This window comes from Jaculus jaculus, chromosome 8, assembly GCF_020740685.1.
Source record: "Jaculus jaculus isolate mJacJac1 chromosome 8, mJacJac1.mat.Y.cur, whole genome shotgun sequence".
Lineage (NCBI taxonomy): Eukaryota > Metazoa > Chordata > Mammalia > Rodentia > Dipodidae > Jaculus > Jaculus jaculus.
In genome coordinates this window covers 110946902-111228562 of record NC_059109.1, presented here as the reverse complement: position 1 = coordinate 111228562, position 281661 = coordinate 110946902, and the positions used below count along the sequence as shown (strand labels likewise).

Genomic DNA, 281661 nt, shown 5'->3' with positions numbered 1-281661 from the left:
AACTTTTCTAAGTGTTGTAGGGGCTGGAGAGATTGCTTCGTGGTTAGTGCTTGCCTGCAAAGCCTAAGAACCTGGGTGCAATTTTCTAGTACCCGTGTAAAGCCATGCACAAGGTGGCACATGTGTCTGGAGTTTGTTTGTGGTGGCTAGAGATCTTGGTACACCCAATCTCTCTCCCTCTCTCTCTCTCTCTCTCTCTCTCTCTCTGTCTCAAATAAATAATTTTTTTTTCTGTTTTTTCTAGACAGGGTCTCACTCTAGCTCACCATGCCTGGCTACAAAGATATTTTTTTAAAGCACTGTATCAGTATTGTCTAGGGTAAAGAATGGAAAGCTTGCATCCCATTGCTGATTATACTAAGAAATGGACACATGTTGTTAGAAAAATTAACATGATAGCTGGGCATGGTGGTGCACTCCTTTAATCCCAGCACTTGGGAGGCAGAGGTAGGAGGATCACCGTGAGTTCGAGGCCACCCTGAGACTACATAGTAAATCCCAGGTCAGCCTGAGCTAGAATGAGACTTTACCTCAAAAACCCGCCAAAAAAAAAAAAAAGAAAAAGAAAAAAAGAGAGAGAGAGAAAGAAAGGAAAAGAAAAATTAACATGATGACTTGAAACCATTTGATTCAACCATTATACTTCTAGGAATTTTGAAAAATTGAGATATACTCCCAAGGATTTGGGCCCAAGCATGCTCATCCCGGCTTCACTTTGCACAGAGAAATATCTCCACCATTAGGAGACTGGAGATATGAATCGAGGTGTCAGTAAAAGAGAATATTATGCTGGGCATGGGGCCGTGTGCCTGTAGTCCCAGCGCTAAGGAAGCTAAGGCAGAACAATGAGTTACAGGCCAGCCTGAAATGTATATTGAGAGAGTGGCTCAAAACCACAAATGTAAAAATTAGGAGTTTCTATTTCTCTTAAAAATTCAGATCCAGGGACTGGAGAGATGGTTTAATGGTTAAGGTGTTGCCTGCAAAGCCAAAGGATCCCCGTTCGACTCTCCAGGACCCACGTAAACCAGATGCACAAGATGGCTCATGCATCTAGAGTTCATTTTCAGTGGCTGGAAGCCCTAGTGGCCTCTCTCTCTCTCTCTCTCTTTCTCTCTGCCTCTTTCTTTCTTAAATAAATGAATAAATAAATAAATAATTTTTAAAAATGCAGATCCACTAATGCTGGGCATGTTAGCACATGCCTTTAATTCCAGCATTCTGGAGGCAGAGGTAGGAGGCTTGCCATGAGTTTGAGAGCCTAAGACTATGTAGAGAATTCCAGGTCAGCCTGGACTAGAGTGAGACCCTATATCAAAAAACCAAGAAAAAAGAAAAGGAAAAGAAAAAGAAAAAAAAAAATCCAAATCCAGGGTTGGAGAGATGGCTTAGCAGTTAAGGTGCTCGCCTGCAAAGCCTAAGGACCCAGGCCCAATTCCCCAGACCTACGTAAGCCAGATACTCAAGATGGTATATGTGTCTGGAGTTTGTTTGCAGTGGCTAGAGGCCCTGGCTCACCCATTCTCTCTCCTTCCCTCCTCCCCCCCACTCTACCTATTTCTCTCTCTCAAATAAATTAATAAATAAAAATACAAATTCGGTTTTCCACTAGAAATAGATGGTCAGACCCTATTGCTGAAGACTCCACATGCTTGGGTTGATATCAAGTCAGAGCTGAGTTGAAAACCTCCTCTCTGTAGACCAGCTAACTAAAAGGTGGGAAAAGCTATGCTGCATGAAGCCCTGTGGGGGACAGAAGTCATCAGCCATGAAAAAACAATAGTGGATACTGCAAGCCCTAAGTTTGGCTAGCCAAGCCAAATTAGCCAACAGGTACAATAGTGGCATGTCAGTTATGGGAGAAAATAGTCACTCTCTAATTGGACTGGAGGCCCTCTCCACGGGAATACATGCCTAATATTGAAAACCTATGACAGAGGAAGCCATGAGCCCTAGGGGTGTCTGGGTAAATGCATATACTATGCTCACCAAACTGCCCAGTAAGCACTTCTCTTAATGTTCCTACTCATATATCAATGTGACTCTTACTTTGGTTAGAGAAGCTTCTCTTTTCAGGTGGCGGTGACCTCTGGGATGACTCAAAAGGCCCCATGGTGCTGAGAAGAAATGACAGAGGTATGCTCAGCACTGAACCATCTCAGATTATCACACCTTCCAAGGCTCAGGGTCCATTGTGGAAGAGGTGGTGGAAAAAAAATTAAGAATCAAAGGAAGGGTAGGACTCCTTACAATGAACTCTTCCAGACACAAAATGACCTGGATATCCATGACCTCACAGTGCCTGGAACTACCTAGGCAAGACCATCATAATAGGAGGAAAAGATGATGACATCAAAATAAAAGAGAGACTAGCCAGGTGTGGTAGCACACACCTTTAATCCCAGCACTCGGGAGGCAGAGACAGGAGGGTTGCAGTGAGTTCAAGGCCACCCTGAGACTACATAATAAATTCCAGGTCAGCCTGGACTAGAGTGAGACTCTACCTTGAAAAGACAAGTAAATAAATTAATAATAATAATAATAATAAAATAAAAGAGACTCATTGCGAAGGGAAGGGATATGATGGAGAGTGGATTTGTAAAGAAGGGGAGGGGGAAAGGAATTTTCATGGTTTATTGTCTATAATTATGGAAGTGTTGTCAATCAAAAAAGTTTTAAAAACTAGAGTGTCATCTGGGTCTGGTGTCTTTGTTAACTTTCTTCCACCACAGTGCAGCCAGCTCTTGAGAAATGAGGGTATTTTGAGCACAGAAGCAGATATGCTCAGGCCCCACTCACAGATTGCCTGGCCCAGTGATATATAACAGAGTGTTACACTCTTTAAGGTCTGTGAAAAACACACCTTTCCTTCCCCACAGATGCTATCTCTTCCCAGAGAGCCCTACCATACCCCATGTATCCCCACATCCTGTCTCAAATCTGGGGGTGGGGGCTGACCCTCCTCAAACACTTGAAGAAAACATCACCTGGTCTTTCTCTCTCTCTTTGGTTTTTCAAGGTAGGGTCTCACTTTAGCCCAGGCTGACCTGGAATTCATTATGTAGTCTCAGGGTGGCATCGAACTCACAGCGATCCTCCTACCTCAGACTCTTGAGTGCTGGAATTAAAGGCCTGTGCCACCATGCCCAGCTACTTTAGCATAGTTTTAAAGGATACTTTGGGGTGATTTCTAAACAATGTAATACTTATTTATTTACTTACTTTTGTTTTTTTTTTTTTAAGACAGTCTCAAGTCACTCTAGCCAAAGCTGACCTGGAATTCACTATGTAGTCTCAGGCTGGCCTTGAACTCATAGTGATCCTCCTACCTCTGCCTCCTGAGTGCTGGGATTCAAGACATGTGCCACCATGCCTGGCATGACCTTTATCTTTAAGTCACAGAAACCAGAAACAAGGCTGCCCTTCTAGCCTCTCGCACAGCCACTGGCTCCACTAGCCTCTCTGGGGGGACCTAGCCTTCACAGTGTTCCAGTCATGCCCCCTTCACTTCAGATTTCCCCAAATGTGTTTGCATCATTGTAATGGATACCTAAGAAAAATCATCTTCTACAGACAAAAGACTTATCCTGGCTCCAAGTTGGAAGGTTGCAGTGCACACTGGGCTGGCTCTGTTGGGATCTGCAATGAGGCAACACTGCATAGCAGGCGCTTAAGGCGGAGCAAAACTGCTCACCGCATGGCCAGGGAGCAGAAATGAGAAAGAGGGAGGGCAGACGGGCTTGGTGGCGCATGCCCCTTTAATTCCCAGCACTCGGGAGGCTGAGGTAGGAGGATCACCATGTGTTTGAGGCCACCCTGAGATTACATAGTGTTTTCCAGGTCAGCCTGGACTACAGTGAGACCCTACTTCAAAAAAGTCAGGAAAAGAAAGAAAGAAGGAAGGGAGGAAGGAAAGAAAGAAAGAAAGAAAGAAAGAAAGAAAGAAAGAAAGAAAGAAAGAAAGAAAGAAAGAAAGAAAAAGGAAAGACATGATATCCCAATGTCCCCTTCAAAGGCACATCTCAATGACCTGATGGCTTTCCTGTAACCCTTAACAATTAAAATTGGGGGCTGGCTGGGCATGGTAGCGCACACCTTTAATCCCAGCATTCAGGAGGCAGAGGTAGGAAGATCATTGTGAGTTCAAGGCCACCCTGAGACTACATAGTGAATTCCAGGTCAGCCAGGACTAGTGTGAGACCCTACCACGAAAAAAAAAAAAAAAAAAAATTGGGGGTGGGGTAGATGGCTTAGTGGTTAAGGTACTTGCCTGCAAAGCCAAAGGACCTTGGTTCGATTTCCCAGGACCCACTTAAGCCAGATGTACAAGGTGGCACATGTGTCTGGAGTTTGTTTGCAGTGGCTAGAGGCCTTGGCATGCCCATTCTCTCTATCTCCCCTTGTCTCTCTCTCTCTCAAATAGATAAAATAAAATAAAATTGGGGGCTGGAGAGATGGCTTATTGTTAAGGAGCTTGCCTATGAAGCTTAAAGACCCATGTTCTACTCTCCAGATCCCATGTTAGCCAGACGCACAAAGGTGAGGCAAGCTCAAGGTTGCACATGCCCAGTGGGTGGCGCAAGTGTCTGGAATTCGATTGTAGTTGCTGAGGCCCTGGTATGCCAATTCTCTCTCTCTCCATCTCTAAAAAATAAAAATAAGAATAAAACATGCTGGGCATGGTGGTGCACGCCTTTAATTCCAGCACTCAGGAGGCAGAGGTAGGAGGCTCACTTCACTGTGAGTTCGAGTTCAGAGTGAATTCCAGGTCAGCCTGAGCTGAGCTAGAGTAAAAACCCTACCTTTAAAAAAAAGAAAAAAAAAAAAAAACAAAACATTAAAATCAGTGTTTTTCCTAATGACTATGCTGAAACCCAAACACCCTTGGAGTTAGGGGTGTACCTCAGTTGGCAGAGCACTTGCCTGACATGCACTAAGGCCTGGCTTCAGTCCTCAGCACCGTGTGAAGCCTGTCAGGGTAGCTCACACCTGCTATCCCAGCCCTTGGGAGGTAGAGACAGAACGATCTGAAGCTTAGGGTAACCCTTGCCTACATTATGAGTTGGAGGTCAGCTTTGAACATGAGATCCTGTCTGAAAAAAAAAAAAAAAAAAGGCTGGCGAGAAGGTCAGTGGTTAGAGGCGCTTGCTTTCACAGCCCAATGAGCTAGGTTCAGTTCCTTAGTACCCACATAAAACCAGATGCACAAAGTGGTGCAAGCATCTGGAGTTTGTCTGCAATGGCAAGAAGCCCTGGTGTGACCATTTCCCTCTTTCTCCTTATCTCCACACCTTGCACATAAATAAGTAAAAACAAAATTTGGGCTGGAAAGATGGCTTAGCAGTTAAGACACTTGCCTGTAAAGCCTCAGGACCCAGGTTCAATTCTCCAGGCCCCACGTTAGCCAGCTGCACATCGTGGCACATGTGTCTGGAATTCATTTGCAGTGGCTAGAGGCCCTGGCACGCCCATTCTCTCTCTTTCCCTCTGTATCTAATAAATAAATAAATAAAACGATAAAAAATAAATAAAAATTTAAAAGTAGGGGGCCAGCAATCCAAACCCCCAAGATGGTGGTGGTAGGAAGTGGGACTATGTAGAGGTGATCAGCTCATGAGAGCTCTGCTCTAATGACAGGATTAGTATCCTTATCAAAGAGGCCACAGAAAGGTACCTTGTTCCTTACAGCATGTGAAGACACAGTGAGAAGATTCCAGACACTGAGTCTCCTTCTACCTAAACAGATTGCCGCAGCCAAGCTTGGTAGTGCACACCTATAATCCCAGCACTTAAGAGGCTGAAGCAGAAGATTGTGAATTCAAAACTATCCTGGGCAATTTAGTGAGATATGTGCGTGTGTGTGTGTGTGTGTGTGTGTGTGTGTGTGTGTAATAACAAGAGAGAAATTTATTGTTGTTTGTTCAGATGTGTGTGTGTGTGTTTATTTTCAGTGTTGGGAATCATACTCAAGGCCTTGTACCTGCTAGGCAAGGACTCTACCACTGAGCTATATCCCTAACCCTGCTTTTGTTTTGTTGAGGCAAGATCTCATTAGGTATTCCAGGCTAGCTTCCAGCTCATGATCCTCCTGCCTCCTAAGCACTGGTACTGCTCAGGGGAGGGCACCGCCACATCTGGCTGATTTTTGTTGTTATAAGCTCCCTTCCCAGTCTGTGGTACTTCATTAGGACAGCCTGAACAGATTAAGACACCCCAAATTGGAAACAGCATTTCAGTGGGTGAATAGATCCACAAACTGGTAAATAAATCCACACAATGGGACACAATTCAGCAATAAAAGGGAACAAACCATTGGTCAATTATTAATTCATCTAGGCAACAAAAATGTTCAGAAAGAGGTAAGTTTCCATGGTTACATACTGAATCTGTTTATGTGACATTCTCTAAAAGTCAAAACTGTAGTGAAGGCTCTGTGGTTGCCCCAAGTTGAGGTGGGAGGAATGTGTCACTATGAAGGGAAATAAGGGTGTTTTTTTTTTTCTCTCGGGTGTTGGAACTGTTCTGTATCCTGTTTGGGGTGGTGGTTATGCAAATATTCATGTGTGAAAATTCATTGAACTATATGCGTAAGCAAGCGTACGTGTGTGCGTGCAAACACACACACACAAAGAAAGCAAAGAAAGCCAAGGGTAAATTTTACTCTCTGCCAATTAAAACAAACAGAAAGCTATGGTAGTCAGCTTCTATGGTCCACAGTGAGCCTTGTGTCCTTATACTTGTGCCCAGGAGCCCCCTCTCCCACTGAATAGGGCTAGCCTTTGTTACCAGTAAACATGTCAGAAGTGACAGTATGTGACTTTTTATTTATTTATTTTTTAATTTTTTTAACTTTTATTTTTTTTTATTTATTAGAGAAAGACAGAGAGAGAGATCATGGGTGCTCCATGGCCCCTAGCCACCACAAATGAAGGCCAGGTGCATGTGCCATCTTTAATTAATCTTTAATTAAGTTAATTAAATTAAATTAAATATATATATTATTTGCAAGTAGAAAGAGAGAGAATGTGCGAGAGAGCACCAGGGCCTCCTGCCACTGCAAATGAACTCCAGATGCATGTACCATTTTGTTCATGTGCTACTTTGTGCAATTGTTTTTTTTTTTTTTTATTTGAGAGCGACAGACACAGAGAGAAAGACAGATAGAGGAGAGAGAGAGAATGGGCGCACCAGGGCTTCCAGCCTCTGCAAACGAACTCCAGACGCGTGCACCCCCTTGTGCATCTGGCTAACGTGGGACCTGGGGAACCGAGCCTCCAACCGGGGTCCTTAGGCTTCACAGGCAAGCGCCTAACCACTAAGCCATCTCTCCAGCCCTGTGCAACTGGTTTTACCTGGGTATTAGAGAACGGAACCCAGGCCATCAGACTTTGCAAGCAAGTGCCTATAACTGCTGAGCCTCCTCCCCAGCTCCACTGTGTGACTTCTGAAGCTAAAGACAGTGCAGCGTTGTCTGGGTCTCTAGAGTCCTGTGCTTTGAGGAAGCTGGTCACAATGTTGTCAGGACCCTGGAGCAGCCCCACAGAGAGACAGCAAGCCTCCTGCCAACTGTTAGCAGCATCAGTTTGTGGTCTTGAGTCGCTGGAGTTGGCCTAAGTCCTGGGAGACGGCCTGAGCCTTGGAGCTGGAGCTTCTAGCTTCTGTTAAGCCATCAGGTGAGGGTGGCCCCAGCCAGCATCTGACTGAGACCTCCTCACCAGGACAGTGAGCCAGGGCAGCCAGTTATCCTGCTCTCGAATTCCTGACCCACATACAAACTGCAAACTGTGAAACAGTAATTTGATTTTGTCTTTTTTTTTCCTTTTCAAATTTTTTTATTAACAACTTCCATGATTATAAACAATATCCCATGGTAATGTTCTCCCTCCCCCCACTTTCCCCTTTGAAACTCCATTCTCCATCATATCCCCTCCCCCTCTCAATCAGTCTCTCTTTTATTTTGATGTCATGATCTTTTCCTCCTATTATGATGGTGTGATTTTGTCTCTTTTAAAATGTTTTATTTTTATTTGTTTGTTTATTTGACAGAGAAAGAGGGAGAGAGAGTGAGAGAATGGGCACACCAGGGCCTCCAGTCACTGCAAATGAACTCCAGATGCGTGCACCCCCTTGTGCATCTGGCTAACGTGGGTTCTAGGGAATTGAACCTGGGTTCTTTGGCCTTGCAGGCAAATGCCTTAACCGCTAAGCCATCTCGCAAGCCCTGCTTGATTTTTTATTTTTTTACTTTTTGACATAGGGTCTCATTCTATCTTTGGCTGACCTGGAATTCACTATGTAGTCTTACACTGGCTTAGAACTCTCAGTGATCCTCTTGGCTGTACTTCCTGAGTGCTGAGGTTACAGGAATGTACCACTACACCTGCTGCTTTTAAAAAGTATTTATATTTGTTTGTTTATTCGAGAGAGAGAAAGGTAAAGAGAAAGGAGAGTCACACAGAGAGTGTGGGCATACTAGGGTCTCCTGCCACTACAAATGAATTCCATATACATGTGCCACTTTGTGCATCTGGCTTTATGTGGATACAGGGGACTTCTCTCTCTCTCTCTCTCTCTCTCTCTCTCTCTCTCTCTCTCTCTCTTTGTAGGGTCTCGTTCTAGCCCAGGCTGATCTGAAATTCACTGTGGAGTCTCAGAGTGGCCTCGAACACAGCGATTCTCCTACCTCTGCCTCGCTGGTGCTGGGATTAAAGGCATGCTTCGCCATATCTGACTCTATTTTCCTGTTTTATTTTTAATATTTTATTTATTGAGAAAGAGGCAGAGAGAGAAAGAGAAAGAGAGGGAGAGAGAATGGGTACTCCAGGGCCTTCAGCTGTTGCAAACAAACTCCAGACATAAGTGCTATCTTGTACATCTGCATTATATGGGTACTGGGGAATTGAACCTGGGTCCTTAGGTTTCACAGACAAGTGCCTTAACTGCTAAGTCATTTTTCCAGCCCTATTCTTCTGTTTTTTGAGACGGCATCTTACTCTAGCCCAGGATGACCTGGAATTTACTCTGTAGTCCAGGCTGGCTTCAAACTCATGGTGATCCTCCTACCTCAGACTCCTGAGTGTGGGGATTAAAGGTGTGACTAATTACACTGACTTGTTTTTTTTTTTGTTTTTTGTTTTTCGAGGTAGGGTCTCACTCTGGTCCAGGCTGACCTGGAATTAACTCTGTAGTCTCAGGGTGGCCTCGAACTCATGGCGATCCTCCTATCTCTGCCTCCCGAGTGCTGGGATTAAAGGTGTGCGCCACCACGCCCGGCTGGTTTTATTTTTTGATTTCCAACAGGGTCTCAGTCTGTAGTTCACTTTAGCCTGGAACTTAACAATCTTCTCGCCTACCTTGTTGTTATTTTTTGTTTGTTTGTTTGTTTTTATTTATTTATTTGAGAGCGACAGACAGAGAAAGAGGCAGAGAGAGAGAGTAAACGGGTGCTCCAGGGCCTCCAGCCACTGTAGACGAGCTCCAGACGCATGCACCCCCTTGTGCATCTGGCTAACGTGGGTCCTGAGGAATCGAACCTGGGTTAGCAAGATGGCAGCATGACTACCTCTGTTTTAAACTTTCAGTATCAGGGATGTATTCTCTCCTACGGAGCGGGCCTCCAGTCCAATTAGAGGGCAGTTGGTTTCCACCATAACAGATGTGCCACTATTGCACCTGTTGGCTCATTTGGTCTCACTGGCCAAATGTAAGGCTTGCAGTGTCCACTGTGGAGAATCTTCACTGGTGATTTCTCTCTCTCCGATTGAACTGCATACAGAATGGCTTCTTGCAACTTTCTGTCTGCTGGTCTCCATGGAGGAGGTTATCAGCTCAGTTCCAGCAGGGTTTCTCAGTGGCCTTGCAGCCCAATAATGTGGAGTCTTCAGCAATAGGGTCTTACCATCTATTCCTGGTAGGAAACCAAGGGCCTTGGCAATGGCCTATAATGTTTTGGGGGCATCAGGGACCTACCTCTCTGGCCAATTTAAGGGGAAATTTTAAAATTCAAAACCAAAATAGGAGCCAGGCGTGGTGGTGCATGCCTTTAATCCCAGCATTCAGGAGGCAGAGGTAGGAGGAATGCCATGAGTTCAAGGCCACCCTGAGACTACATAGTGAATTCCAGGTCAGCCTGAGCCAGAGTGAAACCCTACCTTGAAAAACAAAACAAAATAAAACAACAACAACAAAAAAACCAAAAGGTCTGGAGAGATGGCTTAACAATTAAGGCTTTTGCTTGCAAAGCCAAGGACCCAGGTTCAAGTCCCCAGGATCCACGTGATCCAGATGCAAAAGGGGGCGCATGCATCTAGAGTTAGTTTGCAGCAGCCGAAGGCCCTGGCATGTCCTTTCTCTCTCTACCTGCCTGTATCTTTCTCTCTCTCAAATAAATAAAATAAAATAACAAAATAGGACTGGAGAGATGGCTTAGTGGTTAAGGTGCTTACTTGTGAAGCCCCAGGACCCATGTTTGAGTCTAAAGGACCCATGTAAGCCAGATGCACAAGGTGATGCAAGCATGCAAAGTTGCACATGTGCACAAGGTGGCACATGCATCTGGAGTTTGATTGCAGTGGCTGAAGGCCCTGACACACCAATTCTCTCCCTCTCTCTCATAAAAAAATACAAAAAAATAAGCCGGGCACGGTGGCGCACGCCTTTTATCCCAGCACTCAGGAGGAAGCAGAGGTAGGAGGATCGCTGTGAGTTCGAGGCCACCCTGAGACTACATAGTGAATTCCAGGTCAGCCTGCGCAAGAGCAAGACCCTACCTTGAAAAGAAAAAAACAACCAAAAAAATCAAAATAGGAAGCCGAGTGTGGTGGTGCACGCTTTTAATCCCAGCACTTGGGAAGGTGAGGTAGGAGATTGCTGTGTTTTCAAGGCCACCTTGAGACTACATAGTAAATTTCAGGTCAGCCTGGGCAAGAGAGAGACATTACATCAAAAACAAAACAAACAAACAAACAAAAAAACCTGGGCTGGAGGGATGGCTTAGTGATTAAGGCACTTGCCTGCAAAGCCAAAGGACCTAGGTTTGATACCCCAGGGACCTACATAAGCCAGATTCACAAGGAGGCACATGCATCTGGAGTTCATTTGCAATGGCTAGAGAACCTGGCTTGCCCATTCTTTCTCTCAGTCTCTCTACCTCTCTCTCTTTTTCTCTCTCTCAAATAAATAAATAAAATATATTTTAAAAAATCAGGGCTGAAGAAATGGCTTAGTGGTTAAGGTGCTTCCCTACAAAGCCAAAGGACCCAGGTTCAATTCCCCAGGACCCATGTAAGCCAGATGTACAAGGGGGCACATGCAACTGGAGATTGTTTACAGTGGCTGGAGGCCCTGCTGTGCCCATTCTCTCTCTTTCCTTCCTCCTGCCTATTTCTCTCTCAAATAAAGAAAAAAAGTTAAAAAAAATCAGCTGGGCATGGTGGCATATGCTTTTAATCCCAGCACTCGGGAGGTAGAGGTAGGAGGATCTCCGTGAGTTCAAGGCCACCCTGAGACTACAAGTGAATTCCAGGTGAGCCTGGACTAGAGCAAGACCCTACCTCAGAAAAAAAAAAAAGAGGTGAACTGGGATGAGGACATAGCTTAGCAGGTGAGTGCCTATGTAGCATGCGTAAAGCTCTGAGTTGTTTCCAACACAAAATGACCTGGGCATGGTGCGCACACATATACCCCAGTACTTGTGAGGTGGAGGCAAGGCAGTAAGAAATTCAAGGTCATCTTCAGCTATATAGTGAGTTTGAGGCTAGCCTATGTTACCTGAGATCCTGTCTCAAAAAAATAAGCATAATGAAGATAGCATAAGTTGGGCTGGAGAGACCGCTCAGTGGTTAAAGCACTTGCCTAAAAAACCTAAGGACCAGGGGTCGATTCCCCAGTACTTCTCGTAAAGCCAGATAGATGCACAAGGTGGCACATGCATCTGGAGTTCATCTGCCATGGCTAGAGACCCTGGTGTGCTCATTCTCTCTCTCTCTGCCTCTTTCTCTCTCTCAAATAAGTAAATAAATATGTCAAATAAAAAAGATAGCATAAGTGAATTCTAGTTAAGGTTGTTTCTAAGGGTACAAAGAGCAAGTGACATGTTGGCAAGTTAGACAAGTTCTTCTCTGGCATTATTAACAGAATGAGGAAAAAAAAAGAAACCTGAAAGGCAAATTCTTTCCTTCTGCCAGTGACCTGGACCCCCTAAATGATCTTGGATAATGCCAGAGAGGCAAAACACCCCACCCCCAAATTCGGAGGGAACAGCTATCAAATGGCCCAGTGTGTGGCCATTTTTACAGACTGTGTTTTTGGAGCAGGCCAGGCCATTCTCCTTAGGCTGCCCGCCCTACGTGGTGGTGCTCCTGCCCTGGTGCTGAGTCACGCCCGTGGGGAGGGAGACCTCTGGGCTGTGCCTCTTCTGTTGCCCTCCTGACTGTTTACCTGGTGATGCTTGGCTGGTCAACAAAGGGCTAGATGTAAAAACACCAAACCTGCCTGCCGCTAAACCGAGCTATTTCCCAGGTTCCAATCTCGAACATGAATTAAATCTGACAACATAATCCAGAGTGCAGGATTTGCCATCTGGTGATGGGTTTTCCCTGCCAACTCCAGCAAAGAGAGAGGCGGGGAAGGTACCAGTCTTTATTTTCAAGCCAGTGGGCGCTTGAGTTGCAGTTGCTGTTAGGATTATGAAACTCTAGGTGTCTCTGAAGTGAACAGAAAGTGGGCATGAGAGCTCCATTCTTCCTCCTTCAGTCCTTCCTTCTGTTTTCCTTTCTTTCTCTGCATTTCAGGAAGATCTGTGACATTCCAGGACAGCGTTTTCTAGTTTAGGTTCCTACAAACACGGCCTTCTCCATGTTGACCCAAGCCGCCATCACTGATAGTAGTAACACTGTTTTTCTTCCAAGGCAGGGTCTCAATCTAGCCCAGGCTGGCCTTGAACTCATTGAGATCCTTCAGCCTCCTGAGTGCTAGGACTAAAGGCTTGTGCTACCAAGCCTTGCATTTTTTTTTTTTTTTTTTTGGTTTGCTTTGTTTTTTCGAGGTAGGATCTCACTCTGGTCCAGGCTGACCTGGAATTAACTCTGTAGTCTCAGGGTGGCCTCGAACTCATTGTGATCCTCCTACCTCTGCCTACGAGTGCTGGGATTAAAGCTGTGCACCACCACCCCAGGCCTATTTTTCTTTTCTTTTCTTTTCTTTTTTTTTTTTTGGTTGTTGTTTTGTTTTGTTTTTTTGAGGCAGAGTCTCACTCTAGCCCAATAGGACCTGGAACCACCTCTATAGCTCAGGCTGGCCTCAAACTCACTATAATCCTCCTACCTTAGCCATCCTACCTGAGCCTCTGAGTACTGGGATTAAGCCACCATGCCAGGACCAGTAGTCACTTAATTAAAAAAAAAATCATGGGCTGGTGAGATGGCTTAATAGTTAAGGCGCTTGCCTGCAAAGTCTAAGGACCCATGTTTGACTCTAAAGATCCCATGTAAGCCAGACGTACAAAGTGACGCAAGCGCACAAGGTCACACATGCCCGCTAGGTGGCACAAGTGTCTGGAGTTTGATTGCAGTGGCTGAGGCCCTGCCATGCCAGTTCTCTCTCTCGCGCTTAAAAAACAAAACAAAACATATATATATATATATCATGCAGGGCATGGAGGTGCATGCCTTTAATCCCAGTACTCAGGAGGCAGAGGTAGGAGGATCACTGTGAGTTCTAGGCCAGCCCGGGACTGCAAAGTGAATTCCAGGTCAGACTGGGCTACAGTGAGACTCTACCACAAAAAAGGGGGGGGGGTTGCTGGAGAGATGGCTTAGAGGTTAAGACACTTGCCTGCAAAGCCAAAGGACCCAGGTTCAATTTCCCAGGACCCAGGTAAGCCAGATGCACAGGGGACGCATGTGTCTGGAGTTTGTTTGCAGTAGCTGGAAGCCCTGGCATGCCCATTCTCTCCCCCCGCTGACCCTAATAAATAAGTGAAAATAAAATCTTAAAAAAGGGGGTTCTGGAGAGTTGGCTTAGCAGTCAAGTGCTTGCCTGTGAAGCCTAAGGACCCTGGTTTGAGGCTTGATTCCCCAGGACCCATGTAAGCCAGATGCACAAGGTGGCGCATGCATCTGGAGTTCGTTTGCAGTGGCTGGATGCCCTGGTGAGCACATTCTCTCTCTCTTGATCTCAAATAAATAATAATAATCAAATAATAAATATAATAAATAATAATAAAAAGGTCATTCCCAGGGGCTAGAACTGTATAGCTCAGTAGTATAACACTTGCTTAGCATATGTGAGGCCCTAGGTTTAATTTCCAGTATTGAAATAAAAACAACCTAGAATTTAAAATAAATTCCCTTACTCATATGAGTTTAGTCCAGAGCTTGGGAGATGACACAGGTGAGGAAAGAGCTTCCTGAAGAAGCATGAGGACTTGGGTTCGGATTCCAGCACCCGTATGGAAGACAAGCATGGTGGTGTATACCTGATGTGCTGGTGCTGGGGAGGCAGAGGCAGGAGGATCCCTAGGATTTGCTGGTAGCTAGTCCAGACAAATCTGTGAGCTCTAGGTTCAGGAAGAAAAGCTGTCTCAAAAATAAAATAAAATGATAAAATAAAATAAGGCGATGGGCTGGAGAGAGAGTCCACAGGGTTGGTGGGAGACTTGGGAGAATTGTCTTGCTGGGTTATCTGAAGCACCGTATATGCTCGATGACACCACCACGTTATTGTTCCATGAAGTCGCATACCCTTCCTGAAGCTGTTCCTTCAACTGCGAACCTTCAGTCGGCATAAGGCTGCTACCAGACTGCGTCCCCTGCCTTTCCCACGCTGTGTTTGCTCAAGGTGAGACCATCTCTCCACCTGCTGCCAGAAAGCAAACAGGAGCCTGCCCTACTTCAGCGTGCAGGGGAGGAGCACCTCCAGCCTCCAGGGGATGAGGCTTCTGGGAATGGGCCAATGATATAGGGTGGAGGGAACAGGGAGAGACAAAGAATTGCATGGGTGGCCGTCCCTGACCCACTTTGAACTCCAGTCCCTTCTTGAACTGTAAAAGAAGGGTTTGAGACTGGGAAGGACACTAGGATTGGAGCCCAACGGCTTGTCCACAACATAAGCTCAGTGTGGAACTGGGATACTACATTTTTGTGTAGCCAGCCTTTTTATTTTTCTTCTGCGCTAGGGATTAGGGCCCAGGCCTCATCCATGGCAGACAAGCACTCAGGAGTGGCTGGCCTGTAGCAGTCAATGAATGGTGTGGACACTGCCTTGGCACCCAGCATTCAGAGGTGAAGTACAGGATGGGAGTGGCTCTGCCATGAAGTCAAATGCCCCCTGTGGCTTGGGCCCTAGCCCTGGCAGCATCCTGGGCTCCTTTCATTTTCCTTCCCTCTCAGTGTGCCAGCAGACGCTGTTGGCTTTACCCTCAGCATGCATTTACACGAACTTTATATTCTGGAGGACAAATAGACCTGGGAGTGGGAGAGTAAACGAAACCACACTAGTAAAGTGCTCATAATTGTTAAAACCATAAGCTTAGTTTATTAATCATAATTTTTTGTGCATATTTGACTTTTTTCCATGATAAAAAAATGTTATTGCTAAGTCTTGGATCTAACAAATCCAAGCTAACTTTAGGGAATTTATCTTCCTTCATATGTATTTGAATAAACTCTTTACAAAGAGCATTGTTTTTTTCCCAGGAACAATTGTGAAAACAAGGGACACATTAAAGCCGCATAATAGAAAAATCATAAACTGTGGAACACTTCTCAAAGGAAAGCATTTGTCTGGGCTATGAACTAACAAGAAAATAGGATATGCTGCTCAATAGAAACCCAAGACATTTGAACGTATACACCGCATGATTAAAACCATGCACATTCTTATCTCCAAAAAACTGAATTATAAAAATCACTGCACATACTCAGAATTTGGCCATTTTCTACATCACCACTTTAACCACTTGTCCATGACTACCAGGTCGAATCCGGCCGTTTTCTATCTCCTTCAGCACCTTTGCCTTTTGGGGGAATTCCCATGCAGCTTGGTGTACCGCCCCCACCCCACCCCAGCCCCACGCTAGTCTCTCTCACCCCTCGGACTTCACGCAGCCAGTGGGGTCTAAATCACATCAGGATCCTCTATGGCCAGAACTCTGTGAAGAAAGGTTCCTATTCTCTCTCAAGGAAAAGTCTAGACATTCGCTTGGCCCTCCAGGCTATGGTAGTGTCACCCTGTTGTTCTAACTACTGCTCTGTTCCCTCAACCTCGCCACACTGGCTCCTTGCTACTCTTTCCACACACCCCCACCCAAGGTAGGGTCTTGCTCTAGCCCAGGTTGACCTGGAATCACTATGTAGTCTCAGTAGCCTCAAGCTCACAGCAATCCTCCTGCCTCTGCCTCCCAAGTGCTGGGACTAAAGTCACGTGCCACCATGCCCAACTACTCCTTGCTCTACACACACACACACACACACACCGGCCTCAGGGCCTTGGCACGCATCATGTTATTTCTTTTGCTGGCAATGTGCCGTCTCTAGTTATCTGAGTGAATAGTCTCCCCTCCTTAAGGTAGCTCTTACTGCAAATGGCTCCCCCTGCAGCCCCATACCATTTTTCTTCTTAGCACTAACAGCTCTGGAGCTACATTGGTCTACTATGCAAATTGAGAGCAGGATTCTCTGCTGCATCCCTCCTACCTAGCACACAGTAGGTGACCATCAGCTCCAGGCTAACTATTTCTTGCGTGAGCTCCTCTTCCCAAGCCTGGCAGTGGCAAGCCCACAGCAGGTGCAGTGGGAGCCCAGGCGGATGCACCCTGGGGGGCAATGGCAGCAGAGGGCACTGGCCAACAGGACTGCCTTCAGAGGTGAGGGCCTGGCTCCCCAGCTTTGGGAAAACGAGGAGGATTCTCTGAGCACTCATTCTCCTTGTGAATAAACAGAAAGGTAATGCTATTAGTGGGGTGGGAACTAAGCAGAAGAATGTCCACAAAACATTCAGCACAGTGCCTGGCCTGGGCTAGATGCACGGCAAGAAGCAATCACAGTCATCATCAAGGGCCACACAGGTGTGCCTCTTCCAAGTTTACAATGTGCTCTAATATATGTACATTAGCTGATTTGGGCCTTTTAACGACCTGCAGTTTATCACCGCTTTACAGAGGAGGAAGCTGGGCCAAAGAGTAAAGTGCATGTGCACAGGCATGGCTGAGTCTGATGATGGCCCCAGTGTCCCCTCTGGCAGCATGGTGCCCACCAGGATGGTATGGATGGCCACTACAGCGGCAGCCTCTACAGCGTGTGCCCCACGTAAGGCTGGGAGTGGCAAGTGAACTCCGAGATGAGCTCCATGGAGGTGGCTAGCACACAGGCCACCTGTCTGTGGCCCTTCCTCTGGGTGAGGCTGAGAGCAAGTTGGGACAGATAAGCCATCTCTATGTTCACCAGGATTAAAACGCTGGACTGTTTTCCCTGAAGGGGAAGCCACCAAAGCCCTTTCTGCAGTTCCTTCTGCTCAGAGCTGACCAGAGGTCTATGCAGCAAATGCCAGCTTTGGTGTGGACAGCGTGTGACCTGGGTTCAGTCTATCCCTGACAACAGAATACTTCCTTCCAAGGTCCTCAAGGCAGAAGCCCCTTGCAGGGAGCTCTGGGCTAGCTACAGACTACAGAAGGGATGCTGAGGGAGGTACGTGGCAGGGTAAAGATCCCCGAGTTTCAGATACAGGGCTGAGACTCACGTGGTCGAAACTCACTGGCTCTCGGGAGACAGCGAGCACTAGAGAACTGCAGCGTGAGGGGCAAAGTCCTAGGACCGCAGTGCCCCTGCCCTGCACTGCGCTGGCAGAACAGGCAAAGGCTGCTTCTGAGCCCCCATTTCAGAGGGCTCCTGTCAGAGCCTTGGCAACATTCCTTGGGGAATAGCAGGTGTAGAGGCTAAAGCCACAGGGCACGGGCTGGGAGAAGAGCCTTGGAGAAAGTAGCCTTGAGGGCATCCTGCCCCGGTACTAGCCCTGACCCCTCCTGATGCATGCTGAGGCCTGACGGGGCTAAGAGAGAGCCAACACGTGATCATCTTCCTTGATGGTGCAGGCTTCGTACTGGGAACACGCTGTGTGAGAGGCACGACAGCTCCCTGCAGAGTCCCGCACAGCGCACTCCTACAGCCTCCCATGTGCAGCGTCCACGACACAGCCTTCATTTCCCAAACCCTAGAAATGGCTTAGCAGATGGGAGGGGGTGACAATGGCTAAGGCCAGGCAGTAGGGGTCTGAGGACCACACTGGGGGAGCCCTGCAAAAGTGGTCAATAGGCTTACACCAGCCCTGGCTTCATCCATACTTAGTTAAGGTCACTTTAGCTATCTATTGTAATGAACTTGACTGAGTTTTAAAACTGAGCGAGTCCTCAGGTAGTTAAAGTTTTGTATCAAAGCTATAAAAATCTGCTAGGCCTTTTGGCACAAGTGTGTACATCCCAGCGCCTGGGAGGTGGACGGAGGGAAGATTAGGAATTCCAAGGCCAGCCTGGACTATACAGCAAATTTGAAACTACATGAGACCATGTCATAACCTTACTCCGATGCCACCAAAAAACAAAGAAAGAAAGAAACCATCTATAAAAACATTGCTCTCTATAAAAATCACTCTGAAAAGAGTTCAGCACTGCAAGCTGCTCAGAGGAGAACAGGCCAGAGTATAGAGTGGGCTGTTCTGTGAAGTGAATATTCCCAGGGAGTACACAGCCAGAAGACGTTGGGCTGGAGTGCTTGGAAGGCCCGTGTCCTTGGGTGGAACATCGCCCTCTTCCAGGAGTCTCTGGTACTACCTTCCATCTCTGGAGGGAGAGAAGAGACAGAGACCACCGTCCTGGGAGCACCTCTGCCTGCCGAGTCTGGCTGTGGGCCTCCAGCCAGGATCAGAACTCATCCCGCAGCTGAGGTGGCCTGTCCATGCCAAAGAAGGAAGATGGCCTCCCCTGCAGGTCCCGCTCCCGCTTTACAAAGGCAGTGAAGGAAGAGACACAGTTGCCAATAAAGTGGTCTGCTTGGCCAAGGATGTAGAGGTCAATCTGGGCCACCTCAGGCTTCAGGCTCACCACCTTCACCTACAGGAGGAAGAGCAGACATCAGTAGGTGACCACAGGCCATATTCTCAACTTTCTTCCCTCTAACCTGAACCTGAGGTTTCAGACAAAAGGAAGAGTGGTGAGGAGGAAGATGGGGGAACAGTGTTTGAGAGAAATGTGCAGGTGCAATCCTGAGCCCTGCCCTCTCAGGCCTCAGCTACAAAACAACCAGTCCCACCAGTATTGTGATTGTGACTAACGTCACGGCTGCTAGCTGAGGATGGAGCTGAGGTCAAGCTTGACCCAGACAGAGCCTGCCTCCACCAAACAACTGTTCAGTGAACCCTGCCCGCCCGCCTGCAGTCTCTTCAGGGCCGGGCTACGAGCCTTGAGGACAGGACACATCGCACGCACTTGAGCCCTGAGCCCAAGTCATTCAGAAGGAGGGTGGCAGGGAAAGGGGGCTGAGGAATGGTGGGGAGGGTGAGAGCTCCTGCTCAGGAGCAGGAAGTAGCAAGTAGCAAGAGGCTCAAGGCTGTAAAGCTCATGAAAACCCCCTGGGACTCCCCAAAGGCTTCAGCTTTGTACAAAGGTGAGGGCTGAGCAGAGCTGCCTGGAAACGCTTTGATGGTCCCCGGAGACTTCTATCACCTTGCTGTTTGGATTGTGGCTAAAACATGTCAGTTTAATCATAGCCAAAATCCCCCAGCAATTCCACCCACGTCCTGAAAGTTACCCGCTCTGTCATGCCTTCTATAATTAGCTTCGGGACCTCTTGGGTAAATTCTGAGCCTTCCTGGGATTCTGGTTTCCTCAGCTGAAGCATGGAGGGTCGGTGAGCGGACCATGAGGTCACTCAGCTGACGTCCCACCTGGGAAACGCACAGACCCAGCGCCACCTCACTGGCTGGGGCTTCCTATCCGTGGGAAGCCAATGGCTCTGCATCTGCTTCTTTTCCCCTTTGAATTTAAATATTCATATAAAGACTGCAATAAATACATCTTATCTATTTGTTTTTCAAGGTAGGGTCTCAGTCTAGCAGAGGCTGATCTGGAACTCACTCTGTAGTCTCAGGCTGGCCTCGAACTCACAGTAATCCTCCTACCTCTGCCTTCCAAGTGCTGGGATTAAAGGCGTGTACCACCACATCTGGCTTTCTTATCTATTTCTAAATATCACAGCTGTTGGTCAGTAACTTGAAAACTCTTTCAAGTAAGTGTTCGATGGCCTCTTAATAACTTTTGTGACTTTGATATCATTTCAATCAAACTTGAGAACACAAGGACATATAAAAAAAATTATCTGGCCTGGAGGGATGGCTTAGCGGTTAAGGTGTCTGCCTGCAAAGCCAAAGGACCCAGGTTCAATTCCCCAGGATCCTTGTTAGCCAGATGCACAAGGGGGCGCACGCATCTGGAGTTCGTTTGCAGTGGCTGGAGGCCCTGGTGCATTTATTTTCTCTCTCTCTTCCCCTTTCTCTGTCAAATAAATAAATAAGTAAAAATAAAATATTAAAAAAAAAATCTCCAAAATCATCCTCTGAAGGTCTGCCCACCACTTTCAGTTTCACTCTTCAGTGTTCTTGCACGCTTACTAGCAATTCAGCCATCAGACTGGTGCACACTACTTGTGGCCTACTCTGCACTACTACAGCACACATTCTTCTGTCTGTGTAGTATCTTCCTTCAACTTCTTTTTCTTTTTATTTATTGCAGATAGGTAGATAGATAGATAGATAGAATGAATGGGCTCACCAGGACCTGCAACCACTGCAAACAAACTTCAGGCGCATGCAACATTTTGTGCATCTGACTTGTGTGGGTATTGGGGAATCAAACCTGGGTCCTTAGGCTTCATGGGAAAGTGCCTTAACACTAAGCCATCTCTCCAGCCAGGCCCCCCACCTTTTTATTTTTTGGCTTTTCGAGGTAGGGTCTTGCTGTAGTACAGGCTGACCTGGAATTCACTATGTAGTGTCAGGCTGGCCTCAAATTCACAACACTCCTTCTACCTCTGCCTACTGAGTGCTGGAATTAAAGGTATGTGCCACCATGCCCAGCTACCCTTTTTAAAAATTTTAATTAATTTATTTATTTGAGATGGGGGAGAAAGACAGAGAGAGGAAGAAGCAGAAAGAGAGAGAATGGGCATGCCAGGGCCTCCAGCCACTGCAAATGACCTCCAGACACATGTACCACTTTGTGCATCTGGCTAATGTGGGTGCTAGGGAATCAGCCTGGGTCCTTAGACTTCACAGGCAAGCGCTTAACTACTAAGCCATCTCTCCAACCCAACTTCTTTTTCTTGAATCCAAGAATTTATTGTAATGGGGGATGGGGAGAAGGAAAGAAATGAAGGGAGGGAGAGGGAGAGAGAAAGAGGAGCTTGAGGGAAGGGGAAATGAATGCACCTGGAGCAAGATAACTGAAAGAGCTTCCTTCAATTTTATTTTTATTAGTGTGTGTGCGAGGAGAATGAGAGAGACACAGTAGAGGCACACCAGGACCTCTAGACACTGCAAATGAACTCCAGATACATGCACTACTTTTTGCATCTGGCTTTACATTAGCATTGGTGAACTGAACCCAGGCCAGCAGGCTTTGCCACCAAGTGGCTTTAACCACTGAGCTATCTCTCCAGCCTATCCCTAAACTTTAAATAAATAAATAATTTATTTGAGAGGGACAGAGAGAGGAGGAAAGGGTATGTCAGGCTGGGCATGGTGCTTGGAAGGCACAGGTGGCAAGAAAACTGTGAGTTCAAGGCCACCCTGAGACTACATAGTGAATTCCAGGTCAGCCTGGGCTACAGTGAGACGCTACCTCAAAAAAACAAACAAACAAACAACAACAAAAAAAAAAAAACAGAAAAGAAAATAGAAAGAGAAAGAGAGAGAGAGAGCATGGGCGAGCATGTCAGGGCCTCTGGCCACTGCAAATAAACTCCAGAAACACGCGCCACCTTGTGCAAATGGCTTAGGGTACTGGGGAATCAAACCTCGGTCTTTGGGTTTCACAGGCAAGTGCCTTAACTGCTAAGCCATCTCTCCAGCCCTGGTCCTTAAACTTTTAATTCATGGACTAGAGAAATGGCTTAGTGTTGAAGGCACTTGCCTGTGAAACCCAAAGACCGAGGTTTTATTCCCTTGTACCAACGTACAACCAGATGCACAAGGTGGTACATGCATCTAGAGTTCGTTTGCAGTGGCTAGAGGCCCTAGTGTGTCCATTCTCTCTCTCTCAAATAAATAAATTAATAGGCCTGAAAAGATGGCTCAGTAGTTAAGGTGCTTGCCTGCGAAGCCCAAGGACCTAGGTTTGCTTCCCCAGTACCCAGGTAAGCCAGATGCGCAAGGTGGCGCATGTGTCTGGAGTTCATTTGCAGTGGCCGGAGGCCCCGTGCACTTGTGCAACATTCTCTCTATCTGCCTCTCTCAAATAAGAAAATAAATAAATAAAATTTAACATAAATAAATATTTAAAAAACCCCTTAAATTCACTAAGTATGATCACTAAATATGAAAGATCTTCCCCTACACTGTTTTTACTTTTTTTTTTTTTTTTGAGGTAGGGTCTTACTCCAGCCCAGGCTGACCTCGGAGTCTCTGCCTCTCAAGGCATGCTCCACCACGCCTGGCCTGTTTCTACTATTAATGATAGCTAATGTATTGAGTACTTCCTTTATAGTAGAAGTGTTCCAATTTCTTTATATATATACACATATGTGTGTGTGTGTGTGTGTGTGTCTCTAATGCATCAGGAGATATGTACCATGTAAATATATGATACAAATATGTATGTATACATATGCAAATACCCTGGAAGATAGGTACTATTCAGTTTCACCTTGTAGATGAGGAAACAGAAGTTATACCATGAGTAGAATCCAAGTTCTAGGCTTCAGAGTATATGCCCAAGTCAGGCACGGTAGCACAGACTAACCTCAGCACTTGGAATGTGGCGGCAGGAGGACCAGGAGAACAAGGACAGCCCCAACTACATAGTGAGTTTGAGGTCAACCTTGTCTAAAAAACAAAAACAAAACAAAACAAAACAAAAAAACAGGGGCTGGAAAGATGGCTTAGCGGTTAAGATGTTTGCCTGTGAAGCCTAAGGACCCAGGTTTGATTCCCCAGAACCCATGTAAGCCAGATGTACATGGTGGCTCATGTGTCTGGAGTCCAGTTGCAGTGGCTAGAGGCCCCAACACACCCATTCTTCCTCTCATAATAAATAAATAAAAATAGAAGTATTGGGCTGGAAAGATGGCTTGGCGGTTAAGGCATATACCTGTGAAGCCTAAGGACCCAGGTGGTGGCACATGCTCATTTTTTCTCTCTCTCTTTCTCTCTCACACACACTTTCTCTGTCTCTAATAAATAAATAAAAATAAATCTTTAAAAAAATAACAGTTATTTTTAAAAAGCATATTAAAAACAAAGCCACGTGTGGTGGCACACGCCTTTTAACCCCAGCATTTGGGAGGCAGAGGTAGGAGGAACACCATGAGTTCAAGGCCACCCTGTGACTACACACTGAATTCCAGGTCAGCTTGAGCTAGAGTGAGACCCTACCTCAGAAAATTAAAAAAAAAGTATATTAAAAACAAAAACAGGGCTGGACCCTTGATGGTAAGACCCTGTTGCTGAAGACTCCACATTCTTGGAACTGAGCTGATAACTCCTCCATGTAGACCAGCTGATAGAAACCTGCAAGAAGCCATTCTGCATGCAATTCGATGGGAGAAAGAGAAATCACCAGTGAAGATACTCCACAGTGGACACTGCAAGCCTCATATTTGACCAGCCAGGCCAAATGAGCCAACAGGTGCAATAGTGGCACGTCTGTCATGGTGGAAACCAAGTGCCCTCTAATTGGACTGGTGGCCTGCTCCATGGGAGGGAATACATCCCTGATACTGAAAATTTAAAACAGGGTTATCATGAGCCCTAGGGGTGTTCTGTCTGCTGCTATCTTGCTAAATATATATACTATGCTTATCAAACTGCCCAGTAAGCACTGCTCTTAATGTTCATACCCATATATTAATGCTACTCTCACTTTTGGTAGAGAAGCTTCTCTTTTCAGATGGTAGCGACCTTGGGATGACTCAGAAGGCATCATGGTGCTGGAGTGACAGTGAGCTCAGTACTGCAATATCTCTATCACTCCTTCCAATGCTCAGGGTCCATTGCGGAAGAGGTAGTGGAAAGAATATAAGAGCCAAAGGAAGGGTATGACTCCTTACTACATGTTCCCCCCAGCTACAAAATAGCCTGGATATCCATGACCTCACAGTGCCTGACACTACCTACACAAGACCATCATAATAGGAGGAAAAGATCATGACCTCAAAATAAAAGAGAGACTGATTGAGATGGGGAGAATGGAGTTTCGAAGGGGAAATAGGGGAAGGGAGGGTATTACCATAGATATTATTTTATAATTATGGAAGTTGTTAATAAAAAAAAATTGGAAGGAAAGAAAAAATAAAAAAACAGGGCTGGAGAGATGGCTTAGCAGTTAAGGTGCTTGCCTGCAAAGCCAAAGGACCCAGGTTCAACTCCCTAGGACTCATGTAAGCCAGATACACAAAGGAGCGCATGCGTCTGGAGTTCATTTGCAGTGACTGGAGGCCCTGGCATGCCCATTCTCTCTCTCTATACCTACCTAGTTCTGTATCTCTCTCTCTCTCAAATAAATAGATAATTTTTTTTTTTTAAAAAAAGGTTTGCTGGTATGATGGTACACACTGGTAATCCCAGTACTAGGGAGACTGAGGTAGGAAGAGCTCTGTAAGTTTGAGACCAGCCTGAGCCTAATAGTGAATTCCAGGTCAGCCTGGGGTAGAGTGAGACCCTACCTTGCCAAACAAAACAAAAATAACAACAACAAACAAGGGCTGGGGAGATGGCTCAGCAGTTAAAGGCATTTGCTTGCAAAGTCTCCTGGTCCAGTTCTATTCCCCAGAATCTACAAAAAGCCAAACACACAAACTGGCGCATGTATCTGCAAAAGTGTGTTTACAGTGCAAGAGGCCCTGGCACATTTATACTTTCTCCTTTTTTTCTTAAATAAGTAAATAAATAAATATTTAAAAGATAAAAAACACAGTTGGGCGTGGTGATGCATGCCTTTAATCCCAGCACTCAGGAGGCAGAGATAGGAGGATCACTGTGAGTTTGAGACCACTCTGAGACTCCATAGTGAATCCCAGGTCAGCCTGGGCTAGAGTGAGACCCTACCTCGAAAAACCAACACACACACACACACACACACACACACACAAAACAAAGCATGCATATGCTCTCAATCTCCCGGCTATTCTGGATCCCTTTCCAGGACTCATTATATGCTTATTCAACTAAGAACTGTGTAGTAAATCAGTGCCCCCCGAGGTCAAAGCACCAGGAGGGCTGGTGGGGAAGAGCATGCAGTAGATGGTGGGAGCCGTGGGACCAGTGTACCCCTTCTCACTCCCTCCTCCTTGCATTCCCTCTGGACAGGGCGCACCTTCTCTTTGAACAGCTGCTGGATCTCTGGCACATAGCTCTCGGAATCTGTGGCAATGTAGATGGACTGGGCGTTCAGCGCCCTCACCCAGAGCTGCACAGCCCGCTGGATTTCCTTCAGGTCAGGGAGGCACATGGTCATGGTGAGGGGGGTCGCTGTGCTGCGGCTGTAACCCACACACTGAGGGGAGGCCATGAAGTGTGAGCCTGCAGTCCCGTCCTTCAGCATGGTGCAGGCATTCTTCTACAGGGAAAGGTGGGGTGCAGAGTTAGAACAGCAACTGTCCTGGGCCCCAGCAGCAGGAATGGGTAAAGGGAAAAATACAGGAGGAGCCCAAGTAAATTTTTGGTGGCAGAGGTGCTGGAGATAGACTCAGGGCCCCATGCACGCTGAACACATGCTGCACCACTGGCCTCTGTCCCTAGCCTTCTGCTATACTCCTTTTTTTTAAAAAAAATTTTTTTTCAAGGTAGGGTCTTTCTCTAGCCCAGGCTGACCTGGAATTCACTATGGAGTCTCAGGGTGGCCTCAAACTCATGGCAATCCTCCTACCTCTGCCTCCCGAGTGCTGGGATTAAAAGCATGTGCCACCACGCCAGGCTTTTTAATTAAAAAAAAAAAAAAATTAAGGGAAAAGCTAGGACTGATGGTATAAGCCTTGTAGTCCTAGCACTTAGGAGCTAGAGGCAGGAGTATTAGAAGTTGAAAGTCATCCTTAGCTATATAGTGAGTTTAAGGCCAAGCTGGGCTATAATAGGGTACTATGTGTATATGTGTGTGTGTGTGTGTGTGAGAGAGAGAGAGAGAGAGAGAGAGAGAGAGAGAGAAAGAGAGAGGAGGCAGAGAGAGAGAGAGACAGGGCACAGTAATATTTTCCTGGTCTTACTGCATTATCTGCGACGTCCAGTAGAACTGTGCACAGTGGCGGTGATAAGAAACAGGCTTATCTGATTTCTGGCTTCAGTGAGAACACTCCCGATAGCTCCCCAAAGCAGCATGTTTGCTGTGGGTTCCAGAGAGATAGGGTTTATCAGGCTAAGGTGGGTCCAATTCTATTTCTGGCTGGTTATGACTTTTTCTCATGAATGTGTGTTGACTTTTACCAAATGCTTTCTTATCATCAACTGAGATGACTACATGATTTTTCTTCTTTGGGTGCTAATACAGTGAATTCCATCAAATTCTAGGGAGAGTCTGCTTATTTGAGTTGCCTGATCCTCACTGGATTTTACTTTAGTAATATTTTTCTTACATCTGTGTATCTGCTTAATCTTCATGGTTTGTTTTTCAGCAAGAAGACTATAATTTTTTGAGTTAACTTTACCAGCGCATGCTAGCTTTATTTTTTTAAACATCATGTATGTATGATATGTGTGTGTGTTATTCCTTGAATGTTTGGTTGAAATTACTCATGAAATATTCTGAGCCTGGGTCCATTTCCTTATAGGAGGGAGACAGGGAGAGTGTAGGAGGTAACTGAAATTAGCTCATCAGCCTGTCATGGTGGCACACGTCTTTAATACCAGCAATTGGGAGGCAGAGGTAGGAGGATTGCCGTGAGTTCAAGGCCACCCTGAGACTACATAATGAATTCCACATTAGCCTGGGCTAGGGCATGACCCTACCTCAAAAAACCACCAACAACAAAATTAGCTCATCAATAACCTATTAATGATGTGTGTGTGTGTGTGTGTGTGTGTGTGATGTGCTGTGCTGGGGAGAACTGTGGTCTTGCCCGTATTAAGCAAGCTTTCTACCACGAGCTAATTCCAGTCCTATTAATAAATTATAACCTAATCTCTGTGTCTATATATTTTTTTTTTTAGTTTTCTATGATGAGCATCTCTAATGTTATCTATATACCTTATGTAAATGAAGGAGACAGTCTACGTTGTTTTTTTTTTTTTTTTTTTTTTTTTTTTGGTTTTTCAAGGTAGGGTCTCACTCTAGTCCAGGAGGCTGACCTGGAATTCACTATGTAGTCTCAGGGTAGCCTTGAACTCACAGTGCTCCTCCTACCTCTGGCTCCCAAGTGCTGGGATTAAAGACATGCACCACCATGCCTGACATATGTTGCTTGTTTTCACACAGATGATAATCTGATGAGGTTTCTGCACATTTAAGCAGCCTCCAAATTCTCAAAGGATGACATCTTCATTTTTCAGGAGTCCTACCCAGTCTGCATCATTAATTTTAAGTCTACTAGCTAACAACTGAGTTTAGACAGAGAACGCCTATGCTGTTAGGCTCTCTTCATCTCTCTGCCTGGCTTGATGCCTGAGTTTATCTATCTGCAAAACAAGGATACAGCTGGGCGTGGTGGCACATGCCTTTAATCCTAGCACTCGGGAGGCAGAGGTAGGAGGATGGCTGTGAGTTCAAGGAGAGCCTGGGACTACAGAGTCCCAAGTTAGCCTAGCTAGAGTATAACCCTACCTTGAAAAAATGTCAACAATAACAAACAAAACAAAAAAAAAAATAAACTCTACCTCTTCCTACCCCCTAAAAAAAAAAAAATCCAGGGAAATAATCAGCAGCTATTAGAATGACAGCTTGTCAGCCAGGCGTGGTGGTGCATGCCTTTAATCCCAGCACTTGGGAGGCAGAGGTAGGTGGATTGCTGTGGCTTCGAGGCCACCCTGAGACTACATAGTGAATTCCAGGTCAACCTAGGCTAGAGTGAGACCCTACCTCCAAAAAAAAAAAGAATGACAGCTTGCCAACAAGTATTCTAGCTACCATTTCTAACATGTGCTGTGGCAGCAGTCTTGGCACAGGATCCCAGAGTAAGCTCTCTCTACCCTGGCTGGGACTTGGGGACAATCACTCCAGGCCTGGGCCCTGCTAAGGCACATACATGTACAAGCCAGCCAAGATAAGAAGGGGACATTACCCAGTCAGAGCCAATGCGCAGATGAATGCCCACATAGGGCCGGATGAGGTGGGCACTGATCTGGGCCTCTCCTGCCCGCACCATCTCGTCTGACCACACCATGTACTTGTGGAGTGACCTGTGCTCTTCCAGGACGGGGAACTGGGCTGGGGCCCCTGGCAGTGCGAGTACTGGGTGTTCCTTTGGAGAAAATCTAGGTACAAGATGGGAGAAGTCAGGCAGAGAAAGCACAGAAAGACCAGCTGCCACCCTCACGGGCAAAAAGATGGCATTGCACCATGCCCCAGAGACCCTGTGAAGAGGCCCCTGCAGCATGCAAGAAGCACGGAGGTTATGCAATCCCAACGGCTGATAAGAAAACCTGCTGGTGGCAACAGGCACAATATGCAATACTGTCCCTCTGCGCGGAATTTACAACCCTCTTTGCTTGTTTAACAATTAAAAATTTACAGTAGAGCATTCCAACCTTTTATATGTCATGCTGGCTTTTCAACCTGTGGTGTGGTAACTCACTCCAGGGCGGGGTGTCTGGACCAAGCCTTTGCCCTTTTACCCACACGGCGGGACTGAGCCGCGCAGCTGCTTACAGAGGCAGTGCCGGGGCTCTCACTGGGCTGCGCACACTGAATTAGGCATTCATTCAACACTGAGCAAATGCTTTTCTTTCCTATATGCCAGGATTCAGGAAGAATGAGGTCGAATGGGCCCCATTCTCATGGGATGCACCAACGTTCTGCAGATGCCCTCAGCACGCCTAGTCAGGACTTTCTGCATCTGTCCAGTATGCCCTTGGCAACTGTGCCATATCTGCCTCTACAGCTGGACACAGGCTCTGGAGCTTATGGCTCCAGTGGGCCTAGATCAGTGTGTGGTACATGTGAGATCTAGGTTTCCAGATTCTGGCACTGTAAAGTACCTCGCTGTCCCATGAACTCACAAACAATGCGCTTTCTGACTCCAGACTTCTGAACACTTCTGCTTTTCACCTGGAGTACCTGCTCCTACCAACTGAAATCTTTTTCTAGACATCACAAAACAGGCATAGCTACCCTGGAAAACAGTTTGCAGTTAGTTTCTTATAAAATTAAACCTGTAGTTACTATGTGATCCAGTCATGTCACTTGTGAGCATTTATCCCAGGGAAATGAAACTTATTTTCACACACAATCTTGTACACTAATATTCATGGTAGCTTTTACTCATACCAGCCCCCAAATGGAAACAACCCAGAAGTCACCCAATGAGTAAATGATACAACAAACGGGTACAGTCATAGCATGGACTAGTACTGCAACAGAAAGGAATGGGGGAGGAGGGCAGGGAGATGGCTCAGGGGATAAAAGTGCTTGCCAGGCAAACATGAGGACTGAAGCTCAGATTCTCAGGACCCACATAAAAGCTGGGTGGACACGGTGGCCCACTGTAATCCCAGCACTTAGAAGGAAGCAGGGGATCCCCGGGGCAAGATGGGTAGCTAGACTAATGAAATCAGGAGCTGTGAGTTCAAGTGCGAGGCCTTCCACAGTAAAATAAGGTAGAAGACTTGAGGTAGAAGATCACTGAGGGCTGGAGAGATGGCTTAGTGGTTAAGCGCTTGCCTGTGAAGCCTAAGGACCCAGGTTCGAGGCTCAATTCTCCAGGACCCACGTTAGCCAGATGCACAAGGGGATGCACACGTCTGGAGCTCGTTTGCAGTGGCTGGAAGCCCTGGCACACCTATTCTCTCTCTTTCTCTCTCTGTCGCTCTCAAATAAATAAATTAAAATGAACAAAAAACATTAAAAAACAAAAAAAAGAAGGATCTCTGAGTTCAAGGCCAGCCTGGGGCTATCAAATGAGTTCCAGGGTCCAGGTGAACCTGGGCTACAGTAGGAACCCTACCTGGAAAAAAATCAAAACAGTAAAAAAAAGAAAATTAAGTTGGAGAGTGATCAAGAAAAAGACCTGATGTCAACCTCTGGCCTCTACACATATATGCACATGCACCTGCACCCACGTGCACCCACACACAAGATCATACATCCACATGCATGACAAGGGACACGTGTGTCTAGGGTTCGTTTGTAGTGGCTAGAGGCCCTGGTGTGCCCATTCTCTCTATCTGTCTCTCTTATATCTCTCTTTGCTTGCCAATAAATAAAATTTTTTAAATTATGAAGTGGGGGCTAGAGAGATAGATCAGTGTATATAAGTGTTTGTTTGCAAAGCCTGCCAGTTGGAGTTCACTTTCCCAGTTCCCATGTAAAGATGAATGCACAAAGTGGTACATGTGTCCAAAGTTCCTTTGTAGCAGCAAGAGGCTCTGGTACATTTATTCATTCTTTTTCTCCTTACAAATAAATAAAAATATTTTTGAAGCTGGACGTGGTGGCACACGCCTTTAATTCCAGTAGTGGGGAGGCAAAGGTAGGAGGATCACTGTGAGTTCGAGAAAACTGTGAGACTATATAGCAAATTCCAGGTCAGTCTAGACTACACTGAAACCCTACCTTGAAAAAACAAAAAAAAAAGTATCATGCTGAGTGTGGTGGCGCATGTTTTTAATCCCAGCACTTCGGAGGCAGAGGTAGGAGGATTGCTGAGTTCAAGGTCAGCTTGAGACTCCACAACTCCAGGTCAGCCTGAGCTAACCGAACCTTTCAGAATCGTGATCGGAACACAGAAGGCCTTACGAAATTCTGGCATCGTCACCATCATCTTGTAAAACACCTAGTTCAACTTTTAAAACATCCAACTTTATGTGTGGATAAAGGGACCATGTGGATCCCATGGTCATGTCAGCATCTCAAAATTTTCCAGTGTGCATGAGAACACCCACCTGCTGGCAAGTGAGGCTGTTCGGCTTAGTGGCATGCCACGGTGCTGCAATGGACACGCCACTCACTCTTCACACCCAACCGAAACACGCTGTCCAGCAAATCCCTTCCAAACTGGAGGACCGGTCGCCACTCCCAGGTCCCAGCCCTTGTCCCTTTCCATGCCGTCCTCCGCATGCTGATGTGCTCAGCAGCTCCACCTCTGCTACCAGGGCTGTGACACACTGAGGTTGGGGATCCGAGCAGTCCGCTCACCACAACTCCCCCGTCACAGGTTGGTCCTAGTCCACAGAAGCAATAAGCAAGAGCTCCATCGTGGCCTGTTTCTGTGCGGTGCTTAGCATGCTAGATTCTAAGTTTCTATGCGCACACATGACAATAATAATGTGTTAAGTCTTGTTGTCTGATGGGGACAAGCTTTATATGTGTTAAATCACTGGATTCCCACAAGAGCCTCATGAAGAAAGTATGAATGCTACTTTTCTTTTGGGGGGTCCTGATGAGAAATCTTGGCACCAAGAGGCTAATTAACATGAAAAAAAAACCACACAACAGGGCTGGAGAAATGGCTTCGTAGTTAAGGCGTTTGCCTGAGAAGCCTAAGGACTCTGGTTAGATTCCCCAGGATCCACCAGATGCACAAAGGGGTGCATGCATCTGGAGTTCGCTTGCAGTGGCTAGAGGCCTGGCATGCCCATTCTCGCTCTTTATCTGCCCCCTCTCAAATAAATAAATAAATATTTAAAAACCACACAATGGGAATCAGCAAGCCGAGGCATCTGCTGCTGTTTAAGTCAGGCCTGGAACTCGCTTTGTACCCAGGCTGGCCTTGAACTCAGAGTGATCCTCCTACCTCAGCCTCCTGAGTGCTGAGATTAAAGGTGTGCGCCACCATGCCTGGCTAAGAAGCTGTATTCTAGATCTTAATCTATCTCCCCACCAGTTAGGGAGCACCTCACGGGGGATATGCGGCCTACTCTCCTGATCGTAGCCCCTAGTGCAAGCAGCAGGTGCTGTAACTGTTTTCAGGATGAATGAGAAGGACTCAGGGGCCTCATGGGAAGACCAGGCAGGTTGGTGAAGGCTGCAGGATGAAGAAACTAGTATTACCTGAGTACCCACTATGAGCCAGGCCCTCAGTGAAGTGCCTTCCAGATGTTTCTTCAAGGGCATTTGAAAGGAAAAAAGGCTTTCTATTTCCCAGGGAGGTGAAAGATTAGGATAAAATCAGGATTTGTGTCCACCTTGCTCTCATGGGAAGAATTTGTACCTGATCCTTGGTTAATTCCAGGTTTGGAATGTTCCTGTGCCCTGGACCTGGGCCAGCACAGAACTGTCCTGGTGAGATGACCTGGTCAGCTCTGACCCTACAAGCAGCAAGAGGTCAAGACCAAGCTGCTCATGCTCACTCAGTGAGGCCCCAGCGTACAGTCTAGAAGGAGAGCTAAAAGTAGGGGGTTCGCTCCACCTGCCACCGCCCGTTCCCGACAATCATTCCCCAGCCGAGGCAGGCTGGCTTTCCTGCTGCTGGGCCCAGGGAACCTTTAGGGTTTGTCACTAGCACACCTATGCTGCCAAGTTGGCCAGCAGTGTGGGGTTCCTCTAGGTCCAGTACACATCTGTGGGGCCAGCAGATGTGAGCACGGAGGACGGATGCACACAAACAAGAAAGAGGCCTGCTCTCCGTGGCGAAGGACTCCCTTCCCCTCAGCTCTCTGCCTGGACTCAGCCCTGCCAATCTCACACGACTGATTTGTGTTCTCTCAGGGAGAAGGTCCAGCCACGTTATAGTCTGAAGATGAATGGCTTGCAAGGGTTCATCTGTCCCAAAGCAGCAGTGTACAGAGGTGACAGGATTATGCGAGCTCTGACCTCATCCATGGAATAATCCATTCATGGATTTGTAGCTAAAGGGACTATTAGGAGGAGGTGGAAGCTGCGGGGGGGGGGGAGGGGAGGGAGGTTTAGGTGGACGAAGTAGGTCACTGGGAGCACACCCTTGAAATCATATCCCTGGTCTTTCTCCCTAGCTCTCTGTGCCTCCCATCCACCATAAGGTGAGCTGGTTGACTCCATCACAAGACATCACAGGTAATGTCCTGCCTCACTACAAGTACAGAAGCGACAGAGCCCAATGATAACTGAAACCTTTGAAGTACTTTATATTTAGTTACTTATTTACTTTTGAGGTAGGGTTTCACTCTAGCCCAGGCTGACTGACCTACATTCATTATGTAGTCTTAGGCTGGCCTCAAACTCACAGCAATCCTCATACCTCTACCTCCCAAGTGCTGGGATTAAAGGTGTGCACCACTACACCCAGCAAAATTTATTTTTTCAAGCATTTTGTCACAGTGACAAAAAGCTGAGTAACACTGTGTGCTCCTCTGCTGTTGTCATGCAGAAGAATGGTTCAACACGATGGCCACATACTCCCAGTATTCATGTGCAATGGGCAGCCGTGAAAGTTCCTGTAGAACTTGTAGTTCTTGAGAAACAGCAGAGCTGGAAGGACATTCAGAAATCACTTCATAGGAAACAAATATCTTTCATCTCTTCTGAGAATGCAGAATCCAGTTTCAGCTGGATAAATGGAAATCATGAACAAACATATTTCTCCCTACTTTTCTTTCTTTCTTTTTTTTTTTTCAAGATAGGGTCTTACTCTAGCCCAGGCTGACCTGGAATTCACTATGTAGTCTCAGAGTGGCCTTGAACTCACGGTGATCCTCCTACTTCTGACTCCTGAGTGCTGGGATTAAAGGCGTGCGCTACCATGTCTGGCCCAGCTTCTTTTTTTTTCTTGTTTGGTTTTTCAAGGTAGGGTTCCACTCTAGCCCAGGCTGACCTGGAATTCACTATGGAGTCTCAGGGTGGCCTTGAACTCACAGCAATCCTCCTACCTCTGCCCCCCGAGTGCTGGGATTAAAGGCTTGCACCACCATGCCCGGCCCAGCTTCTTTTAAAAATACTTTTTGAGGGCTAGAGAAATGGCTTAGCGGTTAGGCACTTGGCTGTGAAGCATAAGGACCCCGGTTGGAGGCTCGATTCCCCAGGACCCATGTTAGCCAGATGCACAAGGGGTGCACACGTTTGGAGTTCATTTGTAGTGGCTGGAAGCCCTGGTACGCCCATTCTCTCTCTCTCTCTCTCTCTCTCCCTCTTTCTCTGTCTGTCACTATCAAATAAATAAATAAAAATAAACAAAAAAATTTTTAAAAATACTTTTTTGAGCTAGGAGTGGTGGCACATGGCCTTTAATCCCAGTACTTGGGAGGCAGAGGCAGAAGGATATCTGTGAGTTTGAGGCCAGCCTGAGAATACAGAGTAAATTCCAGGTCAGCCTGGGCTAGAGCGAAACCCTACCTCGTGAAACAAAACAAAACAATTTCTTTTAACTTTCTATCTATCTGCCCATTTCTCTCTCAAATAAATAAATTGAAATATTTTTTGAATTTTATTCATTAATTTGCGAGCAGAGTGAGTCAGAGGCAAAGAAAGAGGATGGCTCCAGCCACTGCAAATGAAAATCAGACTCATGTACCACTTTGTGCATCTGGAACCTGGATCATTAGGCTTTGCACTCAAATGCCTTAACCACTATGCCATTTCTCCAGTTCTTTTTTCTTTCTTTCCTTCCTTCCTTCTTTCTTTCTATCTTCCTGTTTCTCTCTCTCTCTTTCTCTGTTTCTTTCTTTTTTATTTATTTTGAGACAGGTTTTTACTGGCTGGCCTGGAACTTGCTATGTAGACCAGACTGGCCTCAAACTTGCAGCAATCATTCTGCCTCTGAGTCTTGAGTACTGGCATTACAGGCCTGTGCCACTACACCCAGCTCAGATTTCTTATTACCTCACCAAGGCCTACAAAGCCTTGGCTGGTGAGACTTCAGACCACTCTCTGCTCTCTCCTCTTGGGCAGATAGATTAAAGATAGCAATCAAAGCCAGTGCAGACCCAGCTATGTGGGAGGGTGAGGCAAGATTACACTTGTGATTACAAACTTGAGACCAGCCTAGGCAACACAGCAAGACCCCATCACAAAAACAAACAAAAGATGGCCATCAAGTCCTCCCATGAGGTATGCCCTATGTTGCCTCCTAACACCATTTGGCAGAAGAGATTCTAGTTTTCAGGCCTAGGCATTAAAGACGAGCAATTTTTTTTTTTAATTTATTTGAGAGTGACAGAGAGAGAAAGAGGCAGATAGATAGAGAGAGAGAGAATTGGTACCCCAAGGCCTCCAGCCACTGCAAACAAACTCCAGACGGGTGCACCCCCTGTGCATCTGGCTAACATGGGTCCTGGGGAATTGAGCCTCGAACCAGGGTCCTTAGGCTTCACAGGCAAGTGTTTAACTGCTAAGCGATCTCTCCAGCTCCTCCTTTTAAAAATTATTTTATTTATTTATTTGAAAGAAAGAGGCAGAGAGAGAGAGACAGACAGACAGAGATAGAGAGAATGGGTGCATCAGGGCCTCCCGCCACTGCAAACAAACTCCAGATGCATGTGCCCCCTTGTGCATCTGGCTTACGTGGGTCCTGGAGAATTGAACCTCGGTCCTTAGGCTTCACAGACAAGCACCTTAACTGCTGAGCCATTTCTCCAGCTCCAGGACCAGCAATTTTTATTTTCTGCCTCTTTGAAAACTTTCTATATTGTCCCTTTCAGAAGCTAGCTTTCATGGTATAAGACACACAGGGCACTTGAAGAGGTCACATGATGTTGATAACTCCAGCTATGTTCTCAGATAACTGACATATCACCTCACCACCCTGGGTGAGATTTGGATGTGTAGCTCAGTTGAGCCTTCAGGTGACTTGAGCTTGAGAAAGCAGCTGACTGCAGCCACCAGAGACCACAAGCAAGAACTGCCCTGCCAATATGAGCGCCTGGGTGCAGCAGATGAATTGGCAAGAAAATCACGTCATTCAGCTGGAGGAGTAAGATTTTGAACATGCTGCAATACTAAGGAACCCTGAAGACAACACAATTGTACACAAGATGATAAATATTGCTAATTCTTCATGCAATGGGTAAGACTCCTAGAGTTTACAGACACAGCAAGAAGAACAGAGGTCACCACATCTGAGGCAGGGTGAAGCGGGGAGTTCAAATCAGTGTTTAATGAGCAGAATATCTGTTTGGGAAAAGGGAACAGTTCTACAGGTGGAAGGGCTGTGGTGGTTGCACACTTCAATGTACTTAATGCTATTGATTTTTACACTTAAAAAGGATCCATTAGCTGGGCATGGTGGTACACGCCTTTAATCCCAGTGTTTGGGAGGCAAAGGTAGGAGGATTTCCGTGAGTTCGAGGCCAACCTGAGACTACAGAGTGAGTTCCAGGTCAGCCTGGCTACAGCGAGATTCTACCTTAAAAAAAGGGGGATCTGGATAGATGGCTTAACAGTTAAGGCACTTGCCTGCAAAGCCAAAGGGCACAGGTTCAATTCCCCAGGACCCATGTAAGCCAGATACACAAGGGGGCACATGCATCTGGAGTTTGCAGTGGCTGGAGGCCCTGGTGTGCCCATTCTCTCTCTCTCTCTCTGCCTATTTCTCCCTCTCTCTCAAATAATAAATAAATAAAAATAATTAAAAAAAAAAAAAGCAATTGGGTGTGGTGGCGCATGCCTTTAATCCCAGCACTTGGGAGGCAGAGGTAGACGGATCACTGTGAGTTTGAGGCAACCCTGAGACGACATAGTGAATCTAGGTCACCTTGAGCTAGAGTGAGACTCTACCTCGAAAAAAAAAAGGGGGGTCCATTAAGCTGAGTTTGACCCATAATCCAGTACTTGGGAGACAGTGGCAGGAGGATTACCACAAGGTTGAAGCCAGCTTGGTTGCAAGTTCCAATAGCTCATTTAACACAAATATACAACCCATTAATAATTTTTGAGGGCTGGAGAGATGGCTTAGCGGTTAAGCGCTTGCCTGTGAAGCCTAAGGACCCTGGTTCGAGGCTTGGTTCCCCAGGTCCCACGTTAGCCAGATGCACAAGGGGGCACACGCGTCTGGAGTTCGTTTGCAGAGGCTGGAAGCCCTGGCGCGCCTATTCTCTCTCTCTCCTTCTATCTGTCTTTCTCTCTGTGTCTGTCGCTCTCAAATAAATAAATAAATAAAATTTAAAAAAAAAATAATTTTTGAAATCTCAAGTTTCCACATGTTTAAAAGTGATTAAGCCAGGCATGGTGACTCTCACTTTAATCCTAGTATTCTGGAGACTGAGGCAGAAGGATCACTGTGAGTTGAGACCAGCTTGGGTTACAGAATGAATTAGTTCCAAGTCAGTCTGGATTAAGGTGAGACTTTGCCCCAAAAAATAGAGCAAAGGGCTGGAGAGATGGCTTGGCGGTTAAGGCACTTGCCTGTGAAGCCTAAGGATTCATATTCAACTAACTCTTCTGATCCCACGTAAGCCAGATGCACAAGGTGACACGAGTGTGCAAGGTCGCACATGTGCACAAGAAGCATATACGTCTGGAGTTTGGCTGCGGTGGCAGGAGGCACTGGCACGCCAATTCTCTTTTTCATAAAAAAAATTTAAAAATTTAAATTTAAAAAAGTAAAGGAAAATAAGCTGGATGTGGTGGCACAAGCCTTTACTGCCAGCACTTGGAAGGCAGATGCAGGAGGATCGAATTTAAGGCCACTCTGAGACTACATAGTGAATTCCAGGTCAGCCTGGGCTAGAGTGGGACCCTACCTTGAAAAGCCAAAATAAATAAACAAACAAACAAAAAAAGAAAGAATAATAACAAATAAATAAGTTGATCTTGACAGCAATAGTTACCAAGCTGTTAAATAATGACAATAATTATTCTTCTTACTCCTTAGAAAAGACGGTTAATGACTTAAAAGTTAAGTGTGTATTCAGACATAAAAAATGTGATAGGGGTGCTGGGTGCTTTTAAAGTGCTCGCCTTTCAGCCGGGCGTGATGGCGCACTCCTTTAATCCCAGCACTCGGGAGGCAGAGGTAGGAGGATTATCGTAAGTTCAAGGATACCCTGAGACTGCATAGTTAATTCCAGGTCCGCCTGGGCCACAATGAGACTCTACCTCGAAAAAACACAAAAATGAAACAAGACAAAGTGCTTGCCTTTCAAGCACGAGGACCTGAGTTTCATCCCCAGAAACCATGTAAAAATGCAGTGCATGGTAGCGTGCACTTGTAGTCCCAGTGCTGGGGAAGCAGAGACAGGATCCCTGGGGCTTACTGGCCAGCCAGTCTAGCCTGTGAGAGATCCTGTGTGTACGTGTGTTTGGGTGTATGCCTGTGTGCCTGTTTATGTCTGTGTGAGTACAAGTGTGCCACAGTGTGCATATGGAGGTCTGAGGACAACTTCCGAGTTGGTCCTTGCCCTTCCACTGGGAGAACAGGTATTTAAGGGTAGAAGGCTTGCCTTGCCATGTATGAGTCATGGTCTCAACTCTGGATCTTGCTCTGCTACTGTTGCTCTTTGCTGAGCTACCTGTGAGTTTCTGGGGAATTCTCCTATCTTTGCCTCCTGTTTCACTGTCAGTGCTTTGGGATTACAGAAGCCCAACATGGCTTCTGGCTTTCTAAGTAGGTTCTGGGGAGGATCAGACTTGGATACTCAGGCTTGACTGGTGAGCACTTTATCCACTGAGTCACCTCCTCAGCCCCTTAATTATGTGTTTGTTTGTTGTTTATTTATGTGAGAGTGACAGGCACACAGAGAGAGAAAGAGGCAGATAGAGAGAGAGAGAGAACGGGTGCATAAGGGCCCCCAGCCACTGCAAACGAACTCCAGATGCATGCGCCACCTTGTGCGACTGGCTTACGTGGGTCCTGGGGAATTGAGCCTCGAACCAGGATCCTTAGGCTTCACAGGCAAGTGCTTAACTGCTAAGCCATCTCTGCAGCCCTAATTATGAGGTTTTAAAAATTATTTTAGGGGCTGGAGAGATGGCTTAGCAGTTAAGTCTCTTGCCTCCAAAGCTTAAGAACCCAGGTTCGATTCCCCATTACTCATGTAAGCACAAGGTGACACATGCGTCTGGAGTTCATTTGCAGTGGCTGGGGGCTCTGGGGTACCCATTCTCTCCCCCACTCTCTCTCAAATAAATAAAATAAAATAAATTTAATTTACTTATCTGCGAGCAGAAAGAGAGAGAGAGAGAGAATGATAGTATGAGTGTGTATGGGTACCTCAGGGCCTCTTGCCTACAAACTTCAGACCCATGTACCACTTTATGCATCTGGCTGTAAGTGGCTCCTAGGGAATCCAACCTGGGCTGACAGGCTTTATAATCTAATCCTTCACTCTCCTTCATATCCTCTCTAATCCTTCTCCCCAGGCCTTAATTATGTTTTGAATAAATGAAAACAGGTACCTAGGGAGCCCAAAGTCCCTCAAACTGCTTCCACAGACCTCATCTTCTGTACAAGTTTCATTTCCCCCAAACCGGACAGTAAGACACAAGTTTCCTCAAGCTCTCATGTCTTTCTTATAACTTGGAGAGCTCAAACAATACTGTTGGGCAATGAATAAGTGTTTGAGTAATGCTCCCATACAGCATTGCCCTTCTCTGTCAATCAGGATCGGGTGCTTTATTTGGCTCTTAGGAATTTGCTTCAGGAACTGCTTTTAAAGCTGGTGACATGTTTTTGCTCTGGCATACTGTCAGCAGGGACAAATCCTCCTCTTTTCAGGACAAGCCCACTTCCAGCAATGCAATAGCACCCTGTCTTTCAGATGTGGACGTGAATGGGTAGAACCCAGCAGGCAATCAAATGGGAGAGTGCTCTCTGGGACCAGCAATGAGGAAGATTAGAATCTGACCTAGCCCAAGGGGCTTATGAGCTAGTTGTTTAAAAAAAAAAAAAAAGCCCAGAATAGAAGGCACAGTTGCTAATACAGCTACATATTCTTTGGTGATTAAGGGTGGTTCACTAGTGTATGTGGTGGAGCATGCTTGTGATCCTTGCACTGCACTGGGGAGGCACAGACAAAAAGATCAGAATTTAGAAGCTAGCCTAGGTTACATAGTAAGTTTCAGGCCCGTCTGGACTGCAGGGTGCACCACCATACCCAACTTATTTTTGTTTTTAATTTTTTTTTATAAGAGAGAGAACTGGCATGCCAGGGCCTCTAGCTACCTCTTTATGTGGAAAGCTCACATGACAACAAATCTTATAGACTAAGGGCTAGATTAAACCTGAGTCAATATTTGCGAACACTTAGAAATGGTATCTGACACAAATTGGCCTTGATATATATGACTTTGCAGTGCCTAGTATTACCTACAGAAGACCTTTATAATAGGAGGAAAAGATGATGACATCAAAATAAGAGTCTAATTGAGAGGCAGAGGGGATATGATGGAGAGTGAATTTGTGAGGGGGAAAGTACTGAGGGAGGGAATTATCATGGTCTCTTGTCTATAATTATGGAAGTTGTGAATAAAAAAAGTTTTAAAAGGGCTGGAGGGATGGCTTAGTGGTTAAAGTGTCTGCCTGTAAAGTCAAAGGACCCAGGTTCAATTCCCCAGGGCCCATGTTAGCCAGATGCACAAGGTGGCGCATGCATCTGGAGTTCGTTTGCAGTAGCTGGAGGCCCTGTTGAGCCCATTCTCTCTCTCCTTCTTTTTCTTTGTCAAATAAATAAATAAATAAGGACTGGAGAGATGGCTTAGCAGTCAGGCACTTGCCAACAAAGCTTAAGAACCTAGGTTCAACTAAAACCCTAAAACCCACAAAAGCCAGACACACAAGATCACGCATGCGCACAAGAGTTCAATTGCAGTGGCTAGAGGCCCTGGCACACCAATTCTCTCTCTCGCATAAAAAAAAAAAGGCCTGGCATGGTGGCACATGGATTGCTGTGAGTTTGAGGCCACCCTGAGACTCCACTGTGAATTCCAGGTCAGCCTGGGCTAGAGTGAGACCCTACCTTGAAAAACCAAAAAAATAAAAATAATAGTGCCTGGCTTACAGTAGTCATGAAATACATATTACCTCTTATTATTTAGAATCGATCCCAACTGGCCGTACAGCAGCTCTACCATTGTGGGCAAGCTTCTTCACCTGAAAACTGAGGACCAGGAAAGCAGACAACCCAGTAGTAAAAAGCTTGCCTTGCTATGTGTGAGGCCCTGGGTTTGATCCTCAGCAACGACTCCCCCACCCCACCCAAATGGAAACTGATAAGAGGCATTTCATGAAATTTCTCATAGGCCTTAATAAAATACAGCAGGTGAGTGATAGTGACGGGTAACTTCGGTTAGTTGCTTACTCTGTGCCATGGACTTTATATGCTAGGAGGCAGATACCATTAGTTCATTCTTTCTTTCTTTTTTCTTTCTTTCTTTTCTTTTTTTTTTTTTTTGAGGTAGGATCTCATTCTTCTAGCCCAGGCTGACCGGACACTCATTCTATAGTCCCAGGCTGGCCTTGAACTCATAGTGATCCTCCTACCTCTGCCTCCCAAATGCTGGGATTAAAAGTATGCAGCACCATGCTCAGCCAGTGCTCTCTATTAAACCACAGTAGAAATTGGGAGCAAAGAGCTGGAGTGCCTTGTTCACAACCCCTCAAGAAAGTGGCAGTGCTCATTTTACTGCAGCAGTGTATCACTGGCCTACTAAATGTCAAATGCTTTGACCACGTCTAAATTCACGTGCTCCTCTTACCCACGGCCCAGTCTGACGACTTCTGTGTGTGTGTGTGTGTTGCTCGGGCCTGAACCTTGGACCTCAGCCATGCTAGGCAAGCTATGTACCATTGAGCTATATGGCCAGTCTCCAGTCTGATATCTAAGCCCAATCTCCTTCCTGCTATGCTACAGCATCAATGGAAATACACTGTGTAAGTTATTGTTCTAACTGGGCAGCGGCTCCTGAAAGACCAGGGCTGGATCATCCTCATTTTTGTAGATCACCTTTGGCCTCTGAGTACTGTGTCTCACACATGATAGACGCTCTATAAATATTTCACAGTCTGGGCCTATGCCCTGCTAACCTATTTTTTTTAATAGGGCATACTAGCACACAATTAATAAAGCATGGCCAGTAATTATGAGGATGACATCACTTCTCAGTCTGCACCTGAGCTGTTCTCCAGGCGCTGCTTCCCGTTTTCATCTTGTGAAGAGGAAGACAGCAGAGAAGTGATTCTCACGCCTGGAGGAGGAAATGGACATGCATGTAACTGCACAGTGTTCTTTTTATGACACCCCTTATCAGGCGAGAAACTCTTGCTCAACCTCACAGCAGGTCAATGTCTCGCCGTGTAAGGTACTGAGATGGGGACAGATTGCAGGGATCCCGAGTTCACCAGACACAGTGCCTGAACCTTTGGTCTCACACATGAGGGTGGGGTCATGGGAAGGGGCCAGGAGGGAGCTGCATGCCCTCGAGCCCCATGCCCTCCCTGAACCGAGCATTGCTGTGCCCTCCAAGTACCTCTGAATCCATTGTTCCTTGTAGGAGGCACTGAAGGAAATGCCTGAGAAGAGCTCCGACTTGCTGAAACTCACATGAAACTGGTCCCAGAACGGGCCAAAGGGGTTTCCTTCCTGCAGACAGAGTGGTGCAAGAGTTACTGGGGGGTGTGGGAAACCATTTGGGGATAGGAGGCTTAGGTGGTGTGACTCCGGCTGAAACACCTTGTAGGTGGGCTCTTGGGCTAGGGGCTGACGAGAGGCCCAGCTTCTCTTCTGGCTTCCACCATATTTTTCAGTGTTTGAAGGAATCTATCCTGTTTACAAGCCACATCCCACTGTGGCACTGAGAGGGCCTGGGGGGAAGTGGACCTTGGACTGGAACCATGGGCTGGAGCTTTGGGATATTCTCAAGTCTGGCTAATGCTACACCCTCAGTTTCTAGATGGAAACAAAAGCTTGTGGCCAGGGAGATGAGGCCAAGGTCACCAAGGTCACACATCTAATAACGGTGGTGTTGGGACTGCAAACTAGGTCTCCCCTTCTCAAACTCTACAACTCTCCTTACCACCTGCCCTAAACTGTAACATATGCACTGAAAGCTAGTATTGGGAGGTGTCTTGTTCCCAAATTACCAGAAAATTTCAACTAATTACCCATGCTCCTCTTCTACCTAATGAGAGGCAGGAAAGAATTCAAGTTGAGAGAGTGGACAAATTACTGAGGGTTGGATACCAGACCCATCTGTGTCCTTAGGCAAAGCGTTGGCCCTCTCTGCTATTCCTAGCATCCTCTCTATATGGAGAAATTATTAACACTTTCCACATGGAGCAGTTTGAGGATTAAAGGACTTAACACACATAAAGCACTGAGCATGATATCTAGCATATAAGAATACTATAGAGCATTTAGTTACTATTGCTGATGTGGCATTTACTATCTCATAAGTGATCTCACACCTGGTCTACTCTCGATGAGCCAGATGGATCAGGTAGAAATAAAGGCTCAGAAAAGCAAAGTTGGCCAAAGGTAACACTGCTACGAAATATCAGAAATAGACTCAAACCGCCATCTTCCCATGCCAAGCCCTTCCGGTGACTTCCCCTAGGTGCTGCCATCATACGGTCTCAGAGGCCTTGAGGATTAGGAATAGCACCTACCTTCATGGGGCATGTCTTCTTATCAGGGCTTCGCTGGGCTGCCACCTCAAAACAGTATGCCACCCGCTTCTCAGGGGGCCAGTGGATGGGTGCCAGCTTCTGCATGAAGTCCTCTAGGCTGATGACCCGATGGTAGGCCTGGAGGGGCTCTAGTTTGAAGTACTTTTCATAGGACACGTGAAGCTATAGGAAAAGGAAAAAGAGGAGGGGCAGAGGTTCCTCCACATCGTGCCACAACCCCGCTCAGCACATCCAAAGAAGGCCTGGCGCATGACTCAGTGCTAGAGCACTTGCCTAGCATTCACGACAAAGACACCAAAGCTAGGACACAGACAAACTGAGAAATGCAAACTACGGAACAAGTGCCTCTGGTGTTCAAAGGTGTCTGCCGCAAAGAGGTAAATGTTAGGAATGAGCCAATGCAACCGGTATGAAAGATGTGCGACCTCTCCCATACTTACGGAAAAGCAAATGATGGTTGTAAGAAGGCATTACTTCTCACCCATGAGAGCAGCAAGGGTTTTAAAGAGAGCCCTAAGTATTGGGAATGCATGTTGAAAATGGGCACTCTTGCATATGGCTGGCAGGTCATGAGTTTTTTTTTTGTTTTTTTTTTTTTTGGTTTTTCGAGGTAGGGTCTCACTCTGGCTCAGGCTGACCTGGAATTCACTATGTAGTCTCAGGGTGGCCTCGAACTCACGGTGATCCTCCTACCTCTGCCTCCCGAGTGCTGGGATTAAAGGCGTGCGCCACCACGCCCGGTAAGTTTTTTTTTTTTTTTTTCTGGAGCAGTTACTTCCCGATGCAATCTGTCAGAATAATACACTCCATCCTGCTAGGTCTTTGCCCTGGAAGAGGCTCCTGCACTTTGTACAGACGAGCCCAGGAATGCTCTGTGCCATAGTGAGAGCACAGGAAAGAAATGGAGGGGGTTACATAACAAATTCCATGAGTGGGAAAAGTGGAGAAGAGGATATAACTGGGGATAGAGCTCAGTTGTAGAGGGGATAGAGAGATGGCTCAGCAGCTAAAGGCACTTGCTTACAAAGCCTGATGGCCTGGGTTTGATTCTCCAGGATCCCATATAAAGCCAGATGCACAGAGTAGTGGCTAGAGGCCCTGGCATGCAGAGTATTGAAACAGAAACATACATGAAGTCAAGTTATTTTGGCCTGGAGAGATGCCTCAGTGGTTAAAGGTTCTTGCCTGCCCAGTGGCAGAGTGGCACAGCAGGCATAAGGCCCTGGATTCCGTCCTGGGTACTGCGAAACAACAACAGAAAGATGGAGCAAGAAGGAGAAAGTGTGTTAAGGATGACTTCTGGTCAGGTGAGTACATGGGTGGCGGCCATATTCATCTGAGCTGGGTATGGAAGTACGTAAGAGGTAAGAGGCCCCGGCTCACTCACACGCTCGCGCTCGTGCGCGCGCTCTCTCTCTCTCTTAAATAAATAAATAAATAAATAAATAAATAAATAAATAAATAAATAAATACATAACAAAGAGCTCAAAGTCATCCTTACCTACATAGTAAGTTCGAGGTCAGCTGGGGCTATGTAAGATCCTTTTTCAAAAAAACAAAACCATGACTATTGATGTATGCATGCTCTGGTACCTCACTGTCATTTTGTTGTCATGACACTACAATGAGATACATGAATAACAAGTTAAGCCGGGCGTGGTGGCTCATGGCTTTAATCCCAGCACTCGGGAGGCAGAGGTAAGAGGATCGCTATGAGTTCAAGGCCACCCTGAGACTACAGAGTGATTTCCAGGTCAGCCTGACCTAGAGTGAGACCCTACCTCAAAAACAGCCTCCCCCCCAAAACACCAAAAATCCCAAGTTAGTCAGGCATGGAAGCACACGCCTTTAATCCCAGCTCTTGGGATGCAGAGATAGGAGGATCACTGTGAGTTCGAGGACAGTCTAAGAGTACAGAGTGAGTTCCAGGTCAGCCTGGGCTACATAAGATCCTACCTTGAAAAAAAAAATGCATTTAAAAAACTTAAATAATAAAATAAGCAGGGCCCAGGGAGATAGCTCAGTCAGTAAGGTGCTTTCCATGCACACGAGGACCTGAGTTCTATCCCTAGAAGCCATGCAAAACTCCAGTCATGGTGGTATGTGCTTGTAATCCCAGTGCGGGGGATGCAGAGACAGGTGGAGGGATCCCCAGAACTCACTTGCCAGTCAGTGTAGTCTACTTGGAGAATTTCAGGCCAATGAGACAGCTCTAGTGTCAAAAAAGATGGGTAGTGCTAACTAGGCGTGGCGGTGCACACCTTTAATCCCAGTACTCGGGAGGCAGAGGTAGGTGGATCTCTATTAGTTGGAGAGTTAGCTCAGTGATTAAGGCTCTTGTCTGCAAAGCTTAATAACCTAGGTTTGATTCCCCATATAAAGCCAGAAGTGCAAAGTGGCACATGCATCTGGAGTTTCTTTGCTGCAGCTGGAGGCCCTTGCATGCCTGTTCTCTCTCTCTTCTCGCAAATAAATAAAAATACCTTTAAAAGTTAAAAAAAAATTCTGGGGCAGGTATAGTGGTACACACCTTTAACCATATAGCACTTGGGAGGCAGAGCTAGGAGGATTGCTGTGAGTTCAACGTTCAAGGCCACTCTGAGACTGCATAGTGAATTCTAGTTTAGCCTGGGCTAGACTGGAGAAATGGCTGAGCAGTTAAAGGCCTACAAAGCTTGCTGGCCCGGGGTTCAATTATCCAGTACCCACATAAAGCCAGATACACAAAGTGGCACATGTTCTAGAATTTGTTTGCAGGGCAAGAGGCTCTGGAATGCTATTCTCTCTCTCTCTCTCTCCCTTAAGTAAATAAATAAAATACAATAAATTTTTTTGTTGTTGTTTTATTCTAGGTAGAGTCTCACTCGAGCCCAGGCTGACCTGGATCATACTCTGTAGTCCTAGGCTGGCCTGGAACTCACAGTGATCCTCCTAATTTATGAGTGCCTGGGATTAAAGGCATGTGCCACCATATCCAGCTCAAAATATTTTAGAAATATTTTAATTTATTTATCTGCAAGCAGAGAGAGCTAGAAGAGAGACAGAGAATGGGCCCACCAGGGCCTCTAGCATGTACCAGTTTGTGCATCTGGTTTTACATGGGTCCTGCGGACTCAAACTCGGGTAGTTAGGCTTTACAGGCAAGCACTTTAGCCGTTGAGCCATCTCTCCAGCCATATATATAAATAAAATACATACATATTTGGTTTTGGTTTTTTGAGGTAGGGTCTCACTCTAGTCCAGGCTGACCTGGAATTCACTATATGGTCTCAACGTGATTGATCCTCCATGTCCCCAAGTGCTGGGAATAAAGGCATGCCCCACCATGGCCAGCCCCAAAATATTTTTTTTAGATGTTTTACTTATTTAGAGAGAGAGAGGGGCAGATATATACATACATATAGAGAGAACAGGCATGGCACAACTTCTAGCCACTGCAAACTCCAGACGCATGTGCCACCTTGTACATTTGACTTACGTGAGTACTGGGGAATCCAACCTAGGTCCTTAGACTTCACATGCAAGTGCCTTAACTGCTAAGCTACCTCTCCAGTGCCATCCCCCCCTGCAAATAAATAAACAAACATATATAAATATACATCCATCCATACACACGCGCACACACACACACACACACACACACACACACACACTTTAGACTTCTTAGAATACCATGGAATAAAACAGGTCAGGGTTTCCTAAGAACGCCCCAACAGTTCAGGTGAATAAGTTTCTGTAATAACAGGCCTCTGATGCTGTTTTAACCTGGCTTCTTTGCTGCAGCAGGACTTTTCAGCACTTTTACCATGCTAATGTACATTCTGAATCCTCAAGTTTAGGAGAATGGGAAATTGAAAATATTATTTCCCAAACTGGTTTAACTACAACACCTTTTAGCATATATAAGTAACTGGTGTTCCAATGAATGACTCTTGACACCCTAACTATTAGCAGTGAGGTATTATAGCTGGAGGATTTTTCGCAGAAACAATATAAAATGTTCTATGCAACCCTAGCTAACCTTTTACTAACTATATAGTCAAGGTTGGCCTTGAACTCAGAATCTGCATCAGCCTCAGCCTCCATTGCTGGGTTATCTTAATGTATTTTATTTTTTGTTTTTTTTGAGGCAGGTCTCACTCTAGCCCAGGCTGACCTGGAACACACTCTGTAACCCAGGCTGGTCTTAACTCACAGTGATCCTACCTCAGCTTCCTGAGGGCTAGGATTAAAGGTGTGAGGTTTATGTCTTGCTCTCAACTGCTGGTATTACAGGCCTGCATCCCTATACCTGAGAAGATGTGCCTTTTTTGTTGTTGTTTTTCGAGGTAGGGTTTCACTCTTGTCCAGGCTGGTCTTGAACTCATGGTGATGCTCCTATCTCTGCCTCCCGAGTGCTGGGATTAGTGTGTACCACCACGCCCAGCCATGATTTGCCTTTTCTGAGAGCTGGTTTGGAGGTTCTAGCAGGGGAGCACAGCTACTCGTATTCCCTTGACCGAGGACCGTCCTCCTCTACTCGGCGAAGGTTGTCCTCTTTGACCAACCGAGTGCACAGCTTGGGGAGGGACACACATGGAGTGGTGAGGGAGGAAGGGGACACCCGACTAGCCAGCTGGATCAGACAAATCAATCCTGGCGATCAGTGGGGTGACGGATGTCGCAGCCAGACCACCCTCACATCCGAGATTTGCCTTTTTCAAAGGACCACTATGGTCATGAAGAAGACAATGTACTGATTAGGTAAGATTAGAGGAGAAAGAGGAATTAGGAAGCTAGTACAATTGTCCTCATATTTATTCAGAGTATATAATTTATTAACTTTATTAATTTAATTTAATTAATTTAATTATTAGTTAATGTTATTATTTGAACCCAGGCTGCCAGGTTTTGTAAGTGAATGTTATTTTAAGCATGAGCTGTGCCCAGCTTATTAAGCATGTATTTAGTATATAGTCATAGGACACCTCTCACACAGCTAAGTGAGAGACAGAATGGCCTACTGTTGCAGTCTGGTTTGCATTGCTGGTAGAAATCATCCAACTAAGAGCAGCTTGTAGGAAAGAGGTTTATTTTGGCCTACAGGCTCAAGGGGAAGCTCCATGATGGCAGGGGGAAATGATGGCATGGCCAGAGGGTAGACATCACCCCCTGGCCCACATAAGGTGGACCACAGCAACAGAAGAATGTGCCAAACACTGGCAAGGGGAAACTGGCTACAACACCCATAAGCCCACCCCCAATAATACACTGTCTCCAGGAGGCGTTAATTCCCAAATGTCCATCAGCTGGGAACCTAGCATTCAGAACACCTGGCTCAAACCACCACACCAACATGTGTACAAGATGAAAAAGAAGGTGAGGTGAGGGTTTCGGAGTGAGGGTATATTAAGGAGAGGCATTTAGGATAAAATCTAAGTTTCTTTCTGACTTGGGGCCCAAGGAGAGAAAATACACTAAGGCAGGGATTATAGATGGTAACACAGGTTTGAGGGGAAAGATGCCAAGTTCAGTTCTAGCTTTGTAAATCTGAGCTATCTAGGAGATACCTACATAAACATGAGGGTCTTAAAGTCAAAAATATGGGTCTATGGTCAGAGAGGAGTCTGTGCCACAGATAAATTGGAGGTGTAAGGAGACTAGTGAAAGTAACAACAGAAAGGCTCAGCAGAATCTTACAGCCAAGCATGTAATGGTATCGATGAGCTCCTGAGCACTCAGTGCCAGGAACTGTACTCACCCTTCACAGGACTGGCTCGTCTGACTCACCTGAGTGCACAGAGCTAACAGCAAACAGAGGGAGGACATGTACCACCAGCTAAAGAGTGGGTGAAGAGAGGAGCCCCAGGAAAGCAGAAAGAGGACCATGCTATGCTGAGAGGTCCAGACTGCAGCAGGGACAGGCGGTGTCCTGGAAGCCAGGAAAGGAGGGAAACTGAGGAAAGAGAAAGGCTCACAGAGTCAGGGTGCTACCAGGTGGTCAGGTGAGACACAGACAGAGAAATGACCCTAGATATGGAAATTCTGAGGCCCCTGGTGGCCTCCGTGAGAACAGCCACGGCAGGGAAGGAAAGCTCAACTGGGGCAGATTGAGAAGCACATAGAAAGCAAGGAAGTATGGCTCAGTATGACAGCTGGTTGCGACAAAGGACATCGCAAGCCAGCGAGCCGCAGGGAGATGGGTGAGCACCACCTAAACCTGAACAGGGCAGAAAAGTGAGCTTCTTAATGGACCCCAGAAGCTATGTCCTGTGGTCTTTATATTGCGGAGTTCAGCCAGTTCTAAAGGAAGGCACAGAACACACTAAGGGCATGTTAGCAGCAGTAACTCATTCAGTCTTTATCATGGGAGGTAACCAGTTACTCTGTTTTAAAGATGAGGGAACAGAGGCACAGAAAGGTTAAATATCTTGCCCAGGCCACACAATTTGGAAGGGGTCTAGGTAGGTTGCAGTCTCCTATTCTCTGGCTTTTAATTCCTATTAATAACTTCTCCAGGGCTAGGTAGAGCATTTCTATAGCATATACAAGACCCTGGGTTTAATCTTTATCATGGGGGCTAAGAGGGCTTTCCAAATATATGTATGTGTGCAAAGAAGAAAAAAAAAAAAAAACCCATGTAGAGAATGTTTTTTTCCTTTAGGTAAGCCCAACAGACTGGTCTTTATTTATTTATTTATTTGCAAGCAGAGAGAGAGAGAGAAATAGAAGAGAGACACACAGAATGGGCACACCAGGACCTCCAGCCACTGCAAACAAACTCCAGATGCATGTGCCCCTTATGCATCTGGCTTATGTGGGTCCTTGGGAATCGAATCTGGGTCCTTTGGCTTTGCAGGCAAATGCCTTAACTGCTAAGCCATTCTCCGGCTCCTAGTTTGTTGGGGTTTTTTTCAATATGAGAGACTGAGAGAGAGAAAAATTTGGTGCACCAGGGCCTACAGCCACTATAAGTGAACTCTAGGTGCATGTGCCCCCTTGTGCCCATGTGCGACCTTTGTGTGCTTGTGTCACTGTGCATCTGGCTTATGTGGGACCTGGAGAGTTGAACACAAGTCCTTATGTTTTGCAAACAAGTACCTTAACCACTAAGACATCTCTCCAGCCCAAGGAATGCTATGTTTTGATCATGTCAAGTATAATTTCTAATGTCTATTTAAAAATTTTAAGTCGATTAATTAATTAAAACATTAAGTTTCTACTCCAGGGCCCTGGGGTGATAGTATGAATGAAGACAGACACAGGGTCAGTGGAAGACACCCAAAATAATCCAGAACACTGAGCATTCCATCCCCAGAGTGCTCCTTGACAGGATCAGATAAAGTACTGAAACCAGACTTCCTGGGTTTGCAGCCTTATACATGTTAACTAACTAACTTGTGCCTCAGTTTCTCCTTAAAAACTAATAATACATCTATCCCTTATTGACCAACTGGATGTACAGAAGGTGGGGCCAATCAGGATTGGAAATGGAGGCTTTGGGTTCATAGAACATGCTCTAGAGTCAGCCTTGGGCTTGGATTCCAGTTCTACTGCCCGCAAGCTGTTTGATCCCGAGTAAGTCACTTTACCGCTCTGAACCTGTTTCTTCCTAGAAACAAGCTAATCCCCATGCCCAGCACATAGCAGGTGCTGGGGAAAAGCCCATTATTGCTATTCCTGGAGGGACAGGCTCAGGGGAGTGCAGCTCAAGTCTGGAGAAGGTCCTTGAGTCAAGCAAGTTTGGGGACGGGTGCACAGGGGACACCGGGAAGCAGAGGTACTCACATTGGTAAAAGGAGGCTTGTGATGCTGGTACTCAATCCATGGAGGTACAGCCAACGTGCGGTTCAGCAGCTTTGCAAACGCCAGGGAGCCCAGGAAGTGATCTGCTTGGTTCCCAAAGCGCCCTAGAAATAGTACATGGGGGGGGGGGGCAGAGTGGCCTGGGACATTGATGTCATGGCCCATGAAGGGCTCTGAAAGGATGTGAATCCAGGAGTAGGGAGGGCCAAGTAACCAAGAAGAAACTAGGAGAGCTGCCACTACAACAGCACACCGCCTGAACCTGCTCTTGCTGGTTGAGCCTCCTGATTCCTTGCTATTTTCTTAACACACTGCACAATTCCCACTCTACCCAGTATGTCTGCCAGGAGTGTCCTTCTTCCTCTATCTCTACTTGCCTGCATATGAAGGGGTGACCCTAATGTCTCATTCACTAAGACCTTCTCATAGACCCTATTCATACTCACTTTCCAGCCCCTGCTCCCACCAGATTCTAATTACTTTGGTTTTTTGTTTTGTCTTGTTTTATATAGCCGCAAAATTTCTATGTAGGCTGGGCATAGTGGCACACTCCAGAGGCAGAGGTAGGAGGATCCCTGTGAGTTCAAGGCCACCCTGAGACTACATAGTAAATTCCAGGTCAGCCTAGGCTAAAGCAAGACCCTACTTTGAAAGAAAATAACAAGTTGCTATGTAGCCAGGAATAATCTTTAAATTCTGATCCTTCTGCTTCTGCCTCTCAAGTGCTGGGACTTTAGGCCTGTGCCACTACATTTGGTTTTATGTAGTGCTAGGGACTGAACCCAGGGTTCCCACACGATGCTGGCCTCAATCTCCTGACCCGCCTGCCTCCGTCTCTTCACTAGTGGCCTACCGTATGCACCACCACAATGACAAACCTAGGGACTTGTGCATGCTATTCAAACACTCTATCAACTGAATCATTTCTCCAACACTCTTTATTTTTTAAAATACTGCATTTATTTATTTGAGACAGAGAGAGGGGGAGAGAGTGAGAGTGAGCACAGGAGGGCCTCTAACCACTGCAAACAAACTCCAGATGCATGTGCCACCATGTGCGTCTGGCTTGCATGGGACCTGGAGAATCGAACCTGGGTTCTTAGGCTTCACAGGCATATGCCTTAACTGCTAGGCCATCTCTCCAGCTCCTAATTTATTTATTTTTTGAGGTACAGTCTCGCTCTAGCCCAGGGTGATCTGGAATTCACTATGTAGTCTCAGGCTGGCCTCAAACTCGCAGCAATCCTCTTACTTCTCCAGAGTGATGGGATTAAGGCATGCACCACGCCTGGTAGAGAGAACTGGGTACACCAAGGCCTCCAGCCATTGCAAATGAACTCCAGACACGTGCCACTTTGTGTATCTGGCTTTACAAGTACTGAGAAATCAAACTCAGGTCATTAGGTTTTGTAGGCAAGCACCTTAACTACTGAGCCCTCTCTCCAGCCCCTATTTATTTTTTGAGACAAGATCTCATTATGTAGTCCTGATTATAATGGAACACTGGGAGAAGACCTCCAATTTGTGGCAATCCTCATGCTTCTGCCATGCAAGTTCTGGGATTACAGGCATGTGCCCTCACACCTAGCTTTGAAGCTATCTTTCTGTGGGGTAAGGGGTGTTGGAGACTGAACCTAGGATCAAGAACTTCACTACTGAGCTATATCCTCAACTTCAGTTAGTTAAGTTTTTTGGGGGTTTTGTTGTTGTTGTTTTGTTTTTGAGGCAAGTCCCACTTCAGTCCAAGCTGGTCTGGAACCCTCTTTGAAGCCCAGGCTGGCTTTCAATTCACAGGAATCCTCCTTATTTAGCCTCTTGAGTGCTGGGATTAAAGGCATGAGCCATCATGCATGGTGTTTTGTTATTTCATTAAACTTTTTTTTTTTCATTTCTCCCCCCCCCCTTTTTTTTTTTTTAGCTTTCTGGCTTTTTGCAGTGGCTCCTTTTCAGCTTGTGAATGCCTCAGATGGCAAGGATCTATCTGATTCTTTTTGTTATCACCAGCGTGTCATCCATTCATACATTCCACAAATATTACTGAAAGGTCACACAAAGTGCCAGGGCACTGGCTAGGTGTTAGAATTCAGAAATGAGTGAGGAAAGATTTCTGCCCTTAAGACACTTGGTTCAGGTTGGGAGACACTACAGGAATTTATTATGAAAAATTTTGATAACTGCGAGAAAAAAATGAGAAAGTTTGGTGATGGAGCATAGTCAAGGAGACTTGAATAGAGGCCAGTGGAATCCTCTTTGGTAACATTTGTGCTGGGATGGGAAGGAGTCCTAAGTGAAGGGGAGGGTGTGACAGGAAGCACCACTTCATGGATCGGTGTGTTAGGAACAGAAAGCAGGTAAGTGTGGTTATAGCTGGAGGGTGAGGGGGAGACATGAGTGTGAAGAAAACCAAAGAGGGACTAAATCATGAAAGGTGAAGGCCATGGTTAGGTGTGGAAGCTATATTGAAGGACTGTAAAAAGGAATGAGTTTTGCAATGATAAATTCACTACTCCATTGAAACTGCACCCCTCAAGTAGCCTTTAGATTCCTCGTTATCTTCCATTTTTCCATAGTTTTATCATTTTTCTGCAAACCTATGTGCTTACTGGATTTTTTTTAAACGTTTTTCTTTTATTGTCTGTCTTTCTAAAATGAAGACTTTAAAAGAGCATGAGGTCTATCCGTTTTATTCACCACCAGCGCAGAGAACTGCAAGCACCTTGGCACAAAAGGTGCCACGGAACTATTTGCTGAATGAACGATAGGCTCTCCTGGAGGCGGCGTGGGCCAGTGTGAGGACGCCAAGCCCCGCCGCACAAACTCCACCGAGCTGCCCCCTCAGGGGTGGGCTCGGCCCTCGAGCGAGTCACGCCAGCTTCTCCCAGCCTCCGTTTTGACGTGCGTCAAACGGGCAAGCTGGACACGGTGGCCGCCCCCCACGCCGGTACCCGGTGGCACACCTAGGGCGGAGAACAGCGCCCGCACCCAGCCGCGGCTCTGGGACCCCTGGCCGAGGGCATTATGCGGGGCGCCCGGGGACACTGGCAATCTTCCTCTCCGGGGCCTCAGTTTCTCCGTTTGAGCAGAGGGCTCGGGAGGCCTTACCCATGCAGGGACAGTAGAGCAGGTAACCGGCCGGGTCCCAGGAACCCACGGGCCACGCCGGGAGCGACAGCAGCAGCAGCAGCAGCAGGAGACGCGCCGGCAGCGGCAGGGGTGGCGGCGGCCACGCGGCGGCGCCCATGTCGGCCGCGGGGTTCCCCCCCCCACACACAGCGCGCCGAGCCGCGCGGGACAGGACGCGAGCGAGCGAGCGAGCGCGGGAGCGCGGGACGGCGGGGGGCGGTGGGGGTGGCGAGGAGCGCGCCCGCCCCGCTCCCGGCGACCCCCGCGCGCCGCCCGCCCGCCCGCCCGCCCCGGCCGCTCTAGCCCGCGGGCGGGCGGGACCATAGAGAGCCCGCGGCGCCGCCCCCTCCACAGCCCGAGCGCCCGCTCGCGCGGCTCCCACAATGCACCGCACAATGGCCCGACCGCCGCCACTACCGGGGCCTGAGCGGGCCTGGCGGAGCCCGAGCGCGGCCCGGTCGGCAGCGCGGGGTCCCGAGCGCGGTGAGTGCCGGCCGTGTGTGTGGGGCGCGGGCTGAGCAGGGGGCCGGGGTGGGGAGCGGTGGACGCCGGGGAGGGTGTCTCGAGGGGAACGGCGGGCAGCCGAGCGGGAGGCCGTCGCGCGGAGCCCGCACGCCCGGCACCCGAAGCGGCGGCGCCCCTCGTCTCGGGCCGCTCGGCGCGGTCGCCCCCCCCCCCCACACACACCCCCGAGTAGAGGAGACGGGGTGGGGGGAGGCCCTCCTCCTCCTCCTCCTCTGCCACAGTCTGACCTCCACATAGGCCCCAGGGTGACGAAAACTCACCCCGGACCTCATTACCTGTGTTTTGGGGGACCCGAACAATTTTATTTTTCCTGATTCCTCCCTTCCCCCTCCCACACACACCTTCCCTGCCCAGAGCTGGAGACGCAGTCCCGAGGGTCCCCCAGCCCCGGACCCTCATGCTCCCTGGAGATAACACGCTGCTGACTTTACCGGGGATCGGGGTCTGGGGGGCATAGATAAGCTGCACCTGCTCCCTCCCTCAGACACGCCTACCCCGGCCCGGCCCGCATAACCCCCTTTCCTACGCCAAATAGCCCTTTCTCGCCTCCCCGTTGCATTTCCAGTCCTTGATAACCTGCTTTGAGGCTTCCCCCCCAAACACCTAGGTCCAAAGGACCCAAATCAGGCCCAGCGTGCCCTTCCCATGACCACTGACCATACTCCCAGAAACTTTACAGACATTTTCCATCGGGAACAGTCCCATTTCCAAACCGTCTTGAAATTCAGAGAACTCGCTTCTTTCTATCTTTAATCCGGGAGTTCTCCAATCTCCACTCGCCCCCCCCCCCCATTCCCCCACCAATATCTTCATGTCTCTCTTTTGGTAGTGATCCTATAGGAACCTAGATAATTTGCTCATGCTTGCTTGGGCTTCCTTCCCATCCCTGAGACCCCTTTCCTAGACTTCTTCCATGAATTCATGTTTTCTGTCGGGCATCCATCCCCCCCCCAAAAAACACACACTCCCAGTCGTGGGGGAAATTTAACATTTCTTACCACGACCTGGGGTGGTCTAGCCGCTGGCCCATGAGCTAGGCTGATTCCTGCAAATCTAGCCCCATGCTGAGGTCCACATTGAGACTGAAGGAATAAAGGACTTAAACCCGGGAATGCTGCCACCCAACTGGCGCTTTTACCTCCAAATGTAGCCTGTCTTCTGGTTTGTGTGGCTTTCCACCTGTCAACCTGGTGCTGTTAAGAGTCGGCCTTGGATTTCTAACCCTCCTCTCCCAAGGAGAGGCCACAAGATTGGGGGGGTGGGTGTCTTAGTCAGGTTTCCTCCCTGTTAAAAATGAGGCTGTAGTGAGTCGCAGCCATTTGCTCAGGGCCTCCCCAGGGGTGGGAGGCAGCAGGAATCCGAGGAAATAGGGAATCAAAGGGACTCCAAAGAGGCCCATCTACACTGACAGAAGAACTAGCAGCCCGAGAGTAAATCCAACCCCTGTTAATCCTGTTTGATGTTTCTTGGAATGATGCAAGTCATTGAGACTCTCCAGCCTCCCTGTAATTTAATTCTCCCACCATTCTGGGGTGTTGTGTGTGTTGTGTGTGTGTGTATAACATGTACACACACACACACACACACACACACACACACACACGAATGTAAGGGAAGGGGGCAGCTATTCCCTTTCCTTCTTTCCTTTCTCAGTTTTCCAGCCCGCCAGTATGTCTTTTGGATTTGTTTTTGGTGCCCAGGTCAGGACCTGCTTTACTTTGTCCCTCCCCCCCGCCCCCGAACCCATTTATAATTCTCCAGTTGCTATTTTGAGTTCTCTTAAGGGAAGCTCCTGTCCACCTCCAGGAACATTTCTGGGTGTTTCCTCTTAGGCAGGTGTTGAATTGAGCTCTTCAGATCTCCAAGTAGCTCTTGGGCAGGAGGGATAAAAGCTATTTTAGGGTAGTCACTGAAGTGGAGCTGTTAATCCTCTGTGGGTCTCTTTAGTTAAGAACACACAGAGATTAACCCTTTCCTTGCTGAAGGGGGGCGCTGTCTCAATATTTGGTGGTGGTAGGGGGTATTGGGAGAACTGGAGTGTGGCAGTAGAAGGTGGGAACATACAACTCAGTACAAAGACAAAAATAATAGCTGTCTTTTGTTGGGCACTTAGGGCATGTCAAACCCAATGCTAAGCTCTTTGCATACCTGACTAAAATAATCCTTATAGCAAGCCTGTGAGGTAAGTATTTTTAACCTCACAGATGAGGAAACAGGCTAATAATGGAGAAAGAACGCAGTTTCTATAGAGGTGATGTAACACCATAAAAACTATAGTTTCATCAGAGGGCAGCCTGCATCATGGCATACAACAGAAGACAGACGGGAGCTTCCAAAGGCCATACAGAGTATTGAGCAAGCATTCCTACTTGGGGCATAGAAGAGGGTATAATAAAATGGCTGTGCAGGCCAAAGAGAACTGTCACGCAGGAGATGTGCTGGAGGAGGTAAAGGACAGAACTGAGGGGATGTACCGAGGGTTAGTTATGAGGGAAAAGAGGAAGGCTGTGTTCTGGGGAGATGTTGGGAAGGGAAGGAAACTGACTGTGAAGCATGAGAAGTAACACCAAAGGGGAATAAAGAAGTACTACCAGGCACTGCTCTGAAAAGAGGCCCGTGTAACTTGGACTTCAGAGAGGACGTTGCATGTATATCCATCACATATTTCATGTTACTTTCAAGAGTTTTATTTCACTTAACCCTCTAGAAGAGTTTTCTGGGTTAGGAGAATAAATATCTACTTTAGAAATTGAGGAGAGTGAAATTCAGAGAAAGAAAGGAACCTGTCTACAGCTTTTCAGCTAGTCAGGGGCGGCTCTTCTGATAGCAAGTCCAAGGTTCTTTCTGCGCTACCTCCCCCTCCAGATCAAATGCCAGCAAGAATCTTGGGCTGAAAATATACTGACTTATACCAGTAACTGGGAGGGATTGTGTTTGTTTTATGGGAACTGGTTCTGTCACCTTCTTTATAGTTACGGTTAGAGTGTGAGACCAGAAGAACAGCTTTGAAAGAGAAGCAAAATTCCTTCACAGTTTTGCCAATGAACAGATCTGAAGGAATAGGCCTGATTGTGTGAGGCAAGCCCAGGAATCTTTGCAGATCAGAGCCGTGTGCAGACAAAAGACAGAAAGACTAGAGCTCCCGAAGGGTTCCTAGGAAACACCAGTAGTGTTGGCTGTCCCATAGCCTGCTGGTGACTGACTGTAGGTGAGGACATTGCTGTGCTTCATCAAAGGCCTAGGAGAGAAGGATCCCGTGGTAGTTCTTTTCTTTTTAAAGCTGCAGCCTCATTAAATACTGATCAAGGCAAGCACATGGTTCCCGCCTTCCTCCTCTGGTTCTACCAGTGCGGCCTCATGAGCTCTTCCTAACCACTGGCAGCTTCTCTCCTAGAAGCCCATTACTCACTCTTTCAGTAGCAGCGTGTTCAAGTGCTGTGTCTTGTTTGTGCATGTTCAAGAGAACAGATGAGGTGGATGTGTGGGAGGTGGGGGACATACCGTTCTCTTTCTGAGTTTGTGCGGAATTTCCGAAGCTAGGCTCCCCTCTCAAAGCAGCCAAAGTGATGCAATTTACTTTGCTCTAGTTGCCATTCCCATCTTCCAGGGGCTGAGGCGTGTGATTCACACATGAAGGGGGAGCAGACTTCGAAGGTAGGGGGATTCCCTCCAAACTAGACATTCATACTGGAGCATTCTCTACCCAGTTTCAAGGTGCAGAGCAATGGCTGGTATTATAAACAGGTAATTCCACCCTTGTGCAGGTGGAGGGAATGAAACAATGAAAACCAGACGTCAGAGGCCTTTGAGGTTTATAGTGAAGTAGACATATATGCCATGATGACTGGAAGGCCCAAGTGGGTCAAATTTTTAGTGCTCCCCCTTCCCCCAGCACATGATTCATGCACAATACAGCCACCCCTGTGAAGATCTTTCTAGGCAAATTTCCACTTGTGAAGGGAAGTATTTGTCATATTATGTTGCAGTGTTTCTTCAGCAAGAGGAATGGTTCCTGAACAGGATGTAGCTCATGTTAATGATGAGCAAAGCTCTCTGGGGCATGAACCCGCTGATACTATCATCTCGTTCATGGCCAGTCTATTGGATGAATGGTCACTGTAAGCAGCAGGTGCTAATGAGCTGAGCAAGCATTCTGTAGCCTGCAGCTAGTTTATGCAGTTGGAGCCCTCCCCAGATTCTTGTGGCCCATCCCTAGATATCTCTGTTGCTCTCTTTACATAGCTCATGACCAAATTTTGCATAATCTCTGAATTGGTGTTACGAAAGAAGTCGTGATACTCTTGCTCCAGTCTCCCTCTCCCCACTGCTACTTTTACCAAGAGAAATGGTCATCTGTCAAGGTTTTGGCCCCTGCTTTAAACTGGAATTTGGGTTACAAATTAAGCTCCTGAGAATCCACCTGCACTCAGTGACTTAATCATCTAAATGAAGGTTGAGATTTCTTTTCTGTTTAGTATTTATTTGAGAGACAGAGAGAGAGAGAGAGAGAGAGAGAGAGAGGGAGAGAGGGAGGAGGGAGAGAAGCAGAGAGAGAATGGGTGTGCTAGGGCCTCTAGCCACTGTGAACGAACTCCAGACACATATGCCACCTTGTGCATCTGGCTTTATATGGGTACTAGGGAATTAAACCCAGGCCCTCGGGCTTTGTAGGCAAGCACCTTAACCACTGAGCCATCTCTCTAGCCCTTTGGTAACTTTTGCTAAAGATGCATGACTGGACCTGGATACCACAATATCCAGAAAGGTGGTAGAGGTCAGGATGGGACTGGTACTGATTGAGGGATAATGTTAAGATTCCGCTATTGCCTCCTCAGAAGGCACCTCCTAACATTGATGCTTTGCTGAGAAATGTCTAGGGCTGGTGGTAAAGTACTTACCCTACAAACATAAGGACCTGGGTTTGGATCCCCAGTACTCTTGTAGTGGTTCATATTTGTAATCCCAGCATTGGGTGGTAGAGACAGGAAGATTCCTAGGGCTTACTGGCTCACAAGTCTAGCCAAATCAGGGAGTTCTAGGTCTAGGGAATGACCCTGTCTGGAAAAGAGGGTAGAGTGCAATTGAGGAAGATACTCAGCTCGACCTCTGGCCTCCACATGCACACACATGTACCCACAAGCATATGAACAGGCATATACATATATACAGGCACACCACACATGCAGTCCCCACCCCCCAAGAAAAGAGAAGCACATATGGCTTGGGGCTAGCTCTCAGGGTGTAAATGTTCCAAGAAAAGGATTCTCCTTTTGCCTTTTGGACATTTTATTGCTCTTTAGCACCTCTAGGAAGAGGAGACTCGTAGAGAGCAGAGGAGGAGGAGGAAGAACTATGGAAGTTTAGTGGAAAGGATATAAATGTGAAGTGGGGGAGAAAGTTTAGTTTCAGAGCTCCTGGTTCCCAGACTGTGCTGTTATTGTTCTCTTATTACTAGTGCTGGTAGACACTACCAAGTTACTAAGCACTGCCGCAGTCTTTGTATTCATGATCTCATTTAAGTATCAGAACTTGCATCTATTAAATAAGGAAACAGCTCAAAGTAAGGACTTGCTTAAAAATCACCATTTCGAAGTGGGAGGGATGGCCAGGATTGGGATGGGAGCTTTCTGCCTCCAGAGCCCTATGATCTCTTGTTGTGGGCTTCCTAACACCAAGTATTCTGATGTTGCAGGTGAAGAAACCACTTTCTGAAGGCTGCGTTGGAGGCTGTGACCGAGTGGAGAGCTCGTGTGAAGCTGAGGAGGAGGCTTTCTGAGTAACATGGCCCTCTGCCGTTAGCCTTGCCATGACCACATTTTTCACCAGCGTCCCTCCCTGGATTCAAGATGCAAAGCAGGAGGAGGAAGTGGGCTGGAAACTAGTTCCCAGACCTCGGGGCCGGGAGGCAGAGAGTCAAGTGAAGTGCCAATGTGAAATCTCGGGGACACCCTTCTCAAATGGAGAGAAGCTAAGGCCTCACACCCTCTCCCATCCGGAGCAGAGACCGTATAGCTGCCCTCAGCTGCACTGCGGCAAGGCTTTTGCCTCCAAGTATAAGTTATATAGGTAGGTGATACTCCATACCTCTTACTCCCATACCTCTTTTTTTTTTCTTTTTCTTTTTGGAGGTGGGGTCTCACTCTAGCTCAGGCTGACCTGGAATTCACTCTGTAGTCTCAGAGTGGCTTTGAGCTTATGGCGATCCTCCTATCTCTGCCGCCCGAGTGCTAGGGTTAATGCCTGGCCCATACCTCTTCTTGCCCTAAGGTTCCCAAAGATCAGAGCCAGAGAGACTCCACTGGGTCTTTATTGGTAGCAAAAGAGTAAAAGGCAATCTGCAATATAAGTATACTCTGAATGCTAACCATTTGAAGTCACTCACTGAAAGATAATAGTGTTTTGCTAGGTGTGGGGGCTTGTGCCTGAGATCGTAGCACTTTTGAGGCTAAGGTAGAATGATCACCATGATTTTGAGGCCAACCTGGGCTAAGTATTGAGACCTTGTCTCAGGAAAACAAAACAACTCTGAAAAAGTAGAGGCAGAGCTGGGCATGGTGGCACACACCTTTAATCCCAAGGTAGAGGTAGGAGGATTGCTGTGAGTTCAAGGCTACCCTGAGACTACATAGTGAATTCCAGGTCAGCCTGGGCTGAAGTGAAACCTTACCTTGAAAAAAAAAAAAAAAAAAAAAAAGCGGCAGGACAATCTACCTGTTCAGGATCATTCTTAACTACATAGGAAGTTGAAGGCCAGTCTGGGCTACCTGAGGTTATGTCTCAAAAACAAAACAAAGCAAGCAACCAAAACAATGGTGAGTCGGTCATGGTGGTGCATGCCTTTAGCCCCAGAACTCAGGAGGCTAAGATAGGAGGGTTGCTGTGAGTTTAAGGCCAGCCTGGGGCTACAGAAGAGTTCCAGGTCAGTCTGGACTAGATTGAGGCCCTGCCTTGAAAACAATAACAACAACAAAATGTTTGATGGTTTGTTTTGTTGGCTCCTTATATAGCCCAGGCTGGTCTCTGTAATCCTGATTCAGCCTCCCAAGTAATCAGGGCATTGTTGATTCAGACACTAGAATCTGATGGCTACAATAGCAAACAGTTATGAACAAGCTAGACTAAACATTATCTTCAATACTACTTTTTTCACTTGTGTCAGGTAAATTATATTCTTAGCCAGAAGTTAGAAATCAGTCTTAGAACTATAAAAAGCAAAAGAGACACTGCCCCAGTTGTCCATGTAAAAGTAGAAGCTCAGAGTAAGGACCTGGCTTGGCCAGGGTCACAGTTTCTTATTCTCAGGTCTTCCAGTGCTGCTGCTGCTGCTATGGCTGCTGCTGAGTCAGCCTGCTCCTCCGATGGCTACTTCTGTCTCTGTAGAGTCCCTGGTGCTCTTTGGGTCACTTCCTTTCCTGAGTTTATAAGCCCAAGAACCCCTACTTAAATAGAATATGAAAGCCATTGTTAAGACCGAGATGGCAGAACAGCTTTGTTAGGGAGGAGACCTGACAAGAGCTATTATTTTCATTTTATCCCTGCCTTTCCATCAGTGAATCATGAACTTGCCCTTCACAAATAAGGTAAACTAGCTTTGTGCCTAATCATCCAACCATTCATCTATCCAGCTATTATTTATTGATCTGCTGTGTACCAGGCTCAGCGCTTGTTGCTAGGGATGGAATGATGAGCCAGAAGGTTGGGTTGCTGACCCTCCTTTTCTTGTTTTTATACACAGGTAAAAACTTTGAGTATGCCTTCTTAATAATGGAGACAGACAGCAAGCAAATAAATAACATCAACAAGATGACCACAGAAAGCCTCAGTTCCCCATCTGGAAAACAGTTGATAGGAAGGAACTAAAATAGGCAACAGGGTATTGTGTAGGCCAGGATTACCCTTGGCCTCGGAATGTTTTGATTCTTTGTGTACTTCTGTATCTTAGGGGGACCTTAGTCAGGGCTGTCCTCTTAGACTTTCTTATTGGTGGTCTGGGTGCCGGTGGAAGACTACAGGAAAAGTCCTGGTCCGTGAGGCAAGACCCCTGACGTAATTCACTTGTGGTCCTTGGTGAGTTTCCCACGTGCAAATTGAAGAAAAGAGACAGGGCCCCTCAGCACTGCCTTCATGTCACCATGTATGACATGAGCACACAGGCGGTACAGGTAATTGTCCAGGTGGAAAGAGTTACGGGGTGCAGTAGGAGAGACAGATGTGGTTATTGTAAATAGGGTCTCACTCTAGCCCAGGCTGACCTGGAATTTGCTTTATAGTCTCAGGGTGGCCTTGAACTCACAGTGATCCTCTTACCTCTGCCTCCTGAGTGCTGGGATTCAAGGCGTGTGCCACTGCGCCCTGCTGTTTTTTTGTTTTTTTTTTAATTTATGCATACACCAGACAGGCTGGCAGGCTTCGAAAGCAAGTGCTTTTAATCACTGAGCCATCTTCCCAGCCCCAGCTGTGGTGTTGTTTTATGAGGGTCAGTTTAAATCCAGCCTCTGCCACTTATTAGTGGGTGGGGCTACCTGGTACTTCAGCCTCCTTGTCTGGAGAACAAGGTGGGTTTTTTTGTTGTTGTTTTCGAAGTAGGGTCTCACTCTTTCCCAGGGTGGCCTTGCACTCATGTTGATTCTCCTACTTCTGCCTCCCGAGTGATAGGGTTAAAGGTGTGCACCATCACGCCTGGTAAGGTGTTTTGTTTTGTTTTGTTTTTGGTATTTCAAGGTAGGGTCTCCCTCTAGCTGAGGCTAATCTGAAATTCACTACGTAGTCTCAGTCTGGCCTCAAACTCACGGTGATCCTCCTACCTTTGCCTCTCAAGTGCTGGGATTTAAGGCATGTGCCACCACGCCTGGCGAGAACAAGACTAGTGGCACCTCACCAGAACCTGGTAAATGGTAGGCCATCAGGGTTTTACCAAATTGACTCTGTATGTGTATGGAGCTGTGGACTGCAATTCCTGGGCTCTTGAGCTGCTTTCTAACTAGATAGGTTCATGTGAACTAAGGCCTACTCAGGTACTATGTGTTGTTGAAACACTTCTTAAAGTGTTACTGGTTTGCATGGTAGGCATCCGCTGAAAAATGAATCATCCTTATATTTGAAGCAGCTGTTCCTCTCCCCAGAGGTAGCTGGTAGGATTTAATTTTTTGAATCCTTCTTGTGACATTCAAAAGGGATTGTATTACTTGTATTGTTGAACTTCCTTTATAGACTCAGCTTTGTATATCTTAGGAACTTGTTCCAGATCAGGAAGTTTACATGAATTTCATTTTCCACTTTATTATGTCATTTTTAAATTTAAAATTTTAATTTTAAATACAAGTTTGTGAAGAGAATACATACACAAAATTCAGACAGTATCAAAAGGTTTACAATAAAGGTTCACCATCATACCTGTCTATTAAGTTCTTTTTCCCATAGGCTACCAATGATGTTGGTTTCTTTTTTAATTAATTAACTTGTTTATTTATTTGAGAGAGGGAAAGAAGCAGAGAGAGAGAGAGAAGGGGTGAGCCAGGGCTACCAGCCACTGCAAACAAACTAGATGCATGTGCCACATTGTGCATCTGGCTTACGTGGGTCCTGGGGAATCAAACTGAGGTCCTTTGACTTTGCAGGCAAATGCCTTTACCGCTATGCCATCTCTTCAGCCCTGATGTTGGTTTCTTACACAGCCTTCCAGAAATATTTTATTTTATTTTATTTTATTTTTTGGTTTTTTGAGGTAAGGTCTCACTCTAGCCCAGGCTAACCTGGAATTCACTATGGAGTCTCAGGGTGGCCTCGAACTCACGGCGATCCTCCTACCTCTGCCTCCCGAGTGCTGGGATTAAAGGCGTGCGCCACCACGCCCAGCCAGAAATATTTTAAGCACATGCTGTCCTTTTTTCTACTTAATATCTCTAAGGAGTTTATTCCCTGAAGATATATATAAACTTATTTTTTATATACTTTTCATTTCATAGATTTATCATAATTTATGTAACCAGTAGCTGTTATCTTCTTGTTGCTGGGACCAAACATCTGACCAGAAGCAGCTTATGGAATGAAAGAGTATATTCCAGTTTTGAGGGGAAGTTTCGTCATGATAGGGAAGGCATAGCAAGAGCAGAGAGCAGGGTTTCACATGTCTACATCAGCAGGAGGGAGAGGGAATGAAGTGGATAGCACTGGCAAGAGGGGCTAGACTGTAAAATCCCAAGGCTACCCCTAGTGACACACCTCCTCTAGCAAGGTTCCAACTCCCAAAGGCTCTACCAGCTGGAGATCACATGTGAGACTTAATCACAAACACATGAGGCTTCATGCACACCATGATACCTATTGGTAGGTTTAGATTTTTCGTTACCTTTTGCGATCAAAACAGATGTTGCAAGCTGGGCATAGTGGTGCACGCCTTTAACCCCAGCACTCAGGAGGCAGAGGTAGGAGGATCACCGTGGGTTCAAGGCCACTCTGAGACTACATAGTGAATTCCAGGTCATCCTAAGCTAGAGTGAGACCCTACCTCGGGGGAAAAAAAAAGATGTTGCCACAAACATCAGTACATTGGTGACTTTGCAGGAATGCAGGTAGGATATATTTGGATGGTTCTCCTTTGCATTGTTTTACTGTCGTTTTTGTATCTAGTGTTCTTTTAGTTGTCATCTCAGTTGTCTAGTCAGAGCTTGTGAACTCCCCTCTTTCTGCTTTCCCCCTGTCTTCCATTCCTACTCCTCCCCTTCACAGGCACATGGCCACCCACTCAGCCCAGAAACCCCACCAGTGCATGTACTGTGATAAGATGTTTCATCGCAAGGACCATCTGCGGAACCACTTGCAGACCCATGACCCCAACAAAGAGGCCCTTCACTGCTCTGAGTGCGGGAAGAATTACAATACGAAGCTGGGTTACCGGCGCCACCTGGCCATGCATGCTGCCAGCAGCGGTGATCTCAGCTGCAAGGTGTGCCTGCAAACCTTTGAGAGTACCCAGGCCCTGCTGGAGCATCTGAAGGCCCACTCCCGCAGGGTAGCAGGAGGCACCAAGGAGAAGAAGCACCCCTGTGACCACTGTGACCGGCGTTTCTACACTCGTAAGGATGTGCGGCGGCACTTAGTGGTGCACACAGGTCGTAAGGACTTCCTGTGCCAGTACTGTGCCCAGAGGTTTGGCCGCAAGGACCACCTGACCCGCCATGTCAAGAAGAGCCACTCGCAGGAGCTGCTCAAGATCAAGACAGAGCCCGTGGATATGTTGGGCTTACTCAGCTGCGGCTCCACAGTTAGCGTCAAGGAAGAGCTGAGCCCCGTGCTCTGCATGGCCTCTCGGGACGTGATGGGGGCCAAGGCCTTCCCTAGCATGTTGCCCATGGGCATGTATGGTGCCCACATACCTACCATGCCCAGTGCGGGCGTGCCACACTCCCTGGTGCACAACACACTGCCCATGGGTATGAGCTACCCTTTGGAATCTTCCCCTATCTCTTCCTCAGCTCAGCTCCCTCCAAAATACCAGCTTGGATCTACCTCATACTTACCCGACAAATTGCCCAAAGTGGAGGTGGATAGTTTCCTGGCGGAGCTTCCTGGAAGCCTGTCTCTCTCATCCGCTGAACCTCAGCCCGCCTCACCTCAGCCGGCGGCAGCTGCGGCCCTCCTAGATGAAGCACTGCTCACCAAGAGTCCCGCCAACCTCTCCGAGGCCCTCTGCGCTGCTAATGTGGATTTCTCCCACTTACTGGGCTTTCTTCCGCTCAACTTGCCCCCATGTAACCCGCCAGGGACCACTGGAGGCCTGGTCATGGGCTACTCCCAGGCTGAGGCACAGCCCCTGCTCACCACCTTGCAGGCTCAGCCTCAAGATTCTCCAGGAGCTGGGGGACCCCTGAACTTTGGGCCTCTGCACTCCTTGCCTCCTGTCTTCACCTCTGGCCTGAGTACTACCACCCTGCCTCGTTTCCACCAAGCATTCCAGTAGCCCCCGCGGGGCCTCCCCGCTCAGTCTTTGGCTCTGCCGGGGAGCCTAAGTACCCACCCCGTCCACCTCCCCGACAAAGGCAGCTGAGCTTTCAGAGCTGGGTTCAAAAAGATAATTCCAGTGTCTGTATGGAGCACTTGGTTTGGGGGTTCAGGTTCCAGGATCAATTCCAGGAGAAGCCTTGAGCCCAGCCCCATGAAAGATCTCCTACCATAGGACTTTCAGGTATTCTTTGCGTTTTTGATCTGAACTGGGAGCCACGTTTAGCCCTCTCCCCCTCCAAAGCATTAGCACCTCCTCTTTGGAGAAGGGGAAGCCTCTTGGAGACAGAGGGTTTCACCTTGTATGACCTCAAGAGAATAGCCCAAGAAGCCCGCCTTTTGATCCCAACCTGCAGACCTCACAGCGACCAGTTGGTCAGTCCCTGCTGTGGGTGGTCTCTTGGCTCCAGCTACCAGGCAGCAGAGAGGACCTCTGTTCCTCCTGACCACCCCATCCCCACTCTACCAGCAGCTCCGTTTCCAGTCAGTGTTGTCCCCCAATGGTACCGTTTACACATTCGCCTCAGACACCATTTCACCTCCCTTGCCACACTGTTAGCCTTAGAGTGATTGCAGTGAACACTGTTTACACACCATGAATCCATTCCCACCAGTCCATTTCAGTTGCCACCAGCCTGAACCACTTGGTACCTGGTGTTAACTGGAGCCCTGTTTACAAGGCGGAGTCGGGTCTTGCTGACTTCTCTTCACTTGAGGTCACATTTTTCCCCCGTGGGGAAATAAACTGACTTTGGACTGCTTCAGTTTCTGCCATCTTCCATGACTGCGTCTACTCCTGCCTTCCCATGGCAGTGCCCACAAGAGACAGGCAAGAAGATTGGAGCAGCTTTCTCACAGGTCTGCGATTCTGATTTTCTCCAAGTACATCATGATACCCTCATTCTCTTGAACTGAAAAGGGGAAGAAAGGAAAAGCATGCCCATACCTATCACCTTCTCAATCCCTGACCCACCCTGAACGTCATGAGCTGTTGTTATTTGTCTTGGAAAGAGGGATGCTGGTTCTGGGCTGGTGTGGATAACACAGGAGAGGGAATGAACTTCTCCCTCCTGCTTGTCCTCCTTCCAGGAAGAAGTAGAGTTTGTTGGAAGACGAGTTTCCAGAAATTTAGGACTGGGCAGATAGTTGAATCCTAATCTATCTAATCATTGTTGCCTCCCACACCAAATTTTTTCTTATCCACAGTGTTCCTTCTGTCTCCTGTGCTCTGCAGTCCCAACGGGCCCAGGGCCACTGTGCATAAGCTTCTCTGCTCTCCATCAGGAACTTCCACTTCCTCACGGTCCCTCATTTGCCTCTGGTATCTAGTAAGGTTTCTTGCAAGAAGTGGTAAGTTCTTCTCTTGACTTGTAGGGCTCTCTGCCATAGGCGGCACAGCCCTTTGCCCAGCACCCAGCCCCATTTCATCTCAGTTCTGCATGGGCGTTTCCATGCATAAGGGAGGAAGCTCAGGGACCACTGTTGAGGGGCCTCTTGAGATACCTCCATTCTGATCATAAACACACTTCTACCTCTTTACTGGTAACGCCTACAGATGCAGCCAGTAGTCTGGGCACTTCTGTCAGTGGTGCCTCATGCTGGCTTCTCCACTAGGGGTTCAGGACAGACTACCTAGGAACTGCCTCAACCTCCCACAAGGTTTCCCCTGCCCTCCCCCCACCACCTTTCATCTGGATTCACTTCAGTGTATCATTGGGAACTATGCAGGTCCAAGACCAGGGCTTCTGCTTCAGCCCAGGCCAGTACTCCTTGTTTGAGGTGAAAGCCTTCAAATTTAGCTCCTTGGCCCTGATTGGAAGCAATGTGGAGTAAATAAGCGTGTTTTGATTTAGGCAAGGTAGGTTGAAATACCTTTGAAGAAACAACCAGAATATAAGTATATCTGACAGGGTTGGAATCAGACTAGGTGATTTGCTTCTAATAATTAGTTTCAGTGAGTCCCAGGGACTAATTAAGGTTTATTATAAAAAGCGTCTACCTTGGTACGCAGCCATCTCCTGCATGCTATGCATGTTGTCAGGACTCGTATTACAGGAAATGGCATGTGAGAATCCAAGTGGTACTCGCTCTGCCATTCTCCTTGTGTTTGGTCTTCACTAGACCCAGCCACCCTTTCCCCCTTGACTGCCACCTCCCCGTATCCTCAGTTTCAAAGGCAAATAGGTCTCTAGCTTCCACGAAGTATAGTGTGCTAGGCAGTTAAACTGTCTTCTTTGACTGCTCTTTCCTGTCTTTCTTGAACTCGCCCCTCCTTAGTGCTCAGAGGACAGCAGAGCACCTATTGCAGATCTAGTAACTGGGGTCTTGCCCCACACCCTGTCTTCTCTCTTCACCTTCCCCCATTCCCATCCCTCTCTCTCCTCAGTATCCTCACCACAAGGAATTTCCCTGTCTCTGTGAACTTTGCTGGTGCAGAGGAATTATCTGCCTTCGTGATTGTGGACCATAACCTCCCTGCAGTTTCTTAGACCTTCCCCTGCCCCCATCTCCCCAAAGAACTTTTTTGGTCCAGCTGTTCAAAGGATAAGAATAGCTTTATCCTGTTGTCAGTGTCCAAACTCACTTTAGTCCCCCTTATGAGGCCAAGAGAGCCAGGGCACATCTGCCCAGTACAGGAGCTGAGGCACATGGCACAGACTTACCAGGGACCAGAAAAAAAAGAAATAATGGCCCCTTTCCCTGCCACCTTATCTAGTCTGCCAACGATGAGCTGACCTACATTAGGGGACAGGCACCTCTTACCCTACACAGTGGCTGATCTGATCAGGGTTGAGGACTGTCCTGGAGGCCAGAGACTGGCATGCGCTGGTGTCAGTTCAAAGGGTCTTGGCACCATCTTTAAAAGGTGGAAGGCAGGGAAAGGTGCCCCAGTGAATTTCTCCCTAGCCTTTCCCTTATGGCATTTTGTTCATGGATATCCGGGAAGCAGGTGTGATTACTTTTTTTTTTTTTTTTGCTCGTAGATATTGTCCTAAGTTGAAATTCCCCCACTGCCCTAAATTTTCCTAGTAGTCCTTTTAAGTTTCCCCTTCCCTTTTGAGTAGCTGTTTCTCCATCCCTTCTCCATGATTTTTTTTAACAGGTTGTATTGTACAGGATCAATATTTTGCTTTTTAACAAGGATATTTATGTAATAAGAAACTTTGCCTTAGGCAGGTGTTGGCCAGAAACGTCCAGATTGCTCTGTGACCTCACTCTGGCCTCTCCTGGAGCTCTGAACCTGCTGTGGAAGGAATTGGCCATGACCTTCACCACTGGTGAATAGGGTCTGGGTTGTGGAAGGGGTGTTCACTGTGTAATCTAGTGCCTCATGGAGGTATGTGGAATTGTTCCGGTCCACTTGCTTCTGGTGCCGCCTGGCTTCCTTCGTGGATTCTCCCACGTGCACCTCTCCACCTCGCGTATATTTGGCACTAGAACGGAACACTACTCCTCCCCTACCCCCTCCCAGTGGTCAAGGCTCTGCAGCCACTCTTTCTTAATGCCAGATTATTTAAAGAAAGAAAAATACAAGACAAAAACCTTCTAGCACTTTGTAAACAGTGGATAACCTCTTGGAGTATTTTTGGCTTTATATGAAACAAGGTTTTTAAATTGTAAAATATAAGTGCCATTAGAAAATGCACAGGGCATATCTTTGTTAAAGTAGATTTTTCAATGTTTTACAGAATTACATTTTCAAAAAAAGTTTTTATAATGAAGTTGTTTATTAAAAACTTCTGAATGATGTGTTTGGCAGTTGTGAACCTGTTTGTTGGGGAAGGGGAAGAGAGCTGGAATTGGGAAGAGATGGACATCTTTGGCATCCAAGGGGATGCTGATGAGTATAGGGCTGACAGTAGTAAGTGGATGTTTTTGAGGTAAGTGGCATCGTTTGTATCAGTCTTGGATGCAAATGTCACAAAACCAAGACCAAATTGGCTTTAGCAGGGAAGTTTCATGTAACTGAAAATGCTGCATGTTGTTCAGACTCACTAGGCTTGATCCAGAGGCTCATACTTGTTTGACTTAGCATTAATTCTCTGCCCTGTTCTGTGCAGCTGAGATTTTATCATCAGGCTCTGCAAAGTAGGAATATAATGGTGTCATGATTCTAGATGTGTGCTTTTCACATAGTACTACTGACCAGGAGGAGAACCCTTTTCAGACTCGCGAGGTGGCAGAATTAGAATCTGGCTTTATCCACACCAGGCATTCCAGAGGCTGATGTGGCCTTACCCAACACTTATTTGGCTAGTCTCCTTACAGGAAGTCTTCACTATCTAGGAGCTCACTTCTCGTGATCTGGAGCCAGTATCCAAAACCAAACAGTGCACATTAATTTGAGTCCAGCTCAAGAAGCTATGGGTGGCTTAAGAACTAAGGTGTTTGGTGCAGCCTTCCCCTTTCTTGATACCCAAATTGGTCCCAACCCCAGCTAGGACTCCAGTGGATTTCACCTTGGCTGCTAGACCCGGTGTATGTCCTAGGAGGTCAGTGGGTGGAGGGTGACAGAGCTATGGTGTCCTTTGGCTGGATGAGGACAAAGGCTTTCTAAAAAGGAAGAGGTGGCAGGGATATTCAGGCAGAGATGGGGGCCTGTGGTGTGCTGACCTCTGTAGGCCACAGGTTTGGGAGTTGTGACCACAGTTAACACAGATACATTTGCAGAATTGTGGAGTGTTAGAGCCTGTTCAGCTCTAGCCCTCAAGTCTATCCAAGCGCAGTCACTGCACTTCAGACTACAGAGCACCTTGATGCAATGGTTGGCACTGAGCAAAGGGCAGCTCCGGGGACAAGTGAAGCAAGGTCCACCTGGTTTCAGCCAACTAGTCCAGGAGCATCCAGTTCCTGTGGCAACCAGGCAGATGGCCCCTGCTCCCTGGTTGGCAGCAGTTTGAAACCTTTCCTGGCCTCAGGGGCCTCTACTCTAATTTTGTGTCTTCCTCCACATGAGCCTTTTGAGCCACCTTCATGAGCCGGACAGGTGCCCTTATCTTCAGTTCCCAGTTTGAATGTGATCCTTCATTGCAAGGCTACAAATGTCCTAGCAGCCTCAGAGCTTTAGAGAGAGGGCGGCCACGGAGAGACTAGTCTCGGCCCAGAGTGCTGCTGCCGCGGGAAGGCCGTAACGACGCCTGAGGATGGGGCCTGGCCCCCGGTGCCTGCTTCAGCTGCCACTTGCACCTGCTCTTCCTACCTGTCTCCTGCGCCGATCCCCCCCACCCCACCCTCCAGTAGGGGCCAATTCTGTTCAGCACTTGCGAACCTCCCAACCCAACAGTCTCCCCCGCCCCCACCCTGCCGTGGAGGGACCCTGGCGAGTCACATCCGGCAGGAGAGGGGGAAGGGTGCCAGGGGCGGAGCTCGGCCTGGAGGAGAAGACCCCGCCTCCTATCCGCTACCCTCCCGGGCCGCTGGACCCCGCCGCGCTGCCCGTGAGACCCCCGGGCCCTTCCAGCCGGAGATTCCGCAGGTGATGGCAGGCGAGGGTTCGTGGGTTCTGGAGACGTCTGCGCGCCCGCCGTCCGGGCTGGCAAACGAGGGGGGCGCGTGCCTGGCCCCCGCGTCCTGCGCTCCAGGAGCGGGGCTCCGCGAGCCCTTCGGTCCCGCCGCGGGTCCCGGGGCCCCTCCGCCTGCCTCGGCCAGCGGGGCAGCGGCCTCCTCGGGGAGTGCTCTGAATCCAGAGGGTGGCGGGGAGGCCCCAGAAACCCTTGGCGCGGAGGGATGGGGGCGCGGGAAGGCCGAGGAAGTGACGACTGAGGAGGGCGCCATCGCCATGGAGGATGCAACCGAGGCGGGGGAGAAGCTCGAAGTGGGCGCCGAGGCCCAGCAGGGCCCGGTGCCCCTAGACCTGCGTGGCCTCATTGTGGACCCGCTGGAGGCCATCCAGTGGGAGCTGGAGGCAGTGAGCGCCCAGGCCGACAGGGCCTACCTCCAGCTTGAGCGCAGGTTTGGCAGGATGCGCCGTTTGCACCTAGCTCGGAGGAGCTTCATCATCCAGAACATTCCGGGCTTTTGGGTCACTGCCTTCCTGAACCACCCGCAGCTGTCAGCCATGATCAGCCCCCGCGATGAAGACATGCTTAGCTACCTGATGAATTTGGAGGTGAGGGAGCTCAGGCACACCCGAACAGGTTGCAAGTTCAAGTTCCGATTTTGGAGCAATCCCTACTTCCGAAACAAGGTGATAGTGAAGGAGTATGAATGTAGATCCTCAGGCCGGGTAGTGTCCGTGGCCACCCGCATCCGCTGGCATCGAGGTCAGGAACCCCCAGCCCTGGTGCACAGAAACCGAGACACGGTCCGAAGCTTCTTCGGCTGGTTTTCACAGCACAACCTCCCGGAGACTGACAGGGTAGCACAGATCATTAAAGATGACCTGTGGCCCAATCCCCTGCAGTACTACTTGCTGGGGGATAGGCCCTGCAGAGCCAGGGGAGGCCTAGCTAGGTGGCCACCAGAGGCCCCTCCCAGGCCCTACGGGTTCCAGTCCGGTTAACTCCTGCGGAGGTACATGGCGCCTCCCTAGGGTTCCTGTGCCTCCTTGGGAACCTGTGTTTAGGCGGACAGTGGGTGCTGAGGTAATGTTCCCCCCTGTGTATTCTGGCTTCTTGGCATGTGTGATGGACTCCCTTCTAAGGTTGTGACCTTCATGGCCAATCTCTACCTTGTGTCCTGCATGCTGTTGTCAACATCATATGACTGTCACATGCCACTACATTTACACCAGGCACCCAGTGCCGTGGACTTGAACTACGATCAGCTGCGTGGCCTGGGCCTACCTGTAAGCATCGTTTTCCAACTCACTCTGGACCCCATCGTGCATGAGGCGTTACAAGAAGGACCAGTGGGCCTCTCTGAGTCCTAGTACTTCAGAGCTACAAAGTGCTGGCTCCAGCAGGCGGAGTTTCCTCATTCAAGACGAGGCAGGTGCAATTGTTGCTGGCAGCCTGTCAGGCCTGGACACCCCATGGCCTCATGACTATGGAGTAGCTCCCACCGAATGGAGTGTTGGGTATCTGCAGCCTGGGCATGGTGAGGCCTAAAAGCATGAGGCAGTGGGCAGTGCATTTTTCTTGCCCCATGTGTGGCCCCTCACCGCCTGCTGTTGGCTGATGAAGACCTAGACCACGCCCCATCCACACCTAGCCACTGCCTTTCTGATAAGTTTGCCCAGGCCACCACTGACCCTCTTGCTTGCTGCAAGGTCTACAAGAACCTGGGAAGTGCATGTGGACCCATGGCCCATGCAATGAGAGCTCCAGATTTCCCAGAAATGGCAGGAGACTGGCCTGTCTGGGAATGTGCTCAAGGTAGGGGCAAGGATGCGAGCCCTTCCTAGACCCACCGCAGCCAGACCCTTTGTCTGCACCTGTCTGTCCTTAGCTGCCAGGTTGTGGGTGCTGGAGGAGGCTTCAGGCTACAAGGCACAGATAACGTCATTTGTAAAGTGAAAACTCTGAAGCAATATAACTAAAGTAGTAAGGGTTTTTTTGTGTGTGTGTGTTTGTTTTCTTCAAATAAGGAGACTCTTTGTTGAAATCACCTGTCTCCAGAGAGGGAGAGCTTGTCACATAAACTGCCAGGACTCAGTGCCCCCTCACCTTGCCCTCTCTAGCAAGGTCTAGAATCTTCTAAGGGACAGACAGTGCAGGGCTCCTAGACAGAGATCAAGAAGTCCCTGGTGGCAAGGAAAGTTAATCATTTCATTTTACACTGTGTTCTTTTAAAGGAACTTTAGCCTCAATTCTCTTGTCCTCTTCCAGCACCCTTCCCCCTTTGTGGGTTCCTGTAGATAGAACTGAGCTGCCCTGCCCCCCTACAGGGCTCTTCATCTCCCTCTTACATGGAAGGCCTTATCTTCTGCTCCCTAAGACTTGGACACACAAAGGGGGTGGACAACAAGCCGGAGTCCGGGGAAGGCCAGGAGTGGCTGAGAGCCTGTTGGTGGAGGGAGAGAGCCCTGAATCTTAACTGGTTTTGATTTACTAATGTGTTTGTAACTTAGAATAACTACACAGTTCTGTATCTTTAGAGGGTATTTTGTTTTGTTTTCTTCTCTTCTGGTCCAAATATGGCCTTGTGTACGTAGAAAGTTCATGTCATGTGCTTCTTGTTTTTCTGCTTTTGAGTAAGACCCTGTGCGGTCCCCTCTCAGAGCCCACTGGGAAGTTGAGCTGCCCAGGCCTGCTTGTTGCTTTGCTAAGATTGCCATTGTAAATGTTCCTGTGCCACGTGGAAGCTTGTGATTATTCACAGTTGTTATCGATTTGTGACCTGATGCTGTAACCTTATCTTACAAGTAGAGTGTGAAAAAGGTGGCTTTGCAGGACTTACAGCTGGACGTTGCTACCATGTTCTGGAAAGATAATCTCCAGCAGGAAACCTGGAACCAATGGTCTTGATGCTTCTAGTGGCCGTGTTGCAACTGACATCTCTGCTTCTGAACAGAAATAATCTCGCGGTGGCTTTGTCCAGTCAGAAGAGGATTTGGGGCACTTTTGTCTTGTGTGCTTGATGGAACAATAAAAACCTTTCAGTCTGGGAGAAAAGTAATATAGGTCCTGTTACTTCCCCTTCCAAAAACCTCTACTGCAGACAAATGAACCTTCAGTTCCATGTGACAGCTGACCGAGCCCTACCTCTTCTGGTGCTTGTTAGCATCTCCCACCCACCTCCCTTGGCTCGTCAGCTCCCCGCATATCCCGATCTCACTGCTACTCCTGAAACGAATCAAGCATATTCCAGCTTCAGAATTCTTGCTCTTGCTCTTCCCTCTTTGTTGAATGTTCCTCCTGCAGATACATGTCTTGTTCATTCAGTTCAGGCCTCAGATGCCATGCTCACCCCTTGGAAATTTTCCCCTTATTGCTGGCAAGTGTCCAGTGATGGTCTCCTGTCTTCTCCCCTCTCTCACATGAGTGAGGAGATTAGGGACCTGTTGCTTTGCCCACGTGGTTCACTGGCCAGCACTCCCAGGTGATCAGCATGACTGAGTGACTGTGACCAAGTGTACCGGAGCACTGTTGTGAGGTTCTGACAGGATAAAGAACAAGGATTTTGGAAAAGGTTGCTCCTAGAAACTACACCAGGTCAGGAGACTAAACTGGCACACACAGGCACCCCAAGTAGACAGCCCCTAACTCAGCCTAGCATGGCTAACAGTTCAGACAGCCATAGGCGATGAGTGGTCAGAAAGTGGAGACTTCTCTGACATCAGGACACTATAGCTGGCCTTTGGGGAATGGGAAGAAGTTTAAAAAGCAGGTCTCCTCTGGCTGGTGTAGCTCAGTGATAGCGCACTTATCTAGCTTATGTGGGGCCCTGGGTTCTATCCCAGCACTGTGAGTAGACACATAAAGAATAGAATGGGGCCCAGAGAAGAGCAGGGCAGCGTGTGAGCTCGGGCGCTTAAGAGCACGAAGAGACGTGATGTTAGGGCACAGTGGACACGTGACCACTTGAGAGAGGCAGCTAGGTGGAGGGGTTGAGACCACCTTCTGAAAGTACTCCAAATGCCAGCCGAAGGCCGTTCTGTGGATAGAAGGGGAAGGGTATGTCAGGTGTGGGTCAGAGCTAGATTGTAGCCAGGCATGGTGGTGCACGCCTTTGATCCCAGCACTCAGGAGGCAGAGGTAGGAGGATCACCATGAATTCAAGGCCTGCCTGGGACTACATAGTGAACTCCAGGTCATCCAAAAATAAATAAAACAAGAAACAACAAGAACGTTAGCCAGGCATGGTGGTGCACACCTTTCATCCCAGCACTTGGGAGGCAGAGGTAGGAGGATCACCATGAATTCGAGGCTATCATGAGACAACATAGTGAATTCCACATCAGCCTGAGCTAGAGTGAGGCCCTACCTCAAAACCCACCCCCCCAAAAATCGAAAAAAAAAAAAAAAGTTAGCTTGTCTTAGGGTCAGCTGGTGGCAAGGGGAGGATAGTGCCATTCTAGATTTCTAGTATTTTTTTTTTTTTTCGAGGTAGGGTCTCTAGCCCAGGCTGACCTGGAATTCACTATGTAATCTCAGGGTGGCCTTGAACTCAAGGCAGAACGGCGACCCTCCTACCTCTGCTCCCCGAGTGCTGGCATTAAAGGTGTGTGCCACCATGCCCGGCTAGATTTCTAGTATTTTTACTACCATCACCTACTACTTCCCAGTTGCAACTCTTTCAGGAAGCCCACAGCAGTCTCTGTCAGCTCTCAAGTATAACCTAAGACCAAAATTTTGGGTACTGATGCCTATGTAAGTTCCACCATCTGGGTTTTTTCTTTTTTCTTTTTCTTTTTTTTAATGATCAAATCCCGATTCTTCTTTTTTTTCCTGAGATAGGGTTTCACTCTAGCTCAGGCTGAGATGGAATTCACTATGTAATCTCAGGGTGGCCTCGAACTCATGGTGATCCTCCTACCTCTGCCTCCCGAGTGCTGGGATTAAAGGTGTGCGCCACCATGCCTAGCACCAAATCCCGATTCTTAATGCACCTGGAGAAAGTGCTAAGTGTCATAGCATCCTGGAGACCGACACTTAACGGGATTTGCCCAACTTGTGCTTGGTCGTTGTCAGGTGCACACTGGCACATCCTGCCCAACTTTGGGATCTAGCCACATTGTGCCTTCAGCTCCTAGACGATGGTACCAAGGTAAAGTTGGTACTTACCTGCTCTGCTTTTTGTGGCCAGTGCCAGACTTCCTTCACACTGGGTCACCCACATATTCTGCTCTTCTAGAACACACAAGTCTTGTCTCCAGAACACAGTTTGCTTGATTATATCATGCCAAGTCACTGGTTTGTTTACCCACACATCTTAACATCCCCTCTTCTCTGGGCCAGGCATCATGAGATGACTGTTCAGGTTACTACCCTCAGCTCAAGGGTCCAAGAGCCAGGTCGAAGAGTAAGTAGTATCTACCAGCCTTTATAGAGCACTCACTGGGTTACATGGAAGCTTACGTGGAGACAGCAGGCAGATTGGCTCACTAAGCCTCAGTCAGGCCAAGAGGCTCCAATCTCACACAAGGAAAGCCAGCTGGTTCAGCACAGCCTTAAAGACCCTTGTGATCTGACCTCAGATCAACTCCCTCCTCCAGGTAGCTTTCCAGCCACACCATCCACTTCCAGGTCTCCAAATCTGGCCCAAGATCTTGCTTCCTGTTTCCTCTGTCTGAAACCTTCTCTAGATAACGTACATGGCTGGCTCCTTTCTTTATTAAGGTTTCTCAGCTCAAATGTACTTCATGGACTTGAAAAAAGAACCTCACCTATTCAGGGAAGCCCTATTTAGCCATTCTTTCTAGAAATCACCCTGTCATGCACCCCCTTTTCTGGCTTGATTGAGTACTGTCTCATTTTCTGTTACACTCTATATTCATTTCTAGATCTGCCTTCTTTATACTCTGGGGGACTTTTCTCCACACACACCTAGAATCAGGCTTGGCAGGCAGGAATGCAGTCATTCTGTATGGAATAAATGAATGCTCCTGAAGAGACAGCCTCTTCAGCAAATGGTGTTTTGAAAACTGGATATATATCTGCAGAAGGATGAAAATAGATTCTTCTCTCTCGCCATGAACAAGAATTAAGTCCAAATGGATTAAAGACCTTAACATCAGACCGGAAACTCTGAAGCTGCTAGAGGAAAAAGTAGGGGAAACCCTTCAACATATGGGTCTTGGCAAAGACTTTCTGAATAAATGAATGCTCCTGATTTTGAGGTTCAGAGGGGTCTTCCAGGTGGGCAAAGGGAAAACAGGTCACTCTGACTAGTGAATGGTGTGGACAAAGATATGGAAACCTGTTGAAGACCCTTTCAGCCCTTGAGTCTCTCTAGGAATAGGAACTCTCGAGAAAGCCCAAGAGTTGGGCCAGTAAATGTCCTCTGGCCCATTCCAATTCCCCACTGTGGGATACGGGAACGTGACACGTATGATGGAAATGGTGGTGAGGAAGGAGGCCAGGGAGGGACTTCTAGCTCTGGTGCGGAAAGCAGGTATAAACCTCGGCCTTTACTCCCCTTGTCGCGGGGGTTATTCTGTTGGCCTGAAAAAGAACTTTGGACAAGTTATTTTCAATCAGAAAAATCTGTCCCGAAACTAGCAATTACTTGTAATCTGTAACTGCCCTGATTATAGCTCAGGGGACTTTGATATTTTCCACCAACGACACAGTTTCAGTACAAAAATTCAAGGAAGTCCCTGGCATCTGTTTGCCTGTGCTCAGCACCAGAACTAACCACTCACCGGAGTCAGGTGGCTGAGGGCCTCCCCACAGCCCTGTCTGAGCTGACTCCAGCTCTGGCGTAGGACTGTGGTGGGACAGCCACCAGGTAGGGGGCTGCTGGGCCTGTGAACTGTCGCTGCCTGCGCTGCACCGACCGCCGGGTGCCATGAGATCTTGGGCACATCTTTTTGCAGCCCTCAGTCAGTTTTCTAGTACAAAGGAGAAACTGGGAATTTCTTAGCAGAAGGAAAGTGTTCCTAAAAATGGTTTCCCACATGCAACTCTAGGTGACTGGCTTAGGGACAGCACTTTTGGAGACATGTAACAGAAAGTGTAATGGATTTAAACAGAGGCCTCAGATGTAGCTGAATTGGTAGAGTGCTTGCCTAGCATGCACTCTACCAATTGAGTCCTGGGTTCAATTCCCAGAACTGCATATAGTTGATGGCTCGCACTTGGAGTATCAGCTCTCAGGTGATGGAAGATCAGGAGGAGTTCAAGGTCATCCTCAACTATCTAGTGAAGTTCAGGACAGCCTGAGTTACAGGTCCTAAAACAATTTTTTTTTTCCCCAGGTAGGGTCTCACTCTGGTCCAGGCTGACCTGGAATTAACTATGTAGTCTCAGGGTGGCCTCGAACTCATGGTGATCTTCCTACCTCTGCCTCCCGAGTGCTGGGATTAAAGGTGTGCGCCACCATGCCCGGCTTAAACAAAATTTTTTGAAAACAATTTAAACAATAGGTTTCTGACAGGCATGGTGACACTTGCCTTTAATCTCTGCACTTGGGAAACAGGTAGGATTGCTGTGAGTTTGATGCCAGCCTGGTACTAGAATGACTTTCAGGTCAGCCTGAACTAAAGTAATACTCTACCTCAAAAATAAAAACTACGCCCCCCCCCGCCCAAAAAAAAAACCCGTAGTTTTTTTCTTATATAAAGTAGAGATGAGATAGACTTTGGGGCTATTTAACTTATCAACTCAATTGTATCTTCAAGAAACCTGGGCCTTCTCCTATCTTCATGTGGTTTCATTCTCAGGTTGAGGCCAAGTTGAAGGTGGTAGCTTCTTTCTTTCTTTTTTTTTTTTCTATTTTATTTTTACTTATTATTTGAAAGAGATAAAGAGGGAGAGAGAGAGGGCACACCAGGGCCTCTAGCTGCTGCAAGTGAACTCCAGATGCACGCGCTACCTTGCGTATCTGGTTTACATGGGTCCTGGGGAATCGAACCTGGGTCCTTTGGCTTTGCAGGCAAGTGCCTTAATCAGTAAGCCATCCCTCTAACCCAAAGGTGGTAGTTTTAAGAGTCCCAGCTCCCAGGGGCATTCCAACTACCATGACACCCCTTAAAAGGGAGACAATCCTTTCCAGAAGCCACTCTACTTTTCTGGTCCTGTATCTAACTGGCTAGCTCTAAGTCCCCCTGTTGAATCAGTTATTGGTGAAGACCAGGACACTGTAACTTGTTTAGAATAAGGAAGTGGATGTCTGCTCATGGCAGTGAAGTGGCCGAGACAGGCAGAGCTCAGTCATTATCCAGCCTTTCTACAGGACCCTCCAGATAGCACTTACATTATATAGTAACCTTCAGGATTACATGGTGCTGATTTCTGGGTCAGTACAGGTCCTAATGCAAAGTTTTCAGGCCTAGAAAGTTCCTTGGGTCAAGCCAATTCACTACCAAAGAGCACTAAAGAAGCAGGTCCCTAGCCAGGCATGGTAGCTTATGCCTTTAACCCCAGCACTTGGAAGATCGCTGTGAGTTTGAAGCTAGCCTGGGACTACAGAGTGAGTGCCAGGTCAGCCTGAGTGACAGTGAGACCCTGCCTTGAAAAAAAAAGGCTTTAGTTTTTTTTTTCAAACCTGTGACTGTGTACTCTATAAAATTAGGCATTAAAAGTTTACTAAACTTTCTGGTTCCCAAACTCCCCCTCCAACATTTGGTGTAATTTGCTCAGAACTTCTATCCAGATCCATGCTTCTAGTACTCCGTTGCAGGAGGCAAGCAAGGCCTTTCTGGCCTCTTTTTTTTTTTTTTTTTTTTTCCCCAAAAGGTGTGCAACACCATACCCAACTTAAAAATTTTTTGATATCTTATTATTTATTTGAGAGAAAGAGGCAGGAGGGAGGGAGAACGTGGGCATACCCAGGCCCACTGCAAATGAATCCCAGATGCGTGCACCACCTTTTGCATCTGGCTAATGTGGGTCCTGGGAAATCAAACCCAGGTCCTTTGGCTTTGCAGCCAAATGCTTTAACCTCTAAGCCATCTCTCCATGCCCCCCCCCCCTTTTTAAAATTATTTACTTACCTTGAGAGGCAGATAGAGAGAGAGAATGAGTGTGCCAGGGCTTCAGCCACTGCAAACAAACTCCAGGTGCACGTATCACCTTGTGCATCTAGTATCAAAAAGTAGTGTCAGTGTCACATGCTTCTGAGATACCCTTGGTTGTTTCTACTAAAGCAATCCCTGCAGTGGCTCTAGTTGAACTGCTCCGATTTTCTTCCTTGTGCCTGTGGCTGGGTCTTCAGCCCAGCCTACGAAGTTTGAGGTGGATCGGGGCTCTATCGTGGGTGCTATGCACTTAGTGCTGTGGTCAGTAGGAATGTTCATAGTGACTTTGGTTCAGAGGCTTGCTCCTGGAAGAGCCTGTGTCTTTCAAAAACTGCCTCGAGCCAATTAGTATCGGTGTTCAAATGAACTTGGGTAAAATTCTGTCTAATCCTTTATAACTACAAGGGAACACATCAAAAGAACAGCATTGCTCTGTCAATGGAGGTGGGTCTGTTGTGTCCCAGCAAACTTGGTAACTTCTGCTCAGTGCCTTGGTCCTGACTCCATCATGTTTTCACACTGATGTGCCATTTGTTTCTCAGATGTCCCTTCCCATGGCTGTTAGTACCCAGACTTCCCTGCCCAGCTCCAAGGTCACTTCACCCATACCCACCCAGACTGATGTGCGCTTGTCTCCAGCCAGCAGGATGCAAAGTCCTGCAGATGACTGAGTATAGAAGGGCCAAACTGGACTGTGAGGAGACATTTTTGGTAGAGTTCATTCCTCATATTGTGTTCCTACAGACATTATAAGCAGAAGCTTAGTGGCAGAGACAGTAACCCATAGTTGTTATCTCAGAACAATCCCAAGACTTTAAACCAAGACATTGAGAAATCTGTATCCATGTCAAACTTTAATGCACAGAATAGTGTTTTCATCATACAACATGACAGATAATCAGACCCAAGTCACAGACTGACTTAGGAAACGTGGTCAAGCAATCTGTGTGGTCTGACATGGGATAACCTTGGTCTTTTGTCTGACATGAATCCTGGCCTTCACACCTACCTCTCAACTAGCTCAGCCCAGTCTCAGAAGATTTTTTTTTCTCAGAGGTTTTTTTTATTTTTATTTTTATTTTTTAGCTTCAAATATCCAGACTCAAACTGAAGAGAATAAGCTTAGCACCATGACCACTATGCCAATCTCAGAATCACTGGACATAGAGACCCAAACTGTCTTACTCACAGACCCATTTGTTCAGCCCTTTGAACTTCACAGGTAAGCCCTGAGATGTTTGACATACAGACAGTTCTTGAAATTTTTCAGACAGTAGCTATCACCTGCCTCTTGGTGGCATTCTGAAACCCTCCAGGCTTCTCCATGACACCCACACCAGAGAAGTACACACGGCTAGAACCACACACATGCTCTGGATGAACAGTAGACTCTGTCAGTTCTGGTTTTCAAACCCCGGGGAAAGTTTTCTACCAGCAATGAATGAACTCTTTTTTTTACTGGCTGATTTGGTCTGAAACATGATGTAGTCTCTGTTGAGCACCGGAAACTCAAATGTGTGTCTAGCTGAATGCAGTCTCCATCTTCTGAAGGTGACATCCATGAGGGGGACACATCTCTTCCTTGCAGATTTAGGACAGAGGACTGTGGACAATACTGACTATGGAGTGTAACTGGTGTTGTGGCTGTATAGACTCTTTTTTTTTTCGAGGTAGGGTCTCATTCTGGTCCAGGCTGGCCTGGAATTAGCTATGTAGTCTCAGGGTGGCCTTGAACTCTCAGCAATCCTCCTACCTCTGCTTCCGGAGTGCTGGGATTAAAGGCATGCGCCACCACGCCCGGCTCTTTTTTTTTTTTTTCTTTTGTCCTTGTAAATGAAACGTGTATAAATTATGTGATAAAAGCTGTAATAAAAAGTATGCTCAGGCTGGAGAGATGACTAAGCAATTAAGGTGCTTGCCTGCAAAGCCTCAGGACCTGGGTTCAATTTCCCAGCATTCAAGTAAAGCCTGATACACAAGGTAGCACATGCATCTAGAGTTTGCAATGGCTAGAGGCTCTGGTGTGCTCATTCTCTTTCTCCTTGCAAATAAATATGTAAAAGTATGCTGTTATAAAAGCAAACATTAATGGAGCAGAACAGAAATTCCATAAATAGGGACTGGAGAGATGGCTTAGTGGTTAAGGAGCTGCCTGAGAAGCCTACGGACCCAGGCTCGATCCCCCGTACCCATGTAAGCCAGATGCACAAGGTGGTGCATGCACCTGGAGTTCATTGGCAGTGGCTAGAGGCCCTGGCATGCCCATTCTCTCTCTCTCTTTTTTATCTATTTCTCTTTCTCTCTCAAATAAATAAAATGTTAAAAAAGAAATTCCATAAACAAATCTAGTCATATATAGACATCTGATTTTTGTTAAACACCAACATATTTTTCACAAATGGTACTAGACCAAGTAAAAATGAACTTGGAGCCCATCAGCTAGGACCACTATTTTTTTTTTGGAGGTAAGGTCTCACTCTAGCCCAGGCTGACCTGGAATTCACTATGTAGTCTCAGGCTGGCATCAAACTTGCAGTGATCCCCCTACATCTCAGCCTCCTAAATGCTGGGATTAAAGGTGTAAGCAGCCACACCTAGGTAGGGCCATTATTTTCTATGTAGGGTCTGTATACGGCTCCTTGTGCCCTGTGTTCAACAGATTCCAATGCAGCCATGTGGCTGCTACACTGTAGAGACCTGGTCATTTTATGACCCCGACAGTCTTGGGAAAGACAAGTCTTCACTGGAAGTGAGTTTTTTTTTTTTTTTTTTAAATTAATCCAGCAAGAATTCAGCCTCAAGTCACCACGCCTTCCGTTTCAGTGTCCTGAGCCCTCTCTCATAAGCAGAGCAAGGCCCAATAGCCTAGTATCTTTTGAATCCTTTCACTGTGGCATTTGTTTTTTAAATCTTTCTTTAAAAAAAATTGTTTTTGTTTATTTATTTGAGGACAGAGACAGAAAGAGGCAAATAGAGAGAGGGGAGAGAGGGCTGGAGAGATGGCTTAGCGGTTAAGCGCTTGCCTGTGAAGCCAAAGGACCCCGGTTCAAGGCTCGGTTCCCCAGGTCCCACGTTAGCCAGATGCACAAGGGGGCACACGTGTCTGGAGTTCGTTTGCAGTGGCTGGAAGCCCTGGCGCGCCCATTCTCTCTCTCTCCCTCTGTCTGTCTTTCTCTCTATGTCTGTCGTTCTCAAATAAATAAATAATGAACAAAAAAAAATTTTGAGAGGGGAGAGAGAGAGAGAGAGAGATAGAGAGAGAGAGAGAGAGAGAGAGAGAGAGAGAGAGGGAGAGGGAGGGGGGAGAGAATGGGTGTGCCAGGGCCTCTAGCCACTGCAGACAAACTCCAGACGCGTGCGCCCTCTTGTGCATCTGGCTAACGTGGGTCCTGGGGAATCAAGTCTTGAACAGGGTTCCTTAGGCTTCACAGGCAAGTGCTTAACCACTAAGCCATCTCTCCAGCCCTGTTTATTTATTTTTTATTATTTTTGTTTTTTCAAGATAGGGTTTCACTCTAGCCCAGGCTGACCTAGAATTCACTATGGAGTCTCAGGGTGGCCTCGAACTCACAGAGATCCTCCTACCTCTGCCTCCCAAGTGCTGGGATTAAAGGCGTGCGCCACCACACCCGGCCAGCCCTGTTTTTTAAATGTTTATGTTTGCGTGTGTGTAGGCACACGTGTGTGTGTACAGGTGCAAGTGTCCATGTGTAGAAGCCAGAGGACCACCTCAGGGTCATCTTCAGAATGTTGTCCACATCCTTTGCGACAAGTCTCTCATTGGCCTGGAGCTCACCAATCAGGCTTGACTGACCAGCGAACGCCACCTCTGTAGGACCTGGATTACGAGTGTGTGCCACTATGCTTTACATGGGCACTGGGGATTGAGAACTCAGGTTCTCATGTTTGTAAGGCAGGAACTTTATCAACTGATCTATTTCCCTAGCCCTCAGTGACATCTGTCAGGGCCAGACATGGTGTCACACGCCTTTAATCCCAGCACTTGGGAGGCACAGGTAGGAGAATCACCATGAGTTTGAGGCTACTGTAGGACTACATAGTGAATTTCAGGTCAGCCTGGGCTAGAGCAAGACCCTGCCACAAAAAAAAGAAAAAAAAAAGAAGAAAAGATTTTGTGCAAAGCCAGGCGTGGTAGTGCACACTTTAAAAAAAAATTATTTATTAGAGACAGAGAGGGAGAGAGCGAGAATGGATGCACCAGGGCCTCTAGCCACTGCAAATGAACTCCAGACACATGCGCCAACATGTGCATCTGGCTTACGTGGGTCCTGGAGAAGCAGACTGGGGTCCTTAGGCTTTGCAGGCATGTGCCTTAACCACTAAGACATTTCTCCAGCCCAGTGCACTTTTTTTTTTTTTTTTTTTTTTGTGTGTGTGTTTTCCAAGGTAGGGTCTCACTTTAACTCAGGCTGACCTGGAATTCACTATGTAGTGTGCCACCACACCAGGCTCCAGTGCACACTTTTTTTTTCATTTAAACAAAATTTTTAAATTTTTATTAGCATTTTCCATGATTATTAAAAAAATCCCATGTTAATTCCCCCCCTACATGCTTCATTTTAAAATATTTTTTATTAGCATTTTCCATGACTATAAAAAAATATTCCATGGTAATTCCCTCCCCCCCCACTTTCCCTTTTGAAATTCCATTCTCCATCATATTACCTCCCCATCTCAATCATTGTACTTACATATATACAATATCAACCTATTTCAGTGCACACTTTTAATCCCAGTAATTGGGAGGCTGAAGGAGGAGGACCACCATGAGTTCAAGGCTAGCCTGGGACTACAGAGAGAGTTCCAGGTCAGCCTCGTTTAGAATGAGACCCTACAAAAAGAGTTGTGCAAACTTAAGCCCAAAACATCCAATTAAAAAAGGGCAAGAGCTGGAGAGATGGCTTAGTGGTTAAGGTGCTTGACTGCGAAGCCTAAGGACCCAGGTTTGCTTCCCCAGTACTCTTATAAGCCAGATGTACAAGGTGGCACACACAATTGTAGTTTTTTTGCAGTGGCTGGAGTCCCTGGTGTGCCCATTCTCTCTCTCTAGCTTTTCCTCTCTTCCCCTCCTCTTCAAATAAATAAATAAAATATTAAATGAAAAATAAAAATAAAAAAAGGGTGAAGGCTTGAACAGATCATCACAGGAGATGTGTGGGTGACAACTGAGCACAGGAAGAGATGCGGAATGCAATATGTTACTAGGAAATTACTAGGAAATTACATGAGAAATTATTGCGCATGTCAGGATGGCTAAAGGATGGACAGTACAGGTTCTGTAGGCACCTTCTACGTGATCCGGCCTTTTCACTGCTTCATAGCAGCTGTGTTTGTATTGGTCCAAACTGGAAACAACCCCAGTGACTCCACACAATAGATACTATGCACAAGGGAATTGACTAAGGTAGTAGACTGAATGAAGCCAGCCCCCAAATCTACATACAAATAATTCCATTTATAATTCATTATAATTCCAGCTCTAGGAAATGCAAACTAATTTGCAGTGTCAGAAAACAGGAGTGGCTTCTTGCAAGTGTGTCGAGAGGCCATATACTCACTATTCTGAAACTTTTATATGTTTACTATGTAATCAAGGAAGGTTTCATGGGTGTTTCTGTCAGTTTAACACAATTTCACATCAACTGCATATAATTCTACACATACGTATACCTAGAATGCCTTGAAAAAGGCAGCTATAGGGCTTGGGAGATGCCTCTGGATAAAGTGCTTAGCATACAAGCATGAGGACCTGAGCTTGGATCCCCAGCACACACATAAATGCCAGATGGGTGTGGTGGAGACCACCCTTGGCTAAGCCGGCTAGCTATACTAGCTGGATTGGTGAACTCTGGGCTCAAGTGAAAGATCCTGCCTCAGTGAATACGGTGGAGATCAATTGGAGAAGAAAACTGATGTCAACTTCCAGCCACCACACACATAAAAAACACGTATACACATGCACACTCAGATACACATGCAGAAAAACAAAAGGTAGCCACACCATGATTGGAAGGACAGCGAAGCTGTTTACTTGATCACACATCTGTAAGGAACCCTCACCAGACTACCTGAGTAGTAGTCTACCGTCTAAGGGGGGACTAATCACAGCCTGTTTCTGAGGCAAGTTATCTATTATCTTCAATCATGGCCACAGCAAATGCACCAACTTATAGAAAGCAAGTATTTGAGCATTTGAGCAAGGCTTTGGAGCCTAGCAGTGCCCCCTACATGGTAACCTTCTCACCACAGCTGAGGAACCTGGGACACGGGGGGGGGGGGGGGGGAATTTAAACAGACAACTGTTGCTCTCATTTTGCATTTTTCACCATGAAAATTTGTCCTTTTCTCATCACTCCATCCAAATCCTTCTAGAAGGGCTGAAATTCACATCATCCAATATACTCAGAAAAAAGTGGCCTGCAATAGGACTGTCTCCTGTATGTAGTGTTAAGTACAAAATATGCACACAGTAATATAAGCTTGGCCAATCAGAGACCTTGCTTTGGATTCTATGTGGAATAAAGCTATCAAATACAATGAAGTAGGAAACTTTCCCCTTCTAGACATACCAAAATAATAGCAAAATGGTCTGTATGGTCCTTCCCTCATAGGGAAGGAGACAGTTGAAAATGAGGCTGAATGAGGCCAGCGAGACGCATAGTGGAGAGAGAGAGTCCAAGGGTAACATATGCACCCTGGATCCAGTCAGGCTTGAGCAAAATCAGCACTATCTTTGACGACTTATGATCCAATACCTGTTTGGGACCTGATCCAGCTTGACAGTTTTCTTTTGGTACTGGGGATCTGCAGATACACGCATTCTAAGCAGGTGGTCTAACATTAAGCTAAACTTGGCCCCTGAGTCTACCTTATAGATAGTGAAGGGAGCTGGTAGGATACTGGGAGCTGGGGACCCCAAACCAAGTCACACTACTATCAAAGTCCACACATGGTCACTACTTTACACCTAAGGGTCTGAGGGGTAAATGTTGGCACTCCTGTATGAAAGATCTGAGCAGGTGGGAGGCACTGTGAATTGCAGCAGCAGGAACAGCAAGGGCCTGAGCTCTGGAGAGCCAAATGGGAGACTGAGCTTCAAGAGCAACCACTCAGCCAGGTATAGTGGCACACACCTTTAATCCTAGCACTTGGGAGGCAGAGGTAGGAGAATTGCTGTGAGTTTGAGGCCACCCTAAGACTACATAGTGAATTCCAGGTCAGCGTGGGCCAGAGTGAGACCCTACCTTGGGGGGGTAGGGGCGGAAGAGCAGGGCTGGAGAGATGGCTCAGTGGTTAAGGCACTTGTCTGCAAAGCCTAATGACCTGGGTCCAATTCCCCAGTACCCATGTAAAGCCAGGTGTACAAAGTGGTGCATGCAGCTGGAGGCCCTAGTACACCGATTCTCTGTCTCTCTTCTCAATAACTCTCTATGCTTGTGAAAATCAATAAATTTAAAAAATTAAAAAAAGAGCAACCACTCAACTCCCTTGGAGCTGTCCCACTTGAGACGACCCTACACTCTTGCAAGTGATGTGAGACATAACAACAGGACAATGGCATTTTATTTACAACTGGACCAAAAAAAGGCATACAGGCAATTTTTAATTAAAAATAATGATGATGATTTAAAAAGTCAGAAAAATCGACGATGTTTGAACCTGTTCTCCACTCTGACCCCTGCCCCAAAAGAGAATCTTAGAGGGAAAAATCCAAGATTTGATGAACAAGACTCCCATGGTATGCTCTACTCTTTGGGTTCCCTTTTTTGCAACCTGATTCTTGGTGGGTGCTGCTTGGAGCTGTGGAGCCATGCGAGGTGAGACTGAGCTCACTGGGTTGATGGAGCTCGCAGGGCCTGGGGAGACCGAGACAGGGAGGGGCAGAGTGCATTTCGAGCGTAACCAGCATCTTGAGCGGTCTCCTGGCAGGGACCCATAGCAAATGACCCTAATCCCAGGGTGGATTTGGCCTCTTGCAACTTAACAGCAATGCCTGTGACTCACACAGGGCAGGCAGGAGCTGGGTAAGGGGTTCTGGAGGAGCGAGGCCAGGCCCATGAGCCTCCTCCTTCCAAGATGGTCTTCTTGCCTATCCTGGGAACTGGGGAAGGAACAATTAAACTTACCTTCTAGCCTCCTTCCAACCGTTTTCTGGGTGTCGCAAAAAGAACTCAGATGGGAGATAAAGGGCATGGATCTGGCTGAAAGTGAGAGCTGCTGAGGTCAGGGGATGGGTCAGAAGAGAATGCCTCTGTTCAGCCACCTCAAGGTTTTGGGGAGGGGGCAATCTTGGGACTCCAAGCCTAGAAACAAGGGATAAGGACCACCACTATTACACTTTGGAAAAAAGTGGCACCCTCTGAAGAAAAGACTAGGGAGCGATCCTGAGGGGCGAGCACACGGGTGGCCTCAGCTACCTCTGCCCAGACAGACATGAGGAAATGCTTGGCCTCCACGTCCAGGGTTTCTTGGCACAAGAACAGTTTAGTGCAGGTGTCTTCCTCATTGTTGGTCAGCAAATTCCAGTTTCTGTGATGGGGGGATTCCTGTTGTCCTAGGGAACCCGACCCTGTTATGTCCAGAATTCCTTGTAACAAACACAGCCAGGACTTGCTCCTGGTAAAACGATGGTCAAAGGCCTGGCTGGAAGACCAGTCTAGGCTCTGCCTTGGGCTGCCCAAGGGAGAGGAAGGCTGGGGAAAAAACAGGGTGGAGAGTGGCCGGCAGATGTTGGTTGGCACTGAGGCTGCTGTCCAGGCTAGAGCTGTGTCATATCGTGGCATCAGTGGTGAGGATGGGCAAAGAGGCTCGGTACCCTCACTGCAGCCCTGGTGTTCCCTCCTCAGTTGGTCGTAGGGTGGTGAACAGCCCTGAAGGGCTGAGGTGGAGACAGTGACCAAAACCCAACATTTATGCATCCTGGATCCATTAAAAATAATAAGGAAAAAAAATCCCCAAACCAAATATGAACCTGAATCAACAGGTCAGACAAGTCCTGCTGGAGGGAACTTTCTTATTACTGCAGACAAAAAAAAAAAAAAAAAAAAAAAACCCACAAAAAAACCTCATCTCTCACAGAACTGGAATAAGATGAAGAAAAATGCAAGGTTTATCTACAGGCCCTCCTGCCCGCCCCAGCTTGGGGATCCAGGAACATTGTGCCAGGAGTTACATTCCAAATGAGCAGGAGTTATTTTATTTTGCGTGCCTGCAGTTCCCCACGCAGGGTGCTTCCCGTCTGAGGATGGAGTGGGCCTGGCAATGGTCCACCCAATCAGTCTATCTTCACAGCGGCATAGATCTTACGGACAAACATGTAGGCTGCATAGAAGCCGATGGTACCCGTGAGCAGCCAGAAGGACAGGACCATGAGGGCTGTGTAGCCAAAGTAGAGGAGAGAAGGGATGAACTCCACGATGTCCAGCTGGGGCAATGAGCAGATAAAGAGGGATGACAGTTAGTGCCAGGCAGCTATGGCAAATTAGGGTTCCCCTCCCCCAATCCTTTAGTGAAACCAACACTTGGCAAGGGAAAGGGGCTCATAGCCATGGCTGCCTTTCATCTGCACCAGGACCTCATGAGCTCAGGGGCCAGGGCTAGAAATAGGTAGGTAGGAACGGCCACAGCTGTGCTACCTCCTGGTCCGTAGCCCCTGGACAGCCCAGCCCAGCCATCCTTCTGGACGGCTGGAACAGCTTTAGCAAGTGGGGAGGGAGGCAGTGGTATAGGATCCTCTCCAGCTGAAGGACCAGGATGCCATCACCAGTCTGCCTCAGTCTACTCCTCTGTTCCTGTGAATGCTTGACACATCTGCCAGTATCACATAATTCTTTTATCTTGGCGCATGGAAGAAGGTCTGGGCAGAGATGTGAGGAACTGGTATTATGGTATCTGCTGGTGACACAACCTTGGTGCCAAGACACTCTCAGAGCAGCAGGCAGACAACACTAAGAAGTAAAAGAGTATCAGTCCCTGTGTGACACTCTCTCCTATACCTAAGGGGTGGGTAAAGGCCACATCTGTAGGCTCACTCCTCCCAGTCAGCTTGTGTGAAAGCAAGTAGCAAAAAGGCAGGGCTGACAGGGCCCTGAGAGCTCAGGCTGGCCAACGCTGACATTTTATAAAGACACGGGGACTGGAACAGTTGGTTTGTACAGGAGGCAGATGGGGCTGAATGAAGGTGGGCAGGAGGCTAATGTGAGATCTCTAGCTTCTGTTAACCCAGCACTGTTTCCTGTATTCCCTCCCTCAGGTATTTTGAGGAACACTCTTGTTCCCTTGCAGTCTTGTTGAAGCTATCAATGCCAGTTCAAAATAGTACAGAAATGAACAGGAGGTTCCTATAACCACCTTATTGTAACCAAGAGCAAGATTAGCAAAGCAATAAGGAAATAAAAGAAATAATAATAATGATAACAAAAAAATAACAACAAAAAGAGCTGGTGAGATTAAGGTGCTTGCCTGCAAAGCCTAATGACCTGAGTTCAATTCCCCAGTACCCATGTGAAGCCAGATGCACCAAGTGGCACATGGATCTGGAGTTCGTTTGCAGTGGCTGGAGGACCTAGTGCATCCATATTAATTTTCTCTCTCTCCTCCCCAACTTGCAAATAATTACTTAAAACACACACACACAAGGACTGGAGAGAGAACAGCAGTTAAGACACTTACCTGCAAAGCCAAAGGACTCAAGTTCAATTCCCCAGTACCCACATAAGCCAGACAGACAAGGTGGCACATGCGTCTGGAGCTTGTTTGCAGCGGCTGAAGGCCCTGGAGTACCCATTCTCTCTATCTGCCTTTATCTCCCTCAAATAAATAAATAAAGATAAAATATTATCCCCCCCCACACTAGGCAATCAGAACACACCATTCTACTAGGCCCTGTAAATACTGAGTAACAGGCTTGTAACTCTAAAAGAGCAACTGAACTTGTCCCTGGAAGTGATGTGCAATGGTAGAACAAAGCACTCGTTTAGTTTTAGGACACTGGAGTCAAAGAAGAGACTCTAAAGCTGCCATTAGCCATCTTTCCATTTTGTGGAAAGATCCCACTTACAGGTAAGGGCAGGAAAAAGACATACAGAGCTAAGGTGTATACACAGTGCTCTGATGTTTTACAGACCTTGGATCTAATTGAGGCTTGAAGCTAGACTCTGACTTTTATGTATTTATTTTTCAAAGTAGGGTCTCATTCTAGACCAGGCTGGGCTGACATAAATTCACTATGTAATCTCAGGCTGGCCTTGACCTCACAGTGATCCTCCTATCTGCCTCCCAAGTGCTGGGATTAAAGGCATGTGCCATCAAGCCTTGCTCTTTTTTAAGTTCTTTCATATTTTACTTTAAGAGAATCTCTATTTTATTTGAGAGTGGCAGAGAGAGAAAAAACAAGAGAGAATGGGCTTGCCAGGGCCTCTGGCTACTGGAAATGAACTCCAGATGCATGTACCACCACGTGCATGTGGCTTATGTGGGTTCTGGGGAGTCAAACCTAGGTCCTTAGGTTTCACAGGGAAGTGCCTTAAAACCACTAAGCCATTTCTCCAGCCTGACTTTTATTTATTTATTTTGGTCTTTTGAGGCACTCTAGCCCAGGCTGACCTAGGACTCACTATGTAGCCTCAGGGTGGCCTTAAACTCATGGCGATCCTCCTACTTCTGCCTCCTGAGTGCTGGGATTAAAGGTGTGTGCCACCACGCCTGGCATCTAACTTTTATTAATTATTTTTGAGTAAGGGTCTCACTCTAGCTCAGGCTGACCTAGAATGCACTATGTTGTCTCAGGGTGGCCTTGAACTGGTGGCAATCCTCCTAGGTCTGCCTGGGATTAAAGGTGTATGCCACCACACTCGGCTCCTTGACTTATTTTTTATTTATTTATTTTTTTGTTGTTCATTTTTATTTATTGAGAGTGACAGAGAGAGAGGGAGAGAGGTAGAGAGAGAGAAAATGGGCATGCCAGGGCTTCTAGCCGCTGCAAACAAACTCCAGATGCGTGCGCCCCCTTGTGCATCTGGCTAACATGGGTCCTGGGGAATCTAGCCTCGAACCGGGGTCCTTAGGCTTCACAGGCAAGCGCTTAACCACTAAGCCATCTCTCCAGCCCTCCTTGACTTATTTTTAATTAATTAATTTATTGTAGGGACATGCATGTGGAGGTCAGAGGACAACTTTGTGGTGTCTGTGTTCTCCCTTCTTTCAGTGAGTCTCCTGCCGCTGCAAATGAGCTGCCAGACTACAAACAAAAGCCAGATCACCTGGCCTATGAGCTTCACATCAGACACATGCGCCACTCTGCATCTGAGGGAGGATCTCACTCAACCCAGGCTGACCTGAATTCACTATGTAGTCTTAGGGCGGCTTCCAACTCATGGCAATCCTGATCTTCCTACTTTTGCCTCCCAAGGGCTGGGATTAAAGGTGTGCACCACCACACCTGGCAGCAAACTTTTTTTTTTTTAAAATTTTATGTATTTGCAAGCAGAGAGAGATAGAGAGAGACAGATAGAGAATGGGCACACCAGGGCCTCTAGCCATTGCAAACAAACTCCAGACACACATGCCCCTTGTGCATCTGGTGTACATGGGTCCTGGGAAATCGAATCTGGGTCCTTTGGCTTTGCAGGCAAATGCCTTAACTGCTAAGCCATATCTCCAGCCCCAAACCTTCCCTTAAAAGGGCACTAATTACACACACACACACACATACATACATATATGTATATATAGATATATAGATATAGCTTGGTCTTTGTTCCAACTACTTAACTGTCATTGTAGTGTGAAAGTAGTCACAGATGACGTGCTCATAAATGAGCATGGCCGTATGCCAATAAAGCTTCATTTCAGGAAGAGACCACACTGGCCCATGAGCTGACCTCTGAGCTATATGTGACCATCTGTGGGCATCGTTGAGGGGCAGCACCACCAGACTGAAAGCAGGGGTGGAACACTGCCACAAATGATTCTTCAAGTCCTTTCTAACCTGGCATTTTGGGAAAAGGGTATTCCAAGTTTCAACTAGTAGACCTACAATGCTTATTTGTGGGCCTTCGAGCCCTGGAGTAGAGCAGGCAAGATCTAAGTCTTCAGTGTTAGTCGTGGAGGTGAGCAGCCTACCAGAGCCACCCCAAACACTTCTAACTGGCCCATTTGATTTGCCCTCGTTGGTAAGCCAGGCTTCGCTTTATCACCAGCATGCACTTAACCTGCATGAACTCATGCACTAAGGAGGACTCCAAGACACAGGCCTAGGCCTGGCCCATCCTCTCCTCCCCTTGCAGACTTCTTGAGTGAAGAAGAGAATGAAGTTCCAGGAGGCCGGAGGCCAGAGGTTCTAAATGTGAGTTCTAAAGCTATATGGGCACATTCTGCTTTCATCTTTATCAACTCCTTCCACCTGCTTTTAGTCTTTTGTGTCACTATCTTTTTTTTTAATCTCATTTCTGGGAGTGAACAGTGTCTTATTAGTCTCTTGCTATATAGGCTAGGCTGGCCTCAAACTTGCAATGCTCCAGCCTCAGCCTCTCAAGTGCCGAGATAACCCATACTGCTATTGAGTGCTACTTGGGGTGGGAGGGGAGGTAATCTTGCAGATTTTGTATGAGTATTTGGTCATTCCACTTGAAGGCTTGTCTACAAAACATACAGAACAGTTCTAGATGGCTTCAGTCATCTCCACTCTTAGTGAGAAAGGATGATTCAGACGCTGAGGTTTCTCCCAACATGCTTCTCCCCACCATCCTGCCACAAAGAGGACTACGGGGAACCCTAAGGAGGGCAGTACCTTGTTAACAAAATAAAAGATGGCATAGACCAGGACGTAGAACGCGGATCCCCCAGATACCAGGAAATTCCTCCACCACCAGCGGTAGTCCTGAGGAGGAAGCAGAGGGTCATTGTGGTTTCCAGGGCATCTTCCCGCACAGTGGCCCAGGGGGTCAAGACTGGGGAAGAAAAGCAGCATTTAGGTGATGAAAATGTTTTATTTTACAGCTTGACTGTGATGACAGGTATGCAACTTTTTTTTTTTTTTTTGAGGCAGAGTCTCACTCTAGCCCAGGCTGACCTGGAACACACTGTGTAATCCCAGGATGGTCTTGGACTCACAGTGATCCTCCTATCTTTGCCTCCCAAGTACTGAGATTAAAGGCATGCACCACCACACCCAGGTCTCAGCTTTTTTTTTTTTTTTTTAAGAGAGAGGGAGAGAGAGAACGAGAATTGGCATGCCAGGGCCTCAGCCATTGCAATCGAACTCCAGACACTTGCACCACCTAGTGGGCATGTACGACCTTGCCTCACTTTGTGTGTCTGGCTAATGTGGGATCTGGAGAGTTGAACAAGTGTCCTTAGGCTCCTCAGGTAAGTGCCTTAACTGCTAAGTCATCTCTCCAGCTCCTAGCTCTCATTTTTAAAATCTGTAGAACTGCAGATTAAAATGAGTGAATTGAAAAAAAGAAACCAAACCAAACCAAACCAAACGAAACAAAACAAAAAAACAAAAAACAGAAAAGGTGGTCATATGTAACTTTTCTTTTCTTGAGCAAATGGTTCTCATGAACCAGCTCCATGAGTCAGCTCAGTTGGTGTGGTGGTTTGACTCAAGTGTCCCCCATAAACTTAGGTGTTCCGAATGCTAGGTTCCCAGCTGATGGAGATTTGGGAATTAATGCCTCCTGGAGGCAGTGTATTATTGGGGGTGATCTTATGGGTGCTATAGCCAGTGTCCTCAAGCCAGTGTTTGGCACACTCTCCTGTTGCTATGGTCCATCTTATGTTGGCCAGGGGGTGATGTCCACCCTCTGCTCATGCCATCGTTTTCCCCTGCCATTGTGGAGCTTCCCCTCTAGCCTGTAAGCCAAAATAAACCTCTTTCCCAGAAGCTGCTCTTGGTTGGGTTACTTCTACCAGCAATGCGAACCTGACTGCAACATTTAGTGTCTGTGGTAGCTCAAAGTTAGGTCTCCACCATCACTGTCATGCTGAGGAGCAAGGCTGCTGAAGACTTATAGCTCCTAAGGGAGGCTGGCAATTGCTTGGCCCTCGCTTATCCACTTTGCAAGAGCTACTCCCACAGGAAGGGAGGCTACCAATTAGTTAATGGGAAAAGCTACTCCAAGAGGGGACCTGATACACCTAAATCTACTGTTCTTCATTAAGCTGTGGTGACTATAACACACAGCCATGTGGCGAGGCAGGCATCATGAATTCCAATGCATGGCTGAGAAATGGCAGTTTGGGAGGGGTACCAGCAGCCTGTGGCAGTGCCCACATGGGAAATCCAGACCCAGACTCTGCACAGCTCCCCCATATTGTTCAATGCTAGATCTGTCCAGACCCCTCCCCGTCTCCTGGCCCACTCCTCACCTCTGCACACAGCTGGAAGTATACCATGACAATGCTGATTTGTGAACAGGACACCACCAGAATGATGAAAACAAGGAACAGGAAGCCAAAGAGATAATAGAACTGATTCTCCCAGATGGCCTGTGGACATAGCAGAGCAGGCCTTCAGCTGGCTCAGAGACCACTTGCATTATAACACTACTGTGACACCATCGGGGCCTGTGGGTCTGGCATGGGGTCTGACCGGCTCTTCCTCCCTGGGGTAAAAGGTGAACCAATCTCTTTTTAGGAAGGAGCTGGGGCATAGCCGACCGTACTTTGGGTGGACATCAACCCCAACTTAGCAGCATGTAGGAAACAATTCCCATCCCAATCAAAATTAGACAGAAGCCACCTGGGGCAGCTTAGCCCATGCCAGGAGCTATGCTACATCCTTTATATTCTTCTCTGTGTGCAAGTTTGGCCTTACACAGCTGAGAAAATCAAGGCTCCCAGGGCTGGCCTAGGGTTCTGCAGACATAGGGTGGGGGCGTCCTCTTTGTAAGATGCACTGGGGCCAGAGGGCAGTCCACGCTTTCTCTGAGGCTGTTCAAGGTAGAGCTGGGTGGGTGAGGGTTTCAATAGCAGGGGCTGGACCACTCTTCTGAAGCAGCAGACACTTGGGCAGTGCTGACTTGGGGCATGAAGAGTCAGCTAGACCTAAGAGGCTCTGGAGCCCTCATGCCAGCTTCCATGTTGGCCCTTCCAGACAGAAGTACTGATCATCATAGAAGTAGCACTTTCTGAATGCCAAGCACCTTGACATTTGTTCTGGCCTCTCAATGATGCCAACAGGGGTCTCTTCCCTATATTTGCCTAAGTTTTAGGTAGTGTGGGCAGGCAGGGTGGGGAAGGAGCCCAGAAACAGAAGCAGATGCCAATGCTGTCAGTCCTGGTGCTAAGTGACCACAGCAGCCCTACAGCAGTGTCCGCACACTCACGCCCTCCCCGCGGCAGGCCTGGCACTGCATCTTCATGGACTCTACACTGTCACCTGACTTCAGGGTGAGAAACGGGGCTCCTGCAATGTCACAGGCATTAAGAAGCAGAGGGCCCACGTGAGGGCAAGAGACCAGGCTTGTGTGGAGAGGTGGGGACGGCAGCAGTACTCACACTGAAGATGAAGAACAGCTCGATGAACATGGCGCCAAAGGGCAGGATGCCAGCCATGAGGATGCTACAGCAGAGCACGAGTGTTAACAATGCCTAGAACCGCCATCGGGAAGCCCAAGCCCCCTCCCGCGCCAGCAGGAAGACAGGCTGCAACTCTGCCGTGCCGTGGCACCACTGTAGCACCTCAAGGAAGGGCAGGATGGCCGGCCATCATTCTCTGCAGCTCATATATGAGAACTGATGTGGAAAGGTGCGTGACTTGCCTAAGGTCCAAAGGGATCCGAGCCTTTTTTTTTTTTTTTTTTAGTTTTTCAAGATTGGATCTCACTCTAGCTCAGGCTGACCTGGAATTCACTATGTAATCTCAGGTGCCCTCGAACTTATGGCAATCCTACCTCTGACTGCCAAGTACTGGGATCAAAGACATGTACCACTGTGCCCAGCCAAACCAATTTTTTAAAGTACAATTATTTCAAGTAGCTATTGAGTTGGGGACTGAACTTAGGACTTTGTACATACTAGCAAGTGCTCTACAACTGAGCTATATGCCTGATGGTTTTAACCTGTGTCACACCCTCTGCTCCTCCGCTTCCCTGTCCTAGCTCCTAGGCTGACACCAAGTTAGATTGAGGCCTGTTCTTCATTGTGGCACACGGCTGAGCTTGCATGGCATCTACAAGGGCACCTGTAGCTGCTGCAGCAGGGGCACTATGCATAGCACCCTGGGGGGGAGGTACCCTCTTCCATGTCCTTCAAAGGAGAAGGCTTAGGGGAACGCTGCCCTTACCCACCCCGCAAGCCTCCTGCTCATCTTTGCCAAGACTCACCCCACAAATCGGTTCATGTACCACCGCTGTTCAGGGATCTGCCGGGGGATCTGGTTTGTGCGCACAGGGTTGTCGTATGGCTGCTTGCGGAAGCCGAAGTAGTAGCCCAAGTAGACAAGGGGTAGGGAGATTCCAAACCACATGCACAGCAAAGCCACCATGGTGGGAAAGGGGACCTGTGGGCACAGTGCTGTGAGTCTCCCGCCGTGTGGTACCCAGGATGGAAGCTAGGGAAGGAGGGGTAGGTTTGGGCTCCAGGGAAGGAGAAGCCACATGCACAGCAGGGCCATTGTGTGGGAGGGTCCTGCAGACTCCTCAGGCCAAGCAGCTCATGTGGGGAGAGCAGGGAGCAGACGAGGGGTCTATAAGCTCCCAGTGAAGGAACCCCGGCATCCCAGGGCTCGCCATCCAGAGAGGAGGTGGGGCAGAAGAGGAAAGGAAGGGACTAAGAGCTCAAGGGGACATGAAAGGCCAGAAGGAAAGGAATTGACATGTGAACTGATAAGTGCAGAAAAAAGGGGGAAAATACAAGTGCAGTGTTCTCAATCTAAATGCTGCAATTTACTTTTAAGTGAAAAAAGCAGGTAATAGACTATATTATGTTTATGTATTGTGGTGGTTTGATTCAGGTGTCCCCCATAAACTTAGGTGTTCTGAATGCTAGGTTCCCAGCTGGTGGATATTTGGGAATTAATGTCTCCTGGAGGGAGTGTATTGTTGGGGGCGGGCTTATGGGCTTTATAGCCAGTTTCCCTGTGCCAGTGTTTGGCACACCCTCCTCTTGCTGTAGTCCACCTTATGTTGGCCAGGGGGTGATGTCCACCCTCTGCTCATGCCATTGTTTTTCCCTGCCATCGTGGAGCATCCCCTCGAGCCTATAAGCCAAAATAAATCTCTTTTTCCCAGAAGCTGCTCTTGGTTGGGTGATTTCTACCAGCAATGCGAACCGGACTGCAACAGTAAAGTGGTACCAGGAGTGGGGCTGCTGCTAGACACCTGACTATGTGGCTTCAGCCTTTTGGAGTTGATTTTCAAGAGGAAAGTGGAAGGAGTTGAAACGTTGGCCTAAGAAATGCCTTGCAGTGCTGTAAGTACAGCTTGATGGACAATTCTGGTCAGAGCTACAACGCCTGAATGCAGTAAGAACTATGGACTGTGAGGTTTGGCTTATGAGGGTGAGAAAGAGCTTTGCTTGGACTGGGCTAGCAGTTTGTGTGAGAAGCTTGCTCTTATGCCCGTGTCCTGAGAAGTTGTGCAGGGTTGCTTTGCGTAGAAATGAACTGGTGTGAGCAGAGGGATATGGCACAGAAAGAAAAATCTTTGGGTGAACTGTTGCCCGTTCAGCTGCAATTAAGAAATTACAACCTCTGAGACTGGGCTAGCTGACCTGCGCTGGGGTAACAGGAAGAATGGAGACTCTTTTGAAGGGGCCTGAGTGCTCAAGGAGTGTCCTGTTCTTCAAAGTCTGCTTTATTCCCCCTTGGATTAACAAATTGGCACCCTACCTGGTATTGTGGAGTATAAGAAATGCTGGAAAGAGGGTCATTGAGTTTGCAACACGGTCTTGTGGTTTGGAAATGGCCATGGGCAGTGTGAAGCGGGTTTGCTGGTTGCCTGCATAGACCCCATGGGGCCATGAGAATGAACTGTGGCTTGCAGTGGAGACCCAGTGGAGATGCCGGGACCATGAGATGGCTGCCAAGGAGCTGCCAGCCCCGATGAAGTTCCCAGGACTGTGAGTAGCCTAGCTGGAGGGGTGGAATTGGAATGCCAGAGACTTGTTGCTGGTTAGAATTATCAGACTTGAAGATTTGTCACTGGCTGGAGTTGCTGGACTTGAAGCTACAGAGTTTGATATTTGCCCTGGTTGTTTTAAATCTTGTATTGGTTGAATGTTTCTTTGCTATGCCCAGTGCCATCTATTGCAGTGTGAGTATTTATTCTGTGCCATTCTGGTTTTTTTTTTGGTTTTTCGAGGTAGGGTCTCACTCTAGCCCAGGCTGACCTGGAATTCACTATGGAGTCTCAGGGTGGCCTTGAACTCACAGCGATCCTCCTACCTCTGCCTCCCAAGTGCTGGGATTAAAGGTGTGCGCCACCACGCCCGGCTCATTCTGGGTTTTTTTAAGGTTATTATTTTGGTATTATGGCTCAGTTAAAAGATCTTGAACTATGGGGATGTATGAACATCATTGGGATTGATAAAAACTATGGGGACTTTTAAAGTCAGACTGGATACATTGTATTTTACATCATGTATGGATATCAGTTTATGGGGGCCAGGGGCGGAATGTGGTGGTTTGATTCAGGTGTCCCCCATAAACTTAGGTGTTCTGAATGCTAGGTTCCTAGCTGGTGGATATTTGGGAATTAATGTCTCCTGGAGGGAGTGTATTGTTGGGGGCGGGCTTATGGGCTTTATAGCCAGTTTCCCTGTGCCAGTGTTTGGCACACCCTCCTCTTGCTGTAGTCCACCTTATGTTGGCCAGGGGGTGATGTCCACCCTCTGCTCATGCCATTGTTTTTCCCTGCCATCGTGGAGCATCCCCTCGAGCCTATAAGCCAAAATAAATCTCTTTTTCCCAGAAGCTGCTCTTGGTTGGGTGATTTCTACCAGCAATGCGAACTGGACTGCAACATGTATATTATGTTTTGAGTCAGAATCTTATGTACCCCAGGCTAGCCTTAAAGCTACTGGGTAGCCTAGGATGACCTTGAACATCTGATCTTTCTATTGCCACCTCCCAAGTGCTAGAGCTGCAGATGTGCCCCACCATGCCCAGTTCACGTGGTGCTAGGGATCAAACACAGGCTCTGTGCAAGCTAGGCAAGCACTCTAACAACCAAGCTGCAGCCCCAGTTCCCCGATTCAGTGTGTGCCTGGACTGGCCTTTACCAAAAACTTAACTATGCTTCCTTGGACAGGATATAGGAGGTCAGAATTAATGTTTTCATCTCCTCCTCTGCTATATAGTTATTTTTTTTTTAAATAAGACTCATGCACTAGGAAGTGAGTTAGCATGTTAAGAAGGGAATGTAAACTTGTACACCCACTATGGAAATCAGTATGGAGATTTCTCAAAAACCTAAAAATATAACTATCATATGACCCAGCACTTTTGGGTATATACCGATGGACTCTAAGTCAACATACCACAGAGATACCTGCACCTCCATGTTTATTGATGCACTATTCACAATAGCCAGGAAATGGAACTGTACAGAAGAAGATAAAGAAAATGTGCTACAAAGACACGTGAACTTTAAAAAGCCATAGAGAAAAACGTAATCATGACATTTGTAGGGAAATGAATGGATCTGGAGAAAATTACTAAGTTAATTGAAATAAGCCAGGCTCAGAAAGACAAATACACATGCTTTATATGAGCAACCCAGATGTAAAAACTGTGTGTGAGTGTGTAGGTAATAAAACTAGAAAGGGGACCCATGAGAGGAGAGGAAGAGATCTTAAAGCAGGGGAGAAGAGGAGGTGATGGAGTGTGGATGGTAAGAAAGCAGAAGTGGGGACTCACTAGGGGAAGGAAGAGAACCAGGCAGTGGGAGGCAAAGGCAGGGGACAGGACCATGGGGAAGAGGAATGAATGAGAACAAACCCTAATGATACGTATGTATGAAAATGCCTAATAAAACCTATTCTTTGTATACCAACCTAAAAAACTGAAAGAAAATAACAATTTATTACAAACCATAATATAAATGTTTGTAATCTATATAATAATTATATAATACTATTGTGAGTATCTCTATAAAAAGGAAAAAAGACTGAAAGGATATATATTAATAACCTAGTATTTATCTTTGGGTGGTTGCATGGCCAGTTATTTTAAATTTCTTTAACTTCTCTGTACATTCCAAAACGTGTGCAGTGAGTGCTATGGTGTAGTGGGAACTGGGAGGAACGTGCTAGACAGAAGGCGAGCAGGTATGAACGGCATGTGAGAGGACAGCTATGACTGGCTTTCCAAGCTGCTGGGAAGAAGGCAGGTCTTTGGCAGCCTGGACCTGAACCTCACCCAGGGACCTTAGCAGGCACTTGCAGGAAGGGGGTATGTGGCTCTGGCCCACCTCTCTGAACTCATCATGACCCCATACTTTTAAGCCCCTGAGCCACTGAGCTTGAAACCTTATGTGGCTCTTAAGAAACTGCCAGCAACACTGCAGACTGGGGCCGTGGGGAGTGCCACTCTGCGGATGATGCCACCTACTCCTCCCCATTGCCTTGTCCTCCACCTCAGCGGTAGTGTTGAGGGACAGGACACTGAGAATGAGAGCCCTTCTGTCACATCCACTCACCAGGCAACTCTTACTTGGTTGATATTAGGGGAATTCCCCCATGGCTCTCTTTAGAGAAGTGAAGTTTGGCCAGCTGTCCCACAGGACACACGGTGAGGCCAGGGCACTGGCAGATGATGAGCAGCACTGGGGAAACCCCAGCCAACCCTCAACTTCCCTGCGCTGGGAACAGAACTTTGGGGACTCAAAAAGGGAACAGCAGGGCTGGAGAGATGGCTCAGTGGTTAAAAGCACTTGCTTGCAAAGCCTGCTGACCTGGGTTCAATTTCCCAGTACCCAAGTAAAGACAGATACACAAAGCAGCAACTGTATCTGGAATTCATTTGCAGTGACAGGAGGCCCTAATGTGCCCAACACTCACTCACTCTCTCTCTCTCTCTCTCAAATATTTAAATAATAATAAAACAAGAAAAGCTCCCGAAAGAGGGGAAAACTCTACATCCCAGGGTGTACACAAGGAAAAGGGAGGGAAGCAGGACTGAGCAAGCACCACTGACCTCTTTGGTGGAGTGGGGGAGGTGCTTACCGCTCCTGATGAGTGTTTTCCCCAGATGAAGCAATTTAACACGAAGCAGATGCCAAAAACCACACCAGGGTACAGTGTCGCCGTCTAGAGAAGAAGGGCAAGGTTGGGAGCTGCACCCAGGGGACCTCCCACCTGGTCCTAGTGGACTACCAGGCGAGGTTTCAACCCTACTTGTTCTGCATAACTCAGCTCAGGCATCATTCCTTTCTTAACCCCAGATAAGCCAGGCCTCCCATACTATCCCCTCTTAGATCCCTAAAACCACTTCTTCCTTCATTCACCCCCTTTCTAACTATAGATGGTCCTCCAGTTGCAGGTTCTACTTAGAAGTTTTTGAATTTGTGACAGTTACCCATACTATGTTTAGTGCATTAAATGTAATTTCAACTCACAATACTGTCAATTACAGAATGAGGTTACTGGGATGTTAATGGCATTATAAGCCAAGGAACATCTACAGGTGTTTTTGAAACCCAACCTCTCCCAAATACACTGTAAGGATTTTGGGGGGCATGAGCCTACCTTGTTCTCTGACTTATAACATGGCAAGGAGGTGTTTGCTCAAAAAGCAAATGAATAAAACTGCCACAAACAATGTGTGTCTAGGTCCCAACTCTAAGCCACCTTTTTTGTGTGTGCTCATGAGCATGAATTGTGGGTGTGCACATGCCACAGCATGTGTGTGGAAATCAGAGAACAGCTGGGTGTTGGTCTTCACCTGCTACTTTGTTTGAGGCAGGGTGTCTCATTGTTCACCTCTGCATTCACCAGCCTAGCCTGCCTGATAGCTTCTGGAAAATTCTCCTATCCCCACCACCCTTCTCATTATAGGCACGATGGGATTACAGGTGCCCTCCACAGGCTTTTACGTGGGTCCTGGGAATCTGAACTTAGGTATCTGTGTTTGTATGGCAAGTGCTTTATCCTCTGAACTGTCTCCCTAGCAGTTTTAGGGGATGGCAAGTGGTGAGTTCTACACACAACATCTCACCCAATCTTCACCACAGGTTTAGAAGTAACCCTAGTAAGAGGTGAGGTATTGGGCATAGTGATGTCCAATAGCTGCTGCCACTCCCCCAACAATCTACATTTATCAAGTGTGGAGCTGAAGTTGAAACCCAGGCAGCCTGCTCCAGAGCCCACGCTCCTAACCTCCTGCAGTGTTTGTCAGCCTCTTAGGCACAAAGAACCAAAGCCCCAGACTTATAGAGGGACTACCTTTATACTGGCCTACCATACCAGAAGGTGCTGTGGCTGCATGAGCATCCAGGCCACTTGGCACAATGGCCAAGGCCCTCTGGATATTTTGAGCAATCTAGCACTTGACATCTGTGGCAGTTTCACTTTTGCCAGTGGTGCTCCTACCTAACAGCTGGTCACTGTTCCTGCAGATTCCTGTCCTAATGCTGTACCGAGGGCCTTACTGTACTGTACTGTTCTAGGCATACAAGTCTGAGAAGTAGACACAACTATTGCTACTGGCAAGACGGAAAGGAAGGCTCAAAGGGCTGCTTACGATTACCACTCACGGAAGGAAAGCCAGGATGGGGTCTGGGCATTGGGAAAGCTGAGCATCCTCTGCTGATTGCTTCTTTCCACTTGAAGCCCTCATTAAAGGCTCGCTCACATGTCACCCTGCCCCTTCTTTTGTGGCTAGCTTCACTCTGTTGCATATCAGGGAATTCCTCTTCCACTTCCTGGCTGAAATTTATGAACTGGGTACTTGTGTCACGTATCAGGCATTCAAAGAGGAAGAGAAGCTCCTGGGAGAGCTCCAGGCCTCATCGTATTTCTACGGTTTGTTCTTCCCCCAAGACCCCTTCTCTTCTGGGAGTGGCAGGCTGGCAGTCATGTCACACAGGCCTGGCTTCCTCTACCCGGCAGGCGATTCTCTTGTTGTTGTTAGGCAGGGTGTTCTCTCGTGGTGCTATGGCTCAAAATCCTGTTAACCTGAATCCCCCATGTCTTCTCATGCTTAAGCCACTGGACAATGTAGGTTAAAAATCAACTAACTAGGGAGGGAGAGAGAGCAGTAAAGACACTTGCCTGAGAAGCCAAAGGACCCAGGTTCCATTCCCTACGACCCAAGTAAGCCAGATGCACAAGGTGGTGCTTGTATATGAAGTTTGTTTACAGCAGCTGAAGGCCCTGGAGTGCCCATCCCCCCATATGTGTGTGTGTGTGTGTGTGTGTGCGCGCGCGCGCACGCACGCGCGTGTGTCTCCCTCTCTCTCAAATAAATATTTTAAAAAATCACCCAAGTTCGATCCCTTCATCACTTTAAGGACTGGACAACTCAGGCCCTAAGACACCCTGCTTCCTATAATGGCCCCAAACTGCTAAACCTTGGGCTTGAGCCCTCCTATTGTCATGCTGCTGTTCAGCCTCAAGCCTGAAAATCCCCACCAATGACTTCCTATGCTCTTGAGGAGCCCAGGAAGGAGCGTCTCAGGCCCCATCTAATGCTGGGATGAGGGTCAGGATACTTACACAGAAGGCTCCTTTCTTCCACCGATGGCCTTTTAGAGTGCGGTACAGACGGCCAGCAGAGAACCCACCAAACACCCTGTGGGAAAGGGCAGAATCCACAGAGAGGGGCCTGTCAGTGGTCTGAGGGAGGCCTGTGCCAGTTTCTAAAAACATGCTCACACACACTTACCCCATGAACATGAAGAGGAAGCAGGCTGTGGTCATAAGAGCTCCCCGACTGGAGGGCGACAACATCCCAAGCATGGCCACAACTGTGGAAGGAGGGAGAAGACAGGCTCAGGGTGTCTGATGACTAGACCTGAAGCTCCCAGTGGGCAGGAAGATAGGACCCTGTTCAGATGGGACTAGAAAATACTCCCCTTTGTTTTGGCCACCCTAATAGCACAGTCCCATCCCTTCCCTTCTGTAGGAGACTAGGTCTTAGCTGGGATTTCCAGGTAGAATCCTTAGCTAGCTGAATCTTAACTGCAGCGTCCAGTCCTCAGAGCCCTTGCAGAGAACTAAGAGTATTCGGAATGCCTGTAAATTGAATGCACCTTGATTCTGTCAGGTGAACCTTAGTTTTGTATTTTAAAACTCAACAAGGTTAAGTGACTGTCCAAAGTCATGAAGCTTAGAGGCATGAGGCTGAGATAAATTTAGGTAGAAGCTGGGTGTGGTGGCTCATGCCTTTAATCCCAGCACTCATGAGGCAGAGGTAGGAGGATTGCCATGAGTTCAAGGCCACACCCTGAGACTACATAGTGAATTCCAAGTCAGCCAACAAAAAGAAAATAAACATTTAGGCAGACACTCTTGGAGCTGTCCATAACTACTATGAGTGTCTTTCTTTGTTAATAAAAAAAGACCTGCTGGATGTGGCATTACAGGCCTATAATCCCAGCATTCAGGAGACTGACGCAGGAGACCTATGAGTTCATATCAGCCAGGGTTACACAGTCAGACCCAGTTCTGAAGTAAAAGAAGAGAGCAAAAAGAAGAAAGACCTTAGTATAGTCCTGGCCCTGCTGGTGACTTTGATTAATTCACTTAACCTGACTGCAGAAGGTCAACCTCACCATGGTGATGTGCAGCATCTTTCTGACACATGGTGGGCTGGGAATGGAGCTGGAAAGCTGTGAGGAGAACCGGCACCGCTAGGGACTGGACCATTGCTTGGATGGGGCCTGTGTTCCCAGAATGTTTGGTCTGCTCCGGGAGGAAAGCTTAACCCTTCCTCCTCAGATCAAGCCACACCCAGCCATACCCCCACTCACAGATGACGATGAGGATCATACAGAAGAGCTGAATGCCTGAGCCCAGCAGAGAGCTGAGGATCATGGGGTACTGGGGTGGTCTGAAGACATCACCATGCACAAGCTTCCAGCCAGATTCCTCCATAGTGTCTTCCTGCAGCAAAGGGCAGAGAATGAGGCAGGTTTATAAGGATGTGGTGGCTCCTGCAAGGCACACCCCTATTAGACCTATGCCACTACCCAACTGAGAGTCCCTCAGCTATTAACTCACACCATCCTGACATGGGAGGAAAAGTGATCTGAGATACTGCTTCTCAGAGAAATATCCCTTGGGAAAAGGAGGCCATGAACAGGATGCTTGAAGCTGCATAAAAGAAAATTCTTTAATTCCACACACCTAGAATGGCAGGGGCTCTCATTGTTGTTCACTTCCACATTAGCCGGGTTAGCTGGCCTATGCCTTTCTGGGAAGTTCTCCTGTCTCTGCCTCTCTTCTCACAGTAGGCTTGCTGTGGTTACAGATACCCACCAAAGCTTTCAGCTTTTGTGTGGGCTCTGGCCGTCGGAAGTCAGGCATGCTCATGTAGCAAGAGCTTTATCTGCTTTCACCCCAGCCTTGGATGATAAAATTCCCAGGCTGGCCTCAAACTCACAGTGATCCTCTTACCTCAGCTTCCCGAGTGCTGGGATTAAAGGTATGCGCCACTTTACCCGGCTTAAAAAAAAAATTCTGCATGTGCACACATGCATACATGTACTGGGGTCTCTTGTCACTGCAAATGAATACCCATCTGGCTTTATGTGGGTGGCTGGAGAATTGAACCCAGACTGGCAAGCTTTGCAAGCAGTTGCCTTTAACCACTAAGCCATCTTCCCAGCCTCCTGGATGGTGAGAGATTTTTAGTCTGTCTTTTTTTTTTGAGGTAGGGTCTTGCTCTAGTCCAGGCTGACCTGGCATTCACTATGTACTCTCAGACTGGCCTTGAACTCAGGGTGATCTTCCTACCTCTGCCTCCTGAGTGTTGGATTAAATCTCACCATGCCTGGCTGGTGAGATTTAAAAATTTTTTTTAAAAATGTTTTATTTTTATTTATTTATTTGAGAGAGAAGAGGTAGAGAAAGAGAGAGAGAGAGAAAAGGAAAAAAGAGAGAGGAGGGAGAAAATGGGAGCACCAGTACCTTCAGTTGTTGCAAACAAATTCTAAACACATACACCACCTTGTGCATCTGGCTTATGTGGGTACTGGGGAATTAAACCTGGGGCCTTAGGCTTTGCAGGGAAGTGCCTTAACCACTAAGCCAACTCTCCAGTCTGATGGTAAGATTTTTAATAGTTCTTAGGTGGGGTGATTTATAAGCAATTTACCTTTTCTGACTATAAATGAAATTTACTCAGGGTCTAATGCGGAAGAGGTGGCGGAAAGAATGTAAGAGCCAAAGGAAGGGTAGGACTCCTTACAATGTGCTCCCTCCAGACACAAAATGGCCTGGATATCATCCATGACCTCATAGTGCCTGACAGTATCTACACAAGACCATCATAAGAGGAGGAAAAGACCATGACATCAAAATAAAAGAGACTGATTGAGATGGGGAGGGGATATGATGGAGAATGGAATTTCAAAGGGGAAAGCAGGGGAGGGAGGGAGGGTATTACCATGGGATGCTTTTTATAATCATGGAAAATGTTAATAAAAATTGGGAAAAAAAAACCCCAAAAAAATGAAATTTACTTTTACTTGTGCAAAAATAAGAAAAAAACTTGGTACAGGTCATGAAATTCAAATGAACAGATAAGAAACATTTAATGTATAAACAATTAAATTACAAAGCTGGGCATGGTGGCACATGCCTTTCATCCTAGTACTGGGAGGCTGAGGTAAAAACAAACTTGTGCTAATTTGCCCACCTGAAACTATCTTCTCATGACTGCATCTGCATTTTGGGGACTATTTCTGAGGTAAGAACAAATTCTCAAACCAGGCATGTTGATGCACATCTACCATTAAAAAACAAAAACCTCAAGCAAACAAATACCAAAGCCTCCACAATTTTTTCACATAATTACTATGCCTAGTTTGTTTCTTACCTGTAAATTTTCTGTTCATTACATTAGAGTTTTAAGATTTTTTCATGTTTCTTTTCTTTCTCTCTTTTTCTTTCTTTCTCTCTTTCTTTCTCTCTTCCTTCCTCCCTCCCTCTCTTTCTTTCTTTCTAGACTTGGTGTTGGCCTGGAACTCACTATACAGACCAGGCTGGCTTCCAAATAGAGGTTCACCTGACTCTGCCATCTGAGTATGGAGACTACAGGGATGTGCCACCAATGGCTGGCTTTGTTGTATTTGAGACATGGTCTAGCTAAGTAGGCCAGGTACCTCAAAATAGAGCTCTTTCTGAGTGTGAGGACCATAGGTATGTATCACCATGCTTTATTCCAGTTTTAAAGTTCTAAATGACAAATTAAATTTTCTTTCTGTTCTCCCATTGCTTTTATACTTTAAAACCAGAAACCAGGATTATGCCTAAAGTTTTTACAATAGCTGGGCATGGTGGTGCACACCTTTAACCCCAGCACTTGGGAGGCAGAGGTAGGATCACTGTGAGTTCGAGGCTACCCTGAGACTACATAGTGAATTTTAGGTCAACCTGAGCTATAGTGAGAGCCTACCTCAAAAAACCAAAAAAAAAAAAAAAAAAAAAAAAAAAAAAGCTTTTACTGTATAAGTAGGAGAACCTGAGTTCAGCACCCACATAAATGCCATAAATGCTGATGGGTGAAATGGCCTGCTTACAATCCCCGTGCTCAGGGGGCAGAGACAGGGGACTCTGGGGACAAGCTGGCCAGCTAGACTAGCTGAATCAGCAAAAGGATTTAAGTGACAAACCCTGTCTCAATAAAATAAAGTGGAGATTGAGGAAGATACCTGATATCAACCTCTGGCCTCTACCTGCATGGGCACACATGTGCACAGGTACACACAAAAAGCACACACATACACACATGTGAACAGTGACACAAAATGCATGCACACCTTATATGCACACACATGAAAATAAAATTAGAAGTTTCTTCAACTCCATCCCTTTGGGTGATTAGAGAATTCTTTTCTTTTCAGTGATTTTGAGGTTACTGCGAATGATCACAAACATAAACACACACAGTAAGTCTGAAGCCCCATTGTCAGCCTGCCTTCCCTCTCCCATTCCATCCCACCCCAGCCAAGACCTCGTACAATGTCATCCTCCTTGTTATAGTTGGCGATGTCCTTCCGCAGGGTTCGGATGATAATCATACTCAGGATGCCTGAAACAGACAGGGTGGGGAGGAGCTGTGAGCATTGCTGACAGAGCTGGCTATGCTCCAAGCCCTTTTCAAACAGGGCCTGGCCATGGTCACCTCAGCTCTTCTCCTGGGCAGAGGTTCATTCCAGCCAAATGGGAAGCAGTGCACAGAAAGTGGCTGCTGGGATGGGTGGGCATAGCCATAGGACACTGCCTTTTCACCTCTCAGTACTCCTGAACAGTTCAGAGATACCCCATCACTCCACCCAGACTGTCCTGTCTCCCTCTCTAGGCAGTGGTGTAGTGGTTAAGAAACAACCTTTTTCTTCTTTCCTTTCTTTAACAATCTGTGTGTGTGTGTGTGTGTGTGTGTGTGTGTGTGTGTGTGTGGTCTGTCTGTGAAGGCAGGTGTATACATGTTACAGTGCATGTACAGAAGTCAGAAGGCAACCTCAGGTGTTGGTCCTCACCGTCTACCTAGTTTGAGGCCGGACCTCTTGTTCTCTTCTGTGGTCTCAAAGCTAGCTGGCTTAGAGTTGCTAAGAATTCCCTGGTCCCTGTCTCCCACCTCACTCTAGGTGTGCTGGGATTACAGACACATACTACCATGTCTAGCTTTATGTGGGTTCTGGGGATCCAAATTTAGATCCTCACACTTACAAGGCAAATACTTAACCCACTGAGCCATCTCCTCAGCCCTGAGGTTCATGACCTTGAGTCCCTTTCTGCTTTCTGGCTTAGCTCACGGGGCTGAGACCTTGTAAAGTGCTCAGGACCAGAGCTGGTCTGTGGACAAATACACAACAGCCAGCACTTCCTCTGCTTCTTATGACACTGAAGTGACCAGCTTCACACCACCTCTACCCATCACCCTCGCACCACCACCCAGCTTCCTGCCAAGCTTGTCTCACCACAGAACCAGTCTTGTTGGAATAGTTTCTCTGGATCTCTGAACTGGGGCTCTTCCCTCTGTTCAGAGAAGCTTTCCCCTTCTCCTCAACTGCTGTGTAATCACTGTTTAGCTGCTTCCTAGCATCCGCCTCTAGGAAAAGAGGGCAGAGCCCAGGTTGCCTTGCTCAACACCATATCCCTAATACTTGGCACAGACTGAGCAGTAAGGAAGGCTGCTGAATGAATCAGTGCTGGTGTGCGCTAACAAATATATCTATCTGTCTTTCTCTAGAGAGCTCACAAGAGCAGAGATTGACTCTTGCTTATTTTGGTACACCTGAAACCTAGCACAGGGCCCCGATGTCTGTATCTGACCTACACCTGCCCCTGCCAACACCTTACTGATCCTCTTAAGTGATGTGATGCCTCAGTTCTTCAATCCTGTCCCATCCTCTCCACCTTCAATCCTCCGAGCTCTCACCTGACAGGAAGAAGACCACCACGACAGAGTTAATGATAGAAAACCAGTGGATCTGCACGTCACTCATGGTCAGGTAAGTGTCCCAGCGAGAGGCCCACTTGATGTCACTTTCCTGGCAGGTGGGAGAAAAGGGTAAGGCCTCCTACTGGACAGAATCCTGGCCCAGAGCAGACCCTCCTCCCCTGATGAGAGCAGGCATTCCTTCTCACCTCCCAGTGCACAGAGTAAGTGAAGTACAGCTGATTCTCCTTGGTGGGGTCAATTTCTTGGGGTGAGGAGTTGGTCCCCTCAGGTAAGGTACATGAATTCTTCTCATCTGTTTTGAGGTCTGAGAGAGACAGAGACTCAGTCTGTTCTCACAGTGGTCCATGCTGCTCCCAAAGGCTATTCTGAAGGTGCCCCAAGGCTGCCTGTCTGTGGGGCTGTGGCCTCCAGAGTCTGAATGGAGGTTGGGAAAACAATAAGCAACTGTGGCTTTTACAATTACGCTTCCTGGAGCCAGGACCTTTCGAAGGGCTTTCAGGGCTACAGAGGTTTGTGTGTGGGGAAGGCAGGAGAGAAGAGTCTAAGCCTAAGTCTCCCCTTCTCCTACCCTCCATCTAAATACCCATGCATTCATTCAATCAGCCTCATTCAACATGCACAGAGAGGCACATTCTATCACATTTGCTCACTCACTCGGTCATCTTCACTGCTTTAGTAATCCAACCACTCAGATGCTTTTCCTCTCATTTATTCATTTGCTCACTCTGTTATCCATCCCTTCATTCAGCTAACGAACATATAATAAGCACAACTATGGGCCAGGTATTGTGCTGGGTGCTGGAGACTCAAATGGAAAGAAAAGGTGACAACATGTAATCCTGAAGATTCACTGCAGGAGCAAAGACCAAAACCAACCTTACCCATAAACGTTAAGCTGCCCATGACACACAAAAGGAGAGGCAGGATGGTGCTCTTAATGTACAATGCTGTGCTTTATAAGATTACTGCCTGTGATTTTGGACATAAATCTAAAGCCATGTTCCATAGAATTTATTGTTGTTGTTTTGTTTCTTGAGGTAGGGTTTCACTCTAGTCCAGGCTGACCTGGAATTCACTCTGTAGTCTCATAGTAGCCTTGGACTTTTAGCAATCCTCCTACCTCTGCCTCCCAAGTGCTGGGATCAAAGGCATGCACCATGCCTGGCTCCACAGATTTTTTAAAAATATATTTTATTGGCAGGCATAGTGGCATATGCCTTTATTTAATACCTGCACTAGGGAGGCAGAGGTAGGAAGACTGTCATGAGTTCAAGGCCACCCTGAGACTACAGAGTGATTTCCAGGTCAGCCTGAGCTAGAGTGAGACCTTACCTCGAAAAAGCAAAAAAATAAATAAATTAAATATCTTATTGAGGGCTGGAGAGATGGCTTAGCAGTTAAGGTGCTTGCCTGCAAAGCTAAAGGACCTTGGTTCAGGTCCCCAGGATCCATGTAAGCCAGATGCACAAGGTGGTGCATGCACCTGGAGTTCATCTGCAATGGCTAGAAGCCTTGGTGCGCCCATTCTCTCTCTCTCTCACTCTGCCTCTTTCCCTCTCTCAAATAAATAAATAAAAATATTTTATTGATTTGTAAGCAGAGATACACACACAGAGATAGAGAGTGAGAGACAAAGAGAGAATGAGGATATGAGAGAAAGAGAGAACAGGTACACCAGGGCTTCTTGCAACTCCAGATGTGTAAGTTATTTTGTGAACCTGGCTTTATGTGGATACTGAGGAACTGAACCTGGGCTGTCAGGCTTTGTAAGCAGTACCTTTAACTTCTGGGCCATCTAGTCAGTCCCTCCATAGATTTTTTAAAATATTTTTTGTGAGCTGGGCGTGGTGGTGCACACCTTTCATGCCAGCACTAGGGAGGCAGAGGTAGGAGGATCATTGAGTTTGAGGACACCCTGAGAGTACATAATAAATTCCAGGTCAGCCTGGGCTAGAGTGAGACCCTACCTGGAAAACCAAAAATAAAATAAAATAAAATAAAATTTGTGTGGTGCTGAGAATAGAAACTATGGCCTCATGTAAGTAACACAGACACTCTACCAACTGAGCTATATTTCCCAGCCCTAAACTTTTTAAAAATAGCCAGGGCTGAAGAGATGGCTCAGTGGTTAAGGCACTTGCCTACAAAGCCTAAGGACTCAGGTTCAATTCTCCAATACCCACATAAAGCCAGGTGCACAAGAGGGCCCATGTGTCTGGAATTTGTTTGCAGTGGCTAGAGGCCATGGCATGCCCATTCTCTCTAGCTGCCTCTCTCTCTCTTTCTGCCATAAATAATAACTCTGTTTTTAGAGAGAGAGAATATTAAGAAGCCGGCCTCAGCCACTGAAATTGAACTCCAGATACTTGTGCCACCTTTGCACATCTGGCTTATGTGGGATCTGGAGAAAGATCAAACATGGGTCCTTAGGCTTTGCAGGCAAGTACCTTAATTGCTAAGCCATCTCTCTAGCCCAAATGAAACATTAAAAATAACTGTCATCTAGGGCTGGGAGATGGCTTAGCAGTTAAGGCACTTGCCAGCAAAGCTAAAGGACCCAGGTTCGATTCCCCAGGACCCATGTGAGCCAGAGGCACAAGGTGGTGCATGCATCTGGAATTCATTTGCAGTGACTGAAGGCCCTGACACATCCACTCTCATTCTCTCTTTCTCCTTCTCTCCCTCCCTCTTTCTCTGTCTCTCTCTTTTTTTTGTAATTATTTATTTATTTATTTGAGAGCAACAGACACAGAGAGAAAGACAGATAGAGGGAGAGAGAGAGAGAATGGGTGCGCCAGGGCTTCCAGCCTCTGCAAACGAACTCCAGACGCGTGCGCCCCCTTGTGCATCTGGCTAACGTGGGACCTGGGGAACCGAGCCTCGAACCGGGGTCCTTAGGCTTCACAGGCAAGCACTTAACCGCTAAGCCATCTCTCCAGCCCTCTCTGTCTCTTAAATAAATAAAAATATAATATAATAAAAATATTTTTAAAAATTGTCAACTAATCATTACACTGAATAAAGCCCAGGCCTGAGTCAAGTGTGGTGGTGTATGTTTCTGATCCCACCATGCAAAAGGCTGAGGCAGGGCTTGGGATGTGTCTCAGCGGCAAAGTGCACATGTGAGGTCCTATGTTCAATTAAAAAGCACCACAAGGGCTAGAGAGATGGCTTAGCAGTTAAGGCATTTGCCTGCAAAGCCAAAGGACCTTGGTTCTATTCCCCAGGGCCCACATAAGCCAGATACACAAGAGGGCGCATGCGTCTGGAGTTCATCCGCAGTAGCTGGAGGCCCTGACACGTTCATTCTCTCTCTCTCCCTCTCTCTCAAAAATAAATAAATAAAGTTTAAAAAAAAGAAAAAGAAGGCAGTGCGTGGTAGCACACTACTTTAACCCCAGCACTCGGGAGGCAGAGGCAGGAGGATTGCCGTGAATTCAAGGCCACCCTGAGCAAGACTGGACGAGGCAGTAAGATCATGTATTCATGTATTCAAGGTCAGCTTTGGGCTTCATGGTGAAAGTCTGTCTCAAGAAAAAGAAAACAAAACAGACTAACATACGAGGGCTAGGGGAGATGGTTCAGTTGGTAATGTGCTTGCCTCATAAGCATGAGCATCTGAGTTTGATTCCTAGAACCTACATAAAAGCTGAGTACAGCAATGTATGTCTATGATCCCAGGACTGGGGAGGTACAGACAAGCGGACTCCTGGGGCCTGTTGGCCAGCTAGTGTAGCTCAACTGGTGAGCTTTAGTTTCAGTGAGACACTGTTTCAAAAAATAAATGAAGATGGGCTGGGGAAATGGCTTAGTGGTCAAGGCATTTGCCTGCGAAGCCTAAGGACCCAGGTTTGATTCCCCAGGACCCATGTAAGCCAGATATACAAGGTGGCACATGTGTCTGGAGTTTGTTTGCAGTGGCTGGAGGCCCTTGTGTACCCATTCTCTCTGACCCCCCCCAATAAATAAATCATACTTTTTTAAGTTAAAAAAAATAAATAAATGAAGAAAAAGACACTTGACATTGACCTCTGGCCTCTACACATACCCATATACATGCACACTCACATAAATGTGTGCCCCACACAAATATATGTACACATACAAAATATGTATACACACAATAAAAAAAAGAGAGACAAGTCAAGCCTATTGCTTAACCAACAGACAGGAGCTGTAAGGCTCATCAGGAATGGGCTGGGCCCTCAAACTCTTGTATAATTGTTGACTCTGAGCAATTTTAATCTGCCTGTAAGCACTACCTACCTCCTGGGGTTGCATATATGTACTAGCCACAACAAAGCAGATGTCAACTCTCCCTCAACCACCTTCCCTGTTGGGGTACAGTGATCTTTCCCTGGTTGAGCCTGTATGCAATACCTGGGCCTGTCAGCCAGTTCAGGGGATTGTGGAAGCCCAGGCCCATCCAGCCCTGCCCCTCTGGTCATACCTCCCCACTCACCCTCCAGCCTGATGCTCTGGGGAATCACCTCGAAGCGGACGACACGGTATGTGTGCTCCTGGTCTTCCTCCATGTCCTCCCGGTGGTAGTAAAGGATGAATGAAAGATGATTGTGCAGGTAAATCTAAAGGGGAGTAACAGAGAGAGTAAAAAACTGCTAGCAGCCAAAAACAGGAAGTTACTCAGCACTGGGTCCTTCCCTGTCCAGTATGCCTGGCTGTGTCAAGCTCCCTAAACACCACTCTCTTCATGTTACCTTTCTGGCTAAAGACCCTCCAGAGCTCTTATCAGATAAAAGCCGAGTTTCCTTGGCCTGACATTCAAGGCTGTTTATTATCTTTTTTGTCTGTTTGCTTGTTTAGAGAAAGTATCCCACTCTAGCCCAGGCTGACCTGGAGCTTACTCTGTAGCTCCAGGCTGGCCTTGAACTCATGGTGATCTTCCTACCTCAATGGGATTAAAGGTATGCACCACCAAGCCCAGCATTCCGCCCCCCACTCCCCAATACTGTGACTGGGGATTAAACCTAGGGTTTTGTGCATGATAGAAAAACATTCTACCACTAAGCTATATCCCCAGTCTTTTCTAATTTTTTAAAGTGGCCTACAAAGTAATGAGTTTAATTATAACATTTTCTTTTTTCCTTTTCTGTTTTCCCCCAAAGGGACTTTTACTTATATGAGAGGAGAATAAGGTTGTGTCAGGGCCTTTTGCCACTATAAGCAAACTCCAAATGTATGTGCTACTTTGTGCACCTGGCTTTACATGGGTACTGGGGAATCAAAACTGGGCCACAGGCGTAGCACGCAAGTACCTTAACCATTGAGCATCACCCAGCACTCACGGCATTTTCACATTGTCTTTATCCTTCTTCATCCTCCACTGCCCTCCTGCTGTCACCATCTAAGGCATTAGTCCACCTGGCCTCTCCAGCCCCTCACTGTCCTATGAGCAGTCCCTACCTGCACCTCTGTCCTCAGCAATCACTGCGACTAGAGTAGCATCACTCCTATACTCAACTGAAGCTTACTTTTTTCTAGGTCTATCCCCTCCCTGCCATGACATCTTGAATGCAGAACTCCCTGGCTGGTGGAAGGCAGTCAACAGTCAAAATCCAAGGCCTCACTCTGCCAAATCTCTTCAGGTCAGGACAGAAGCCCTCTGAGAACACAGACTGTGCCTCAAACAAAATGACTCTTTTTTAATCCCTATGTGTTCAGTTCAGAAAATTAAATAGAGAACAGAGTTATAGTCATTGCCATTATTGGCTAATTCCCAGGGGCTGTGCTGTGAAATGTTCACAGATGGTCTGATTTTCAAAACAACCCCAGAGGTAGGCATCATTATTATGTATGTTTACAATATGGAAATGCAGTCTCAAGGCCAGGCAGACTATAGCCAGTGGTGGAGGCTGGCATCTCAATCTTTACATGGCCCTTTCTCTTGCATACTGATGAAGTCCCAGTTTACTTTTAGTTTTAGTTTTACAAAAGAACCCACCATTTTTAGTGCCTATACCTTCCCCTCCTTTTTTTTTTTTTTTTTCCTCTAGGTATGGTCTCACTCTAGCTCAGAATGACCTGGAATTCACGATGTAGTCTCAGGGTAGCCTGGAACTCACAGCAATTCTCCTATCTCTGCCTCCCGAGTGCTGGGATTAAAAACATGCTCCATTATGCGTCTGGAGTTTGTTTACAGTGGCTAGAGGCCTTGGCTGCCCATTCTCTTTCAGTCTTTCTTCTCTCTCTCTTTGTTTGCAAATAAATAAATACAATAAAAATAAGAAAATATGAAATATAAAAAAAAAAAAAACATGCTCCACCACGCCCGGCCCTTCCCTTGTTATAGCAGGTTCCAGAGCCTGACCCAGTGCCAGACTTCTGGCAGTTCATCTATCCAGAGGGACTGGCAGAAATGTGCCCTGGTGGAACCTCCCCCTTTTTCTGCACTGTAAGCCTAAGTAAACCTAAACCTACAGCTGAACATTTCTCCACTCTTTGTGGCCTCAAGTGCTAACAACTTGTGAGGTATGGCACCTACTCAGCCCTCTGAGCTCATCAAAGACACTCTACCTTATTGACATCTGTGAAGCCAAGCCGGTAGCCATGTTCAAACTGCACATCTTTTTCCTTCTTCTTGTCATCACTGTCACGGTTGTTGGAGTAGAGCTCCAGCCGGGTGGCCACGGGCAGGTTGTCAGCAATGCTAGAAATCCAAGGCCCTACTCAGTTGCTCTGGTCCGCCTCTCCCACCGGTCCCTCCCCTGTGTGAATTCCAAGCCAGCAAAAGCAGAGGGTAACTTACAGGTGAACATAGTAGTCTTCCGTGATGCGCTCAGCCACCAGCCGGCTCTGCTCCACCGTCAGGGTCACTGGTTTGCTTGACTGACTGCACAGCACTTCACATTTCTTCTCACTGTTCATGAGAACCTGGAAAGGGGTGTTGACAATCCGGTCCCCTCTCAGCACCTCTCCTGCCATGAGAGAGACAGATGGAACTCAGAGCTTGAGCCCTGAGGTACCGGAGGTAGCAGAGTCATGGAGCTGTGGACAGCAGGGCAAAATGGACTTTCAAGGACTGGAGAGATGGTTAGTGGTTAAGGCACTTGCCTGCCTAAGGACCCAGATTTGATTCCTCAGACCCACGTAAGTCTGATGCACAAGGTGGCACATACATCTGGAGTTTGTTTGCAGTTGCTGGAAGCCCTGCTGTGCTCATTCTCCCTATCTGCCTCTCTCTTTCAAAATAATATATATATATTTTTTAAAAAGGACTTTATGGGGCTGGAGAGATGGCTTAGCGGTTAAGTGCTTGCCTGTGAAGCTTAAGGACCCTGGTTCGAGGCTCGATTCTCCAGGACCCACATTAGCCAGATGCACAAGGGGGCATACAAGTCTGGAGTTCATTTGCAGTGGCTGGAAGCCCTGGTGTGCCCATTCTCTCTCTCTCTATCTATCTGCCTCTTTCTGTCTCTGTCACTCTCAAATAAATAAATAAAAATGAACCAAAAAAATTTTTTTAAAAAAAGAGGATCACTTTGAGTTTGAGGCCAGCATGGGGCTACAGAATGAGTTCCACAACAGCTTGGGCTAAATGAGACCCTGGACACCCTCCCCCCCAACAAAAGGGCTTTACGGCCAGACATGGTGGCACACACCTTTAATCCCAGCACTAGGGAGGCAGAGGTAGGAGGATCACCGTGGGTTCAAGGTCACCCTGTATTAGAGTGAGGCTCCACCAAATCTGCGTGTGCACCGCTGGCTGCTCTGACCGCTCCACGCCATCCCTCCTCTATGCTCCAGCACCAGCAGGTGCTAATAGCCTCACATGCTTCCGCTGCCCTGGGAGGCTCCCTGTGCCTACAGTGTCGTTCCTGCTTCCTGCTCTGGTTTTAGGCCTGGCCGCCCTCTCCCTGTGTGCGGGTAACTCTTCCCGGCCCTGTCAGCCTGGGGCTCGTCACTCACTCACTCACTCTTTTTTTTTTAAATGTTTTATTAGATATGGACATACTTAGTATGTAAACCACACATGTTGGTACCATCCTTTTCCTCATCCCTGCCCCTTTTTCAAAGAGCCTCTTTGCTGGGGATGCAGGTCAACCCCATGGGGATCGTGGGTCATGCATTGTGGGAGCAGCAGTCAGTTATGGGGGAGAGGCAATGTCTCTGTGCATAATGCCCCAACTTGTGGCTCTAACAACCTTTCCAACCCCTCTTCCACAAAATTCCCTGAGCCATGTTGGGTTCTCACTCACTCTTGATCACCCTCTGAACAGGACTAACATTGTACAGTGACGTGAGTGCTAGGATTCCAGGATGCCTACTATTGGGTCCTGCCTAGATTAGCAGTCCTGGCAAGTCACAGCTTCACTGAGCCTCACTGTCCTCCTCCATAACATGAGATAGAAGTCATACTCTCCTCAGAGAATTATGGTAAGAAATAAAGAGCTTAATCCTCTCCCAGACACAGAGCAGGCAGGCAACAAATAATGCTGGTCTCATCATCAGCATGACCTGTCCTCAGGCTGGCCTCCTGGCTGCGATCCCTCTGCCTCTCTGCATTTTGTCATATGTCAGTGCTGTTAGTTTGCACTGGGTATTGACATGTTGATGTTTTTGGCTCTCCAATGGACTAGGAGCTCTTTTAGCCAAAGCTTATTACTCAATGCAATGGCATACCCCTTGCTTGCTTGCTTGTTACCTCAGAGTAATCTGATGCCAGCCGTCACACAGGCACTGAGCAGTAGGAACTGTCACTAAATCAACTGTACTTTCATTCTGAGCTGCTCTACAATTCTACAGTGATGGAGTGAAACCACAGAAGGCTGAAGGAGTCAACTAAGCCAGCAGGCAGAACTATCACCTTCTCATGCACTTGGTCCATTACTTGCCTACCAGTGTGGATCTGCTTGATCTGATTCTGACTACTTTAGAAGCTAGCCATTTACTCATTCATTTGCCAATATGTACTGGGTATTGGCTATGTGCCAGACCCTTAAGATACAACACTGAACAGCCATATTCCCAGAACTTATGGTCTAGTGTAAAAACAGATTTTGATTCACCCAGAAAGTGACAACATACTGTCTAACTTGCATACACAGGGGAGTAGGCCTAGAAAAGTTGCCTTGAGTTACTAGTGCTTGAAGCAACTCTAAAAGGAAGATCAGTGTTAACTAGACAAAGAGATGGGGGGGGGGGGAGGTATCCAGACAGAAAGAAGAGTATGTATAAATGTCCCTTAGGGGCTGGAGAGATGGCTTAGTGGTTAAGGTGCTTGCTTACGAGGCCTAAGGACCCACATTCAACTTTACAGACCCCATGTAAGCCAAATGCACGAGATGACCAAAGTGTGCAAGTCGCACATGCTCACAAGGTGGTGCACATGTCTGGAGTTTGACTGTAGTGGCTAGAAGCCCTGGTGTACCAATTCTCTCTCTCTCCTCCTTCTCACCCCCCCATCCCACCCCCGCACAAAGGCGTATGCCACTACACCCAGCAAAAAAGGGAAAAAAGTCCCTTAGAGGTAGCAATTGTTTTTTTGGTAGTGGGGAGTTCAATGTAGATTTTGTTCTAACCCAACCTGACCTATAATTCACTTTGTGGTCTCAGGTCAGCCTCAAACTCATAGTGATCCTCCTACCTCTGCCTCCCAAGTGCTAGAATTAAAGGTTTACACCACCATGCCTGGCAAGTATTACTTTGTCTTATGAGTAAGTGCATGAGAGACAGAATTGGTGTGCCAGAGCCTATAGTCACTACAACCAAACTTCAGATGTGTGCACCACCTGTGCACATGCCTTGTATGTTAGGGTTATGTGGGTACTGGGGGATGGAGCCTGGGTCCTTAGGCTTCTCAGGCAAGTGCCTTAACTGCTAGGGCACCTCTCCAGCCCAAGTATTCCTTTTTTGAGACAGGGTCTCAATATTTGCCCAAGCGATTTCAAACTCTTGAGCTCAAGTGATACTCTGCCTAGTCTCTCATTAGCTGGAATGGCAGGCCTGTGCCTACATACATATAGACCATATGCAATAGTGTCCAGCACATATTATGTAGGAGATATAGGCAACTACCTTTATTATGAGAATCCTGCTGGGCTCCTCCTGGAACAGGTTGAAGCATGTGAGAGGACTTACCCAGATTCTCAGCCTTGTAGGTTATTCTGACGGGCTGACAGAAGGGCAGCGAGTAGTATTCGTAAGGTAGCTGGGTTCGAGAGCTGGTAAGCTTCACAGCCTGGGAGAAGAGAGACGGTTATTCCTCAGCCCAGCAGAGACCAAGACGGTTGTTCTGAAATCCTCCTTTGCACTCAACTCACACATCATTAGCACACTTGGCAGCCATGCAGCATGGACTGAGCCAACTTTTTCAGAGTAGCTGGCCTTGGTCCATGTTCTCTACAGCTCCAGCGTGGATGTGGACTGCTCCCTCTGCACGGTCCTCTAGCCAGGCTGCCTAGCACAGATGCTTCTAGGATCCAGGAACACACTCACCTTGATTTCCACAGGGTCGTTCTGGTGGAAGTTTATTGGTGCAACCCCAGGCACATAGAAGGCGCTTGTATCATACGTGAAAGAGAGAAGCAGCATGGACCGCAGCCACCAAACCTGCTGGAAGAGAGACCGTAGTTGGAATGGAGAAGTGACCTTTCCCCCAGGGCAGATCAAGTGGAACCCTTCAGTCTGTTTGCACTGACCCAATGTCCCTCCATTCTGGGAAGCCTGAGGCCCTTTTAAGTATCACCTCCCAAATAGCCCCAAGAATGTTACAAGGCAAAAGATTCTGCACCTCCAGAGACAGACCCTAAAATGAGCAAAAGGGAGCCAAACCTCCCCACTCCTGATAACTGTTCCCTTCATCACTTCGCGGCATATGTAGCCCTTTCCACCACAGCTCACAGCAAGTAAATCCCCATGACCCATGATGTCCATCCATTCCTCATCCATCCCACTCCATTTCTCTGCCACGTTGGGAATGAACTCAGGGTCACTACCACTGAAGCTGAGGATGTACCTCAGCCGTTACATTCCTCTTTAAGCACCAGGCTCACTCTATCAAGAAACTCTTGTTACCAATATATTTTCCAAACACCTATTTCACTCCTCACTCAGCCCCACCTCAAAAACCTCCTTGCTATTCCTTGAAACCACCCCTCTTTGAACTTTACCATTCCTTCTGCTGGAATGCCTTCCTACAGGTATTTTCATGGCTCAGCCAACTTTTTAGGCATTCAGGGTCCTCTCACATGTTACTCCTCAGAGACATCTTCATTGACCACTCTATTTACATAATATACTTATGGCTCGTTTCTTTGATCCTTTGCCTTATTTCTAGGTGTGGACTGATCTACTTGATAGGCATGGTGTACACAGATATGTTTCTGTGTATAGTCACTTGAATATAAGTAATCTCTGAGAAAGGAAGTAGGAGCTCAGTTCACAAAGCCATGCCCAGTGTGTGGCACTGAGCAGGCATCTCAGTAAATATTTAATATGCAGAACCCAAAGCAAGCAAAACCAATTTCTGATCTTAACAAATCTCCCCAACATCTTCTCTTTCCTTTACTAATAATAGCATTTCACCAGCTAAGGAAGTATTTGATTTTAACTGTGTCAAAGTTATCATTTACAAACACTAGAAACACCAGCTTAATTGTGTTTCTGCTTCTATCTACATCCTTTACTGTCACTTTGCAGTTCCTCCCTAGGCACTTGCAGTAGCCCCCTGGTCACCACTTTGCTATGTGGCCCCTTCACTGATCAAGTCACACTCTGCCACGTGCCAAATACACAGACTTCTGACACACATGTTTATAGGCAGTTAATTACTGAAAATGCTTGCCAAAACAAATTCATCTGCACCTTTACTTGGATTACTGACTGAAAAAAAACAAAAAACTTTCAAAGTTTAAGGTTTCTTCAGCCTAGGTGGGTAACCAATGGCTCAATGGGAAGTAGTAGCTCGTAGCTGATATTGGGAACCAAGTCAGAATCCTATGGAGACGATGCTCATGGACTCCAGTGAGAAGCTCCCACTAGACTTTGGCCAGAAGAGAGGTTACACCATCAAAACCTCTCTTAAGTTGACTATACCTATCCCCTTTAGCCCATGCTGCTCTTACTCTCTGTTTTCTCTTTTACAGAAGGCAGCAAAAACTGGGGAGAACCAAAATCCATCAACATGACAAGAAAAGATAGCTACTATCTAGCATGAGATGAGCCACCTCTTGCATATCAGCCAGGGTCCCGGTGACACCACAGAGGATTTGGAGAGTTAAGCAAGAGTGCTGCTCTCACAGCAAGCCTGACTACATGAGCCAGGAAGATGGAGATAGACACTGAGGACACTCAAGACATATCAAAGCAGAAATCCAGAAGTTGCTGAGAGCTTAATACTAAAGTAGACTTACAACACACCGCCAAGGCTCACGTAACACTGTAAGACCGTAAGAGCCACAGGGTGGGAAGGAGTATCCAGAGGCCTTGCACCCCCTACAACGACTGACTGCTGCATTCATACCCCATAACCTCATAGTAAATAGCAGTAACCCCACTGAGGAGGGCCCTCACTAGAATGGGAGCAGAGAGGGAATGGTACAGACACATGATTCGTCCATACAACAAAGTTTCTAACTAATAAAAATTAAGATAAAAAGTTTAATGCTTGTCAGGCAGTGGCTCACATGCTACCCCATAGAGAGGAGGACTGCTACGAGTTTGCAGCCAGCCTGGGATACAATGAGAGCCTGCCTTAGAAAAAAAAAAAGAAAATGAAGCCGGGTGTGGTGGGGCATGCCTTTAATCGCAGCATTCGGGAGGCAGAGAGGTAGGAGGATCACAGTGAGTTTGAGGCCACCCTGAGACTACATAGTGAGTTCCAGGTCAGCTTGAGCTAGAGTGAGACCCTACCTCAAAACAAAACAAAACAAAACAAAAAGAAAATGAGGGCTGGAGAGATGGCTTAGCGGCTGTGGTGGTTTGATTCAGGTGTCCCCCATAAACTTAGGTGTTCTGAATGCTAGCTCCCCAGCTGATGGATATTTGGGAATTAATGCCTCCTGAAGGGAGTGTATTGTTGGGGGTGGGCTTATGGGCTTTATAGCCAGTTTCCCCATGCCAGTGTTTGGCACACCCTCCTGTTGCTGTGTTCCACCTTAAGTTGGCCAGGGGGTGATGTCCACCCTCTGTTCATGCCATCGTTTTTCCCTGCCATCGTGGAGCTTCCCCTCAAGCCTGTAAGCCAAATAAACCTCTTTTTCCCAGAAGCTGCTCTTGGTTGGGTTATTTCTACCAGCAATGCGAACCGGACTGCAACAGCGGCTAAGTGCTTGCCTGTGAAGCCTAAGGACCCCAGTTTGAGGCTCAATTCCCCAGGACCCACGTTAGCCAGATGCACAAGGGGGTGCACGTGTCTGGAGTTCGGTCGCAGTGGCTGGAAGCCCTGGCGCACCCATTCTCTCTCTCTCTGTGTCTCTTTCTCTCTCTGTCACACTCAAATAAATAAATAAAAATGAACAAAAATATATAAAAAAAAAAAAGAAAGAAAGAAAGAAAATGAGGCCGGGCATGGTGGCGCATACCTTTAGTCCCAGCACTCGGAAGGCAGAGGTAGGAGAATCACTGTGAGTTCAAGGCCACACTGAGAGTACATTGTGAATTCTAGATTCGCCTTGTCTAGAGTGAGACCCTACCTCAACAAACAAACAAACAAACAAACAAAAACATTAAAGCAGGACTGGAAAGATAGCTTAGTGGTTAAGGTGCTGCCTGTGAAGCCTAAGGACCCAAGTTCCATTCCCCAGTACCTACATAAGCCAGATGCACAAGGTGGTGCATGTGTCTGGAGTTTGTTTGAAGTGGCTAGAACACCCATTCTCTCTCTCTCTACATTTCTCTCTCTCTCTCAAATAAAGAAATAAAAATATTTTATATTCTGTAATATGTACTTTTATGGTCAGCATGTATTTTATAATAATAAAATAGTATTTGTCAAGTCAAAAAAAGAAATTAAAAAAACCCTTGTTTCTTTTTTAAAATAAGAAAGAAGTGTGGGATGGAGAGATGGCCTAGTAGTTAAGGCACTTGCCTGCAAAGCCTAATGATCTGAGTTCACTTCCCTGGTACCCATGTAAAGCCAGACGCACAAGTGGTGCATGCATCTGAAGTTCATTTGCAGGGCTCATGGCCCTGGCACACCCATTCTCTCTGTCTCTTTTCTATCTCTCTCTTGCTTGCAAATAAATGTATTAAGAAGAAAACTTGGTTGTACACACCTTTAATCCCAGCACTTGGGAGGCAGAGGTAGGAGGATCACTGTGAGTTCAAGGCCACATAGTGAATTCCAGGTCAGCCTGGGCTAGAGTGAGACTTGAAAAACAAACAGAAGAAGAAGAAAGAAGGAAGAAGGAGGAAAAGGAGGAGGAGGAGGAAGGAAGAAGAAGAAGCAAGAGGAAAGAAGAAGAAAGAAGAAAGAAGAGGAGGAGGAGGAAAAGGAGGAAGAAGAGGAGGATTAGGAAGAGGAAGAAGAGGAGGAGGATTAGGAAGTGAAAGAAGAAGAAGAGGAAGAAGAAGAAGAAGAAGAAGAAGAAGAAATCTTAAGGATCTCAGCCTAGGCATGTAACCAGTCGCTATAGTTAGGAGACATGACATACACTGGTAGTCTCAGCCAAAATCAAGAGGAAGTTTATGCCCAGAAGTTTTAGGCAAAATAGCGAAAATAAAAACTAACCAAATGTTCTCAATTTGGTGTACTTTGTGCAGATGTACAGACTGGTCAAAGTCTTAAAAGGCAAAAAATACAAAGGATTTAAATTTTTTTTATTTTGGGGAGGCAAAGAGAGAAGAGATTAAGAATGGGTGCAACAGGACCCTCAGCCTGCTGTGAATGAACGCCAGATGTGTGCGCCCCCTTGTGGCGCGTGTGCAACACTGCCCGCTTGTGTTACTGTGCGTCTGGCTATGTGGGGCCTGGAGATTTGGACAGTGCCAGCCTGGGATTACAGAGTGAGTTCCAGGTCAGCCTGTGCTAGAGTGAGACCCTATCTCAAAAAAAAAAAAAAAAAAAAGAAAGAAAAGGGCCAGTAAAGCAATTTTAAAACATATTTTAAGGGCCCTTTTATTTATTTATTTGCAAGCAGATAGAGAGAGAAAGAGAGTAAGAATGGGCACGTCAGGACTCTAGTCCCCACAAACTCCAGATAAATGAACCACTTTGTGCATCTGGATTTATGTGGGTACTGGAGAATCAAACTTGGGTCATTAGGTTATGCAGGCAAGCACCTTAACCACTGAGCATCTCTCCAGCCCCAACATTTTTTTTGAGACAGGTTCTCATTATGTAGACCAGGTTGGCCTCAAACTGACAATGCCTCGGCCTCCCCAGTGCTAATGTGGACCACCACACTCAGTTGCAAATAAGGCCTTTAAAAATATAACCAATTTTCACATTTTAAAAATTATTTTTAAACAATTTTTGTTCATTTTTATTTATTTATTTGAGAGTGAGAGAGAGAGAAAGAGGCAGATAGAGAGCAAGAAAGGGCACGCCAGGGCTTCCAGCCACTGCAAACAAACTCCAGACACATGCACCCCCTTGTGCATCTGGCTAACGTGGGTCCTGGGGAATTAATCAAGCCTCAAACTGGGGTCCTTAGGCTTCACAGGCAAGCACTTAACCACTAAGCCATTTCTCCAGCCCAAATCTTCACAGTTTTTGAAATAGTAAAATCTCTAGTGAAGAATCCAAATGGGTTATCAAGAATCAAATCTTCCTCCCATTCTCTCTCCAGGCACCAGTGCTGTCATCAGTCCTTGACAATCTCTGTCTATGTGACCTCTGCGTGTACAGGGGAAGACTCAGCACCATGAACAGATTTTCTTCCTCCCTCCCTCCCTTCATTTCTTTCTTTCTAAACAGTCTCAGGATACCTACTGAGTTCAGTGTTCTCTCTGGTAGAAATCTCCTCTCCATTAGAGTTTAAACCACTTGACCAGCTATCCACCTGAAGACTCTGATCTGTCAGCCTTCATGAACAGCTGTTAGAATGTGAGTGCTTCATGAAAGAAATATTGTGCTTTTCCCCTTCAGTTCTCCTTTCCACCTGGATTCCAGTTAGTACACAACAATCTTGTATTATAGGCATACATGGTCACCCAAAAGCTATTTGGAAAAGAACCCTAGGTTTTTGAAAACATAGATAATAGTCTCAAAAACACTCCAGGAGTGAATCATAACCCAATTTACCTCATAAAAATCCTCTATGCCACTGCAGGGGGAGGAGGGTGTTAAAAGACACCAATGGCAAGGCCTCATTCAGATAACTGATCATTCTGACTAATTAGAAGTCAAAATCGGGCTGGAGAGATGACTTAGCAGTTAAGGCACTTGCCTGCAAAGGCTAAGGACTTAGGATCATTTCCCCAGAACCCGAGTAAGCCAGATGCACAAAGTGGTGCATGCATCTGAGATTCATTTGCAATGGCTAGAGGTCCTGGCATGCTCATTTGCTCCCTCTCCCTCTTCCTCTCTCTCTCCCTCCCTCCCTTTTTGTCTGTCTCTAATAAATAAAAAAAATATTATTTTAAAAAGTCAGAATCTCTAAGAATCAGGATCTTGATTTTATTGTTTTTGAAAAGTCTCTCAGTCTTACCACTCAAAATAAGATCTATAGAGAGTAGTACCACCATTTTTTGGAAACTTGTTAGAAGCACAGAAACCTGGGGTTTAACTTGGATCTGGTAATCTAGAATTTACATTTTAGCAAGTTGCCCAAGGTTCATTATACTAGGACAGCCTAGCCAGTCAGGATCAACAACACTACTCAGGTGGAATGTTCTAGATGATATGCCCTGGGAAGGAAGTACTGGATCTCTATTTTCCTTTGGCCAGTTTAAAAACTGTACCCTGATAATCAATAAGGAGGTCATGTAGTGGGAAGGCACTGAACCTACTGAAGGCCCCAAAGTAAGGACAAGGCACTGAATCCCATCTCTAAGTTATGCTGTTTGGGCCCTGTGTTTGCATTCATTAGGATGGATCCATGTAGTAGAAGCAGGGTTGAAAAGAGAAAATGGATTTATAAGTATTTACTAACCTGTAGGCCACTACTCTTTTTATGTACAGCATTACAACTACTATTCTTGCTAGCCTAAAGAAAACATGTGTTCTGAATTTCCCCTCCAAAGAAGCCTGACACCAGACCTTTTAGCCACATCTGATAAGTGGGGACAGAGAATTACAATCCTCCCAGGCTGTTAAGCCAATTAAATCTAAGAAGTTACTTTAGTTCTACCTTCTATTTCCCCCCACCTACCTTTTTTTGAGACAGAATCTTCCAGAGTTAGCTGAGTTACCCTGGGGAGCTCAAAGACTCCCTGGAAGCTAGGAATAAAAAGCATGGGAATAAAAAGCAAACCCTCGAATGACTCCAATACACTTGCTGTCCGCAGTCTCAAAGCAGTGGAACAAGCCCTCCCCACAAACTGAAACCAGCAAAAAGACAAGCAACGAGGTTCACTCGCTCCAGGAAAAAGACAAGGAGCCAGAGTCACTGACCACCTCCTAGGTCCAAGGCCCTGTGGCAGACATGGCAGCTTCCTTCCATTTAGGCGGGTGCTGTCTGTGCTCAGTGCTTCACACACTCCTCTGCCCCATCCTCACAAGTCAACTTCCTCTAAACCTCGGCCACCATTCTGCAGTTGATTGCCACTTAACCTGAGACGATGGAGATGTAAAATAATTTATCCAAGGTCATTCAGCCAGAGTTGTGGAGGGTTAGGTATGCTCTTTAAAAAAATTCTTTAGGCCTGGAGGGATGGCTTAGCGGTTAAGGCATTTGCCTGCAAAGCCAAAGGACCCAGTTTTGATTCTCCAGGACCCACTTTAGCCAGATGCACAGGGGTGCACATATTGAGTTCATTTGCAATGGCTGGATGCCCTGGCACACCCATTTTCTCTCTCCCTCCCCACTCTTTCTCTGTCACATTAATGCATAAATTAAAAAAAATTTTTTTTAAAAAAATTATTAATTCATGGGGGGAAGGAATGTGCCAGGGCCTCTTGCCACTGCAAACAAACTCCAGATGCTTTGGCCACTTTGTGCATTTAGTTTTACATGGGTACTGGGGGACTGAACCTGGGCCAGTAGTCTTTGCAAGCAAGTTCTTTTAACTGCTCAGTCACTGCTCCAGCCCAGGTATGTTCTTTTGAGGCAGGTGAATTTGAATTTTTTTTTTTCAATTTATTTGAGACACACAGACAGAAAGAGGCATAGAGAGAATAGGTGTGCCAGGGCCTTCACATACTGCAAATGAACACCAGACACAGGCACCCCCTTGTGCGTGTGTGACATTGTGTGCTTGTATCACATTATGTAGGACCTGGAGATTTGAACATGAGTTCTTAGGCTTTGCAAGCAAGTACCTTAACTGCTAAACCATCTCTCTAGCCTAGGTGATTTTTTTTTTTTTTTTCCTGAGGCAGGGTTTCACTCTAGCTCAGGCTGACCTGGAATTCACTATGCAGTTTCAGGGTAGCCTCAAACTCATGGTGATCCACCTACCTCTGCCTTCCAAGGGCTGGAATTAAAGGTGTATGCCACCAAGCCCAGCTCCAGGTGAATTTTAATAAAAGATGATGAGGATGTATGATGCTGATGATAATGGAAGCTAACAGTTACTGAATGCTACCTATGTGTCATGCAGTTTTATGTTCATGTAATAATTATTCAACTAATGTTCATAATAATCCTATGAGGCAGGGACTCTTATTCTTATTTCATAAGCTCCCAAGTGTGACATTTTTTGGTACATGTATGGAGAAAGAAAAAGCTGAGATAGGGCCAGAGGCATATGCCTGTAGTTCCCAATGACTTGGGATGCTGAGGCAGGAGGATCACTTGATAAGCCCAGTCTAGACAACAAAGCAAAACTCCATCTCAACAAAAGTGTCTTTAACAAATTGCAGTAGAAAAAACTCGATATCCACATACAGAGGAATAAAACAAGATCGTATCTCTAATCCTGTACTAAAGACCTTAAGGTAAGCCTGAAATTCTGCAACAGGTAGAAGAAATATAGGAATAGGCAAGAACTTTCTAAATAGGTCTCCAGTTGCTTAGGAAATAAGGCCAATGACCGATAAGCAGGACCTCATGAATTTTTTTTTAAAGCTTCTGTACAGCAAAGGAGGCAATTGTGTGAGAAGACAGCCTACAGAATGGGAGAAAGTCTTTGCCAACTATTCATCTGACAGAGGATTAATATCTAGAACTTACAAGAAACTCAAAAAACTAAGCAATAAGAAAATAACCAAAAATGGGCCGAACATGGTGATGCATACCTTTAATCCCAGCAACACTCGGGAGGCAGAGGTAGGAGGATCGCTGTGAGTTTGTGGCCACCCTGAGACTACATAGTGAATTCCAAGTCAGCCTGGGCTACAATGAGACCCTACCTTGAAAACAAAACAAAACAAAACAGGGCTAATGAACTGAAAAGAGTTCTTGAAACAAGAAATACAAATGGCTGGGCTAGAGGAATGGCTTAGTGGTTCAGGCATTTGCCTGAAAAGCCAAAGGAACCAGATTTGATTTCCCAGGACCCACATAAGCCAGATGCACAAGGTGACACATGCATCTGGAGTTCATTTGGAGTGGCTGGTGGCCCTGGCATGCCCATTCTCTCTCTCTTTGACTCTCTCAAATAAATAAAACTTAAAAAAAAAATACAAATGGCCAACAAACATTCAACATCCTTAGCCAAGAGGAAAATGTGAATTAAAACTACTTTGAGATCCAACTCACCAAAGTCAGAATGGCTGTCATCACAAAAATAACTGCTGCCAGGGGTATGGTGGCTCATGGCAGTAAACGAATACTCTGGAAGCTGCAGTAGAGAATTACTGTGAGTTTGAGACTGGCTTGGGATATAAAGTGAGTTTCAAGTCAGCCTGGGCTATAGTGAGACCCTGCCTCGAAAAAGAAAAAGAAGCCAGGTGTGATGGCACACACCTTTAATCCCAACACTCGGGAGGCAGAAGCAGGAGGATTATCATGTGTTCAAGGCCACCCTGAGACTACATAGTGAAATAGTGAATTCCAGGTCAGCCTGACCTAGAGTGAGACCCTACCTCAAAAAATAAAGAAAAAGAGAGAGAGAGGGAGGGAGGGAGGAAAGAAGGAAGGAAGGAAGGAAAAAAGAAGCTAAGTGTGGTGGTACATGCCTATAATTCCAACACTTGGGAGATGGAGGCTAAAAAATTAGGAACAGGAAGGTCAAGGCCAGCCTGGGCTACATGAGACCTTGGTTGAACAGCAAGCGAACAAGAAGGGGGGGGGGAGGAAGAGAGGGAGAGAGAAAGAGAGCACTCAACTACAAATGCTGGCACGAAAGTGGGAAAGTGGAACTCTTACTCACTGGTACTGAGTAGGAGTATAAACTGGTAGTCACTAGGAAATAGTGTGGAGGTTTCTCACAAAGATAACAATAGGGCTAGAGAGATGGTTCAGTAGTTAAAGGCATTTGCCTGCAAAGCCTGACAGCCAGGGATCAATTCCTCAGCACCCAAATAAAGCCACATGTGCAAAGTGATGCATGAACCTGTAGTTTGTTTACAATGGCAAGAGGGTTTGATGTGCCTGTTCTCTTTCTCTCACTCTGCTCACAAATAAATAAAGACAAATTTTTAAAAACCTTGGGGTATGGTTCAATGGTAGAGCACTTAGCTATATTGTACAAGGCCCTGTGTTCAACCTCTAGGGGAGGTACACAAAAGAGCCGTACAGGCATCTTATCAGAAAAGACATATGAGGGCCTGGGTTGGACAGGTGACTTAGATGGCTCAGCGATTAAAGATGCTTGCTTGCAAAGCCTAATAGCCTGGTTTGCTTTCACAGTTCTCATATAAAGTCAGGTAACGCACAAAGTAACACATGCATCTAGAGTTCATTTGCAGTGGTAAGAGTCTCTGGCACACCCATTCTCTCTCTCTCTCAAATAAAGAAAAAAGAAAAATAAGTTTTGAAAAAAGAAGAAAGAAAACAGAAAAAAGTATGGACTAGGATATGGAGAAACCGAAGCCCTCACATTTTGCTGGTGGGAATGTAAGACGGTACAACCACTTTGAAGAGTTTGGCAGTCTCTTAAAAAGTCAAATATGTCCAGGCGTGGTGGCGCACACCTTTAATCCCAGCATTTGGGAGGCAGAGGTAGGAGGATCACCATGAATTCAGGACCACCCTGAGACTACATAGTGAATTCCTAGTCTGGGCTACAGTGAAATTACCTCAAAACACAAAACAAAAGTCAAACATAAACTGGCTCACACCTTTAATCTCAGCACTTGGGAGGCAGAAGAAGAGGCAAGAAAATCTTGGTGAGTTTGAGGTCACCCTGAGAACACATAATGAATTCCAGCCTGGGCTAGAGGGAGACCCTATCTTGAAAAAGCCAGTGGAACATAAACTTTCTAGCCAGTATTCCAACTCTAGGCATTACCTCAACAGGAAATTATATATACAGACTTAAATATAATGTTCATGGCAAATTTTTTTAAGTTTTTTTTTATTAGCTATGGTATTCATGGCAATTTTAATTACAATGTAGTTGTCTCCTCTTATCCCTGGTTTCACTTTCTACAATTTCAATTACCTGCATTTAACCAAGGTCTAAAAATATTAAACAGAAAATTCAAGAAATACACAATGCATAAGCTTTAAATTAATTTATATTACAGTAATTTTTATATTATAGTACATTACAGTTATTCTATTTTATTATTAGTTATCAATATTAATCTCTTTCTTTTTTTTAACTTTTGATTTATTTATTTGAGAGCGACAGATACAGAGAGAAAGACAGATAGAGGGAGAGAGAGAATGGGCACGCCAGGGCTTCCAGCCTCTGCAAACGTGCGCCCCCTTGTGCATCTGGCTAACGTGGGACCTGGGGAACCGAGCCTCGAACCGGGGTCCTTAGCTTCACAGGCAAGTGCTTAACCGCTAAGCCATCTCTCCAGCCCAATCTCTCTCTTTCTTGGGAGAGGGTACAGGGTCTCATGTACTCCCAGTTGGCCTCAAACCTCAATACAGAACTTTGGATCCTTCTGCCTCCAGTCCACCACCGTGTTTGGTTTATGCAGTGCTGGAGATCAAGCCCAGGGCTTCACGCTATGCAAGCATCCTACCAACTAAACTACATCCCCAGCCCTGTTAATCTTACTGTGCCCAACTTACAAACTAAACTTTCTATAGACATGTATGTATAGGACCTGGAGGCCCTATATAATAGCTACTCAGTAGGTTGAGGCAGGAGGATCACAAGTTCAAAAGCCTGTCTAAGCTACAGAGGGAATCAAGATCAGTAGGTGCAATTTCTCAGAGGGCTTGGGATGTAACTCAGTAGTACAGTACTTGTCTAGCACACACCCTAGGATCAATCCCTAGTACCACAAAACCAAACCAACAATGAGCATGGTATATATATAGTTCCATACTAGCAGGGTTTTAGGAACCTATTTTGGGAAGTCTTGATAAGGGGGGACTAGCTGAAAACAATTCAGAAGCCCATCAATTAGTGAAAGCAGAAACAAGATATAGTTTTCTCTACAATGGGATACTATTTAGCAATGAAAAAGAATTACCCAATACATGTCACAATAAAGTTGAACCTATTAATTATATTAAGCAAAAGAAGTCATTTTAAAAAAAGATAAAAATCCAGGTGTGGTGGCTCGTGCCTTTAATCTCAGCACTCAGAGGGCAGAGATAGGAGGACTGCTGTGAGTTCAAGTCACCTTGAGACTACATAGTGAGTTTTAGGTCAGCCTGGGCTAGACTGAGACGCTACCTCAAAAAAAAAAAAAAAAAAAAAAAAGTCAGGGAGGTAATATGATGGAGAATGGAATTTCAAAGGGGAAAGTACGGGGGGGGGAGGGAAGGGTATTACCATGGGATATTTTTTATAATCATGGAAAATGTTAATAAAAATTGTGAAAAGAAAAATTAAGTCAGATGCATAAATCCTATATATTATGTGATTCAATTTCCAAGAAACACCCAGAAAAGAAGATCTGTAGAAAGAGAAATTAGGGGTCGGAGAGATGGCTTAGTGGTTAGGGCACTTACTTGCTAAGCCAAAAGGACCCAGATTTGATTCCCCAGGACCCACATAAACCAAATGCACAAGATGGCTCATGTGTCTGGAGTCTGTTTGCAGTGGCTGGAAGCCCTGGTGTGCCCATTTTCTATCTGCCTCTTTCTCTCTCTCAAATAAATAAATATTTAAATTTTTTCTTTAAAAGACAGAAATTAGACCAGTGGTTATCTGGCTGTGGGAACAGGGGCTCATTACATCATTCTCTTGACTGCAAGAGAACTGGTTGGCCTAACAATGCTGTTCTCAAACACTGTCACTGTGGTGTTGATTGCACAAGTCTTACATCTTCTAAAGTTCATATTCACAACAAGTGGTTTTTATACTACTAAATTATACCTTAATAAGCCTGAAATAAAATTAAATAGCCAGGGTGACGTGCAGGTGAAAAGTTTGGTGATATAATGGTAACTGTTGAAGTGGGGTGACAGGTAATAGGGATCATATTACACCTTCTCCTTTTTTTTTTTTTTTGTTTTTCAAGGCAGGGTCTCACTCTAGCCCAGGCTGACCTGGAATTCACTATTGAGTCTCAGGGTGGCTTCGAACTCATGGCAATCCTCCTACCTCTGCCTCCCGAGTGCTGGGATTAAAGGTGTGCGCCACCACATCCAACTACCTTCTCCTTTTTTTTTTTTTTTTTTTTTTTGTTTTTCAAGGTAGGGTCTTACTCTAGCCCAGGCTGACCTGGAATTCACTATGGAGTCTCAGGGTGGCCTCGAACTCACGGTGATCCTCCCATCTCTGCCTCCCAAGTGCTGGGATTAAAGACGTGCACTACCACACCCGGCCTGACTTACACTTTTATTGACTGCTTTTTGTTTGTTTTGGTTTTTGGTTTTTCAAGGTAGGTCTCACTGTAGCCCAGGCTGACCTGGAATTAACTATTTTCAGGGTGGCCTCAAACTCATGGTGATCCTCCTACCTGTGCCTCCCGAGTGCTGGGATTAAAGGCGTGCACCGCCACACCCAGCTACCTTCCTTTTTTTTTAATAACCAGTTGTAGCAATGAAGCAATCGATCCAATTTCATATGGATCTAGACCCCTTTATCCACAAAAGCCTTCACAGCCTAAAGGGATGGTGGGCCCAGAGTTCCTTTCTGTAAGGGAGGCAGCAAGCAGCAAGGTACCTACTTCTTGGAAAATTCCTCTGTATTGTCCCTTAGCTGATAATGTCAATAGTCAGTTAAACACTGAGCAAACGTCTTTTCACATGTTCAGAGCCATGCAAGAAGGCCCTAAGGAGGTGAACTAGCTCACTTTACATCATTTTGCTTCGGTTGATGTCCAAGTCACAAGACTGTAATGGTAGCTTGTCAAGGAACAAGAAGATGGCAATCGAGAAGTGCCCCCCCCACCAGTAATCTAACACTCCATCACTGGCAACAGTACTGGTGACCTGGAAAGTTGTAAAGCTCAAGAGATTCAAAAGGAAAGAGACTAGTAAAGGAAAGGTGGAGGGAGGGCTAATCAAAATCTAAGAGGATATAAATAAGCCATGGAAACCTACTTTTTTGGACAATGAACGCTCAGAAGGCATAGATTGTGACTAGAAAATCCTCAGTGCCAGGGATGGGATACCTTCCAGTGAGTTGTTGGCCTGGGAGGTCCCTGATACTCCCAAAACATTACAGGCCATTGCCAAGGCTCTTGGTTTCCCACCAGGAACAGATGGTGAGATCCTACTGCTGAAGACTCCACATACTTGGGCTGCAAGGCCACTGAGAAATCCTGCTCGAGCTGAGCTGAAAAACTCCTCCATGTAGACCAGCTGACAGAAAGCTGGAAAAAGCCACGCTGCATGTAGTTCCACGGGGAGAGAGAGAAGTCATCAGTGGAGATACTCTACAGTGGACACTGCAAGCCTTATATATTTTGCCGGCCAGGCCAAATGGGTGCAATAGTGGCATGTCTGTTATTGGGGAAACCAGCTGTCCTCTAATTTGACTGGTGGCCTGCTCCATGGGAGGGAATACATCCCTAATACTGAAAACCTACATCAGGGGTAGTCATGAGCCCTAGGAGTACAATGTCTGCTGCTGTCTGGCTAAATGTATATACTATGCTCACCAAACTGCCCAGTAAGCACTTCTCTTATTGTTTACACCCATATATTACTGCTACTCTCACTTTTGGTTAGAGAAGCTTCTCTTTTGAGATGGCAGTGACCTTGGGATGACTGAGAAGGCACTATGGGGCTGAGAAGAAGTGACAGGCTGAGAAGCTCAACACTAAAATTTCTACCACATCTTTCAAGGCTCATGGCCCATTATGGAAGAGGCAGTGGAAAGAATGTAAGAGCCAAAGGAAGGATAGGACTCCTTACAACGTGCTCCTCTAGACACAAAATGGCCTGGATATCCATGACCTTGCAGCACCTGTCACTACCTACATAAGACCACTATAACAGGAGGAAAAGATAACATCAAAACAAAAGAGACTGAGAGGGGGAGGGGATATGATAAAGAGTGGAGTTTCAAAGGGGAAAGTAGGGGGAGGGAGGGAATTACCATGGATTATTGTCTACAATTATGGAAGTTGTCAATAAAAAAAAATTATTTTTAAAAAGGACTGTCTTTCCTTGAATTTTTTTATTTCTGGGTACTGGGCATACAGAAGATTCTCTCCCTAACAGCAGCCTGTAAGGAAGGAAAAGGAGAGGAAAACACCAACCTCCAAATTTTGCCTTGCCCAGTCTGAGAGGTGTGAACAATTAAGCTCTTCCAAAGAAAACAGGACATTGCTTCTGAGAACTGAAAACTGTTCACTCACATTTTCTTTTTTTTTTTTCATTTTTTTAAAAATTTTATTAGCATTTTCCATGATTATAAAAAAATCCCATATTAATCCCCCCGCCCCACTTTCCCCTTTGAAATTCCATTCTCCATCATATTACCTCCCCATCTCAATCATTGTACTTACATATATACAATATCAACCTATTAAGTATCCTCCTCCCTTCCTTTCTCTTCCCTTTATATCTCCTTTTTAATTTACAGGCCTCTGCTACTAAGTATTTTCCTTCTTACACAGAAGCCCAGTCTCCATCTCATTTTTTTTTTTAATTTTTATTAACATTTTCCATGATTATAAAATATATCCCATGGTAATTCCCTCCCTCCCCACCCCCACACTTTCCCGTTTGAAATTCCATTCTCCATCATATTACCTCCCCATTACAATCATTGTAATTACATATATACAATATCAACCTATTATCACTCACATTTTCTATGACCATAGGTTAAGCTTTTCTATTCTGGAGCCCTCTACCTGTCCCATAGACAGCATCACCTAGCTATGCAGTTGTGGTCAGTGTAAACAGCCACTCCTGTTCCTTCTGCGCCTTGCCTGCTGCAAAAGCAGTACCTTCCTTACAGAAGGCTGGATTCTGCCTTTTCTTTCTCAAGACCATTTTCAGATCATGTCAGCAATGCTCCCTAGGTTAAGGAAAAGGGAGGCATGAGGAGGGGAGGAATAGTGAGGAGGAGGAAAAGAAAGGCTGTAGGGGTACTGTTTGACAACAGTTAACTGCAATCGATTATCCAAGCTTCCTAGGATTCAGCCACACATGAATGACTTAATGACAGCTACAGACCACTTACTAAGAAGCCTCACAGAGCTAAAGAAAGCAGAGCTAAAAGAAAACAGAAAATATCCAGAACCAACTTAGCCAATGGGGATTTTGAATACACAGCTTTTATTTCAGAGCCCACAGATACCCAATAGGCGTTGATCAGAGACACATAAAAAGACTCAAACTGTTGGGGGGTGGGGTTGAGGAGTAGCGACAGGCCTACCGTGGGCTGAGGGAGTCCAGGTGAAACAAAAAGACCCCCTCCCAAAGAAGTTTGCAGCAAGACTTGGGCAAGTCAGAAATCACTACCCTTCCTTCTCTCCAAAAACCTCTCTGCAAGCCCACACCACAAACCTAGAAAGCACATTCCCCAACACTTCAAACCTCGGAATAAAGTTACAAAGCATTCTCTCTGTGCTATGCATTTCTTCTCATATTTCATTTAATAAGTATGACAATCTTCTGGGGAAAGCATAACCCCATCTCAAAAATATATAAACCGACTCATCATCGTACCACGATGATTAAGTTCTGGAAATGGGTGGTGACAAGGGTTGCAAACACTGTGAATATACTTAATGACCTGAATTTGTACAAACAGTAAAAATGATTTTTTTTGCTATTTTTTTTTCTTTTTTAAAATTGTATTTTATTTTATTTATTTTTTTATTAACATTTTCCATGATTATAAAATATATCCCATGGTAATTCCCTCCCTCTTTTTTTTGCTATTTTTGAGGCAGGGTTTCCCTCTAGCCCAGGCTGACCTGGAATTAATTATGTAGTCTCAGGGTGGCCTTGAACTCACGGTGATCCTCCTACCTCTGCCTCTCAAGTGCTGGGATTACAGGCATATCTCATGACATTCAGAAAAATGATAAATTTTATGTGTATAAAAGTAAGAAAAGCCAAGTGTGGTGGCACACGCCTGTAATCCCAGCACTTGAGAGGCAGAGGTAGGAGGATCACCGTGAGTTCAAGGCCACCCTGAGACTACAGAGTGAGTTCTAGGTCAGCCTGGGCTAGAGGGAAACCCTGCTTCAAAGAACCAAAATAAATAAATAAATAACAAAAGTAAGAAAAAAATAGGGCAACAAACTTAAAAAGGCAACGTTTGCCCACACTCACCAAAGTTCAGTACTGGAACTGTGATTCTGGCCCAGGTTCCAGCCTCAGACCTGGATTTCAAACCCTGGCAAATGTGTCAGTTTAATGCATCAAATGCAGTTGAAGAAAAATATTAGAATGGCACGGAGGAGGCAATGACAAGGAATGAGACATTACTGAGAAGTCCTGGGTATCCCCATTCATGAAAACACCAGTGACAGCAAATGGTCCAGGGATCAAAGCAGGTTTGATGGTAGTGGTTCCTGCCATTCATCTATGCACAAATGGCCCTGCTCATCCTGAGTCCTTCCCACCTTCCTGCCAGCACCCAGAGATCAAAACTCAACCTTCAACATTCTGCAACCTGCTTCTTTAATGCCCAGATCAAAGGGAAACTTTTGTCCAAGTTGTAAAAGAGAAACTAAGAGGCAACTTAATGCTGTATTTCCTGGGGGGGAGGGGAGGGCTGGGGTCTCCTTAAAAGGGAAACATATTTAATCAAGGCCTGATGTGGGCACCTCAGTTCCCAGGGCACAGTGGCTCCTGCAGAATTTATGTCAGGTCCAAGAGAACTCCAGAGATCAGACAACACCAAGGCAATCACAAAAGACAGCAACTTGGAAAGATCACAAGAACTGTGATAATGGAAAACAAATTGGTAAATTAATTTATTGTACAGGCATATTAACAAAAGTATCTTTTTCTGTTTTTTTTTTTTTTTTTTTTTTTCGAGGTAGGGTCTAGCTCTGGCCCAGGCTGACCTGGAATTCACTATTGTAGTCTCAAGGTAGCCTTGAATTCACAGCGATCCTCCTATCTGAGTGCTGGGATTAAAGGCATGGGCCACCATGCCTGGCCCTAATAAAAGTCTCTTAAAGATATGTATTCTTCAAAGAGTTTTCAGCTTGGATTTAGAAATCATGAAGTCCAGATTTTAATTTCACATTTGATGTGATGGAAAGCAGACCAAGAAAGCCAAAGCAATTTGCGAGGACACACGCCGAATCAAGCCCAGGCTGCTAGCTCCTGCTGCTCTACACCCTTCTTCCATGAGCGGATACTCTAAAGGTCCAGAGGAGACAACAGCTTTTCCCACAGAAGACTACTGACACCTCTGGATACTGCCCTTTCCCACTGCTGCCACTGACTCAAAGGGACCTGGTATAGTTCAGTCCACTCCTCTGGCCACAGACTAGATAAAACCCAAGTAACTTCAAAACAGTATGAACTAACCCCAGCAACTCCACTCCTAGATACTTACCCTAGAAAACTGAAAACATGTTTATGCAAAAATGCATGTGCAGGGGCTGGAGAGATGGCTTAGCAGTTAAGGTACTTACCTGCAAAGCCTAAGGACCCAGGTTCAATTCCCCAGAACCCACATAAGTCAGATGCACAAGGTGGCACATGTCTGGAGTTCGTGTGCAGTGGCTGGAGGCCTTAGGACACCCATTTTCTCTCTCTGCCTCTTTCTCAAATAAATAAAAAATATATATATTTAAATGCACATGTGGGCTAGAGAGATGGCTTAGCAGTTAAGGCTCTTGCCTGCTAAACCAAAGGACACAGGTTCAATTCCCCAGGACCCATGTAAATTGAGATGCACCAAGTACTGCACATACCTTGAGTTCGCTTGCAGTGGCTAAAGGCCCTAGTGCACCCATTCTCCCTTTCTCTCTGCCTCTCTCTCTCAAATAAATAAAGTGTTTTTTTAAAAATGCATGTGTCATTCACAGCAACATTTTTATAATGGCCAGAACAAGTCAGAACTCCAGGTCAGCCTGGGCTAGAGTGAGACCATACCTTGAAAAAGGGAGAAAATAAAAAAATAAAAACCAAAATAAAACAGAAACTGAATACAGAGGATATATGACAGGAGTATTATATGCCTACAAATATACTCAACAGACACTTCCCAAATTCTACCAAAATATTCCCAAGAGCAGTTTTCCATCGTGAGATATGAGCCTGCTTCTCAATTCTGACCTACTCAGATGAAGTCTATTCTGTAACTTTATAGGGTGGATGAAATCCAGGGCAAGAGAAAGACTTCTGGCTTCCTTCTATGATGGTGGGAGAAGTCTTATGGGTAGTATCAGTTCATCCCCTGGGGAAGATGAGCCATTCACTAGGTTAAGAGACGCAGAGAAAAGGCCAAGAAACATCCCCAAACCCAGCCTGTTCCCACAGCCACTGCATCCACTAGCTCAGTTCCTCTTTGGTTGTATGACTTGCTTCAGAAACTGATACACCCCAAACTAAATACAACACTCCACCCACAAAAGTTGTGAAATAGTCCATGTGTGTGAGGGTGTTGGGATGGTTCTGACTTCTGTGTACACAGACCAAGCTTGTATCTACCTGTGGCTCCATACACACTTCTGCAATAAAATAAACTTGCTTCTGAATCTTTTCACTGCTGCTCCTTCATATTGACCTCTGTATTTAGCACACATACCATTTCTTGAACTCAGTTACTGGTGTTGGGACAGAATATTATCCTGTGCAGAATAATATTCCCAAGTGGCAAAATACACACATGAAAATCATGGTGCTTTCCACTGTGCTTAGAGCAAAATCCAAAGTGCTTCTCATGGTCTGTGTGCCTGAACAAGCCGACTCCCAGTGTTGTTCTGGAGGATACAGGAAATGAAAACAGCCTAATAGAAGAGCCTACATACAAACATGCTTCTAGAAACACATTTGTTCAAGATAAAAGACACAATTTTATCTTGTACTCTCTCTTACCCAGTTTCTCCCTTTGTTTCAGCTCCTCTAGCCTTTTGTTTCTCTCTCAAACATTCCAGCCCTCTCTTTACACTTGCCACCTCTGGGTCCCAAGGCTTTGCAGGCAAGCACCTTAACCACTGATCCATCTCTCCAGCACATCTTTTGTTTTTTCTTTCCAAGGTAGGGTCTCACTCAAGCTCAGGCTGTCTTGAAATTCACTATGTAGTCTCAGGGTGGCCTCGAACTCTTGGGAGATCCTCCTACCTCTGTCTCCCAAGTGCTGGGGTTAAAGGCGTGTGCCACCACGTCCAGCGCAGTAGCCCATCACATTCTCAGAAAATGTCTGTGCCACATAAACCCAAGCAGTTGTGTTGACTGATCACCTTCAATTACTATCACTCCTGCTTGTTATCTGTATTCACAGCACTTAGCACCATCTGACCATTCATGACTTGTTCACTGCCTGTCCTCTCCCATGAGAAAAGTTCCACAGGGTGGGACCCTGATGCTCTAACTGACAACGGTAATCTCCTAGTTCCTAGCACAGAGTAGGCACTCAAATATTTGCTGATGAAATAAAAATGTATCCGAAATAAGTATTGCTACCTTACAACCTCTTAAAAAATCTGTAAACAGGGCTGGGATTTCCCTGAACAGTGCTATAAATGCCACTTTATTGAACTTTTTTGCTATGGCAAAGAGAGGGTGTGACTTCCTGTTCTTACACCATCCTTGTTCTGAATGTGGTAAAGGAAAAAACGGAGTTTCAACATTCCACTTTTGGGATTTGCCCTGCTCATAGTTCAGATTGAAATCCGAGGTCACAGAAACCAGGAAAGCTATGTAATCTTTTTTAAAAATAGTGCTGGGTATCAAACCCAGGGCCTTGTATAGCCTCAGCTTAGTGCTGTATCCATGAGCTATATCTCATAACCTCAAGCCATGAAATCCTTTACCTGACTTTTGAAGTCCTAAGCAAGGAAGCCTTCATTATAAAAAAACAAACAAAATGGGCTGGAGAGATGGCTCAGTGGTCAAGGCACTTGCTTGCAAAGCCTAATGGCTGGGGTTCAATTCTCCGGTACCCATATAAAGCCAGATGTACAAGGTGGCACATCATCTGTAGTTCATTTCCAGCAGCTTGGAGGCCCAGGCATACCCATTCTCTCTCTGCTTATAAATAAGTAAAAGTAAAAAATAAGAAAATAAACAAATAAATGCTTTTAATCCAAGCACTTGGGAGGCAAAGGTAGGAGGATCACCGTGCATTTGAGGTCAGCCTGAAGCTACAGAGTGAGTTCCAGGTCAGCTGGGGCTGGAGTGAGAGTGAAAAAAAAAAGTTAGTAATTTACCCATAGAAAGAAAACCTTTATCAGTTAACTTACCCTTTTAAAAAAATCAGTACCAAAGAACTTAACTTAAGCACAGCAGGGGATATGGCTCAGTGGTTAAGATGCTTGCTTGCAAAGCCTGCCAGCCCAGGTCCAATTCCCTAGCACCCACATAGAGCCACATGCACAACATGGCACATGCATCTGGAGTTCATCTACAGTGGCAAGAGGTCCTGGCACATCCATGCTCTCTCTCACATACACATAAATAAGTAAATAATTTTTTAAAAGAACTTAAGCAAAAAAGAATCTGCCTTTGCTAAAATGTCACAAGTCTTCCTTGTCATTCACTCCCAGGATGAAATAAACTATCTCCTGAGGAAGCAATATTCTTTTGACACGCAGAATGTGAGCTGAACTTCTGAAAGAAAGGCCCATCTTTCAAAGACTTACTTCCACACGCTCTGAAATCAAGCAAGTTGTGACCCCAACCTTCCACTCTCATTCACACAGAGACTTAATTCTAGTAAGCTTCATCATAGTGACCCTTCATCTCCAAGAAGCTGTGGGGGCACGAGAAGGGGCTACAGCCAGGTGGGACTATAAGTGTGTTTCAAACTGCAGTTCAGGGACCACCGCTATCAGAATCACGGAATGCTTAGAAAAGTGCAGGTTCCTGGGCATTGCCCAACCATCAGTGTCTTTGGGAGACAGGATCGGGGAACTACACATTACATTCCTAAACACACACAATCCCCAAGATTCTTCAGCGCAGTCAAGTCTGAGGACCAATGGGATGGACCCTAGGCAACAGGCAAGGAGTTGACAGGAAAGGCAGGGCATGGTGCTGGAAGATGATGGGAGTAGGCACGGGCAGGCTCTGGGGCAGAGACAGTCAAGAGGGGTGCTTGATGGGGACAGGTGAGGACAGGGCGTGGGGTGAGGCTAGTGAGAGGTGAGGTCGCACCCGCGTTCTGCCCAGGATGGTGGCGAGGCGGTGAGAAGTGGGTCTGGACGTGGGGAGGAGGAGCGAAGGCGGAAATAACGGGGATTCCTCCAGAGAGGTCAGGGCCGGGAGGTGAAAATTGGGAAACGGAGGTGGCAGGGGGCGGGGACCAAAGCAGAAATGAGAACCCGCAGAGGCACGAGCCGAGGACTTGCTCGGAAGCGGCGCCTCCCCCGAAACTCCGGGCCTTGACAAGCCTGAGTGCCGGGCCAACGCGGGGACAGGGATTTCGTGGGACGCCAGCGGAGTCGGGGGCAACCCGAGCAGGGCTTCTGGAGGTGGTGCGGGACCCGGCGCGAGGGGCCAGGAGGTCCCGGGACATCCCGAAGGGCCCTGCTCCAGCTCCGGCTCCCGGACTCTCCTTCACTCACCATCACCGCCGCCATCTTGGATCCACGTGTCGCCGCGATGACGTCAGCGGAAGTGGCGCTCCCCTGGTTACAGGCTTCGGCTTCGCGAGGCGGCTGTCTCGCTTTCCTCGCGCGTGTCGTCGTGCTTGTGGAGAGGCAACAGAGACTTGACTTCTGCTCGACACCCTGATCTCGGCACCGCGGTCTCAGAGTAGGTGAAGAGAGAGGACGATGTAACTGTTGGAGCCATATTAGCTCCTGACAGGACAAAAAAAAAAAAAAAAAGGCTTCTCCCCCTACTCCCGCTGCATTGTGGGCAATCCGAGTGTATGGAAATACGCTTGCTCCCCGGGCGCCATGTTTACTATTGGCAGAAAGTCCCGTTGCCAGGGTTACCTGAGACATTGATTATGAGGCAGAAGGGTTGGTAACAGCAGTTGGCGTCAGCATATTTTGTAATTACATTTTTTAAAAACATTAATTTACTTCAGGAAGAGTTAGAAAGAAAGGGGCAGATAGAGAGTAGGTGAGCCAGGATGTCTTGGCACTGTAAACGAACTCCAGACACATGGGTTACCTTATTGCATCTGGCTTTACTTGGATGCTGGGAATCGAACTAGGATCCTTAGGCTTGGCAGGCAAGCGTCTTAACCACTGTGCCATCTCTTCAGCCCTGTAATTACGTGCTTAATTACTTATTTATGATGTATCTTCACTAATCTGTAATCTCTATAATGGTAAGGTCTTTGTCTTTTGCCTTGTTCTGTGTCTTTGTAAAATGGGGAAGAAATTTTGCTGTGTTATCTAGTATCACTGTAAACTAATACAGAACCGGTGCTAACTTCTTAAACTATTTCAAACAGTTGTTTAAAGACTAATAATCAGCCGAGTGTGGTGGCTCACACGTAAAATTCCAGCATTCAAGATGCTGAGGCAGTGAGTTCAAAGACAGCCTGTACTACATAATGAGTTTGAGGCCAGCCTGGGCTACAAACCCTTATCTCAAGCCCCTTTGCCTCGCAAAAGAATATATTGAGGCCTGGAGAGATGGCTTAGTGGTTAAGTGCTTGCCTGTGAAGCCTAAGGACCATGGTTTGAGGCTTGGTTCCCCAAGACTCATGTTAGCCAGATGCACATGGGGTCTCACGCATTTGGGGTTCGTTTGCAGTGGCTGGAGGCCCTGGCGTGCCCATTCTCTCTCTCTATCTGCCTCTTTCTCTGTCTGTTGCTCTCAAATAAATAAAAAATTAAAAAAATATATTTATTATGTATATATATATATATATAAAGAATATACTGAACACGTGCTGTGTGCTGTAATATTTAACATTGTGATATAACAGTTCCTAAGATTATTAGTTATCTAACTGCATCTTGGCAGAGGGCAGTTGAATTCTGATTCCCCACCTATGAGCACTACTGACAGATTTTCTGCATAGATGGCTACCGACAGCCTTTTAACTTTGTGTGAACATACTGTTTCTCCTTTCAAAATGTGGGCTTGGGGTTGGGAGATGGCTCAGCAGGTAAGAAAGGGCCAGAATTTGACCCCCAGCACCCACCTAAAAAAAAAAAAAAAAAGCTTTGTGTGGCTACCCATGACTGTAACCCCAGTCCTGAGCAGGGGAGGTAGAGATAGGAGGGGAATCACTGGGGCCCACTGGTCATCCAGTCTGACTGAAAAAAATGGCAGCTCTGGGGTTAGTGAAAGACTGTCTCAAGGAAACAACATGGATGTGTGATGGGGGAGGAACACACCTGCCATTCTTTTCTGGCCTCCACATGCGTGTGCACAGAACACATGCATCTTTACATACACATGCATACATTATACACACATGTACTATACATATACCAATATACACTATACATACATATACACATACACTGTACATACATACACACAGACACTGTACATGCATATACATACATACATTATACATGCAACACGTACACATATGCACTGTATATACACACATGCAGACATTATACACACATACACAACACATACATACACTATACATGCATACATTACACATGCACACACATACACACATATACACACACATGCATACATTATCCACAACACAAGCATACACACAATATATATGCATATACATGCATATATTATGGGTGCACATGAATAGGCTATACATACATGCACATTCATCATACACTATACATGCACATGCATATACTACTATACATGCACACAGTACATACACACATACATACACATGCATACACTGTACATGTATGTACACACACAGACACATATACACACACACAAAAAGACCAGGAGAAAGGTAGGTTTTTCTCCTGTTGAAAATGGCAGAGCAACTCACTTGCTCTGACCTATGGAATGTGGAACAAATGACCTCCAATTCTGGGTCTAGGCCTTATGAGGCTTGGAAGCTCCTCCCCCCTCCTCATGGACAAATTTGGCTACCCTCCTGAAGAACCACATAGGAAGGCGGGCCTACTCCATTACTCTAGAAACATCAGCTGACATCACACACGTGAGTGAAATTATCTTGGACAATTCAACCCCAGCTGAGCTACCAACTGAATGAATAACATCACTGACTCGGTGTGGAACAAAAGAACTGCTCAGCAGAGCCTAGTTGTTTTAGGTTTTGAGGTGGCTTATTATTCAGTCATACGTCATTGAAACACATCTCCATAAACTCTTGTGACCTACATAACTATTCAGAAGAGCAGATATTATTCCTAAGGAATAGAAGACTGGAGATTTACCAGAGTCTTATAGGTCATGACAACTGGATCCCAGACTTGTGAACAGTTCTCCCAGAGCTGAAGTCCTGGATGATTCTCACCATCTATAGCTGTCTGAAGAAGAATGATAAGATCATACCTCAATACCTCCATCCCCGTCTTTGTGCTTTGTGCTTTCCCCCATCTGGCTTCTATACCTCAGTCTTCTGTGGTGACTGTGATGATTAATTTTTTTGTTTGTTTGCTTTTTGATTTTCAAGACAGGGTCCCACTCTAGCCCAGGCTGACCTGGAATTCACTATGTAGTCTTAAGGTGGCCTCGAACTCATGGTGATCCTACTACCTCTGCCTGGCAAGTGCTGGGACTAAAGGAGTGTATCATCACACCCAGGTCTTTTTTTATTAATTAAAAAAATACATACCTCTCTCTCTCTCTCTCTCTCTCCCCCCCCCTCTCTCTATATATATTTGCTTGTTTGTTTTTTGAGGTAGGGTCTCTCTCTAGCCCAGGCTGACCTGGAATTTATTCTGTGGTCTCAGGGTGGCCTTGAACTCAGTGATCCTCCTACTTCTGCCTCCTGAGTGCTGGGATTAAAGGCGTGTGCCACCATGCCCAGCTTTAAAAACTTTTTTTATGTATTTATCTATGAGAGAGAGAGAGAATGTGAGAATGAAAATGGGTGTACCAGGGCCTCCAGCCACTGCAGATAAACCTTGGATACATGTACCATCATGTGTATCTGGCCTATGTGGGTTCTGGGGAATCTAACCTGGGTCCTTAGGCTTTGCAGGCAAGCACCTTAACCACTAAGCCATCTCTCAAGTCCTTTAATTTTGTTTTGTTTTTGAGGTAGGGTATCACTCTAGCCTGGGCTGACCTGGAATTCACTATGTAGTCTCAGGTTGGCCTCAAACTCACAGCAATCCTCTTACCTCTGCCTCCCGAGTTCTGGCATTAAAGGGGTATGCCACCATGCCCAGCTCCTTTAATTTTTTAAAATAACCTGTACCACGCCTTGTAAAGAAAGCTGTCTTTTAAAGTACTTAGTTTATTTATGTATTTATTTGTGAGGGGGAGAGAGAGAAAAGAATAGGCACACCAGAGCCTCTAGCCACTGCAAATGCATTCCAGACACACGTGCCACTTTGTGCATCTGGCTTCATGTGGGTACTGCAGAAGTGAATCTGGGTCCTTTTACTTTGCAGGCAAGCCGTCTCTCTAGCCTGACATATTTCTTTGTTTTATGAGAGAGAGAGAGAAAGACACACAGAGAGAGACAGACTTGGCGCACAAGGGCCTCCAGCCATTGCAATCAAACTCCAAACTCGTGTACCATCCTGTGCACATGTGTGACCTTGTGCACATCTGCAAATGTACACACATGCGTGACCTTCTGCTTCTGGCTTACATGGAATCTGGGGAGTCAAAACATGGGTCCTTAGGCTTTGCAGGCAAGCACTTTAACTGCTGGACTATTTCTCTCCAGCCCCTGACATTTATTTATTTACTTACTTTGTTTTCTTGAGGTAGGGTTTTGCTCTAGCTCAGGCTGACCAGGAATTCACTGTGTAGTCTTAGGGTGGCCTTGAACTCACAGAGATCCTCCTACTTCTGTCTCCTGAGTGCTGGGATTAAAGGTGTGCACCACCACACCTGACTCCTGAATATTTCTTTAAAAACATTTTTTATTCCCAGAAGATCTGGACTTACCCTTCTTACACAATTTGTCTGTGGGTATTCCTCTCTATTCCTGCTCTCTGCTCATGGCCTGCCTCCTGCCCATAATAGCTCCTGTCCTTCCATGTTGCTGATCATGCAGAGGAAAGCCAGGCATCCTGTCCATTCATTGCTTTCACTGCTGAGGATAGAACCCAGGGTCTTGCATTTGATAGGTAAGTGCTCTACGACTGAGCTAAATTTCCATCCCCTTATCCTGGTCATTCTCACCTGTGTTCTGCCATTATTATTGCATAGCACAGTCATATTGAATAAAAATGGTCTGAGGGCTGGAGAGATGACTTAGTGGTTAAGGCTCTTGCTTGTGAAGCCTAAGGATCCAGGTTTGAGTCTCCAGGTCCCAGGTAAGCCAGATGCACAAGGTGGGACATGCATCTGGAGTTCATTTGCAGAGAGGCTGAAGGCCCTGGTGTGCCCATTCTTTCTCTCTCAAGTAAATAAATTAAATTAAATTAAAAAATAATGGTGTGAAATGTTGCTGGTATACTGGTGAGTCCAAAGGAATATGGCTTCAGTGCTGTCAGGATCTGCCTTCTTTGAGTGAGAAACAAGTGGGTCCTATCAGTGAGTGTTTGCTGTTTTACTAACTTCTCTCCTTTGTGGTACCATATATGGTGTTTTAAAAACTGAGGAAGGCAGGTCAGCCTGGACTAGAATAAGACACTACCTTGAAAAAACAGCAACAAACAAACCCTAAGCAGGGCATGGCGGTGCATGCCTTTAGTCCCAGCCCTCAGGAGGTAAGTTTGAGGCCACCCTGAAATTGCATAGTGAATTCCAAGTCAGCCTGGCCTAAAGTGAGACCCCACCTCAAAAAATGGAAAAACGCCGGGCCCAAATCCCAGCACTTGAGAGGCAGAGGTAGGAGAATTGCCGTGAGTTTGAGGTCACCCTGCGACTACATAGTGAATTCCAGGACAGTCTGGGCCAGGGTGAGACCCTACCTCAAAAAAGAAAAAAAAAAAAGGAAAAACAAAACAAAACAAAAAACCTTCGGAAGGACCATTTTAGGGCTTGTGCCAGCATTTCAGTGACATTCCTATAGCTCTAGTTACAGGGGTTCTGGGGTTGGAAGACGGTGTGAAATATGTCCTCCAGGTGGGGTTTTGTTTTATTTTTACTAGTGGATATCATAGGCATTTTAAGGGACACATTAGGTGTGCTTTAAATCTGTAACCAGTAGGCATACTGAAGAGTTGAGTGATCACCTTGGCGCAGATGGTGGGTGTGGGTTGACTGGGAGAGGGCCCAGGAGTAGATAGCTGGAGTTACTGAATTGACCATGGGAGATTAGGCCATAGTCTTAGATGCAAGGTAAATAGACAGAGGCCAAGTTTCAGAGAGAAGGGGGGGGGGATTGCGAGATCTTGATTTCCTAGGACCAAGTTTACTAAACTACTCTGCAGCTCCAGTACTCTCCAGATCACCTGACGTGCACACTGGGAATATAGCTCAGAGGTAGAGCAATTGACTGCAGAAGACGTGCACACTGCAGCTGAAGAGCTGAACCCATCCTAGGTTTGATGCTGATCAGGAGCCCTTGCTAAGAAGCCTCTGCCCTGCAGCTTCCCTGTGATAGGAAGGCCTCCCACATTACACAATAACTAAAAAATCTGGGTCTTTGTAGCTGTCGATTCCTTTTTTTTTTATTTTAAAGAGAGGAGAGATAGAGAATTGGGGTGCCAGGACCTCAGCCACTGCTATCAAACTACAGATGTTTACATCACATCTAGTGGACATGTGCAACCTTGTACTTGCCTCACCTTTGTGCATCTGGCTAACGTGGGATCTGGAGAGTAGAACGTGGGTCCTTAAGGCCTCACAGGCAAGCGCCTTAGCCACTAAACCATCTCGCCAGCCCCTGATTGTTTTTTTATTTTTTTAACTTTAAAAAATTTTTTTGTTCATTTTTATTTACTTATTTGAGAGTGACAGAGAGAGAAAGAGGCAGGTAGAGTGAGATTGAGAATGGGTGCACCAGGGCTTCCAGCCATTGCAAACGAACTCCAGACACGTGCGCCTCCTTGTGCATCTGGCTAACGTGGGACCTGGGGAATTGAGCCCCGAACCGGGGTCCTTAGGCTTCACAGGCAAACGCTTAACCACTAAGTCATCTCTCCAGCCCTGTTTTTTTATTTGTAAGCAGAGAAAGATAGAAGATACACAGAAAAAAATGCGTGTGCCAGTGCCTCCAGCTGCTGCAAATAAACTACAGATGCACGTGCCACTTTGTGGATCTTGCTTTACATGGGTACTGGGGAATCAAACCCGGGTCATTAGGCTTTGCAGGCAAGTGCCTTAACTGCTGAGCCATCTCTCCAGCCCTCATTTTTTTTTTTTTTTTTGAAGTTGGGTCTTGCTCTATCCCAGGCTGACCTGGAATTCACTATGTAGTCTCAGGCTGGCCTTGAATTTATAATGATCCTCCTACCTCTGCTTCCTGAGTGCTGGGATTGAAGGTGTGCACCACCACATCCAGTAGAGAAAGAGAGAAAAGAAGAAGAGAAGGAGAAGGAAAAAGAGAATGAGCATGGAAGGGCCTTTAGCCACTTAAAGGAACTCCAGACACATGTGCCACTTTGGGCAACAGGCTTTATGTGAGTAATGTGAAATTGAACAGTGGTCAGTAGGCTTGGCAGGCAAGTGCCTTAACCACTGAGCCATCTCTCTAGCCCTTCAATTTCTTTTTGAACTCTAGGATCCGTCTTTGGGCCCGAAGCCTGCTCTGGGCCTAGGATGACACTGGCTCTCGATGCCAGATTTGGCTGCACTCTGCTCGCCTGCACACTATATACGCAGTTCCTGGGATGGGAGGAGGAGGGGAGGTATGATTGGCCCTGCTGAGCCTCAACAGGAACAATAGTAATAAACGTACTTTTCACATTAAAAGTTTATTAGTTCTCTTGTTAAAGCTAGATCCTCCCCTTGTAGATTGCAAACTCAAAGTCCGCGTGATCCCAAAGCCATTCCCCTGCAAGCGCCCAGCAGTGAAGATGGCGCCAGACTGTGGCAGCAGCCCATGTGCCTTCCTTACCTGTTGTCAGCCTCGCAAGCATTGGTTCTGTCCTTACGACTGGACTGTCGGGCCAGGGGGAGTTCTTTGGGGAATGGGAACAAACTGATGACACAGTGGTTTTACTTTTACACCCACCCTCTGGACAGGGAGTTTACACATAGTTGTGAACTGTGCAGGGTAGTGAGCCGCTTGGTCTGGGGTTACTGGAGGCAAGGTAGGTCCTTCATGTACCTCATACTTGCACTTAATAGAATCTGCACCGTGTCCAAAGAGTGTGCTATGCTAACTTGAAGTATTGACATAAAGGCTGTCCCCTACAAACTTCCTAGTCGCACAGGATCCCTGCCCCCAGAACAGTATCTATTTCAGCTGCAGTGAGCAAAATGCTGTCAGTTTTGGCAGCATCTTAGGAGAGGGAAGGATTTATGGGTCGGCAGTGGGTGGAGAAAGGGTGGGAATTGTTTTTCCTCCAGATAGCTTTCTAGTCCTAAGGATTAGCAAAGAACAGCACTGGGAGGTCTGCTGGGTCTGACTTGTATAATTCCCTGTTGATAAATTAATGATCCTGAGCTACTATGCCAAATATGTAATGGCTGAATTACTATGTACTCAACTGCATTGTATCTAAAGCCTTAGAAATAGATGCTCCCCACACCCAGTAACATTTCTTACCCTCTAATCCTACCTGATTTTTAACAAAGCATTAATAACTCTAAGGATAGGGCTGGAGGGATGGCTTAGTGGTTAAAGCACTTGCCTGCAAAGCCCAAGGACCCTGGTTCGATTCCCCAGGACCCATGTTAGCCAGATGCCCAAGGGGGCGCACACATCTGGAGTTTGTTTCAGTGGCTAGAGGCTCTGGCGTGCCCATTCTCTCACTCTCCCTCTTTCTCTGGCAAATAAGTAAATAAATAAATAAATAAATAAATAAATAAAATTAATTCTAAGGATAACTTTTATTTTATTGTGCTTTTTGGAACATATAATAATTTACTTTTTTTTTTACTTTATTTTATTTTTTAAATACTTATTTATTGGAGAGAGAGAGAGAGAGAGAATGGGCACACCAGGGCCTCCAGCCACTGCAAACTCCAGACACATGTGCCACCTTGTGCATCTGGCTTAAGTGGGTACTGGGGAATTGAACCTGGATCCTTGGGCTTTGCAGGCAAGTTCCTTCATCACTAAGCCATCCCTTGAGCCCTACTTATTTATTTTAGAGGCAGGGTCTCACTTGAGCCCAGGCTGACCTGGAACTCACTGTAAAACTCAGTCTGAACACATGGTGATCATCCTACCTTAGCCTTCACATGCACATTGTAGGCAGGATGTAAAAGGGAAGAGATGAACAATAAGCAACAAAGCTAAATTTTAAGAAGTCTGGCAATGCTTGCAATCCTAGAACTCAGGAGGTAGAAACAAGAGAGTCACAAGAAACAAGAGAGGTAGGACTATGTTTTCTGTAGCCTGAGCTGCATCCTAAGCCCTTGTCTAAATAAAGGAAGATGGGGCTGGAGAGATGGCTTAGTGGTTAAGCACTTGCCTGTGAAGCCTAAGGACCCTGGTTCGAGGCTGAATTCCCCAGGACCCACGTTAGCCAGATGCACAAGGGGGCGCACACATCTGGAGTTTGTTTGCAGTGGCTGGAGGCCCTGGCACGCCCATTCTCTCTCTCTCTGTTGCTCTCAAATAAATAAAAATAATAAACAAGAAAAATTAAAAATTTTTTAATTTAAATAAGGGAAGATGGGGGCTTCTGAAAGCTGCTTCAAATACTTCTGCTTACAACCATTGATCAAAACTTAATGTCCGACCCTGGCTGAAACTAAGGAAAATTGGCAAAACAAGCAAGGGTGCTGTTTTCCTGATGAACCAGATACCAGCACAAGGGGGAAGGAGACCAACACAGAGAAAAATCAACTCCTACCAAATCAGAGAGCCAGAGCCTCAGAGGCCCCCAACACCTCATCACTGAAGCAGACCAAAAATGAACCCAACATGGCTCAGGGAAATTTTGCAGAAGAGGGGGCGGAAAGAATGTCAGAGCCACATGTTGGGTCATGATATGCAGAGACATTTATAGTACCAATAACTGTGGGCTAACTCCACAAGGTATGACCCATATATCCGTGTAACAAAACAGCCCTAGAACACAAAGCTTAAAAAAAAATATATATATATATGTATATATGTATATATAATTTATTTGAGAAAGAGAAAGGGGGGAGAGAGAGAGAGAATGGGCACACCAGGGCCTCTAGCCACTGCAAACGAACTCCAGATGCATGTGCCCCTTGTGCATCTAGCTTACATAGGTCCTGGAGCGTTGAACCAGGATCCTTTGGCTTTGTAGGCAAATGTCTTGACCACTAAGCCATCTCTCCAGCCCCTTTTTTTGTTTTTCGAAGTAGGGTCTCACTCTAACCCTGGATCTCACTATGTAATCTCAGGGTGGCCTTGAACTCATGGCAATCCTCCTACCTCTGCCTCCTGAGTGCTGGGATTAAAGGCGTGGGCCACCACACCCGGCTAGCAAAGCTTTATAATAATCATGTACTTCTCTTTCACATGTCCCCAGGTCAGCTGAGGTTCAGCTACTCCAGGCTGCTCTGCACTGGGTTCAGTGGCAACCTGCAGCTTGGTCCAGCGCTGCTATTCCCTATGTTACTCATCTTCCTTTGGTCATGCCCTAGTCAGGCTGAAGGGCGAGCCAAGTTCCTGCACAGCATTTCAATCGTCTACTTGCTTCCCACTTACCAATATCCCATTGGCCAAAGCAAGTCTCATGACCAAGCTCAACATCAAGTGAAGCAATGGACCCTTCCCATGGATTACTGACATGAATAACAGTGTGCCCCAAATCAGGAGGGCATATTTCCATTGCAAGACTCTGGGCTTTGTTTTCAGATACCCATGTATGTATCCTCAACCAAAAAAAAAAAAAAAAAAAAAAAAACCAAGATAAAAACTAAACAATAAACTAGTTAAGTGTATATATGATATTATATACATATTAACATACAAATATATTATTTGTTTTAGGTTTCATCTATGGTTCCCTTCTCATAATTCTCTCCCCAATCAAGGCCATAAAAGCTAAAAGTTTTTTTTTTTCCCAAGTGGGTCATAGAAACCGATCATCTGCTGCCTTTTTGTCTTGGAGCTGACTATAAAAAACTTCTCTGACCTAGTCCTGTCCCGAAGTAAATGACGAGGCCTCCTCACTCCTGTCCCAGAGTAGATGACGAGGTCTCCTCACTCCTGTCCCATAGCTTGGAGGAGGTTAAAGCTGCACAGAGAGGCCTTGCTGATTCCCACCCAGTCTGTTAGCAATCACGCCTATGCAATATAGTCTCCATAAACATCAAAAGGACAGGGTTCAGAGAGCTTCCAGGTAGCTGGACACATGGAGATTTCTGGGGAGTGCCAGGCCTAGAGGACACAGAAGCTCCATATGGCTCCTCTCCCAATGCATTTCTTCATCCGTCTCCTTTGTCATACTAAAATAAACCAGCGAACTCCAAGTCTTTCCCTGAGTTCTGCAAACAGCCTCCGTAAATCAGATAGACCTATGGGAACACTGATTGGTAGCTAGAGGGTCAGAAGCATGAGTAAACTAACCTGGGGCTGTGACTGGTATCTCAAGAGGAGAGGAAGGAACCTTGGAAACTAGGCCCTTGACCTGGGGGGTATGACAGTGCCGCCAAGCAGAGACAGGCAGAATTAAGTTGGACTAGGGGTGTCCCCTGCTGCAGGACTGCTTGCTTGCTGGTGGGGAGAAATCCCACTTAAAAATTGTTTATTTGTGTGTGTGTGCACATGCATGTGGGTCAGGGCTTATTGCAACTGTAAATGAATGCCAGAGCTTACACCAGTCACTTACTGCATTTGGCTTACATGGTGGCTTGGGAATTGAATCCATGATATGAGGCTTTGTATACAAGCTGAATCATCTTCCCCCACACCACACACCTTTTAAGGACACAGAAGTGTGTGTTAATTATGATGTGATAATGGGAAAAACTGGCACATGTAAATTAAATGCAGCTGGCCTTAATTTCCACCCACTTCTTTTTTTAAATGAATTTTATTTTTATTTATTTGAGAGAGAGAGAGAGAGAGAATGGGCATGCCAGGGCCTCCAGCCACTGCAAACAAACTCCAGATTGCATGTACCCCTATGTGGGTCCTAGGGAATCGAACCTGGGTCCTTTGGCTTTTCAGGCAAATACCTTAACCACTAAACCATCTCTCTAGCCCTCCACCCACTTCTTAAGGTTAGACCCTTAGGCTCCTGAGAGATGTAGTCAGTTCAGTAGGTACACCCTAGAGGGTGCTTAGGAAATGTAGTAATATAGAAAAATACTATACTCCATACCACTGTATTCCTTCCTGTTTTCCTTCCATGACAAAAGCCAATTGCCAGGAACTTTCATTCGAGGCAACATGGAGGAAGTATCTGCAGCCGGTTGTCCCCTCTGCTTCAGATCAGGTCTGTCTCTCCCCATCAATAGCTTCTCTACCAAGGTACCATAGAATTTATAACATGCTAAACTATCTTTTTTTTTTTTTTTGAGGAAGGGACTCCCTGTAGCCCAGGCTGATCTGGAATTCACTATGTAGTCTCAGGGTGGCCTCAAACTCCTGGTAATTCTACTTCTGCCTCCCAAGTGCTTGGTATTAAAGGCATGTGCCACCACACCTGGTTTGAAGACTATCTTAACAAACACAATGTGAGTGTGTGGCTATGGGAAATGCCAGGGCTATAGGTGGTCGCATCCCTGGAGGAGAGTCAGGGTCTCAGGTCATGAGAAATCAAACCTAGGGCATCCTGGGAGACAAACCAGTCAATATCCAGATACCAGTGTGGTGAGGAGAGTAAACAGCCCCTCGAAGGTATTCATACTCTGTTCCCTGGGAACTGAAAATGTTAACTTTCGTTGCAAAGGGACTCTACAAATGTGATTTAGAATCATATGAAAAACTTATTCCCAGCACTCAGAAGGCAGAGGTAGGAGGATCACCGTGAGTTCGAGGCCACCCTGAGAATATATAGTGAATTCCAGGTCAGCCTGGGCCAGAGTGAGACCCTGCCTCAGAAAACCAAACCAAACCAAAACAAAACAAAACTTATTCTGAACCCAGTCAGGTGAGTCCAGAGTAATTAACTGGATTTTCACGTATAATAGAGGGAAGCAGGAGACCCAGGGCCAGAGGAGACTGATGATGGTGGAGGTGGAGTTTGGAGTGATAAACGGATGTGAAGATGAGTCAAGGAGGGTGGGCATCCTCTCGAAGCCAAAAAAGACAAGGAAGCAACCCTTCCCTTAGATCCTCTAAGAGCAACGCAGCCCTGCCATCCCATCTCACACTCCTCTTCTCCTGCTTGGCAAGATGGAAAACGTGCGTCGAAGCCAACACGTGTGTGGAGCTTTGCTACAGAGCAACAGGGAATGGATTCAGCCAGCAACTCCTCTAGCACAGTTAGAAAACTTACAGCATCGAATCTCCTGTTTCTTCACACTTCTGCCTTTTGAGAAGGAACCTTCCCCTTTCTGATTTGTCAAGCAGCAGGAAAGTAAACAAGTGTTAGGGAACTAGAAAGACAGGGAAGCTGACCTTTGAGTAGAACCTTTGTTTGGTATTCACATCTTTTATTTAAATACTTATTTCATTATTTTCCATCTAAACCACAGATATAGCCGGACTTTGGCTATCCTACACAATAGAAATATCAGCCTGGGGCCCCTGAGAATGGCAGACTGTTGATGGCTAGAGTCAAAAAGATACTGTGCAGTCCAACACCCCCCTTGACAGATGAGGACTCTGTGGCTAGAGCAAGGAGGGGTGTGTCTGGGAGTGGGAAGGATGAGTGGGCCCCTGGAGCACGTCACCACCACCGTTGGGCCTGTCCTGGTCCTGCCCATCAAGGCTGCTGTTGATACTGGCTCTCAGTGGCAGTAAAGAAGTCGTCCAGCACACTCTGGATGTATTCAAAGGTGGGTCGCTCCTCTGGGCGACTCTTCCAGCACCGGGTCATGATACTGTACAGCTCCTCCGGGCAGTGCTCTGGCCGAGGCATCCGGTACCCATGCTCCAGTGCCCGGATCACCTCTGGGTTTGACATTCCTGAGAAGGAACCATGGAATTCAGAAAATGAGGATTGGGATATAAAAGCCCTGGCTTTTTAGACACGGTACTCTCCCTAACAGACAACCATTCCCCCTCCCATCCTTCTGCATCGTGAAAGACACTTCAATTTCTAGTCTCACTTGTAGTCAGGGCCTGGGATCCAGTTTTTTTTTTTTTTAATTTTTATTTATTTATTTATTTATTTGAGAGTGACAGACACAGAGAGAAAGACAGATAGAGGGAGAGAGAGAGAATGGGCGCGCCAGGGCTTCCAGCCTCTGCAAACGAACTCCAGACGCGTGCGCCCCCTTGTGCATCTGGCTAACGTGGGACCTGGGGAACCGAGCCTCGAACCGGGGTCCTTAGGCTTCACAGGCAAGCGCTTAACCGCTAAGCCATCTCTCCAGCCCAGGGATCCAGTTTTGATTAAGTGGAATTGTAGGGAAGTCTGCTGTGAGATAGGAAAAATTATGCTCCATGATTGAGAGAGAGGCTTTGAAGCTGGGCATGGTGGCGCACACCTTTAATCCCAGCACTTGGGAGGCTGAAGTAGGAGGATAGCTGTGAGTTCAAGGCTAGCCTGAGTATTAGAGCAAGACCCTACATAGAAAAAAAGAGAGAGGCTTTTAAGACCATACATTTCCTTCCTTTGGACACTGGGGGATGATGCAATACCTTGGAGCACAAGCAACCATGTGACCACAGGAGGGACAGAACACAGATGCCTGATAGCCTCGTGCATCTGAATGTATATAGGCCATCTATTGCCTGGTTTTTGCTTTCTTTCTTTTTTTTTTTTTCAAGGTAGGGTCTCACACTAGCTCAGGCTGACCTGGAATTCACTCTGTAGTCTCAGGGTGGCCTGGAACTCTCAGCAATCCTCCTCCCTCTGCCTTCGAAGTGCTGGGATCAAAGGCGTGCACCACCACACCTGGCTCTGTTTTATTTATTTATTTTTTCTTAATTCTACCCTCCAAACAGTCTAGGAGCCAGACTTAAGGTCACTGTGGTGGTTTGAATCAGATGTTGCCCATAAACTCATGCACTTTGATTTGGACTATGTCTTGAAGTCAAATAGTCAGAATCTTATGATTTCTTAAGTGTGAGAAGGGTGAGAAAGAAGGAAGGGTCAGGGAGGATTAAGATCTCAGTTTAGGGCTGGAGAGATGGCTTAGTGGTTAAGGTGTTTGCCTGCAAAGCCAGAGGATCTCGGTTCAATTCTCCAGGACCCACATAAGGCAGATGCACATGGGGGCGCATGCATCTGGAGTTTGTTTACAGTGGTCGGGGACCCTTGCGTGCCATTCTCTCTCTGCCTCTTTCTCTCTCTTAAATAAATAATATTTTTAAAAAAGAACACAGTTTAACAGACATATTGACAAGATGGGCCCTTGCCAGGCTGTGCTCTAGACACCCCCTCAAGCCATTGTCCCTTTTCCTACCTGGGTAAGGGATCCGGCCATAGGTGACAATCTCCATCAGCAAGATGCCAAAGGACCAGACGTCTGACTTGATGGTGAAGGAACCGAAGTTGATGGCTTCAGGAGCTGTCCACTTGATGGGGAACTTGGCTCCTGCAGGGGTGGGCAAAGCAGAATCAGGGGAGGGTCTGGGGAGCAGCGAAGGCTCGACTAGGGTGGGTAGAACAGGGCAGGGCCAATGGCTGCCCCCTGTAGAATGAATCACAACCTAACTGCATGTGGCCTCTCGGTGGGAACAGGGGACATCTTTCCTGAGGACAGATGCTGAAGTGAAGAGGAGTGGACAGAGAGGTGCAGCATGGAGCTCACTCTGGTGGGGGTTTGTCACTTCATTGATTCAGTTGACACCCAGTAATTATCACTCAGAAAAGTGGAGTCCAATAGATCACAGACTCGGGGGGACAAAGGGCTTCAGGGTGCTTTGAGTCTGGGTTACAGCTGATGCCTCAGTCTCCCCTCCCTTACAAGTAAGGGGGACAGGAAGAACTTTGGCTGCAGCCTGAGGTTTGCACCAGTTACTTGGTGTCTCTTTCATTCTCTTCCCTCCCTTCCTCCTACTCTAGGGCAGGGCTGACTAGCCATTGGTGTACACACGGTCTGTAGAACATACGGATGCTCCCATAAGTCCACTGAAATCAACAACGCCTTGAGTATACCTAACCTGCCGAGCATCCAGGCTCAGCCACAGGCACGCCGCGGGTCTTGGTTGCTCTTCCCTGGTGATTGCTCGCCTGCCTTGGAGCTCGGCTCATTGTGGTGGCCCAGCATCATGAGCAGCATTAGGCTGGGAAGTTTCAAGCAAGCGCCTTTGACAACTGAGCCGTCTCTCCAGCCCCTCACCGTGGGAAATACAAGGTCCAAAGCACTTTTCTTCTGAATACCACTGCCTATGCACCATCGTGAAGTTGAAAATCATGTTTGCCTCTGGTGTTGGCCTTTGAGCCCAGCCCTGCCTCTCTGCTGCCACCTATTGTCCGTGGCCTTTTATGGCTGGCAAAGCACAGGGGCAGGAATGGTTCTGGAGGGGGTGGAATGAACTGGCTATCTTGAAGCAGTTCTGTTCAGAGTGCTAAGCATTACCCCTTGGAACCAGCATAGCAGTTCTGTTTCAAAAGCCTCAACAGGGGCTGGAGAGATGGCTTAGCAGTTAAGGCGCTTGCCTGTGAAGCCAAAGGACCCAGGTTCAATTCCCCAGTACCCACGTAAGCCAGATGCACAAGAGGCACATGTGTCTGGAGTTTATTTGCAGTGGCTGGAGGACTGGCGTACCCATTCCCCCTCTGTCTGTCTGCTCTCTCTCTCTCTGCTTGCAAATAAATTAAAAAAAAAAGAAGCTTCAACAGGGCTTTTGGTTTCATGGCAAGAATGGAGGTTGAGAAGCTGGGCCACTATCTTGAACAGTCTAATGTGTACAAGATCCACAATCACCCTAAGCATTCATGAGTGTGTGATGTTTGCTCAACACCATGTTGAATGTATACAAGGGGATTGAATGCTAGGCAAGCACTCTGCCACTAATCTACAGCCTACAGCTCCAGTCCCCCCTCTTTTTTTTTTTTTTTTTTTTGGTTTTTCATGATAGGGTCTCACTCTAGCCCAGGCTGACCTAGAACTCATTATGTAGTTTCAGGGTGGCTTCGAACTCACTGCGATCTTCCTATCTCTGCCTCCTGAGTGCTGGGATTAATGGTATGTGCCACCACACCCATCCCCAGTTCCTTTAAAAAGTTTTTATTTATTTAGGGCTGGAGAGATTGCTTAGTGGTTAAGGCATTTGCCTTCAAAGCATAAAGACCCAGCTTCGATTCCCCAGCACCCATGTAGGCCAGATGCACGTGGTGGTACATGCTTCTGGAATTCGTTTACGGTGGATGGAATGTTGGTGTGCCCATTCTCTCTCTCTCTCTCTCAAATGAATAAAATATTTTTAAAGTTTTATTTATTTATTTTTAGTAATGCTATTTATTTATTTGCAAGTGGAGAGAGAGGAAGGGAGAAAGAGAGAGGGAGAGAATGGGCACGCTAGTGCTTTGGCCATTGCAAAGAACTCCAGGTGCAGGCGCCACTTTGTGCCTCCTGCTTTACATGGGTGCTAGGGAATGGAACCAGGGTCATTAGGTTTTGCCAGCCAGCACCTTAACCACTAAGCCATCTCTCCATAATTTGTGTGTGTGTGAGACAAGGTCTCATGGAATTCTCCAGGCTGGCCCTGAAGTCACTCTATAGCCTAGGCAGGCCTTGAACTTGCCATCTTCCTGTCTCAGCCTCCACAGTAGCTGGAGTTACAGGGCCAGCTAAAGCATACAAACCTGTAAGGGACAACCTGATGCAGCTTTGTATATGAGAACACCCTTGTGATGACTGTCAGATCAACATAAAGCATTGACAGCATTCCCCCAGGGAATACCTCCCTGCTCCGGCAGCCACTATTCTCACCTCTGTCCATACAAATGAGCTATATGGCTTTATCAAAACATAATTTATAGGGCTGAAGAGATAACTTACCTGTTAAGGCGCCTGCCTGCAAAGCCAAAGGACCTATGTTCAATTCCCCAGGACCCACATAACTAGATGCACAAGGTGACACACGCATCTGGAGTTCATTTGCAGTGGCTGGAGGCCCTGGCGTGCCCTTTCTCCCTAGCTACCTCTCTCTCTCTCAAATAAATAAATGAAAATGTAAAAATATAATTTATAGGTCACAAAGTTCACACATTTAAAGTATGCAATTTAATAGCTTTTGTAATAGGCACAAAGTTGCGGGTTTTAGAATACTTTCATATGTCCTCTGAAGAGCAGCAGGCACTCAGTCCTCTTCTCCCCAAGTCCCCACTCCAGCCCTAGGAAGCCACCACTCCACCTTCTGTCTGTCCCTAGGACTGTCTGTGAATGACTCTTCTGGATTCCATGTAGAAGGTAACACTGGGCTGGCTAGACGACTCAGCAGTTAAAGGCACTTGACTGAAGGCCCAGGTTCAATTCCCCAGTATGCACATAGGCCAGATGCACACAGTGGCCTATGCTTCTTTGAGTTTGTTTGCATTGGCAGGAGGCCCTGGTGTGCCCATACTCTCTTTTTCTCTTCTCTCTCTGCTTGCAAGTGAATAAAAATATTTAAATAGGGCTGGAGAGATGGCTTAGTGGTTAAGCGCTTGTCTGTGAAGCCTGAGGACCCCGGTTCGAGGCTCAATTCCCCAGGACCCACGTTAGCTGGATGCACAGGGGGCATATGCATCTGGAGTTCGTTTGCAGTGGCTGGAGGCCCTGGTGTGCCCATTTTCTCTCTCTCTCTCTGTCTCTCTCAAATAAATAAATAAAAATAAAAATATTTAAATAAATAGATAAAATAAAGGGAACCGCTGTGTGTCTTGGTGTCTGACTTTTATTTATCATGATGCTTCCAAGTTCATGTACATTGCAGTCTCTTTCAATTTTTCATTCCATTTATGGCCAAATAATATTTCATGGTATTCTACATTTTGTAATTTTTAATTAATTGGTTGTTTTTATTTGGAGCTAATAGGAATAATGATAAATAAGGATATGAGTTTTATTTTTTTTAGAGAGTGTGAGCAAGAGAGAGAGAGACAGAGGGAAAGAGAAAATTGGCATGCCAAGGCCTCAGCTACTGCAATTGAACTCCAGACACTTGCGCCACCTAGTGAGCATGTGTGACCTTGCACTTGCCTCACCTTTGTGCATCTGGCTTATGTGGGATCTGGATCTGCTAAACCATCTCTCCAGCCTGAAATGAGTTTTTATACAAGGCCTTTGTCTTTTTTTTTTTTTTTTAAGTTTCATGTATAAAGAACCATCCAGAACCTAATCTTTTTTGTCTGACTTCTTTCATTTTGATGGTAGGTCAGTAAGTCACCCAGTTAGTTGCATGTGGCATTTCTATGTGATTTTTCTCTTTTCATTTTTCCCAGTGCTGGGGATGGAAACTAGGGCCTTGTACAAACCAGGCAAGCCTCTACCACTGAGTTCTTTCCCCAGCCCTTGTACAGGATTTTTCACTGCATTATGACATGATATTATGTTAATGAGATATAACATATATATATACCCTAGTATTTATAGATATGTTGATTCTTCTCAGTTTTTGTCTATTGTAAGTAAAGTTGCTCTTTCCCTTAATTTCAATCTGTCCTTGCCCAAGTCTAAAATTGATCCTTACTTCTGAATTTGGTGCATAAAATGTCCTGGTGTGGTAGTTAAATAGTGATTATCAACTTGACAGGATCTAGAACTGTATAGGAGACAAGGCTCTTGGTTTATCTGTGAGGGAGTTTCTAGCATGAGTTAACTAAAGCGTGAAGACTCACCTTAAATGTGAGCAGCACCATTCCATGGGCTGGGGAGCAGACTGAACGGCAAGGAGATACACCAGGTGCCTCATTCACCTCTCTGCTTCCTGACTGAAGAATGAAGAGCAGCTGCCTAAAGCTCCCACAGCCATGGTTCCTTTCACCATGGACTCCATGAGCCAACATGAAGCTTTCCTTGATTTTGTCAGCTATCTTTTAAAATTCTAGTTTGTGGGCTGGAGGGATGGCTTAGTGGTTAAAGCATTTGCCCGCAAGGCCAAAGGACCTCAGTTCGATTCTCCAGGACCCATGTAAGCCAGATGTACAAGGAGGTGCATGCATCTGGAGTTTGCTTCCAGTGGCTGCAGGCCCTGGCACACCCGTTCTCCCTCTCTCTGCCTCTTTCTCCCTCTCTCTCTCTCTCTCAAATAAATAAATAAATAAATATATTTAAAATTTTAATTTATGTGTGTGTGTGTGCATGTATGTGTGTGTGGGCGCGCGCACATGTGTGCACCAAGGCTTCTTGCCACTGCAAATGAATGCCTGTTTGGCTTTACATGGCGGCTGAGGATGTGAACCCAGGCCAGCAGGCTTTGTAAGCAAATGCCTTTAACCACTGAGAAATCGCCTAGACTATTGTCACAACAATGAGAAAAGTAACTAAGGGGCTGGAGAGATGGCTCAGCAGTTAAGGCACTTGCCTGTAAAGTCAAATGACCCAGGCCCAATTCCCCAGGACCCATGTAAAGACAGATGCACAAAGTAGATCATGTATCTGGAGTTTATTTGCAAGCATACCCATTCTCTCTCTTCTTGCAAATAAATTGATAAATATATAAAGTGACTAGTACCCTGGTGAGGCCCAAGACACCATGCAGAAGGACTAAACTTAATGGTGCAGAGGTCAGCCTAGGACGGATCTGTGCCTTTTCCAGACTCTCTTGTGAATGTCCGCTCTCAACACCCACAGTCTGTCCTGATGGGCAGGATTCCCTACCTTCCCGAGCCGTGTACTCATTATCCTCAATGATCCGTGCCAGGCCAAAGTCGGCAATCTTACACACCAGTGATGCAGAGACCAAGATGTTGGCAGCTCGGAGGTCTCGGTGAATGTAGTTCCTCTGCTCAATGAAGGCCATGCCCTCTGCAATCTGCACCCGGAGCAAACATCATTACTGTTATGTATCAGTGCTGCAAGGCTTGTGTCACCATACCATACCTGGCTGGGATGGTTAATTTTTTTTTGAGGTAGGGTTTCACTCTAGTCCAGGGTGACCTGGAGTTCACTATGTAGTCTCAGGGTGGCCTTGAACTCTGCCTCCCAAGTGCTGGGATTAAAGGCATGCGCCACCATGCCCAGCTAGGCTTTTTTTTTTTTTTTTTTTTAACTGAAAAGGGTTAAGGAAAAAGAGGTGAAGACACCCAGAAAGCAGCACTTAACATTTTACAACTGACCTTGGAGCCCTTTAAAGGTAGAATCATTATTACCTGTTTTTCAGTGGGGAAACACTTGTCCTAGCTCACATACCTGACAGTCCCTGGATGTCAGCCTTAAACCTGGCTGTCTTTACACAGATCAGAACTGCAGAGCCCTGGAGGGCTAACGCAGGGTGTGATCTGAAAGGACTCCCTGCTGAGGCTGGTGGGAAGGGCTGACCTCAGGCCAGAGGGCTTCAGGTGAGAGAGGCTGGTGCACTTGCAGAGCGTTGACAGCAGGGGGCACTAGAGACAGTGGAAACTGAGGTCTCGATTTCTGAAGGAAAACTCAGACTGATTTCCCTGTCTAATGGGAGAAGCATGAGACCAGTTCTTGACCTGGGGAGTGTGGGAACTTTATAAGGAATCATTAAAATGATTTACAAAAATCTGTTAGGCAGATATTGTAGCTTATTTATTATAAGATGATAAACACACAGCCTTTATTTGCTGTGGGCTCCTGAGGTAGTGGCTTTTTTTTTTTTTTTTTTTTTTTGAGGTAAGCTCTCACTCTATTCCAGGCTGACCTCTATGACCACTATGTAGTCTCAGGGTGGCCTTGAACTCACTGTGATCCTCTTACCTCTGCCTCCCTAGTGCTGGGATTAAAGGCATGCGCCACCACACCCAGCTTGTTAGTTTTGCTAATAGCTCTCTTTCCACAGATGAGAAGATACAAGGCCAGAGAAGTAAAAACTGGAACACAGCTACACAGCATCGAAGTTCTAGAGCCAGGGCTGTGAGGCCTGGAGTTACAGCTCTGCTGAGGTAACACTCACCTATTACTCTATTTGGTGCCAAGTATTTTTCCACACTCTCATAACCCTGGGTATCTTTCTTCCTTTCTTTCTTTTGCAAGTGGAGGCCCAAGGTTGACCTCGGTGTCTTCCTCCATTGTGCTCCACCTTATTTTACTAAGGTAGGACTCTCACTTTGAACCCAGAGCTCGCTGATCTGACGAGTGTCACCAGCCAGCTTGCAATAGAGATCTCCTGTCTCTGACTTCTGAGTGCTGGGATTACAGATGGGTTGTGACACTCACCTGGAATTTACCTGGGTGCTGGGGATCCAACCTCGGACCCTCACGCTTGTGGAGAGAGTGGTTTACGCGCCAAGCCATGCCCCCAGCCCCAGAGCACTGGTTTTCACCTGCGTTTAATGGGACAGGCACCAAGGCACACTAATGCCACTCGGGAGGTGGTGGGGCCTAATGACTAAATGGCTCCGGAGTTGGGTGCGTTCTTCTTGAGCCCCATGCTCTTGACCTCAAGCCAGGACTCTCTCCCTTAGTGTCTTGAATTCTTCCTTGTAGAGATAACAATAGCACATGATCCCCAGGGCATATGTGAGAATTGACCTTCTAAGCTTGTACCAAGGGTACTAGCCATGTAGCATTTGCTTCAGAGGTGGCCAGAAAGGCTACTACCAGAGTGACCAAGTGCCTCACACACAGCCACCACAGGCAGAGCCAGGTCCAACACAAACACCCTATGTGTGGGTGGCTTCGAACCCATTCCCTCCCTGGCAGTCAACTAAGTGCGACATGGATAGGTGAACTTGGCTCATGATAAGTCTAAGCATTGGTGGTGGCTGCGGAGATGGCTTAGTGGGTAAGAAAGAACTCTTGCTACACAAGCATGAGACCCCAGTGTTGAGGGGGGACAGAGCCAGGAGGCTCACTGGGGCTCTCTGGTTAGCTAGTGTAACAAAAAAAGCGGGGGGGGGGGGCTCCATGTTTATTAAGACGACTGTCTCAGGACAACGGAGCAGAAGAGTGACAGAGGAGGACACTCAAGGACTTCCTCGGGCCTCTGCATACGTGCGCACAGGACATATACATCGGCACACACGGGTGTGCACACACTTGTACACACACACAAAGAATCGGCGATGATAATGTAGTGAAGCTTCATTTCATGACCTCCAAGCAAATTACCATGAGGTCAGAGGTCAAGCACTGAAACTTGGAGGTATGGTCTTGCTGCATGCCAGGCTGAGCTGGAATTCACTATGTAGTCTCAGGCTGGCCTCAAACTCACAGCAATCCTCCTACCTCTGCCTCCCAAGTGCTGGAATTAAAGGAATGTGCCACCATGCCTGGCAAAACTTATAAAACTTTATTTGATCAATGGAGGGTTGTGGCTGAAAACAGTTCTCAGGTAGAAAGCTACCTTGGTGGTGAGACCCTGGGTAAGTCTGAGGTCACCAGCCAGCTGGTGACAAGTCCAGGATGTCCTCCCGCTGTATCATTGCATGTCTAGGACTGAAGGCAAAAACCAAGTCCCCAGGCAGAGTCTCAGGGTTAAACTCTGCTGCTGGCTGTGTCAGGCTAGGGCCTCTCTCCCTTTTTAAACTTTATTTATTTATTTGAGGAAGAGAACGAGGGAGAGAGAATGGGCACACCAGAGCCTCCAGCCACTGTAAACGAACTCCGGATGTGTGCACCCCCTTGTGCATTTGGCCTACATGAGCCCTGGAGAATCAAAGGGGATCCTTTGGCTTTGCAGGCAAACGCCTTAACCGCTAAGCCATCTCTCCAGCACCCCCCTCTCTTTGTATCCTATCTTTGCTGGTGTGAAAAATGGGGGGAAATGACTGACTCTCCATGCTTGACCTCAAGACAGCCCGGGCTGACCTACGACAATGTAGCTAAGGATTACCCTGAACTTCTAATTCTTCTGTTGAGGGCTGGAATTCCAGCCATGTGTCACCATACTTGGTTTGTGAGGCGCTGGGGATCAAACCTAGGGGCCGCATGATTACTGGGCAAGCACTCTGCCAACTGAGCTAGACTGCAACACTCACTCTAGGCTGCAGACGATGCCCCCAGCCCAGCAAGCTCCCTGCTACTTAGACTTTACTAACAGGTCATTGTTTTGTAGAGGAATAGAACCCACTAGAATGGAAATGCTTCGCTTTGATCTCTGTTATGCCTCTGGGTTCTGAAAGGAGAGCATCTCTTTAGACCTTGACAGTGGCCTCTAGGCCCTTGGGATTTGCATACTCAAATGAGTCCAGTCCCTGGCCCAGCTGCAAAAGCTCTCAATTCCCACTGAGCTGCAAGCCACATCCCCTTTCTCTATAACCCTCAAGGCTGTGACTAGGCCCAGCAACTTCGCTTCCTCTTCGGGCTTTTACCAGGCTGTGTCTTCAGTCTAGAGTCCCCTTCCTGTTCCTCTTCATCTGCAGAACTTCCTAGAGATCACCTCCTCTGTGAGGCCTACTCTGAGCACTACTGGACCAGGCTATGCATTGCTTAGCACCCCTGTCCTCCCTGTTTTCCCACAGTTAGGATGGGGTATGAGACAGGGACAAAGGGTGGGGGGAGAAGGGGCTGTGGTGGGAGGTGAAGGGAAATCCAGGACAAAAATTTCAAAGGTACCCCCAGCCCAAATGGAGGCTTAAGATGTGTTCTGTGGCATGCATGCCCTCTTTGCTGCATGCTGTTTGTTTTCTATTGTTTTCACTCTGAGCCAGGGCCATCAGATGATGGGTGTCTAAGAGTCTTGTGGTTCCATTGGCATGCAGATGAACCCTATGAGACCAGCGGTGTTTTCCATGTCCTTCACTGCTGCATCCATGCCCTGTGATAAGCACAGGTTAAGCCAGCTACTAAATCTTACTGGGCCTCAGTCTCCTCATTTCTACTTAACTTGTATTGTTGTTTCTGTTGTCTTGTTTGGGACAGGGACTCGCTCTGCAGCTCAGGCTAGCCTGGAACTCCTGGTCCTCCTGCCTCTGCTTCATGAACATTAGGGTTGTAGGTGTGTGCCACCATGCCCAGCTGGTGCTTAACTTCTTTATGTCTCAATTTCCTTGTCTGTAAAATGGGATGATAATTACTTTCCTGTGGCCAGACTGTTGCACTAGGGGTTTCCCAGTGAGTTATGCTTTTCAGGACTTGTGGCCTCCCCTCTTCTAGTGCCTTTGGTCTTGGCTGCATGACTGGTTGTGGCCAACAGGCATTAGCAAGCTTGATGCAAGCAGAAGCTTGGTAAGGGCTTATGCCTTGGACTGGTCCCTCTTGGAAGCTCTGTGCTGAGCTACAAAGAAGCTCTGATAGGGGCTGGAGGGATGGTTTAGTGGTTAAGGCGCTTGTCTGTGAACCCTAAAGACCCATGTTTGACTCTCCAGATCCCATGTTGGCCAGATGAGCAAATGTGAGGTAAGCACAAGGTTGCACATGCCCACTAGGGGGTGCAAGCGCCTGGAGTTCAACTGCAGCGGCTGAGGCCCTGGCGTGCCAATTGTCTCTCTCTGTCTTTCTGTTTCTATGTTAAAAAAAAAAAAGGCTCTGGTAGGACTATGGAGGGGCCACATGGGAAGACATGGTAAGGATGCAACGCTGGCTAGGATAGTCTGTCCAAACATCTCATTTCACTGGGTGGTCCACTCTGCTAATCATTGTCAACCCACAGAATCATGGGAAATATTGCTATCATTTTGAGCTACTGAGTGTTAGGGTGCTCTGTTATGTAAGAATAGAAAATGTAGGCTGGGGACATAGCTCAGAGGTTAAGTGCTTCCCTAGCATACACAGGGCTTTTGGTTCAACCCCTAGTACTGTGCCCTCCTCCTAAATAAAGAAGAAAAGAATAGATAACAAAAACTCCATCCCAGAAGGGTGATACAATCATTAAATGAGTGAATACATATAGCAAACATACCAAGTACACATAAAAGCCTTCCGTATCTGTGGGTTCCATGTCCACATATTGAACAAACTGCAGGCCAAATTCATTCTAGAAGCGATTGAATCTGTACAGAACCTGTACAAACACTTCATTTCGCATCCCCTAGCAATAAGGCACGACATCTATTTACCTAGCGTTTCTGTTGAATGAGCTAAGTGACTTTGACATGACTTAAAGGATATGGGGGAATGTGCATGGCATATCTGCAAATACACATTTTCTATATGGGGCTTTGAACATCTACAGGTTGTGGTATTCACAAAGTCCTGGAACCAGGGCTGGAGAGATGGCTTAGCAGTTAAGCACCTGCCTGTGAAGCCTAAGGACCCTGGTTCGAGGCTCCATTCCCCAGGACCCACGTTAGCCAGATGCACAAGGGGGCGCATGCATCTGGAGTTTGTTTGCAGTGGCTGGAAGCCCTGGCGCGTCCATTCTCTCTTTCTCTCTGGCTGTTTCTCTCTCTGTCTGTGGCTCTCAAATAAATAAGAATAAACAAAAATAAATATTAAAAAAGTCCTAGAACCAATACCTATGCACACTGAGGGATGAGTATGCATACATAAAGCACATTAAATTTTTTTTTTGAGGTAGGGTCTCACTTTAGCTCAGGCTGACCAGGAATTCACTATGTAGTCTCAGGGTGGCCTAGAGCTCACGGTGATCCTCCTACCTCTGCCTCCTGAATGCTGGGATTAAATGCCAGCCAAAAGAGCACCTTTTGGGGCTGAAGGGATGGCTTAGTGGTTAAGGTGCTTGCCTGCAAAGCCAAAGGACCCAGGTTAAATTCCCCAGGACCCACATTAGCCAGATGCACAAAGGGGCGCACGCATCTGGAGTTCGTTTGCAGTGGCTGGAAGCCCTGGTGCGCTCATTCTCACTCTCGTTCTCTCTCCCCCCACACCTGATTCTAATAAAAAGAAAAAAGAAAAAATAAGCACGTCTTATGTTGCGCACTCGATCACCATCGCCTTTTGTTACCATCAGCAGCACAACACCCAGTCAGTGACATCAGTTCCTGCCCCTCCCCATCCTCTCCATCAGGCTCTCACCTGGGCTGAGAAGTCAATGAGCTTTGGCAGGGGCTGCTTGCTGCCTTCTTCGCTTTTCAAAAAGTCCAGCAGGCTTCCTATGAGGAGAAGGAACGCTCACAACTTCAGTGAAAAATGGTTAATTTTTTGTTTTGTTTGTTTGTTTTTGTTTGTTGGTTTTTTTGATTTTTCAAGGTAGGGTCTCACTCTAGCCCAGGCTGACCCGGAATTCACTATGTAGTCTCAGGGTGGCCTTGAACTCATGGCAATCCTCCTACCTCTGCCTCCCAAGTGTTGGGATTAAAGGCATGTGCCACCATGCCCAGCTTAATTTTTTTTTTTATAGCAATGGAGTTCTTTTTTTTTTTTCCTTTTTGCAGGGCTGCGGATTGTGCACGCTAAACAAGTGTTCTGCCATGGAATCACATCCTCGGTAGAGTACTTTTTTCTTGGGACAAGGTCTTACTGTGTTTCCCAGGTTGGTCTTTAATGTTTTTAAAAGATTTATTTTTATTTACTTAATAGAGAGAGAGAGAGAATGGGTGCGCCAGGGCCTCTAGCTATTGCAAGCAAACTCCAGATGCATGTGCCATCATGTGCATCTGGCTTACAGGGGACCTGGAGCATCAAACCTGGGTCCTTAGGCTTTGCAGGCATGTGCCTTAACCACTAACCCATCTCTCCAGCCCCCATTGTCTTTACTTTTCGGACACCAGTGATCCTCCTGCCTCAGCCTGCCAAGTAGCTGGGACTATCAATTCTTGTCACTCTCCAGCCATAGCTATGGATTTGAATCTATATTTGCTTACCATTGCTAGTGTCTGAGCACTAGAACCTGAATTTTCTGAAAGGACTTTTTGGTTGCTTAGGTGAACTCTTTCGCTGACTCAGCATTATAGGCCTAGAAACTCAGGGCTGTGGCTTTATGAGTTTGGCTACTTATAAATTTGGAAAGTGGAAAGAGTTTTGAAATTTCAAATCACACTGGGAGATGTTGCATGAGATATTTCTCTTTATCCCAAAATAGCCAGGGATTTAAAATGGCTGTGAAGGGGCTGGAGAGATGGCTTAGTGGTTAAGCGCTTGCCTGTGAAGCCTAAGGACCCCAGTTTGAGGTTCGATTCCCCAGGACCCATGTTAGCCAGATGTACTAGGGGGTGCATGCATCTGGAATGCGTCTGCAGTGGCTGGAAGCCCTGGCTTGCCCATTCTCTCTCTCTCTCTGCCTTTTTCTCTGTCTGTTGCTCTCAAATAAATAAATAAAAATAAATCAAAAAAAATTTTTTAAAAATAAAATAAAACGGCTGTGAAATTGCAGTCTTCAAAAGGACAATCAGGCTGGATCCCTGCAGTTTAATTGTTAGAGTGCTTGCCCAGGCTGCATAAAGCCCTGGGTTCTATCCCCAGCACCACATAAACCTGGGGTGATGGCTTTCATTTGTAATCCCAGCACTGGAGAGGTATAAATAGGAGAATCAGGAGTTCAAGATCACCCTCAGCTACATAGTGAGTTCAAGGACTACCTGGGCTACATGAGACTTTGTGTCAAAAAAATAAAAATAAAAATAAACAGCAGTAATAAAAATCTCTGAGAGCTGGATTGGAGACTATTTTGTTGTTGTTTTGTTTGTTTTTTAGTTTTTCGAGACAGGGTATCATTCTAGCCCATAATTCACTCTGTATTCTCAGGGTGGCCTCGAACTCATGGCTATCCTCCTACCTCTGCCTCCCAAGTGCTGGGATTAAAGGCATGTGCCACCACATCCGGCCAAGCAGGGTTTCTTTACAGCCCATGGAGGTTCCTCAAGGAACTAATCCAAGGTGTGGGCTGTAAGGAAGCTATGTGCCTCTTCTGCTTGCTCTCCCAGGGGACTCTGTCTGCTCCCCTGTCCTCCCTTTCCCTGGGTGACCCCCTTCATGTGATTTCACTCTGTTGATAGTCTGTGAGGACCTGTGGGAAGACTAAGAAGAGGGCTGGGGAGATGATGCGGCAGTTAAAGGCTCTTACTTAACAAAGCCTGCTGCTGGGGTTCAATTCCCCAGGATCCTCATAAAGCCAGATGCACAAAGTGGCACATGTATTTGGAGTCCTTTTGCAGTGGCAACAGGCCCTGGTGTGCCAACGTTCATTCTCTCTCTAAAAAATAAAATAGTTTTTGGACTGGAGGGATGGCTTAGCCGTTAAGGCGTTTGCCTGTTCGATTCTCCAGGACCCACGTCAGCCAGATGCACAAGGGGGCGCATACATCTGGAGTTTGTTTGCAGTGGTTGGAGGCCCTGGCATGCCCATCTTTCTCTGTCAAATAAGTAAATAAATCAATAAATTTGTTTCCTTATATATTTTCCAATATTTTTACTTATTTGAGATAGAGAGAGAAAGGGGGAAGGGCATACCAGGGCCTCCTGTCACCATAAACAAACTTCAGATGCATACGCCACTTTCTGCATCTGGCTTTACATGGGAACTGGGGAATCTAACCTAGGTCGTCAGGCTTTACAAGCAAGCACCTAACGGCTAACTGCTGAGCCATCTCTCCAGCCCAATAAGATATTTTTACTTTAATTTTTTAAAAAATAAAATAAAAGGAAGAGTAAAAGCCAGGCATGGTGGCACACGCCTTTAACCCCAGCACTCGGGAGGCAGAGGTAGGAGGATTACTGTGAGTTCGAGGCCACCCTGAGACTACATTGTGAATTCCAGGTCAGCCTGGGCTAGAGTGAAACCCTGCCTTGGAAAAACAAACAAACAAACAAAAATAAAAATAAATAAATAAATAAATAAAGGAAGCTTATGAAGAATCATGTCAAGGTCACCTTCAAGTCTACACCGGGCCAGTTCAGTCCAGTTTGTCCCATAACGCACCTTTGGCCATGAACTCTGTGACGATGTAGATGGGCTCTTGCGTGACCACAGCATGCAGCTTCACCAGTTTGTCATGCTGCAGTGTCTTCATCAGGTTGGCCTCTGCCAGGAAGGCCTCCACTGACATGCTTCCTGGCTTCATGGTCTTCACTGCCACCTTGGTGTGCTTGTTATAAGTGGCTGGGGCGGGGGCGGGGGGAGGTGGGGGGATGGCAGGGAAGGTGGTCAGGATCCTGTGGCCCCTGGAAAGCCAGCTGCAGAAGACTTGTCTTCTCCAGAAAGCCCTCCCTGCCCATCTCAGCTCCCCACATAGAGAGAAGGCACTGCCTGGGCCTCAGACAGCTGTGGGCTGGAAGCCTGGGGCTCTGCTTCCTAGCCATGTGGGCTTGGACAGATCACTTTAACTCCTCTGGGCCAGGGTCTTCTCAACAGCAAAGTGCCAGTGACAAGCACTCCCTCTGAAGGGTCGATTTCAAAGTTAAAAAGTTATCTTAGCAAGGCGGGGTGGTGCATGCCTTTCGTCCCAGCACTCGGGAGGCAAAGGTAGGAAGATCGCAGTAAGCTCGAGACCACCCTGAGACTACATAGTGAATTCCAGGTCAGCCTGGGTTAGAGTGAGACCCTACCTTGAAAAACTGAAGGAGAGAAAGTTATCTTAATGCTGGGCCATACACCTGGAATCCCAGTGCTCCACAGGCTGAGGCAAGAGGAACACAGGTTCCAGGCCAATTGAGGCTACATACATGATCCTGTCTCTAGAACCAAAGTCTGGATGGAGCTCAATGGAAAAGCATTTATCTAGCATGAGAAAGGCCCTGGTTTTGATCCCCAGCACTGTACCATAATATGAAGGAACCATCATTCAGACTGTGATATGCACATGACATCCTAACCTTAACTCTGCTCTTGAAAGAAATCCCAAATTCACTATGCCCACAAGCCTTCTGAGCTAGACACACTGACCTCTCCTTCCTTGTTACCCACCAGTCATTCTTTTTTTCTTTTCTTTTCTTTTAAATATTATGGGCCTTCACGGGGCGTGATGGTACACGTCTTTAATCCCAGCACTCAGGAGGCAGAGGTAGGAGGATTGTTGATAGTTGGAGGACATCCTGAGACTACAGAGTAAATTCTGGGTCAGTCTGTACTAGTGGGAGACCGTACCTCAAAAAACAAACAAACAAACAAAAATAAATAAATAAATAATAAATTATGGGCCTGGAGAGATGGCTTAGTGGTGTAGGTGCTTACCTGCAAAGCCAAAGACCCCAGTTTGATTCCCCAGGACCCATGTAAGCCAGATGCATAAGGTGGCACATGTGCCTGGAGTTTGTTTGCTGAGGCTGGAGGCCCTGGTGTGCCCATTCTCTCCCTCTCTCTCTGCCTCTTTCTCTGTCTCTCTCTCTCTCTCAAATGAATAAAATAAAATAAAAATTATGAACTTTACTGTAAGAACAATCATGCATTGGTTATATTCCCATTGTGTTATATTCTTCTATCCCTCTCCTTTGCCCCCATTCCACTGAGGGCCCTTCTCATTGGGGTTATGGTATTCACCATGGGGTCATGAATACATCAGTCAGTCTCTGTGGGGTGGGGGCAATGCCTCAGGATACTCCTTCCTGCCCTGTGGCTCTTGCAGTCTTTCTGGCCCCACTAAGTCATTCTTTTTTGTTATTTCTGCTATACTCAATCATTCTAGGCAAGTACTCTACCACTGACCTACATCCTTTTCACATTTTATTTTTGAGAGACAAATTCTCACTAAGTGGCCCATCTACGCTGCCTTTGAACTTGAGGTCTCCCTGTATCAGCCTCCCAAGCAGCTGGGCTTATAGGCCTGTGCCACCAAGCTCAATTTACCAAACCCACTTTTGCTTTTTATACACTAACTGCCCTGTTTGCCACTTGGTCCAATAATAGGGAATTGGCACATGGGGTTCTCCCTGCCTCGCCCCACTTTGCTTTATCTTATGACTCTTGTCAACCTACAATTGTCTGTCATCTTAGCCTGACTTCCAGGGAGCTTCAATCCAGACCTTGCACTCTTCATATAGTAAGACAGGGCCTCATAGGACTTGTTTTTTCCCCCTCTAACTTTACCACTCATATCTGTCATAACTTCCTCTCCACATTTTCTTTTGGCCCTATTTTTTTTTATTATTCAGGACTTGACATGTAGCAGGTTGTCAATCTGTCAATAAATGTGGCTGATACAAACAATTTAAGTTCTTTTTTTTTTTTTTTGAGGTAGGATCTTGCTGTAGCCCAGGCTGACCTGGAATTTACTATGTGGCCTCACTACTTCTGCCTCCCGAGTACTGAGATGTTTACCGAGTACTGAGATGTGTACCGAGTACTGAGATGTTTACCAAGTACTGAAACATATACCGAGTACTGAGATATATACTGAGTACTGAGATGTGTACCGAGTACTGAGATGCTTACCAAGTACGGAAACATATACCGAGTGCTGAGATATATACTGAGTACTGAGATGTGTACCGAGTACTGAGATGGGTACCGAGTGCTGAGATATATACTGAGCACTGAGATATATACTGAGTACTGAGATGTGTACCGAGTACTGAGATGTGCACCGAGTACTGAGATATATACTGAGTACTGAGATATATACTGAGTACTGAGATGTGTGCTGAGTACTGAGATGGGTATCGAGTACTGAGATATATACTGAGTACTGAGATGTGTACTGAGTACTGAGATATGTACCGAGCACTGACATGTGTGCTGAGTACTGAGGTGTGTACCGAGTACTGAGTGCCCCACCATGCCCAGCTAGCACTTTAAGTTCTCTATCTGGCTAAATGTCTGGAAGCCGTCTCTTCCATATGGCACACTGGGGAGTGTTAACACAGGGTACACCAGGCATGGGGCAAGGCACGTGACCACCCACCAAGCTGTGAAGCAGACATTTGTATTCTCAGGGTGTTGAAGCAAGGACAAGGGAGGTGACAGGCCTTTCTGGTGTTTGGCATGTTGCTGGGAGTATGGCAGAAAATGCTCAGAAAAGCTTGGGCTCAGCCCCCAGCATTGAACTCACCTGGAAATCTAATCCATGTTTCCCCCACCATGACTTTCATCACCTCAAGAGGCCCAAGGTATACTAAGCCCAACCAGCAGGCTGTCCTAACTCCATACGAGGGAGGACTCTGGCCTCCTACAGGGTAGTTCTTTGCTCCTTAGTCTGGCAAAAGGGAGTCTTCCCAGTGTGTGATTCAGTTTGATATCACAGGAGTGGCCCTCTGTGGCTATTCAAATCTCCCTGGGTGGGGTGAGAGCCCCTGGTGGCCTCAGGCTGCCTCCCTGCCCTTCTGGCCTTGGCTCCTTACCCATCCACACTTCTCCAAACTGCCCAGCTCCGAGTTTCTTCTCCATCTGGAGGGACTCCCGAGGAATTTCCCAGGCGTCTTTCTCCCATGGCTTCTGGGGCTTGGGGGACACGCAGGGCACTGAAAGCTTCTGGCAGAGCCCATCCTTCCCCTCTGAAAGAGAGTCCCCCCCCCCCCCCCAGTCAGCACAGTGCTCTGAGCCAGCCACAGCTGCCCCTTGGAAACCTCTTGTCTTGTCTCCTTCATCTGGACAACTGCTCCTGGTCACCGTTAGGTGCATGCCCAAGAGAGCAGGGCATGCTGGGACGCTGCCTTCACCTCGTGGCTACTTCCACTGTAGTTCTCGACAAGCCCAAGGCTTCAGGAAACCCCAGAGCAACTGTTCGCTTAGGAGGGTCAGGAAGAGCTCTGTAGGCCTCAGGGACTGTTGCATACCTATAAATGGGATCCTAGCAGGCAGACCTCTCTCAGTGGGTGTAGTGCTATGGTACGATGCATGCTTAGCATGCTCCAGGCCTTTGGTTCCCAGACCGAGCAACAATCAGAAAACAAGGCCGCCAGGTATAGTGACGCACACCTTTAATCCCAGCACTCAGAAGGCAGAGGTAGGAGGATCGCCATGAGTTCGAAGCCAGCCTGAGACTACATAGTGAATTCCAAGCCAGTTTAGGCTAGAGTCAGACCCTACCTTGAAAAACCAAAAAAGCAAAACCAGTACGTTGGGGTCTAAAAGCCCATGGCTAGCATTGGGGTCCTAGCCTGGGCTCTGTGGTCAGGTAGCAATGGGGTGGGCTCTCGGGAGGCAGGGGGAATAGTGGCCCCAGGCAGGACTCACTCTTGTAGTGGGCCACCAGCTCCTCCAGGCTGCTGAAGGTGCTTCTTGGGGAGATGTAGAAACCCCCGTTGTCCAGGGTCCGGATCTTGTAATGCTTCACCGTGTCCCCGTGCTGAGGGTCGTAGTCTCGTACAGACAAAGAGTAGCTCCCTATATTGGCCCAAGAGAAGCCCCTCAGAACAGTACCTCAGAGACCTGGCCCACCTGCTGTTGGCACCTTGACACCCTTTCATGAGACCCATGCTGAACTACTAGGCACGTGGACAGAAGCAAACACCAGTAAACAGTCACAGCTGTGAGTCTTGAGACACATCACTCTGTGCCTCAATTTCCTCATCTGTAAAATGGGAGTCATCATGCCTCCACACCCCATCACATTCCTCGGTGATCAAAAGTAAGGCTTGTAGGGCTGGAGAGATGGCTTAGCGGTTAAGCGCTTGCCTGTGAAGCCTAAGGACCCCGGTTCAAGGCTCAATTCCCCAGGACCCACGTAAGCCAGATGCACAAGGTGGCGCATGCTTCTGGAGTTTGTTTGCTGGAGGCCGTGGTGCGCCCATTCTCTCTCTTTCTCTCTCTGTGCCTCTTTCTTTCTCTGTCTGTCTGTCGCTCTCAAATAAATAAATAAAATTAAACAAACAAAAAAAGTAAGGCTTGTAAATAACCTAGAACAAATAGTAAATTCTGGCTGTCATATCCTATCTTCATTACCTCTTTTCTTCCTTCCTTCCTTCTATGTATCTATCATCTACCTATGTATCTATCTGGTGAACAAAAAGCCAAAATGCTATACTCATTTTATAAAAACAAAAAAGGCAGACTATTCAGAAACAAATAGACAAAAAACCATAAGGAACAATGAAAATCTAGTCTAAAATGTAGAATGCATTGTGATCAGATCCTGTCACCTTAGAATGTGTGACCTTAAAAAGCACAGGAGACTTTCAGAATCAAATGGAGGACAGCATCCTGGGGTGTCTGGGAAGGCTCAGTGAAGTGCCCTCGGTCTTCATCAATGGGAGGTAGTCGGTAGGAGACATGAGGATGGAAACAAGGGTTGGGAGAGGTGTCAGGAAAGGTCATGAGCCAAGCAATGCCAGTGGCTTCTAGAAGCTCAAGAAGGTGGGAAAGAGAGTCTCCCCCACCCCAAAGCCTCCAGAAGGAGCTAGGCCTGCAGACACTCTGATTGGGGCTCAGAGAGACTCCTGCCCTCCAGAACTGCAAAGTGATAAAGACAGGCAGTTCTGAGCCAAACATCTACAGTTTGTCTTTCATTTTCCTCTTCCATAATAGTGCAATGTCATAGAGTTTAAGAGTTTGGATTGTTGAAAGGGTAATAGCTGCCCGTGCATGCCAGGCACTGTTGTAAGCATTCCATATGAATGAACAACGAATGACTAGGGATAGGAATCATTTTAATACATTAAAATTCTGGGAATTACATATCATCATGAATATCATCATGAAATTTTATATAGCCTCTTTTACAAACGAGGAAACTTGAGGCCCAGAAAGGTGAAATGACTCTCCTATAATCATGCGGCTGGCAAGGGACACAGGTTTCAAACCCAGCCAGCTTGTTCCAGGGCCTCCTCTGAGCCACTTTGTCCCAGTCTAGGTGGCTCAGCTGCCAGGCAGAACGTGGGAAGCTACAGATGGCTCATGCTGCAAGCTTTACTAAATTAAACCTCCCTGCATGCCCCACCGCAGAGGTGAAAACTGAACCCAGCTCACTGCTCTGCTCCCAGGGCTGCATGTGTGTCTTTGGTTTTTCTGTCCCTAACTTCACGGGGGAGCAGCCCAGTCTCCAAGCTTTTCTGAGCACAGCTGCAGAGCCTCCAGGCCTAACTGTAGCATTTCAGGGCAGGAAAGGGCCTCAACGTTCAGGGACCCACCACACTCATCAGGAGTGACGTGTCCCCACCACATTCAGCTCTCGCCAATTCAGAGAGCCGGTGGGGCAGTGAAGGCCACACAGATGCCTTCGATGTCTCCAAAATGATTTGCTTCAGAATGCTGTGAGGTCATACTGTATACAGCTGACTTTTTCTGTTTGAATCAAGCAGTTCTGGGTAGAAACACCAGGGAACTATCAAATCTGGTAGTGCAGGGGGCGTGCAGCGCTCCTGCCCTTACAGATCTCAAGCCGGTAGCGCCAGTTTGAGTTTATGTCTTCCTTGCCTCTGGTCACCCACTGCAGCACTTGGATTCAGGATGTGCTCCTGACATCTCTGTGCCCGCCTCCCCACTCCCACAGGAAGTACCAGGGGAGATTGGCTTGGGTCTGGTTGCTTCACTCTGCTTCATTTGCCCATAAGGAAGAAAGATAGGTCATACTTAGTTGGCTATTGAAAACAAAACAAAAGGGCTGGAGAGATGGCTCAGAGGTCACGGTGTTTGTCTGCGAAGCCTAATGACCTGAGTTTGATTCCCCCATAGCCACATAAAACCAGATGCACACAAAGTGGCACACGTATCTGGAGTTCCTTTGCAGTGGCTGCAGGCCCAGGTATGCTCATTTTCATTTTGTTTTAATTTTTTTTGTTTATTTTATTTATTTGAGAGTGACAGAGAGAGAAAGAGGCAGATAGAAAGAGAGAGAGAATGGCCACGCCAAGGCCTCCAGCCTCTGCAAACGAACTCCAGACGTGTGCGCCCCCTTGTGCATCTGGCTAACGTGGGACCTGGGGAACCGAGCCTCGAACCAGGGTCCTTAGGCTTCCCAGGCAAGCGCTTAATCACTAAGCCATCTCTCCAGCCCTCATTTTCAATTTTTTTTACCTCCCTCTCTCTCCTTGAAAATAAGTAAACAAAATACATTAAAACAAAATAAAACCACGAGCTAAGTTTCGGCAGATGTCTTATCTGTTTCAGGACCTAAACCACTTCTCCAGCTATCCATTCGGCGGCAGGGGCTGAGGAGGGCCGGCCAGCAGGGACCCTCCACTGTCCTGCGCTCCACGGAGACGACATGACAGCGTGGCCCCAGGGCTGAATTGTTCAGCCCCTCGCCAAAGGATTTTCTCAGGGCAGGAGAGTGTGGCACCACCATGAAAGGGCACAGGAAGGCAGGGAGGGCCAGTGTCACCTTTGGTTGTCTCGCTGTCCCGGATCATGAAAGAGCCCAACACGTTGCCGGGGGCCAGGAGGCGGCGCTCTGCGTCCTTTCGGCTGATGTCCTTGAAGAACCACCTGCCAGGAAGGAAGCAGGATGATCTGTACCTGGGGCCCCGCAGGCTTGCAGAGCGTGCTTGTGGCCACGCAGGGCCCATGTGTTAGGATCTCAGGGCTCATCTTCGGGCACCACCGCTTTACTCCACAGTTTTTTTGTTTGTTTGTTTGTCTTTTTATTATCATTTTTTGTTTATTTTTATTTACTTGAGAGACAGAGATAAAGAAGCAGATAGAGAGAGAGAGGAGAGAGAGAATGGGCCTCCAGCCACTGCAAATGAACTCCAGATGCCTGCGCCACCTTGTGCATCTGGCTTATGCGGGTCCTGGGGAATCGAGCCTTGAACCAGGGTCCTTAGGCTTCACAGGCAAGCACTTAACCACTAAGCCACCTTTCCAGTCCTTGTTTATCTTTTTAATAGCCATTCTTTGTCGTCAAAGCAGGCATTTTACTAGAGAGGTTTCTAGTCCGTAGATTGAAGCCTTCACAATGTGGGAGAGGGACTTCAGAACATAGCATTATGGATACAAAAACGCTCTTAGTCAGTTCAGTACCGCTCATCATGAGGGACAGGAAGACTTAGTATAGAGATGCCATCTTAACCTGGGGTGTCAAGCATTTTTATTTTCTTTTTTGTTTTTTTGAGGTAGAGTCTCACTCTAGCTCAGGCAGACTTGGAATTCACTCTGTAGTCTCAGGGTGGCCTCAAACTCACGGTGATCCTCCTGCCTCTGCCTCCCGAGTGCTGGGATTAAAGGCTTGTGCTACCACCCCAGCTCATGCATCTTTTTAATTATTATTTTAATATTTTTTGGTTCATTTTTATTTATTTATTTATTTGAGAGTGACAGAGAGAAAGAGGCAGATAGATAGAGAGAGAATGGGCGCGCCAGGGCTTCCAGCCTCTGCAAACGAACTCCAGACGCGTGCGCCCCCTTGTGCATCTGGCTAACGTGGGTCCTGGGGAACCGAGCCTCGAACCGGGGTCCTTAGGCTTCACAGGCAAGCGTTTAACCGCTAAGCCATCTCTCCAGCCCTTAATTATTATTTTTATTTGAGAGAGAGAATTGGTCTGCCAGGGCTTTAGTCACTGAAATCAAACTCGACTCTTGTGCCACCTAGTGGGCATGTACAACCTTGCATGTGCCTCACCTTTGTACATTTGGTTTTTGTGGGATCTGGAGAGTAAAACATGGGTCCTTAGGATTTGTAGGCAAGCACCTTAACCACTAAGCCATCTCTCCAGGCCTCAAGCACCTTAATTTTGCAAATGACACAAGCAGGGCCGGGTGTGGTGGCACACACCTTTAATCGGGAGGCAGAGGTACTAGGGTCGCCATGAGTTCAAGGCCACCCTGAGACTACATAGTGGATTCCAGGTCAGCCTGGACTACAGTGAGACCCCACCTTGGAAAACCAAAAAAAAAAAAAAAAAGAGGTGGATGCAAATGACCTCTGCCAGGGTCCCTCACAGGGCTTGGCAGGCTGAAGGCCTGAGTTTCCAATAGTAGATTCAACTGTGAATGTCTGGAGAAGGATCCAGTTGGCATGAGTGTCCAAGCTAAACGGGGAGACGGCAAAGAACTTTACACTCGAGACTATCCTAGGAACTATTTTATTATTTCACTTATTTGCATATGTATGTGTGTGCATGCCCACACCAGGGTCTCTTGCCTCTACAGATAAAGTCTATCTGGTTTTATGTGGGTGGCTGGGGAATTGAACCCCGGGTCAGCCGATTCTGTAAGCAAGTGCCTTTAATTGCTAAGCCATCTCTCCTGCCCCCCATGTTCCATTATTCCTTGATATTTTCTTGACACTAACTAGATGGAAAAGTTCATACAGAAGCCATCCTCATCAGGATGAGAAGCTGTGCTTGTCCCATGATGGAAAAAGCCCCTGGGGAGAGTTCTCAGCCCTGTCACATACCTACTTTGTGACTGTGACCAAGTTGCTTCTCTCTGGATCTCCGCTTCCACTGTCATCAACCAGGGAGAAAGGCAGCTAATATCCATCCAGTACCCAACTCCATGGAATTGTCACCTTTACTATATTCTGGCTTTATAGGCTACGAAGCTTGGAAGTGACAGAGGCGGTCTCACTCCAGAGCCCAGGTGTGAGCTCTCAGCCTTGTGAGGGAGGCAAACGATGCATGTGTGAACAACTAAAGGCATAAGACTGCTTGTTCCTAGGGGGCCATGTTCAGAAGGGGATAAAACAGGTCCCTCTGAGAGAGTCGTAGAAGGGACCCATCTTGGACAGGATATCAAGACAGGCCTTTGAGACCCGAGAGGTGGGAATGAAGCAGACAAGCTGGGAGGCCCTGAAAGAGTGTGCCAGGCGGGGGCAACAGAATGCGCAAAGGTGCTGAGGTGGAAACAGATCGCTTTGGCCTCGCCTCCTTCTGGAAAAATGGAATACTTACTCCTCAGTCTCCAGAGAGTTAACGGGAGCCACATAGTTGCTTGGGATGTAGCCCTCTTTCCGGGTGACCAGGGATCTTGCCTTCCACCACTCCCCTGACCTGAAGGGCAGTAAGAAGAGAAGGGTCAGGAGCTGGAGAGATGGCTTAGCGGTTAAGGCACATGCCTGCTAAGCCTAAGGACCCAGGTTTGATTCTCCAGGACCCACGTAAGCCAGATGCACATGGTGGTGCATGTGTCTGGAGTTCGTTTGCAGTGGTTGGAGGCCCTGGCACGCCCATTCAGTCACTCTCATTCTCTCACCTCCTTTCTCTCTCACTCTAATAAATAAATAAAAATAAAATCTTAAAAAAAAAAGAAGAGAAGGATCAGGTCCCAGGACCCTCTTCTAGTTCCTTCCAGCTTCTGTCTTCACCTAGAAATCCCCCACCCCCAACTCCCAGGAAGCCAGGTGGGTAAGGGACAGGGCTTCCAGCACATGCCCCATGACTGAGGAAGGGGTGTTGACAAAGTCCCCACTGAGTAGCCTGGTCCATGAGCCACAGCCCGTAGCCCACATCTCGGTCTTTGGATCCCATTCTTCTCTGGACTTTCACGGTTAGGCAGATGAGCTCAACCCAGGGCAGGGCCTGTGTCCATGGTGGGGACTCACAGTATTTCAGCTTGGGCCCCTAGGGGGCCGCAGGGGACTGAGGATCTGATCAAGCATAACCAAGTCCCATTCCTGGGCAGCAGGACACCCTTGACTATTGCAACCACACCTACCCTGCCCCAGCCCATGGCAAAGATGGCAGAGATGGCAGATAGCAAACTCAGAGACACAAGAATTTCTGAATACGAAGTCTGCTGAAGGGTGGGGGGGACTTGGCCCATGGGGAGGCCTGTGGCCCATTCATGGGAGCTCTAGGGAGGCTTCATACAAGAGTCCTGTCCCCTGCTTGTGCCTAGAAGGGCAATGTTGGTAGGCACATAGCCCTTGATACCGCAGCTATCAACCAGGTGACCACCAACCCTCCTGTAAGGTGATTAGGGTCTCATGTGTCATTTACTGCCAGCTTTAATGATGCACAACGGGAGTATAACTGAGCCCTGGAGGCAGGAATGTCTTAGGAGGACTGGGATGGCACTCACTCCTCCAGGACCACCATCTGGTCCCCCTTCTGAAAGCTGAGGTCTTCATGGTGAATAGCATCGTAGTCATACAGGGCGACGACAATGACGTCCTCAGAACCTGCCAGGAAGGGACGACAGGGCTCCTTGTGAGGCATGTCCCTTTCCCCGCCCCCAGTGCCTTGCTTTGGACCCACGCAGCTCCATGGTCCCATGCTGCATATGTGAGGCTACTGCCCAGAGCCAGCAGCGTTCTGTTTACGACACTGGACGATGCCCTGGAAACATGGAGCCTGGGCAAGAGACCTGAGGGGCAATTTAGGGATCTCCGGGGGTGGTTGGTGGAGGGCAGCCAACCTGTGGCCCGGCTTGCAGGTTTCAAGAGAACTTGCATGAGTTTATTTTGAATGGCTTTGTGACAGGATGTCACTGTCCACTGTTAGGACGTATGTGGTCACTTTAAGAGCCCCTCTGCTGCCCAAGCTGAGCTGAGGCCACCTTGAATTATAACTTACTCCCTTATCTATGTGCCTTCCTGCCTCACCCAGACCTCACCTGTGCTGCAGGGGGAAATCCCCGGTTGCCCAGGGAGCCCCGGCCACTTGGCTTATGGCCTTGGGTCCCAGCTAGTGCCTCCGTGGCTCCAACCCTGGAGACTGAGTCATGTGGAGTAGAACTTTCCTTCCTCCCCTCAATAGTTATAAAAGAGAATTCCTGGGCTGGAGCAATGGTTTAGTGGTTAAGGTGCTTGCCTACAAAGCCAAAGGACCCAGGTTTGATTCCCCAGGACCCATGTTAGCCAGATGCACAAGGGGGCACATGTGTCTACAGTTCTTTTGCAGTGGCTGGAGGCCCTGGTGCACCCATTCTCTCTCTCTCTCTCTCTCTCTCTCCCTATTTCTCTCTCAAATAAATAAAGAAAAATAAAAGCAAATTCCCTTTGTCCTTTGGAAGCTGAAGCCTCTGTCTGGCTTCAGTGACCCCACCATGCTCTTTCACGGCCAGCTCTCTGCCAATACACCCCCCCCCCGACCCTGCCCCAAAGAAAGAAAATCCCTCCCAGCATTTCTTTCTGTGGAACCGACCTTTTGTTTTCAGTCAATCTTCCTTTCATTACTTTTACATTCGGAGTTTGCTCTTGAGACCTGCACCGTTTACGGTTTTGTGTTGGGCCACGTTCATAGCTCTCGTGGGCCATATGCAGCCTGCTGCCTGGACACCTCTGGTTGACTTTTGGGACTTCGGCCTCCAGCTAAGACTGAGAAGGTAAGCTAGCTCCCTGGAAGGCACGCGAGCCCATGGCCCCGGCTTTCTGGTAGACTCACCCTGCACAAATCCTGGAGGAGCGCCACCGCTGCTGTTCAGCCCCTGCAGGAAGGAACGTGAGAAGGACGTGGGCATGAGAGTAAGCCTGTATGTTGAAAAGGATACCTAAGAGCAGCTCCTCCTGGCCCTGTGTGTCCTGGAACGGGGTCTAGAGAGGTTGGGGACATGCCTGGGGTCACATGACCCATTAAGGGATGAGCTAGGACAAGAGCAGAGGCTTCATTAGTTGTGGCCTGGGCCCTGGCCCTGGGCCTTCTGGAGGATGCTGGACTGGCCTTCCTTCCCACATACAGGGAGGTACCTGGTCCCCCACCAGGGCTTTCCACGGATGTTTGAAGGTGTTCTAGACTCACCAAGTTAAAAACTGTCACCGGGACAATGGGGGCTCCAAGCACCTCTTATCCAGATCATTGGATACGAACAGCTCCTCCTGCTGAACATTACGTCTATGAAAGCTGGTCGTGGCGGTGCACGTGTGTAATGTCAGCATTTGGAAGGCTGAGGCAGGATTGTCGTCACAACTCTGAGGCCACTCACGGGCCACAGTGCAAGTTCTAAGCCAGTCTGGACTACAGATTGAGACCCTGTCTCCAAAAAACGCATGGCAAAACACTCCATGATACATTTAGATAAAAATCAGTCTACATGTCAATATTTCCTGTGGACATATACTTGGTGGTATCGTGGAAAGTTCACGGAAAAGGGTTTGTGAGGATTGACTCCAAAATGGGAGGGAGTGACACTTCTGGACAACGTGATGTGTGACTTTTTATTTTTAGTAAGAGTGTGTTCATGCGTCATACATGCCATTAAACATTAACTGGAGAAAAAAGTCTAAGAAACACTGAGGAATGCTTGATTTTTTTTTTTTCCTCAAAGATTCACAAAGGCTCTGAGATGTCCTGTAGGGAAGGAGTCAGTTTGAGTCAGAGTTTCTGCAACTGATTTGATTTGGGAACCACTTCTCTGGGGAGCACGTGTCTAACTTAACCTGTGGGCCAGCGCTCTGCAGGAAGGGAGCAGTGACAAACTGACAATTGTATCCCTTTAACCTGCTCTCAGAAAGGACCAGACACTGGGAAAGAAAACCTTTGTCTCCTGCTGGTGATGAGTCAGAGGGCCTCTAAGACCTTGGGATCCTTGCTGTAGGAAGGCCCAGGGTACACAGGTTAATTAGCAAATCTGAGAGTGATTTAGGTCTTTAAAAAAGATTTTATTTTCATTTATTTATTAGAGACAGAGAGAGGGAAGAGACAGAGAGAGAGAATGGGTACGCCAGGGCATCTAGCCACTGCAAACAAACTCCAGACACATGAGCTATCATGTGCATCTGGCTTATGTGGGACCTGGAGAATCGAACCTGGGTCCTTAAGCTTCACAGGTATGCGCCTTAACCACTAAGCCATCTCTCCAGCCCTGATTTAGATTTTATACTATCATCAGCTCAGGATGTCATCAGGGTAAGGAGACTGTGTGACGTCAGCCTGTGTTATTAGAGGTCAAGTGCAAATAGGGAAGGGTGGCTATTGCATTATTTTCCCTTTTCTAGCTGCATTCCCACTCTGGGTTTAATGCTTGGAGAGGACCAGGGACTCATGTCCTGGAAAGGGGGGTTCAGAAAGGCTGGGGGTTGGGACAGGATTTTTGCCTTCACTCTATGGGCTATCGTGGGTCAAATGGGCTGGATGTATTTGGGGAAAGTCTGGGATCAAAAAGAAAGACTTAACAGGAAGATTGTAAAAGCTTCAGGGTGGGTAGAAGTATCTTCAGGCACAGCTCTCCCCTCCTCCTACACACCAGAGACTGACTGAGACCTTAATTACCCAGCAGTGAGCACCACCAACCCCCACTGGGGAGAGCTCTCAGGGAAAATGGGATAGGGGAGAGGGGATATAAGACTGTAACCTTTGTAAAAAAAAAATTATAATAAAAATAAATAGGGCTGGAGAGATGGCTAAATGGTTAAGGCTCTTGCTGGCAAAGTCTGAGGACTCATGAAATTTTGTTTGAGGCAAGCCCAACAGACTGCCTTTTTTTTTTAAAATTATTTATTTATTTATTTGAGAGTGACAGACACAGAGAGAAAGACAGAGGGAGAGAGAGAATGGGCGCGCCAGGGCTTCCAGCCCCTGCAAACGAACTCCAGACGCGTGCGCCCCCTTGTGCATCTGGCTAACGTGGGACCTGGGGAACCGAGCCTCGAACCGGGGTCCTTAGGCTTCACAGGCAAGCGCTTAACCGCTAAGCCATCTCTCCAGCCCTTTTTTTTTTTTTTAAATGAACGAGAGAGAGAGAATTGCATTGGCGGGCCTCCAGCCACTGAAATTGAACTCCAGACACATGCAGCCCCCTGTGCCCATGTGTGACCTTCCATGCTTGTGTCACTATGTTTGACTTAATGTGGGACCTGGAGAATCTTTTTGAAAGATTTATTTTATTTATTTATGAGAAAGAGGTATACCAGGGTCTCCAGCCACTGCAAACGAGCTCTAGATGCATGTGCCACCTTGTGTATCTGGCTTACGTGGGACCTGGAGAATCGAACCTGGATCCTTAGGCTTTGCAGGTAAGTGCCTTAACTGCTAAGCCACCTCTCTAGCCCTATTTATTTACTTCTTTGAGAGAGAGAGAGAGAATGGGCAAGCCAGAGCCTCTAGCCATTGCAAACAAACTCCAGATACACGTGCCACCATGTACATCTGGCTTACATGGGTATTGGGGAATCGAACCTGGGTCCTTAGGCTTTGCAGGCAAACGCCTTAAACGCTAAGCCAACTCTCCAGCCCCACCCGCTATTATTGCTGTTACTATTAGCACTGTAAGTATACCCTAGTAGGGTAGATAGAGGGGCCATCAGGACTGCCATGACAGATATCGCTACAATCTGCTTGCAGATCTCTCCCAGCACAGCTGTTGCTATGCCCAGGCTGGAGGCCTGTGGGGGTGGCAGAGTCCAGACTGAGCCCAGAAAACTTCCTTGCTCCGGGAGTATCCTAAAGGTGGCTGTCCCGTGCTGTCTCACCCTAGGCACACCCTGTCCGGCCCCAGGCAAGAACAAGGCTATGAAGGTCTTCTGTTGTGTGGTGTTCTGGTTGGTTCCGCGGGGCACACCTTCCTACTCACCGGCTTGCAGAATGCTGTGGGATCCGGAGCGTACACGGCGGTGCCGCGCTTGTCAGTGCTTGGCTCTGTTTTCGAGACCTTGCCTCCATCCTGCAGGAACCTGGACTTCATGCATCCCATCCTGCAGCCAACAGAAAGGCCGGTGGGAAAGGAGCCCAGTCTGTGCAGAGCCCTGCAGGAATCTCTGCATTCCTATCCCACAGGGAGCTGCGGTCCCATCTTGCCCGCTTGCCTCTCCTTGGCCTCCCGCCGGTCCTGAGTGAACCACCTGGGCCTCAGACTTCTGCCCCTCCCGTTGTCCTGGTGCTGGGCTGGAGCTTGCAAGTTCTAGACCCGGGTACCAAGGACCAGCACGGTAGGGAGTTTACTCTGAGGGAAAGTTGTGAGGATGATGGGAACATCACAGCAGAACTGTGGGAGAGAGTGGGGACTGCAGGTGATGGGTGCTGCCGGCTCTTCTTGGGTCAGGGGCTGGAGCTGCTCCATTTTTTTTTAATTTATTTTATTCGTTTATTTGCAAGCAGAGTGGGAAAGAAGAAAGACACACACACAGAGAATGGGCATGCCAGGGCCTCTAGCCACTGAAAATAAACTCCAGATGCATGTGCCACCGTGTACATCTGGCTTACATGGGTTCTGGGGAATCAAACCTGGGTCCTTTGGCTTTACAAGCAAGCGTCTTAACCACTAAGCCATCTCTCCAGCCCTGGAGCTGATTCTTGACCCCTGCTCTCCACCAGCACCTCACTGGTCACCCCCACACAAGCTGCAGTAGGTCCCTAATTGCAAATAGAAATGATGGTAATAATAATAATAGTAATGATAAAAATAACAATAAAGCCATCTCGCAGCATTCGAGAAGGACTGGGAAGCATGCAGATGGCAGAGAATCGCTGAGCATAGTCTCTGGCCAGCACCCTAGTGAGCTCACCGTCAAATAAAACTGATTACCCTGTCATAAATAAAGACAATGGACTGGAGAGATGGCTTAGCAGTTAAGGCACTTGCCTGCAAAGCCTAAGAACTCATGCTCAACTCTCCAGATCCCACGTAATCCAGACACACAAGATGACGTAAGCATGCAAGGTCGCACATGCGCACAAGATGGTGCGGCGTCTGAAGTTCGATTGCAGTGGTTGGAGGCCCTGGCATGCTAATTCTCAATCTCTCTCATAAAAAAACAAAAAAAAAAACAACAACAAAAAAAAAAACAACTCATGAAGAGAACATATACCTTAGCTTCAATAACCTAGACAAATAAAAACGAAGGTGCCACATTCCTGGTATCCTAACTGGTTTATAACTCCTTCTTTCCCTCTCTACCTCTCCTATCTCTAGTGGATTTATTTAGCCATTCATTCATTCATTCAATAAGCATTGACATTCCTTTTCTTTTTTCTTTTTTTTAAAAAAATTATTTATTTATTTATTTGAGAGCAACAGACACAGAGAGAAAGACAGATAGAGGGAGAGAGAGAGAATGGGCGCGCCAGGGCTTCCAGCCTCTGCAAATGAACTCCAGACGCGTGCGCCCCCTTGTGCATCTGGCTAACATGGGACCTGGGGAACCGAGCCTCGAACCTGGGTCCTTAGGCTTCACAGGCAAGCACTTAACTGCTAAGCCATCTCTCCAGCCCGACATTCCTTTTCTAAACCATGAATAAGGCAGGCACGTTCATGTCCTTGCGGCGCTCAACTGGAGATGAGTAAAGGGGCAGCAAATAAACACGAGGATGCATAACTCATGCAGCAAGTCAGCTAGTGAAAAGTGAGAATCGGAGGTTTAGGGAACACCGGGGCACGGCCCTTGAGACAGGGCGGGTTGGGGAGGCCTCCCTCAGGAGGTGGGTGATATTATACTGGGGATCTGAATGACACAAAGGGAAGACTGGGCGGGGCAGAGAGAGCAACAAAGACAAAAGTTAAAGTTGGAATGTGCTTGGATAGGAGAAGCCCTGACAGCAGGCCAGGGTGGCTGGAGCTCCCAGGCAGGGGGGACAAGTGTGTGACAAGGCCACCACATCTCTCAGGGTCAGTGAGGAATCTGAATTGTTGTTGTTGTTGTTGTTCGAGATAGGGTCATACCCTAGCTCAGGCTGACCTGGAATTTGTAGTCTCAGGGTGGCCTCCAGCTCACGGCGATCCTCCTACCTCTGCCTCCTTATCACTGCTGGGATTAAAAGCGTGCGCCACCATGCCTGGTGGGAATCAGAATTTTACTGAAGAGAGTAGAAACCATGGGAAGTTTAGGGCCAGAGAGCCAGTGGGGGTCCAAGTTGCACTATTTTATTTTTCTGTATTGGCAATTGAAACGGGGCTTCGCATAAGGTAGGCAAGCACTCCATCCCTGAGCTATATCCCCAGCACACAAATTGGCACTTTGAAAAATATTTTTGGGTTGGAGAGAAGGCTTAGCAGTTAAGGCACTTGCCTGCGAAGCCTAAGGACCCAGGTTTGATTCCCCAGAACCTACACATGTGTCTGGAGTTTGTTTGCATTGGCTACAGGCCTTGGCGTGCCAATTCTCTCTCTCTGTGTCTCTAACAAAAAAAAAAAAAAAATTGAAAATAATCTTGAGGCTGGGCATTGTGGCACATGCCTTTAATTGTACTCAGGAAACAGAGGTAGGAGGATCACCATGAGTTTGAGGCCAGTCTGAGACTACAGAGTGAATTCCAGGTCAGCCTGGGCGAAAGTGAAACCCTACCTCAAAAAAAAAAATAAATAAATAAATAAAATAAAAATAAAGGGCTGGAGAGATGGCTTAGCAATTAAGGCACTTGCCTGTGATGCCTAAGGACTCATGTTCAACTCTCCAGGTCCCACGTCAGCCAGATGCACAAAGTGACACAAGTGTGCAAGTCACACATGCGCATAAGGGGGCGCACGCATCTGGAGTTCGATTTCAGTGGCTGGAGGCCCTGGTGTGCCAGTTCTTGTTCTCTCTCTCTCTCTCTCTCTCATGTAAAAAGAATAAAACGACTAGTCTGTTGGGCTTGCCTCAAAAAAAAAAAATATTTTTGAGCCAGGTGTGACAGTGCACACCTTTCATCCCAGCACTCAGGAGGGAGAGGTAGGAGGATTGCTGTAAGTTCAAGGCCAGCCTGGTACTACAGATTGAGTTCCAAGCTAGCCTCGGCTACCTACCTCAAAAACATATTTGTTGGTGTGATGGTTCAGTAATTAAAGGTGCTTGCTTGCAAAGCCCGATGACCCTGATTTGATTCCCCAGTACCCACGTAATGCTAGATGCATTTATCTGGAGTTTATTTGACCCTACCTCAAAAACATATTTTTTTTTTTTATGGGTTGGAGTGATGGCTCAGTAATTAAAGGTGTTTGCTTGCAAAGCCTGATGACCCTAGTTTGATTCCCCAGTACCCACGTAATGCTAGATGCATGTATAGATGGAGTTTATTTGCAGGAACAGGAGTTCCTGGTGTATCCATTCATTCTCTCTCTCTCCTTGCAAACTGATAAATAAGGCTGACCTGGAATTGACTATGTAGTCTCAAGGCAGCCTCAAATTCTAGGCGATCCTCCTACCTCTGCCTCCCAAGTGCTGGGATTAAAGGCATGCACCACTATCCCTGGCCTAATATTTTTTATTTATTTGTAAAGGAGAGAGAGAAAAAATGAGAATGAACACTCCAGGGCCTCTTGCCACAGCAAATGAACTCCACATGCATGTACCACTTTGTGCATCTGGCTTTATGTGGGTATTGGGAAATCAAACCTGGGTCACTAAGCATTACAGGCAAGTGTCTTAAGTACTGAGCCATCTCTCCAGCCCAAATTTGCACTTTAAATCATCTCTGGTGGCCAGGTAGAGCATGACTGTGGGAAGCTGCTGTGGTTGTTCAGCCATGAGAGATCAGTGGCCTGCCACAGGGTGGGAACTTTGGAGGGATTAGAAGTAGGTGGAGATAAAGACTGGAATTTCAAAGGGGAACATGCGGGGGTGGGGAAGTATTACCATGGGATATTTTTTTACAATTATGGAAAATGTTAATAAAAATTGTGAAAAAAAAAAAAGAATAGGTGGAGTTGAGGAACATTTTGGTGGTAGAGCTCACTGACATTGCTGCTGCATTGATTTAAGATGCTAACGAAATCATGCTTTGTTGTTTTCCATTTCTCTCTCTCTTCCTCCCTCCTTTCCTCTTCTGCTGTCATTCTCTTTCTTTTTGTGGTGTTGGAGATTGAAGCCAGGACCTTGTGAACGCTAGGCAAATGTCCTACCACTGAGTTATATGGCCAACTGTGGTGGTTTGAAGGTATAGCCCCCATAGACTCAGGAGTTTTGTTAAACTTGTAACTTGGGTACCTAGGCGCCTGGCTGGAGGAGGTGGCCCTAGGGGAAAGAGCAGTCTCAGCTCTGGTGGAGTTTTATTTATTTATTTATTTTTGTTTTTATTTATTTCAGAGAGAGAGAGGGAGAGAATGGGCATGTCAGGGCCTGTAGCTGCTGCAAACCAACAGATGCACATGCCACCTTCTGCATCTGGTTTACATGGGTCCTGGGGAAATGAACCTTGGTCCTTTGGCTTTGCAGGCAAGCTCCTTAACCACTAAGCCATCCCTCCAGCTGTCTGGTGGAGTTTTTGTGCTTGCTGCCTTTTGGTGTTTGCTAGCTGGTGGTCGTTTCTCTTTCTCTGCTTGGATCTATGAATGGGATCCAGCTTCTTCTGCCATTGATGAAACATCCCCTGGATTTGTAAGCTTGAAATAAATCCCTTCCTCTCCATAAAACTGTGTTTGGTTGGATGTTCATCCCAGCCCTGTGGAACCGTCTACTATAACTAACCCTGTGTAATTGTTTAGAGACAGCATCTTGCTGTGTAGCCCAGGCCGGCCTTGAACTTGAACCCCTCCTGACTTGGCCTCCTCAGTGCTGGGGGTGCAGATGTGTGCCATCATGCCTGGGGTACAGTGGTTTGAATCCAGTGTCCCCCATAAACTCATGTGTTCTGAATGTGTGCTCCCCAGTTGATGGCAACTGGGGAGGTGGAACCTGCTAGAGGAGGTGTGTTGTTGGGGGTGGGCTGAGGGGTGTTACACCCAACCCTCCCTTGCTAGGGTTCCAGTTCACACTCCCGCTGCTGCCTTCCACCTGCTGTGGCAGAAGTGATGCCAGCCTTTGCTGTACTATCTTCCTCCTGCCACCATGGAGCTTCCCCTCGAGACTACAGACAAAAAGAAATCCTTTTTTTTTTTTCTCATCAGCGGCTTCTGGAAAGGTGTTTTGTTTCAGCAAGGAGAGGGTAACTGCAAGACCTGACTACATAGCTGGTTAAACGGAATCAAAACATGACTGTACCCTGAGGCGCCAGCCTGGCGGCTGGAAGATGAGGCTGTGGGCACATCTGGGGAGCAGCTGCCGGGCCAGAGCCAGAACAGGTCACGTGGCACTGGGCAGGCCAGCTCTGGACCTACAGGGTCAAGATTCTTATGAGGGGCAGTAAGGAACAGGCAGGATGCACCCACAGGGATGTGTTCCGCCTGAGAAGCCCCCACAGCCTCACAAGTGCCAGACAGCACTGCATAAACCGAGTGTGGTGGCACACAGTTGTAATACCAGCACTTAGGAGGTGGTTGAGGCAGGAGTATCAGAAGTTAAAGGAAATTCTCAGCTACACAGTAAATTTGAGACTAGCCTGGGCTATCTGAAACACTCTCAAAAAAAAAAAAAAGAAAGAAAGAAAAAGAAAAGAAAAAAGGGAGGGGGATGAAGGGAAGAAAGGAAGGAAGAAGAGGCAAATTCTTTTTACTAGTATTTGTCTGTCCTGGGCAGAATTTATCATCTCTAGACAAGAGCAGTCCCCCGCCCCCTCATTTGGGAAGTAAGGAATACCATTCAGAATCTTGGAATGCTGGATCATTAATCTGAAAAAAAAATCTCATAATTAATCATCTGCTTTATAATGTACTTTTTACACATTTGAAGCTGAAAAACAGCATCTCTCTGATTTGTGACAAATATGCATGACGGTTCTGGGAAATGAAGTAGCTGCTTGTGTGCTTTGACACAGCGTAAGTTATGGTACACTTCATGTTGTTTTTTTCGAGGTAAGGTCTCACTCCAGCCCAGGCTGACCTGGAATTCACTATGTAGTCTCAGGGTGGCCTTGAACTCACGGTGCTCCTCCTACCTCTGCCTCCCGAGTGCTGGGATTAAAGGTGTGCGCCACCACGCCCCAGCTGTTTCCTGTGTTTTTATCAGCACAAGGAGCGCATTGCGTGAGAGAGGCCAGCTCCCCTCCCCTCTCAGCACCAGGGATCTGCAGCTGTGAGCTTTGCTGAGGTGATTCCCCCCACACCCAGCCTGGTGGGAAACCTACTGAGCATCATTTACATGGCTGGTTTACATATTCATGAAGGAGGCCACAGAGACCTGAGGGATGGGTATCTCATTCTCAACACCAGGCGTCTCTGAGAAAGGATGATAGGTACTTGTTTTTCTTTCTCTTTTATTTTCCTTCCTTCCTTCTTTATTTCCTTCCTTCTTCCCTTCCTTTCTTCTCTCTCCCCTTCCCTTCTTTCTTCCTTCCTTCTTTCTTTTCTTTTGGTTTTATAAGGCAGAGGCTCGCTCTAGCCCAGGCTGACCTGGAACTCACTATGTAGTCTCAGGGTGGCCTCAAACTCACAACAATCCTCCTACTTCTGCTTCCCGAGTGCTGGGATTAAAAGTGTGTACCACCATGCCCAGCTTTTCTTCCTTCCTTCCTTCCTGCCTTTCTTTTTTTCTTTTTTTTTTTTTTTTTTTTTTAGGTTTTAAAATTTTTATTTTAGAGACAGAGAGAGATTTGGTGTGCTAGGGCCTCTACCACTGAAATTGAACTTCAGATGTTTGTGCCACCTAGTGGGCATGTGTGACCTTGTACTTGCCTCACCTATGTGGGCCTAGCTAATATGGGATCTGGAGAGAGATGGAACATGGGTCCTTACACTTTGCAGGCAAGCATCTTAACTGCTAAACCATCTCTCTAGCCCCTTTTCTTTCTTTTTAAAAATATGTTATTTGGGCTGGAGAGATGGCTTAGTGGTTAAGCGCTTGCCTGTGAAGCCTAAGGACCCCAGTTCGAGGCTCGGTTCCCCAGGTCCCACGTTAGCCAGATGCACAAGGGGGCGCACGCGTCTGGAGTTCGTTTGCAGAGGCTGGAAGCCCTGGCGCGCCCATTCTCTCTCTCTCCCTCTATCTGTCTTTCTCTCTGTGTCTGTTGCTCTCAAATAAATAAATAAATAAAATTTAAAAAAAATATGTTATTTTATTTATTTATTTGACAGAGAGAGAGAGTGTGTATAGGTGTACCAAGGCCTCTTGCCATTGCAAATGAACTCCACATGCATCTGCATTTGGTGCATCTTGCTTTATATGGGTGTTGGGAAACTGATCCCGGGCCAACAGACTTTGCAAGCAAGTGACTTTAACTGGCGAGCCATCTCTCCAGACCCATCTCTATTTTTTGGTGGTGTTGAGGATAAAACACAGGGTATCACAGACTCTAGGCAAGCACTCTACCTTAAGCCTTTGAGCTATGTTCCCAGCTGGCATGGCGGGATTCCAACTCGCAGGGTGGCAGTGAGCGCCAAGGGAGCTGACGGACGTGGAAATATTGTGTACAGTGAGCCCGAGACGTCAGCTGTAGTATTTCTGTGTATAGTGAATGTGCCACCAAGCTAGGGCACGGGGCCAGGGAATGTGGCTCAGTGGCAGAGCACTTGCCCAGCAATGAGAGGTCTTGTGGTCCAACCTCAGATTAAACAAACAACAAAGTGCATTCTGCAATTCCTTTGGCCAAGAGCTCAGAGCCACTGCAACTGTTTAAACAGGAAACAATCATCAGAGTTTTTAAAAAGCTAACTCCTATTTATTTATTTATTTGAGAAAGAGATAGATAGATAGATAGAAAGAAATGGGTACACCAGGGCCTCTAGCCACTGGAAATGAACTCAAAATACATGCGCCACCTCATGCATCCAGCTTACATGGGTCCTGGGGAATTGAACCTGGGTCCTTTGGCTTTACAGGCAAGTATCTTAACCGCTAAGCCATCTCTGCAGCCGCAAAGTGTGATTTTTAAAAAGTCATACACCAGGGGTCAAATCTGTATAACTTGTTACTGTCCCCCTAACCCAAGAGACCCGTGCCCGCTGCTGCTTATGACCATTATTCCTGGAAATGCCATGTGAACCACATATATAATTTAATGCTTTCTACAGCCATTTGTTTTTCAAGGTAAGGTCTTGCTCTAGGCCAGACTGACTTGAAACTCACTCTATAGCCCTAGGCTCACCTCAGAACTCACAACGATTCTCCTATGTCAGCCTTCCAAGGGCTGGGATTAGAGGCAAGCACTACCATGTTTGGCCCTGCACATACACACACACACACACACACACACACACACACACATATACATATATACACACACACATACATACACACACACATATATACATCCATATACATATATATATATATCTTTAATTTAACTTAATTTATTATTGTTGTTATTATTATTGTTTTTTTTTTGAGGTAATGTCTCACTCTAGCCCAGACTGACCTGAAATTTACTGTTTTTTCAGGGTGGCCTTGAATTCATGGTGATCTTCTTACCTCTGCCTCCTTAGTGCTGGGATGAAAAGTGTGCACCACCATACCCGCTTGCAGCCATATTTTTAAGTAAAAAAAATTTTTTTCCAGAACCTTTTTTTTTTCGAGGTAGGGTTTCACTCTGGTCCAGGCTCACCTGGAATTAACTATGTAGTCTCACAGAGGCCTCGAACTCATGGCAATCCTCCTACTTTTGCCTCCCGAGTGCTGGGATTAAAGTCATGCGCCACCACGCCTGGTTTAGGACTTTGTTTTCTTTAACTTTGTATTTTTTTTTTTGACAACTTCCATAATTATAGACAATAAGCCATGATAGTTCTCTCTCCTCTCTCACTTTCTCTGTCATAAATCCACTCTCTGTCATATCTCCTCCCCCTCTCAATCAGTCTCTCTTTTATTTTGATGTCATCATCCTTTCCTCCTATTATGAGGGTCTTGTGTAGGTAGTGTCAGGCACTGTGAGGTCATGGATATCCAGGCCATTTTGTCTGGGGATAGCATGGTGTAAGGAGTCCTACCCTTCCTTTGGCTCTTACATTCTTTCTGCCACCTCTTCCGCAATGGACCCTGAGCTTTGGAGAGTGTGACAGAGATGAAGAAACAAGTGTATTTTAAAGAAAATATATATGCTTTACTCAGTATATCAAAATTATTAATATAAAATCATTAAGTTATTTTACTTTTATTTGTTTATAGTGCTGGGGATGGAACCCAGGGCCTGCATGCTGGCTAAGTTCTCTACTGCTGAGCCACATCCTCAGCTCTTCTTTTTTCTTTTTCTTTTTTTAATTTTAGAGTTTTTAAAATGTTTTTGTTTTGTTGTACTTTTTTTTCATTTTTGTTTTCTCCCTAACTCTATTTTAAATTAATTTTCAATTTTTTATTATATACATATTTATAGAGAGCACGAGAGAGAGACTAGGCATGCCAGGGCCTCAGCCACTGAAATCCAACTCCAGACACTTGCACCACCTAGTGGACATGTGCAACCTTGTGCTGGAGTCACCTTTGTGCGTCTGGCTTATGTGGAATCTGGAGAGAGATTGAATATGGGTCCTTAGGCTTTGCAGTAAACCGCCTTAACTGCTAAGCCATCTCTCCAGCCCTCTCCCCCCTTTTTTTTAAACAAGGTTTTCTGTTGCTCAGGCTGAACATGAACTCACTATGAAGCTGAGTGTGATCTTGGACTTTAAAAATAAACTTTTTTCCCCCCCAAATAAACTTTTATTGGTAATTTTCAGACATGCACATAATCTATTTTGATCAGAATCCCCTCTCATTATCTGTTTTTGTTCCTCTCTCTCTCATCCTGAACCCTTTCTTCTTTTCAACTAGTTCCTCTTCTGTTTGATGTCTTCTTGTTTCCTTTGTCCTCCATCATCCATCATCCATTATCCTCTGAGGTTATGAGCGCAAGGGCCGCTTTGTGTTCAGAAGACAGCATTTCAAAGCATTCCTCCCCAGCCTTTGGCTCTTACATTCTTTCCGCCCCCTCTTCTGCAATATTCCCTGAGCCTTGGATTGCCCTTTAAATGCTTGTGTTCATGCCTGTAGGAGAGTGCTGCTCTCACCTTTGGTCAGAGGAGCTTCTTTTTGTAGGTGGTGGTGACTCCTGGGGAGACTCGAAACTTGTCAGAGTGCTAGAATAGGTGACTATTGAGTGCTCAGCACTAAATGAGACATCTCTGTCATAACCTTGGACTTCTGATTCTCCTGTCTCAACCTCCCAAGTGCAGGGATTAACTATGCAAAGCTGTTTTTTCTTTTTCTTTCTTTCTTTCTTTTTTTTTTTTTTTTGAGGCAGGGTCTCACTTTAGCCCAGGCTGACTTGGAATTTACTACGTAGTATCAGGATGGCCTGGAACTCACGGCGATCCTCCTACCTCTGCCCGAGTACTGGGATTAAAGGCGTGCGCCACCACGCTCATTTTTTTTAAGTTGTTTTTTATTATAGTACTGGAGATCAAAGCCCTGGCCTCAATGCATGATAGGCAGGCACGCTACCCACTGAGCTACATCCCCAGCCTGCCCCAGCTCTACATTCTTTATTTATTTTTATTTTTTATTTTATGAGAGAGAGAGAGAGAGAGAGAGAGAGCAAGAGAGAGAGTTGGCGTGCCAGGGCCTCCAGCCACTGTAATTGAACTCCAGACGCATGTGCAACCTTGTGCATGCAGTGCTTTGTGCGTCTGGCTTACATGGGATATGGGGAGTCAAACCTGGGCCCTTAGGCATTACAGGTAAACGCCTTAATCCCTAAGCCATTCCTACAGCCCAGCTCTACTTTTTGAGATAGAGTCTCCTTATAGTGTCCAGGCTGACCTTACATGTCTGGGCTCAAGTGATCATTCTGCCTCAGCCTACTGAGTGGGTAGGAGCTATAGATATGGGCCACTGTGGCCTATGTTATTTATTTATTTTTTTAGAGAGAGAGAGAGAGAGAGAGACAGACAGACGGAGAGACAGAATTGACAGGGATTCAGCCACTATGATTGAACTCCAGACACCTACTGGTCATGTGCGACCTTGCGCTTGTCTCACTTTTTTGTGTGTGTGGCTGGCTTATGTGGGCTCTGGAGAGTCGAACATGGGTCCTTAGGCTTTGCAGGCAAGCACCTTAACCACTAAGTTATCTCTCCAGCATACATTTTAGTGAGACCACCTCCTAGGTGCTCAATTGCCTCCGGTGGTTCAAAGCTACTGTATTAGACAGTGTGGACACAGGGCGTTTCTGACCTGACATTGCACTGCACTGTCAAGGCTGGTCCCAGGCCTGTGTGGCTATGTGCTTAGCTCAGTGCCTGCCCAGTGTGCAAAAGGAACATCTTGGGCAGGCAGTGAGTGAGCGTGCACTCAGAGCGCCGTGCTCTTTGTAGTGGAGTGTAAGGATGTGGTAGAAGGGGCCAAGTTGTGGAGGGAAGCTTGGACATGCAGAATAACATTCTGTCAAAGTCAGTTCCAGATTGCTGGGGTGAACATCCAACCAGACACAGTTTATGGGAGAAAAGGGTTTATTTCACACTTACGGACCCAGGGGAAGTTCCATCAATGGCAGAAGAAGCTGGCTGTCCTTCACAGATCCAAGCACAGAGACGCTGCCAATGGCCAGCACCACAAACAAGCACAAAGCTGCCAGAACACAAACTGTTCTCTCTCCACACCTTTGAGCTGGAATTCAGATCCGCCCCCAAGCCCACCTCAGGGCTGGACTCCAGGATCCATCCCCAGTGACACCTCCTCCAGCCAGGCTGATGGAGACTTAAGCAGGAAGCTTAACTTTAATGCCAATAACTGAGTCTATGGGGCCATGCATTCACACTATTGCATCCAAACTACCACAGCATCCCAGGGCCTCATACAAAGAAGCTATATATTAGTAGAGAAAGTGGTAGTGTGGTAATGGCCTGGATTGGGGACATGGAGAGTGGGTGCAGACAGTTTCAATTTCACAAGATGAAAGGGTTATGAAGGTGGGTGATGGTGATATTGGCACATCATATTGTACTTAGTGTCCCTGAACTGTACCTTTAAAATGGTCAAGGCAATAAATTTCATGTTATATGTACTTTTGTTTTGCCACACAATAAAAAAAAAAAAATGAGGGGCCTAGAGGTAGCTCAGTGGCAGAGCACTTATCTAGTATCCTCAGTGCTCTGGATTTGATTCCTGACAACTCTCTCTCTCTCTCTCTTACACGCACAAGCTATTAGGGATTGGGAAAGAGAATCTGGGCTATGTAAAATTTGTTATAATATTTGTTAATTGAAAATGCAAACTGCAAACATGTATAATGTTAACCTAGTTGGGTAGGATAAATGTGTGCATGCATGCATGTATGCATGTACATATGTGTGTCTGGTCATATGTTTATAGAAAAGATAACCTGTCATAAAATAGTTGAACAGCAGAATAAGGAAGTGTGTGTGTGTGTGAAGGTCAGAGGTTGAACATTTATTTATTTTAATTTTTATTTATTTATTTTTGTTTTTTGAGATAGGTTCTCACTCTAGCACAGGCTGACCTGGAATTGCCTCCCAAGTGCTGGGATTAAAGGCGTGCACCACCATGCCCAGCAGATGGTCAGAGAGTGAAATCGGGTGTCTCTCACAACTGCTTTCCATCTTATTTTTGAGACAAGGTCTCTCACACAACCTGGAATTCACTACTTCAGCTAGCCAGCAAGCTCCGTATTCCCTGCCTCCACTTCCTCAGCACTGGGGTTTCAGGTGCTTGCCACCACGCCCAGCAATGACATGGGCGCTTGGGATCCGAACTCAGGTCTTTAGGCTTGTATGGTAAGCACGTTACTCCCTCAGCCATCTCCCTAGCCTCAGGAACTGGGTTTTGAAGAACATGAAGGCTTAATAAATAGATAAAGAATTGGATAATTTCAAGAATGTTCCGAAGGAGAATGAGTATCCAAGAAGAGATTACAATATTAAACCATGTGCACGGCCCTCCTGGACCCAATAAGAACTATCATGCTTACAAAGGAACCATGTGGCACTATAAGTCTTGGGTTAGACCATTAACTACACTGAGTATTAGAGCTATCTCTGAGCTCCTAACAGTCAAGATAAATGGAAACTTAAATGCCATCACCTAAACATACTGAGGATAGCAATGTGCTCATGGAACAGTTTTTGTTGCTCCTGTTTTTTAAGTTTGGTAATATGGCTCAAGCTGAATGCTAGCTCAAGATGTTTTGCTTCAGCCTCCCATGTGTTGGGGCTCTAAGTGTGTACCTTCCCTTTAGGATAAAACAAATATTCTTTGAATACTAAATTCAAGAAAATGTCTCATGCAATTCTCATATAAAGGTCGCTAAAGGGCACAATGGACTATTTCTCTCACCGAGGTTTGGCAGCAGTCTGCAATGTGCTGGTGAGTGCTTCCTAAATTCCCAATTGGTTTGGGAAGTATGGGATGGGACAGGATGGGGAGAAGATGGTGGAAGAGGTTTAATCAGCCTGAGACCTCTGGCAAGATCTCCAGTGACAGAATGGCTTGAAGTGAGCTTAGAACTACAGCAGAGGGGGCTGGAGAGATGGCTTAGCGGTTAAGGCGCTTGCTTGCAAAACCTAAGGACCCAGGTTCAACTCTTCAGATGCCACATTAGCCAGGTGCACACAGGTGAGGAAGTGCAAGGTCGCACATGCCCACGAGGTGGCGCAGGCATCTGGAGTTCAATTGCAGTGGCCGAGGCCCTGGCACACTGATTCTCGGTCTCTGTCTCTCTGTCTCTCTCTGTGTCTGTCTCCCTTTCTCTCTGAAATTAAGAAAAAAAAAACCAATTTAAAAAAAGGAAAAGAAAGAAACACAGCACAGGGCAAGTGCAGCTCAGTGGTAGAATGCTTGCTTAGTATGTGTGAGACCCTGGGTTCAACCAATGACCATGAGACAAAAAACACAAGACAACACACACACACACACACACACACACACACACGCACACACACGGTAGCATGGGGTTGGGGAAATGTCTCAGTAGATAAGAGACATCTCTCCAGCCCCTCTTCTGTTTTCATGTCACAGATATTTCACTGTCCTCTTTGTTTCCCCTCCCTCTGGATCGCTTCCTCTCCCTCCACAGACTTATATGTGTATGTATGCATGGATGAATGAGTGAATGTATGCATGTACATGTAAATTTAGTTCTACAAACTCTAGATTCCAAATATGAGAAAAAGTATGTGGTATTTGTCTGAGTCTGGCTTATTCTGCTTAACATGATGGTGTGAGAAATTGCGAGATGTGCTGTCTCTTCTGTCAGTGGGTTAAAAAGATATAGAAACTTAATTCTGGAAGTATGCCAGTCTGTGAGAAGCCCCCCTTCCTGACTTCTTGGGACCAAAACAGTTCTTGAAAGCAAAGCTTCTGCTTCTGCACCGGCAAAAGGTCCCTAAATTTCCTTTCTTTACCCTAAAAACTGTGTCATCCCGTCCTGATATTTTGGACAATCACATGAGATTGTGAGGTGTGAGGCAAAACTCCAACTCAGAGTAACACCCATGACCTTCTGTGCCTTCGGGAATAAAAATGCCAGCAGAGCCGGGTGGTGCACACCTTTAATCCCAGCACTGGGAGGCAGAGGTAGGAGGATTGCTGTGAGTTCGAGGCCACCCTGAGACTACATGGTGAATTCCAGGTCAGCCTGAGCTAGAGTGAGACCCTGCCTCAACGTCCCCCCCCAAAAAAAGGCAGCAGAGAGCAGTTAAGGCGCCTGCCTGCAAAGCTTAATGACCCATGTTCAACTCTCCAGATCCCACGTAAGACAGACGCACAAAAGTGAGGTAAGCGCAGGGTCACACATGCCCACTAGATGGCTCAAGAGTCCAGAGTTCCATTGCAGTGGCTGAGGCTCTGCTGAGCCTATTCTCTCTTTCCACCAGCAGACACCTGCTTAAAAAATTTTTTTTGTTTATTTTTATTTACTTATTTGCGAGAGACAGAGAGAAAGAGAGAGAGAAAATGGGCATGCCAGGGCCACCAGCCACTGCAAACGAACTTCAGATGCATGCGCCCCCTTGTGCATCTGGCTAACGTGGGTCCTGGGGAATCAAGCCTCGAACCGGGGTCCTTAGGCTTCACAGGCAAGCGCTTAACCACTAAGCCACCTCTCTAGCCCAGACCCCCTGCTTTTGTGCTTACTTGCCAGAACTCTTTAAAAGCTATGTGCCCTTCTGCAGAAGCAAGCATTGCTGTGACAATATGCTTTGAACTGTGTGGTCATTCTCAAACCCTCCACTCATTTTTAACAGTGTTCTCCAGCTCCATCCATTCTCCTGCACGTGGCATAGTTTCCCGCTTCTTTACAGCTGAATGAAACTCCATCATGTTAAAGACGATTCATTTTCACTCTGCATTCGTCTGTTGATGAGTATCTAGGCTGGTTCCAGCTCCTGACTATCGTGAATGGAGCAGAGAGCGCACGGATGTGCAAGTGTCTCTTTAGTAGGCGATGGAGTCCTTCGGCTGCGTGCTCTGGAGTGGCAAAGCTGTGCTGCGGGTAGCTCTACGTGTAGTTTCTCAAGAAACCACTATATTGATTTTCGTAGTGGTTGCACCAGTTTGCATTCCTACGAGCACTTACCAGGGTTCCTCTTTCTCCGCATCCTCTTTCTCTGCTTCCATCTATTGTTTCCTTTTCCTTTGATGATGCGTGTGCATGCGCAGAGTTGGAGAGGCCAGAAGGCAACATCAAGTGTCACTCTTCAGGAATGCCTCCTCCCTTTTCTTGAGACAGGGTCACTCATTGGCTCGGAGCTCACCAGTGGGGCTAGACTGGCAGGCCGGTAAGCCCAGTGGTTCCCGTCCTCAGCTCCCCAGAGCTGGGACTGCAAGTGCAAACCCCCACACAGACATTGTTACCGGTGAGTTCTGGGGTTTGAACTCAGGTCCACATGCTTGTGAGACCAGCACTTTACCCACTGAACCATCTCCCCAGCCAAGATGCTACGTTTTGCTCTGTTTCTTTTCTTTACTTCTCTTTTCCTTTCCCCGCTTCTTCCTCTTCCAGTCCCTGTCTCTGACGTTGCTCTCGGTATGACGCCCAGGCTGGGTTTTGAACCCATGTCATGTACAGATAGGAATAGTTTGACCTCTTCCTTTCCTATTTTTATCTTTTTTATTCTGTCATCATATCCTGTTGCTCTAAGACTTCAAGCAGTGTATTAGATAAGAGTAGAGAGTAAGCACCCTTATCTCATCTGGATTTTTACAGAAAATGCTTTCTGTTTTTCCCTACTTGGTATGCTATGTTGGCTGCATGCTTGTTGTACATAACCTTCATTATGCTGAGCATGTTCCTTCTACTCATAGTTTCTTCAGGGTTCTAAAAAGTATTTTATTTGAGCCGGGCATGGTGGCGCACGCCTTTAATCCCAGCACTCGGGAGGCAGAGGTAAGAGATTGCCACAAGTTCAAGGCCACCCTGAGACTCCATAGTGAATTTCAGGTCAGCCTGGGCTAGAGTGAGACCCTACCTCGAAAAACCAAAAAAAAAAAAAAAAAAAAAAAAAAAAAAAGAAGAAGAAGAAGAAGAAGAAGAAGAAGAAAGTATTTTATTTGTTTATTGATTATTTAGTTGTTTGGCTATTTTTATTTTATTTATTTTTAATGCTTTTTAAAAATACTTATTTATTTGAGAGTGACAGACAGACAGACGAAGGGAAAAAGAGGCAGAGAGAAAGAGAGAATGAGCACACCAAGGCCTCCAGCCACTGTAAATGAACTCCAGATGCATGTGCCACCTTGTGGATCTGGCTTACGTAGATCCTGGGGAATTAAGCCTCAAACCAAGATCCTTAGGCTTCACAGGCAAGTGCTTAACCATTAAGCCATCTCTCCAGCCCCATTATTTATTTATTTATTTGAGAGAGAGAGGGAGAGAGAGAGAGAATGAATGAGCACAGCAGGACCTCTAGCCACTGCAAACAAACTTCAGACGTGTGTACCACCTTATGCACCTCCTTATGTGGGTACTGGGGAATTGAACCTAGGTCTGTAGGCTTCACAGGCAAGTGCCTTAACTGCTGAGCCATATCTCCGACCCCTCCTCAGGGCTTTTATCATGAAGAGATATTGAACTTTGTCAAAGGTCTTTTCTGCACCTATTGAAATGATTGTGTTATTTCTATCCTTAAGTCTATTTTTGTGATGCATTACACTTATTGAGTTGTGTATGTTGAACCATCCTTGCATCCCTGGAATAAAACCATCCTGGTTGTGGTGTGTGATGTTCTCAATGTGTTCCTGAATCAGTTTTGCATTTATGTATATCAGGAAAATTTCCCTATAATGTATATGTTTGTGTTACATGGTTTTGTTATCAAATTAATACTAGTTTTATAGACTAAGTTTAGTTTTCCTCTCTTTTCCTTCTTTTCAAACATTATGAATTTAACAATTTTAACACTTTTTAAAAATTTGTATTTATTTGGGAGAGAGACAGATAAAAGGAGATAGAGATAGAGAGAGAGAGAGAGAGAGAGAGAGAGAGGGAGAGAATGGGCATGCCAGGGCCTCTAGTCACTACAAAAGAACTCCAGACACAAGTGCCGCCATGTGCATCTGGCTTACATGGGTGCTGGAGAATCAAATCTGGGTCCTTAGGCTTTGCAGACAAGTGCCTTACCTGCTAAGCCATCTCTCCCGCCCCCCATCTTCTCCTTCTTCTTCCTCTTCTTCTTTTTGAGGCAGTTCTCATTCTAGTGCAGAATGACCTCACTCTATAGGCCAAGCTGCTCAGCTTCCCAAATGCTGGGATTACTGGTATGATCCACCATGCCTAGATTCTTCCCTTTCTATTTCATGGAACAGTTTGAAGTTACCTAGACTTTGAGACCTATCTGTAATGAAATGAAGGCTGGACGTGGGATTTGGGGTCATGGGTTCTGCCACTGGGTGATGTTGGGCTGGTCACTTCCCTTTTCTGAGCTTCATTTTCCTTCCTGTAATTAGGAAGCTCTTGCTTCTTTGACTTCACCTGAGGTCTTGTGAGACAAAAGATGTGAAATGCTTTTTAAAACACCTCCACACCAACATTTCTTGTCTAATGTGGTCCAACACCAAGCTCTGAGAGCAGAAGTAGAGTTGGGGCCCCACACTGGCTCAGAAGCGCTGACCCTCCTGCCTAGCACACTTCCTCAGGCCCTGCCCTCCCTCAGACTCTTCGGCTCTGCAAGAGCCTCATGTGAGCGAAAGGAGAGTCAACTAGCCTTCCTGGCTGCTTCCCATGCCACACTGGCTGCAGGCCTCTCGGCACTCTCTATGGACTGGGCATAGTGTTCTGGAAGCATCTAAGCCCACACAGTGGTCTGCAGAGGTTGGGGGTGTGAAATCCAGGGTCTGATACCACCTTTGCCAAAATCTCACTGTGTGACCTTAGGCCAGCCTCAACTTAACTTCTGGGCCTCAGTTTCTCCAAATGTGAAATGAGAAGGTCCCCTGGAAGGACAGCTGTAATTTCTCTCTGCAGTGCATCTGTCCCCTCTTCAAGCACAGCTACCCAACTTTCCTTTAAGAGCTCCTCTCCCAGTTTATATGACTGGTGCAGCCTTGGCTCCAGTCTCCCACAGCCTGCGTAAGTGTGGGTCTGTGACAAGTCCAATCATCCAGAGTAGTAGCCACGGAAGCCGAGGTGGGCGTGACTCCAGCCTGGCCAGGAAGAGTCTAGAAAAGCTTGCAACAGTCACAGCCAAGAAATAGAGGAACAGATTTGCAAGCTCAGATCCAGCCCAGCCTGCAGTTGGAGTCTCGTGGACTTTCCAATGACCTCATCTTCTGCTTGGGCCAGTTTGAATTCAATTTCTGTCTCCATAGGCACCAAATAGTTCTGTCCTGTACAGAGAAGGGTCTTACAAGGGATTGTAACTCACACTCAGATGTAAAAGACTGACTAGAAAAGACTTCTGATAGCTGGATTTGGTACCAGAGAAGTTAAGATACTGTTGGAGAGATGGCTTAGCTGTTAAGGTGCTTGCCTGTAAAGCCTAAGGACCCATGTTCGATCTTTCTCCAGATCCCACGTAAGCCAGATGCACAAAGCCGAGGCAAGCTCAAGGTCGCCCACGCCCACTAGGCGGCACAAGCATCTGAAGTCCAATTGCAGTGGCTGAGGCCCTGGTGCTCCAATTCTCTCTCTTGTGCACAAATGTGCACTCTCCCTAAAAAAAAACAAAAAAAACAGGAAAAAGATACTAGATGCAGAGAGTAGGTACAGATGATGGCACCAAAGCTATACCTACCTAAAAAGTGGCTGGCATACGATGGCCCTTCCGTACACATCTGTGTTGCGTTCTGTCTACAGGTCTTATTACACTTGGCTGAAGTCAGCAGTGCAGCCGTATGGACCCATGTTTCAGATCAGAAAATGAAGGCCTGTGCTAGAGAGGGTCTCCTAGCAGGTCAGCGGCAGGGGGATTCACTTCCAGATCTCCTGCTTCTCATCCTCCTCAAAATCAGAGGCGAGGCAGCATGGAGGGAGGGGATTAGGACCCCAAAGAGGAAGCTCAGGGCAGCAATGGTCACTGCGGGGCCTTCGGGTGAAGACAATGGAGCTGGACGAGCTTTCTCTTCTTACACAGCTCAGCCACTGGAGTGGGATGTCTTCCCAACCAGAAGCTAATTCCTCACATAAGTTCTGGGGTTCAGATCCCCACCAGATGCCCTGGTTACCTTCTGAATGAACCATCCTTACCCCCAAGTCCCTAGTGGACATCTTGGGGTCACCCCAACTCCTCATCTATCCCCCTCTCTTGGAGCCTCAGTTTCCTGAGGTAGAGCTGAAAGCTTTGTTCACACATGGAGACAGCTGGGTCCCGATCTCCATTCTGTCCTCTTACAAAGGAGTCCTTTAAAACGCAGTCCAGGCCACAGCCCCTCTGCTCAGAGCACCCAGAACTCCTGTGCTGCTTGGATCAAAGCCTTGGACCCCTCCATACTAGGGCTATTCCAGCCTCTCACAGATCTTCCTTCTGCGCGCCCCCTCTCTCTCTTTCCTCTGACTCCTCTCTCTCTCTTTCTCTCTCTCTCTCTCCCCCCACTACACTCTGTATCCACATCACCTCCTTGATGTTCTTCAGAACTTGCCAACCGCTTCCACCTTAGGGCCACAGCACAACTGCCTTCTGGAAGGTTCTTTACCCAGAAAACTCCTTTTACTTCATCAAGGTCCCTTCAAAGAGTGCACCTTCTTAGACTGGCCTTCCCTCATCACCCTGGCTAGGACAGGAACCCCATCCTCAAGACCCATCACTCCCTGGCACTGGCCTGGTTCTGGCCACCTCTTTCCACGTGGCCTGAAGTGCTCGGGTATCTAGTGGCAGAAGGACAGTTGGGCAGTGGCACCGGCTTTTGAGCTTCAAAGCCAGTGCTGTTTCCACAGGCTGCTCCGGGTCAGTAAGGGGACCGGGCAGGGTGCCATGACGTGCCTGGGTCTGACGGAACTCTTCCACAGCCCGATCACGCTTGCTTCCGAACTGCCCCGGGCGGGGGGTGTGAAGCTACTACCTGTTGTTTGCTCTCCTAGCCTCTCCGGGTTTCTCTCCACATCCATACACAACGCATCCTCTAACAAATTCCCTGACACTCCTATGGAAGACTTATTCTCAAAGGAGCTAGATGACCACACTCATTGCACTGCCTGGTGACCTGCTGGGATGCAGGACGCATTGGGGCTGTGGCTTTGCCTCCTTCACTATGACATACCAGTGTGTGAAATTAGGGGACAGTGTGCCCAGCAAGTTCCTTTGGTATAAGTGGACCCCTGGGAGCCCAGGTTTCCCATCAGCTGTCACGAAGGTGTCCGGACAGACAGGGCTCTCTGGTTTGCACATTTCTCCTTGCAGAACAAAGTCACTCCTTGCTGGAGCTCAGTGCCTTGTTCAGACAGGCTATGGGGGCCAACTTGCCTCATTCTAACCTGCGGCGTTCCTGCCAGCTGCTCCAACCTTGTTCCCCACAGACAGAATCCTCAAAGCTGGAAGGTCAGGGGCTGGGGAGGTAGCTCAGTCAGTAGAGTGCTTGCCTAGCATGCACAAAGCTCTGGGTTCAAGCCTCAGCTCGGCATAAACCAGATGTGGTGGAGCATGCCTTTGGTCGCCGCACTGGAGAAGTGGAGTCAGGCAGATCCTGGGGACTTGCTGGCCAGCCAGTCTGACCACTTGGTGAGTTCCAGGCCAGTGAGAGACCTTGTCTCAAAACGAAAGGAATGACATCCAATGTTGTCCTTTGACCTCCACATACATGTGCACACATGTGCACCAGATTACATGAACATGAAACACATACACAAAAGGACCTATATGACCACTAAAGCTACAGGTTCATGTGTGTGTATGTGTGTACTGCAGGCATCACAAGGTGGCATTCTTTTTTTTAAATCTAATTTATTTTATTGCCTACTTATTTATTGAGAAAGAGAGAGAGAATGGGCACACCTGGGCCTCCAGGCATTGCAAACAAACTCCAGACACGTGAGCCACCATGTACATCTTCTATGGGTTCTGGGGGAATAGAACCTAGGTCCTTGGGCTTTGCAAGCAAGCGCCTTGATGGCTAAGCCATCTCTCCAGCCCCCGATGGTATTCTTCTTATGCCTGTGTCCCAGCTGAGGTTACTGAGAGAGAAGGGGCTTGCCTGATGCACGCAGCCTCTCAGCTCAGGTTCTGTCCACTCTACTATTCCTCACTTCTCTAGATGACATGAGGGTGAACTCTAATGCTGCTGAAGGTACCCTTCTCTCCTGGGCCCAAGCACTTCAGGGTGCGGCTGGGAGCTCAGGCCGTGACTCTGAGGGTGAAGTGGGCATGCAGGTCTCAAGGGAACACCTAGCAGAGGATGTAGAGTCATGCTGGGGTGCTGCACATGTACCCCAACCACAGACCAAGGACAGGGCACATTTCACACTCAAGCAAGGGTTTCCTCCATGTCATCTCCCGCACGTCTGAAAGTACACACTATGCCCAGGCCTATAGAACCACGGTGGGGACCAATGTGCTCTGGGAGTTTGTCTAGAAATTAGAGGTTGGGCTAGAGGTGTAACGTCTGCTGCTGTCTGGCTAAATGTATATACTATGCTCACCAAACTTGCCCAGGAAGCACTTCTCTTAATGTTCCTACCCATATATTAATGTTACTCTCACTTTTGGTTAGAGAAGCTTCTCTTTTCAGATGGCAGTGACCTTGGGATGACTCAGAAGGCACCATGGTGCTGAGAAGAAGTGACAGAAGAGTGCTCAGCACTGCAATATCTCTATCACACCTTACTAGGCTCAGGGTCTAATGCGGAAGAGGTGGCAGAAAGAATGTAAGAGCCAAAGGAAGGGTAGGACTCCTTACAACGTGCTTCTCCAGACACAAAATGGCCTGGATATCCATGACCTCACAGTGCCTGACACTACCTACACAAGACCATCATAATAGGAAGAAAAGACCATGACATCAAAATAAAAGAGATGATTGAGAGGGGGAGGGGATATGATGGAGGGTGGAGTTTCAAAGGGGAAACTGGGGGGAGGGAGGGAATTACCATGGGATACTGTTTACAATTATGGAAGTTGTTAATAAAAAAAGAAAGTAGAGGCTGGGGGCTAGGGAACTGGCTCAGCTGTTAAAGGTGCCTGCTTGTAAAGAATGCCAGCCAGGGTTCAATTCCCCAACACCCAGGTAAAGGGATACAAAGTGGTGCATGCAGCTGCGATCTCAAAGTCCCCTGCCACAATGGGAGGTATAGCCAGGAGAATCCTAAACTCAAGGGCCAGACAGTCTGATGTTCTTTGGCAGTCAGAAGCACTAAGAGACCCTGTCTCAAAGAAGATAAAGAAGGGCTGGGGAGATAGCTTAGCTGTTAAGGCGTTTGCCTGTGAAGCCAACGGAACCAGGTTAGATTACCCAGAATCCACGTAAGTCAGATGTATAAGGTGGTGCATGTTTCTGGAGTTCAGTTACAGCAGCTGAAGGCCCTGGTGCGCTCATTCCCTCTCTACCTCTTTTTCTGTCCTTCTCAAATAAACAAATAAAATAAATATTTTGTTTAAAAAAAAAAAAAGAAGATAGAGGGCTGGAGAGATGGCTTAGCGGTTAAGGCACTTGCCTGCAAAGCCAAAGGACCTCGGTTCGAGTCCCCAGTACCCACGTAAGCCAGATGCACAAGGTAGCGCATGCATCTGGAGTTCATTTGCAGTGGCTGGAAGCCCTGGTGCGCCTGTTCTCTCTCTCACTCTGCCTCTTTCCCTTTCTCAAATAAATAAGGATAAAAGAATTTTTTTTAAAGAAGAAAGATTATAGGTACTTTGAAGTTGTCCTCTGACCTTCATATGCACATGGCGGCATGTGTGCCCATGTAGTACCCCCTCACACACAGATAAAAACATTTAAAAAAAATATACCATTTCCAAAAAAGAAAAGAAAGAAAGAACAGGGAAAATGAAGGTACCACTAACTTGCTGTGTGACTTTCTCTAGGCTCGACTGTAAGAATGAGGAGCCTTGGCAGGCATGACAGGAAGCAGGCATGAAAAGTCAAGCAGCCAGAAGAATTCAGTCCATGGTCTGTGGGTCCCCTGGCAACGAATGTGCCTCTCCTCACACCTGGGAGAAACCTGCCCACCACCAATGGCTTGGCTGGGATGAAATTAAGATTCGTGTGTTTTCAGGCTGGGGGTGCAGCTCAGTGGTAGATCCCTTGCCTATCATGCCTGAGGCCCTGGGTTTGATCCCCAGAACTTTGTAGTTAGGGCTGGAGAGATTGCTCAGTGATTAAGGCATTTACCAACAAAGCCTAACGACCTAAGTTCGACTCCCCAGGACCCATGTAAAACCAGATGCACAAAGTGGCGCATGTGCCTGGAGTTTGTTTGCAGCCTGATGTGTTCATTCTTTTCCCCTTTTCTTCTCCTCACCCCCATCTCTGCATACCCTAGGCATGGTGGCGCAAGCCTTTAATTCCAGTACACTGAAGGCCAAGGTAGGAAGATTGCTGTGAATTTGAAGACACCCTGAGGCTACATAGTGAATTCTAGGTCAGCCTGGGCTAGAGTGAAACCCTACCTTGAAAAAAGAAAGAAGGAAAGAAAGAAAGCAAGACAGGGAGAAAAATGTACACTTTCCCCAGCCATAGGGATGGGGATGGCAGTGGCAATGTCAATATCTTGTTATTAGCACATGGAAAATAGCTAGTGATTGTGGGAAAAAGAAGAAAACTGGAATTCTTGGAAGAATGTAAAAGGATAGAAGCCATTTTGGCAGTTTCTCAAATGTTAAATAGAAATGGGTACTGGGGCTGGAGAGATGGCTTAGCAGTTAAGGTGTTTGCCTGCAAAGCCAAATGATCCCAGTTTGAGTCCCTAGGACCCACGTAAACCAGATGTACATGGGGGTGCATGCGTCTGGAGCTTGTTTGCAGTGGCTGGAGGCCCTAACATGCCCATTCTCTTCCTTTCTCTCAAACAAACAAACAAACAAACAAATAAACAAATAAAATATATTTTAAAATGGGTACTGGGGAGATGGCTCATTGGATAAAATACCTGATTTCAGACCCCAGACCTCACATAAACAGCCAGATGTTGTGGTGGGTGTCTGTCATCCCAATTATGCCTACGGGGTGGGGGGGGGGAGGAGAGATGGAGACAAGAAAATCTCCCAAGCTAGGCGTGGTGGTGCACAACTTTAACCCCAGCACGCAGGAGGCTGAGGTAGAGAGACTGCCTTGCGTTCAAGTCTAGCCTGGGCTACAAAGTGAGACCCAACCTCAGAGAGGGGGAATTTCCCAGAAGCTTGTGGGCCAGCCACCCTGTTAAATGCAGCAGTGAGCAACAATGGGAATGACAGACCCTACCTCAAACAAGGTGGAAGGTGGGGGCAACACCTGAAGTCACCCCCCGACCTCCACACGCATGCAGTGTGCACACACACATACACACACTCACAAAGTTAAACAAAAATAATTTTATGACCGAGCAATTCCACACCTAGCCATCAAGCCAATGAAGCAGAGGAAGTATACAAACACACCCATGTGCACCAACAGCACTGTTCACAACAGACGGAAGGTGAGGACTATTGAGACCTCCACGCACCTGTGAATAGATAAACCAATATGGTAGAGGCGGGAGGATCGCCGAGAGTTCGAGGCCACCCTGAGACTACAGAGTGAATTTCAGGTCAGCCTGGGCTAGAGGGAGACCCTACCTCGAAAAACCAAAATAAATAAAATAAAAATAAAAATGATTAGTTTTATAAGGTTATGTGGCTGTCACCTCATGATGGTTCTACCTGATTGGAGTTGGAATCACCCAGGAGACACAACTCTAGGAGTGTCTGGGAGGGTGTTTCCAGAGAGACATTAACTGCATAAGGAAGATACACTTTTATTTGGTGGTGGTGGGGTTAACATAAGAGGTTCTTTCTTTGCATTTTCTGTCACCTTATTTCTTTTAAAACTTTTTTATTTTGGGGGGGCTTTCAAGGTAGGGTCTTGCTCTAGCCCAGGCTGATCTGGAATTCACTATGTAGTCTCTAGGTGGCTTCAAACTCACGGCGATCCTCCTACCTCTGCCTCCCAAGTGCTGGGATTAAAGGCGCGTGCCACCACGCCCGGCTTTTAAAACTATTTTTATTGACCACTTCCATAACCATAGACAATAAACCATGATGATTCCCCTCCCCTCCCCCATTTTCCTTTCACAAATCTGCTCTCCATCACATCCCCTCTCTCCGCCCATTAGTCTTTTATTTTGATGTCATCATCTTTTCCTCCTATTATGAGGGTCTTGCGTGGGTAGCACCAGGCGCTACAAGCTCATGGATATCGAGGCCAATTTCTGTCCGGAGGACTGTACTGTAAGCAGTCTTTCTTTCCTTTGACTCTTACATTCCTTCCGCCACCTGGAAGACCCACTCTTAATGAGGATGGCACCATCCCATGGGCTGGGCGCCGGGACTGAAGAAAGCAAGTAGAGCAATGACGTTCATTTCTCTCTCGGGTTCCTCACTGTGGTGGACACAATGTGACCAGCTGCCTTACACTCCTGCTGCTGCAGCTAGAGAAAAGCTTTCAGCCCTATCTTGCTTGCCAAGATGGGCTGTACTCTCAGACTGTGAGCCAAAATACACCCTCCTTTCCTTAAGCTGATTTTGGTCTGTCTTTTGGTCACAGTGACAAGAAAAAGTAACTCATACACACCTCAATTTCCAATATTGAAAAATTGCAAGCCATATGAGAATGTTATTTTAGCAAGGTTAAGCAAATGTGGACTATTATGCATCCATTTAAAAAGCCAAGGATGTTTGGGTGGCATGGAGAAGTGTTTGCGATGTAATGTCGAGCACATAGTGGGATAAAAACTGTATCACAGCACCATGCTAAATAGAAGGTACGCAGAGAACATATAAGTCACACTGAGGTGATTGTAATAAGAAAATGCAGGGCTGGAGGGATGCTTGGTGGTTAAGGCGTTTGCCTGCAAAACCAAAGGACCCAGGTTCGATTCCCCAGGACCCACGTTAGCCAGATGCACAAGGGGGCGCACACGTCTGGAGTTTGTTTGCAGTGGCTGGAGGCCCTGGCGTGCCCATACTCTCTCTCCCCCTTTTTCTCTGTCAAATAAATAAATAAATAAACATTAAGAAAATGCCTGCACAGGGCTGAGCGTGTGGCTCAACTAGGAGAGTATGTGCCCAGGAAGAGCTTGCAGGAAACTCTACGTTTGCTCCTTAGCACTGAATAAACTGGGCATCGGGGTACATGCCTATAACTGAATGCAGAAGTTCAAGGGCTTCAGCTATATAGTGAATCTGAAGCTGTCTCAAAATAAAGGAAAAAAGATCATGCTTCCATTTTTCTTTTGTAGCTTTGTTGGGCACCAGGCACTATGGTCAAGGTAGAAGGAGCTTATCACAGCAGGGAGCATGTGGCCTGGAAGAATGGCCCTGCTCTAGAAAGATCAGGGAGAGCTGGACAGATTGCTTAATGACTAAGGTGCTGCCTGCAAAGCCAAAGGACCCAGGTTCGACTCTCCAGGACCCGTGTAAGCCAGATGCACAAGGGGGCGCATGCATCTGGAGTTCGTTTGCAATGGCTGGAGGCCCTGGTGCACCCATTCTCTCTCTCTGCCTATTTCTGTATCTGTCTCTCAAATAAATAAAAATAAAATATTTTAAAAAAAGATCTGGGAGCCCCACAGAACTGACTTCTCTCTTTTCTCTTCCAGACTCCCTTTCAGGCCTCAGTACCCATCTCACATGAACAGAGGGGTGGTTCAGCCTTTTAGCATTTTTTTCTCAAGAAATGCCTGCACGCATGCACACATGCCAAAGCCACACACCTTGACTCAGCAATAGTGTTTGTTGTGAATGCCTAGGGGCAACCTGAATGTCTAACAGTGGTCAAATGAGGGGAAAAAAACAAACCAAAACAAAACAGCTGGGACAACCCCACCACAGTTAGAAGGAATGAACAAGACATTTGGTTCTCATCCTGAATCGAGCTCAACAATTTGCTGACAAGAGGGGAGAAGACAGAAATTTCAGAAGAGTCTCATAGTTAACACTCATCAACTGTAGTGTCCCCCGACCTTAGTCAGAAGTTTCGCCTTCCACAGGCTCAGACCTGAAGTCAACCATCGCCTGAAAACATTTTGCAAGGAATTCCAGAAACAGTTCATAAGTTTAAAGTTGCATGCTCTTCTGAGGAGGGCGATGAAACCTCACAGTATCCTCCAGCCCACCTGAGGCAGGAACCATCCCTCTGTCCAGTAGAGCCACGTGTAAATGTTCTATGTGTGTGTTCAAGTCACTCTTGGTTTACTTAACCATAGCTCCAAAGCACAAGAACAGTGATGCTGTCAACTCAGGTCCACTAAAGAAAAGACGTGTATGTGTATCTACATGTGTATGGTGTATATGTATGTATGGAATATATATCTTGTGATCAGGATACATGGGTGTAGATTGTTTTATTTATTGGAGAGGGGGAGAGGGGGCAGATAAGAGAGGGAATGGGCACACCAGGGTCTCTAGCCACTGTAAATAAACTCCAGATGCTTGTGCCACCTTGTGCAGGTGGCTGACATGGGTACTGGGGAATTGAACTTGGGTCCTTAGGCTTTGCAGGCAAATGCTTTAATCACTAAGCCATCTCTCCATCCCCCCCTCTTTATGGAAACAGGGTCTCCTAGCCCAGGCTGGATTGAACTCTTGCTATGTAATAGAGGATGACCTTGAACAAAATCTTTTTTTTTTTTTTTCGAGGTAGGGTCTCACTCTGGCTCAAGCTGACCTGGAATTCACTATGTAGTCTCAGGGTGGCCTTGAACTCTCAGTGATCCTCCTACCTCTGCCTCCCAAGTGCTGAGATTAAAGGTGTGTGCCACCACACCCGGCTTGAACAAGATCTTGATCCTCCTGCCTATACACACGGAGAACACTTCTGTGTACTACTGATGTCTACAGCTATGTTCAGTGAATTGACAAAGGACAGACTGAAAACACCAGAACTTGTGAAAGTAATTGCTACTAGGGAAGGTGGGAAAGAGGACTGAGAAGGATACACCATGGGGGCACTGAATTACTACCCGTTACTTAAAAAAAAATTGTTTTATAAAAAACCTTAAGCATTTGGCTGGACATGGTGGTGCACGCCTTTAATCCCAGCACTCAAGAGGCTGAGGTAGGAGGATCACAGTGAGTTTGAAGCCAGCCTGAGACTACATAGTGAATTCCAAGTCAGCCTGGGCTAGAGTGAGACCCTACCTCAAAAAAAAAAAAAAAAAAAACCAAGCTGGGTGTGGTGGCACACGTCTTTAATCCCAGTTCTCCGAAGGCAGAGGTAGGAGGATAGCCATGAGTTCAAGGTCAGCCTGAGATTACATAGTGAATTCCAGGTCAGCCTGAGCTAAAGCAAGACCTTACCTCAAAAAATAAAACAGCAAAAAAAAAACAAACAAACAAAACAAAACAACTCAACCAACCAACCAAACAAACAAAACTGAGGCAGAGGCCTGGCAGTTGTCTCAGTGGCTAAAGGCACTTGCTTGTAGAGCCTGATGGCCTGGGTTCAAGTCCCAGCAGCCACATTTAGCCAGATGCACAAAGTAGCACATGTATCTGGAGTTCATTTGCAGTGGCAGGCATCCCTGGTGTTCCCATACACTTTCTTTCTCTCAAATAAATAAATAAAAATATGTAAAAATAACTAAATAAATAATCTGAAGCCAACATGATGAAATGCTGGCATTTGTTGGCTTGGTGGTAGATTCCTGGGATACTCAGAATACTGTTCCCTTAAACACCTCCCTTCTTCCCCTAAAAGAGAATGATGAAGGGCTGGAGAGATGGATTAGCGGGTAAGGCGCTTGCTTGCGAAGCCCAAGAACCCATGTTTGACTCTCCAGATCCCACATAAGCCAGACACACAAGGTGATGCAAGCACGCAAGGTCACACATGACCACTAGGTGGCACAGACGTCTGGACTTCGATTTCAGTGGCTGAGGCCCTGGCGCACCAATTCTCTCTCTCATGGTGAGAAGACCATGGGATAAGGGCAGCACTCTTGAGACCTTTCCGGGTCAGCCCTAGGCTTTGCCTGTCCTTCTCAAGGGGGTCCTAGACAGCAGCATCAGCCTTTGGATTGCCAATTCTCAGGGCCCAACACCGGACCTCCCAAGTGAGAGCTAAAGTGTGAGGATGTGGGACGGAACACTGGTGCGTGTACCTGCCGCTCGCTGCTCTGAGAGCTTTCCTTCCATCTCAATTTAACCTTAGAAAGTGATGGTCATCCCCAACCCTAAATCTGAAATGCTCCCACATCTGAGACTTAGTGAGCGCTGACGGGACGCTACAAGCGGAAAAGCCCACACCTGACCTCATGTGACAGGTTACAGTCAAATGCCCAGTATGGGTGCGCTGGAAGTACTGTGTGGATTACATGTCTAAGGAGTATATAAGAGTACATGAATTTCGTGTTTGGTCTTGGGTCCCACCCCCAAAATACCTCATTCTATACTTGCTGATATCCAAAGTTCCAAAGCAACCAGAAATCTAAAACACCTTTGGTCTCAACCAATTTGGATAGGGGACATAGCACCTAGATTACGATAGTCCCCGGCTGAAGAGATGGCTTAGTGGTTAAGGCGCTGGCCTGGGAAGCTTAAGGACTCAGGTTTGATTCTCCAGTACCCACCACGTAAGCCACATGCACAATGTGGTGCTTGTATCTGGAGTGTTCTTGCAATTGCTGGAGGTTCCAACACACTCATTCTCTCTATCTGCCACTCTAAATAAATAAGTAAATAAAACTATTTAAAAAAATTTTTAAACAAGGTGGTCCCCATCCTTCCACTGTGGAAACTGAGACACTCAATCTCCTACCCAATAAAGTCACTTCTTCCCTCCACCAACCAACCAACATCACCTCCACAAACACCACCTCTCAAACGCTCAACTAACTCCACAGCTGCCTGCCTCAAAGCCACTTAAAACAGGTCCATTTCACAGATGAGGAAGCAGAGATTCTGAGAGCAAGAGTGACTTGCCCAAAGTCTCACAAACACGAAAATGACCAGCCGACAGCATTGTGGCCTTTGTACAAGAGGATTTTTACAGTGTCACCCAGACCTGCCGGGGGTCATCAGGGAGGTTCACAGGAAAGAGAAGGAGGAGGAGGGGGAAGGAGGAGGCAGCTTACCACCCAGCTGCAGCCCTGCCAGGGTGTGGCGGGCACATCACTCCTCGGCCCAGCTGCCCCTTGCCTGCTGCCAACCGACGCGACCCACCCACCCCCACAGGGAACTGTCTGGGCCTTTCCCTCCCCTCCCGCTTCTTGTTTTTTTTTTTCCTTCTTCGGAAGGGGAACCTAGATGGCCAGAGGGGCCCAGCTCAGCATAGCTACTCACTGGTCTAAGCTTCCGCGACCTCCCGGGCTATCATCATCCCGGGGTCTCCTCACCTGGGCACCCTCCACTTGCCGCCTTTGCCTCATCTCACCGCCTGGGACGCCCCCTTGCTCCCCACGCTGACCCTAGCAGGACCCCGGCTCCCTCCTCCGTCCCAGGTCCCCAAGCGCGGGGCCCACCTGCCCATCAGCCACTTACCTGGGCGCCCGCTCCTCGCCTCGCGGGCAGCCCGGATCCTCGCAGCTCGAGCGCCCCCCCAGCTCAGCTGTCCCCGGCGTCCCGGGGTGCCCGTGCCCAGAAGAAGACGCCCTGACTTTCGGGGACTAGAGGCCGAGGTGGTGGCGCTCCGAGGGGCCCCCGGGCGCCGCGGGTCTCCTGGGGCTCTGCTCCGCTGGACTGTCCACTCCCCTCCCCGTCGCCTCTGACCCGCCGCGGCTGGACCCAGGGACTCGGTGGCACTCACAGGCCATCGGGGTGTCCTAGCCGCGCCCTGAGCCATACCAACCCCGCCCCACAGTGCCCTAACACCGCCCCCTAAAATCCTAACTCCACCTCAGCTCCCCAAAACACCCAACCTGTTTCTGGCTCCCGGGTTCCTAAATCACCCCCAAATAATTGGAATGTCACCGAGTGGAGGTTATTAACGCTGCTTCTAAGGGTCCCCGAAGAAGCAAAACCGTGGCCGTCCGCCAGCTTCCTGCACCCAACATCCTAAGGCCACTCCCACCCCCCAATGCATTTGAGACCTGCCTGATCATTTAGCCCGGCCCAAGGATTCGAACCCGCTGGTCCAAAAGCGTCAACACCAGGTCTCTTCCTCCCTAAAGCCTCACCTTGTCCCCTAAAAGATCCTACCGTACACACCCCCACCCCTTGTCAAAGAGCAGGACGCGAGTCCCCAAGATTTGCCAAACTCCAGGATTCCAATACTGCTCCTGGTAGAGCCCGCTTTCCAGGGTTCGTGTTCTGTGTGTGTGTGTGGGGGGGGGGGCTGAGGATCGAACCCACGGAAGTCTACACACACCTGAGCTACACATGCCCACCTCCAATCTCCAGGGTTCTAATGCCACCCATTACAAATTATCAACCCTGCCTTCAGGAATCCACGAAAGGATTCTACCCGCCTACTCTCAAGATTCGAACCCTGCCCCCCGGGAGGTACCTAGCACACTCTCTTAAGATTCTGCCCCCCACTGCCAGCGTTCTGATCCTTACCCCCTCCCCTCCTCCCTTCCCCTGGCTCTGCCAGTCCATGCCTTCTTACCCAGCCCGCCAGCACGCAGACCCAGTTCTTCCAGCTGTCTGTGGTCAGCAGTTTTCTTTCACTGACCCGGTGCTATTCAAAGGCCATGCAAAGTTCCTAGCCAGTTCCCCTACCCGCCCGCAGGAACTCCAGGAAGGATTCGGGCCAGCTCAGAGGACCTCCCAAGTTGAAGGGGGGCGGGAGTCTGTCTGGAAGGGAGTTGAGGCCTCCAGGAGATGGATTCTTGGCCAGCATGAGCCAGGGCAGAGCACAAAAGACCTGGGCTGTCACTCTGAATTGTGTGGTACACCCCCCCCCAAACGTACCGGACTCCTACTGTACCCCATTTGTTCAGCAATACTGTATTGGCACTGTTCTGGGCCAGGGTATCCACAATGACTTTTATACCAACTCTTGCTGGGGGTGGGGGTGGGGGCTTCCCTGTGCATGCTGGGATATTTAACAGCACCCCTGGGGTTCCACCCACCAGATGCCAGGGGCACCTCACCCACCCAGTTTTGCCAACCAGAAATATTTCTGTACCTGATCAAATTAATGTCCCCTGAAGGAACAGAAAAAAGCAAAACAAACAAACAAACAAAAACAACCAAAAAACAGGTACCCTTCTAATGTTTGGCATATATAAATACCTTTTTGGGTATCTGAATGGTGAGCATGTGTACACATGTTTGTGTGTAAATGCTTGCATTTGCATGTGGAGGGCAGAGGTCAACATTTGCAAGTCTTTCTCAATTGCTCTTTCTATTATTATTAGTTTTTCAAGGTAAGAGCTCGCTCTAGCTCAGACTGACGGGGAATTCGCTATGTAGTTTCAGGGTGGCCTAGAACTCATGGAGATCCATCTACCATTGCCTCCCAAGTGCTGGGATTAAAGGTGTGCACCACCAGGTCCAGCTTTTCTACCTTATTTTTAAAAATATTAATTTATTTATTTGAGAGAGAGAAAGGAAGATATATATAATATATATATATATATATATATATATATATATATATATATATATATGTATATATATGGAGAGAGAGAGAGACCACCAGGGCCTGTAACCACTGCAAATGAAGTCCATACTTACACACCACTTTGTGCATCTGGCTTACATGGGTACTGGGGACTTGAACCTGAGTCCTTAGGCTTTGCAGGCAAGTGCCTTAACCATCTCTCCAGCGCTCTACCTTATGTTTTGAGATAGGGTCTCTGTGGTGGTTTGATTCAGGTGTCCCCATAAACTTAGTTGCTCTGAATGCTAAGTTCCCAGCTGATGGAGATTTGGGAATTAACACCTCTGGAGGCAGTGTATTGTTGGGGGCAGGCTTATGGATGTTATAGCCAGCTTCCCCATGCCAATGTTTGGCACACTCTCCTGTTCCTGTTGTCCACCTTATGTGGGTCAGGGGGTGATGTCCACCCTCTGCTCATGCCATCATTTCCCCTGCCATCGTGGAGCTTCCCCTTGAGCCTGTAAGCCAAAATAAACCTTTTTTTCCCCACAAGCTGCTCTTGGTTGGGTGATTTCAACCAGCGATGCGAACCTGACTGCAACAGTCTCTCACTGAAGCTAGAGTTCACTGGCCAGCAAGTGAGTCATCCTGCTGTCTCGGCCTTCCCAGGGCTGGATTACAAGTATGTGACACTCTACCTGTCTTTTACATGAGTTCTGGGAATTTGAACTCAGGTCCTCATGCTTGTATGCAAGCACGTCACTGACTGAGTCACATGCCCAGCACCCCTTTCTATCAGAACAGGTAATGTTTTGATTTGCTGGAGCCCTGTTTGCTCACTCTCAGGTCGCTTCCTTCCACCACTGCTGTTGCTCTCCGGCCATGCTGCCGAGGGAAAGCTGTGCTCACCCTTCGATCCTTCAGTTTATTCCTTCCATTCTGCTAGTCAAGACGCCTAGGTGGCTCAGTTTCACACTACTGCAAATGAAGCCACCATGGCCATCCTCCCTTTATGCACCCCCGTAGGAATTTTGTGAAGACTTACTTTGCCAAGAATGACAGATGCTTACAGAATGGCCGCTGACCTAGTCTCTTTTTCACTGTTTCCTCACCTTTTTTTTTTTTTTTTTTTTTTGTATTTTCGAGGTAGGGTTTCACTCTAGCCCAGGCTGACCTGGAATTTACTGTGTAGTCTCAGGGTGGCCTCAAATTCATGGCAATCCTCCTACCTCTGCATTGTGTGCCACCATGCCTAGCTCCCTACCTTTTCTAAATAAATAATTTTTATTTATTTTTATTTGAGAGAGAGAGAGAATGGGCACTTCAGGCCTTCAGCTGCTATAAACAGACTCCAGACGCATGCACCACCTTGTACACCTGACTTATGTGGGTCCTGGGGAATTGAACCTGGGTCCCTTGGCTTCACAGGCAAGTGCTTTAACTGCTAAGCCATCTCTCCAGTCCATGTTCCCCCACATCTATACTGACTCCTGGTGGCATCCACGGCTTCAATTAGAGTTCTCGGGACACAGTCGTGAAAGTAGTCTGTAGGAGATGCCGACATCGCCGGCCAGGGACCGGGCGAATGAGACTGAGATGGGAAGGAAGCCACGTATGGAAGTGTCAAGGAGCAACCTACCACGGGAGGCAGCTACAGGTCCGCCCTGCTAAGGCCTCTTGGCAGTGCAGAGTAACCACAAGAGTTATCCATCTGAGCCAAGGGCACCGGGCTGTCATACTCCCACACCCATGGGGTGTTTGGTGAGGGATACCTGGGCGGTACTAAGCCTGCGGCATTTCCAGCCTGCCTCGTGCATGTTTCCAACACTAGGGCCTCCAGGAAGAGAAAGACAGGTCCAGGGAAGTCCCAGGGGACATCAGAGGGCTATGGTCACATCAGCTATATCTCTTTCACAGGTGCCACTCTTGTGGCCCAAGGACACAGAGAGCTGAAACATTCTCGTTTACAGGCTATTTTCCAATGTACACTTTTTTTTTTTTTTTTTTTTTTTTGCTATCAAAGTAATGTTGCAGTAAAAATCCTATACATGTTCTGAAAGTTCCTATGAAGTTTATTTTGATGCACCATTGTAAATATTCAGCTTGATGAGGTCGTATAGATAATATACATCAGTCCAGTCAAGATATGGAACATTTCTTTCACCACCAAAGTTTCCTTAGGTCCTATGCCAGTTAATTCTTCCCACCCTTACACATGATACTCCATGATGATACATGGTACTACCAACTGACTTTTTTTTTTTTTTCTTTTGGTTTTTCAAGGAAGGGTCTCACTCTAGCCCAGGCTGATCTGGAATTTCAAGGCTGGTCTTGAACTTACAGCGATCCTCCTACCTCAGCACCCCAAGTGCTGGGATTAAAGACATGCCTGGCAGAGACATGTCGCTTTTGGGATTTTCATACCACATGTTTCAGTAGTTCATTTCTTTGCATTGTTGAGTAGTGTTCATTAGTGTAGACAGGCCACTGTTTATCCACATACTTTTTCTTGGGATATTTTGTATATTTATTTGAGAGAGAGAAAAAGGCAGAGAGAGAGAGAGAAAGAGAGAGAGAGTGAGCGGATGGGTGCACCAGGGCCTCCAGCCACAAATTCCAGATGCATGCACCCCATTGTGCATCTGGCTTACATGGGTCCTGGAAAGTTGAACTGGGATCCTTTGGCTTTGCAGGCAAACACCTTAACCACTAAGCCATCTCTCCAGCCCAGATTTGAGCTGTTTTTAGGGGGTTTGCTATCTAAATAAAACTACTATGAAGATCCACATGCAAGTCCTTGTGTGGCCATATCTTTATTTCTCTTCAGTACATGCTTAGGACTTGGTTGCTGGGTCAGAGAACAAATATATGTTTAACTTCACTATAAACTGCTAAGTTCATTGTCAAAGTAGCTATACTGTTTTATGTTTCCATCAGAAATATATGATTTTTCAGTTCCTCTAAATACCTGTCATTTAATATTGTCATTGTTTTAAAATTAATTTTATTTTAGTTTTTACTTATTTATTTGAGAGAGAGAGAGAGAGAGAAGGAGAGGAATTGGCAGGTAGAGAGAGAGGGAGAAAGAGAGAGAAAAAATGGGTGTGCCATGTAGTTACTGTAAACAAACTCCAGATGCAAGTGCCCCCTTGTGCATCTGCTTACATGGGTCCTGGGGACTTGAACCTGGGTCCTTTGGCTTTGCAGGCAAGTACCTTAATTACTAAGTCATCTCTCCAGCCCATAATACTGTCTTTTTGTTTTAAATTTAGAGATATTTTATTAGATTATGGGTAGAACTTAAGAGAAGGAAGAAAAGCTCCTGTACAGCAGGAGGGGGTTTCTGGAAATGCAAAAGCCCACCCAGAGACCCACTGTGGTTTTTTTCTAGGTACGGATGGGTCAGAATTGACCAACCCTGTTGCCAGGGTACTTTGCAGAGGATCAGGTTGATTGTCATTTTTTAATTTAGAAAATTCTATCTCAGCCAGTCATAGTGGCTCATACCAGCACTCTGGAGGCTGAAGCAGGATGAGTGCCGTGAGTCTGAGGCCAACCTGAGCTTTAGGGTGAATTCCAGGTCATCCTGGACTAATGTGAAACCCTGCTTCCCCCACCCCCCACCAAAAAAAAACAAAAACCAAAAAACCAAAAAAACCCAAAAAACAAACAAGGGATTGGAGAGATGATTCAGCAGCTAAGCTGTTTGCCTGCAAAGCTTTATGACCCAGGTTTGATTCCCCAGTGCCCAGGTAAAGCCAGATACACAAAGTGGTGCATTCATCTGGAGTTCACTTAGCAGCAGCTGGGGGCCCTGGTGTGTCCATTCTCTCTGTTTCCCTTCTCTTCTCTTCTCTTCTCTTCTCTTCTCTTCTCTTCTCTTCTCTTCTCTTCTCTTCTCTTCTCTTCTCTTCTCTCTCTCTCTGCTTGCAAATAAATAAATAATTTTTAAACACATAAATTGGGCTGAAGAGATGACTTAATGGTTAAGGTGCTTGCCTGTGAAGCCTAAGGACCCAGGTTTGATTTCCCAGTACCCATAAAAGCCAGATGCACAAGGTGTCACATGCATCTGGAGTTCATTTGCTGTGGCGAGAGGCCCTGGCTTGCCCATTCTTTTTTTTTTTTTTTTTTAATTTTTTTTTTGTTCATTTTTATTTACTTATTTGAGAGTGACAGAGAGAGAAAGAGGCAGATAGAGAGAGTGAGATTGAGAATGGGCGCGCCAGGGCTTCCAGCCTCTGCAAACGAACTCCAGACACGTGCGCCCCCTTGTGCATCTGGCTAACGTGGGACCTGGGGAATCGAGCCTCGAACTGGGGTCCTTAGGCTCCATAGGCAAGCGCTTAACCACTAAGCCATCTCTCCAGCCCATCTTGCCCATTCTTTCTCTCTATCTGTCTATTTCTCTCTCCCTCCCTCTCCATCAAATAAATAAATTAATTAAATATTTAAAAATATAAATAAGTAATCCCATCTAACTTTGATATTTGCATCAAAAAATTTCTACACTCAGAAAACTTATTCTAAAACTGTACCTTGCCAGTCTTTGAAGTGGCAAATATTTTGCTCATTCCTTCATGCATTCATTCAGTGCCATGGAGACTATATCTGATCACATTAGGTTTTAAATGCTACATCTCTGAAGCCAGAATGGAGCTCAAGCCTTAGCATTTGTCATTACCAGTGGAGTGATGTAAAAATCAGGCCACATCTCTGAACCTCAATCTCCTCATCGGTCAAATGGGAATAAAATGGTATTTACCCAAGGGGGTCATTGCAAGAATCAAATATAAGCACAGGGCTTGGTCATGATGTGTACAGATGGCCAATTGCTACAGTATGTCTGTGTCACTAGGACTTGAAACAGCTACTAGTTTTGTTATAATTTGGAAGTCACCTGTGGTCCACCTTGCCTTGTCCCCAAGAGAAAAGGAGCAGCATGTGATTTAGAAAGAAGCTGTCGCTGGGTGGGTGATGGGCCCTGTTGAGCACAGGCCATGGAAACCTGGAATGGCCCTTGTTGGGGCTGAAGTCTGGGGAGCTGACTTGGGACCTGAGGCAGGAGGACACCCTGGGCCAGGAGTGTCTAGATCAGTTCTAGTGTCTTTTCTGTCCCCAGATGTGTCTGGTCTCTCCATCAACATGCACTGGTGAAGCACATCGTGAGGGATGGGTGCCCGGCTGGGTGGTAGGGAGGATGAGAAAGCCCACCCCTGGTCTCAGGGATTTTTCAGTTTAATGAAGGGCATGAAACAAATAGCTCTATAAATAAAAGCTGGTTAAAAATTGTAACATGTGCTTCAGAGGGTTGGAAGGGGCACCGGGGGAAGGTAGGGCGGCTTCCCAGATGAGGCAAGCAGAGACCAGCGCAACAGAGAGCCAGCGAGGCAAAGAAAGGAGCCGCGGGGACTTGAAGGTGGCCCCTTGGCATTCATGCCTGGTCCTTTCCATCTCTGAACAGAGCTGGTCTGGGTCAGCAAGGAGATGCAGCGGAAAGGACAGCATGTGCCTGCTGAGACTAGGACAGGAGCCAGAGACGCGGCTCCATGCAGCCACCACCTCCAGCCCGAGGAGTTCTTTTCAGAGAAGGTAAAGCTGGGATTCTTTTCTTCGTCACAGACAAGAGTGTGGGATGAGTTAGTATGAAGCAGAGCTGCAGTTTATTAGGAAGAGAATTTAACATGGATTAAACCACAGAGGATTATTAGAAAGAGAGGCTCTCAGGGAAAGGATTAGATATTCCCAAGCATGGATGTAGGCTTCCCAGGAGAAAGGCACACTTCAGTGTCTCAGCAGTACCCAAGACAATTGTGGAGGCTCTCAAGTTTATCTCGAAAGGTTGTGGGGACGGGAGCACTTCCCTCGCTGCCACCACTCCCAACCTATCAATGTTATTTTTAAAAAACTATTTTATTTACTTCTTTATTTGAGAGAGAGGAAGATGGAGGTGGGGAGAGGGAGAGAATGGGCACACCAGAGCCTCCAGCCACTGCAAAAGAACTCCAGATGTATGCACCCTCTTTTGCATCTGGCTTATGTGGGTCCTGGGGAATTGAACCTGGGTCCTTTGGCTTTACAGGCAAATGCCTTAACCACTAAGGCATCTCTCCAGCCCCAAAATATTTTCAATAAAATGCCAACTCTACTCCGTACTGACCACTCCTGAAATTCTTATTATTCTTCCTCTTCCTTCCTCCCTCCCTCCCTCACTCCCTCCCTTCCTTCCTTCCTCTCTTTCTCTCTCTCTCTTTTTCTTTCTTTTTTTTTTTTTTGTTTTTTGTTTTTTGTTTTTCGAGGTAGGGTCTCACTCTGGCTCAGGCTGACCTGGAATTCACTATGTAGTCTCAGGGTGGCCTTGAACTCTCGGTGATCCTCCTACCTCTGCCTCCCGAGTGCTGGGATTAAAGGCATGTGCCACCACGCCTGGCTCTCTCTTTCTTTCTTTGCCTCAGTTGAGGTCCCTAAAAGATTACTGGAACTCCTCAGGTTACTGAGGGTGACATGTGGAGTTGTGCCTCTGTCCCTCTCGCTGCTGACATATTCCACACAAGAGCCTGGGACAATGCACAATCACTGTTCTGTTAGAAGCAACTCTCCAGCTTGTTTGTGTTACAACTCACAAAGAATTAATGAGTATAGACACACGGAAGGGTAAGCTAGGAAAGGTTTATTTTAGGAAAATGAAGCAGAAAGTAAAGCAGAAAACCCCCGAGCTAGGAGGGGCCCGCAGCTGGTAGTTTTCCTAGGTGATTCGGATCAGGTTTTCTTATAACCTCAGAGATCTAAATTAGACATACAGTTAGGTTAAAATTCATTTGTTGCTGGGTCAGGGAGGAGAACAGATTTGGGAAAGGGCTGCAGACAAGAAAAAGTCTGCAAAAATTGCCTTGGAGGAGGAAGTAGGAAGCTATTCCTGATCACCATCTTTAAAAAAAAAATTCTTTTATTTATTTATTTGAGAGAGAAAGGCAGATAGAGAGAGGGAGAGAATGGGCATGCCAGGGCCTCCAGCCACTGCAAATGAACTCTAGATGCATGTGCCACTTAGTGCATCTCGCTTTATGTGGGTACTGGGAAACTGAACCTGGGTCCTTTGGCTTTGCTGGCAAGTGCCTTAACTGCTGAGCCATCTCTTCAGCCCCTGATCACCATCTTGAGTCAGACTAGAGTTGCCTTCTAGTCTTTTTATTTATTTATTTATTTATTTTATTTTTTTAAGGTAGGGTCTCACTCTGGGTCAGGCTGACCTGGAATTCACTATGTATTCTCAGGGTGGCCTCGAACTCATGGTGATCCTCCTACCTCTGCCTCCCGAGTGCTGGGATTAAAGGGGTGCGCCACCATGCCCGGCGCCTTCTAGTCTTACTAGGGCAGGTCAACATCTATTTTCTTTTGGGTGTGTGTCCCTAAGTACCTGTAAAAGAAGGCTATTGAGATGGGTCAGGGTTAACAGGGCTCCTGAAAGTAAACTAAAAGTGCCTGTAAGGAAAGAGATGTCCTTACGCCTGTTAGAGAGAATCTGGTCCTTCCTCATCTCTTTTTACCCATAGGAGTCCTCACACCTTCCACCTCGTTGGGGGCCAAAAGTGTTAGAAGAAGGGTCTGGTTTTTCCTTAACTCTTCTTCCCTAAAGGAGTCCTCCCTTCCCTAGAAACACGGTGAAGTGCCGGACATCTGGGTGAGGGCTAGACTCACTGGCTCACTTCCCATCCAGTACATTCTCATAAAAGACTCAAAGACACCAGGAAGCCTTTCTCATCTTTGAGAATCCCTTCTTGGGCAAAACAACAACAACAACAAAAAAAAACCGGAGGAGAAGAAGGAGGAAGAAGTGGGGGGGGGGGGGGAAGGAGGAGAAAACAATGGCAAATGTGTTGACAAGAGGGACTAGAATCTTCGCTGCAGGTGGGACTATAAAAGATGTAGCTGCTTCAGAAAACAGCCTGCCAGCACTTCAGCAAGGTAGACATTGCGCTTTGGAGATGGCTCAGCAGAGAAAAGGTTTGCCACTCAAGCTGGGGTACCCAATGTCAAAAGCCAGAGCCGTGGCTTCTGTGACACTAGAGGGCTGATGCTGATGGCAATGGAAGATAAAGACAAGGAAAGTCCTGGAAGCTCACTGCAAGCACAGCGAAGAACAGCAGAGTGAGAATCCAAAGTGAAAGAGAAAAAAAAACCTACCTCACATGAGGTGGGCAGGCGAAGACCGACTCCAAAGTTGTTGTGACCTCCACACGCGCACCGTGCACACACACACACACACACACACACACACACACAATTTAATTTTAAACAGGTTCAACATGGGCCGGGTGTGGTGGTGCACGCCTTTGATCACAGCCCTTGGGAGGCAGAGGCAGGAAGAGTGCCATGGGTTCAAGGCCAAACTGGGGCTACAGAGTGAGTTCTAGGTCAGCTTGGGCTACAGTGGGACCCTATTTTGAAAACAAACAAACAAAAAGAGGTACAGAGCCAGGAGCGGTGGTGCACACCTTTAATCCCAGCCCTCAGGAGGCAGAGGTAGGAGGATCGCTGTGAGTTCAAGGCCTCCCTGAGACTACATAGTGAGTTCCAGGTCAGCCTGGGCTAGAGTGAGACCCTACCTGGGCAGGGGCATTGGGGGGAGGGGAAGCCGGGCTTGGTGGCATGCACCTTTAATTCCAGCACTTGGGAGGCGAAGATAGGAGGATTGCCATGAGCTCGAGGCCACCCTGAGATTACATAGTGAATTCCAGGTCAGCCTGAGCTAGGGTGAGAGACCCTACCTCAAACAAACAAACAAACAAACAAACAAACAAACAAAAACAACAACAATTAAAAAAAAACACAAGAGGTTCAACATGGAATGGCCAAATTACCCAACATTCCAACTCATAAGTACACATCCAAGAGAAGTAAAAATATGCTTACACACGGTCTGTACATGAAATCTTACAACATGGTACCAAAACAGCTCCAAAGCAGGAGCCTGATGCCCATCAACAGGTCACCCAGCAGCATATCCACACAGTGGAACATTATTTGGCAAAAGAGGAATGAAGCAATAGTACATACTTGCACATGGATAAACTCTGATGAAGCCATGCTAAGGGGAAAAGGCATCCCCAAGAGCCCACATGTGCATGAGCCCATTTACATGAAATTTCCAGTGTAAGGAAATGGTACAAGCAGAAAGCAGGTTAGTGGTTGCATTAAGCTGGTGACTGCTAATGGGTACAGAGTGTTTTTTGTTTTTTTTTAAGAGGGAGCCTGAAGTGGTAAAAATGTTCTAATATAGATGGTGACAGTGGGTGCATCTCTGCGCATAGTACACGTATCGAAAACCACCACATTGTCAAATGTGAATGGGTGCATTGGAAATAATGATTCAGGGCTGGAGAGATGGCTTAGCAGTTAAGGCGCTTGCCCATGAAGCCTAAGTACCCATATTTGACTCTCCAGGTCCCACGTAAGCCAGATGCACCAAGTGACACAAGTGTGCAAAGTCATACATGTGCACAAGGTGGCACACACACCTGGAGTTTGATTGCAGTGGCTGGAGGCCCTAGTGTGCCAATTCTCTCTCTCTCTCATTACAGAAAAACAAAGAAAATAGGTCTGGAGAGATGGCTTAGCCATTAAGGCATTTGCCTGAAAAGCCAATAGACCCAGGTTCAATTCCCCAGAACCCATGTAAGCCAGATGCACAAGGGGACGCATGGTCTGAAGTTCGTTTGTAGCAGCTGGAGGCCCTAGCGTGCCCATTTTCTCTCTCTACCTATTTTTCTCTCTCTCTCAAATAAATAAAAATAAAAATAAATAAACATTAAAAGAAAAAGAAAATAGTGATTCAGTAACAGCACTTTGTTTTTTTGAGGTAGGGTCTCACTGTAGCCCAGGCTGACCTGGAATCACTAAGTAGGCTCAGGCTGGCCTTGAACCCATGGTGTTCGGAGCTCTTGTCTCAAAGAAGGCGAAAGACGAGCACAGACACTTCAAGGTTGTCCTCCGACCTCCGTGTGCATGCCGTGGCACGAGAGTATGCACGAGTGTGCACGCACTCACACACGCACGTGCACACACACACACACACACACACAAATACCTTAAATACATTTTACAAAGTAATGAGGATATTCCTTTTATACCAACAGGGACCAAGTGCTAAGATACGTGTAACTGGAAAAATAACTGTATAATGGTTTATATTGTATTTTATCATTTATGTAGAGCAAGAGCGTGGGCAGTCAGGACAGGTACGTGTGACGGCAGTCCTGGTGGTGTCTCCCACCGGGTGTCCTTCATCCTTCCCCACTGTGAACCGTGTAAACACACCAGCCAGTAGCAAATGACATTAACGGCTTCTAGAGGAGCAAAACCAAAGCCAGAAACTTCTTGCCGGCAGTGTCAACCGGCCTGTAATTCCAGCACGAAGAAGATGGAGGGAGTTCAGGGTCACCCTTGTCTGCATAGCTAGTCTGAGGCTAGCCCTGGCTCGATAAGCCAAACAGTAAACATCCGGGGACTTTGTGAACAAGACAGAATTGAGGCTGGGTAGGAGTTTTAGAGAATAAAAAGTTAAGAAAGTTCTGGAGCCTAAGGTGGAGGGCCCTGGAGGCAAAGGGGGCAGAGGGCACACTCACTTCCTCTCGTGAGCTGGGCCTCTCTGCTGGTTTCCACCCCACTAAGTAGCAGCGTTGCCTTTACCTGCGCTAGCTTATTATCTCTAATAAATAGGAGTGATTGTCAGAGAGTGGCTCATAGAGGTAGAGACACCTGTCTAAGGTCCCACAGCCAGAAACTGTCAGAGCTGGGAATCAAACCCTCACGGGCAGCGGGTGTGCTCCTGGTGGGCCTCCAACTGCTGCGCTTGTGATGTGTACAAAATGTGCGGAGCATACAGGGGAATAAAGAGAACGAGATGGGGGGGCACTGGATGGAAGACTTGGGCAGGACATAGTCCCAGGGGCAGGGCAGAAGCAAGAAACAATGCCAGCTTCACTCTTCAGTGGGTCAGACGCTGGCTCCTTCTGGAATATATTTTCCTATTTCCAGGGGCATTTGCATTTCATATTTCAAATTCCTCACGACCACTGTTGATTATTCAAAACACGCTGGGGAAGGGCGGGGAGGGATTGGAGAAATCATTATTTCGGGGCCACCAGTGTTTCCCCTTTTATTTGCAAAGCAGTCAGTGTTTATTTCGCAGCACACCCTCCCAGGCCAGAGGCCCTGCTGTCCTCCTTTCCCAAGAGGGACAAATGACAGTCACCGCAGACTAGCCTCAAAATCTGCCAGCAGCTCCAGCTAATTCCCTTCTTCACGCCACTTCCTCCCCTCACTGTCCCCAGCCCCCCCCCCCCCCCCCCCCCCCCCCCCCCCCCCCCCCCCCGCCCTGGCTCCTTCTTTCTCTGGAGGGCCTGTCACCAGCAGGCACTTTGACACATGGTCACATGTTTAACCCGTTGGTGGCAGGGTCCATGCCGGTGGTATCCATGAACCCGTTTCGCAGATGAAACACTCGTTTGGGTTAGGAATGGCCAGTGAATGCTTGGCCCGGATCTCATCTCTTTATTCTCCAGTTCTAGTAACATGTGGTAAGGGCCTATGATGTGCATTTCTGCCAAGATCTGGGCACACAAACGTGGACGAGATGGACCTGCCCCTCAAGCAGCTTCCCATCCGGTTAAGGAGACAAAACCCAGTAACTTATTGGCCCAGAATTGAAAGTGCTATGTGGGGGGGGGGGGGGGGGGGGCGGGCAGCAGAGAAAGTGCTATTGCCACTGTAGGGCCAAGTAGGAGGGACAGAGTCTAGCCTGGGGTGGACCCAAGAAAGGTGACACACGGCCTGAGTCTTGAAGGACACTAGATGGTCAGCGCACGGGGATCCTGGGAATGCCTGCTTGCCAGAGGACCTCACACATGTTCACACCTGTGACAGGCGAACAGGAAGAGGAGGTGAGAAGGCAGCCCTGTGGATCAGAGGTTAGCACTTTCTCTTGTAGGTGACAGGGAGACTGGTCTAGGGGTGTCTTCAAAGCGTATCCCCCCTCAGGCATGGTCTCCTTGGTCCTGGGGCGGCTGACCTGCTCAGGGCAGGGTGGAGCTAGGAGTGGATGAGGGATGACAGGGAAACCCTTGAAGTTGTTTTTGCAGCTCCCAGCTGTGTGGCTACCTCCAGATGACGGGTCCCTTTGGGGAGGGGGGGTTGGGAGAAGGTTCGGTTTCACAACACCCCTCCCCTTCCCCCAGTGTCCCTGGAGGCTAAGAAAAGAGGAAGTGCTTCGTGGACTTCCTCCTGGCGGGGGTGTACCAATCCTGGCTGTTCCCCTGAAGGTTCTGCCAGAGCAAGGGGCCCAGGTGTCCCTACCCCCTGCCCACTCAGGACACCCTCAGTCAAGACTCTGCCTGGGAGATGGGAAAGCAGGCAATCCCATTGCTTTCTTTTTGGAAAGTGAGAGTAGGAGATTGAGACAAAGTCTCAGCCCCCGCCAGCCCTTCTAACACGCTCCGTGCGCCAGGCAAAGCCCTTCTTGTCTCTGAGCCCAGCACTTTGTATCCTCAGCACCTTAGACTGAGGTGACATGCCTGAATTAACCGCCAGAGCACACTTGCACAAGGTACAGAGAAAGCTGGGCATGCGGGCTTGCGTCTCTGTCCCCAGCACTTGGGAGGGTGAGGCAGGAGGATTGCTGTGAGTTTGAGACCAGCTTGGGCTACAGAGTGAGACCCTGTCCATCTCAGTCTCCCATCCTTCCCCCAAGAAAAGGAGATCAGGGAGGGTACAGTCGTTTGAAAAACACATGGGATGTCCTGACACACGTGAATATGCAGAAAAAGGTAGGAAGCAGCATAGGCAACAAGAAAGAGGAAGGGATGTTGGAATCAGGAAGGAGGTTGATTTAAAAAAATTTTGGGGGGCTTTTTTTTAACTTTTTTTTAAAATTGTTTATTTTTATTTATTTATTTGAGAGCAACAGACAGAGAAAGAGGCAGAGAAAAAGAGAGAGAGAGAGAGAATAGGTACGCCAGGGCCTCCAGCCACTGCAAATGAACTCTAGACGCATGCGCCCCCTTGTGCATCTGGATTATGTGGGTCCTGGGGAATCAAGCCTCGAACCAGGATCCTTAGGCTTCACAGGCAAGCACATAACCGCTAAGCCATCTCTCCAGCCCTTTTATTTTCTTTTCTAACTAGAATGCATTTGTACATTTAAAATGATAATAATAAGTGAAAGCATTGGTATATATGAATACTGAGCCCTTTCCCAAAAATATCTGAAGTTTTCTCTTCTTCCCTCTCTCCCCCAAGGTAGGGTCTCCCTCTAGCCCAGGCTGACCTGGAATTCACTATGTAGTCTCAGGGTGACCTTGAACTCATGGTGATCCTCCTACCTCTGCCTCCCAAGTGCTGGGATTCAAGGCGTGCGCCACACGCCCCGTGAAATTTTCTAAACATACACAAAGCTGGAAGGTTTTCGCAATACTATGCTTGCCATCTACACTCTACCATTAACATTTTACTTGCTCTAGTGCATGTCTATCCACCAATTCATCTTTAGTTATAAGCGAGTGAGTTAGGTGGGTAGATGCAGGAGACTTCAGTGGCTCGCTCGCTGGGACATGCTCGCCGGCTGCGTTCCATCTGTACCTCGGCTCTCCCTGGAAAGGGAGGGAGGCTTGGCGGATCGGGAGCGAGCCTCCGCCGCGGCAGTCAGCTCTAAGTCACTAGGACTTCTCTCAAACTTGTGTGCTGAGGAGACTCAGATGTTGGCCTCAGCTCCTAGGCTGAACTCAGCAGATTGGCTCATGAAAGCTAATGTATTGAGACAAAGGAAAGGATCTGGCAGAAAGCAACATCTATTATCCTGGGCTTGGCAGTGAGGAAGAGGACAAGTAGTGGAATTCTGCAGTCTGAAAACCACACTGAAAGGTGACATAGAAGCTGGACGATGGGTGGCGGAGAGAGGTATAACATTCCAGCCTCTCAATCTAGAAACGTTAGTAAGAACCAACAGCAGCTTACTAGACAGAAGACTAAGGATCAGAATTCCCAGATGAAGACTGTTCACAAGAAAAAAGAACAAGGACACAGTTACAACTCATCAGCAGCTGCATGGCAGGCCATGCAAGATGGTGGGAAGAACAATTTTTCTAGTAATCCAAATTGGAACTCTAGCCTGTCAAGTCCCAGTTTGCTTTTTAAGTCTCGAGCTAACTAGAACTATGCTGGAGCCAAGTTTAGTGAGCCACCATCACCAGGTGTTCTTCCCAAGCCACCAAGCCACTGGGTTCCAGTTTCATTTAATCCTTCAGATAAGGAAATAATGACATTTCAACTTAAAACCTTACTTAAGGTACAAGTCTAAGATGAAGTACTAATGTTTAAATTTAGCACTGTTTACGAAGTCATGAATTGGTCTGAACCAAATTGACTTAAGGAGGTAAAACTTCTGATTTATAAATATAATCAAGACTATCTCATTTATTTTTATGTGCTGTGTGCATGGTGACATATCAGTGCAATTTAAATAATTGTACTTGATAGGATTGCCAAGAAAGTAAATTCAAGTGAACCATTCAGGTTGATTTGGGGAATAGCTGACATTTTTTTTCCTTTTCACAATTTTTATTAACATTTTCTATGATTATAAAAAATATCCCATGGTAATACCCCCCCCACTTTCCCCTTTGAAATTCCATTCTCCATCATATTACCTCCCCATCTCAATCATTGTAGTTACATATATACAATACCAATCTATTAAGTACCCTCCTCCCTCCCTTTCTCTTCCCTTTATATCTCCTTTTTAACTTACTGGCCTCTGATACTAAGCATTTTCCTTCTCACACAGAAGCCCAATCATCTGTAGCTAGGATCCACATATGAGGGAGAACATGTGGCACTTGGCTTTCTGGGTCTGGGTTACCTCACTTAGTATAATCCTTTCCAGATCCATCCATTTTTTCTGCAAATTTCATAACTTCATTTTTCTTTACTGCTGAGTAGAACTCCATTGTATAAATGTGCCACATCTTCATTATCCACTCATCAGTTGAGGGACATCTAGGCTGGTTCCATTTCCCAGCTATTATAAATTGAGCAGCAATAAACATGGTAGAGCACGTACTTCTAAGGAAATGAGATGATTCCTTTGGATATATGCCTAGGAGTGCTATAGCTGGGTCATATGGTAGATCAATCTTTAGCTGTTTTAGGAACCTCCACACTGATTTCCACAATGGCTGGATCAGATTGCATTCCCACCAGCAGTGTAGAAGGGTTCCTCTTTTTCCACATCCCCGCCAACATTTATGATCATTTGTTTTCATGATGGTAGCCAATCTGACAGGAGTGAGATGGAATCTCAATGTAGTTTTAATCTGCATTTCCCTGATGACTAGTGACGTAGAACATTTTTTTAGATGCTTATATGCCATTCGTATTTCTTCCTTTGAGAACTCTCTATTTAGCTCCATAGCCCATTTTTTTTTTGATTGGGTTGTTTGATTCCTTATTATTTAACTTTTTGAGTTCTTTGTATATCCTAGATATTAATCCTCTATCAGATATATAGCTGGCGAAGATTTTCCCATTCTGTAGGTTGCCTCTTTGCTTTTTTCACTGTGTCCTTTGCAGTGCAAAATCTTTGTAATTTTATGAGGTCCCAGTGATTAATCTGTGGTTTTATTGCCTGAGCAATTGGGGTTGTATTCAGAAAATCTTTGCCAAGATGAATATGTTGAAGGGTTTCCCCTACTTTTTCCTCTAGCAGTTTCAGAGATTCAGGTCTAATGTTAAGGTCTTTAATCCATTTGGACTTAATTATTGTGCATGGAGAGAGAGAAGAATGTATTTTCATCCTTCTACAGATATATATCCAGTTTCCCCAACACCATTTGCTGAAGAGGCTGTCTTTTCTCCAATGAGTATTTTTGGCATTTTTATCGAATATCAGGTGGCTATAGCTACCTGGACTTACATCTGGGTCCTCTATTCTGTTCCACTGATCTACATGCCTGTTTTTGTGCCAGTACCGTGCTGTTTTTGTTACTATGGCTCTGTCTATTGTGGGGCTGGAGAGATGGTTTAGCGGTTAAGCGCTTGCCTGTGAAGCCTGAGGACCCCGGTTCGAGGCTCGATTCCCTAGGACCCATGTTAGCCGATGCACAAGGCTGCGCACTCATCTGGAGTTTGTTTGCAGTGGCTGGAAGCCCTGGTGCATTCATTCCATTCTCTCTCTCTCTCCCTCTCTCTGCCTCTTTCTCTGCCTATTGCTCTCAAATAAATAAATAAAGATAAAAAATTTAAAAAAAAAGTCTATTGTGGAGATAGTAGTTTACAGTCAGTCAGGTTATAGGTTTCTAGCTGAAATATACAGGGACTAAAAAATAATGTAGATATTAGGAAATTAAATGTCCTAGAGGCACCTAAACTGCCAAAAGAAAATGAATTTTTACGGAAGATCTCCTTTTACTAAATTGAACTTACTAATTGGTGTATGTATGAAGGTCAGTCAGGGCTTGCTAGAACAAAGCAGTCTATGTCCAAGTGGCCCTGTTTTTTGGATCTCACTCTAGCCCAGGCTGGCCCTGAACTCAGTGATCCTACCTCAGCCTCCCAAGTGCACTGGGATTAAAGGTGTGTGCTACCATGCCTGGCTTTGTCTGTTTCTTAAGTCTAGTGGATATGCATTGGCCTGCAGACAGACTAATTTTTTTTAACTGTTCTAAATGCCTAGAGAAGAAAGAGCCATGTAAATACATGCAATAAACTTGTAACATATGTAAAGTTTTCTTTCATCCTACAAAGACTATTTTTAGTATGAATTTGCTGGATGTATGACCATGGACTTTTTTCTACGAGGGCCTAATTTTAAAGGTCCCCAATTATTTTAAAGAAGCTTAACCTCATGCTAAAGTGCCAGTGTATGTACAATTGATTTGGTTTTAAGCTACATATCAAAGTAAAACCCAATATTAAGCTTATATTAAAAGATTTAAGCTGCTAAGACATTTCTTGTTTTTGAGATTTAAAATGCAGTACAGGATCTCCACTCTATTCCCCAGTCATTAAACCCAAAGATCCATTTTTGCTTTCCCCAATCCTAATGAGACAGTGCTTGGTTCCAGTGGCTCTGATGCTTTCGGTGATTAAGTGCAATTTAGGGAGACTAAGGCAAAAGGTGTAATCTCAACCCAGAGGGTAAAAATACTAATAGCTGTTAATGCTACTAATTTGATACCTGTATTATGCTGTTGACAAGGAAAATCAGCTAAGTAATTTTCCAAATCCTGATGCAATGTAGAAATCTTATTAATCAGGGCAAAAGTAGATTAAGGAAATCAAGGAAGACTTCCAAGAGTGGAGTGGGTCCTCAAAAGAAAGAATGGGGTTACTTAATGCATACAATGTGAGTTTGAACCATGAAGTTAAAAAAATAAATTCTGTTCAGTTGCTTACTTTTATTAAATTAAAAAAAGAGAGAGAGAGAATGAAGTTAGTGTTTGAAGTCCTGCATGCTAGGCAAGAGCTCTGCCACTGAGCTAAGCCTTCAGCCTAATTATCTTTTTTTCAGGGGGGAGGGGGAGGCTCGAGGTAGGGTCTCACTCTAGCCCAGATTGTCCTGGAACTCACTATGTAGTCTCAGGATGGCCTCAAACTCCTCCTTACCTTTGCCTCCCGAGTGCTGGCATTAAAGGCGTGTGCCACCATGCCCAGCTCAATTTATCTTTTTATTTTTTTAAAGATATAGTTCATAGTAAATTACTCCAACATACATATCCCATGTAACAAAATACAAATGATTAAGTGCTCATTTGCTGGCTTAAAAAATTAGTTATGCATTTATTTATAAGAGAAAGATAAAGAGGGGGCGAGAGAAAGGGGAAAGGCACACCAGGGCCTCTAGCCACTGCAAATGAACGCCAGATGCATGTACTACTTTGTACATCTGGCTTTACATGGGTACCGGGGAATCAAAGCCAGATTCTTAGACTTTGCAGGCAAGCACTTTAACTGCTGAGCCGTCTCTCCAGCCTTCATTTGCGGAATTTTCACAAATGCATGTGTATCTCTATAACTTAAACTTCATCAAGATATGTTACTTCCATGACTCCAGAACGTTCCCTCTCGTCCTATAGTGTGTTTATATTGCAGACATCCTTGAATCAGCACTCAGCGCAGATGTTGGCTGAAACACAGAAGAGTCTAGGAACGACTGTGCACGTGGCTTCTCCCCAAGGATGGCATTCCTCACACAACGGGTGCACAGTAAGGTCTCCTCAACACGCGTTGATCACATTAGCAATGTATACATTGCTGCGTAACAAATTACCAAACATGTAACACCTTAAGGTACAAATTTGCGTGTGTATGTGTATGCGTGTGTATACACGTGTGTCTTCATGTACATGCACATCTTCATGTTGTATGTGTGTGTGCCTGTGTGTGTGTGTGTGTGTGTGTGTGTGGTCGTAGGCCAGAGATTGACATCTGTTGTCTTCCTCAGTCACTCCCCACTTTATTTACTGAGGCAGGATCTCTCACTTGGACCCCAGGCTCCACAGTCCTGATACTCTAACTAGCTAGCTTGCCCTGGAGATCTGCCTATCTCTACCTCCTGGATTCTGGGATGACAGGTGTGCCCACCACATGTGGCATATATGTGGGTACTGGGGATCTAAACTCAGGTCCTCACACCTGAGTCACAAGAGCTTTACTGAACTGAGTCATCTCCCCACCCCAGCCCAAGACATAACCATTTATTGTCACCTGGTTTCTGTGAGGCAGAAATCTGGAAGCAGCAGCTTAGCTGAGTGGTCCTGGCAGTGTGTGTCTGTCTTCTGGCAATCCGGCTTGTTGCCATCCTAAGCCTTAACCTGGGCTGACAGCGGGAGACCCTACTCCTTCCCCAGGTGAACCTCTGCTCAGGGCTGTCGGTCAGTGATCATAGTATGGTGATTGGCTTCCCCCCACGGTGAGCGAGGGGAAAGGAGAAGGGGGAAATAACACCATGGCTACACAAGTTAGTCTGCTCCCATTGCAGAAAGGGCTATACAGACATTTGAGCACCAGGAAGTGAGATTAAGTGCAGAACATGGTCATTGTGAATATGCATTCAAATGTCCCAAGAGCCTGCTGTGTGCTAGGTGTGGTACTGGGTTCCAGAGAGCCTAGGAAGGAGTCAGAAGCAACCAAGTCTTACACTCCTTTATGTGTGTGTGGGGGGGGGGTGAAGGAGTGGGTGAGGTCCGGCAGACATGAGAGCAGATGGTGTCTATTAACCTCAATAAATAAATACAACACTTGGGGTAGAGAGATGGCTTAGCGGTTAGGCACTTCACTGGGAAGCCTAAGGACCCCAGTTTGGGGCTTGACTCCCCAGGACCCATGTTCGCCAGATGCACAATGGGACGCATGCATTTGGAGTTTGTTTGCAGTGGCTGGAGGCCCTGGTGCACCAATTTTCTCTCTATATATATCTGTCAATCTCAAATAAATAATAAAAATAAACAAAAAATTTTAAAAAAACATGGGAATGAGGTTTCATACAAACCATTTTGCTAGGATACATAATTATGGCTCATAAAGAGAAAGTTTGCTTTCCTCTTTATTCTACAGTCAACATGCTCCCCAAGCTCAGACATGACAGCTAAAACCTGTTTGATGTGTCCATACAGATGATTCAATGACACACAAAGACACTTTCTGCAGCACACTGTACAGAGCATTGCTGGACACTTCCTGAAGCATACTGTACAGAACATAGATGGACACTCCCCGCAGCACACTGTACAGAGCATAGATGGACACTCCCCGCAGCACACTGTACAGAGCATAGATGGACACTCCCCGCAGCACACTGTACAGAGCAGAGATGGACACTCCCTGCAGCACACTGTACAGAGCATAGATGGACACTCCCTGCAGCACACTGTACAGAGCATAGATGGACACTCCCTGCAGCACACTGTACAGAGCATAGATGGACACTCCCTGCAGCACACTGTACAGAGCATAGGTGGACACTACCTGCAGCACACTGTACAGAGCATAGATGGACACTCCCTGCAGCACACTGTACAGAGCATAGATGGACACTCCCTGCAGCACACTGTACAGAGCATAGGTGGAAACTCCCCGCAGCACACTGTACAGAGCATAGATGGACACTCCCCGCAGCACACTGTACAGAGCATAGGTGGAAACTCCCCGCAGCACACTGTACAGAGCATAGAGGGACACTCCCTGCAGCACACTGTACAGAGCATAGATGGACACTCCCTGCAGCACACTGTACAGAGCATAGATGGACACTCCCTGCAGCACACTGTACAGAGCATAGATGGACACTCCCTGCAGCACACTGTACAGAGCATAGATGGACACTCCCTGCAGCACACTGTACAGAGCAGAGGTGGACACTCCCTGCAGCACACTGTACAGAGCATAGATGGACACTCCCCGCAGCACACCGTACAGAGCAGAGGTGGACACTCCCTGCAGCACACTGTACAGAGCATAGATGGACACTCCCTGCAGCACACTGTACAGAGCATAGATGGACACTCCCTGCAGCACACTGTACAGAGCATAGATGGACACTCCCTGCAGCACACTGTACAGAGCATAGGTGGACACTCCCCGCAGCACACTGTACAGCGCATAGATGGACACTCCCCGCAGCACACTGTACAGAGCATAGATGGACACTCCCCGCAGCACACTGTACGGAGCATAGGTGGACACTCCCCGCAGCACACTGTACGGAGCATAGATGGACACTCCCTGCAGCACACTGTACAGAGCATAGATGGACACTCCCTGCAGCACACTGTACAGAGCATAGATGGACACTCCCTGCAGCACACTGTACAGAGCACAGATGGACACTCCCTGCAGCACACTGTACAGAGCATAGATGGACACTCCCCGCAGCACACTGTACGGAGCATAGATGGACACTCCCCGCAGCACACTGTACGGAGCATAGATGGACACTCCCCGCAGCACACTGTACGGAGCATAGATGGACACTCCCCGCAGCACACTGTACAGAGCATAGATGGACACTCCCTGCAGCACACTGTACAGAGCATAGATGGACACTCCCTGCAGCACACTGTACAGAGCATAGGTGGAAACTCCCCGCAGCACACTGTACAGAGCATAGATGGACACTCCCTGCAGCACACTGTACAGAGCATAGATGGACACTTCCTGCAGCACACTGTACAGAGCATAGATGGACACTCCCTGCAGCACACTGTACAGAGCATAGGTGGAAACTCCCCGCAGCACACTGTACAGAGCATAGATGGACACTCCCTGCAGCACACTGTACAGAGCATAGATGGACACTCCCTGCAGCACACTGTACAGAGCATAGATGGACACTCCCTGCAGCACACTGTACAGAGCATAGGTGGACACTCCCTGCAGCACACTGTACAGAGCATAGATGGACACTCCCTGCAGCACACTGTACAGAGCATAGGTGGACACTTCCTGCAGCACACTGTACAGAGCATAGATGGACACTCCCTGCAGCACACTGTACAGAGCATAGGTGGACACTCCCCGCAGCACACTGTACAGAGCATAGGTGGAAACTCCCCGCAGCACACTGTACAGAGCATAGATGGACACTCCCCGCAGCACACTGTACAGAGCATAGATGGACACTCCCCGCAGCACACTGTACAGAGCATAGATGGACACTCCCCGCAGCACACTGTACAGAGCATAGGTGGACACTTCCTGCAGCACACTGTACAGAGCATAGGTGGAAACTCCCCGCAGCACACTGTACAGAGCATAGATGGACACTCCCCGCAGCACACTGTACAGAGCATAGGTGGAAACTCCCCGCAGCACACTGTACAGAGCATAGATGGACACTCCCCGCAGCACACTGTACAGAGCATAGGTGGAAACTCCCCGCAGCACACTGTACAGAGCATAGATGGACACTCCCTGCAGCACACTGTACAGAGCATAGATGGACACTCCCTGCAGCACACTGTACAGAGCATAGGTGGACACTCCCTGCAGCACACTGTACAGAGAAGAGATGGACACTCCCTGCAGCACACTGTACAGAGCACAGATGGACACTCCCTGCAGCACACTGTACAGAGCACTTCTGTACATCTTTGTATACACCTCTCTAAGCATTGTTATTGATAGCTGCACTGTCGTCTGTTGCTTTCATGAGTCAGTCCCCCACCCCCTTCACCAATCATTTGGCTTATTGGAGACAAAAGTCGTCATCTCTTGGTCATCTCCTTCCACATTCGGGTTTGTAAATAGAGGAGGACTTCTTCGCATCTCAAACTGTGTGAGTGTCTGGTGTTCACACTCACACCTTCAAAGTCAGCTACCATTCATTCTGAACTCTGCCAATCTTGTAGTGAAATCTGGGAAGATAGCTCAGTTGTTAAAGTGCTTCTTGCTCAAGTATGTGGAACCTGAGTTCAGTCCTCAGAACCCTCATGAAATGGTAGGTTTGGTGACGCATACGTGTAATCACAGGCTGGGGAACAGAGACAGACAGATCGAGTCCTGGTGCTCTCTGGCCAGCTAGTCTAGCCTAATTGGTGAGTTCCCAGCCAATGAAAGAGACTTTATGGCGTCAGCCTCTTTGTCCATCTGAAACTTCCAAGGAAGTGAAAGGGCCACATGTACTGCCACCCACCTCTAGCCATTCAGCCTGGGTGGGTGGTCATTGCATCCAGCACCTCCACAGTTAATATTAATCTCAGTTAATAATAATATGAAGCTGAACATGATGGCTCACGCCCACAATCCCAAAGGGGCTGAGGTAGGAGGATTGCAGAGGCTTCAAGGTCAGCTTGGGCTACATAGTGAGACCTTGTAACAAAAAGAAAACAAAAACAAAAACAAAAACAGAGCCAGGAGTGGTGGAGTAGTGGTACATGCCTTTAATTCCAGCACTTGAGAGGCAGAGGTAGGAAGATTGCTGTGAGTTTGACGCCAGCCTAAGACTACATAGTCAGCCTGGGCTAGAGTGAGAACCTACCTCCAAAAAACAAAGTCAAAAAACAGGGCTGGAGAGAGGGCTTAGAGGTTAAGGCATTTGCCTGTGAAGCCAAAAGACCCAGGTTCTATTCAGACCCAGGTTCTATTCCTCAGGACCCATGTAAGCCAGATGCACAAGCGGCACATGGAGTTTGTAGTGGCTAGAGGCCCTGGCATGCCCATTCTCTGTCTGTCTCTTTTCTCTCTCTTTCTCGCTCTGCTTGCAAATAAATAGATAAAATAAAACAAAATTATTAAAAAAACACAAACTTCTGGAATACAAATATCAAGAGACAGAGTATAAATACCAAAGAAACCATACTTTCCCCCTTTGACCTTACTCTCTGTCCTTCCTTCCTCTCCCCATCTGAGTGCGTTCTTAGCGCTTGTGTCTGGTCCTTGCTTTAGCCTTTGCCCTGCCCCCCTCTGGTCTCCAACCCTCCCTCCTCTCCAGGGCTGGTTCACTTCAAGAAAATGAAAGCCTGTCAGGCCACTTCCCATTGCCTGCCTCCAAACATTCTGTGAGATCTACAAGGGTGAGGCTACTGTCATTCCCATTTTACAGATAAGGAAGTCGAGACCCAAGAGACATATAAGGGATTACCCCAGGTTACCCTAACTAGCAGATGACAACATTGACATTGAAAACCGCTCAGTCTGCCGGGCGTGGTGGCGCACGCCTTTAATCCCAGCACTTGGGAGGCAGAGGTAGGAGGATCGGCATGAGTTCAAGGCCACCCTGAGATGACAGTTAATTCCAGGTCAGCCTGGACCAAAGTGGGACCCTACCTCGAAAAACCAAAAAAAAAGAAAACCACTCAGTCTGACCCTCTCTCATGGCACTCAGTCTCACTGGTCTTGGCATGTGCCATGTCTCATGCTCCCTGTCTCTGCCCAGGCTGGAGCACTCGCCTGTCCATTGTCCACTTGCTCCAAGTGGTATTTGTCCTGGAAGGTCTTGCTCATAACTTACCTCCTGTTCAAAACCCTTTCCAGATTTCCCCAGAAAAAAAAAGAAGTTTCTCACTCTGATTTTTACCATTTTACTTTGTGCTATAGTAATGCTCTTTTCCCTCAAAGCAGCGGAGAACATGCCCCTCTCTCCCTCTAAAGTCTAGCACAGACCCTGGCTCTCTAAATGCCTGGGGACTGAATGGCAGATTCCTCCCCAGCATGCAGTTGGGAAGGACTTTCCAGGACTCTCCAGCAGGAAGCAGGGAGGGAAGAGGAGGTCCCCGAGCTCCCAGTGGGGAGAGGTCTCCATCTAGGGAACAATTTCCTGGAGACAGTCTTACCTCACCACTGATCCTCCAGCAGAGCCAGCGAGAGGGTGAGCTCTGTACTTGCATGACCCCTAGAGGTCCTTGGAAACCAGCTATCCTGCCCAAGGGGATTTCCCCCTATAGCAATGCCAAGAATTGAGCTGTTACAGGAAGTGACCTGGCAGAGTCTTGCATGCCATAGGAGGAAGTGTGGCCAGAGTTCTTATGCTAAAGGCCTGAGCCACTCCATCCAGCAACCTTTGGACCTCGGAAAGTAAGGGGCGCTATGGCTTTGGTAAGACTGTAGCTCTGTGGTAGGAGGGGACTTTCCCGGGTGTGAAGGAAATTGCCCCATCCCCACAGCTATGGGGTAAGAACTGCCCTCATGCCTCGCGCAGCCCTGCCACTGTGCCCTGGCAAGGATTGAGAGCAAGTTCTGGGTTTGATTTTCTTGCAAAGCTCTCAAGCCTTTAAAAGAGGATCCAGCCTCCTGCCCCTTCCCTTACCCAATCATTTCCCTCTATGGCTGACTTCACTCAGGAACTTCCTCAGACTCCTAGGACCTCGGGTCCCGTGCCCTGACCCCAAGGTTGGGGGGCAAGGTAAGAAAGAAAGAGACTGGAAGCATGAGCTCTGGGGTTAACTGGCTGTAAAACCACACTGTAGTTCACTGTGACCTTGACTCTTCCCATCCTTGGGCTCCGGTTCCCTTACCGGTAAACTGAGGAGCAGGCTAGCTGACAACATCAAAATTAAGGGTTTGTCCAGCGGAAGGCACCGAAGACCAGCTGTTCTCAGAGTGTGGCCCCCCCGACCTTCAGCACCGCCTAGCTACTTGTGCACACTTCCCGCCCCTCCTCCGCTCTGTTGAGTCAGAAGTTCTGGAGCACGGCTCAGCAATTTGTAGCAAGCCTTCCTGGAGGCACCAATGCCCACTGAAGTTGGGAGCCCATGCTACATATAAACTTAACAGATGGGCAACATATTGGGAGAAGATATTTGGAACCTCAACACCCAACAAGGGATCAATATCTAAATTTTGCATGCTACTCTTGCAAGTCAATATGAAAAACACAGGAAACTCAATTGAAAATGAGCAAATGGTATGAACAGGCATTCATAAAAGGGGAGTCTGGGGCCTGGGTAAATATAGGAGGTGATTACAAATCTCAGAATTAATAAAGAAATGCAAGAACAATTTCTTTTTTATTTTAATTTTTATTTATTTATTTGACAGAGAAAGAGGGACACAGAGGGTGAGAGAGAGGGAGAGAATGGGCGCACCAGGGCCTCCAGCCACTGAAAACAAACTCCAGACTCGTGCGCCCCCTTGTGCATCTGGCTAACGTGGGTCCTGGGGAATTGAATCTGGATCCTTTGGCTTTGCAGGCAAACACCTTAGTCACTAATCCATCCCTGCAGCCCATCAATTTCTTTTGAAAAATACTTTACCTCCTTTTTTTCCTTCTTCCTCCTCCCCCACCTCTGGTTTGTATGTGCATCCATGTGTAACTTGGGATTGAGCCTAGGGTCTCATACATGCTAGGCAAACACTTTCCCATTGAGCTATATGCCAGCCCATGCTTTGCAAGTATCTTGTTAAGTTGCTTCGGCTGGCCTCTAACTTGTTCTGTAGGTCAAGGAATCTGATAAACTGATGAACAATGATAAAGCCAGACATTGGAAAAGCCGGTGAACATGTGGGGCAACAGCATTGTCCACAAGCTGCTAATGGGCCATTTTGGATGAATTTAGTGAAATTGAAACATATGAACTTGGAATGTACTAATTTTACCCTAGGTATAGAGCCTAAAGGAAGTGTCATGAAGGTCCATAAGGACCAAGTACAAACACACTCAATCATAGTTTGTCTGCAGCAAGAGGGAGCTGGGAACAAGCTGTGTGTGTCCATTACGAGGGGAGCGGATGATGAAAGAGCAAATGTTTGGCTCAGAATAGATGGTAGCTGTCGGATGCAATAAATTAGATTTCCCCACAGCAACAAGGGTGGACCTTAACATTGCCAACTGAGCCAGGTGTGCTGGAGAATGCCTGTAATCCCAGCACTCAGGAGGCTGAGGCAGGAGGATTTCAAATTGGAGGCTAGCCTGGGCTTCATAGGGAGCTCTGTCAAAAACAAAAACAAAACAAATAAAACAACAAAACAAAGCCAGGTGTGGTGGCACATGCCTTTAATCCCAGCACCCAGGAGGCTGAGGTAGGAGGATTGCTGTGAGTTTTAGGCCACCCTGAGACTCCATAATGAATTCCAGGTCGCCTGAGCTAGAGCGAGACCCTACCTAAAAACAAAACATACAAACAAAAAAACACCAGCCATCCAAATATCAACAGCAAACATGAAAGGTAACAACAGAATGAGACTCCTATCCAATTTTAACATGTGCCAAATACAGCATTGTACATTTCCCTTTTTGCATTTTGTGAATACATGTTCGTATGTATTGGGATGCATATGTATATGTGGAGAGTAGAGGCGACCTGGAGGGTTATTCTCAGAGGGTTATTCACACCTCTTAGGCTAGACTGGCCAGCCAGTGAACCAGGAATCCTTCTGTCTCCACCTCCCCAGGGCTGGGATGACAGGAGTTTGCTGCCTACCATGTCTGGCATTTTTACAGGAGTGCTGGGGATTTGAACTCAGGGCTTCATGCTTGCACAGTATGCACTTTACTAACTGAGCCATCTCCCCAGCCCAGCACTGTGACTTTTATGTCATATTTTGACATGTGGGGGCTGGAGGTCTTGGTGTGGAGGGGAAGAGTGTGTGGAGAGAGGAGAAACAAAGCAGGTGTCAGAAGGACCTTGCATGGACAATCTTTTTTAGTGGGGACAATTTTGCTACAAACTGGGTCAGAATGTGGAACTCTCTGGGCCTGAAGTTCTAATGATAATATCATCAGCACGTGTCTGGCTTAGCAAGAGTTTGCAAACATATTTTTCCTCATCTAGGAGCACCTGGCCACTTCTCAAGCCAGGCTATGCCCAGGGCTGGCTTTGTCTTGGCAGCCATAGCTTTCCATACTGCCTTCACAGTTCTGTGATTTCCCCAGTTCCAGGAGTGTAGTCCTAGGCATTTGGGGCTTGGGCTCAGAGCCAGGTTTAAAGACTGATTCTCTTCCCTAAATGTGAGCTTCTCTCTAGTCTTTAAAATAACATATTTAGGAGCCGGGACGTGGTGGCGCACACCTTTAATCCCAGCACTTAGGAGGCAGAGGAAGGTGGATCACTGTGAGTTCCAGGCCACCCTAAAACTCCATAGTGAATTCCAGGTCAGCCTGGGCTAGAGTGAGACCCTAGCTCAATAAACAAAACAAACAAACAAACAAGAAAAAGAAATTTAGTTATTAGAGAGAGAGCACATCAGCACCAAACCATCTCTCTAGCCTCCCCACCCTATAGCCCCCCCTTTTTTGTCTGTTTGTTTTTCAAGGTAGGGTCTCACTCTAGCCCAGGCTGACCTGGAATTCACTATGGAGTCTCAGGCTGGCCTCGAACTCATGGTGATCCTCCTACCTCTGCCTCCCGAGTGCTGGGATTAAAGGTGCGCACCACCACACTCTATCCCATAGTCTTCTCATACATATCATCCCGCCCACTGCTCCTAGGCAGGATAGGTAAATTGAGTCAGGTTTTCCAAGTGGAAGGCAATGGCATTTATTGAGCATCAACAGTGTGCTAGGCCCAAGAGTAAGGTCTTGACCATTAACCAGCATGACCACCTGTGAGGAGGGTGGAGCTGATATCACCGAAGAGATGTGGAAATGGGAATATATAAGGAGAATCAGGCATTCCCTTAAGTCTCTTCCCCTCCTCTTTTTTTCTTCTTTTTTTTTTGACTCTCACTTTCTCAGTCTGTAAAATGGGATGAAGAGATGTCTCTGGGCTCTGGCACTGGTTTGGGTTTGTATTGAGGAGTATCTTTTCTGACTGCCAGCAGGTGGAGCCATTCTCCATCCTGCAGCCTTCAAAAAGCTGCGGAGTCTTGAGGTTGGGGTGCGCTGGGCCCAGGCGTCAGACAACTTCCTGGGACACTAAGGTCTGATCCGCCCGCCACCTGCAGGCCATTCTCGGTACTGCAAGGGCTGGAGACCAGAAGGCACCAAGGGACCCCTCCCACTTCCCGCGGGTGAGCGGTGGCTATAGGTAATTGTCTTCAGCCTGGTCACCCCCGCCAGAGGAGTCTTCATCGTCATCGTCGTCTGGTGCCAGGGCTTCAATGTCGTGCGTGATGTCGGCCAGCAGCCGGTGGAAGGTCTGCGCCTCGGGCCGCTGGGCCGCCCCGTCGTAACTGCGGACCGCCGAGGCCGACGTGGAACTCATGCTGCGCTTGATGCGGCCGAAGCTGTCGGTGAGGATGCCGCCCTCGCGGATGCCCACTCCTTCCAAGAAGCCCTCGAAGTAGCCAATGTCCTGGTCAGGGATGAAGGGCCGCATCCCTGCAAGCCATGGGGGCCGGATGTCTCCTGGATTCAGCCCTTTTACCACCCACGGAGGAAGCCCCCTCTCTGGAAATCAGGGTTCAAATCCAGGCTTTGCCATTCACTGGTTATGTGGCTGTGCCCAAGTTCCTTACCTCCCGGAGCCGGTGGGTAATGACACAAGGCACATCACATGCTAGTTTAGAACCTTGCTATTGCAGTTATATTCCCAGGCTACTCAACCTTCAATAAAGAACTACTTAGGGCTGGAGAGATGGCTCAGCGGTTAAGGCACTTGAATGCAAAGCCCAAGGACCCAGGTTCGACTCCCCAGTACCCATGTATAGCCAGATGCACAAAGTGGCACATGTATGTGGACTTTGTTTATAGTGGCTGGAGGCCCTGGTGCATGTGCCCTCTCTCTAAACAACAACAAAAAAATATTTTTAGAAGCCGTGCATGGTGCTTTAATCCCAGCACTCAGGAGGCAGAGGTAGGAGGATCTCTGTGAGTTCAAGGCCACTCTGAGACTACATAGTGAATTCCAGGTCAGCCTGGGCTAGAGTGAGACCCTACCTCGAAAAACAAAACAAAACATAAGAAACAAAAAAGTAAAAGGAAGTTTGAAAACACAGAGAAAAGGAACTATTTAAACCTCACTTTCTTCCCTTGTAATACAGGTCATTGCACCTGTCGTCCTGGCATGGCTGAGACATTAGCTCCTCAGGGGTGTGGGTGGGGGCCACAGGCTGACAGCAGGGGTCTTCCTCAATTGCTCTCCACTTTATTTATTGAGACAGGGTCTCTCACTGAACTCAGAATTCACCGATTCAGCTAGACTGACCAGCTTATCCTGGAGATCCGCTTGGCCCCACCTACGGAGCACGAGGGTTGTGTGGGTGCTGGGGATCTGAACTCAGGCCTTCGTGCTTGTGCAGCAAGCATTTTACCACCTGAGCTGTTGTACCAGGGCACCTTTCCCAGCTCTTTGACTTGGGCACTTTTCTACGCACCTGTAAAATGTGGACAGATAGTAGTATTTACTTCCCAGAGCTGAGGGGCATTCATGAGCTAATGATGGCCAATGGCAACTGCCCAACATATTCTGGTGCATTAGCAGTAGCGTTCCTATGGTGATTGTTCACACCTCACTGTGTGAGCAGTGTTCCTACGGTGACCATTCACACCTCACTGTGTGAGCGGTGTTCCTACGGCGACCGTTCACACCGCACTGTGTGATACTGTTCCCACGGTGATTGTTCACACCTCACTCTCTGTATCACCCTGGACCAGTTTCTTCGCCCCTCCCTTTCCCTTCTCGGTGCCTCTTCCTTCTTCTGCACTCCATGTTCTCATGACCTCGGCCTCCTCCATCAGGGACTAAGGAGAAAACATCCCTAGGTGTGACCTGCCAGGGAATACTGGGAACAAAGAGGGGCCATCTTGGTCTGCTAGAGGCCCAGGGCTCACCGAGGAGCAGGAACTTGCGCCGGTCCCCATACAGCTTCAACAGGCCTGCGCAGTAGTCCTGGATAGGCAGCCCCAGGCGGTACTCTCGTAGCAGCAATGCAAACTGCTGGATCTCCGGGGGACCCAGCTTACTCCGCAGCTGTGGGAGTGATCAACCCCAGTGAGCCACCCTTCCCAACTCCAGCTGAAAAGGCCACTGTCTGTCCCCTCTAAGCAGCACGCCAGGCCCAGCTTGCTTCCGTGGCCTGCCGGTGGGACGCTGGCCCTTCAGGCTGCATCTGAGAGTGGGATGTTGGCTTCCCCTGCCCAAGTCCCAACACTGGCCTTGTCAGTGACCACCTCTGTGATCTCAGGAGGTCATCACCTCCATGCCTCTTGCTTCCCCCCTCTGCACACAGCAGTAAGGATGGTGCCTCCCCCTTGGGCTGTTCGAAGGAGCTCAGAACACTTGTGCTAGCTGACATCGCTCAGGGTCTTTCTAAGCTGCCTCTCTTAACCTCACTCCCTGCCCTGGCTTCTGATGCTCGTGCGTGCCTCGGCAGTGCCCTTCCTGCTGCGCTCACCGTGACCATGTAATCCTGCAGCTGCTCGAAGCCCAGGCCACTGTGGTCGCTGCCACTGCAGTGGGAGCCATGGAAAGACGGCGTGGACGTGCCACTGTAACACGCTTCAAATGTGTCCTGGGAGCCATTGCTGCAGGGACAGAAGGAAAGAAATTCCTCACCAACCACCACTCCTCTCTCCAGGGCAGGCTGAAAGTGGCCGGGCCCAGATACAGTGCTCTGGACCTGAGGCCCCACTCTAGACCCCATCTTGGTCTCCAAGGCCTTGCATAATCTGGCCCCTGGCCACCTCTCTAGGTGGGTCTCTGGACGTGCTCCCTCTTGCTCTTGGTACTCTGGTCATCTTGTCTTCACCTTTGCCCTCTAATAGTCCAAGTACTTCCTGCCTCTGAGCCTTTGCACATTTTGCTCCCTCTGCATAGAATCCTTTCTCTGCCTCAGTTTCGCTTGAGTTATCTCTCACTCAGCATTTCACCCCACATGTTGCCTTGAGAAGGCACCACCTGATCCACTGTGATTCCCCCTCCCCACCCCAACAAAATAGGTCAAGCCTTGTTAAATGTGCTCTTGAAATATGTCTACCCATGAATACATAGGTCTTTCCAGAACTCTCTTCCTAAGATCTCCTCCAAGCATTTTCTCTGTGTGTATCTGTGTCATAGCCACAGGGGCCTCCTGCCTGCTTCATCCTTTTCAGAATGCTTGCTGTGCCCGCTGCCTGGAACACTCTGCCCTCTTTTGCTCCCAAGGGCTGAAGTGTCATCAGCTCTGGGAAGTCCTCCCGGTCTCCAGATGAGATGGACCAGGGCGGTACCCACAAGGAACTGCAGCAGCTGAAGTCAGCATCGTAGGCGTAGGTCCCGTCCGTGTGGCAGCTATCACCTGGGATCAGCAGACAGAAGGACTGTGAGAAGTGGCTCCCCGAGGCCCCAAACTTTAGCAGCACCCTGGGGTCTAGCCTTTCCTCAGCCTCAGCTGACCTTCTCCATCCTTAGCTTCCCCCAATGTCTAGGCCACCTTCCTGCCTACTTCATAGGACCTTGGGAATGGCAGATGAGAACCAGTGAGAGTGTTTAGGCAAGACAAGAGGCTTTTGCAAGGAGGAAGAAGGCCAAAATCTTGAAAGGTATGCAGAACTTTCTGTCTCATCTGTCCAAGGGCTGCCTTGCCCTTCTCACGCCAGTTCACTCAAGGTCTCTTTTTATTTTATTTAATTAATTTATTTATTTGAGAGCAACAGACACAGAGAGAAAGACAGATAGAGGGGGAGAGAGAGAATGGGCGCGCCAGGGCCTCCAGCCACTGCAAACGAACTCCAGACGCGTGTGCCCCCTTGTGCATCTGGCTAACGTGGGACCTGGGGAACCGAGCCTCGAACCGGGGTCCTTAGGCTTCACAGGCAAGCGCTTAACCGCTAAGCCATCTCTCCAGCCCCACTCAGGGTCTCTTGATCACCCTCACTTCTCCAGGGAAGCTGGTTCCTCATTACTTGTGTTCATAGCACTGTCTGTGGTTAGGCATTTAACTCTATAATTATTCAATGACTGCCAGCCTGACTCAGCCAGGCAGGTTTTCAGGGAGGCAGGACCATGCAGTAGGTTTGGAGATTGTGAATACTCAGTACATACTCGTTGGATGAATGAATTTGGTGAACTGCTTGCTGAGTGATCTTATTCATGTGCCCACCACCCCTGTGAGAGCTGATGAGTTACCCCAAACAAGCACAGCTTCTCCTGATGGGAGGATTTTCAGGAGATAAGAGCCAGCACCTTGTTGCTGGAGCTAGGCAAACAGAGAAGCAGAAAAGGAGGGGGGTACGGAGGATGGAACTCACTTAGTGACCTTGAGGGTAGCATAAGGAGAGAGGTCACTGCAGACAGAAGCTTTGGATCGAGACAGGAATGGGTTTGGATTCTGACCCTGATTCACTAGCTGTGTGACTTTGGACAATTTATTGACTAAATGCTCTCATCTGTAAAACTAGAATGTTTTTTCTTAGATGAGGTCTCTCTATGTAGTCTTCAAATTCTTGATCCTCCTGCCTCAGTCTCCGGAGTGCTGGGATTATTAGCCTGTGCTACACCATGTCTGGAGAGTTTTTTCATCCCTTTGAAGGATACCCTGTGATCAGCTGTGACAGGGCTAGTCCTGTGCCAGGCTGACAATAGTTGAGCTGCTCTGAGGATTCAGTACCACTTGGCACCTTGCTACTGTGCTGTATGCATTATTGGTGCGCAATACAAGTCCCCAGTACCCTCAGTCCCATTCCAGCCCTTGCTTGCATCCAAGGACCAGTCTGGAAATGTTGTCCTAGGAGCCGAGTGGGATGGGATAGCTCAGTTGGTAGATGGTGCATGTGCTAAAGTTTCTTCAAAGCCAAGACACTTCCCAAAAAGAAAGAAGTTCAGGGCTAGAGAGATGGCTTAGTGGTTAAGGCACATGCCTGCAAAGCCTAAGGACCCTGGTTCAATTCTCCAGATCCCACATAAGCCAGATGCACATGGTGGCACATGCGTCTGGAGTTTGTTTGCAGTGGCTGGAGGCCCTGGCATGCCCATTCTCTCTCTCTCTCTCCCTCTCCCCCTCTCTCTGTCTCTAATAAATAAATAAAAATAATTTTTTTTTTAAAAAAAGAAAGAAGTGGGCTGGAGAGATGGCTTAGCGGTTAAGCGCTTGCCTGTGAAGCCTAAGGACCCTGGTTTGAGGCTCGGTTCCCCAGGTCCCACGTTAGCCAGATGCACAAGGGGGCACACACGTCTGGAGTTCGTTTGCAGAGGCTGGAAGCCCTGGCGCACCCATTCTCTCTCTCTCTATCTGTCTTTCTCTCTGTGTCTGTCGCTCTCAAATTAAAAAAAGAAAGAAGGAAGGAAGGAAAGAAAGAAAGAAAGAAAGAAAGAAAGAAAGAAAGAAAGAAGTTCAAGTGCTCATTCTGACTTTGACAACCTGATTATCCTTCAAGAAACTAGGTTTGAAGTCATCACGAAACTCAACATTTTATTAAAGGGACCCTATCATTGTGGCACAACTCAAGACCCCTAAAGGCATTTTCCAGCACTAAGTCCCAGGACATTCTCTGGTCCCCCATAGTCTCAAGAATTAAGCTTCCTGTTTAGTCCCCAGCTGGTGTGGTGGAGCCTTTGGGAGGTTGGAGCATTGCTGGAGGAGGTGTGTGGCTGGGGCTGGCCGTTGGTGTTGATTAGTCTAGCCTACTGTGTTCTAGCTCACTGTCAACGCTCTTAGGTTCTCTCTCTGATGTGGAGGTGATGAAGTAAGCCAGCTCCCTCCATTGTGATAAAGCTTCTCCTTAAAACTGTAAGCTTTGCATTTTAAACCTTTGTTTCATATCTGCTCATGGGGTTGTTATGGTTTCAAAGTAGGTAGGGTCAACATCATAAAAAACTGAAGGACCGTAGAATGTTGAGATTTCCAAGTCCCTGAAATGAACCCAGGCTCAATTGTTAAAGGACTTGATATAGGTCTTACAATCAACAAATGGTGAGACCCCAGGTCTCTGTCCCCCTAGCCCAGGGCTTGTTCTCCAATACCACATTTCCTGTCCACTAAGTGAGATTTTTATAACTTAAAAAACAGTGACTATTAACAATGATGTGCTGGGGCGATGGCTTATTGGCTGAAGGTGCTAGCTTGCAAAGCCTCCAACCTGGTTTCTGTTCCTAGACCCGTGTAAAGCCAGAGGTGAAATGTGCCACATACATCTACAGATCATTTTAATATCAAGAGGCCCTGGTGTACCCATACTTTGTCTCTCTATCTCCCATAAATAAATAAATAATATTTTAAAAAGTAAAAAAACAAAAAAAAAACCAAAAAAAACCCTGTAAGCTTGAAATAAACCTTTTTCTCCCACAAGCTGCTTCTGGTCAGGTGTTTGTCCCAGTGTTGACCACATACATGCCACATCCCTCCCTTCCCTAGCTTTCCAGGGTGTTCTATGGGAGTCTGGGTACTCACTGCGGCTATAGAGCCACGGCCGATCTGGGTTGGACGTGTAGTGGTAGCCGGCTCGGTCTACACACTTGATGCTCTGGTCCCCATAGATGATCTGGAAGACCTGACAGATGAGTGCACAGGACTCCTCAGCAGCATCCTGTCCAGGAGAAGGAGGACAGCTTAGACCCTCACCGACCACCAGGGACTCCCTCCTTCTTTAGACGCGGTGAGCCAGCACTGAGACACACACCCATGGTCCCTGTTAAAAGTCAACTTCAAACACACTTCTCATCACAATGTTATGGCTGCTCTGTGGCCCCTTTATAGAATGAGCAGACCACTGTGGTCCTCTGTCATGAAGAATGCATGCGAGAGTCCAGATTTCCAGGAGATTCAAGGTCTGCCATGAAACTTATCTTAAATAAACCCTCGTTTAATTTCATGTACAGGGCTGGAAACTGGGGTCCAGTGGGGGGATTAGTGGGAGGAAAGTCACAAGTATCTACATTTAGGCTCAGTGTCCTTAGTACTGCTTGGCACCATATGTAGATATAAGCTGCCTAGTGCCCAGTACACAGACAGAGAAGTAGCATGAATAATAAACTGAGGCCTCTGAGAAGGAAGTGTCAGTTGTTGGGGAGAAACTACAGGCTGCATATTTGAAGAACTGACCTATTTAAGCAAGAGACACAGAATGTCAATCCATCTCTCAAGAGCCCAAACTGTAAATTAAAATGTGACTCAGGGGCTGGAGAGATGGCTTAGCGGTTAAGCGCTCGCCTGTGAAGCCTAAGGACCCCGGTTCAAGGCTCGGTTCCCCAGGTCCCACGTTAGCCAGATGCACAAGGGGGCGCACGCGTCTGGAGTTCGTTTGCAGAGGCTGGAAGCCCTGGTGCGCCCATTCTCTCTCTCTCCCTCTATCTGTCTTTCTCTCTGTCTCTGTCACTCTCAAATAAATAAATAAAATATTTAAAAAATATTAAAAAAAAATTAAAAAAAAATGTGACTCAGGGTAGGCATTTGTGGGTGCAGTGGGCACTGATCCCAAGCCAGGATGGATTCTTTTTTTTTTTGTTTGTTTGTTTTTTTTGTTTTTCGAGGTAGGGTCTCACTCTAGCCCAGGCTGACCTGGAATTCACTATGGAGTCTCAGGGTGGCCTTGAACTCACAGCGATCCTCCTACCTCTGCCTCCCGAGTGCTGGGATTAAAGGCATGCGCCACCACGCCCGGCTCAGGATGGATTCTTACAGGAACCCTGCAGAGTGGACAAGTTGGAGGATGCTTATTTTACAGTTTAAAAACACCCAAGACTGCCGGGCGGGGTGGCGCACACCTTTAATCCCAGCACTCAGGAGGCAGAGGCAGGAAGGTCACCATTAGTTCAAGGCTACTCTGAGACTACATAGTGAATTCTAGGCCAGCCTTGGCTAGAGTGAGATCCTACCTCGAAAAACTGAAGAAGCAAAACAAAAACAAGCAAACACCAAGACTTGGGCTGGAGAGATGGCTTAGCAGTTAAGACACTTGACTGTGAAGCCTAAGGACCCATGCCTGACTCTCCAGATCCCACATAAGCCAGACGCACAAGGTGATGCAAGTGCGCAAGGTCACACGTGCACACAAGGTGGCACACGCATCTGGAGTTCCATTGCAGTGGCTGGAGGCCCTAGCATTCTAATTCTGTCCCTCCCTCTCACTCCCTCTCTCTCAAGAAATTACAGAAAAACACCAAGACTGAGAGCAGTGAGCGAGTGACATGAGCTAATGCTGGCATTAAGGGTCTAAACTAACTGCTGTGCCCTACTTGGGATCATGGTACCTCAGACAGGAGGCCAGAGACTCACACACCCTGAAGAACAGCACCTCGTTTAGTGTCTCATTCCGCAAGTTCTCCACCAGAACAGAACCTGAACCCCCAAACACCCCAGTTGAGTGAGATAGGCAAGGCAAACAGTCATCTCTGTGAGAATCCAATTTCCAGGCCTTTGTTTTTGCTGATTTCTTCTTCTCTCTTTCACAGTTCAGTTTAAACAGGAAAAAACTCAATTCCCTGCTGAAACTGGGTCCCCTCTTGCATTCTGTAGCCTATAACCTGCTTGTTTTCTTCTTGGTCCCCATAGTAAGGTGTACTGCTGCCAGTACATTAACTTATCCAGTCAGCAGGCGTTTACTGAGCACCTACTATGTGCCAGGGCTCTAGGTACCCGGGAGCCATTTGGAACATACCAGTTTTCTGCATATGACAAGGAGCTCCGTCTAGCAGGAATGGAACAGAGGAGGATGGAGGGTGCAGAGAGGAAATGAGGATGTTAGCTGGAGCATGGATTACTTAGTAAGCCATGCTAAAGGTGGTAGCTTTCACTCTGAGTAAGAAGGAACCATTGAAAAATTAGGAACAGTAGCCGGACGTGGTGGCGCACGTCTTTATTCCCAGCACTCAGGAGGCAGAGGTAGGAGGATCGCTGTGAGTTCAAGGCCAGCCTGAGACTATAGAGTGAATTCCAGGTCAGCCTGGGCTAGAGCGGATCCTAAAAATAATAATAATAATAAAGAAAAGTGAGGAACAGTGACACCATGTGGCGTGAGTGTAGGCACCAGAATGTAAGAAAGAACTGAGCCAGTGGGGTTGGAAAGTGGGGCCTGGGCCTGGGTGAGGACAGCTCAGGGTGTAGAGATGGGTTTTGGATATAATTTAAAATTAAACGGACTCTGAATGCTACACAAGCAACCAGGAGACAAGTGCCCACTGCTGCAATGTCAGCGTCACTGTTAGGGGGTCACTGCTCTGACTGGACTTGAGGCCCACTCCACTGGAGGTAATCACGCATGATGCTGAAAACCTTGTCAAAAGCCTATGGCTGGGGAGGTCTCAGGCACTGGGGAGAAAAGCTACTACTGTTGTTTGGAGAACTGGATATGTTGGACCCATCAAGTTGCCCTCTAAATGTTTATGCCTATGCCGATAGATAAGTGTTGCTCTCACCATTGGTCAGAGAAGCTTCTTTTTGCAGATGATGGTGACTACTGGAAAAACTCATCCAAGGGCTGGAGAGATGGCTTAGTGGTTAAGTGCTTGCCTGTGAAGCCTAAGGACCCTGGTTTGAGGCTCGATTTCCCAGGACCCACGTTAGCCAGATGCACAAGGGGGTGCACACGTCTGGAGTTCATTTGCAGTGGCTGGAGGCCCTGGCGCGCCCATTCTCCCTCTCTGTCTGTTGCTCTCAAATAAATAAACAAAAAATTAAAAAAAAAAAACTCATCCAAGTGCTGAGCAGTGACTGTTGAGGGCTCAGCAGTACGTGAGACATCTCTGTCATGTCCTCATAGCTGAGGGCAAATTGTGAAAGGGGGTGGAAAGAAGGTAAGAGCCGGAGGACGGGGAGGAATGCTTGGAAATGCTGTCTCCTAGGCAGGAAGTGACTGTTACATTTATGATCTCACAGGGACTATCCCTACCTGCACAAGACCTGCATAATTTTGAGCCCATCCACATTTTGTCACAGATGATGGAGAAGGGGAAAAGAGACATCAAAATAAGAGAAGGACTACCTGGAAAAAGGAGGGGTTCAGTAGAAGGAGGAAGAGAGAAGGGAGACAAACAAGGCAACAGAAGGGGGTTATGATCAAAATACATTGTGTAGGGCTGCAGAGATGGCTTAGTGGTTAAGCGCTTGCCTGTAAAGCCTAGGACCCTGGTTCGAGGCTTGATTCCCCAGGACCCATGTTATCCAGATGCACAAGGGGGTGCACACATCTGGAATTTGTTTGCAGTGGCTGGAAGTCCTGATGTGCCCATTCTCTCTCTCTCTTTCTCTCTCTATCTGTCACCCTCAAATAAATAAATAAAAATAAACCAAAAAATTTTAAAAAATACATTGTGTACATGTATGCAAATTGTCAATAAAAAGATAAAAAGGGATGGAGAGATGGCTTAGCAGTTAAGGTGCTTGCCTGGAAAGCCGAAGGACCCAGGTTCGATTCCCCAGAACCCACGTAAGCCAGATGCACAAGGTATGCACACAGTTTGCAGTGGCTGACTGCCCTGGTGTGCCCATTCTCTCTCTCTGTTCCTGTGTCTCCTTCTCTCTTCCTCTTTCTCTCTCTCTCTCAAACACATAAAAGTTAAAAAAAAAAAAAGGCTGACAGGATCTATTGACAGAGAGGATCTGAGGAAAGAGAGAAAAGAGAAGAGAGAGAAGAGGAGAGAGAGGAAAGAAGAAAGCAGAACCTCCCCAAGGTTGTAGCCTCAGCAACCTAGGATGGAGCTGCCGGTCATGGAGACGGGACTCCAAGGGCCAAGGTTTGGGGAGAAGCTTGGAGTTGAGCTTAGGATGCAGAAGGTCTGACACGGCCAGTAGACCTTGGAAGGAAAAACTTCACAGGGAGTTCTCCGGGTTTTAAAAGGCATGAGTCTAGAAACCACCTAGAAATAAGTGTAGACAAAGAAGAGGAAATCACAGCTACTCCAATTATAAGAGGCCGGAGAGAAGACAGGACCAGCTTCCAAGAAGGAACAGGGGAGGAAAGAGGAAAGGCAGAGCATGTGGAGAGCTAGATGCCAAGCGAGAAGGTGCGTCAAGGTGAAGATGGGAGGCACTGTGTCTGGGTTTCCTGGTGACTGGCACTTCTTCCGGAAGAAAGACATACTCACTGTTCACACACACAGGAAACCTGAGGCCCTGGGACAGAGGAAACACTTGGAAGTCGCAGGCCTTGGCAGTGTCTGCCACACTGGATGCTCCCTAAAGGGAGGACACCAAATGGCTTGTTCGTCTCTGCAACCAGGGCACCTAACCCAATGCCTGCCATTCAGTTGGCACTCAGTAAATACCAACTAAACGAAAGGGTGAGTCTGTAGGGGAGGTGACAGGTAGGGCCGGGGCAAGTATGATGGCAAGACTTCTGCCATGGATAATCCCAGCTATTAACTTCCTGGGTTTACATTTTGAAGCCACCGTTTCCTTCCGCATAGGATGGGGACAGTTGTAATGTTGGTCCTAGTGTCGCTGTGGGAATTAAATGCTAATGTCGTCCCATGCCTGGCATGGGTGGGTGCTCCATTCCCACTGTGGTTGGTTAGTGTGTTAGTGATTGTCACTGTGGTGGTGGGTTTTTTTTGGTTTTTCGAGGTAGGGTCTCATTCTAGTCCAGGCTGACCCGGAATTCACTCTGTAGTCTCAGGGTGGCCTCGAACTCACAGCGATCCTTCTACCTCTGACTCCCGAGAGTGCTGGGATTAAAGGCGTGCGCCACCACACCCAGCTTCATTGTGAGTTTTTGTTCTTGGGAGTAGGTGGGTACTGGAGGGTAAGGGGGTACAGGAATGACTTCACGGGACCAGAGGAGGGAAGGAGACCCCCAGAAATCTCGGACGAGGGACGGGCAAAATCCACACGGCGTGGCGTGGGGACGCGGGGTGTCCTCGCGCTTACCCTGTTGGCCACCGCAAGAATGATCAGGTTGCAGTAGGCGTCGGGGCTGGGGTCCTGGGGGTCCAGCGGGTTGGGCCCCAGGTGCCGCCTCTCCCAGCTGCCGCCGCCGCCGCCCGTCTGCCGCCGCTCCCAGCTGCCTCCGGGCTTGCCCGCGCCCCCGCCGCCGCCGCCGCCTCCCGCGTGCCGCCGCTCCCAGCTGCCGCTGAACGTCTGCCGCCGCTCCCAGCTGCCCGATGCCCGCGGCCCCGCGCGCTGCCGCTCCAGGCTGCCGCCGCCCGTGCCCGCGCCCGTGCCCGCCGCGCGCGCCTCGCCGCCCCCGCCCCACGCCACGCGCCAGTCCAGGCTGCAGATGGTGTGGCGCCGCTCGGCCGTGCCCACCCGCCGCTTCTCCGCCACCGCACCGGGAGGGCCGGGGTCGCGTCCCGAGCCGCCGGGGCTGGCGTCCAGGCCGGCCGGTACTGGGTCCACGCCCAGACCTAGGGGAAGCCGGGATGGGGCTGCGGTCAACATTTGATCGCCGGTAAAAGACACCTCCCGTGGTGGCCGCCTGGAGTCTCCCACCCCTCCTCTTCTCCGCTCCACCCCCTCCCTTCCCCACCCCCTTCTCCTCCCATCCCCCCTCCCCCGGGGCTCCCGGCCTTCCCGCCAACAAGCAGAGAGGACTTTTGTGTCCCGCCCCTGGCCCCTGACTCCGCCCCCCCAACATTGGCTCCATCCCCTAATCTCCACTAACCAATCCGGTGCCCCTCCCTCAGGTCTGCCTTCTGAGTTGACGGTGGGGGTTCAGGGTGTCCCCCTCTGTCTGTATCTTTGTTTGAGCATCCCTGCATTAAGGTCCAACTTTCCCTCACTCTCTTCAGCCCTCCCCACCCCCAGGTTGTTACCCTGGCACCTCCCACAATGCCCCCCATCACCCCACCCCCGCGTGTGGCTGGGCCACCCAGTCCTACTCCTCCCGGAGCCCGTGGACGCGCCCTAGGCTCAGGGACACACGGTCCCTCCTCCCTCCATCGTTCTCTAACTGGGGGGCCCCCGTGTTGGCTTAGGTCTCCAAGACGTCTCCTCCACTTTCAGAGATGCTTCGCTAACTGCCTGGGGATACTTTGGGGCCACCCACCCCTCTTCTTCAACGTCCGGCTCTGTGGTCTGGTCTATCGTTTCTCCTGCGTGCCCTTAGTCTCGGGTGGGCACTGTGGCCGGGCTCTTCCGTCACCTCTAACCCCAGCCTCCAGCCCCACCCCCGCCGCAGATCGCGCGGGGGTCCCTCCCTCCACTCGGCAGCCCGCCCCTGGCCCGCCCTCGGTACCGGTCTTGAGCACCAGCAGGTGCAGCGCGTCGTCCTGCAGGTAGGAGGCGGCGGCGATCTCGTGCGTGGGGATGCGCAGGATGAGCTCCTCGTTGTCCCGCCACGTGAGCAGCAGGCAGCGGGCCGACAGGCTCAGGATGCTGTCTTGCTCCGCTGTGGTCTTCAGCGGCAGCTCTTTCAGCTGCTGCAAAGTGGATCAGATCCCTTGAGGCTCTCCGGGAGCCGCGAGTTAGGAGAGGGGAGAAGGGGACCGAGAGTGGGCCCGCTTTCCTCCCCGTGGGCTCACCCGGGCGGTGTCCAACAGTTGCAGGAGTTCGTCCCGGCTGGAGGGATTCAGTGAGGACGTCACCCAGGTGAGGTGGCCCAGGAACTGGATGGGAAATGGGGGGCCGAAGAAAGGCACAGAGAGGTCACCCTGAAGTCTTGGAGGACCCTGCCCTCCTCGATTAATCCGATGAGGGCCGGCTGAACTATCTGAATTAAAAATAACCCGATAATAATAACTTCCACTGAGCCCATAGTAGAAGCCAGGCAGAGTTCTACTCATCCACTCGCCCTTATTTTAAGGATTAAAAAAACCAAGCCGGGCGTGGTGGCGCACGCCTTTAGTTCCAGCACTTGGGAGGCAGAGGTAGGAGGTTCGCCATGAGTTCGAGGCCACCCTGAGATTACATAGTGAATTCCAGGTCAGCCTCGGCTAGAGTGAGACCCTACCTCAGACAACCAACAAAAACAAAACAAACAAACAAAAAAGCACAGTATGACAAGCTAAAAATATGATCCAGGGTTATAGCTAGAAAAGGTAAGGCTGGGCAGGTTATGGTAGTGCACTTGGGAGGTGGAGAATCGGGAATTCAAGGTCGTCCTTGGCTACTTAGCAAGTTCAAGGCTAGCTTGGGATACAGGAGATCTTGTTTCAACAAGAAACCAACAACAAAATCGCAAGAGCCAGCATGTGCTTATGCCTGTAATACCAGCATTTGAGAGACTAAGGCATGAGGACTGCTGTGAGTTGAAGTGTTTGAGACCTGACCCGGCTAGTGAGATGAGAGAGAGGGAGACTACAAAGTCACGGGTACAGTGTTTGCTGTGTTTTGTTTTCCCTTGTGGTAGGGATCAAACCTAGGGCCTCTTCACATGTTAGACAAGTGCCTATTAAAGCCCAGGTTCCCTGGGACCATCCTTGCTCTGAGAGGCTCTCCCCACCTGAGGCATCGCTGCCGAACAAACCACAGATCACTTGGGCTGTTACTTGTTGCAGAAGTGAAGCGGGAGAGAATGCATTGAATTATTAGCTCTTTTATTTTTCCAAGAAAAATGATGCACCCAGGCTGGAGAGATGGCTTAGCGGTTAAGCGCTTGCCTGTGAAGCCTAAGGACCTCAGTTCGAGGCTCAATTCCCCAGGACCCACGTTAGCTAGATGCACAAAAGGGCACAAGAGTCTGGAGTTCGTTTGCAGTGGCTAGAGGCCCTGGCACGACCATTCTCTCTCTCTCTCTCTCTCTCCTCTTTCTCTGTCTGTCACTCTCAAACAAATTAATTAAAATAAACAAATTTTTAAAAAAATGATGCTCCCAGTCAATGCATCCATTCTTAGTTGTAACATGTCATTTCAATATGAGACTTGACTTTTTATCATGTTAGTTGCATTCTAGGTGAATTCCACCAACCAAACCCTTTCAGCCTTCAGTTTCTAAATAGTTTTATCTGTAAGCTTTTCTCCATATATAGGGTTGCCAGATAAAATACAAGATGCCACTTAAACAATTCTATTTTAGGAGTTCCATGTAATATTCGGGACACATTTATGCTAATGAGGCCAGTCATTGTTTATCTGAAATTCAAATTTAGCCAGGTGGCCTGTTTGCGAAATGTGCCCATCCTACCCCATATCTATCTTCTTTTTTTTAATTTTTATTTTTTGAGGTAGGGTCTCACTCTAGGCCAGGGTGACCTGGAATTCACTATGTAATCTCAGGGTGGCCTCGAACTCATGGCAATCCTCCTACCTCTGCCTCCCGAGTGTTGGGATTAAAGGCATGCGCCACCATGCCCAGCTCCATATCCATCTTCTTTAGCTGATAAGGACCCTCCACTGCTCCTTCATGGTGGTTCTAAAGTGATAGAAGTAAAGCCCTTGTGTCCTCGGAGTCCTTTGGGGCGTTTTTGCCTCTCTTTCCTGTGGTGGAGATGGAAACCAGAGCCTCCAAAACACCAGGCAAGTACCCTTGGGCCCCACGGCCTTTGCCTGGGCCTTGCTCTCAACTTGGACGTTGTGGGAATCACAAGGTGGCTGCAGGAAAATCAGGCTTTTGTTTGCACAGCCCGCTCTCCCATTCAGACTCCCCTGGGGTTTGGTTTTGAACCCCACACTGACACAGGGATGCTCACTGGATGGATGTCACTTGCTGAGGGAATGCAGTGTACGACAGCTGTCATGAGCCAGGCCTGCTTCCCGACAGTCATCTGTGTGGGACAGTGTTTGTCAGGCTTGATGTGAAGGATGGACGAGGTCTCTCCTGACTCCACGGTCTTCCCCTGTCTCCTTCCACACTCACCTTGACCTCCTTCTCCAGATAGTCACACAGCAGAATCTGAGGGTCAATGAGGTAGTCAGGGGGATACAGGGGCATGGAGTGCAGGGGCCGGCGGCTCACGTTGCTCCGGCAGGCTGCCCTGCGTGCAGCCTTGGGGAACACCAGCCTTCGGATGGGGGACACAAAACCCTGGAAGAAGATAGGGACACAGCAGTGACAATAGCACTGATTTCATCAAGCACTTACTATGCTCACTGTTTTACTCCTATGACCAAATTTACTTCTCATAAAAATTCTGTAGGAGGAAGACTTTTGTGGTCCCCATTTCACAGATGGAAAAGCTGAGCCTTGGGCAGAAAACTAGCTGATAAGGACACTAACTAATAATGGTAGCAGCTATGGTTCAGGTGTGGCAGCCCAGCTCCAAAACCTCCGTTCAAATCACCCAGGGGAGAGTGGGTATAGCTCCTGGTGGCCACGATTTAAGTAATGGTGAGGATTGGGAGCTGCATGGTGGGCACACAGGCATTTGTTAAGCTAGTCTCTGCTTTTGCATAAGTTTGCAATAAGTAAATTTCAGTATAACCCAAAGGCAACTGCATAAAAGTGGCCTAGATTGATACTACAGTTGTGAATCCCAGAGATCCAGCCCAGCCCAGCCCAGCACAGTCTGTATCTCGAAGGAATGTCTGAGGGGTTGGGGAGAAGCTCGTTGGATGAAGCACTGGCCATGCAAGCATAAGGACTGGGGTTCAGCTCCCCAGCACCCACATAACTGCCGAGTGGCATCCCACTTGTAATCCCAACGTTCTGGAGGCGACACAGGGGATCTATGGAGCAAGATGGCTGGTGCGACTGGACAGCTGGCAAGTGTGGGTTTAAGTGAGAAACTCTGTCTCAATAAATATGGTGGAGGGCTGGAGAGATGGCTTAGCGGTTAAGCGCTTGCCTGTGAAGCCTAAGGACCCCGGTTCGAGGCTCAGTTCCCCAGGTCCCACGTTAGCCAGATGCACAAGGGGGCGCACACGTCTGGAGTTCGTTTGCAGAGGCTGGAAGCCCTGGCGCGCCCATTCTCTCTCTCTCCCTCTATCTGTCTTTCTCTCTGTGTCTGTTGCTCTCAAATAAATAAATTAAAAAAAATAAAAAAAATAAATAAATATGGTGGAGAGTGATTGAGGAAGACACATGATGTATCAACCGCTGGCTTCCACGTGCACACACTGATACGAACATGAGTTACAAATATGCATACCACACGTGCACGTGCGCCAAAGAAAAGGTCTGAGCATTGCTTTTTAGCTGTGGCTCAGTGTGTGCTTCTTGGAGCAGCCATGGCAGCAGCTAGGAATCTGAGAGAATGCAGATTCCCTGGCCCCATCCCAGACCTGTTGAATCTGAAACTCTGGGCATAGGTCCCAGAGATTGGATTTAGCAAGCTCTCTGGTGTAGGGACCTCTCTTCAGAGTCCCTCTCTGTGGCTGTTCTCCAGAACTACCTGGGAAGCTCCTAGGTGGAGTGTCCAATCATTGCTTGTCATTGCAACATGACGCTGTCATCGATAAATATGTAGGGCCACATTCGTAGCTATCCCAGGACCCACGGGACCCTCAGGCTGAAGGTTGGACACGCTCAAGATTCAGGTGGCTCAGGCAAGCCAATCAGAGATTGGGATCCAGGCATTATGCTTTCCAGGCGCATAACATATGTGTCAGCCCAGCTGAGAAGCACCGAGGACACAGGATGCTGGTGCTGTCACTTAGCTCCCTAACAAAGTCAAGTGTGCACAAGATGACCCCTTGCCGAGGAACTCGCGTTCAAGTTTGGGGAACCAGACAATACACAGTCCACAAGTGTGTGTGTCCATTCTTTCTGCCTGCATTCATTCGGGCCTGTCTGGCTGGACCCTGTGTGTTGCTACTGGAATTCAGAAGACCCAGTGTTCCCTCCAGGGCTTGTGATCAATGACCTAAACTCATGAGTGTCAAACTTGACTATGAGCCCCAGTTCTGACTAAGTCTGGGGTGAGACCCAAGACTGAATTTCTCATGAGCCCTGGTGGATGCAGATGCTTTTCTTTTCTTTTCTTTTTAAACACTTTGCACTTTAGTAGCAAGGATCTAAACTAGTAGCCCTTAACTGTGGCCTCACAATGAGCATTACCTGGTAGCTCATTAGGAATGCAAACTATGTGCTGTAGAGATGGCCCGGCAGTTAAGAGCACTTCCTGTACAGACATGGGGGCCAATGGAGGCCCGAGAGACCACACGAGTTTGATCCCTGTCAGGAGCCATAGAGCAAAAGCCTCTCCATTTTGCTTGGGCCTGCTCATAAACTGACTCATTACTCAGAAAGCTGGCCCATCCAGCTTTCTGTTAGATACTTCTGGAACCGGTCAGCAGGCTGCTTACAGAATCTTATCTTTTGCTAAAGGACAGTTTATGGTCAGGATGTGAAACCTGGTGCAGTCAGGATGTTAAGCCAGTTGGGCAAGATTAGATGAACACCTAATTACATCCCCTCTAGGTTTCCTGACAACTCCTTGCCCTGGCCATGTCCCCTTCCCCCTCAACTCCTTGCCCTGACCACGTCGCCTTCCCCCTACAACCCTATATAAACCTATGTGTAAGAATAAACTCTGGAGGCCGTGACAAATGTCTAGCATGGTCTCCTTCTTGTGTCTGTTTGCCTACTTTCATTCAGGTTGATTTTCACCTCGCTTCTTTGTTCGATTCCCCGCTGGTCCATCCAGCTTTCTGAGTAATGAGTCAGTTTATGAGCAGGCCCAAGCAAAATGGAGAGGCTTTTGCTCTATGGCTCCTGACAGGTTCCCAGGATCCACATAGATGGATGGGCATGGCCACACACATCTGTAATCTCAGTTCCATGGAGAGCTGAGAATTGCCAAGGCTCACAAGAGATGGCTTCGCAGTTAAGGCACTTGCTGGAGGCCCTGGTATGCACATTCTTTCTTTCTCTCTCTCTCTCAATCTATCTGTCTCTTATTCTCTTTAATAAATAAATGAATTAAAACAAATCCAACCAAACAAAAAAAAAATTGGCAGTTCCAGATTCAGTAACAGACTAGACTCAAGTAAGAATGAGCAGAAGACCAATGTGTGTGTGTGGTGGGGGGAGCATCACCCAATGTTTCCCTTTTGCCACCCCAGGCAAGCTCACACCCACCACAGTGCATGGGGTGTTGTATGAACATATATGTAATCTCTCTCTGTCTCTCACAAACATACACACACACAAATGCAGTCTTTTTTTTTTGTTTGTTTTTTCAAGGTAGAGTCTTACCCTAGCCCAGGCTGACCTGGAATTCACTATGGAGTCTCAGGGTGGCCTTGAACTCATGGCAATCCTCCTACCTCTGCCTCCCGAGTGCTGGGATTAAAGGCATGCGCCACCACGCCCAGTTTACAAATGCAGTCTTAAACTCTGGAAGCAGAACCTAGAAGCAAGGCTCGAGAATGTGTGTTTTCACAAGCCCTCCAGTGATTCCAATGCAGGTTCACTGAAGTGAATGTAAGTAAGGAACACCATGAGTCTGCTGCGTGGGGCACATGGACGCTCTGCGCAATGCCAGCACACAGTCTGGGAGAAGGCATTGCAAGCTGAGGTCACAGTGTGAGGAAAACTCTGGGGGACTTCAGAGGCTGAGGTTGCTGGGCCTGAAAAAGCGGGTGCAGCTGGTCTACCACAGGTGGGTTATGAGAGGAGCAGGTCATGTGGGCTAAAAATGCCAACTACAGAGCGTATGTGAGTGATGTGTGTGTGTATTGGGTTGTCTTATCTGAGTGGTCCAGCCTACCCACCTCTCCAGCCTCATCTTACAGCCCACTGCCCCTGGTTCCTGCTGCATGGCCATCTTTCAGTCCTTTCTGCGCTGCACTCTGATGGCCTCCATGCACAGTGCTCCTTTTCCTGAGACACGCCTCCCTGCCCGCCCTTCCCCCCACCCACCAGCTCCTTGTTCCCATGCATCAGTCTAAGGCCGGGTGCTATAATATTGTCCTTTTGTGCAAATTGTATATTAATGTACTCACTGCCTTTAGAAAAGTTAATAGTTGTTTCCGGCATTAGACAGGGAGCTCCAGAGAAGGATCTGGAATCCTTATTGACGTTGTTCCCTGCTACAACAGTACCAGCACATACAATCAGCAAGTATCCGTCCAAGGAATGAACCCAGGGCTGGGAAGATGACTCAGCTCAAGCTGGAATCCCCGAGTTCAATCCATAGCTCGCACATAAAAAGCTGGAAGTGGGGCTGGAGAGATGGCTCAGTGGTTAAAGGCCCTTGCTTGCAAAACCCAGTGGCCCGGGTTCAATTCCCCAGTACCCACATAAAGCTATACGCACAAAGTGGTGCATGACTCTAGAGTTCATTTGCAGTTGGCAGGAGGCCCTGGTGCACTTATATTCACTCTCTTTCCAGCGCCTCTTTCTCTCACAAAAAATAAATTTATTTATTTATTTATCTTGGTTTTTTTGAGGTAGGGCCTCACCCTAACCCAGAGTGAATTGGACTTCACTATATAGTTTCAGGGTGGCTTGAACCAACAGAGATCCTCCTACCTCTGCCTCCCAAGTGTTCGGATTAAAGGTGTATGCCACCATGCCTGGCCAAAAAAAAAAAAAAAAAGCCAGAAGCCATGGTTGACTTCTATACTGCCAGCATGCAGACACTGGTTGTGACAGGTTGTGACAGAGGAGTAGACAGAATTTTCTGGAAGCTCATGACAAGCACACCGAAGAACAGAACAAGAATCCAATGCAAGAAACCCAGCCTCAAACGAGGTAGACAGGTGAGGACTAACCCAATACTTGCCCTCTGTGCTCCACATGCCCACTGTGGCACACCTGTGCCCACCCCCACACTCACTAAGTAATTTTTAAAAAGAAAACCTGGCTGGGCATGGTGGCACACGAGTATAATTCCAGCACTCAGAAGGCTGAGGCAGGTGAGTTGCCATATATTAGAGGCCAGCCTGCTACATAGTGAGTTCAAGGCCAAGGCTTCATAGTGAGAACTAAGATACTAAGGAAGACCCTCCGGAGCTCCCAGGCTTCAAGGATTCTTGCCGACACCTTTCTGTCTTGGAGCTGGACATTGAATTTAGGGCCGCGTGCATGCTGGACAAGAGCCTTTGCCTCTGAGCTCCGCCCGGCACTCCTTCCACTTGTAAACTTTGAAACAGGTTCTTACAGGGTGCCCGAGGCTAGCCTTGAACTTCCAATCCTCCTGTGATTACAGGCCTTTTAAAACACCCCAAACACAAATTCCTCAGGGGAAGAAAAAGCTGCGTGGGTGGGGGGGGCATGGGCATTAGAATCTGAGGAATTTCCTGAACCCCAAAGACAAGCAGGTGACCCCTCCAGAGAAAGTTCTTAGAGCCAGGAAGGGATGAAGATACAGTGGGGACCTTGGGGGTTGACTCTCACCTGAGGCCTTAGGAGTGCGCCCTTGTATAGAGAGGTGGGCAAGGGCAGGTTGGAAGGGCGCTGGAGAGAAGCAAGGCCACCACAACCCAGATGGACAACCTGCAAGTGCACCCCCTGGCTGGGGTGTCTCTGTCTGAGTGAGTGTGTGTATGCGGGGGCAGAGAGCTGAGAAGCCACAGGAGGAAGCCACCAGAAGGCTCGGTTAGCAGGTTTTTGGGGAAGGCCCCCCTGTCTGTCTGTTGGTTTAAGAATGGTAGAGAACACTGAGAGTAGGGAAACAGGCTGGGGGTGCAGGGCTTTGAACCCAGATGTCTGGCTACCACAGACAGAAAGATTCTTCCAAGTAAAAAGGAAGCCCCCCACGGCCCCGACTCGCCACCCCCACACCCCCTTTCCCCATCACAGCTTCGGAAACATCCCCTCGCCCTGCCCCTCTGAAACCTTCACCTACCTTCTTCCCTTTCTTGACTTCATATTCCATGGTGAAGTGTTCCTTCTGCTCCTGCTACCCTCCCCGTCACCCCCTCCAAATGCCCCCCCCCCACACCAGTGCCTTTGTTCTTTTTCCTGCCTGGACGGAAACTCCACCAGCGCTGGAGTTCCTGCCCCTCCCATCTGATAGGAGAGGTGGGGGTGGGGGACATAGCCTTGGGACCCCATAGCTGGAGGGTGGAAGCCAGGCCCCCAGTCAGAAGGTGTGTTGTCCATGGGAGATGGTAGTCGAGTCAGACTGAGGAAGGGTTCCCCCAAATTTAGAGGCTACATTTGGAAAATCTCAAGTTCTATCCTTCTATCTGCCACCAACCTTGCTAAGTGCCCTTGGCAAGGCAAGACGGCGTCCCTTTCAGAGCCTGCCTGCCCCTCTTCCCTGTATAAATCTGGAATAAACCTTGCCTCCTTCCCCAGGCTGGGAAACGAATGAGTGGCTGGTAGTGCTTCATAAGCTATAGAGAACTGTGTTGGAGCAAGTTAGGATTTAAAATCTTAATCCATCTAGGGACGTTATTGTGAGCTTTGGGGACTGGCTTGTCTGTGTTTAAATACTGGCTTTGCCCCTTGCGAGGTTCATGACCTTGGGGAAGCCCCTTAGCTACTCATGCCTCAGTTTCTAAACGTAGTTTGACCTCAGAGTGACGTTGCTAGGATTAAATGTACTTAGAGGTGCTTCTGAAACATATTAAGTACTCAGTACGTATTAGCAATTTGAGCCGAGGGTGAACCACAGTGGAAGAGCATCTGCTTAGCACCCTCCAGGCCCTGGCTTCCATGCCCCCACACTGCAACGGAAAGAAAGGGAGAACTAATGAATTAATGAATATTAACGATTTCATATCTATGGCCCATGGACTGTTTCATGGTCTCCCAGGAGGTAAAGCCCCTCCGATGGCTCTGTGCTGAGAGTTTCCACATTTGATCTCACTTGTTCCTTACTGTGTTGGTGAGCCATTATTTCTATGACACAGATTTTATTTTTTTTTTTTAATTTTTAAAAATGTTTTTATTTATTTGTAAGCAAAGAATTTTTATGTACTTATCTGTGAGTGCTGGAATTATAATTGTGTGCCACCATGGCCCAGCCAGGTTTTCTTTTTAAAAATCATTTCGTAGGGCAGGAGAGATGGCTTAGTGGTTAAGGCACTTGCCTGTGAAGCCTAAGAACTTATGTTCGACTCTCCAGGTTCCGTGTAAGCCAGGTGCACAGGGACACAAGTGTGCAAGGCCGCACATGCATACAAGGGGGTGCACATATCTGGAGTTCAATTGCAGTGTCTGGAGGCCCTGGCATGCCAATTCTCTTTCCCAAATAAATGAGTAAATAAATAAAAAGCTTTAAAAAAAAATCAACATTGCTGGGCACGGTGGCACACGCCTTTAGTCCCAGCACTTGGGAGGCAGAGGTGGGAGGATCACCATGAGTTTGAGGCCACCCTGAGACTACATAGTGAATTCCAGGTCAGCCTGGGATAGAGTGAGACCCTACCTCAAAAAGAAAAAACACTACAGGAACATTGAGTAAGAGGACCTGGAGCTTCTGGCTGGTCTGGACCTGTGGGCTAGTGTCCCTTCCCTCTAGGGACTTTGCCTGTTACATGCCCCACTCAGGACACTTGGGACAGTTCTGAGTTGCCCATTCATGGCTGGCCACGCACCTGGGTTCTGGCCCACGCTCAGGACCTGCCTTGCCTGACGTCCCAGCCCACACCGCCTGTTATAAACTCTGAGTTTAATCTTCCCAAAGGAAACATAATCCCCAAAGCCCTACCCTGCAGTCCAAGATGTGGCAAGGAAGACACAGGCCACTGTGGAGGCAGCTGGGAGTCATGACGCAAGTGCCGTGCTTGGGACGCTGGACAGTGCTGTGACAGCATGGGCCTATGGGGGCAGGGATCTCATTGCTCCTGAACCCCCTCCAGCTCCAGCCATACCCATTTCTCTCCCTCCATAAGAGAGGAAATAGCCCAGACTACTTAGTGCCAGCCTCACAGCCTCTCCCTTGTGCTTCCTACATCCTGCCAATCACCTCTCAACAGCAGGGAGCCAGATTCCCATGCACCCCGCTAGGCCAACCAGAAAAGGCCGGTGTGTAGAGCCCAACCTAACCCCCTGACCCCACTCTGGGCTTGGTGAGACAAGCACCAGGTCGCACATGCCCACTAGGTGGCGCAAGCATCTGGAGTTCGATTTCAGTGGCTGAGGCCAATTCTCTCTCTCTAAAATTAAATGACCATTTGATCCCTTGGCGCGTTCTGGAATGCCACCCTTGGAGGGATGGCAGCGCATGAAGGGTCTCTAGCTCAGGGGCTTCTATGGCTGGCTTTTGCCAGCTCTTTCTTCTCTCTGGGCCTCCTTTCTACAACTATAAAATGGGACCATGGGCTGCGGAGATGATTCAATGGATAAGGCACTGGCCACACAGTGTAAGGACCGGAGTTTGAATTCCCATCACCTGTGTAAATGCCAGGAGGGTGTGGCAGCCTGCCTGTCACCCCAGCCCTCAGGAGGCAGAAACAGGGGATCCCCTGGACAAGGCTGGCTAGCTAGACTCCATGACTCAGCAACCTCCATGTTCATGTGAAAGACCCTGCTGAGTAAATGGCGGGGAAAGTGATCAAAGGAGACACCCAGCCCCGCGTGGTGGCACATGCCTTTAATCCCAGCCCTGGGAGGCAGAGGTAGGGGGATAGCCCTGAGTTCCAGGCCACCCTGAGACTACATAGTGAATTCTGGGTCAGCCTGGGCTAAATCAAGCCCCTACTTCGAAAAACAACAACAACAACAAAATGGCCGGAGAGATGGCTTAGCAGTTAAGGCTCTTGCTTGTGAAGCCTAAGGACCCTGGTTCGATTCCCCAGTACACACATAAGCCAGATGCACAAGGTGACACATGCATCTGGAGTTTATTTGCAGCGGCTAGTGGCCCTGGCATGCCCATTCTATCTGCCCCCCTCTCTCTCTCAAATAAATAAAATAAAATAAAAACCAAAAAGAAAAAGAAAAAAGAAAAGAGACACCTGATGTCAGCCTCTGGCCTCCCCTTGCATGTACACACACACACACACACACACACACACACACACACACATACACACATACACACACATGAGTAAAAGGGAACCTTATGTTTTTTTTGGACTAGCTCCAGACATCACTGAACTGCTAGGAAACTCAACTAGGCCAGGGAGTATTTTGAATATTCCTAGAAAGAGAAACCTGCCTCTGTGTTCCCTGTAGTTCCCTCCCGAGAGCCGTGAGCAGACACTGCTTTGAAAGTGTCAGTGAAGTGGTTGGAGACAGGCTCGGTTCAGTTGTGAGTGACTTTGAACAAGTCAGCCTATCTCTTGGAGCCTCAGAGTCCTCAGATGTCAAAAGCAGGATAACACTGGTGCCAACCTCAGCAAGCTCTTGCAGGGATCAAATGGAACAGCATATCATGATAACATGTTGTGGTGGTTTGATTCAGGTGTCCCTCATAAACTTAGGTGTCCTGAATGCGAGGTTCCCAGCCGATAGAGATTTGGGAATTAACACCTCCTGGAGGCAGTGTATTGTTGGGGGTGGGCTTATGGGTATCATAGCCAGTTTCCCCTTGCCAGTGTTTGGCACACTCTCCTGTTGCTGTTGTCCATCTGATATTGGCCAGGTGATGTCCACTCTCTGCTCATGCTATTGTTTCCCCCTGCCATCATGGAGCTTCCCGTTGAGTCTGTAAGTCCAAATAACCCTTTTTTTTTCCGCACAAGCTGCTCTTGGTCAGGTGCTTTCTGCCAGAAATGAGAACCTGACTGCAACATACTTTATTAAAATTAGCCTGAGGAAGCTGGCCATGGTGTCACACGCCTTTATTCCCAGCACTCAGGAGGCAGAGGTAGGAAGTTTGCCATGAATTCAAGGCCACCCTGAGACTACATAGTGAATTCCAGGTCAGCCTGGGCCAGAGTGAGACCCTACCTTGAAAAACCAAAAAACAATAAACAAACAAACAAAAAAACCAAATAAAATTAGTCCAAGGGGCTAGACAGATGGCTTAGCAGTTAAGGCTCTGGCCTGCGAAACCTAAAGATCCAGGTTTGATTCCCCAGTGCCCACATAGACCAGATGTTAATAGTGGTGCTTGTGTTTGGAGTTTGTTTGCAGTGGCTAGAGACCCTGGCATACCCATTCACTCTCTCTCTATCTCTCTGACTCCCTGCCTCTTTCTTAAATAAAGAAAAAAACAAAAATAGCCCCAGAATCAACAGTGAAGTGAGCCAAGCCAGAATCATAGGTGTAGTAGGCAGAATTCACCTCATGTTGAATCCAGGATCTGCCTGGATTGCTGTACAGAGACTATAAAAATCACCTCTGCCTGGCGTGGGTGGTGACACATGCCTTTAATCCCTGCCCTCTGGAGGAAGAGGCAGGAGGATCGCTGTGAGTTCGAGGCCTCCCTGAGACTACATAGTGAATTCCAGGTCAGCCTGGGCTAGAGTGAGATCCTACCTTGGGGAAAAAAAAAAAAAAAAACAAACCTCTGCCCCCAGCAAAAGAAAGATGATCAATGCCAGCCATGGGCAGAGGGGAGAATCTAGCATCAGATAGCATACATACAAGCTGCCCCTGACCTGGTGACAGGGAGCGACCCCTAAGAAGACAGCTCCACTACAGGGCAAGCCATCTTTTTGGAGAAGGCCGACTCCGGTGACACTCGCCACATGGAGGCATACCAGCCCAGGCCCGAAGGGTGAATGGGTGACAGCTCACTCTAGGGCCTAGGTGTGTCCAGCCTGTAGGCTGCATGCAGCCGACAATAGCTATGAATGTGGCCCAACACAAAACTGTGAACACAGGGCTGGAGAGATGGCTTAGCGGTTAAGGCGTTTGCCTGCAAAGCCAAAGGACCTCGGTTCAATTCCCCAGGACCCATGTTAGCCAGATGCACAGATGGCATTTGCATCTGGAGTTTGTTTGCCGTGGCTGGAGGCCCTGGCGCTCCCATTCTTTCTTACTCGCTCTCTCAAGTAAATAAGTAAATAAAATAAAAAAATAAATAAAGGCAAATTAAGGTGGCCAATAAATTTTTAAAAATTGTGAGCGTACGTAAGACACGAGGAGAATGTTACTGTGATTCAGTTGTGTGGTTCCCCAGGATGACTGTTCCAGATGGGGGTGTCGTGCTTCCGGGTCAAAAGTCCCGACATAGCTGAGGAGTAGCTTGAGTGCACATGCAGTGCTTCAGGGGTGCGGTTTCTGGTGGCGAAGAACAGACAGTCCCCCCCAAAGGTGGCTCCGACGAGAAGGAAAACTTCTCTCAGAACAGGAGGTCCCGCAGTGAGTGGTCTCAGAGCTGCCTAACCGAGCAGGTCAACAGTAGTACCTAGTTCCTTATCGTTTCCACTTTGCTGGTGTCCTGAGCTCAACTGTATGTGTGCTTCTGGATGTGTATGTTGAAGCCTTTACCCCTAGTTATTTCTGGATGTAAAAGTATTTAGAGATTCAGGCTTAATTTATTTAGATTTTTGTTTTTCTTTGAGACAAGGCCCCACAGAGCCTAGAGCGGCCTTGAATTTGCTATGTAGCTGAAAGTGACCATGAACAACTTCTCCTTCTTGCAGTACTGTCGCCAACTAGCCCAGGCTGACCTGGAACTCACTCTGTAGCCCTAGGCTGGCCTCAAACTCTCAGCCATCCTTCTACCTCTGCCTCCTGAGTGCTGGCATTAAAGGCATACGCCACCATAGTCAGCTTTGAAATGGGAGGTTTTGTAAGTTTTTTTGTTTTTTTTTTGGTGGTGGTGCTGTTTTTTTTTTTTAATTTTTATTTATTTATTTGAGAGTGACAGAGAGAGAAAGAGGCAGATAGAGAGAGACAGAGAGACTGGGTGCGCCAGGGCCCCCAGCCACTGCAAACGAACTCCAGATGCGTGCGCCCCCTTGTGCATCTGGCTAACGTGGGTCCTGGGGAATCAAGTCTTGAACCGGGGTCCTTAGGCTTCACAGGCAAGCGCTTAACCACTAAGCCATCTCTCCAGCCCTGGTTTTTTTTTTTTTTTTTTTTGAGATAGGGTTTCACTCTATCCCAGGTTGACCTGGCACTTACTCTGTAGTCCCAGGCTGGCCTCAAACTCCCAGTGATCCTCCTACCTCTGCCTCCCAGGTGCTAGGATTAAAGGTGTGCACCTCAGTCCTATGAGGAATGGCCAATGGAGAATCACCTGATGTTCTCCATACATGTGTGTGCAGAGCATGTGCATCTGCCCACACACATACCACACACACACCTAAAAGAAGAAAAAGAAGGAGGAGAAGGGGTGGGGAAAGGAAAGAAGAAAAAAAGAAGAAAAAAGAGGAGGATATTTGGCACAAAAAGGCATAATGGGGCATTTGTGCACAAAGGGAAGACCATGTGAGGACTCAGTGAGAAGATGGGTGCACAAGCCAAGGAGCGAGGCCTCAGAGAAACCACCCCTGTGTTGCCTGGGTCTTGGGCTTCTGCCTGCAGGACTGTGAGAATGTGGATTTCTGTGAATTTCCCTCATCTTTGGGTTGTCTTATGGAAAGACAATATAGCTGTCAAGACGACCACAGAGTCACAGATGGGAAGTTAATCAGCCAGGCATCTTATTGAGGAGGAAGATCAGCGACTCTTTAGATGAATTCTCTTAGGAACCAAAGGTCTGCATACATTAGCCAGGATCTGTTTTGGCTGTACCAAAGATCCAAGTAACAGCGGCCTGAACATGATGGAAGTTTCTCTTCTTCGCTTAACAGTTGAGACACACCCAATCCAGACAAGTATGACAGCTCCGTGTGGCAGAACCCAGCACTACCTACCTTGCTGTCCCTAGCCTTTATCTTGTGGTATTGCTCTCCACTTCAAAAATCCTCTCTACTGATTGCCGTGAGTTTGAGGCCACCCTGAGACTACATAGTGAATTCCAGGTCAGCCTGATCTAGAATGAGACCCTACCTCCAAAAAAAAGAAAAAAAAAAAAAAAAAAAACAACCCTCTCTACTTGGCTGGAGAGATGGCTTAGAGGTTAAGGCACTTGCTTGGAAAGCGTAAGGACCCATGTTCTTCTCTCCAGATCCCATGTAAGCCAGATGTACAAAGGTAAGGCAAGCGCAAGGACGCACAAGTCCACGGGGTGGCGGAAGCCTTTGGAGTTTGATTGCAGTGGCTGAGGCCGTGATGCACCAATTCTCTTTCTTTTTCTCTCTCTCTCTTAAAAAAAAAAAAAAATAATCCTCTCTACACACTTGATTCAGCCTTAAATTGAGAGCAAAGAATGCCATTCTTAAGGGAACGAGCTGAACTAGCGCTAAGTTCTACTACTCACATCTCATTGGTCATGACTTGGTTCCTTCCGGCTGCAAGGGAGGCTGGGAATTGTAGTCTTTTACTCTGAGTGCTCATGTACCTTGCTAAAAAAAAAGGGAGGGGGGAGTGTGGCTACACTGGACGCCTGGCAATCCCAAGTCACTATTGTCAGGTCACATGTACCCATCACCTCACCAATTGCTAGCCAGGGTACTTCTAGATCAGTGACTTGAGTCCATAGCCGCATCACCTGGAAGGCTTGTCCAAAACAGATGACTGCTCCACCCCCACCCCCGTCCCCCTGCACATTAGCTGACTCAGTAGGTCTGGGCCTAAGAATATGCATATCTACAAGTTTCCTGGTGCTTAGTCTAGGACGCAACACTGATAGCCACTGGCTCGAGCCAGTCATGATTCATCTCCCAGGGCCAGGTAGGGCCTAGGAGTAACATGGTCTGGGCGCTTGGGAAGGGGCCTCTAGGAAACTGGGGTTCTGTCTGTATGATAGGCTGTTGGGTGTCAACCAGGAGAGTGTCGTGAAAGCAGGGAGATAGGGGACATAGGGAAGCTCTGAGGGTCTGGGAGGATAATGGCGGTTAGGCTTGTGATGGCAAATCTTGAGGTCAGCTTATTTGGATTGAGAGGCACCTAGGACATTAGTAAAACACATTTCTCCCTTTGTGTGTATGTATCTGTGTGTGTGTGTTTTCAGAGATA

The 281661-nt window shown here is 47.3% G+C and overlaps 6 protein-coding genes, 1 long non-coding RNA gene and 1 pseudogene across 10 annotated transcripts; 4 read left to right on the top strand and 4 right to left on the bottom strand.

Moving 5' to 3' along the window:
• Window positions 1–16705: 16705 nt before the first annotated feature.
• Window positions 16706–54903, bottom strand: Pofut1 (protein O-fucosyltransferase 1). Its single transcript, XM_004668077.2, has 7 exons — window positions 54765–54903; window positions 51645–51766; window positions 43857–44039; window positions 42719–42831; window positions 28470–28662; window positions 25577–25819; window positions 16706–19102 (listed from the first exon to the last, which is right to left on the bottom strand). The coding sequence occupies exons 1-7, from the start codon at window positions 54901–54903 to the stop codon at window positions 18914–18916; spliced, it is 1182 nt and encodes a 393-aa protein (XP_004668134.2). The 3' UTR covers window positions 16706–18913.
• Window positions 54904–55197: 294 nt separating this feature from the next.
• On the top strand, window positions 55198–71058 carry Plagl2 (PLAG1 like zinc finger 2). The gene is made up of 3 exons (XM_045156697.1): window positions 55198–55268; window positions 61003–61376; window positions 66039–71058. Exons 2-3 carry the CDS (start codon window positions 61117–61119, stop codon window positions 67267–67269), a joined length of 1491 nt encoding a protein of 496 aa, XP_045012632.1. The 5' UTR covers window positions 55198–55268; window positions 61003–61116; the 3' UTR covers window positions 67270–71058.
• A 62-nt stretch (window positions 71059–71120) lies between these two features.
• Window positions 71121–75869, top strand: LOC101602650 (putative testis-specific Y-encoded-like protein 3). The gene is made up of 2 exons (XM_004667999.3): window positions 71121–71191; window positions 72552–75869. Exons 1-2 carry the CDS (start codon window positions 71121–71123, stop codon window positions 73810–73812), a joined length of 1332 nt encoding a protein of 443 aa, XP_004668056.3. The 3' UTR covers window positions 73813–75869.
• Window positions 75870–89439: 13570 nt separating this feature from the next.
• On the bottom strand, window positions 89440–145892 carry Tm9sf4 (transmembrane 9 superfamily member 4). 2 transcript variants are annotated; one of them, XM_045156642.1, is made up of 18 exons: window positions 145704–145892; window positions 122924–123040; window positions 122567–122666; window positions 119235–119403; window positions 119003–119135; window positions 116931–117054; window positions 112654–112772; window positions 112445–112556; window positions 111024–111094; window positions 107811–107943; window positions 106724–106805; window positions 106555–106630; window positions 104065–104148; window positions 99225–99400; window positions 98398–98461; window positions 97267–97386; window positions 95684–95773; window positions 89440–91318 (listed from the first exon to the last, which is right to left on the bottom strand). In XM_045156642.1, exons 1-18 carry the CDS (start codon window positions 145716–145718, stop codon window positions 91169–91171), a joined length of 1935 nt encoding a protein of 644 aa, XP_045012577.1. In that variant the 5' UTR covers window positions 145719–145892; the 3' UTR covers window positions 89440–91168. The 2 variants fall into 2 exon arrangements, with proteins under 2 accessions (XP_045012577.1, XP_004668131.2); XM_004668074.2 differs by having other exon boundaries at window positions 122924–123037.
• On the top strand, window positions 145717–156122 carry LOC123462809. Its single transcript, XR_006638537.1, has 3 exons — window positions 145717–145893; window positions 150208–150311; window positions 155751–156122. It is a non-coding gene; the product is annotated as an uncharacterized LOC123462809 (long non-coding RNA).
• A 2937-nt stretch (window positions 156123–159059) lies between these two features.
• Hck (HCK proto-oncogene, Src family tyrosine kinase) lies at window positions 159060–222887 on the bottom strand. Of its 2 annotated transcripts, none has more exons than XM_045156369.1 (13): window positions 222774–222887; window positions 190496–190616; window positions 187372–187414; window positions 186068–186167; window positions 184939–185037; window positions 182430–182533; window positions 179345–179494; window positions 178510–178662; window positions 175157–175336; window positions 172315–172391; window positions 166093–166246; window positions 160747–160878; window positions 159060–159301 (listed from the first exon to the last, which is right to left on the bottom strand). In XM_045156369.1, exons 2-13 carry the CDS (start codon window positions 190613–190615, stop codon window positions 159099–159101), a joined length of 1515 nt encoding a protein of 504 aa, XP_045012304.1. In that variant the 5' UTR covers window position 190616; window positions 222774–222887; the 3' UTR covers window positions 159060–159098. The 2 variants fall into 2 exon arrangements, with proteins under 2 accessions (XP_045012304.1, XP_045012303.1); XM_045156368.1 differs by lacking the exon at window positions 222774–222887 and adding an exon at window positions 221708–221956.
• Window positions 222888–237648: 14761 nt separating this feature from the next.
• On the top strand, window positions 237649–238065 carry LOC101600876 (annotated as a pseudogene).
• Window positions 238066–251652: 13587 nt separating this feature from the next.
• Ccm2l (CCM2 like scaffold protein) lies at window positions 251653–273666 on the bottom strand. 2 transcript variants are annotated; one of them, XM_045155717.1, is made up of 10 exons: window positions 273599–273666; window positions 267724–267891; window positions 265451–265534; window positions 265165–265348; window positions 263859–264334; window positions 258447–258582; window positions 255293–255356; window positions 254475–254604; window positions 253912–254050; window positions 251653–252459 (listed from the first exon to the last, which is right to left on the bottom strand). In XM_045155717.1, exons 1-10 carry the CDS (start codon window positions 273626–273628, stop codon window positions 252161–252163), a joined length of 1710 nt encoding a protein of 569 aa, XP_045011652.1. In that variant the 5' UTR covers window positions 273629–273666; the 3' UTR covers window positions 251653–252160. The 2 variants fall into 2 exon arrangements, with proteins under 2 accessions (XP_045011652.1, XP_045011653.1); XM_045155718.1 differs by lacking the exon at window positions 251653–252459 and adding an exon at window positions 253031–253821.
• Window positions 273667–281661: the final 7995 nt, after the last annotated feature.

Coding starts and splice junctions, on each gene's coding strand:
- Pofut1 (XM_004668077.2), bottom strand. CDS start 54,903: ATGGGCGCCGCCGCGTGGCCGCCGCCACCCCTGCCGCTGCCGGCGCGT. Junction 28,663..42,718: donor AAGGAACAATGGATTCAGAG/GTACTTGGAGGG, acceptor TCTTGTACCTAG/ATTTTCTCCAAAGGAACACC. Junction 19,103..25,576: donor AGCAGCTGTTCAAAGAGAAG/GTGCGCCCTGTC, acceptor TTCCTCCTGTAG/GTGAAGGTGGTGAGCCTGAA.
- Plagl2 (XM_045156697.1), top strand. CDS start 61,117: ATGACCACATTTTTCACCAGCGTCCCTCCCTGGATTCAAGATGCAAAG. Junction 61,377..66,038: donor TCCAAGTATAAGTTATATAG/GTAGGTGATACT, acceptor TCCCCTTCACAG/GCACATGGCCACCCACTCAG.
- LOC101602650 (XM_004667999.3), top strand. CDS start 71,121: ATGGACATCTTTGGCATCCAAGGGGATGCTGATGAGTATAGGGCTGAC. Junction 71,192..72,551: donor AGTAAGTGGATGTTTTTGAG/GTAAGTGGCATC, acceptor ACCCTCCAGTAG/GGGCCAATTCTGTTCAGCAC.
- Tm9sf4 (XM_045156642.1), bottom strand. Junction 99,401..104,064: donor GAAAACACTCATCAGGAGCG/GTAAGCACCTCC, acceptor CTGTGCCCACAG/GTCCCCTTTCCCACCATGGT. Junction 97,387..98,397: donor AGCTGTTCTTCATCTTCAGT/GTGAGTACTGCT, acceptor CTATGTCCACAG/GCCATCTGGGAGAATCAGTT.
- Hck (XM_045156369.1), bottom strand. CDS start 190,615: ATGGGATGCATGAAGTCCAGGTTCCTGCAGGATGGAGGCAAGGTCTCG. Junction 175,337..178,509: donor GTTTGGAGAAGTGTGGATGG/GTAAGGAGCCAA, acceptor CCCCCGCCCCAG/CCACTTATAACAAGCACACC. Junction 166,247..172,314: donor TCATTGACTTCTCAGCCCAG/GTGAGAGCCTGA, acceptor CTCCGGGTGCAG/ATTGCAGAGGGCATGGCCTT.
- Ccm2l (XM_045155717.1), bottom strand. CDS start 273,628: ATGGAATATGAAGTCAAGAAAGGGAAGAAG. Junction 265,349..265,450: donor AACTGTTGGACACCGCCCGG/GTGAGCCCACGG, acceptor TCCACTTTGCAG/CAGCTGAAAGAGCTGCCGCT. Junction 258,583..263,858: donor TTCTTGCGGTGGCCAACAGG/GTAAGCGCGAGG, acceptor TCTCCTGGACAG/GATGCTGCTGAGGAGTCCTG.